Raw genomic sequence first — 269,781 nt, forward strand, 5'->3', positions numbered from 1 at the left:
GAGGGAACAGGTTTCTGTGCTCCAGCCCGTGACTGCGGCCCCCCGACCCAGCAGGATGGTCATGGTGGAGCGGTGGTGGCTGGCGGGCGCCCGCATGGAAACGGGAACCTCTCCCTGCCCCAGGGCAGCACCTGCCTGCAGGGATGGCTGCCGGGTGCCTGCCTGCGCCTCCCTGCCCGTGTGCAGTCCAGGGCTGCCTGCACCTCCTGGGAACCCGAGGCAGAGCACAGGGAAGGTGATGCGGAGCAGAAGGCGGCCGTGGGCCGGTTTATTCTGTTTTGGTGCTGTGAAGCAGCCAGGGCTGAGGGGGGTGCAGGGATTTGCCTGCATGCCTGGGCTGCCGGGAGCCTTGGCCTGGTGTGGGGCGGTGTGTGGGCAGTGCCAGCCCTCGATGGCATGGTGGGGAGGGATGGGGGGGTGCCAGGGACACCGGCCAGGACCCCTCAGAGCAACACTGGTGCCATCTTGGTGGTGGCACAGAGGGTCCGGCGCAGGGATGGGCGCAGCGGGTGCTGCTGGCAGCAGCACCTCTGCTCCTCTCAGGACAGCGGGGTGGGGGACAGCCCCAAAACGGCACCTCCCAGTGCAGCCCTTCCCGGCCAGGGCTAGGCTGGACCTGGAAGAGATGGCCCAGGTGGCCAGTGCAGGATGGGTGCTCCTGCCCCAGGGGATGGGGAGCCCTGGGCAGCTCCAGGCTGGACCCGCTGCCAGGGCGAGACCTGCGCGGTGCCCCAGGCTGCTGGGACCTGGGGGGTGACAGGCTGGGGGGGCTTACCCCGCAGCGGGGGGACGCACGCCCGGCCACAGCCCTGCAGGCAGCACTTCTGGCTGGGGGGGCAATCCCTGTCCTGCAGGCACGGGAGGAGGCACTTGGCCACCTGGACACCATCGGCTGCGGAGGGACAGAGTCCGGCCCGTGCTGGCACATGCAGAGAGAGGGAGGGGTGAGGGGCTCCCCCTCCGTGCGCAGGGCACCCCTCGGGGTGGGGGAGCTGCCCTGCCCGCGGGGGGTGAGCCCCTCACCTGGCTCCTGCCCCATGGGGGGGTTCCCCGTGCTCCCACCACCCCCCGGGAGGGTCACGGTGACAGGGCAGGGAGGGGATGCGGCGGGTCTCGGCCCCGCGTGGCGCCGGTGGCTTTACCCTCGGTGGGCGGTTTGCAGACGTGGCCGCAGCCGGTGGAGCAGCACTTGGCGGCCCCAGGGCAGTCGCCGTCGGTGTCGCACAGCTCCAGGCAGGGGCCCAGGGAGCCCCGCAGCACCACGGGGCAGGAGCCGGGCTTCGCCGCAGCACGGCGGCTCCCTGGTGACAACAGGGACTGCGGCGGTGCCGGGATCCTGCTTCCCCCAGCCCCACTCCTGGCACGGCCTCGGTCCCCATCCTGCCCCCATCCTCCCTCCCAGAGCCCCATGCTGCCCTCAGCCTCCAGCTTAACACCCGCACCAGTCTGCCCCAGTGAGACCAGTCCCAGCTCCATATGGGATGCCAGCTGGCAGCTGGAGCAGTGGGGGACAACCCTGGCTGCGGCCCCCGCCAGTGCCCAGCCCGAGTGGGGTGCAGGAGGGGGGTGCAGGATGGGTGCAGCCCCACGCCCACTTAGGGCCATTGCCCACCTGTCATGGAGACGCTGGGCAGGGGCTCCCCTCCTGCAGTGCCCCGAGGGCCCGCTCCTGCCCGGGGGGCTCATGGGGGGCCGGGTGTGTGGCACTGGGAGCCACAGCTGGTGACACACGCTCCCTGCGCCTGGACGGCTGCCACTGGCCACACGCTGGGCCGGGCATGGCTGCCACAGCTTCTCCGGCAGCGTGGCTGGGCACACGCTGGGCTTCAGGCCAGAGGAGCAGTCGTGCCACCACTGGAGTGGCTGCGGGATGGCCACCGGGTGGCCGTGGGGTGGCCACGGGCAGTGCTGGGGGCATGCATGCCTGGGCGGGGGGATGTGGGTCTGGTGAGCACCGGTGCCAGGGCAGCGGAGCCTGCGGGTGCCCAGCAGCGGGAGAAGGGGGTGGCGGGGCCGTACCTGCGTGTGGGGTGGCACAGGCCAGCCCGCAGCCGGAGAAGCAGCACTTGCGGTCGCCGGGGCAGTCGCGGTCGTCGGCGCAGCGGTTGGGGCAGGCAGCAGCCGCTCCGCTGGGCACGCTTCCGCGGGCAGAGGCCGGGTTTGGCTGGAGGGGAGGGAGGCTCGGGGTGCAGCCGGCACGGCCCCACAGCACCTGTGGCTCCCCCACAGAGGGATGGGGGGGGTGCGGACCCATGGGGCTGCCCCGTGGCACCGGTGTCCTGGTGCAGGGACCCCCAGGCCGCCTTACCTGGCTCGGCGCGCAAGCAGCGGGCGCAGCAGCCGCGGGTGCAGCACTTCTCCCTGGGGCTGCACGCCGTGTCGTTGTGACAGCTCAGCCCGCAGCTCGCCATGCTGGCACTGCCGGTGCGGGGGCAGTAGCCCGGGCTCTCTGCAGAGGGAGATGCTCTGTGCAGCCACGTGCTCAGGGAGGGGGCTCACACCCGGGGCACCCGACATGGTCACCAGCCCCCACCCACATCCCACCCACCACCACCCGTCCCCACGCTGGCGTCTCTCGGGGGGTACCTGTGGTGGGGAGGAGGCAGGTCCTGACCTGCCCGCTCTGGCAGCACTTCTCAGCGCCGGGGCAGCTGCGGTCAGAGAGGCAGTACAGCCCGGGGGGCCGCGGGGCTCCGCTCCCCCCCGCCGGGCACTCACCCGCTTTTCGGGGGGCAGGCAGGGCGGCGAGGGGCCAACGTCCCAGCAGGGCCTGGCGCGGTGCCGGGGTGGCAGCGGTGGCAGCGCCCAGGTCCCTGGCATGGTGCTGCTGGGCCGGGGCGGGCGGCAGCTCCACAAAGAGCCCCAGGAGCCCCAGGAGGAGGGTGCGCTGGCCTGGCATCGTGCTGGTGGCGGGGGAGCCGTGCTGCTGGGCCCACCGGCTGCGATTTAAACCCCGCCGGGGTGGGGGCCGGCCGAGCCGAGCTGCTCCTTCCCATGGCAGCACCGTGGGAGCGCTGGGCATGAACAATCCGGCACGGGGGAGACTCCCGGGGCAGCGCTGGGCTTGCGGCCCACGGCTGATGCATCCTCCCTAGCATGCCCTTTCCAGGTCACCAGTGACCCGCGAGCAGCCAGGCCAGGGGGACGGGCAGCGCTCCCAGAGCCCTGGTGCCTGTGCTGCCCGAGGGACGGTGGGGACGGGACACGGGGAAGCGGAATCCTGGCCCCAGCCCTCAGTGTCTGCCTGTCCTGCCTGGGGAGCAGAGCCGGTCGCCTTCTGGCACGCGGGGAGAGCTGCTGCAGAGAGCTGTGGCGCTGAGCCGGGGTGCACCAGCCTGCACCCGCTCTGCAGGGAGAGGGGGAACCGGCACCGGGCACTGGGCTGTGCCGGGCAGGGTACAGGGCTCACTCTGCCCCGGGGAGAGCTGGGCTGGGGCTCTGGGGGTGCTGGCCCCTCGAAGGCAGGTGGGGCCACTTGCTCTGGTCTCTGGTGCGGGAGGGCCGGGGTGCCAGGAGCCCTATGGGGAGCAGGGGGTGCGGGGGAGAGCAGGGCAGGAGCAGGAACAGGGCCCAGCTCTGAGTTTCACCACCCACAGCTCCTCAGGCTTCTGCCACGGGCAACGTGCCGCTGCCGGGCTGGCAGCGTGCGGGGCAGGAGGGGTCGGGGTGATGCTCCTGTAACGGCACACGCTGGTGGCCTCCCCACCTCTGCAGAGCGGGTGGGATGTGGATGTGGCTGTGCCATGATGGCCCCGCTCCCAGCGCGTCTGGGCAACGGCGGAGGAGCCAGTGTGCCGGGGGGCTGTGGGGCTCCCCGTGGCAGAGGCACAGGCTGGGGCCCTCCCAGGCAGCCCCAGCACTGGCACCAGCGCCCAGTGGCAGCAGTGGTGGGCAGGATGCGGCCAGGAGCGGGCAGAGCGGCTGCCGGGCCGGGAGCACGGCGGGATGGAGAGGCAGCCACAAGCGCAGCAGGGAGAGGCTGCTTTATTGGTGAGAGTGCAGGGGACCCCGGGGAGGAAGCTGAGGCTGAAGGCTCCGAGCTGGCAGCATGGTCAGGCCGGTGGGGGACGGTGCAGGGCCGGGGCCTGGGCGTGCAGGACTCGTGTCGGGCAGCAGCTTCCTGTGGCCGGGCTGGCAGGAGGCGGCTGCGCCTGCAAAGGGAGCAGAGGGCCGTGAGCGGGACGGGGCGCGGTGCCATGCTGTGGGTGCTGCGGGTGGGCGGGTGCCCGACTGACCTCAGTGCAGGGGCGTCACGCAGGAGACCTTGCCGCAGCCGTTCCTGCAGCACTTCTGGCTGCCGGAGCAGTTGGAGTCCGTCTTGCACTGGTTTGTGCAGACACCCAGCATGGGGATCCCCGGGCTGACGGGCGGGCAGGTGCCGGGCTTCTCTGCAAAGGTGAAGGGACGTGGCCTCAGACCCGCCGGCCCCGGCATGAGGGGCAGGGCTGACCCAGCAGCTCCCGGAGCTGCGGGCATGGTGCCGGCCCCTGGCTGCCACCGAGGAGGGACCCCCACACCTGCCGGCAGCTCCCCCACCCCATGGCTCTGCCAGCCTGACCCGATGGGGACACATCGTGGAGGCCATGTGGCAGGGTGGTGGCCCCCGCAGTCCCTGTACTCAGCCTCACGCTCAGGGCTGGGTGGCCGGCACAGGACACGCAGCCGCGGCACGCAGCCCTGTTCCCCCCCCGCAGCCGCTGTGGATGGCCCCGGCCGTGCGCTCATGGGATGTGGGCTCAGCCCGGGCCTCACCGGGGGCCACGTGCTCCCAAACCAGCCTGTGCCCGGCTGCATGGCTCCCTGCCCTGCTGTCCTGCTGCCGGCCACTGGCACTGGGCTCCCAGCCCTGCACCACACCGTCCCCCGCTGCAGCACCGCCGGGCCAGCCCTGGCCTTGCAGGCGGCGATGGAGGTCCTGGAGCCTCCAGGTCACATCCACGTGTTTGCAGCTGGAGATCCCGAATCCTGCGCCTGTCTACGGGCGCTGCTCTCCAGCAGGACCGGCGCGGTGAGCGTACGCAGCTGGGGGCTGTGGGGCCATGTCCGGCACAGGGTGATGGGAGACTCTTCCCAGGCGTGGGGTTGGGAGGCAGGACAGTGCCCACGGGGCTGAGTGGGCTGCGCCGGGGAGCGACACGGGGGTTCTCTGAGCCGACCTTGGCTTTGTTCGGAGGCGCCGGCTCAACCCCGGCGTCACTGGGAGGAGGAAGGGGTGAGCAGGGCCCGGCGGCAGCACACCCCAACCCCACCGGGCTCCCTGTACAGCCCCTGATAACCGCGCTGCACCTGGGCACCCAACGACTGCCCAGACCCGCGGCCGCCACCGCACCCTGGAGCACCGGTGCCGCTGGCTGGGACGAGCCGTTGGCTCACGGCAGCGGGACCGGCACTGGGCAGCGGCGCCAGGAGCAGGAGGGAGCGTTACCATCGGGCTTCTGGCAGGCCTTGCCGCAGGCCGCCGGGCAGCACTTGAGGGTGCTCTCGCAGTCGCCATCGGACTGGCACCCCACCGTGCAGTTCGCTGCTTCCGTCGCAGGCTCCGGGCACACGCCGGCTTTCGCTGCAAGGCAAAGGCGGAGGGTGTGGGCAGGCGCGGGGGCTGCCGGCCCCAGGCGGGAGATGCTGCCGCCAGCCCCAGGGCTGGGTCCAGGGATGCTGCTGAGCCCAACCGCGCCGGGCACGGGCTGTCTCTCGGCCCCGGCCCCCACCCCAGCAGGCCCTGGGGCTGGGAGTGATGCTGGCTGCTCGCCCGGGGCGTGCCGAGCCGAGCCGAGCCGTGCGGAGCCGTGCGCTCATACTCACTGGTGACATTCTGGGCGGATGCTGGAGGCAGCTCTGCCCAGAGAGCCAGGAGCCCTGCCAGGACGAGCACGCTGCGGGCCGTGGGCATGGTGCGGGAGCCGGCGCTGAGCCTGCGGGGCCGCCCGGCCGGCCTTTAAGCTCCTCTCCAGGTGGGGCCGGCGGGCGGGAGGGCTCGGCCTTCCGGGTGGCTCCCAAGGGCCGGGCAGGGCCAGGCTCCCCCTTCGCTCTTGCACAACCTGAGTATCAGGTATCTGCCGCTGCTGGCGGCCGACCAGGGAGGGGGAGCCTCGAGGAGACCGGGCGGCCACGCTGAAAACTTGCCCGGCAGGAACAGCAGCCAACCGCCACCAGCCGCGGCCCCCGTGCGCCTCACGCTGGACCCCGGCTGGCCCCAGCCACTGAGCCAGCTGGGCACAGGCCCGTCATGGCCCCCAGGGCTTGGCCACCAGAGGCCATGGGGATGCAGCTGGTGCCACCAGCGGGGAGCATGGCGGGCGTGGGTGTGCTGGGGATGGGGCACAATCTGTCCCTGCCACCGCCCTGGCGATTGCAAGCAGAGATTCTAGCCCAGGGCCAGTGCTGGGACTCCCTGTATAAAGGTGGCCATGTTGCAGCCCGGTGGCCCCTGGCCTGGGCCGCTGATGCCCAGAGGCTGGGATGAGCCGATGGCGCGGCTGAGGGCTGCTGCTCATCCAGCTTCTGCTCCAGCCACTTGTTCTCCTCCAGCTCTCACTCCTCGACTGAAGGGCCCTCCAGGCTGCCCACGTGTCTGGGCAGGCGCCCGCCCAGGGCTCCCCCACGCCTCCTTCTGCCCAGCCATGACCTCGTCCTGTGGCCCCCACCATCCTCACGGCCTCCAACAGCCCCAGGGATGTGGCCTGGATCGTCCGGCAGCACCGGTTGGGCGAGTGGCTGGCGGGGAGCGAGCCGCCGGCACGCTCTGGCTGCGCGCCCGGTGCTCCGGGGCATGGCGGTGCTGGGGGCTGTGCAACCCCGGACCCCCTCGGGTCTGCCCGGGACACCCCTCCCGTGGCACGTGTGCTGTCCTCCTCTGTGGGCAGGATGCTCCGTGGCACCTGGCAGCATCAAGCCGGGCTTTGTTTGGATAGACCCAGCTAGCCGAGTGGCCCAGACCAGCCGGCGTGGCTGCGCTGCTCTCATCAGTGTTCGCCGCTCTGCCAGTCCCTGTCTCCCCCGCAGGTGCTGCCAGTGGTGCCTTTAATTCCTCTGGGGCTGCTGACGGAAGGGGAATAGCCCTGCACTGTGCTGGAGCGGGGCTGAGGACTCCATCCCCTTTGCTCACAGCTCCTGGTTTCATCTCAATGCTTTGGGTGGTTTGGCTGCCGTGGCGATGCGGGTCCCTCAGCGTGGTGCCGGTGCTGCCCGGCTGGGGGGGTGCAGGCTGGACCCCTCTGCTGGGAGGCACCCCCAGAGCATCCTGGCTCCCTGGGGCCCATCCTGGGCACGGTAGCAGGCTGAGCCTCTCCTGCCCCGTCTCCGGTGACGTACCCTCGCTGCTGGCAGAGACTGCCGGGGCAGCCCTAGCTCTGGGCCAGAGCATCCCACCGACCCGCGTGGGCGAGGGGTGTGCGGGGCGGGGGACACCATCCCTGCTCCAAGTCACAAGCCGGTGACCGCTCTGCCGGGGTCCGTCTCCAGGTAATTTAACCCCGCAGTCAACAATGCGGCACGGAACGGAGCGGCAGTAAATCAGTAACTGCTTGCCTTTGCCTGCGGTTCCCTCCCTGCCACGGGTGTTTCTGCAGGAACAGGAGCCGGCGCACAGCCCGGCCGCTGCCCCGCCACCGCTCCACTGCTGCCGGCAGCGGGAGCCAACGTGTGGGGACGGGGGACAGGCCTGGGGTGGCGGGGAGAGCAGCAGGATGGTCCTTGTCCCCGCATCCTTCGGGCTGGGGTGCTCGGTGGCTGGGTACTGGGGGGCTGCCGGGGGGCTGCCGGGACCTGGCCACGCTGGGGCTGGCCAGGATGCTCCCGCTCTGCCCCGGGGACTGGGCCCCACCGGGGACAGCGCTGTAGGGAACTGGGCTGGGCGGGTGGTTCCAGCCGGTGCTGGGACTCCCTGAATAAAGGTGGACGTGCTGCAGCCCGGTGGCCCCCGCGCCAGGGCTGGGATGGGGGTGGTAACGTGGCCGCTCTGCAGGCGAGAGCGTCGCTGGGCGGTGCGAGCGCTGCCCTCGGGGGTGGAGGTGAGGGACGCTGCGGGGACAGAGCCCACCCTGCTCTCCTGGACCAGCACCGCGGCTGCCGACCTGGCACTGCCCACCCCGCGGCACTGTCCCCGCTGCCAGGGCAGGGGCTGCCCCCGCGTCCCACCCTGACTGAGCTGCTGGTCCCGTGCCGGCGCTGCCGGTGGCACTTGTCTTTGAGGGTTATTGCCCTGCTCTGACCCCGTAATTGCTCTGTCCCAGCGTGTGGGACGTCCATGGTGCCGGTGGTGAGCGGCCGGGGCTGGGAGGCTGCGGGTGTGGTGCCAGCAGCTGGGCTGCACCGGAGCAGCTGGACGAGAGCAGAGGGGAGCCCAGAAATGGGCTCGTGGCAGGAGATGAGGGGGAAACCACGGAGGACGGGGGAGCGGCGGCAGCAGCGTGGGTGTCGGCGGGTTTGCCCGAGGTTGCACCTTGGCTCCGAGCGGCCGATCCAGCCGGAGCCGCGCCCAGCCAGCTGGAGCAGCTGGAGAGGGACTGAGCGTGCCGGCGGTGGGGGCAGCGGCTCCAGCCCACGCGGTCACATCGCTTCCCAGGAGGCAGAAACGCCTCGGCTGCCGTCCCCAGCGCGTGGCATCGGGGTGGCTGCCGTCCCCCCCATGGCTCTGCCAGGCGCTTCCTCGCCAGCGGCCAAGGACGGCTGTGGGGAGTGTGGGGCTCTGCTGGCACAGCCACAGGCAGCCGTCCCCGTGCCAAGGCACGTCCCGGGGCAGGATCCTGGCTGAGGACATGGGGCCAGCAGCCCCGACCCCGACCCCGAGGGCTCTTTGCTGCCGCATCCCCGGGTGGCAGAGCCGCTGCCGCTGAGCCTGGTCACGCTGGCTGCGCCCGAGCCCTGTGGGTGACCGCAGCTCCCTCGTGGCAGCAGGGAAGGTGCTGGAGTCACGTCTCCCTGCCCGCCTGCCGAGGGAGGGCGGTCAATGATTAAAAGGGGAGTGTTGCTGGCCAGGCAAGGTGCCCCCGGGGTGGCTAGCCGGCCCCCTGCTGCCAGCACAGAGCGGGGCGAGCAGAGGGGGACAGAGGGGGACGTCCCTTCCCCGGGGAGATGTGGGGGCCCGGCAGTCGGCAGCTCGGGGCCCCCGCGCTGTGTGCGTGGGCTGTCACACGGGGAATTATCTGACCCCTCTGGGGCCCAGCTGTGCACCAGGCTGGCGGCCGAAGGCCGATGCACCCCGTGGGCAGGAGGGCTCCCACCGCGTCCCCCGCCCGCCCGCGCTACCCGCCCGGCACAGACCTCGGGGGCCGCTCTGCGCCACAGAGCCGGAGCCCCACGGTTTGGTGGTGGCGGGGCGTGGGGTGCCCCGGAGCGGGGGGAGCGCCCGGCTCTGCGCTGGTGTGATTGGTTTTACCTGCTCATCCCACGCGGGACCCCGCAGCACCCCGAGAGCTGGTGGGAGGCGGCCGCCCCGCGCCCCCCAGGCACTCACCCATGCCTGCAGGAGCCGCGGTGGCCGGCTGCAGCTGGGCACACAGGGCCAGGACGCCCACGAGCAAAATGCCGGCGGTTTTCATGGTGCTCCCTCCCCACGGGTGCTGGGTGGCCAGCGCGGGTTGGCGCGGGGGTTTATATCCGCACGGGGCCAGGGAGGGGCTGCCGCACACATCACTTTCAGGTGCCAAATCTCACCGCATTTCACCGTTGTGCCCGAGGCAGCGACAGCCCCACGACGTGTTGTTGCCTGAGAAATCATTTACCACGGCCCCGTCCCAGGCCCGGCAGCCAGGCTGCAGCCAGGGTGGGGGTGGCAGCACCCAACAACACCCTCCCTGGGGAAAGGGAGACGTGGCCACAGGCTGGGGCCACCCCCACGGTCACCCAGGGGAAGGGGCTGGAGCTCTTCGGCTTGGGAAAGAGGGGACAAGGGGGACGGGGAAGGCTGGTGCACCCAGCGTGGCCCAGGGGGTGTGGATGGGACTTTCTTCCCGCGGCTGCAGGGGCTGGGGGTGCCGGGGGAGACCCGCAGGCGAGGGGCAGAGGGTGGGAGTCTCCTCTCTGAGCTGTGGGGCCCAACACCGCAGGTGTCAAGTGCTGCCCGGGTGTGACAAGGGATTAGATGAGTTCATGGGACAGGAACCGGGGGGACTGGGCAAGAGGATGCTCCCCTGGGGCGGTGGCCGCCCTGTCCCTGTCCCTGCCTGCCCCGGTCCTGGCCTGTTGCCCACATCCCACTGCCTATGCCCGCGGAGCCGTGGGCGATGGCTGGCCGGGTCCCCGCGAGCAAGCGTGGCCTCGGGGAGAGCAGAGCGTGGGAAGCGCCGTGTGCCGAGCACCATTCCTCGGTGGGGACAGGCTGGGTGCTGGCACGTCGGCCGGCTGCAGACGTGTCCCGGCAGACGGGTGCTCCAGTGGGGTCAGTGCCGGGGCTGCCTTTCACCTCGCTGTGTGCCGGGACGGGCGGGGGTTGGCCCAAGGTTACCGAGGTGGGGAGGTCACCGAGAGCCCAGCGTGGTCAAAGCGTGCCGAGGGTGAGGCGCGCTCCGAGCCCGCAGGGACCCTGAGGCTCTGCCAAGCGGGACCTTCACTCCCTGCTCCCCGTCCCATGCAGGGGGGCACGGCCAGGCTGTGCATCCCTGCCGGGGGGGGTCTGCACCATGGCCCCTCTCGCGGCTGACTTGCTGCTGTGCCGGCACAGTGTGCCGCGCCCCGCCAGAGGGCCAAGGGCACAGGTGGGTGCTGCTGGTGGGTCGGGCGTGGGGGGCTGCAGCAAGGCCCGGGGGGGCAGCCTGCAGCCGCAGTGGGGGCAGAGACGGGCAGGACCTGGGTTTTCGAGGGGCTCGTGGAAGGGGCTCGTCCGCTGCCAGGGCTGGAGACGGGGAGAAAGGCTTCATCCGGGGGATGCCGGGGACGGCCCCTGCGTGGGGGGTTGCCTCAAGGCCAGCCCGCCAGGGAGCAGGTGGCTCTGTGCCACGGCCCACGTGACCGCTGCGGTCTCATATGGGGTTTTACAGCTCAACGATCGTATTTCCCCACTTGGAAATTCCTGGTTGCGTCATCCCCGCTCCAGGTGGCCAAATGCACTTGTTGCTCCAGGAACTCTGGGTCGGAAACGAAGGGAACCGTCAGCAAGGAAACGTGGGGGGCTGTGAAAGCAGCCCCTGGTTCAGTGCGCGGGGTCCCTCTGAGTGACCCCTTGGCCCCGACGTTGCCGCGGTGGTGCTGTGGGAAGGCACCAGCCTCTCCCGAGCAGCTCCTGGTCCTTTGGTGGCTCCTCGCTCCGCGGGGCTTCGGCCTCGTGCTCTTCCTCCCCCGGCTGCCGCACGCCCGGCGCGTTACGGCGCGTGGCTGCGGGCGTTAATGGCGGCGTCTTCGAGTCCTGCGGCACACGGCCGTGCGAAGCCCGGGCTGTCCCCCGGCCTCCGTGTCCCGGCCGTGGGGAACGGTGTCCCCCCGCCTGTGCTGCCCCTCCCTGCCTGTATCCCCCCTCCCTGCCTGCTGCCCCCTCCCCGCTGGGCCGCGCTGGTGCCGGGGCTGGGCCCGCACGGTTCCCCCTGTGCCCCCGCCCGCGGTGTCCCGCAGCTCCGTGGGCTCCGTGGGCTGCGGGGCCCGATCCCGGCGCAGCATCCCGGCGGGCGGCCGGCAGAGGAGGCTGTTGCTCCGTCAGAGCGGGGCCGGGCTCCCCCGGGCTCCCCCGGGCTCCCGGAGCGCCGGCTCCAGCCCGGCCCGGCCCCGGGGGCGGGGAGGGGCTGGGGGCGCTGCGCAGCCCGGCCCGGGGCTCCCCGCGGTATTTAAGCGGCCGCGGGGCGGGCGGGGGCAGCGCCATGAAGCCGGGGCTGTTCCTGTTCGTGCTGCTGCTGGCCCCCCCGGGCCCCCCCGGCCACTGCCGGCCGGCCGCGGGGAGCCGCCTCGCAGGTGAGCCCCGGCCCGGGGTGCGCCCCGCTCCCCGCCACCGCCGCCGTGTCCCCGGTGTCCCCTCGCCCCCCTGGGGGGGGCAGCGCTGGGGGGGGGTCACGGGCTGGGACGTCCCGCCGGGTACCTCCCGCCCGGGACCCCGCACCCGAGCGGCAGAGCCCCCCGCAGCACCGCGGGGGCCCGGGGAAGTGCCCCCCCGGCTGCCCCCCGCCCCAACCCGGCTCCCCGCGAGCTCCTGGAGCGGCGGGGCCGTGCCCAGGCTGGCGGGGGGGTCTGCCTGCACACCCTGACCCCCTGCCTGTCCCTCCCCAGGGAAGTTCGGCGAGTGCCCCCCACCCTCCAGGACCCCCCTGATGCCCTGTGAGAGGTCGTGCTCCTCGGACGACGACTGCCCGGGCAGCGAGCGCTGCTGCAGCACCGGCTGCGGGCAGGGGTGCCGGCTGCCCCTGGGAGGTGAGGGGGTCCCTTCCCCCAGCAGCCCTCAACGAGCCCCTGCTCTGCCCTCCAAAGGGGGGGGGACACCGCAGCCACCTCGGGGAGTGGGTCCTGCAGCCCCGCCAGCCCCTGTGCCCCGTCCCGGCGTGTGGCCGCTGCCTGTGGGTGGGCCCCGCACCCCATCTCCCCGCTCTTGGCCCCTCTGGTGTAGGGGGACAGGGGTGCCCGGTGCTCCCTGCCCGCAGGACCTGGGGGGTGGGTGCCCCGGGGGTGCGCTGGGAGCGGGCAGGGGCTGGTGGGACTCTGACCTTGCTGGGCACCCCCAGCCAAGAGGGGCTTCTGCCCGCGGCCGGACCCCAACATGGCGACCATCTGCCTGGTGGAGTGTGGCAGCGACCGGCAGTGCTGGGGCAGTGAGAAGTGCTGCAGCATGGGCTGCCACGTCCGCTGCGTGCAGCCGGTGCCAGGTAAGGGCGGCTGGGGGGGCTCGGTGGGATTGGGGGGCTGCAGCCAGGGCAGACCCCGCTTGTGAGCCCGTCTCCTTCCCCACCTGCAGCCAAACCAGGCGTCTGCCCCAGGAGGAGGGTGCTGCACACCTTCGCGCCCTGCAACAACTCCTGCCACGACGACACCGACTGTCCCCGCCACGAGAAGTGCTGCTTCACGGGCTGTGGCCTCGGCTGCCTGCCCCCGGAGAGGGCAACCACGGCCCCGCTCCTGCCCGCCGGCCCCCGCCACCGCCGGGGCCCCGCTGCCTCTGACAGCCCTGCATCCCCGAGTGGCATCTGTCACCTCCCGCCCGTGCCTGGCCCGTGCAGGGGATTCTTCCCTCGCTACGCCTACAACCCCGCCACGGGGACCTGCCAGCCCTTCATCTACAGCGGCTGCGGAGGCAACGCCAACAACTTCAGGACGGTGGAGGAGTGCCAGTGGGTCTGCCAGCAACCAGGTGAGAGGAGGGGCTGCACTGGGCCGGAATGGGCTGCCTCTGCCCGCGCAGGGGTGGGAGCGCAGAGCGGTGCTGCCTGCAGCGGGCAGCCCCGAGGGTCTGCGTTCCCCCCCGCGGAGCGAGGGCAGCCTCCCCGCGGCACAGCGAGCGGCAGCGACCCACCCCACCTCTGCGCCTTTCTGCTGGGTGATTTCAACCAGCTCACAGCTCCCTCTTGGGAGCTGGTGGCGTTTTGGTCAGAACCAGGCAATTGTGTTGGGAATCACAATTCTGCAGCCTGGTTATCGAAGTGGGAAACCTGACCAGCGAGGTGTGGGCAGAGGGAACAGCACCCCCTCGCAGTTTGCCTCCTCAGCCTCTGCTGAACGTGTCTGGCGCTGGGTGTGTGCTGGGCAGAGCCCATGCTGGCGCAGCCGTGGTGGCCCCCGCGGGCTGGGGGGTCCTGGCGCTGTGTGGGCACTCGCCCGGGTGTGACACCCCTTTCTGAGTGGAGCGTGGGCGGTTGGGGCCGTTGGTGGCTGAGCAACCGCCGCGGCTGCTCAACTTCCCTGGCGCGGCCGTTGTGTCCCCACACAACACCGCAACCACGAGAGCTGCTCCTGCATCCCTGGGGGTGCGGGCTGGGGGTGGGGAATGCACCGGGGGTGAGTGCAGCGGATGATCCGGGGCCAGCTCTGCTCCCCAGTGCCAGCCACCGGCTGCCTCCCCCCGCCCTGCCTGGACCCCCTCCTCACTGTCCCCTTTTGTCTCCCAGGGAGAGCCGAGGAGTGACCCCAAGGAGGAGGTGGCAGCAGGGCCAGAGTCCCCCCGCAGGGCCGGCAGCTGAGGGGCCGGGGTCTGCCACGCTTGGCCCCACGCAATAAAGCTGCCAGGATGCCTGGCTTGCAGCAGCACGGCCTCCTCGTCCCGCCTGCCCCATGGCTCCCCGTGCCTCCCCGCTTCCCTGCCCGGCCACGTCGGCCGGAACTGCGAGCCCAGACCCCGGCCCAGCCCAGGGACCCTGGCACACGGGGCATGGGCTTGCTTGTGGCGGCAGGTGGCCCCTCGCTCCTGGCTTGTGGCCCAGAGCCCCAGCAGGCCAGCGGTGTGGGGCCCTGGCACCTCGCGTGGCTGTGCAGCCCCGGCCCCACTCTGAATTGTCACTGCCCTGGCCCAGCGCCCGCAGCCGCTCGGTCCCTGGGGAGAGCGTGGCCAGGGGATGCGGGTGCCGTGGCTGTGCCGGGGTGGGACAGAGTGCGGGTGCCCATCCCCATGCCAGCCTCCGCTGCCAGCTGGGCTCTGGGCAGGGGCTGAGGGCTCATGTCCTTCCTGCTCAGCACCATCCTGAGCCCGGTGCCTGTCCCAGGAGCTGCCGCCTTCCTGCTGCCCCCCGGAGCTTGTCCTGGTCTCAGTGCGGGCAGCAGGCGCAGGGTGCGGGCAGGGCGCGGGCAGGAGCAGCTCCCTTGGCGGGGGGGCACTGTCCCTGCTGGGCACTGCCACCGGCAAGCCAGGGACCTGCAGGTCTTCCCCAGAAAAACCTCCTGTCAGCACTCATACTGTCTTATTAATTTGCTAATTAATGAGAGCCCCGAGGGGGCAGCGGGCCTGCGCTGCCTGCAGATGCTGGGGACGTTCCCGGGGAGGCTGCGCAGGGGGACGGAGCACCCCGGTGGGCTCTGGGACAGCGGCACCGCCACCGCCCTCCCACAGCGGTGACACCCCGGCCTCCGCCTGCCACCGTGGGGACCCTCGGTTGGGCTCAGGGGTGGATGGGGCTGGGGGGTGCCCTGGGTCCGAGCTTGGCACTGCCCCCCTGCTGCACCGGGGGCGATGACCTGGAGCCGCAGGACAGCCCTCGCTCCGGGAGTCACTGGGGAGCTGGGGCCGAACTGGTGGGTGATGCCACCCATGCCGGCAGCGCCCCAGTGCCCCCGGCCCCCCGGGGCTGGGGCTGGGGGGCAGGAGCGCCTCAGAGGTGCCATTTGCTCAGGGGAGCCGGTTTTGCAGCAGCTGGAGGGTGCTGTGCATGCTCCCTCCCCACGCGCCGCTGGCCGCAGCTGCTGGTGAGCTCTGCAGGCGGAGACAGCGAGGAACTTGAAACAGAAAAGATGAAAACCTGCCCAAAGCGCCAATTTATTATTCAGCTCCTTCCCCACCTGCTCTGCTTGGCCCCGAGCTGGCGCCGTGGCTGCTGCCGGCTGCTGAGATGAAAGTCCCCATGTGGGGCAGGCAGGGGGGTGGCACCCCCCACCCAGCACCCCCGTCAGGCCGCCCCCCACGATCCGGCTCTTGGGGTTAATGGCACTGGCTGCCGGAACGCGGCGCAGAGGCTGCAGCTCCTCGGCAGCTCCAATGGCTCCTGCCCGTAACCACCGGCTGCGGCGAGACCGTGGTGGAGGCGCGGGGGGGGCTGGGATGGCGCCGGCGGCAGCCCCGGCCCGGTGCCACGCGGCACAGCCCGGCCACGCGCGGCACGGCGGCTGGCGGCACGGGGAAGGCGGCCTCCCAAAATGGGGTTTTTATTACAGCCATACATCACCACGGCGGCCTGATGCGGGCAGACGGCGGTGATTTTTCTTCACGGTTTACAGACAAATGAGGGGAAGGAAAATTGATGTGAACTTTGCTATAGCGAGAGGTCGGGTGCGGGCAGGGAGTGGGTTATGGATGAGGCGGGGGGTGCTGGGGCCCCCGGGTCCCCCCCAGCCCCCTTCTCCAGGCAGCGGCAGGGCCGGGGGCATCGCGCCGGGTGTGGGGACTGTGCCATGGCTCTGGGGTGCTGGAGCTGGGGGGGCTCCGGCTTCCCCAGCCCCCCATTGCCCAGAGCATGGCCCTGAGCAGGCGGCTGCGCCCACCCCCATCAGTGGGATGCTCAGAGGGATGCTCGGGGGGCAGGACCACATGGGCAGGGTTATTAATTCCAGCAGATATTCATTAGCAGATATTCATTAGCACAGCAAAGGCGGTTTGGATGTGCAGGTCGGGCGAGCTGCCGTCACCGGCTTCTGGCGAGATCTCGGCTGCTTTCCCCACAATTAAAGTTGCCTCCCAACACCACGGTCCTGCCCAGTGTAAGATAACAGCTAATACCCTCAAATAGCGACTATCAGCTTCTCCATAAGGCTCATAAATATTAATACAATTCTAATTAGTTCCTTTAAATACGTTGCCTAAATTAAGCGTTTCCTCGGCGATAAATCAGCGCCGGTTTGGCACCCTGCTCACGCCCATTAAGCAGATCAGGAGCGCTCCCTGCCAGCCCCACGGCCAGTCCCTGCTCGCGGGGGAGGCCTGTGCCGTGCCGTGCCGTTCCGTGCCGTGCCGTTCCGTGCCATGCCGTGCCGGTGTGAGGGCCGGTGGGGCCCAGCCATTGGTGCTCCCACCAGGAGTTTCAAGCTCCAGGCTGGGGAAGGCGAGTGGGTTTTGGGGCAGGGGGAGCCAGGGGTGCCGGTGTCCCTGCGGTGACTTCCCGCCTGCACGAGGGTGCCAGGAGCTGCCGTGTGACGTCAGTCCTCAGCTCCAGCCCCTTCCTCCGGTGCCAGCGGAGCTGGAGGGCAGAGCCCGGTCCCCTCCCGAGGAACCCACAGAGCTGCCGGCAGCAGCAGGGGCGTCCCTGCGGCTCCTCCTCAGCACGGTGTGGCCAGGCTGTTTTGGGGGTAAATCCTGGGGTTTGGCCAACGTGCCAGTGAGCTCCAGCACTGTCTGATCCCATGGCCTGAAGAGGGCGGCCGGTGCTGCCGGCGGGATCTTGTCAAGAGACGGCACCAGAGCGGTTTGAAAGCGCCTGATAAAACGTCTCCCAAGGACGCCACAGTCACAGATATAAAAATAACCCAACCCTTCGATTCAGAGGAGGAAAGGGAGCCCAGGCGTCACTGAACAAGCAGAAAGTGCCCTGCGACCTTAATCAGGAGTAATATTGTTAATGCATTTTTCCCCAGGTGCACCCGGATTTGCATTCCTAGCGATTTGCACAATAATGAGGCGAGCTGCCTGCGCCTCACCCCGGCAGCAATCGCCTCCAGATCGATGGCGCCGCGTCCCCGCGCTCTCTGCCCCCGACACCGCGGGGCAGGAATGGAGGTGCTGGGGGCGGCCGGTGGGTGCAGGAGCCGGGTGCCCTGGTGAGCCCACTGCTGCCTCCGTGGAGACTGGCTGGGGGCTCCTGCCCCGTGCCAGCCTCCTCCAGCCTTCATCCCCAGCTCTGAGTCCTCCTCCTCCTCCTGGGAGGTGGCAGCAGTGGCCGGCCTGCTCTGACCTCTGCCCTGAGCTGGAGGAGACGGGATCCCTTCAGAGGTGCTTGTGTGCCGTGCAGGGGATGAGTGTGCACAGGGTGAGTGTGCACAGGGTGAGTGTGCACCCAGGGGCATGCACGGGGTGAGCGAGCACAGGGTGAGCAGGTCTGAGCAGGGGATGGACGTGGCGAGCATCCTCCCTGCGCTCTGGTGTTGGTGATACTGGAAAAGAGCAAATACCAAACTCATTTGCTTGAGGAGAAATTAATACAGTGTGTAGCCGGTGGTGGGTAATTTAAGAAGTGAATTTAAAATCCCAACACAAATAGATTTTTTTATAAGGTCAGAAGAAAGATTAAATGCTCCAGACAAGCACAGCGCTCACCATTTCCAGCATCGCTTTTACCATAAATATTTTGGGCTGGCGCCGTGTCCCTGCGCTGCCCACGTGGGTCAGAGCTCGGGCCGTGGCGGGGCGAGCAGGGACATCCCCGGGGAGGCCGTGGCGTCTCGCCGTCCCCTTCCTCCTGCGACAGCCCAGATTGCCACCAGCACAGGGAGCGGCCAGTGACACTCCGTGGGCATGGAGAGAGGAGGGGAGGTGTGTGGGGCCACACTGCTGGTGGCCCCGGGCAGGATCTGTCCCCAGGCCCCCTCCGGTGCTGCCGCCAGCCTGCGAAGGTGCCGGCGGTGCGGGGGGGTCGTGCAGCCCAAGCTTTGGTGCCCGTCCGGCGGGGTGTGCGCCCGCTGCCAGCTCCTGGCTGCCCTTCCCGCCACCCGGCAGGGACCAGGATTGATGGCAAGAGGTTTGAAAGGCTCCAAATGTGGAGGTTATATGGCTGAGCCACCCCCATCCATCACGAGACGTTCATTATTGAGTAACACCCTGCATGCCGGGCTGATTTCACACCTTATCTGAACCCAGCAGCTGTGCCCTAAATCCTGAGCGCCACGACTGTCTGGAGGAATTCGGCTGCCTGTGCTTAAAATTAGTGTTAGCATCTATCATTTCCCCACACCAAATGGCTTTTGTGTCGGCACTTGGCAGCGCTCATCCGTCACCGGGGCTCTGGGCTGCCCAGCTCCGTACCCTCTCCGTCACTGTCACAGGACCCCTCGTTGGCAAAATGTCACCCAAAGGACAAGTGCAACAGCTTGGCCTCTCCTTCCGCCCGGGGCTGGTGGCACTGCCGGCAGCGAGGGCACCTGCCGGCCACTCGGGCATGGCGGGCAGGGGCTGGGCTGGCAGCGGGGCCGGCCCCATCCCTCCAGGCGCATGGCGTGGGCGCAGCCTGCGAACCCTCCCCGGGGCACGGCAGCCTGTCCCCTCCCCTGGCACGGTGCCTCACTGCCTCCCGCGGTGCCGCGGTGCCAACCGCAGCCGCAAGCCTGGCCCCTCCTGGCTGCTGCTGCCGGTAGCCATCCCTGGCGAGGAGCTCCTGCCAGGCAGGTGATGCTGGAGCTGTCGGCGTGATGAAAAGCCTCCCGCAGCACTGCAGATAACGTACAAGCACAGGTCAGGCGAGGCCCGTGTAGCCCATCCATCAGGCGCAGCAGCTACAGGCGCTCCCCGTGCCACCATCTGATGTGCGTTATCCGGCACAAATGTGTTCCTTCCCCCAAGGTTAAACGGATGAGTGAGGTTCAGGCACTGACAGCGCTGCCTGCCCCGTGCAAGCGATAAACGAGCTGGAAGAACCGGAGGGAAAAAAAAGGTTTGTTTTCTGTCAAATGCTCCTTTTGATGGCGCTGGCATGAGGACGGCGGCAGCACGGTGACGGGCACGAGGATGGGGACCTGCTCCCGGCGCGGCCGTGGAGAAGTTGGCGATGGGCGCTGTTGCAGCCGTGTTGGTGCCACACTGTCACCAGGGCGAGCGAGAGCGAGGGCTCTGCAAGGCGCTGGGCACCCAACAGCCCCGGTGGCCGGCGCTCGGTACAGCCCCGCAGCCCTGGGAGCGGTGCCCGGGGCCGGGGCTGCGCTCTGCGTCTCCAGGTCTGTCCCAGGTTGTGACGCCCAGGGCCTGGGCCTGCCTGGGGCTGCCCACCCGCTCTGGGTGCTGCAGGGCCGGGGTCCGCCTCCCCACCCGGTGTCCCCGCCGGGCTGCCGCTGCCCTCGCTCAATGTCACACTTGGAACCTGTCAACTTGAAAAAAGGTTTGCAGCCGATAAGCGATCGGGCTGTCAGCTGCGGAGTGCCGCTCGCTCGTGATTTACTGCAACGTCGCTAACGGAGCACAGATTTTTCTTAATCTAAATTGAAAACTACTCAAGTAGAAAAATAATTTCATTGCTTCATCTTGAAGGGGCGGGGGGAGAGGAAAGGGAAGAGCTGGGCCGGGGCAGGCAGGTCCGGGGCTGCCCGCGGCTCTGCACCCCGGCCAGGCAGGGCCAGCCTGGTGCCACCAGCCCCCGTCGCCTTGGGCAGCTCCTACGCCGGGGACAAGCAGCAGCTTCTCCGGCTTGGGCGGGAAAACCCTGTTGCCGTGCCCCATGCGAGCCTGGCGGGAGCCGCTGGCACGTCCCCGGGGGCGAGGTGGGCAGCAGGAGCTGTGTCCCCACCTGTGGGGCAGGGGCATCCCCGTGAGGACACGAGGGCAGTGTCACCTCCCTGCAGCCCAGGAGGAGCACCGAGGTGGTGCGGAGCCGCGGTGCTTGGCTGTGCCACCACGGTGCTCGCTGAGCCCGGGTGCTCTGCAGTGCCACAGGGCTGGCTGTGCCCCAGTGTGCCGCGGTGCTTTGCTGTGCCGTGGTGCTCTCCATGCTCTGGTGCTTTGCTGTGCCCCAGTGCCTCGCTGTGCCGCAGTGCTCCCTGTGCCATGCTGCTCCCAGTGCCACGGTGCTCCTGGTGCCACGGTGCTGTGTGGCAGAGCAGGGCGAGGCGCGTGTCTCCGGTGTGTGGGTGCCTCCGATCTCAGTGAAGAGGCTTTGACGGTGACGGTCACCACTGGTGCTTTGGGTCTGGCACATAATCCAGCCAGCAAAGCTGCGCACCTGCAGCTCCGTGGACGTGCCAACACCAGGTCTGCAGAGGCTCCCGGGGCTCCGGCCCCGAGCCAGCCCCGTGTTTGGTCAGGGACTGCGCCAGCTGCTCCGGTGGTTGGGCGCGTTGTGCGTGGCAGCGGCATGGGGATGCTGGGGCAGCCACCGTCCCCACCACGTGGTGCAGGAGGCCCTGGCAGAGCCGGCGCCTGGGCTGGGGCTGCAGGCAGGGGATCACTTTCGGCAGCATTGAAGAGCTCACACTCTGCTTGGAAAGAAAGTCTCAAAACGTCAGGTCCCCCCGATCCCCCCAGCTCCTTGTCAGGGGCCGACGGCAGGTATTTGGTGGGTGACCGCGGGCAGGCAGCCACACACGTGCCCGGCGGTGCCGAAGCGCCCAGCCCTGACCAAGCTGGATTTGCAGCACAATGCCAGGAGGGGCTGGGAGTGGGAATGGGAACTGGCTGCACTGGTGTGGGGGTCCCGGAGCACGGCTGTGCCGGTGTGGGGGTCCCGGAGCACGGCTGTGCTGGCTGGGGCGGGGCTCGTCCTGTGCAGGAGCAGAATCCGGCTATTTTCCACAATCCAGGAGCTGGGATGGGGTGTGGGGAGGGGGCACCCCCCAGGGCTCAGCTCCAGGGTGGTGGGGTGCAGCCTGGCCCCAGCCCCCTCGAGCCTGCGGGGACGGTGGACGCCGGTGCAGGTGAGGATGTGCTGCCTTGCAGAGAGATTGGTAATTTGGAGCACAAGCGAATTCTGGGAGCATTTGCTGAGCTGGATAATAACGTGCCCAGTGAGCTGCATCCCAAGCACGCCGCCAAATTAAAGAAATTTTTTTCCCCTTTAATTTAAAAGTCACCGTTGGGAAATCTCTGTCGGCCTCAGCAGTGATTTCCCCCCAGGCTGGCTTTCTGGAGAAATCTTTAATTTTGATTGTCACACTTTGTGGAGTTTAACTCGGGGAAGCAGAGCCATAAATAAGGCGCCGCTCTGGCACCGAGGCTCCAGCTGTGCCGGGACAGCGAGCGGCACCGGCGTGGCTGGGAAGGAGGGAGCAGCCTGGCCACGGCCATGGCCACTGGCCACGCTGCCAGGCTCGTGGGCACTGGCCACCCTCTCCCCTTGCACCTCTTCCCCCTCTTTCTCCCCTGCCCACCCTCCCCTCTGCTCGCCCCAGCCCCTCGCAGCCCGATTTCACAGGTCAGCTCCCTTTAATTAGCCGAGTCCCGTCGCCCCCCGCCCGCCCGCCAAACGAATCGGTGGGTTCATGAAAATCTCATTAACCTCAACGCCACAGCTGGCTTCTCCTGCAGCACCTACCCCCCCCGGCCCCGCGAGCGCTCTGCCTTGGCACCCCTGCACCCAGCACGCAGCCCCCAGCCCCCCGGGACTGTGGGGCTGTGCCGTGGGTCTGGAGCGGGTGGCGCGGCCAGCCCTGGCTGGGGGGCAGCTCCCGGGGCCGTCCCGGTGTCTCCGCTGCCTCCAGCTTGGTGGAACCGGCGAGCGACCCTGGCGAGGGGCCTCTGCTCTCCCCGCGGGGGCCTGGGGAGGAATCGCCTGGCAGCTCCATTAGCAATTAAGAAAAAAAGGGAAGAAATGCTGGTGCCTCCCTTTCGGCGCGGAGCCGGCGTGGCGGTGCTGGGGTGAGCTCTGGAAAGGTTACAGCCCATTTGCATTTTACCCTTCAGTAATTTCAACACTTACGGGTGCAATTAAGAGGCAAGCCTGGCGTTATGAAGCTATCAGCGCGCAGAGACCTGAATACTAACAAACCCTGGTGCGTTCCCATCCCCGGCCATCCGATCCAGCCCTGATAACGCCGCAGCGGTGCCGGCGGATTTCCACCGGCTGCAGTAATGGGCCTCGACTCCATTAAACGCACATTTTCTAACTGGTCTGACAGCCCAGCCCTCCCCAGGCCGTCAGGGCGACGGGTTCGGTGCTCGCTGCGGGCAGGGCACCCGCGGAGGGGAGCGGGCGTTGCCGTGGCAGGGTGGTGGCAGAACCGGGGCTGGGCTGGTGCCGCGCTCATCGCCCCAACGAAGCGTTTGATCCGATGTTGCCCTCGGGAGGAAGAGCCCTGGGCCTGCTTCGTTTTACAAGCGAACGGTGATGTGGCAGCACAGCACGGCCCTCCCGCGGGACAGGGGGTCTGCGGCGCTCAGTGGCCCCCGGCCCTCCCGTGGGGGCACAGGGGCTCGGCAGCCGCTCCCCTTCTCCCGCGTCTGGGACGCCGGGCTCAGAGAACGGTCGTCTTCTCCTTTAAGCTTCGTCCCACTTTAATTGGGTAGTTTTGAGCCCTGGCTCATGATTTCTGCAGCAATTTGGTCTGAGATTTCTTTCTTTCCCTCCATTATCCACTCTGATTAACTCAGCTGCACCTGTCAGCTTTTATTCGGCGGCGCGGGGAGCGCCTGTGAGAACCTGTTAAAATGCATGAGTTTTATCACAGCCGCGCTTCCCTGGCCAGCGATGCTGAACTGGGAGGGAAGGGGCTGCGGGAGCGGGGCTGCGGCGGGGGAGCCGTGGGCTGCGGGGGCCCCCGAGGCGGGGGTGCGGGTGCCGCAGGGGTCCTGGGGTCCCCCTCTCTGTGTGGGGAGCCAGGCTGGGAGCTGGGCTGGGCTGGGGGGGCCCGTGGGGTGCAGGCAGCTGTGGGCAGGGCCCTGCTGCCACCCTCCGCTGCCAAGGTGCTTAGTGGCTGCAGCTTTTCCACCTTGCGAGCGCTCATTTTACATTCCAGCTATAACTTGTTCCCTTTTTCTCATTTTAATAAAAACGAAAGCATCCGGAAACACTGCTGCACCCAAGAAAGAGTGAGATCTGACATAATTAAAAAGTGGCTTCAATCAGGCTGTTTTCCTAATGGTTTGTCATATCAGCCCACACCGCCCTGCACCCCCCTGTGCTTCCAACCCCCTGAGGCATCATTTACATTTCTTAATAACCCCTCATTAATATTCATGATGTGGGGAGGGTAATAACGGCTGAGTGCACACCACTAATTCAATTTCAGCGAGCCTCAGTGTGTTTAGTTAATCACCGGGGGACCTGGGTTACTCAGTACAATTATTTATTCGGAATTAGATCTCGAGGCATCTGGATTGAAACTTGAACTCGGAATAAAATTAAACTGGGATTCTCCTCCTCGCCTCCTCCTCCCGCCGCCGCTCCCAGCTGCGGTGCTGAGCATCCCCCCGCGGCCCTGCCGCGCTGAGCCGAGGAACCACCATTTCCACACCGGCACTCGTGCCGCGGTGCCGGGACCGTCGCAGTGGCTGGAGCTTCTCCCCATTGCTGGCGGCTGCCGGGTCCCGGCTCCTCCGTGCCCGTCCCCAGGGCCAGAGCCGCGGCTGGGGAGGCTGTGGTGCCAGCTGGCAGCACCAGGACACCAGCTGCTCGTTGCTGCCTGTTTGTGCCGGGGCAGTGAGAGGAAAGGGGTCGGGAAAGGTCCAGTTTGGGCTGTCCCAAGACACTCCAGCGCCCTGGGAGTGTCCCTGAGGGAGCAGGGAAGGTGCTGTAGGTCACATCCCCTCTGGCCGGGCAGCCCTGGGGCTGCAGGGCCGCAGCCAGCCCCGAGGGCACTGGCGATGCCCCCCTGGCCTCTGCAGAGGGTGGGAGCCTGGGGACGTGGATCCAGGGATCCTGCTCTCCTGACCAAGCCGAGTCACAGGGTTTGCTCCAGCCTGTCCAGAGCCTCCAGCCCCTTCCCGCAGCTTTGCCGCTCGCTCCGCCGCTGCCTGGGAGAGGCTGGTGCTGCCCCCATGCAGAGCCCCCTGCCCAGGGCAGCCGCCTCGTCCCCATCCTTTCATTTCCTTGAGGGCTCTTTTTATACTTTGATTTTGCTCCTGGTTTCGCTTTCTAATTCAATAGTTTGTCCCTGTGCTCCAACTGCCCTTATTGGATAAAAACTCTGTGTTATTGAATCCTGCCCTGCAGCACCTTGGTGAGAATTGGGTTTCCCGGGCAGCGATGTGGCGGTGGGGCGCATGGTGAGGCTGGCAGAGCGCGCGGCCGGGGGGGACGCGAGGAGCCGGGGGGGCTGGTGGCTGTTTCAAAGACAACCGTGCTGTGCTCTGGGGTTCCCCACGCTGCCCCCCCCTCACCCAGCACCCCGAGGCTCGCAGCGCTGGGAAAAACCATCACGGCAAGAGGAAAGCCTTTGCTGGTGACTTCTAGATGCTCTTTGCTGACAGAGAGGGGCTGGGGGCTGGGCCCACGGGCTGGGACCCTTCCCCCGGCAGCACCACGGCTCGGCGGGTCCGTGGGGCTCCCCCCGCCCTCCCCCGCCACCGCAGTCCCCAGCCATGTCCCAGGGCCTCGACTGCCCTCCCCGCGCGGCAGAGGGACAGGGGGTGCTGGCGCCCAGCGTCTGGGTTGCGTTCCTTCCTCTCAGCGCTGGGGTTCTCACCATTAATTTGCCTTCGCAGGCGCGGGGCGCTGGGCCGTGCCTCTGCCGGATTTCCAGCCGTCAGGGCGAGAACCGGCGCCTGAGCTGTTGTGCCCTTCCCACGGGGCTGTGGATGCCTGGCTATCGAGTTTTGTGTAATTCGGTTAATGCAGCAGCCACTTCTCAAATTCCTGACTTTGTTTTTCTGTACATCCTCCCTGGCCTCACAGTCCTCCCAGGGAAGCCGATCGACCATTTTCTATCCCTTTGTCTAACGAGAAGCCTCAGGCGGGAGGTGCCGGCCGCGCTCCCTGCACTCAGGTTTCCTTTTTCCAACCTGAAGATGATTCCCTTTGCCTGACTCCCGCCCAGCGCTGGGTGCGTTTCCACCCCTCGGGGTCTGGCAGGCCGAGGCCGGCGGCCCCGCACGGTGACGGGGCGTTGGCAGCTCGTGAGCTGGCGGCGGTTGTGCCGTGCCTCGTCCCGTGCCAGCGCCGCGCAGCTCCCGCCGCCGCGTTCCCCGGCCCCGCGCGTCCCGCCCCGTCCCGGTGCTGTCAGGTCTGCGGCCGCGCAGCCTGTCCCCACCCGCAGCTCACGTCACCCGGCGCACCCACCGCCGCCAGACGCGGGACAACACGTATTGAGGGTGGTGTGCCGGGGGAGAGACGATTTGAGGGAAATAACAGGGAACAGGGAGGAGAAACGTGGGCGCAGGAGGACGGCGGTGCCCGGTGCTCCCGTCGGGGCGGAGGGTCAGCCCCCACCTCCCGCGGTGCCACGCGTGGTGTCGGTCACCGCCGCTGCTCCACGGTCCCCAGGACGGGTCCAACGGCGACGCTCTGGGCTCACAGCTGGTGAATTGTCTGAGCGCCCCGTAAAGCCGAGGCAGATGATCCAATAATTATCTTCTATTTATCTCATCTTTAACATGCAGATTTGTTGAGTTAATTTTGCCATGACTGATATCTCCCATGTTTTATTGAAACAACAGGGGATGAGAGGGACTTCTTTGAAAACATTATATATATTTTTAATTTCGTTGAGTGTTCTCAAACCAGATTCCTACTGAGATAACTGCTTAATAGCTACGATCATTATGGTATGAAAAATTATTTTAGCTCAAAACTGTTTTTTAAAAGCATAGCTGAAATAAATTCAATAAGATTTTGGCCAAGTCGACTCTCTTCTAATTATTCATATTTGTTAAATTGAAAAATGTCCTGATCTGTCTGTGGCTCTGCATCTTGTTGAATTACAGAGCTATTTGTCATGACCTCAGCAAACAGAGGGATGGTCACATCCCTCCCGCTGCACTCAGCGCTCAGTTGTTGGCCTGTTCTCAAGGTGACAGCGGTTAATGACGCTGTATATAAATAGAATTGTGTTGTCAATAAATGCTGCCAGCAGCCTCCTGCGTTCCCAAGCCTCAGCCCCGGGAAGGATTCGCAGAAGGTTACAGAAAACGCATCAAAAGAAACCCCTGATTGCGGGTGCCCCCGCTCTGCAGGGGTGTGGGTCGGCTCCCGGGGGCTTCGCTGCGGTGTCGCGCTCCCCCACCTCGGGTGACGGCAGTGCCCAGCCCCGGTGTCACCGCGCAGATGGGACCCAGGGTCCCCACTTCACCCACGGCACCGGACGCTGCTGCCGCCGGGGCTGCGGCTGGGGGCAGGGGGGTGCCCGCGGGCCCCGTCCCTCGGGAGGGGACTCGCCCTCCCCATCTGCCGCTCCCCCTCGGTTTGTGACGACGTTTCGCTCGGGCCCAGCCGCCCCCCTCAGCCAGGTCCCCGGGGACCCCCGAGGTGCTGCCCGGGCCCGGGGCTGTGGGGCGGCCCCCGGGGTCAGCACGGCCCGTTGGACGCGGCTGCCGCCCCCCGCTCTCCGCCCGCGCCGCGCCGCGCCAGGGCCGCCTGGGCCCGACCCCTGACCTCTGCCCCCTGACCTTTGCCCTCTACCCTCTGCCGCCCTCAACCATCCCGGGGCTGCTTTACGGCAGTGTGGCGCCTCCCGCTTCTCGCTTTCCGGCAGAGTGGCGCCCTCGCGGCCCGCCTGCGCTCCCTGCTTTACGGCACGCTGTCGCGCGGCCCCAGTCGTTGGCGACAGTTTCCCGGTGGCGGGGCCCGGTCGGTGCCATGGACGTGGGGGAGCTGCTCAGTTACCAGGTGAGCGGCGCCGCGGCGGCTCCCGGGGGGCTGGGGCGGCGGTGGGGGGAGCGCCGAGCGGGACCGGCGATGGCGAGGCCCGTCAGGGCGGCGGGGCCCGGCTGCTGCCGCGGGGCCTGGGCCGGTGGGAGCGCGGGGAAGAGCCCCGGGGCCAGCCCGGCCCTTCCTGCCGGCACGAGCGCGGCCCCGGCTGGGAGCGCGGAGCTGCCCTCGCCCGTAGCCCCCCGGCGCGGCAGTTCCCGGCCCGGCCGCGGGCCTGTGGCGGGCGCTGAGCGGGGCCTGCCCGGCCGCTCCCCGTGCGCTCTCACGGGACCCGGTTACGGTGTCGCGGACTTTTGGGGGCCTCTCTTGCCCCCTCCTTCAGAGAAGCAGTGCCCCGGTGGGACCCGGTTACCGGGGGCTCCTCGGGGTCACGACTGTGCCGGTTGGTTTGATGTCCTCGCTGCCGGGCGCCTGTTGCTTGTTTCATGCTCGTGTTCTCGTGCTTTTCCCCTACCTGTTTTATGACAAAACCTATTCAATTTGATGTTTAACAAAGTGTTTTAAAAAAGCTTTCTTATAAAAATTTCGTTTCATCTCGTGAGAGTTTCTCTTCTCTCAGCACCTGATTGTTGTGTGTTGGTAGTTTGGGGGGCAGTTTAAAGCAGAGGTGGTAGATTGCACATTTATTGTCCCAGGAGCGGGTTTAGCCCGTTCCCCCGTGGGTCGGAGAACGAGAGTCCTGATTTGCAATGGGGGTTTGATACTTCTGCTGCAATTTGTGCGTGCGGTAGTGCTGGCTTGGACTTCAATTCTTGGATAAACTGCAACAGTGGCTTTTCCCTGCTGAATCGGTGGGTAAGAAAAGGACTCTAAGACATTATAGGTAGATGGAGTGGGGGAGTTACGTGACTAGATCTGCTTCTTAATTCATAGCCCGGGATCTCTGTGGGACGAGGTCCTGCGTGCTCTCCTGCTCTGCTGAGGTGAGAAGAGCGTCCCACTGTTCAGGACGTGTCTGCGCTTTCAGAATGTGTTATTTTGAGATGCACAGGGAAAGAGGGAAAGTTACCTCTGGGTTTGAGAAATTTCCCATCTTCTTTTCCCGGTGGTATAAAACCCTGGAGTATGGCTGTAAGAACAGTCTTTGAGAACTTCACTAGACTCCTCCTTGATTCAGCTCCAGGCTGTTTCCTTCCGTGGATCGCTCTGTCTCTGACATCCTTCCCGCTTCATCCCTTCGGGTGGTGCTGCCAGCGTAGTCCTGCCTTCCGGGGTCTGCCCTAATTTTGTATTTCTCTACCTACCATTTCTTCTGTGATTTTTCAGTATCAAATTAGAATGATCATTTCTCATGTTCCTTTAATTCTTTGGTCTCCTCCGCCTCAGTTACAGTTAATGATGTTGTCCTGTACTTGGTCTGTGGTGTCATTTACACCTAAGGCACAGGAAGGTAAATCTGTGTTGAGCGTTTGTTTGTTGTAGGTTTTTAACCAGGTTCTAGTCTGGGTTTTTTGTTTGTTGGTTTTACTTTTGCTCTGAAAATATGAAGTCTGCAGGACTGCCTTCAGCTCTGGAGGAAAGTGTGCATCCCCTTCGCGTGGGTCGCTTTGATTTGTACAGCTTTCCACTGGATGCACTTGCCGTGCGGCGATGTGGGGAACTGCTTATGACAACGTGGGGCTGTGTTCTCTGGGGGCTAGAGGTGAAGAAATGCTGCTTAGCTGCTGGGTATTTCAATTTTAATTTAGTTTTTTGCTGCTGGAAGTATTCTTAGCTGCGGGACAAAACATTCTGCAGCTTTCAACCAACTGCTTAAATGGTTCCTGAAGGGTTTGTCCTGGCTCTGTGCTCTCCTGGTCTCTCAGGTGGATGCAGATGGGTCCCGTGTCAGCGGGTGAGATAACGCTGCAGAGTCAGTGTTGGATTTCAGTGTCGCTGAATCCAGGCCTCCAGAATTAGGTAAAGGGGTGAATACAGGTGAAAGGGGTGGAGGAGCAGAAGGCAGATAAATCACTCTGATTCTGAGAAAACGAGATTCCCTTCTGTGAGGGGGCTTCTGGCTGAAAGATGGAAAAAGAAGTTGGAAACAACAGATTTCGCTGCCACCCTTCCTGCGTGGGTCAGGCGTCTGCCACGGCTCTTGGAGACAGCGAAGCCAGTGCCCTCCTGTCTCGTTTTTAGAAATGTACATTCTTGTCCACTGAACGTGTAAAATTCAGAACAATCAGACTTCTGTTGTGGCTGTGCCACTGAGGGGATGCTGCCCAGTGCGTGGCAGGTAAATGAAGTGAGCGTTGCTGCGGGCTGCTGCCTCTGGCGGGAGGCGGCTCAGTGGCTCCTTCGACAGCTCCTGACCTGCTCCAGTTTTCTGTCTGGTGTTGTAAGGTTGGGCTGGAGCGCAGGTCCGGGGGGTTTCCTGTGCGGGGCTGAGGCGTGGCTCAAGATCTCCTCGTTCCCCCCTGGTGCAGGGGTGGCACCGGCTGTCAGACGGGTGGGCTGGGTGGTGGGTGGTGTGCGCCTCGGCTGTCGGATTTTAATCTGCTGCAAACGAGTCACTCTTCTCAGCTCCCCTTGGCGCTACCCGGCATAATTGTTTTTCTCTTACACTGTTTTGAATTTGTCTCCTCTAAATGCCTAATCTGTGCCCTTGCTTAATCAAGATGTTCTCCCTCAGTGCCAAACTTGGCATGGAAGATTTCAGGCGCTGTGCCACCAGTTCAGCACCAAGTGTCTGCCAGAGTGGGGAAAAGGAACCTTTTGCAACAAAAAATACAATTAAACAGCACCTGGCAGTTTATACAAAGCTCAAGAATCCATAAACTTTATGTGTTGCTGCAAAACAGTTGCAGATGGTCTAAACCGATGATTAAATATTGCTGCTGTTCTGCCCAGAAAGGCTGTGCCCAGATCCTCTGCGCCTGGTCTCCGATTAGGGAGCGTAATTGAGGGGACACAGCCAGCTCCGGTTTTTTCAGAGATCGCTTTCAATTGTCTTGCGAGGGAATAAGCGAGATTATTTTAATTCTCATTAAATGCAGATTTCACCACTGTGAGTGATCATTGCAAATCGCTAATTTTTTAATGGAATATTAGTAAAATCAAATAACAAAAGAAGCAGTAAATAATGGGCTACGGTCTGATGTCACCGAGCCGGGCGATCGTTGTTTGATGGGTTGAGTGAGTTTGGAGTGGGATGGGTCTCCGCCTGTCAGTGGCAGCACATCATGATTTCTGCTGCTGGGGTAGATAATTTACTGTAAATTCGCGGTGTAATGGATGCATCTGATGGCAGAGGCAGCTCAGCTGAGCGGGCTGTTGACGACTTGCAGCCTTATTACCCCAGTAGCTCTTGTCCCGCCGACGGGTTAAACAGAGGAGCCATCACTGTCTCGGCCGCTGGCGCGCGGCGCTCGGCCGGGCTCTGCTCCCGGGCAGCACAGGCCCCCCGCTACGGATCCGGTGTCCGTACGCTAACGGGGTTGTGAGTGAATCTGTAGTTTATTTCTTGATGCGTTGTCTTTGGCCACCACAGCGGAGTGCGTGCCAAAGTCTGTCAGGGAAGGGCCCTGCCCTGCGCCGCGCTCCTCGGGGCGGTGTGGAGCCCGGGGAGCGAGTCTGGGGAGGACAGGGCTTCATTCTCTCTGAAGTCCGTGTGGGTACAGTGCACATTTTTCCTTTTGTTTGCCTCAGTTTGTGTGATTTTGGACGTCTTGGGACTTCCTGAGATGTCTGGATTTTCCTGGTACCAGGAAAACCAGGTACTGGTACCAGTTCTTCCAGTGTTTAACGCTGAGATCCTGCCCCATCTTCTTCAGGAAGAAAAAACAATGAAAAGTAAGATTGATAGCAGCCTGATTTATCACGAATGTTGGAAACAAAATGAAGAAGTTATTGAAGATACCTCTGGAGGTTTGGCGCTTGCTTTCGGGAGTCCTAAATGGGCAGCTGATGGGTAGCTCTCTGCAGTGGCTCTTGAGCAGGCTGCTGAGATGTGGTCACAAAAGAAGCTGCATCACTTACAAAGATTTGTTTCAGATTTCATTAACAAATAATTTCTGAGCTTCACAGTAACAAGGTTACTTTCAAAGCAGGTGTCTTAGTAATATGACACTCCGTTACTGAGACTTCTCTAAACCTTCCTGACGTTTGGAGAAGGCTGGAAGCGATCAGGGGCCTAAGCATTGTGTTTTCAGCTTCTAGGGGATACTTAATCCTGGAATTAATGTGCAATCGCTGCTTTGAGGGAGACCAGGCAGGGGCCCTGGGCAGATCATTGTTCCCTGATTTAGGAGGTGGTTTCTCTCCCCTTCGCCGCACACGGGCGGGTGCTGCCGGCCGCGGGGCAGCTCTGCCTGACGCGGCCGGTGCGTGTTCCCCGAGCGGCTCCGCCACCCGGAGCCTCAGACCCGGGCTGTGACAGCCTGGGACGTGTCCGTTCGCCTCCGAAGCAAGTACAGCTGAAGACTAGAAGAGAAACAGATAATTCTCCCTTTACCAGTCACCAGCTTTTGTTTACTTTATTGTGTTTTATCAATGTTGGCTTTTTTTAAACCCTTTTGTATTCGTTGTTTTTTGCGTGGTGATATCAGTGTTAGATTTAAATGAAAATGTCTTCTGAATAAATTACTGTGAATGCATCGCATTCAACAGGAACAAAATTAAGCTTAACTAACAAAACAATTTAAAAATGCTTTTCTTGTGCGTTTTCTAATGAATTCCATCTTCTTGCCAAATGCACCTTAGCACAACCGAGTAAAAAATCCCCACATTTTATTTATCAAATGATTAACTTTCCCTTTTCTACCAGAAAGGCAAAACTTGTGTAGATGTGTGTGAAGCTTACAAAATTATTTAAATAAGCGTGTTTAGACACAATATATGTGTTTGCTGAGCAAAATGCCCCAGTCTTAGTGCAACAATGAGCGTGTGCTTAATTCTTGTTGGTTGGTAACAGTCCTTCAGGAAATACAAACGCAAACCAAAGATGAAAACCAATGAACAGAAACTAATGCTTGCCTTAAATCAGTTGTTCCTGACTGTGCATCTCTTGTGAAATGAGCAGAAACCCAGGTGTTTCACTTATGCCTTGATTTCTTAGTTTTAATAGTGCTGGTTGGAAAACTGCAATATTCTGAGGAAGGTTTTGCATAACATCAATAACAAAAGGAAAAACCTTAATGCCTGCTTAATAGCGTTTCCCCGGGAATTCAATTACTGTCTATTGCCAATATGTTGGCAGCATTAATAATTGCACGCGGGGCACTTCCGTAATTTATCATAATGATTTCTGTTATGTATTGTAGAAGATTCTTCCCCCCCAACAATGCATAAATACAAAAAGGATAAAATAATTGAGATTGAAGCAGGGTGTAAATTCTGATACTAAGGATTGTGTACTCAGAGGAAATGGGGTTGGTTTCATGATGGAGTTTTAATTTAGATTTTGTTCTGGTGATATAGTCCCTTCCCATGGTACATTACTTTGCATCTGACAAGCCACCAGCTCCCTTGGTCCCTCATTACAGCTGCCGTCTCACGGAGGGTTTTGTTCCTTTCTTAATGTTCAGAAATGAGAGCGAGGAATGCGATTCTGACTCCCCAAATCAGGAACATCCAAGGCAAATCTTGCGGGGCTGTTTGCTGTAATTTCAGGACTTACTGTGTCACTAATTTCTATGTCTGTGTTTGTAATATTACTCTGTCAGAGGTGGTTTACGATGAGTTGGGTATTGCTGAGGAGTGAGAGGAAGGACATAGGAAGGACAGAGACCTGTGGGCCATTAAGGGCACTGAGTAAGGAATATGTGTTTACCAAAGTTTTTTCCTTAGATGATGTAATTTAGAAGAGCACCTTTTTTCTTTTTCTTTATTGGGTTGCTGATTGCTTGGGGAGGGTTTGAATTAGTGGTTGTTGACAATAACACATTTGTTTCCAAATGGATCTATGTGAAATTGTATTTTAATGTACCTAGAAGATAAGTAGTAGGAATCTGCTTTAAAAACACCCCAACAACAAAAAAAACCTCAAACCAACGCCCCAAACCCTCCAAGCAAATAAATTTTTCATTTCAAAGAATCTCCGGGTCTGCTTCTACTTCACAGCTATTGAATTATGAGCTGAGTAACGGCTTTAAAAGTGCACGGGAGCACTTTAGAAGGGTTTTAAGTCAGGAGTGTACCATCCGTAATGGAAACAGCAGAGAAGATGGAGGGAGGAAGGAGATAGATAACAGGGTTTGAATAGGTCTACCTGGGAGCTTCTTGAGCTTTGATTTGTGCTGATGTGTTGGCTGGGAAACTTGATTCTGCATCTTCCTCAAAGTGGTGACAACATGGTGACCCTGAAAACACCATGATCTTGGTCACTCTGCTGTCCAGTCTGCTTCTCATTATAAGTAACACTGTAAGTGATTTCAGGGGGATCTTGTTTTGGTTTGTTTGGGTTTTGTTTTTTGTTTTACATCTGTCCTGAAAGCAGAGTTTGCTTGAGAGCAGAGCTTTCATTTGCTAGCTTTTCATTTGTAGTGAAAAATAAATCCATCAGTCTCTCTGGGTTGTGCAGGGCATGCCGCTGGGGTCTGCAGCATGCTCATCGGAATCGCAGCGGGATTGCCTTATGAGCCTGAAAGATTTATTACCCTTTGGGGCCCAAAAGTTCCCAACCTGCTGGGGAGCTGGAAGTTCCCACCTTGACGCCCGCACTCGTGCTGGACCTGGCAGGAGAATGGCACTGTCACCTATTCCCTCTGCACCCTGCTTTGAACCAAACCCGAGGAGAACCCAAATCTCAGTTAAAAAGCAAATCTTGTGTTCCTGAAAGCACGATGGGACTGCTCTGGTTTCAAACAGAGGGTTGCACAGAGCAGAGGAGCGGGGTCTTCCTGCCAGATAATGTTTTATGAAATGGGCTGGACAAACGTTAGACCTAACGGTGTTACGAAATCATCTATCAGGCAACTTGAGCAGTGATAGAAAGTAAAAATATTTTTCTTATTGTTTTCGTTGTTCTTAACACATGGGCTCCTTTTAAATAGTAAAGAATTAAGCTTTGTGTTCCTGTAGTTACAGAGCATGGAGTGCTCCAGCACTCCCAGCTTGGTTGTCCCTCAAAAAAGTATGAGAGACCAAATTTAATATCCTTGTAGTTTTTGAAGGGAGAGAGTTTTTCCTTCTGCAAATTCTTTCATCCCTTTTTGCCTAAATTAAAACATGGGATGAGGGTTAATGGACTTTTTCTTGTGCCTGGCAAATTACCTTTAATTTTGATAATTGCATACGAATTGTGGAATAAAACAATAGGCTGTTCCGAGCGAACGCTAAAGGTACGGGCACCGCGTCACCTGGTGCCGAGCCCCCCCAGAACGGCAGCGAGCAGCGCTGCCTCTGTCCTGGTGCTCTGAATTGGGCTGGGTCTGTGCGCAGGTGTCAGCAGACTTCAGACAGAAGGCTGGGGGAAGTCAAGGTGAATTAGGATGCACACAAGAATTCGATACAACCTCCTATACTAGGTGGGTAAAAAATGATCTTTCACTGCTCTCTGCTTGAGCATATTGGTCTTCTGTCTGTAAAAGATGAGGTTGTCTCAGCTGGTGTAGCTGATGCCGGGGCCTGAGGATGGTCAGCTGTCCGGCCGCTGAGCGCTTCAGTTTGGCCACTTCTTCTCTTTGAAATACCAGTCTTTGCTGCCTCTGGGGATATTTTCCCGTGAATTGTGTTCATAGATCAAACAAGGTAGGATGTTGACATAGCTCTTGGCAGAGCCATTCATCTACTCATGTGATGTTCCACTTCACTAAATTAATTTCCTTTCCAGTTTTCAGAGTTGTTAAGCGTTGTGTAAGCAAATGTTTTAAACAAGTTGTAAGAATTTCCTCAGTATGCCTTGTCATATTGGTATTCTGGTTTGCCAGGATCACAAAAGGCTTGTATTCACTCACCTTATTTCTCTGACTTTAGCCTAACCGAGGGACAAAAAGACCCCGTGATGAAGAGGAAGAAGAAATCAAAGCACGTCGGAAACAAGCCAGTGCACGAGAGCACAGTCGTCACAGGGAAGAGGAGGCTGTTGCGCTGGAAGAAACTGATGACGAGAAGAAGAAACTTCTTCAGATAATTGAGAGGGATGGAGAAGAGGAAGAGGAGGAAGTAAATCACTAGTGTCCTGTGGGAAAGGGGAGGCAGTGGGAAATAAGCAAACACTAAATCACTTTTCTGTGATTTCCATTTCTCACCGTGTAGATGATGAGGCTGATGGTTGTGGCTTTACTTTCCTGCCCGGGGGGGTATTCAGTCATTTCAAATGGGGCTTCTCAGAGATACCCTTGGAAGGTCTAAAGGGGGCGGGAGGGGGGCAAAAGGGAGGGGGAAGGGAAAGCTTTCAAGCCTAATCTTTGTTTTAGGCTGGGAACACCCAAATCACCTTCTAAAATACATTTTTAGGAAATAGTTTCTGTGTTCTGAGTGGTTTCCTAGCTCTATTGTTCTCATCACTACCCCCAGCCGTGCAGCTTCTCCCACTCTCCCCCTCTTCGTAGCTGTGCAGCAGCAGCAGCAGCAGCAAATAAACAAACGTTCTTCTATAGGAGAAAGGGCTGGGGTCAGAGGAGGGGGGTAGCAGCTGTCAAGGGTAAATGATTTCAAGCCTTGGAGACAGAAATCCAATGCAGCATTGGCCTTTCTGCCAAGGGCCAGGGAAAAGATCACTTTATAAATGTGACACATGGATTGGTATAAATCTAGAAGATATTTGCTTCCTGCTGCCTGTGTCCTGTTTGATAAAAAAACAAGTGATATTCACCACTGCAGAATCATGTAGCTTTGTAAAATATCATTGTCCTTTGTATACAGCATTGCTAGCGTTCGTCCCTGAAAATCTCCCTCATTTTTTTGATGTTGAGCTATTGCCATTGCAGTTGTTGCTGATAGCAGAGAAAGATAACACAGGATTTCTGTAGCATTTGAGCTCCAGGGAGGACAAATGGACGCAGCCAAAGTCCTCTCGACTGGCTGGAGTCTTGTGGATTCCTGCAGCGTACAAGTCCCTCGTTTTTGTCAAGTGGAGTTCTCCCACCCAGACATTTTAAGGGCTGGAAGTCCAAGGTTTCTTTAGAGACAAAATCTCTTGTTTATTATCCTGGAATGCAGTTCGTGTAAGTGCCATCAAAATGGGCTTTGTACCAGTAAATCTGATGGAAGGAAACAAATCTGTAGGACACTCTAATACTGAATGCAAATTAAATACAAGATACGGAGCCGATCCTAATGGAGATATTGCAGTGATATATGTTAGAGAAAGCAAAGAATCAAATGAAATAGAGGGAAGCAGTGTCAGCATGTGTGACTTTGTGTATGAAGGCCCATTGCAGGAAGAATCTGGTTTGGGCCCTGTAGTACCGATTCCCTGAATGGGATGGTGACACGAGTGGGGCGGTGCTGAGACAGGTCGGGCCTGAGAACGTTGGAAATCCAGTAATAACCAAAGACTTGGTGGTATTATTGTGATGGAGTTTGCTGAAGAAATAGACATTTTCTCTCTCGTACAGGATTGTTGCTTAGAGTCGCTAACCAAAGAGTCTTCCACCAGAAGCATCTCTTGATTTAATCCTGCACAGGGGATGGGACACGGAACTTGGCTTAAGATGTGAAGGGGTCTGGTTGCTTTTTCATTTTGAGGATTTCTCTTTAGTAGTGATTGTAACATAATCAAATAGAGGAGAGGGAAGAGGTTACACAAGAAAATCTATATCAATGTTTTATTAAGTGCACTAAAATTGTGAAACAAGGAAGATAACCGAATCGTGTTTGTAGGTGTCAGGGAGGTACCTAAAGTTAGTGTGCTGTGGTACAGTGAATGTACAATGCCAACTGAGAAACACCTTGGAAGAAACTAGAGTAAAATATTGATTATTTTTTTCTTTAGAAAAAGACTTTAAAATAGAAGTAGAAGCTTATCCAAGTGAGGAAAATACAAAAGAAGATAAGCTCAGGGCAGTTAGATGTAGACTGCAAAACGAAATAGCTCAATGGACTTTGGAAAAGAAACTATTCCTGACCCTGAACTGCTAATGCAGGTTAATGTGTGGGAGGCAAAAGCCTCAATACGGGCTGATGGTGCCGGGTGGTAACGGGTGTAAAAGAACAGCTCAGGGCTGAGCCACAGCGGAACTGATGTTTTTTCATTGATACTCAGTTTTGAAAGTGTAGGGAAGCTCTTCTGGTTCTTTCCCAAAGAACCTTCCACTGGTAAACCCCTGGCTTATAAAATCTCGCCTTTGAAGGTTTTGCTTTGGGGAACTTGCTTGGGTCAGAGTTGGAGTAAATCACTGAGTAGCAGTGGGGGGCAGGTGCCGGGGCAGCTCTGCCGTGAGACTGCCCGGGGCTGCGCTTGTTCCCCGAGGGCCTGGGCCCGGCTCCACTCTCACCACGTCGCTGTACTCGCCCTTTCGCATTTGCCGGGTGATTGTTCCAACCATCCAAAACTCTGTTTTCTGCCCTTTTGGTTTGGTTAGGAGGAACCTTTGGATGAAAGTTCAGTGAAGAAGATGATTCTCACCTTTGAGAAGAGATCTTACAAAAACCAGGAGCTGCGGATCAAGTTTCCTGACAATCCAGAGAAGTAAGATTATGCTCGGTCCCTCTCTGTTATCTTTTTTATTTTTGGTTTTGGGTTTCAGCCCTAAATCAATTTCTTGAATATACAGCTGTTTTTGGTTACCTAAGGCTTGTGTGACAGCAGTTATTGCCATGTAGTTCTTCTAAATTGTATTTGAAACTAACTTTGTTAATTAAAAACAGTGTTATCAAGACTCTGGTGGTGGCCGGTATATGGCTGGCAGCATGAAAAGAATAATTAGCAATGAAGGGCAAAGTTCTAGTTTATTAAATTCTCGCTGTTGTTAATATTCTAGATTGTGAAACTTCAGGAGTTTGTTGTTTTTATTTTGGGAAAGCACAAATTCAGTGAAGTTTCGTTAGTTTCGGTATCTAAGTAAGTGGCTTGGTTCTCAGAGAGAGAAACTGAGAGAGAAAATCGAGGGAAGGAGCTCAGGAGCTCCCCCAGCATCATCGGCCATGCCGCAGCTCGCTGGGGTTTGGGGGCTCCTCCTCTGCGCTGCCTCTTCCTCGCTGACAGGCAGGTGGGGGGGGGGGCCTGAAAGATTGAGATCTTGGATTAGTGAGTTTTGCTTTCCAAATAATTAAAGATTTCGTGCCATCATTTTGTGTGAAGGTGTGTGCTTGCGTGTGCAGTCAGTGGTCTGTGTGGGAAGAAGATAATGTCATGTGGTGGAGGTTTCAGATGCTGCGGGGAGGGAAGGGGCTGGGTGCGGCTGGCGGCCAGGCTGTGTCTGTGTTTGTTTCCACACCTGCGGTTCTAGGGAGCCTCTTCCTCCGTTCATGGAGTTTTGTTCTTCACGGTAAATTAATTTCTTCCTACACTTGAGTGCCATTATTTTTTGTCCAGTTTGTTGTTCTTTTAGGCAAATTTTTTTTCTGGGCTGCACTTCAGACTAATACAACCCACGTGCTAATACGTGGTAGCAAGGGAAGGTGCGTCGCTCTGGAGAATGGTTTCTGTGCAGGGTTTCTGTGTAGCCACAACCTCTTGACTTTTAAAAATTATTTTTTTACCAAAGTTCTAGAACTGATTTACAGAATAGGAACAAATCTGCTTATTTACTCTTATGTAAATTATGTAGTAGGAAGCATATCCTATTACGTGACTAAACTCCCAGGGGCGGGCGCGGGACGGGGTGGGGCACAGAACACCTCGAGGAGTCGGGGCCCGGTGACGCCGCTGTGACCGCGCCGGGAGGATCGAGGTGCGGGGGCCACGCGCGCTGGGGTGACGCCTCTTCCCTGGCGCCTCCCGGGAGGTGGTGGCCGCTGTTTTGACAGGGCTGTGCGCTGAACACAACGGGTGGACTTTTTGCCTTTTTATTAATCGCTTTTGTCTTGCCGCAGGTTCATGGAGTCTGAACTGGACTTAAATGACATCATTCAGGAGATGCACGTGATCGCCACCATGCCAGACCTGTATCACCTGCTGGTGGAGCTGAACGCTGTGCAGTCCCTCCTCGGGCTGCTGGGCCACGACAACACAGATATCCTTCGGCTGTTAAAGCAGCTCTCAGTGAGAGGCTTTCTGCAGACTTCCTGTAATCTCTTCTATCCTGCTTTCACAGGCTCATATATATGTTTTTCTCTTCTTTCCCACCACACTGAATTTATGTCTCTTTTTTTTTTTTTTTTTTTTGTCCAAGTGAAAACCTTCTTTGTTCACACAATATTGATTCCGATTTTTTTCAGTGCTGTTATTCTCCGTTCTTGTTTTATGACCCTTTCATCTCGGTTTGAGTGGCTGTGTTAGAGTGTGCACAGATGAACAGCACGGGACAAGCCCTGGTGTGGGCTTAGCAGCACGTAGCCTTGAACTGTGTGCAAACTTTGGAACAGCCCCCAGTAAAAATGAAACCAATTTACCCCTTTTGGTTGAGAGCTGAGCTGTCGTGCTTTCAGCTACTTGCCATGGACTAGCTCACCACAGTGTGACAAATCCTTCACATGTCCATACCTTTAACTGCGCTCAGAGCCTGAGGCTGTGGGCAGCCCCTCTGGTTCCGTAAATATCCAGAGGCATTTCCATGTTCAGTTAGTTCTTGTGTCGCTGAACCTGATCCCTGTGTGCATCTGTCTCTTGTTCTCTGAAGACCTGAAGACATCTCAGAGAGAGTTTTCTGTCTATACTGTTAAAGCTTTTGGTAGTTTTGAACAAAAACAGTGTCATTTTTTTAATATCCTGGTGCTGTGATGCTTAGCCATCAGCTGATAAATAGAACTACGCCTGGCTTACCATTGTGTAGCCTTTAAAAGCAGAGCTCAGCCTGCACTGCTTGTAAACTATTCTACAGTAGATTAAGCTGAAAAATTGTGACATGATTTGAGATATCATGTGTCTGTGTCCTGACAAACATTAGTGAATGGAGGGAGCAGTGAAGCCCAGTGGAAAGGGCACTGGTCTTACTTGGGACCACAGCAGGCTTTTCTTTTTCCTTTTTACTGATTCATGACCTTAGGAAAGTAATTTATTCTTTACTTCTTTCCTTTATGTGTAAAGCAGTAGATAATACTTACCAGCTTTTCTGAGGTGTTTTGAAATGCGCAGTGTTGAAAGGACTGTTAGTGCTAAACGTTGTGGTCAGATGCACAGATCTTGGTTTTCTTTTTTAGCACTTTCCCTTATAGTACTATATGTTAAGAAATCATAATTCATTTTTTCTAAGTGGGTGCAGTGATCAGCAGATAAAACCAAAACACAAATATTTTATTGCGTACCAGTTTATATTACAAAGCACTGCTTACGTGTTTGGGTATTTTGACTTGTATCTGGCTGAACCTTGGTGTGGTGAATGCTGGGCCCTGCGGAGCAGCGAACCCCACAGCTCTCCTTAGCTGGGACCTGAAATGGAAGTTGCTCTCAATAAATGTTTGTTAACAATTTACTGTTGTCCAGTGGGAGCCACCTACCACGTATGAGCAGTGTCGTGGCCACCATAGTTTCATGACTTTTTTTTTTGCCAGACACCACAGGCTTTTTGTGTGGTGTGTGCATGGCTGCTGCTGAATTTCTCATTCACAGGGAAGATACCAGCTATGGGGATTCTGACTGGGATAGCAGAACTGATTTGTAGCTGGAGCGTGCAGGAATACAGCTTGCTTTGTCCTTTCAGCCGTGAAAGCTGTGTCCTGGGGTCACTGCTGCTGTCAAAGACTTGTCAGCATTTCCACTGTGAACTCTTTTTAATTGGTTTGCAACTTGCCTGCCAGTTAGTTTGCGGGTAGAAATTTGGCCTGTGAATTGCAATTTTGGGAAAAGTGTATTTCTTGTTATAAAACTGCTGAAGTGTTTTCAGACCCGTTGGAAGCAGGACATGGGCTGTAGTAATGCCTCTTCACTGGGCGGCTGCTGCTGCTTATGTGCAGGATGGAAACACCGTTAAAGTCAGGCATGTAGACGTAAAACTAAATTGATATAGCTCAAGTTTGCTAATGAGTTTTTGTTAAAACAAGTGGAAAAAGATTTTTAAAATTAGTTCTTCAAGGAGAGAACCAAACAAATGGCTCTTCAGATGTGATTTAAATGTAGTGTCTTGAGGGAGTAATGCAAGGAGACAAAAGCAATGTCCAGGGGGAGCAAATAATCTGCTGGAAGATTCAGGCAGTTTTACACAAAACATGTGAATAAAGGATGATCACTGACAAGATTTTATTAATGAAAGACAGGAAAGCTTCAAGTGAGGTTTTGTTTTTCTATCTCCTGAATTTTATAGGAGAGCTGGTACTCTCACTGTCAGCCTCCACAGAAGCCCCTAGACAGGAGTGCCCTGCCAGATGAACTCCTCTGACTGCAGGTTCTTTGCTGTGCTCTCTCAGAAAAATCTGGCTCCGTTGTCTTCACCGCACCCAGTGGGTAGCAGCAGTCTCCAGTTAGTTCCTCCCTCATCCTTCTCTGCTCTGGGCTGATCAGGCCCCCTTCCCTCAGTCTTTCCTCGTACATGGTGTGTGAGCCCCCAACCATCTCATGGCCCTCCCCTCTCCTGAGTCCAGTATGTCAGGGTCTCTCTTTTACTGGGAGAGCCCACAACTGGACAAAATACTCTACATGTTGCCTCATGAGGGCCCAGCAGCAGGCAAGAATTCCTTCTCTCGGCCTGCTGGTTTCGCTCTTGGTAACGCGGTGCAGTTGGTGATTTGCCTTGGTCGCTGCAGGGCACGCGGGTGACTCTGCCTCAGCTTGTCCGTGGAGCTTCCAGGTTCTCTTCTGCAGAGCTTCCCCCCCGGCGGCCCCAGCGCCTGGGCCTGTTCCCTCCCAGGTACAGGGCTTCGCATTTGTGGAACTCCACGAGGTTCCTATGGGCCCGTTCCTCCAGCTTTTGTTAATCAATAGTTGGTTTCTTGCAGAATAAATGTAAGGCACGTTATTTCCTGTTAACTTGCTTATTGAGTTGTGCTCCAGCTTGCTTTTAAAAATTGTACCCTGGTGCCTTTGACTGTGTTTTTGTATGAGCACGAGTGACTGTCTGCCCGGTGAGGAGTAACCACCTCTCTTTGGTTCCTGATGGCAGCTGCAACTGGAAGTTGCTAAGAAAAGATACGTGCAAATACTCGTGCTGCTGCTCGTGTGTCTGAGCAAATGCACAAATAGGAGAACTGGGAGGCTGGATCGTTAGCCTGTGCATTTTAAAGAGATTCATCACAAAGTTGTTATATAGGACATGCAGAAAACTGCATGTCCTGTTCTACCCCGGTGGGACTGGGGCAAGATTGATCAGCATGTCTGAGAGAATAGGAAAGTGGCTCTAATGAGCTGGAATACGTCTCGTCGTACAAGAGAGCCGTGTAGCAGCCGGGCGAGCCGTGTGTTATGCAGCCCAGAGTTAATGAGTGAAAATTGGGCTGGCAGAAGCTGCGCTGCTCCTGCGAGGCCCGCGGTTAGAGGAGCATGCTGGCCTAATTGGGCCGGGCAGGAGCGGGTGGTCGCTCCCGCGTCCTGCAGCGGCCTTGTTAGCCGCGTGCCGTGGCGGGTTAGCAGGGTGTCGCGGAGAGCAGGATACCCAGATCACATTATTATAACTCATTTCTCTTTGCTGATACTCAATCTTGACGATGCAAGATGGTGCCTAGTTATACCAACTCTAGCAGTTTTGGTTTGAAAAAATCAAAAAATTAGTATCATCAGGAAACAGTAAAATTGCCTGATACGGTAAGCACACACACACAGTCACCTTTGGTTTTATCATTCTTAATTGTTAGGATTCCCTGATTTTGGTGCTTATGAGACTGTCTGCTGAAGCAGGCTCTGCTCTTGGCTCTGGTGTTCCGTGCCCCACTGCTGTAACGTTACCAGTGGTTGGGTCGCGCCGTGCGCACGCTGGCCTGAGCAATCTGCTTTTGATCTGAAATGTGTCTGTCTCCGTGTTGGTTGTCCTTAACACCTGGCACATGTTTCCATAGCCGTGGTGGACTTGCTTCAAGAGCTGACCGATATAGATACTCTCCATGAGAGTGAAGAAGGAGCTGAAGTCCTCATAGACGCTCTAGTAAGTAGCAAACTCCCCGTGATTTCAGTGCCCGAACCACGCCTGCCTGACGCAGGGCGGCAGCGACGCCCCGAGCTGCCCCGCTTTCCGCGGCTGCGGCGATCCGTACCGGGCAGGAGCCTGCTCCCTGTGCCTGGGATGCTGCGCTGAGGACTGCGGTGGGTGTTTCTAACGCCATGTCAGAGTTTGGGGAGAGGGTTCTTCTCGCACCGTGAGTTCAAGTTGCGCTTTTTGGAAGGAACGTGCTCACATTGCAGAATTTGTGTCAGCTGGGAGATTTTTTTCGTTCAGGGAGGGAGAATGAAGTAACATTTGTGACTTGAGCAGTGTCCTGTTGAAAACAGGAGGTTGATTTGTACTTTTCTTCCTTGTGGCAAAGGGTGACCTCTGTTCACCCGTGAAAAATTGATGTTTGAGGCAGGGCTCAGATTGTTTTCTGAAGAACAGCGGGGCCGTTGTGATCTTTCAGACTGACCTTTCACATGGGAGATGAGTAGTCTTCTACCCAGTAACTCTTGTTTCCAACCCCAAAATCTGTGTTCGATGAACTGGAAGATCTGTTGTTATAGTGAGGGTATGCATTTTTCTTAACAAGAAGTAAAAGCTTGAAAGTTTTCATGTAACAGAGCTAATGCATTTTAAGGGCGGAGGAGCGTTTAGAGGTGATGATCCTTTTTGGCGCAGAGATTAAACAACCCCAGAAAAATGCCTACATGCAGCAGAAGATGCATTGCTCGGTCTTAAGTGCTCCCTGCCTGGTTAACTCCCTCGGGTGCCTCTTGGCCTCCATGGCGGTGGACTTGCCCCTTCCCTGGCGCTTGCGCTGGGTGCCCCCTGCTCCTCGGCTGCGGGAGGCGGATGCTGAACTGAGCAGAACCCCCCCGAACTTGGCCACATCTGTCTACCTTTGGCAGCTTCTGCTGGTGAATTGCTGCGTTTGTGAAATGCTGTGGCTGTGTCTTGTTCTGTAACTATTACGTTGAGATTGAAAGACGTGGAATTATGGGTTTTCTTTTGTTTGCTTTGTTTGGCTGCTCTGTTTTCTCCTACAATCCTTCTTGTCCAGTCACTGTAATGTTACCTTCCAAAGGTTAATGGCAGTTGCCCGGAGCTGATTTCCTCCAGCTGGCCTCTGGGCTGTTCTTAATTACTCTGCCTTCGTGGAAAGATTGCTGGATGACCGAAATGGTAGAGAGGAACTGCTAGCGAAGATGTTTTCTATAAAATGTGCAGAGAGGTAGTAAATCAAGTGAAGTTTTTTTTCTCTGTTTTCCTTGTCACCAGCCCACTGATAATAGCCAAGTTTTAGAGGTTTTATTGTCCTCTTTGAAAGAAACAGGTCAGGCATATCTTGAGAGATATGTTTAGATGTCTGCTTTTTAGATTACTTTTTTTTTTTTTCCCCAAAGCAAGTAGGTATAATGTAGGGTATCTGTGAAGTTGCACTACCTTCCTCAGCAGCTCGTACTTGTATTTTTTCCATGTGTTCACTCAGCCCAAAGCTAGTTAATGGTGTTTGAATTGGAAATGTTATTTTGTTTAACTTTTCCAAGCTCATGTCCACAATGGAAAGTTAGCCGAAGTCAAGCTGGACTCTGTCCCACTGCAGCTTTGGAAGCGCTTCTTGCGTGAGCTTTTTGGTTGTGAGGCTCTGCCTGCAGAAGTGGGATCTGCTCCTGCCCTCGATTTGTCTGGCTTTCGTTAGCGTGCTGAACTCAGCTTGGTACATTCACCTTGCTGGGGGCTGAATGCAAGGCTTCAGTGTTTGGATTAGTATCTGCGTGTGCGAGCGTTGCTCCTTCAGTTTTAAGGCGGAAGATGTAGCAGAAGCGTAGGCAGACGGGCAGTGAACAGTTGTGGTGGAGCTGCTGGCAGAGCTGAGGGCTGGCCCATCCGCGGTGGTTTGTGGTGCCTCGCACTTCAGAATTCTGAGGGATTATAAATCAATCAGGCTCGTTCAGGAAATAAGACTGTGACAAGGTGCATGTTTTCCTCCAGATGTTTTCCTGTTTAATCTGAAACACAAAAGTTGTTTAATTAATTAGGACAATAGTGGCAGATTTACTTGGTGATTCCTTCGCTTCCTCTGAGATTTCAGAGCAAGATTGTTAACGTCTTCTGATCATGTCTGGCAGGATGTTTCAGCAGGGCTTATTGATTTTTATTTATTAACTCGCCTGTTCCTCCTCCTTCATCTTTCCTTTTTCAGTCTTCTTTCTTACCTTTTTATCTTTCCCATGACCCTGGTGATTTAGGTGGAGGGCCAGGTCGTGGCCTTGTTGGTCCAGAATTTAGAGCGCCTGGATGAAAGTGTGAAGGAGGAAGCTGATGGTGTCCACAACACGCTGGGTAAGCGGCTGTTGCACAGCCTCCCGCTTCTTTCCGTATTTTGTGAAGGCGGGTGGGTTATCCCCCCCCTTCCCTTCCGCCCTCCTTTCCCCACGAGCTGCCAGCGCTGCGGCGGAGGACCCGGGGCAGCTTTAGTTCCAGCACCGCTTGAACTCGCGGTAAAGCCCCGTCCCTGGGGCCAGCGCTTGTCGCACGGCGGCTGTAGGTGCCTCTTCCCGAAGCGGTTGTGTAGGGAGGTGCTGATACGCGGTGAGACTGCACCGCGCCAGGGGTGCTCCACTGTCCCCATGTTCACTGCGGGCTTACCTGGCAGCTTTGCTTACTCCACCGAGGACTCTTACGTCTAAGCGATCTGTTTAACTTTCAGGTGGTAGAACGTTTGCATTTCAGGTAGCCCGTCGTTACCTCTCTGTTCCCCAGTCTTTTCACAGCACCTCTGCAGCCTGTTGCCATCATTAGCATTTAAACCATCCTCTGCTCCTTTCAGTCCTTGGGGATTGTGATCTCTGAGGACTGGAAGAATGAGAGACCCTGGAAACGTGAGTTTTGGAATGTTTACTGCTGCTGGTGTTAGTTAAGTTTTGTGCAGTGAGAATTGCTGCTGGAGTAAAGGGAAGGATCTTAGGCTTCTTCAGCAGGAGCTGGCGTCACTGAGGATGGGCTGTGTGGGCAGTGTAAAAACTGGGAGGGCATCATTCACCCGAGCTTGTCTCGCTCAAAAAAAGGTAGTTTTGTGAATAAGATGTAACTTTGAGGAGCCCTAGGGAGGACCTGGCAAAGCAGTGTTGATACAGGCCTGAGCTGAAGCGCAGGTGGGGAAAAACGTCTGTTTTCTGTGTCTCCTCAGCAATCGTGGAGAACATGGCAGAGTTCCGCCCGGAGATGTGCACGGAAGCCGCGCAGCAGGGCCTGATGCAGTGGTTGCTCAAGAGGCTGAAGGTGAGCTTGTCTACTGCCGTCGTCTGGGAGGTGTCGCAGGGAGAACTGTCAGGGCGCTGCTCTGGAACCTGCTGTGTGTGAGGTGGCGTTTGGCACAGTATGAAAGGCCTGAGGCTACTTACTATTGGTCCTTTCCATTTGTGTAGGTTATCTTTGTGCTAAATTCTAACATTTGTCAAAACAGTGAATTCAAAACTCACCTCAGAGTGGGAGGAATGTCCCTTTAACTTACTGTAAGCTAGCAAAGCTGAAGGGGTTGGCGTTATGTGTAAGGAGCTCTACACAATGTGATGCAGGTCTGTGAGTAGAAGTGCTCTCCGTTTCTGTAGTGTTTGCCTGGAAAAGCATCTGTAATGTCGAGTCTTCTTGAATGTCTTTGGGTTTGACTTGTTTCCGGTAGCGTGTGACGGTCTGGCCTGCAGAGCCGGTCCCCGCGCAGCGCTGCCGTACCGCGGCGTCCCCGCCTCGGGCAGCCCTGGTGCTGGAGCTCCGCCAGCGCCCGCCTGCCTTCTGGAGACCGCTTAGGTTGAACTCACAACATTGCCCAAAATCGGCCGGTTTTGTGCGCACGTGCGTGTGTTGGAGAAGCCAAGTTAAGGGTGAAAAGTTAGAATTCAGGGTTTGTAGCTGCGGTTTTAGTTTCCATGGACATACTTCAGTCTTGTCTTTATGTTGTAAACATCTTGCAGTAGAAGGTGTCGTCCTTCTGCTCGTATGATTCCTGCGTGGTGGATTCTGGTCCGTGGCTGGGACCTGTAGGTCTGACCAGTGAGCGGGGAAACTAATAAATGCCTTTGCTTCCTACGTTCCTAACACTTTTTTGAGTTTCCAGCGGTGTTTTTGTTTAACTGCTGGTGGTGGTGGCGACTTTTTCTCTGAACTCATCTGATTGTCTTTTGAATTCAAAAGTACTTTTTGATATCCTTAGCATCCTGTGGCAGTGAGTTACACAGTTTATACTGTTTAACTCTTGTGTGAACAGATGCCTGAACATTCCCTGGAAAATAGGAAAGGAATGGATGGTTCAGCACTCTTACAGAGCTGGTGAAAGAAATTTAGCAAACAGATTCTGGCTTTTTCCTAACCCTGTTAGTAAGGCATGAGCACTTCATACTTAAATGTCTTTATGGTTGGAAGGCCTCTGAATCGCCAAAACACTCTGTCAGCTTTGTAAGTGTGCAGATACCCCTCTGTGCACCTCATATACTTGTTAGTAGAAGTGACCTATAATTTCTCACTACAGGTAGTAACATAATTATATTCCTTTTGCTTAAAAACAAAAAGTGAAGTTAATTTTATTCCAGGCAGGTATGTACTGCTGCCTGCCTTGTAATTACTCTGGCAGCTGAGAGACCTAGAAACTGGGGAAAGCAAAATAATCACAACTTGGATTCCCCTGCTTGGTGCCGCAGAAAATGGATGTTGAAGGTGCTCAAACCTTGGTGCTGAATGTGTCTTTCCTTTGCCCCGGCGTGGGTTTGGGTTTGGGGATGTGTGATCAGGCAGCGCCGCTTCTCGCGGAGCCGCAGGCTAATGAAACCCTCGGCTGGCACTTTGCTGGTGGCAGCGCTTGGTCTTGAATCTCTCGCCCTGACAGATGTGGTTGGGATTAAACCAGGATCGCAGCAGCTGGGTAGAGCGTCGTGCTGCTGAAGCATGTCTGCGGGATGAGTTTTAAAATCCGAGCTCTGTCTAGGTGTCGGTGAGACATCTGGTGCACAGCGAATTCCTGTTTTCTGACTGCATCTCAGGTTGCATAACTGTGTTCTGACTGTCAGAACTGCCTCGCAAAGCTCCGATGGAGAGCTTAGTAGCTCGCTGCTCCAGACATAAGCAGGGTTTGATGATGTTGTGTGCAGCCTTGGGAGAACACAGCGTCATTCCCGGTGCTGGCCGTAGGACAAGACCCCGCCTGCCGCCTCCCCACGCGCCGCCGGCCGCTGCGGGACCTGCCTGGCTGCTGCCAGTGCCCTCCTCTGCACAGCGGCCGGGGACCGTTGGCACTGAAAAGCTTTGTGTAAATTCAATGGTTGGTGGCATTTGGGATCTCCCTGCTCCTCATGTTTCTGTGTTGGATGGTGCTTGTGCGTTGTGACCTTTCCTGGGGCAGCAGGTCGGGATAATTGGCCCACGGCAGCCTGGCGCGGGCGGGCGGGCTCAGCCGAGCTGCAGGTAGTCGTGCGGTTGGGGGAAGAGGGCGCCTGACAAATGGCATGTTTTAAGCCTAGTACTTGCTGCTTGCTTTTCCTCCCCCCCCCCCCCCAAATAGTGGAATACAAATAGCTGGTAACTGATGATTTTTAACTTTTTTTTGGTTTATTTTATGAATTCCTTCAGTAAACCAGTTTGCATTATTATCAGATCAGTTAATATTCAGTCTGTTTGTGTAGATGAAGCTACTTTGGCAGCACGCAAAAACAGTGGATCTAGTTCAGAATCCCACTTCAGGGATTTTTTTTTTTTTTCCCTTCAAATTCATTGTTTTGGTTTCATTATGATTTTTTTTTTAACACATTTGTGTATGGAGAAAATGTATGAAATGAAAGTTATGCGACTGTGCAGGCTAAACCCATCTCATGTTCTTCTGCTTGTGACGTTGTGATCCTCATACAAAACTCTGGCAGTTACTATTTGATGTTATTGTGATGTATTTTCTGAAATTCTGTTTTTGGTGACAGGTGCAGACTTCCAGGACAGGGATAAGCCTCATGCACTCACATAACAACAAGGAAAATTTATCACAGGAAAGAGGTTCAGTGTTGCAGACAGCTGGAGACTCCTCAGGGGTTTTGAGCCAACTTGGTCAAATCTACTGGCGTAGGGCAGTGTGAAGGATCAGAGCTGAGCTTCTACACATGCGTGCATGAGCACACCCCCCCGACACCCCTGAATCAGAGAGAGTTGCCACTGTTCTGTCCCTGCGGTGTACTGCGAAGTTACCGCTGTTGTATGTTGGTTTAAGCGTTGCTCATGCGTTTGGTGATTTGATTAATGTGTTCTTCAAATCAGTGAATCCCGGGGCCGTGCCCTGATGGTCTCTTGTTCCTTCCTCACCAACAGGCTAAGATGCCTTTTGACGCCAACAAGCTGTACTGCAGCGAGGTGCTGGCTATTCTGCTCCAGAATAACGACGGTGAGACATGCCTCTGGTATCGATACTCTGTTGGGGTGGGATCCAGACTTCTTTCAGACCACAGCAGCACTCTTCTGCCTTCGGCTTCCCTTCGCCTGTGCTCTCTCCCCCGCGCGTGCTCTCTCACATACGCATGCACCCTCTTTCTCTGCAGCTTTTGTATTCTGTCAAGCTGTATTGATTTTGTTCACTGATGTATCAGTGTTAGATGGCTGTAAAATCTGACAGTTAGCTTCATTTTTCTCTCTCTTTTCCCCCGTCCCCCCACCTCCGTCTAGACAACAGAGAATTGCTTGGGGAGCTGGATGGGATCGATGTGCTGCTTCAGCAGTTATCCGTGAGTAATTCACATACGCCCTCTCTGCCGTCGGGAGACTCGCGGGCTGGCTGTGAGGAGCTGGAACAGAGTGTGGCAAACTGCAGCTGCTGAAGGACAGCAGTGCTTCATGTTTAGTGGCAGCATAGTCCCTGAACAGCTTCCACATGGGTGTATCATCCATGGTAGATGAAGTTAATCCCCGTTTTAAAGATGTTAACGTTGAGGTACGCAGAAGTTAAATTATTTTGTTCTAATTGCATGGCAAGTGGGAGATAGGCAGGGTTGGAATTTGGCCGTCTTCAGCATCCTCCACTGCATTGTGCCTGCTTTGAGCTCGCTGAAGGTCGGGTGTTCATAGCTCACTTCTATTTCTCGAGGCAGTGCTGTCTGCAGCACCCTCAGTGAGCGCCGTGCTGAGGGCACTGGTGAGAAGCATATCCACGTGCTGTTGTGAATTGGGCAGTCGGGGAATTCACCTTGCCCTTCGGGGGCCCCGTATTAAATCCTGCATTAGGCTGCTGCACGTTTGTTGGTAAACGGTCAGGGCAGTGAAGAGGGCAGCAGAGTTGAGAGAGAACTCATCAGCGATGGGTGTGACTGCTGGCTTATGCCTATCGGATGCTGAAGGCTTGTGATGTAAAATGTTCATGTCTACTCTACCACAGCATGGACTAAATCGGGCCCTTCATTTTGGGGTAATTTTGCTATCTTTGTCCTGCAGGTGTTTAAGCGACACAACCCTAGTACAGCAGAAGAGCAGGAAATGATGGAGAACCTGTTTGACTCCCTTTGCTCCTGCCTGATGCTCAGTTCCAATCGCGATCGCTTCCTGAAGGGCGAGGGGCTGCAGCTGATGAATCTGATGCTTAGGTACCCAGATAACTCTGATTTTTCTTGTCTGCTTTTGACATACCAACACGCCTTCTGGCTAGGTGTTTGTGGTTTTCCATTATATTTGTCTGTCTTCTCTTTCTTTTTTTCCCAGCGTGTAAGTTGGACCTTCTCAGACACAGAAGCTCCACTCTTTGTCTTTAGCTTTGTTTCCCAGACCTGGGGTTACTGCAGTAGCTGCTGGCCAGTAACAGGGCAGAGCTGTGTGACAGACACCAGGTGAAAGAATGGTGTAGGTCAGGCCTCTAATCCCCTGAGGATTTAAAAGACCCAGTGAGGGTAAGAGAATGGTTGGATGTCTCTAGGGAAAATGTTTTTCCTTTTGTTTCCGAATTTAAGCTTCTCTGTGTTGTGTATCCTCTGAGCTGGTGAGTTTTTGTGGATGTTGATACAAAAATGGCTCTTGTGAAATGGGCACAAGTGCACGTTTCTTCCTGTGACACATTTTGTCCCGCTGTGGGTCTCCAGGGCTTCCCTGCGCTCTCCTCACTTCTAGTCTGGTACCGAGCTGCGTCTCCTGCGCTGACCAGTGTCCTCCAGCCTCGGGACTGGGCACAGCGGGGCTGCCGCTGGTTTCGCTGGTGCCTGGCTGGTTGGCAAACGCCAGGAGATGATGTATTCCTGCAGCACACGGCTGGGCGATGCGCAGCAGCAGGGAGCTGAATAAATAACCAAACGTGGATTATTCAGATAGGAACACTGGGTTTTCTTGAGGCTAATTAAAGAAAAGCTCCAAAACTAAGAGCGAGAGGGAAGCCTCCCTCTGCCTCAAGTACTAAGCTGCTGAGCTAGCCTTGCAGAACTAATTACTTGCACTTCTTGTGCCATGTGGGTGGGACTCAGTGTTTGGATTTTTAACAGCTTTTTCCCCATTTTTGGACTCTACTGTTTACCACTCTGTACCAGGATCCCAGCTGGAAAATGATGACAAGAGGAAAATTTCTCCCTGAATGCATTTCCCCCCCACCCTGTCGTTGTGAAGGGTTTAGGAAGGACAAAGCCTGACTTAACCACCAGCAGCAGCTGTGTCTAATGGAAGGAGTTTCCAAGACCTCAATCTTTTGATGCTTAGGAACCAACTGATTGTGCAGTCTGAATGGGATGGGTAAAGTGACAATGGGAAAAAAGTAACAATTCATGTAATGTTTTCTAGAAGCTTATAGCACTGCTGTCCATACACATGGACTATACTGACAGTTGATTTTTTTTTTTTTTTTTTTTTAAACTCTCCTAATCTAGTTCAGATAAGTAGAAAAGTTGAAGTTGTTCTTTCCTGGCTGTTTGAACAAATAATGTGAGTCGACAGTTGACTGAGTCTTTTCCCCAAACCAGCTCCCTTCTGGCCCCAACTTGTCCTACGCTGCAAATCTCATTGGGAGAGGGCAGCACTAGCTGGACAGAGAGAGTAAACTTCTTGCTTCTAATGATGTCTTCAGACTAGAGTTGAAAGTGTTAAGCTGGTGATTCATGTTTTTCCTCTTTTGAAGAGCTGCCAACCGCTTTTCCTAGTATTTGACACTGTGTTGTTGACATGTCAGTTCATTCCTATACACAATATTCTTTTTTTGTCTTAATACCCCTAAGGAGTGACACTGCAGGATGCTGACACCGATGATCACACCTGTAACTAAAGCATGTGGAATCGGTGACACTCGGCCCACGCTTAAGGCTGTGTGCATGCTTCAGAGTGGCTGCTCGGAGCCGCAGCGCTGCCCCGGAGCTGTTCCTGCTGGCAGGCTGGTGTTTCCTTCCCACCGTGGGCAGCCTCCTTCCACAGGCCTGGCAAGACGTGGCGGTATATGTGTTATTTAAGTGGTTAACTCGGATCTTCGGAACTGCCGGAACGCGGTGCTGAGCTCTGCGATCTCCGGGCATCTCTTGAAAACCAGCTATCTGGGTTCTAAGTCCTGGTGCTTGGTCAGTAGTAAGGGAATGAATGACGCTGGAGTCAAGTGCTCTGTGGAGATCGTCTGATCGAGGGAAAAGCCCTGGTTTGTGGAGATGAAAATCAGGGAGGGGATGCTGGGAGGAGGCGGCTGCCTTAGGAGGAGAAGCTCTGGGCGTGCTCACTGCTGCCGTGGGGGGTCCTTGCTTTGATTGCAGGTAGAAAGCGCTGCTGGACTTGGTGCTTTGGTGAGGAAAATAGGGCACATCTCGGTAGCTTGCAAACCACCAACGCAAAGTGTCTGAGAACTGACGCTGCAAGGTTTTGGTGTTTGTTTGCTTGTGGGTTTTTTACATATTTTAATATGCAGAAGATATGAAATGGCTGTTAATTCTGTCAGCCTCTGTAACCATTGGCAGTTCCCTTGGTGTGTGTTTAAAAGCTCTTGCAGGTGCTCAGTTTTTCTGGGACAGAACTGCTTTGGTACCTGCAGGCTGGCACTGGAAATGGGGAGTGAACCTTGGTAGCTGTGACCTGGAGCGCTGCAGAGTATTGCCCTTCTTTGTGGTTTATCATGAAGGTATCAAGAAGACACAGAACAGAAATGCCATGCAGTCGTGATTGACCACCTCCCCCACAAACAAGGCAGAATATTTTTCTCTCTTGTCGGTGTTCTCTGAAGACTAGGGGGAGAGATCTGTTATTTTTTGTTTTTACTTTGAAGGCGGTTAATCATTGTACCATAGTCTGTGTGGATGAAAGGACAAATAAGCAAAGTTGAAAGTTTATTGACATGATGTGAGATAGATAAGCTGTGTGAGAATAAAGATATCAGGCTTGAATCTCCATTACTGTCGTGGAGAACGTAGCATTCTGTATCTAGTGCTGAGGTTGTTCTGTTAATAATGGTCGTGCACAGACCTGGAGGGGAGAACAGCAGCTTCCAGCTGAGCGTTTCATGTGCTGGAGAGATTCCTACAGACAGTGATGGAAACGGGGCTCCTTTTGCTTATGCTGAGCCTTAAAATGCCTGGCTGGTGGTGAGGGATGATGTTGTATTGGGGGAGCTTCTGCTGGTTTGTGGGGAGCCGGCGGTAGCACCTGAAAATGGGCACAGTGTGGCTGCGGCGCTGCACGTGCGTGTCCACAGCAAGTCCTGCGCTTGGGGCTCAGGTCTCGGGCTTGAGTCGGCCACTCCACCGAGCAGAGGGGTCTGGGAGAAGATCAGACAGGGAAGCAGGGAGCCTGTGACAGCAGCAGTGAGGTAGGAAGTTTTGAAGTAGGATGAGAGCATGGGTATATATAATTACTTGATTTGCATCTCTGCAGCAATGGAGGCTCGTTTATTTTATGGAGTGTCTCTATCAAAAATAAGATGGTTTATCAAGGTGGTAACCAGTGGTGGAAAGTTTATAAATATCACATAGAATTAAATTCAATTTTTTTTCTAGGTCAGGAAGCACTTTTTAGTACCCAGTCCCTCAGCCTTGCCTTGGTAACCTAAATGCAGTTTACCTTACAGAGCCAAAAAAGAGAAGAACAGGCTTGTAATGTCAGTTCCCTTGCGCGCGCTGACAGGAAGCTTATTGCTTTTGCTGTAAAATTGTGTTAAGGTTTGGAGGAGATGCAGCCACTCGGTTCCCAGGGGATGTGTCAAGAAGATTCTCCGTTGCATAGGAAAAATGACGTGTGGCTTTCGCAGTTATTAACCGGAGGCGCGTGTGTGTGCACAGAGAGATGCAGCAAAGGGGCCTTACGGAAACGGGCATCGCTCGGGCAACGTGATTTTCTATTCTGCAGCCATTCAGTGGCTTTTCCCGACCCTCAGCAAAGCACTTCCCTGTACAGCAAAACCAACCCTGTCGGGCTCCCCAAAGCTTGACTTAGAGCTAGTTCAGGGTATATTTTTTGACGATTATTAAAATCCTTGTGTTTTCTTGTCCTGCTGTTCCTAATGACCCCATGGAAACTTAGACTGTCTCTTTGCTAAATCTTCTGGTTAATTAAACAGAACCATTTTATGCAGCGCTTTTCCAGGAAATCTAGTGTTCTGGTTTTGCTAGTATTTTGGGAAGTGAGAGATTGTGTTATGCTAATGCGGAAAAGTACAAATAATGTTAACACCTCTTCTTTCTGAAATGATAAATGTACCAAAAGAGCTCTCTCACATGTCAAGGTCTAAAAGGAGGAAAACAATGGTTAGCAAATAAAGTTGTAATTCAGCGTTCCGTATGAAGACTGAGGTCACTCCCTCTTCGGCGATCCTCACGTATGCTTGTCTTTGAATTAGTGTTCAGCTAAAAGTTACCTCAATAAGCACAGATGAGACTAAGATAAACTGCTTGCCCTCTGGCAGAATAAATATTTCAAATAAAATCAACTCTAGACAGTCCAGTCAAGCAGCTATTGATCTCTAAAAGCCTGAACTTAAACCCAATGAATATTCCAGAGATCAGCTCTGCAACCTTCCTAAATGCTGATCAATATGCAATTACTTCCCCTGAAAACATTTCTTATATTGTCTGCCTAAGAGGAACTTTATTTTTAGCTCCCTGCAGCAGGGGGTGGGGGTGCTGAGCCCCCTCCTGCTCCGCTCTCTGCCCGCGGGTACAACTGGCCGCTGCACCAGCCCCCGGCTACACGTGGTGCTCTCGCCAGCCGTGTCGTGCCCGTCGGACGCCCCCGCGGCTGCGCTGGGCGGGGGAACTTTCTGCGGGGCTGGGTGTTAATATCTGGGTTTTTAGCTTGCGTCTTGTCAAGGGTTCACAAAGTTTGCTTTCTGAAGGGAAGGCGTTTTCCGCGGCGCTCGAGCTTGGGCTTCAAGAAGCCCGTGCGGACGGAGGCGAGGCCCGGTGGCTAGCTGCTCAGCGTGCCCGTGTGCCGCTGTGCGGGCAGCTCCCACGCCGCTGGGTCTGGCCGGTGTGAGCACGGGCAGGGCGGGAGCTGCCGCCTCCGTGGGGACGAGCAGGGGGCTGACCCGCCCCAGCGCTTTGCCCTTCGTAGACCTTTGTTCCAGGCCCACGGTACCGTCGGAGCACCGGTGGCAGCGCGGAGCAGGTGGTGTGTGTCCGAGGAGGATTGTTCTCTCGTCTCTCTCCAGGCAAAGAGCACAGCTTCTTTCTGGGGGGAGTTATTTTTATATGTGCGTGTAGCTATGTATTTGTTAAATTAGCACAGGATCATGGAATGGTTTGGCTTGGAAGGGACCTTAAGGCCCATCCAGAGCCACCCCCTGCCATGGGCAGGGACACCTTCCACTAGCCCAGGTTGCCCAAAGCCCTGTCCAACCCGGCCTTGAACCCTTCCAGAGAGGGGGCAGCCACAGCTTCTCTGGGCAACCTGTGCCAGGGCCTCCCCACCCTCACAGGGAAGAACTTCTGCCTTATATCTAATCTAAATCTGCCCTCTTTCAGTTAAAAACCTTTATTATCTTGGGGAAGACAAAATCAGGGCAGATTGCCATGCACTTGGAGCAGAAGGTGGTGGGGCTTGTGACGTCCTGCCCCGGGCAATGTCCTCCTGGGCTGGCCAGGCCTTTGGGGACGCTGGGGGCTCTCGTTCTTCAGCTCGCGGCAGCTCCTGCTGACGTTTACCTAGTCTGTTGGTTTTATGGGCTGTATTAGCGACCGCTTTTTCAGTTCACGTTTCACAAGGTATTTTAAATTTTCCCCTGGATGAATTATAAACTCCTCTGTTTCTGGTTTGAGAGGTACAGGGCTTCTGGAGATCATTTTCAGACCGTCTGTGTGTTACCGGTGTGGTTACCAGCACCAGCATTCCAAGCTCTCGTTAGAACAGAATAGCCCAGAGTCTGTCTGCATCCTTCCCAACATGCTTTCTGGAGATGGGGTTTTCTTCATTATAGCTGACCACCAAACTTACTCCTTTATTAAACTGAATTATTGCTAGATCTAAATCCTGATCTTTTTGGTGTGACAGTATTTGCCTTGTGTACCCAACCCAGTCTCCCTGCAGTTCTGTGCTAGTGTTTGTAAGGTGGTGAAGAAATAACTTCTTCAATAGCTGAGAAATAAAAAATAAGAAAATAAAACCATAACAATAAAATACATAAAACGAAATAAAAAGAAAATAGAAAATGAAAAAGAAATAAAAGACATTAAAAAGGAAATAACCAAGAGAATGTTCCCAGCCACAGTTTTGGAAAGAGTATTTGTCAATATAATGTTTTGTCTTCTTGAAGAAAATCTTGCTTAGAGCTTGTGCTCAGACTCTGCATACTTTCCTTGTCCTACTCATTTCCCTTTTTCACGCTGTCTCTATCAGGGAGCGTGGTCCAGAGTTCCTCATGTCCCTGAAAAGTTTGACTTGCCTCTTTCTTTTCACAGAGAGAAGAAGATTTCCCGCAGCAGTGCCCTGAAGGTGCTGGACCACGCCATGATTGGGCCCGAGGGCACAGACAACTGTCACAAGTTCGTTGACATTCTTGGTCTGAGGACCATCTTTCCTCTCTTCATGAAATCGCCTAAAAAGATAAAGAAAGTTGGCACAACTGAAAAAGAACACGAAGGTAGGCGTGCTTCCAGACCCTCCTGTTGTCGCGGGGGAGGTGAGTGGAAGGTGGGTGTCTGAGAGGCGCCTGCAGCGAGCGGCGATCGGCACCTCCCGTGCTCAGGGCTCCTCGGGCAGCTTTCGGGCCTGCCCGCTCGCTCTCGCAGGCTGGCCGCCGGCAGCTCGGCTTGCCCTGCTTGTTTTGGTATCAGCACTGCCTGGCGATTCCACTTCATGTGCTGTTAATAAGTTATTTTACTCCTGTAGGGTCTGTTGTTTGAAGTTCTGACTCTTTGATGCAAAACTCTTTTGAAAAGAGTAATGAGGCAGCTACAAATGTCACCTCAAAAGCAGTGTTTTCATGGCTCTGAGCACTGAAGTGTGACTTGATGAACATCAGGCATTGCAGAAATAAACTGCATGCTTTTGAGGTTGCCTTTTTTTTTTTTTCCTATTTTTTTGCTCTTTCCCTTGGAAAACTGCTTCAACAGAAATCTGCTGTGGAGTGTTACTGCAGGACCTTCTGCTGGCCTGACCCTAGGGTCAGTCCCTCCTGCTTCTGATAGCATTACCTTTTCCATTTTGTTGATAATTGACTATGTCTTGGAAGAAACTTTAAATACTGCCAGTGATGCTTGAGGTTTTGTGCCAGTCCATTACTCACCTCAGTTCTATAAAGGGGGAATATTGTCAAAAGCTGAAGCGGTGTGAGCGGGTCTCAGGCTGGCCTAGCACCTGTCCTTAACTCTTGCAGCAAACCAAGGGAAAATGGAAGGAAACACAGCAAAATGGGAGCTCTGAACCCAGATACCCGGCCTTGGTCCTGTCCTCGCAGCTGGGTGAATGGGGCGGCCCCTCCCTCTGCTTGTTCCTGGGGTCGGGCGGTGAGGAAGAGGAGGGGCAGATTCAGCAAGCGGCTGTTTTCTTCTTGAAAACTGTGCCGGTGAGCGGGTACCGAGGCCTGTTCTGGAGCACCAACGCTCCAACGCTCCAAGGTGCCATCATGGAGGCAGCGGCTGGGCTGGGCTGGGCTGGGCTGGGCTGAGCTGGGCTGGGCTGGGCGTCACACAGGGAGCGGCAGTGCCGCGGGCCGGGCACACGCGTGGCGGCGGCTGCTCCTGCCCCAGCCCAGCGTGGGGGGGACACGTGCCCCGGCTGCCAGTTCTGGCCGCCTTGTCTGTCTCATGTAGATAACGGTGAGGAAGAAATGCTGCCGTGTGTGCTGGGGTTTACACAATGAAATTGCAGAGGGTGTAGTTGCGCTTAGACGATGGATTTAGGGGCTGTTTTGAAATCTTCATTTGCAGTATGAAAATAAGGTGGTTTAATTCTTCCTACTGAGAGAAAGCTCGAGCTAGAATATGAGCTGCTGCGTAGAGATCTGGGTCTGTGGCTCATGTCATTGACTTAATTTTTCAGTTTGGGAAAGTGAGTTAATCTCTGTCTGATCTGCTTCGTTTTGAGACTGCAGATGACATCTGTGTGCAATCCTGGCTACTGTGAGGATTAGGTAACAGTCTGGAGAGCCCTGACGGGGTCAGTTCCTAACTATCTCCGTGATAGGAAGAAAAGCAAATCTGCCCTCAGGAGAATGGAGTGATCTGTGCAAACAGTCTTTGTATCATACCTCCCTCTCATTAGTATTCAGAAGAAATGGAGAACATTAAGATGAGTCCAGAAATCAGTTTTATTAAAATAAACTCTCCCTAAAACACTGTGGTAGTAAGTCCAATTTTCTTTGTCTTGCATCACTGGGCAGGTGAGTTACTGAATTTCTAAGGATGGGAGTTAATTGAGATGTTTAACAGTGTTCCCCTGGAGCCTGTCACAGCCATTGTCCTGACACGTGTATAAGCAGCACAGTATATGTTTTTACTTTGCCAAATGTTGCACGAGCGATGCAGTAATTGCTGCGTGCTCGGGGGCACTGCCGGCTCATGGTCAGCTCCAGGAACACTGCAGGGACTCCCTGGTGCCGGCGGTTTGACAGGGAGCGCCACGGGTCTGGTGGGACCCTCTGTGCAGAGCTGGGAACTCGCTTCTGTCTGCACATCTCTCTGCTTGTTTATCAGAAAGGATGCTACTAGTATTCAGTCTTCAGTTGTCATCTTTTCTTGTAAAAACTTTATCCCGTGTTCAAACTGTTTAAAAAAAATAATTAGAATGATCCTCTTCTGCTAGGAGAGCTCATGCGTGTGTGAAATGGAGGAACATGTTCCTTTAAAGGGTTACTGGGGATGGCTTTGTAGCAGAGGCATCAGTGTTTATTGAGAAGCAGTTCTAAGGGGCTGCGCAGTGTAATGCCGCTGAGACTGCGTCGGGACAGCCGCTCCTGGTGATGCTGCAACACAGGAAATTCTTAATGGGCTGTTAACCCTGGAGCCTAATTGCAGGCTTAAAGGGCAGCCCTGTTAAAATGCTTCCGCACCAGGTGAGGTACCAAAGGGCTCTGCCAGAAGCGTTTGTGCACTGAGGCTCTGCCCGCTCCGCCAGTGCCCCACGGCCAGTCCCAGGCATCCCCTTGCCTGCGGCCACCCGGGTGCCACCGGGCTGCGGGTCCCAGCACCGGCCGGGGCGCGGGGATGCCACAGTCGGCTGCAGAGACGCTTCTCGGGGGGCATCCGGGGCTCCATCTTCAGAGCACAGAGTCTCGTATGTGTCTGATGGTTGTAGGAGAATACGCCCTTGTCTTTAGTTTATAGCAGTGTTGCTTTCTACAGAAGAGGTAGTCTATAAAATAACGTTTATTTTATTGTCCTGAAGGCGGTGTTCTGAACGTGACAAAATAATAAACACCCTGGTGAAAAAAAAATATCGGTGTGACTTGGTGAGCTTTTATTTATTACAGAAATTTATAATCCAAATTAAATTTGATAAAAATAACTTTTCTGTAATGTATTTCTCTCTGTTTTTAAAAGCTAGCATAAAGGTGGCAGTGCTGGTTAGCTACATTTTAAATACTGTCAGTGTTTGAAAATTATTTTACGCTAGGGAGCCTGTGAACAATTTAAATCCAAACTGCACATATTTATGCTTTAGGTACACTATGTAATTAGGAAAAAAGAAAGGGAAGATTTCTTAACCATCTTCATGGGTGATCTGAGCCTGAAGATTGGGCTGGTGGTGTCTAACTGACTGCACATCATCTACACTTGTATTTTGCCTGGCTTTGTACAGATCGTGATATACTTCTGAGGGTATTAGGTTTGGGGAAAGATCTCAGTTGAAGCAATTTCCTCTTTTCTGAGGCAGTGAAGCAACTCAAACCAGAAATATTTTGCAGTTGAAGACAGAAATGGCTTAGAGTTTTCCTGTGTCTGTGGGGTCAAAACACTGGTGAGTGCCCAGCTGGGTTGGGCAGCCGCAGCGAGCAGCAGCCCGGAAGGAGCAGCAGCGCGTCGGCGTCGCGAGCAGCGTGTCGGGGTGTGGTTTGTTGTGGGGGGTTGGTGGCGTGAGCGGGGTCCCCCCTCGGTGCTGCCTGGCGCCACGTGGAGCGGATGGGAGAGCGGATGCAGCAGGTTGCAGGAGGTGGAGAACCAGCGACAGTGACCGCAGAAACACGTTTAATTCCACTGGTCGCTCAGAGTTTGGTTTTCGAGGGGCTGCTCCCTGCAGTCCCCCCGCTGAAGGACCGAGCTCCCTCTGGTAGTGTCACCCGGAGGGCTGCTGGCTCAGAGGCTGCGCCGCGCACGCGCCACGGTGCAGCATTGCCCGGCCGTGGCGTTCGTTGGCCGGCGGCACACGGCAGTGTAGCACAGCCTGCCTGCGGCGAGCCTCGGTGGAAGGGTAAAGGCCAAATTGTGGAGAAACGTGCTCTCGGTCAGTCTGAGGCCGGGGGCTACACGGCGCACGTCAGCCGGCGAGATCTGCCGTGTTGGTGTGTCCTGACGGGGTGTGCTGAGGGGCTGCCCCGCGGCCTCGGTGGGGCTGGGGGGCAGAGGGGGCAGAGGCAAGCGCCCACTGTGTGTGTGGCTGCACAGAACCAACGGGAATTTGGCTCTGGGTGGTTCTTGGCATGGATCTAGGGTAAGGTTTGAGATAATGCTTCTGTGTTGTGAGTTTTGAAGTGCGGGGGGTGCTGTACGAGTGGCTGTGTGCTGAAATCTCTTCTGTTGCCGAGCCGAGGGTCAGTGTGTCTTCGCTTCCCTAAGGGTGCAACAGCTCTTGGTGCTGGACTTCCCCCAGCAACAGTCAGACTGAAGTGCTGGATGCTGACTTGAAATTCTTGAACAGTCTCAGGGAGCTAAAAATGGAGAAAACACGAATTCCTTCTGTAGCGAAGCAATCATAACTGGCTTGGCAGGCTGTATATTCTCCTGCTCTTTCTCAGGACGGTTGTTTGCAGTCTAGTTTTGCTCACTTGGAGAGTCTAATGAACTATAAAAGGATGTTTGTCCAATTCATCTTCATTTAAATGCCTTCTCTTGACTTAGACGTCAGTTTTACTTAGGAATCCTTAATTTGATAACCTGAGAATTAGTTCAGCCAATTTCCAAATGAGAATTCCCATCACTGTGGCTTTTTGCCCTCGAACAACAAGGAAGCCTCTTCTGGAGACACTCAGCTATAAGCTTCCTTTAAAAAGCAGCGAGCAAACCCCATTTCTTAGTAAATATGCTCTTACTCCTTTGTACCTCACCCTGAAAGGCAGGAAAGCCCTTGGCACGAATACCTCCTGCAGAGGTAAGTTCCCTGGGCATGGGAGAGCGAAAAGGCAGCAACAGAAAAATGGCCTGATAAAGAGTTATCTTTATCCACTGAACACCCTCTGCCAGCCGGCAGAAAATATTTTTCATTTGGTGGTCTTCTGAAGTGAATACCTAGGGAAGGCATCAGTCTGTTTAAACAGAACTTTATTGTGCCAATTTGTTATTTTACCACCAACCCTCCAGAATGCGACAGGAATCTGTTATTTCAATGAGCCATGTTGCTGAGGACAGAGTTAAATTTATCTCAATTAAAGTTAGCATTCTCTGTTACAAGAACATCACAAAAATAAACTTTCCCTGTCGATAGAAAGACTTTGGTTTTACATTCAGCATGACGGTTGGATTCCAGCTCACCAGGGGCATTACGTGTGGAGCTTTTTCAACCCTTCCAGGCCCCACTTTACCCATCAGTAAAATCAGTATTTCTTACTGTTGTCAGTTTTTTAAGACTAGATTTTTCTTGGCAAAATACTGTGATACTTGAGTGGGTTACTCTTCTGAAATGCAGATTCTCAGTGCGTGTGAAAACAGGTGAGCTCCTTGGGTGCTACCCCGTGGGAGTGGTGTGTCCCTCATTCCCTCACGGACCCAAGCACCAGTGGAGCGTGGGAGCCGTCGGTCGTCCGGGACTTCACAGCTGCATGGCAAAACCTCCCGGGTGGGTTTGAGGCGCCTCCGGAAGCCGTGGGGGGAGAAGCTCCCTCTCCTGCTGCGGCCTTAGGCTGGGCCAGGTGCGCGGCGGGTCCCGGGGTGTTCTGGTGGTGTGGCCTCGCTGCGAGCGTCCTCCCTCCTGGGGTGGGGGAGCTGCTGCCCCTTAGGATCTGCCAGGGGCTTCCTCCAAGTTTCCCACCAGACAAGCGTGAACCTGCAGAGTTTTGGGCATGGGAAGGACGGAAGTTTCTGAAAGAGGTGACTCTTTTTTTTTTTTTTTCTAGTACTTTCCTGCTCCTAATTAGAAACCACAATTTACCTTAAGAGTTCTTTACAAGACAGAAGGATCTTAAACACGTTCTGCTGGGTTCCCCAGAGCACCCTGCGCGTGCCCCTGATGGCTGCTGTCCCCCCACACCCAGAAGCACCCGCCTTCCCCTTCCTCCCGGAGGATGCTGCCTCCTCTGCATCAGCATTGCAGGGGAGCGTGCTGGAGCTTCCTCCCTGCTAGGCAGATGTCCGTTATAGTGAAATGTAAAAAAAAAAAAAAAAAGGGGGGGGGGGGGGGAGAATAATAAAGGCAGGGGAGTGTAATGTTACGGCTTGATTTGACAGGACCTCCTGCTGTTGCAGCTGCCAGTGCCAGCCATGGAATAGATTAATCTGTATTCCAACATGCCGCAGCCGAAGTCAAGATCGATCTAATTAGGGTGTTTTAAACACTGCTCGCATTCTGAAGTCTTCGTGCCTGTCTGGAGGGGGAAGGGCTCCCGAGAGCCCGAGGTGATCCTGGTCTGAGCGGGACACGTGTGCTGTGACCTGCCCAGAGCCGGGGATGGGGCTGGCGCGGGGCCCTGCGGCATCGGCATCGCGGGGGGCAGCGGCACCCGCGCGTGGACCAGCCGATGGGGCGGGAAACAGCGTTTTCTGCTAATGACAGAAGCTGCTGTCTTCCCATATCCTTGAATTTGTGAGATTTTGGGATGATTATATGAAAAAAGTTGTTCTTGATGCATTCTAGCTGCAGCTGATAACCATTGCTCTTTTAAAGGGATCTTCGGTGGTGCTGAGCGTGGCTCGTTTTGGTGTTCGCTTTTCAAAGGAAACATGTTTAGTTGTTCTTAGAAATGGGGCCTAGGCAGCAACTTCTGCCTCTGGCCTTGTCTGTTGCCCTCCCTGAAAACGATGCTTTTTGTGCAGGTGATATGGACTTTGGCTGAGCGCTGGCAGGATTATTGAGAAGACCCCAAAATATTCAGAGGCAGGCTGGCTGCCCGAGGCGTCGCCCCAGGGCGATGTGCAGCTCGTGGCCTCTCTCTGTCAGCTGAGATCAAAGCTGGGCGGCTGCAGGTTTTGCTTTCTGAGGACTCTGAACAGCACCAGCTGCTCACCGTTTTCCAAAGATCCAACCTAAAGCAAATACTGTGGTTGTGGACTTCAAAAACCGTGCATGTGAGGGATATGTTGGTGCAGTCTGTCTGCCCGCCCGCAGAAACCTCCCGTCCCAGGGCAGCAGCTCGCCCGGCCGAGCGCGCCTGGAAACGCTTTCATCCGCCGCAGAAAGGCTTCGCCCGCGGATCCCACAGCACGTGAGCTCTGCCCCGAGGTTTGCCCTCTCTTCGGCTGGTGTCCTTGCACACGGTTGTCGGTGTTTATTGGGCCAGGAGTTGCATTACGGCATAATTGTGATCTCGGGGGGGAGCATGAAACACACTAGTGTGTTTTTTCAGGAAGCTGATCAAAAAAAAAAGGTTTAGATACTTAGAATATTTCTGTAAAATATTTTTTTGAACATTTTGACCTGTCAACTAAATATTTCCTGGATTGTCTGGAGGGATATGTTGAAAGAATAACCTCATTCTTAAAAAACCTGTGTCAGCTCCTTTAGACTTCTCAGTAGTTTTAAAGATTTTATTGATAAAATGGATAAATATCTGCATATGAGCACCAAAGCAAAAATGATGGTAAAATACATTTCCTAGTAAAGGAATACTGAAAAAAAGCAATGAAGATCTATCATTGGTGAGAATATTACTACTAAAACACTGTGTCAACACTTCTAAACACTTCTAAAAAAAGAAGGTTTGGGGAAAAATAGTGTGAAATACAGAATGCTGTCTTCTTGCTAAAACAGCAGAGCATCTGTTGGGATATATTTTAAAAAAAAGTCTTTATTTCCTTTGCACCTTAAGAAGATAGGATCTTGCAAGAACTTTGGAGGCTTTTACAATATTTTTTTAACGTGGACACTTAATTTGGTGTCACTTTTTGTGGAGGAGCTGTCTCTCTGCAGCGAGAGCGTGCGCTGACGTACCCGGAGCCATCCTTCACCCCCGTGTTATCCTGTCGAAATGACAGAGCAGCCACACAGCGCCGGCCACCCGATAAACCTGTTATCTCCCCTGCTCCTCCTGCCAGCAGCTCTCCCAATCTCTTTGGTACATGAAAAATTGACACCACCTCGGGCAGAAATCTGTTTCTAAGGAAGCTACATTTATAAGTAGCTAATGAAAGGGGGGTGCGCGTGCGTGCGCACAGCCTCTCTCCGTGCTGCCCTGGCTGCGCGCAGATAAGCGGAGCTGCGGCGGGGGCAGACGCAGGGAGCAGCCCCTCCGCGGGCGCGTGAGCTGCCCCTTCGTGCAGAGGCTCCCTGCAAACACGGCGCTGCCGCTGGCTCTTTGTGCGCTGGTGCGATCGATCCAGGCTTCTCCTGGCTCCGGGCTAGGCAGCGCCGTGGAAATGCCTGTGAAAAGGGTTTGACGGCAGTGAGATGGTGATCCCTTTCCTCTGCACGTTGCATTTTCCTCTTTGAACATAACAAATCTTGATGCCCCTTCTCCTCTCCTCCTGGGTGAGGAAATGTTTATGGCCATTATTTTTCATCAGTCTTAATCAGCAAGGTTACAGTGAGGACATCTTGGAGAAGTTACAGTTTTGAATGCATTGAGGTATCTAAAACAGAAGGTCTGTGCTTAATGCAGACCTGTAGGCAGGAAGCAATACTAAATGATTTGGCAAGGGAGAGAAACTCGTGCCTCTCTCATTTGCTTTGCGCCTTTGTGCTTGGTTTTATTTCCTCGTATTAAAACCATATACTCTTTGATACTGCCAACATCATTTCTGGTGTTGGCATACATTCTGCAAATGATTTGCATCTCTGCCTCTCCTGTGATGCCGGGGGTGCAGAGTGTGGCGTGTGGCCGCTCCGCTTCCCTCTCACAAGCAGAGGAAGGCGGGCGCCTTCCCTGGGCTCCTTCCCCCGCCTCGCACTGGCTCCCAGGCCTGGTTCCTTCCCCCTGGGAACTCTTCATGGGCAAAATGAGAAGGAGCCAGAGCGTGAGGAGGGTAACTTGAGAGCTTGGCTTGAAATGTTTCAAGCCCAGTATAATTTTATATTTGTATATATAGATAGAGAGAGTATATAAATTGCATATAAAACTGATGAATAGACTGGTTTGGGTTGGGAGAGACCTTAAAGCCCATCCAGTCCCACCCCCTGCCCTGGGCAGGGACACCTTCCACTAGCCCAGGTTGCCCAAAGCCCCGTCCAACCCGGCCTTGAACCCTTCCAGGGAGGGGGCAGCCACAGCTTCTCTGGGCAACCTGTGCCAGGGCCTCCCCACCCTCACAGTGAAGAATTTCTTCTTATATCTGATCTAAATCTGCCCTCTGTCAGTTTAAAACCTGTAGCCCCTTTCAGTCCTGGGAGGCCACTCTAAGGTCTCCCCAGATCCTTCTCTTCTCCAGCTGAACCCCCCAACTCTCTCAGCCTGTCCTCACAGGGGGGTGCTCCAGCCCCCCAGGCATCTTTGTGGCCTCCTCTGGCCCCGCTTGAGCAGGTCCGTGTCCTTCTGATGTTGGTGCCCCCAGAGCTGGACCCAGCACTGCAGGGGAGTCTCACAGAGCAGAGCAGAGGGGGAGAATCCCCCCCCCTCGCCCTGCTGCCCACACTGCTCTGGGTGCAGCCCAGCACACGGGTGGCTTTCTGGGTTGTGAGTGCACGTTGCTGGCTCACAGTCAGTTTTCCACTCACCAACCCCCCCAAGTCCTTCTCCTTGAGGCTGCTCTCCAGCCACTCCTCGCCCAGCCTGTGCTTGTGCTCGGGATTGCCCCAACCCATGGGCGGGACCTTGCCCTTGGCCTTGTTGAACTCCATGAGGTTTGCACGTCCCTCTCTCCAGCCTGCCCAGGTCCTTCTGGATGGATCCTTCCCTCAGCGTGTCCCCACACCACACAGCTCGGTGTTGGTGGGGAACGTGCTGAGGGTGCCTCAATCCACTGTCTGTGTCCCCAACAAAGAATCCTTCTGAAGAAGCAAGGACACAGAGACACACTTGCTTTTGTTCTTTGCTGAAGTCTGGTACAGCCAAATATTAGTGGTTAAAGAAGCGTGAGACACCCTATGTGCTTTTGGAGACAATCATGCTGCTCTCTGCCCCTCAAGGCCCGTTTCCCAAACGCCGTGTTTTTGAACACCACTTGCAGCTGGTGCTTTGTGTGCGGTGTCGGGGAGGGACGGCGCGTGGCGGCGTGCTGGGACGCTGCTCAGGAGCTGCGGGAAGGTGTGCAGGGCACAGGAGCAGCAGTGACCCGCGGCCCGTCGGTACCTCCTCGGGTGATCCCCCACCAGGGCCGGCCGTGCTCCGGCAGAAGTTGTCCTCGGAGCTCGGTCCTGCTGCCCGGAGGAGAGCGGCGTTGCTGCGGGCTGGGGCACTGGCTCTGGTGGCCTTTCAGAGTGAAGCTGTGCTTGGACGTTCACACAGATGTCTCGTGTGTGCTCGCAGCGTTGACTTTGTACTTGGCTCCAAGGTTTGTGCTGTAGAATATGACCCCCAAGTGCAGTTGAGGAGACTGTAGAACACATTTATTTGGTTCTCTCTGGTTTGTTGTGGCACATTCATATTCATTCCACGGGATCTTCTGTAAATAGAAGTGGTTTGTTTGAGGTTTTTTTTCCTCTAGCTAATACCGGTTAAGTCTCTGCAGGAGCTGCATGCTGGCAGTTATTCCTTTCTCCAGTGCTCCTGTTTCAATAACGCTCCTCTCTCTGGTAGCCGAGGGGTCATTTCAGCGGCAGTTGCCGCCTTCGGCCAGGATTCGTCTGAGCGCCAAGGGAGGCGGCAGCATGTGATGGAGGGTGCCAAAAAGAGCGTGTGCTGCTCTGCAGGCACGCCAGCCTGGGGAGGGAAACTGGAGCAGAATGTGTGCTGTTTCAGGTCAGCGGGGACAAGCAGGGATGCGTGTAGCAGGAGCAGCGCAGCAGAGCCAGAGGAGGCCTCGCGGGCTGGGCTGTGACGGGCGCGGAGCTGTCTGCGCTCCCGGCGAGCACGGCTGCTGCTCTGCCTCCTCTCCCCGCCGATGGGGAGGAACCGGGGTTCCGCTTATCAACAGCTACATGCGGGAGTGCTAGTAGTAAATTTAATGGCATGTTACAGAGGAAATAAGCTCCTTTTCCTAATCTCAGCATGCAGTTTTCATTTTGTATCTCTAGAACATGTCTGTTCCATCCTGGCCTCCCTTCTGCGAAACCTGAGAGGGCAGCAGAGGACACGGTTGCTGAATAAATTCACAGAGAACGACAGTGAGAAGGTGAGTGCTGAATAGGTGTCTGTGGTCTCTGGGCTCCCTGGCTGGGAGGATCCTCGCTCACAGCAGGTGTCTGTGTGCTCGCGGAGTTACTGAGAAGCCGTCGCCGTACCTGCCTGCAGAGCCTGGGGCTCTCCCCAGCCGCTGCTCTCTCATCCGAGTTGGCATCTACAAACCGGAGAACTGGAAACGCCTTCAGTGATCAGCTTCCCACATCCCCCGGGCTCTTGTTTCCTGGTGCTTTTGCACATGGTAGTAGCGATTCCCAGCCTGGAGTTGTGTCTCTCTGCTGAAGCCTGGTCACGCAACACGTTCTGTGGTGTCACGTTGTGCTGGCTCCGAGGGACCGGCGCAGGGGGCAAAGGTGCCGGTTGTTCTAGTGAAGCTCTTGCAGAGAGTTTAGGAATTGCTATAGTAGACATTTAACATTCCCCATCCCTCTGCTAGAATGTGTCACTTTAGTGGTGTTTACTCTGGATAATTCTTTCCAAAATATTTACATGGTGGTGGAGAGATCAAACAGCTGCGAAACAGAAACAGCAGCTTTTGCAAAACAGTAATTCCCAAGAGATTTGTAAATTTTGCCACTGGGGAAATACTGGTTCCTTAGTATTCCTCATTAGTGCCTTTTAAAGGTGTTTTTCATAACCTGTTCTACCAATTGCAGAAAGTTTCCCGTTACTAGACAGGCTTTCAGTTGCCTAGCAGAGTTCAGAGGAGAGCAGGAGAGCCGGAAGGTGTCTGACACATTTACCGTGAGCTTGGCTGCGTACGGCGTGGCCGGGAGCGTCCGCTGCAGAAACCGGGAGAAGCACAGCACAGGAGGGGAGTGAGCGGGGACACGTGTGTGTCTGCTGCCTCTTGGCTGGCGTGGAGGAGACCGTACTGTGGTGGGGGGTTACATTCAGATGCCTGCGGCCCCAGCATGCTCATCCCACCAGCCTCCTTCGTAATATATTCCTTCCTGTGAGTGGGAATTGCCTGTTACTTTGTGAAGACTGCAGCTGGGAGGAAAACAAAGTCGCATGAAGGATTAAAGATGATTGCATTGTTCTTTTTTCTTGCTTAGGTCTCTGTATTCTGCCCTTGCAGGTTGATAGGCTGATGGAACTGTATTTTAAGTACCTGGATGCAATGCAGGCAGCTGATAAGAAGATTGATGGAGAGAAACACGTATGTATTGCTTGAGTTTGGCCAGCTCGTGTCTGTAATACCTCTGCACGGGCTTGTCGTCTGCACAGGGCTTCTGGCTCGGCGAGGTCACTCTTCTGAGCCATGCCCTCATACCTGTGCTCTTACCTCTTCATTCGTGTTGCGCCGCTCCCCAGCTCCCACTTAACCTCAGAGGAAACGGGCTGAGAACTTCTCTACAGCGAGTGCTTCTGGCTGGTTTTTAGAGTGAATTTTACTAGGAGGGCCTAAGTCTGTGCTTGAGTTTGCCTTCACTTTTACTTGGCTGCAATCTTGCTTGGTTTGGCAGATGGAGAGTAAGTGAAATGCAGAGAGACAATTACATGGTAATGTGCAAGGCCTCCTACCCTGGTCTTTAGAGTTCTGATCAGCTGCGAGAAAGCGTCTATTTTGATTAGTTAGATGAGGCTGCAGCCAAAGTCTGGTGTGCTCTCTGCACACCAACAGTGAATCGTTTTGAATGACATGAGCCTTGGTACCACACAGTACTTTCTTGGAACTGAAGCTGGAACAGACTTTTTGAAAGAGAGCGAGCTGTTGGAGTCAGGAAGCAGCTTGCAGAGCTGTTAGCAAGCTTGGCCAGCTTCCCACAAGATTATCTGTATCAGCACTGAAGAGGGTGTGAGATTGATTAGCACTGACGGAGAGTAATCACTGCAGGCGCCGTCCCCGCACGCGGGCGAGCTCGGCGTGCCACGGGCTGCAGCCCCCAGCCAGGCTCCGACAAACAGCTGCCTGCCCGCAGCCAAGGCCGCTTCTCTGGGCGCTGGCAAGCGCTGCGAGGGCAGCGGGGCTCGGCGCCGGGGCACGGGGGTGACCGAGGAATGGAGCTGCTGCTGCTGCCAGCGCTCCTGAGCTCCATATGGACAGCCACAGCTTCACAAATGAACGGTGGCCTGAAGAAAAACAGCCTTTACCCTTTCCTGCTATCCCTTCGCGCTCCGTTCGTCCTCCTCGGAACAGAGCAAGAAATTATTTCTTTACAATTCAGTGTTGGCGTGTGGGTTTTAGAACTCAGAAAACAGAATGGATTTTTTTGGCTGAAGTCTTGCGGTGTATTGGCAGCTGCTCTACAGAGCCCTGAAATGCAACAGCCAGTGCACGTGCCCTTTATCCGAAAAGGTCCTGAAGCAGCCTGCAAATGTTAACGCCTGTAGCCGTAAGCAGGGGCGAAGGGAATTTGAGTGTGAAGAAGCTTGTGTAGAAGCTCTTTAATTAATTATATTAACCCATTCCTGTCTACTGATGCACAAGAGATGAGAAATCAAAGAACCTCAGGTTTTGCTCCTGTATCCAGAAGGCCACTGTGCTTTTGCCCCACTGCAGGGCTCTGTGGGCTGGAGTGGCTGAATAAATGGGTCCCAGTTCTTCACTCCTATTAGAGCTGATAATAGGATTTGGTAGAAACGTCTCATATGTGCAATATATTGGGCACAACGTGTATGAAACTACCTGACGACACAAGACTGTGTAGGACTGAGCTCTCAGACAAGGCTCGTGGATTTTATACAGGCATAGTATTTGGCTACTTGTGTTAGCTTGTAATATCCGAGCTGTGTCAGGGGAAGGTCAGACTGGGCGTTAGGAAAAGGTTCTTCACTGGGAGGGTGGTCGGCTGCTGCAACAGGCTCCCCAGGGAGGTGGTCACGGCAGCCAGCCTGTCAGAGTTCAGCTCTGTCATATGATTTAGTGTTAGGCAGTCCTGCGAGCAGCAGGGAGTTGGACTCGATGATCCTGAGGGGTCCCTTCCAACTCGAGATATTCCATGATTCTATGAAATACGATGTTGAGGTTCATTCCTAGCTTGGAACACTCTCAGAATTATCATTTTGTTTTGTAGTGACCTCAAATGGTCAGCAGGACACAGGCTCCTGAGATCTGAAACAGCCCAAGCGTTTCCCCACGCAGAAGTAGGCAGAAGCCATCATTCTGCCCATCAGATCATGGCACTGTCTGCCTGTGACAGGATTTATGGAGCACTTTAATGTTTCTAGTTGTGGCACATGAATAGTGAAGTGGATGGGATGAACACTTGGTCCTTTAGAAACTGTGCTGTGGCACTTGGGGGCTTTTGACCTTCCTCTTGGAGGACATAGTGCCCCAAAAATCTGGTGTATACAGATCCTCACCTTTCTCCCTGCCCCAAAGGAAGATGATACCTTGTGAGATCTTACAGGTTCAGCCTGTGCTGCTGAGAGTGAGATCTGGGTCTGATGGACAGAGTGTCCTGGTGTAAGTCTTGTGGTACAGGAAGTGAGAACCTGGTTATACAAGAAATGACTGAGCGTGTCATACCTGGTGTTTTATCTTTAATAGTGCAGCTGGCATAAGAAGCTCCTGCAGTTCTCTTTCTTCTTCTTTCTTTTAGCTTGACTTATTTCAGCGATCTGGTTTATAGCCCAGCTCTTCAGCCTGTGGCAGTGAAGGTGTGGGAATAGCTGAGGGTGGAAGGGAGGGGAGGAATTTCTGAAGGCAGCTGTTTCTGAGGAGGACCAGTTGTAACGGAGCTGCAGCTCCAGGATCCAGCTCCAGCTGCACAAGGCTCGGGATGAGATCCAGTGGGTCCCTCCTCCGTGGTACCCCCTTGTTTGTGGGTAGTGATCAAAGGAGGTAACTTCGTGGTTTCCCTGACTGCCACCTGAAACCCAGGAGCACAGTCCATCTGAGCATTTGTCTCCAACACCTGACGACTGTCTTAGCACTTTTCTCAGAGTTTTTAGTTAATGAAACCTAGAAAATACCTCGTCCCCCTTTCAAATTGTTTAATTCTTTCTGTAGGAAATGGTGCAAAATCCTATGGCTTTTAACTCCCCCTAAAATGGCGTATAATTACAGGTGGCAGCAATAGCCCTAGTGATCTCTAAAGATGGTAGGAAGACAGGAGATGGTTTAATATTTTTATAGTTCCACAGAAAATTGTGCTCAGCAGGTTTATTCGATAAAATATTCTCACCAGACACTTTGTGCTATAATGACTTACAAATTACATGCTAATTGTGCTACAGTTAAGTCATTCCATCCTTGAAAGGGAGAGGTGGAACTCCTGGCATGAGCAATATCCACAGACTGGGGCAACTGAAATAGGAATTTCTATCAGCCCAGCATTTCAGTTCGGTTTGGAGAGACTGAACTGCCCAGCGTTGTCCTGAGGGCAGGACTGTGTTAGTGCGAGCGAGAACACGGCGCCGCTCCCGGGAGGGCCGGTGCCCGCTGTGCAAACGGCAGCAGGCCGAGGGGAGCTGTCAACTTTCTCCCTAAGGCTGGTGGGTCTTTTTAGCTGACGGCCCTAACGGGGTTCCTGTTTCTTGCTGTTGAAGGTGAGCTCACACTTTTGCAGGAGCTGCTGCTCCGTCTCTCCTGGTTCGGAAGTGATGGTGTGCTTGATCGCAGCGAGCTTTTCAGCTCTTGCAGATGGGTGGCTCAATGTACAGAAATTGAAGCGTGTTTCTGCTTGTAAGGCTGAAATGAAGAAAGTCCTTCCCGCGGCAGAGGGCTCTGATGGCTTCTCGTGTGGACCTGAGAGTTTCTTGGTCACCCTGGTGTGAGCTGGGTGCCTGCCGGCTCCGCTGGCTGCCGCGGGTCCGTGACCGTGCTCAGTCCTAACCACTGCTTCAGTGAAAACGAGGGTCTGTCTGCTGAAGGGCCCGTGTGCTCCACAGCCGCTGAGAGGCTCCTGGGAAACTGTCGTCCCAGCTGAGCTGAAAGCAGATGGTCCTGGGCAGCCCTTGTTACGATGGTCTGATTTCACCCGAGGCTTCTGCTTCCCCCTCTCCTGCTGCAGGCGTTGGTCCCTGTCTCCTGACCACGGGCTTAGCGACGGCCTTGGGTTTGGCTGTCAGCCAGCGGGGAAGGCCCCTCCCGAGCACAGCTTGCATCACCTGCCCCTCCCCAGTAACACAGACAGAAAGCGGGGAGGGGAGAGGCTCTGTCCTTGGCGTGGGGGACAAGCCATGACGGCTGTTTTCCTGCACGGCCTTCGGAGCCTTCTCGTCTCTGAGGAGCTGGAGTGGCTGCGCTGTCCCACCCGCTGAGGAGGCAAACCCAGGATCCTGGAAGGGTTTTGCTCTCGGTCAGCGCCCATCCCTTCTGCTGTGCCCAGCCTCGCCCTGTGTGCTGGGGAAGGGCAGTGGTAGGTAAGGAAGCAGGGGGATGCGGAGAATCTTCCGGGCCCTGCGTGGAGCAGACGTGATCTTTTGTGTAGCATTGGCAGATCCATTGTGTCTTTAGGTTTCGAGTCTCTACTTGACACCTCGAGGCCTGTCAGTCCTGCCTCATTAGTGTGAGAGAAGCTCATTTTAGCTTCACAGAAGCCCATCTTATTGCTGTCTTCTCCCATCAGCAAGGGGCATCTCAGTACATATTGTTGGCAGATTAGAAATGGCATCTGAGTGCTCATTTGGAGGCTAGCGACTTGACAGCTTTGAAAGAGAGACAAAGTGGAAAGGTGGCTATTTGGTACTGTACTGGGAGGCAGATTAGCATTTAAAGGGTGGCTGTGGTTTAAAAAAAAAGACTGTGAAAAGACACCTTAAAACTGTACTTGTCTTCTAATTCATATCTGCTTAATTTACTGGCACAAAATAATCTTGCTTCTCTGTCGAGAGGGGCTGTTATAACTGCTGCCGTCTCTGTGTAATCAAGACAGCAGTTGCCTGGATTCGGCTCCTGTGATCGCCGTGCTTGGATCAGAATACAGAACAGACATGCTCTTTGTTTCCTGCTCTGGAGATTCAAAATCCTGGCCCGTTGATGTTTTTCTGTTCAGGAATTTAGCACCGTTGAGAAGAGTAGCCAGTACGTCTGTGTGCAGGGAGGAGGTTCAGCAGCGGTTTGCGAATTGTCACCTTTCTGCCGTGGGTTTTTTTGGTATTTCAGTCAATGGCTTCTGATGTCTTGCTAGCCAGACTCAACATTGTTTAGCTTTAGAGACCAGAATTGATCGGATTCAAGCAATTTGGCATGGATGTAGGGTGAGGAAAGTCACTCCTTGCACAAAATCGAATTTTTCTTTTCACTGGCAAGAGCTTGTGTGCGAGTTTTGCCCAGTCATGCCTGTGCCCGTGATTCTGAGAACCTGGAGAAAATGACAGTTGTGCAGATGCTGGAGTCTACAGGATCCGATGCTAAAGCATCCTGGAGTGTAGCCAAAACAGTTGACTTCATGACACTGGCAAGTAGGCATTTTTTTTTTAAACTTAACTTGTTCTTTCACTGGCAGGCTAGATATCCAGGAGGAGAGGAAAAGTGTTTCATTACCGGTGCTCTCCTCTCGCTCTCTGGAGGCAGTGCTAAGCAGCTGTACTTCTGAGGCACTTAATCGGATTTTGGTGTAGTGAGCATCCACTGCGCTCTCCGTCAGAAGTGCACAGGGTTAATTTTCCTTCTTGTGCCTAAAAGACTCTACCTCTATTAGATGTGAGGCCTTGGCTTGGTGGAACAGGAAGATTTGGTAGCCTAAGTCAGCTTTGGTGCTGGTGACCTTGCGTGTGTTTGCCTGGAGCACGTGTGCCCCGAGGAAGCGGTTCTTGTCGAGCATCACAGGTACAGTGCTCTCGCTGGTGACGGCTCTAATGAGAAAATATTGCTCCGCTGGCGTGTGCCCACCTGCCAGCCGGCTGCATAATAAATCACGCAAGCTGCAGTGAGCTAGCAGGGTCTGACAAGCTGCTTCCTTTATTTAAGAACTAAACCAAAAAACAAACCCCAAAATGCAAAAGGTCACACGTGACATCAGTTCCTTCGGGCTGTCGGTCTCGCTGAGAAGGGGTGACAGGGCCAGCCGGGGGACGCGGCCGGCCTTCCCCGGGGGCTGCTCGGGCCGCGCTGCCTCTGCCCGTGCTCTGGAGCAGCGGCTCTGCCCGGGCAGGGCGGGTGGCCCGGCCGCCTCTGGCCTCCCTCTGGGCCACTCCGGCCAGTGGAGCCGTGCGCAGGAGGAACCCGTCCCCGGTGGTCTGTAAGGGCCTCGCCAGGATCCCCGCAGGAGCATGGCTGGGTGTGCCAGAGCTGCCCTGGGGCAGAGTTTTGGGACCTGTTCTCTTGTTCATCAGTCGATAATGAAGTTGGAAGCCTGATAGGTCTTTGAGTCTGCTGGAGTCATGTTCTGCACTGCTTAACAGCACCCTCAAACGGCCAGTAAAAGCAGGTTTTTTGTTCCATTTTGACAAAGAACTTATAAATAATAGATACACTGGTTTGTTCCATATTCACAGTCCCTAATCGCTCAATTTAGAAATGTAATTTGTATGTTTAAATTAAAATTTTAATTTGCAGATGGACACACTTCACAACCAGCAAAAGCAAAACCTTGTTCAAAACTGAATGAAATGTTTTTTGAATTTAAATGAATTATTAAAAGTATTTCTTCTTTGGCAAGGAATATATGGATGTTACTGTTTTGGGGAGCAAAATATTTCTTAAGAAACGACAAATATCACCAACATTTTGCCACTGCTAATGGGAAGTATTTTGAGAGGCAATCATCACACCTTTTCTTTGTGTTGCTTTACAGGACATGGTGCGTCGGGGCGAGATAATAGATGATGACATGGAAGACGAATTCTATCTGCGTCGCCTGGATGCTGGTCTCTTTGTTCTACAGCTCATTTGTTACATCATGGCAGAGATCTGCAATGCCAATGTTCCCCAGGTAAAGCTATATGCAAGGTTGGCAGATCATCTGTGTTTCCATCCATGATACAAACAAGACTCTAAATCCTTGCAAACGCTTCCTCGTTGAATAATCTCTTTGATTCCTTTTTTTGGGAGGAAACCCGCTCGCTGTGTTTGTGTCGGTACAGCTTCATGGCGTTACAGCAGTTAGGGGGGCGTTAGTGATTGTTGTCACTGAATTCACACAGTCTGCCACGAGCGGGGTCACGGGGTGCAATGGAACAGCCCGATTTACGCCGCTGCTGAGAGCGGTGGAAGGGAACCTCCTCTTGATGGTCTCACAAAGGCACCGGCTACAGCAGGTGACTTCTGAGCCATGCAGAGTGCTGCCTTGCCGCCGGTGTGGCTACCTCGGGGTCTGTGAGTGTGGTCCGTGGCCACGTGTGCCCGAGCCACACGCCCTCCTGAGGGTTTCCGAGCGGCGCTCTGGGGCCGTGGGCTGGCGAGGCTCACCTGGGGTTTGTGGTGCGCAGGGTTTCTGCTCTTCCCTCAGAGTGGGAAAACGCGGGGTTGTGCATGGTTTTGTGTTGTACTGAAGATTATTTTCTTCTCTTTCACATCTCCCATCAGATTCGTCAGAGAGTCCATCAGATTCTGAACATGAGAGGCAGCTCCATTAAAATTGTTCGACACATCCTGAAGGGTGAGTTGAGATATTCCCATGCCTGTGTCTCATCTCTGCTGGGGACAGCTTGGTTATTGCTTTGTTGGATGGGCCTTCACGTGTGCTTCTCCTTGGCCTCACGAGCATCCTCACGCAGCCGCTGAGCGGGGCTCTGAGCGCGGGCAGGGCTGGACCCCGCTGGGAGGAGACACCCTCTGCCTCGGCGTCAGGACATGGGCTGTTGGCTGCTGTCATGGAGCATCATTGCTTTGCGCTGTCACCAGCTACAGACTGGCTGGAACTCGCTGCCGACATTAACACTAGAGTAAATATTTAAGGGAAGTGTAGATGCATGCTAGAGGGAAGAATAGTGGAGTCTCATCTTTCATTAACATGGCCCTGCACTTTACCATCTGCACCATATTAGTATCCATGGTGTATTTGTCTTGTTCTTAGTGTCAGATTAATATGGATTATTGCATTAAAGTATCCTCTGTAGCTTTAAAATGTAGCTGTTGTGATTTGCAATCCCAGTTTTAAAGTACTGCTTGTTATTTTTAATGCTTATGTTGAATTAGAGCAGTGCTATTTGAGCTGTGCCTCTCGTCCGTAGCCTGCTGTCCTTCAGCAGAAGCAGCTGGTTGAACTGGGGAGGAGGAGGAGGAGGGAGCCTCGCTCGGAGCTGCCAGGCTCAGCTGGGCGCTGCCCACGGGAGGTGCCTCCTTGCTCAGCAGAGGGTTGGGCGGGACGTGTCTGCTCCCGGGGGGCTGCGCTGTTTTCGGTGAGGGCTGAGGAGTGTCTTTCTCTTCTGGAGAGAAAGGAGGGTTGGCAGCATCTCCGGGGGTACGGGGCTGTGGGTGGTTGTTTCGATGTCTCTGCTTGCTTTGGGAATAACAGTGACGTGCTCCTGGCCTTTTCTTCCCCTTCTCAGCACTGGCAGGTACTGGCAGCTTTTTTCTTGCAGATCCTGTCGGTTTTCTCCCTTCCCACATGTAGGAAAGAAGGGGATCAGAAGGGTGGCTGGTAGGATGAAGTTAAGAGTGATTTTGTGACAGTGTGAGATTACCCGCAGCTGTGGGCTCTCTTTGGCCCTTGTCCTTTGCCAGCAAGTGCAAGTTAATGCCTGCTGATGAGCAGAGGGGACTGATAGGATGTCTTTTCCTCATTTAATTATGATACTTGAAAATTCCTGCCTCCAATCTGTCCGTTTCCAACTTAGAGCGTGGCACACGTCCGCTTTCAGCTTCCCACGCTTGACCTGGGCCGCAGGGATTTGTCTGCACACCTCGCTGGATTTACACCCCTCACCTTCCTGTCTTTGGTTTGTTGATTTACATACTAAGCTGAGTTGGAGGGCAGCTGCATAAAAATTTCATCCGATTCTTTCCTTCACAGACAGTGACTTGCACTGTGAAACTTTCTCGGTGGTTTTATCACATCTCCCAAGCTGTGGATTGTCCAGCAGGGTCGGTCCTTGGTGGTAATGCGTTCTCTGCCTGGAGGGGCCACGTGTGGTGTGGACACAGTATTTGGGGCGCTCTCTTCAGCTCTCCCCAACTCTTACACGTGCTGGTTTTAGGGACTTTTGGCATCCCAAGTGTCAATGACCTTAGAAACAAGTTTGTTGATGGGCCCTTGTGAAATACTCCAGCGGGGCCCAGAAGATTCCTGCGGGGCAGGAGTGGCGCTGAGCTTCTCTGCAGTCTGTGCTGGTGGCATTTTACAGTTTTTCAGTAGTTACACACCTAAGTCCAAGTATGTTGTCAGTGTAGATGCAGCAGCTTTTACCAGTGACACCAGGACAAGTGCCTGCCCCTCCGGGGGGGCCGGTGGGTTGAACTCGCCTGTTGGGGTACGTCGGTTGTGCCTCGGGGGCGCTGGGGCCAGCGGGACCCTTCCAGAATGTAGCTGGGGTCTGAACTGTGGGGCTCTCCCAAATGCCGGGACGGTCGGGAGCCTCGAGCCTTGGCTCAGATGTCTCCAGGCCACTTTCCAACTTGCTCTCAGGACAGATGAGGGCTGGTTTATTTTTACTTTTTGTTCAGTGTTTTGCTCTTGTTCAGTTTTTATTTTCTATTTTTGCATACTAATTAGGTGCTTAGTTTTTAGTTTGATTTTTATGGCCTACATATTCTCCATGTTTCTCTGGCAACCTGACAGCTGATGGATCCCTTGGGGTTGCTCAGAATTACTTATGATGCAAGTGAGGAAGTGAGGCTGTTTTCCTGTGGTAGGGCTTTCAAGGGGGGGGGGGGGGGGGCTGGGAACAACCGAGGCTCATGAAATGCGTTTCTGGGGACTGACCAGTCCTCCCGCAGTTCCCTGTTCCTGAAGCTCAAGCGTTACCTGCGATGGGACAGTGAGTTTATCCTTCGGAAGAAAGCGGCTCACGGTGTGCGCCGTGGCTGGGGGGATGTTTTGGGATGGAGACTGGTCTCTGTGACAGCCAGTGGGGTCTGTGTCCGGGGCAGCTCCTGGGCTCCGTCTCTCCGGCAGGGCACGGCGCGGGGCAGAGGCCTCTCAGGCAGCGCTGCTGGGCCCTGGGCCCGTCCCTGCGCAGCCACGAGGCCAGCCCTGGGCACCCAGAGCCCTCCCAGACACACCCAGATGTGGCGCCTGGTTAAACTTCTGGTTTAGGGGAAGGTGATTCCGGGAGCCGGGAAGGTGAGCTGCCTGTTGACAGTCATAAACCAAACCTGTGAGCACAGGTAATCAGAAAGCAGAGGCAGGGATGTTACGAGGGGCCGGATCTGGGCTGTGGTCCCTCGGCATGTGCAGGCTTTATGGCTTCCAATATCCATTACAAGCTTCAATATTCCCCTATTGATTTTTACTGTTCCGTAACCATTGTATTTTGTCTAATGAAGCAGAAACCAATCTTAGGTCCTTTCTCTTTGTGTAGCTACAGCAATGTGTAAGCTCTGTTTAACTGTTGGCAGGGGGAGCTTACATTTGATTTTTTTGCTGTCTCACTGAAGTGGTGGAATTTTAAATAAAATAGTAAATACATAAAACCTCAGTGGGAGATACTTTTTTTTTTTAAGCCTGGTTCTGGGAGTTTTCTCTGGTCTCTTCAAATTAGCATTAGCAACTGTTGGTAACCCAGCAAACAGTCTGCCTTGGGAGTTACTGGGATTTTAGTTTTATGAAGCCTAAATATTTAGAAGGAAAAAATGCTGAGCTTTTGGCCAAGATTAGAGGAATTTGTGGCTTGCTTTTGTCTGAGAGATCTCACTGGGACAATAGAAGGGCTGTGTCATGAGCGGCACTCGGCAGTGTCCCTGCTTGAGCTGTGTGTTGGAGCGCTCTGGCGCTGCTCGGAGCTACGGCTGGGGCCGGCCGCGTGCCCGCTGCCTGCGGAGCTCTGCCTGCAGCCGGGGCTGCCTGGGACCCCGCTGCCTGCGGAGCTCTGCCTGCAGCCAGGGCTGCCTGGGACCCCGCTGCCTGCAGAGCTCTGCCTGCAGCCGGGGCTGCCTGGGACCCCGCTGCCTGCGGAGCTCTGCCTGCAGCCGGGGCTGCCTGGGACCCCGCTGCCTGCGGAGCTCTGCCTGCAGCCGGGGCTGCCTGGGACCCCGCTGCCCTGGCGCCGGGCCCCGGAGCGGTGGTGGCAGCGGCAGGCAGTGCAGTGGTGCCCGACAGGCAGTTGTGGTGGTGGCAGCTGTTTCAGAGGCGCGTTGACGGAGCTCGGGGAGGGCTCGCTGGGGACGGAGCCGGCTCCTCCGCCAGCTCCCCGTGGGGCCATGGCTGCTGGCAGGAGGCTCTGGTGCTGCGCGAAGGGGACGGGGCACCCGGGCTAAGCTCTGGCCTAAGCTCTGGCCTCAGCAGGCGCTTCCTCCGGGGAGGGTGACGCCGGCTGGGCTGCGGTGGGGTTTGGCTCCTGCCAAGGCCGGTGGCGCAGCCCCATGCTGAGGCGAGCAAACGCAGCAGAGCTGACGCCGCGCTGCCGGGGCCTTGCCCTGGTGCAATTAGTGCGTAGGGAGCTACAACACATCTATTAGCTCGCTGCTGCCTTCGTTAAGTGCGGTGGAGAGCAGCTTCTCCATCTGAGGGAAGAGTGCCCTGTGCTGGTCCCCCTCTCCAGGACAGCGAGGAGGTCGGGTTCACTTGCAGCAAACCTCAGCATTACCCGCCTGCTCTCGTTACAGGTACTGTAGCAGTTTATAAATATTAAAAGGATTTCTCCCAGAGGCCCTGGCAAAGAATGCTGCTTCTTGTACGTGGAGAGAGAGTGCATGCAGGAGGGAAGACTCCCACATCAGCTAACTTCTCCCTGTCCTCACTCTTTTCAGTGCTCTTATAATAAAGGCTTTGATGGAGCTCAGAAGCATGTAGCAGTGCTGAACGTATAAATATTAAAGCAAACTTTCTACAGCAACTTGCCATTCAGATGCTTGAATACAAGCTGTTCTGTTTGTTTAGGAAGAAGAGGAAGAATGCGAGAAGGCGGAGGCTGGAAAACACTGTCTAACCAGGCAGTCTGCTCCTGATTTACTAAGATTTGTTCAGCTCCTTGCTTTCGCAGCTCAAAACCTGCTTTTCATTTTTTCTTTTTAAACCATCTTTGAATATGCAGGTTCTGGTGGCAGCAAGGAGGGAGCTGGGACGGGAAGGAGAGCTGCCAGCTTTAGGGGAATGTCAGGACGGAGAGCTGCGGAGGGAATTTCTGGTTCCATGGTGTTTGGCCGTGTGTGTGGATGGGCCAGACCTTGCTCAGGGTCTGCCTGAAGACAAGGAGTTGCTTTTGTAGTTAAATCTGAACTGGTGTGTTTTCTTCTGTATGGGTCAGAAGCACCTGTAGACTGAGGAATTGGTCTCTACTTGACAAAAATCCAACAGGCAGCTTAAAGCCAGGGTTGGGCATGTTTAACCGTTGTGTAACAGCCCCTGCCTGACCTTCCCTGGCGATACTCAGTGTTAAAAGGGACCTGAGAAGCCCGTGTTGTCCAGGACTGCTCTGAATTTCGTGGGCTGCTCTGCCGGGCTGACGGAGCAGCTGGGAGGAGCACAGGCGGCGCCTCTGACCCTGAGAATGTGGTACCTGGGCGCTGGTGTCTGCTTGGGCAGGTTGAGCTGCTCGGTGAGGAGCAGGGTGTTCCTGCTCCAGGCTCTGTTTGCTACAGCAGCTTCTAACGAGGGGGCAGTAGATGTTTATTATGCAAAGCTTTAACCCTGGGGGTGGGGAGAAAAACCATCGCTGCTCCTTGCATAAATTCCCGTTGGGTTGTTTGCAGTGGACACAGATTTAGATTCTGCTGCAGTATCTGCAAGAGGAGTTGCCCTTCGTTCATTAGTGTCTCGCTCAAAGCCTGTTGTCTGTTTGCTTTCCCCCCCGCAGAGTACGCGGAGAACATCGGGGATGGGAAGAACCAGGAGTTTCGGGAGAGCGAGCAGAAGCGGATCCTGGATCTGCTGGAGAATTTCTGAGGACTCGGGGGCCAAATTCCGTGTCTGCCCACAAGGACGCGGCGCCTGGTTCTCCCTCCTCCTGCTGCCCTTCAGCCTTGATTGCACGATGAACGTGATGTTTCTGTGAAACTGCTTCTAAATGGGGTTTTGGAGATATTAAAGATAGTTTGCTTTTTTTTAATTCCTTGTTTCTTATTGAAGTAGTCTGCTGTGAGTGGGATTGCAGCCACATACCAAGCAGTAGGGCAGCTCAAGGTTTTTCCTTTTTTTTTGTTTTTTTCCTGCCCCCCCCCCAGTCAAACTGCAGTGATGGGTGTGAAACAAGACACCAGTCTGTGCGTTAGAGGGAGGGTAAAGAGGAGCCCTGGTAGCTCAAGAGATTGTTTGCCAGTTATTCCAGCCTGATACATTAATGAAAACATAAATCCGCTGTACTGACGTAAACTGGGGAGGCTGAGGCGTCGCTGTGTGTCCAGTTCAGCCATTCTTCAGTGGCAGAGGGTGAGCGGGAATCAGCCACATTAACTGGTCCTGCTAAACCTTCCCAAAGGTGGGTCGGAATGAGGGGCAGGTTCTGCCCGGGCCAGTCAGCCCTCAGCCCTCCAGGTTGTGCTCAAAACTAGGAGGGAAGGTGAGTAAGCAGGAAAATGCCCAAATTCCACTGACTTCCTTTCGCAGTCGGCGCGAGGCCTCGGCTGCGCTCGTTCTGTAGGACATCGGGGTCCTGATTCCTGAACGGGGAGTCTGGCTTTGTGTCACAGCAGGAATGTCACCCGTGGGGAGGGACAGCCCCGCGCCCGCGGCCGTGCTGGGGGAGCTGCAGCAAGGCCGAGGGCTTTGCCTCCGCCCGCCCGGCCGAGCGCGGTGGAACAGCCCCGCAGCTCGTCCTTCTGTGCTCGCAGTGTAACTCCCGGTGTCAGCGGGCCAGACCCCGCCGCTTCGCCGAGCGGTGACTCCCAACCGGGACAAGAAGTAGCTGAGAATATTTCCCTGCATCCTCTTTTCTTCTGCTAAAGTTAATGACTGTCATCACAAAACATCACAGCTCCAGCAAGCTGGGCCTTGCCTAATTTAGAGAGATTTGCATGCTGGCAGCATTCATTTTTTATCTCCAAGAAAAATGCATTGTCAGGGAAGCTTAAAGGCTTCCTTCAGTCATGACTGCGTAGGCACTGCTGGCCTGGGTGCCATCAAACGCTGTTGTTCAGGGGATCAACATGGAAGTCATGGTTTCAGCAGCTACAAAAAGCTGCAAAAACACATTTTTGGCGCAGAACTTGTTTGAATTCCTAATTTCTTCTATTTTCAACCTGCTTCCTTAAAGGTGTTCTTCATCTTTCAGAAGTGTTTAGCTTTTTACTTCACTTGAGTCTGGGAATTGTTCCCTTTCCACACCACCGGTGAGGCTGGTCTCTGGTTTTGCCCCTGGAAGATGAGCTGCTGTTCCCACACTGGAGGGGGGGGGTGAGGAGGGGGTTTGGGGCAGAAAGGGGAGGGACTTAATAAACGAGAAACGGCTTCGACTGGGAAGTCGGGGCCACACATCGGGGGGAAAAGAGCAGGGAGGGTCTTGAAAATAGTACTGTAACCTGCTTGAGTGCACGGTAAGTTTTTGAAATGGGCACACACCATCTTTAACCTGCTGTTGTGTTTGCCCCAGGCGTGAGCAGTCGCCTGGCGCGGGGGTAGGGAGCTGGTGTGGGCGCAGTGCAGGATCGCTGCTCCCAGTCAGCCCCTCAGAGGGGCAGAAACCTCCTGCAGCATCTGGTGGGAGTGAAAACCCCTCGCCCGTGTTGCTGCTTCAGCTGGAGTTTTTCTTTCGGAAGGTGAATTGTCTCCTCCTTTGCCGTTTCCATCCTCGTGCCTTCGCTGGGTGCCTGAACATGGAGACTGGGCTGGGAATCGTTCCCGGCTCAAGCGACCGGCCGCGTGCTGCTGGAGGAGCTCAGCCTGCTCCTAATGAATGTTCCTCGTGTATAAGACAGCTTTTCTTTGATTGTTTTTTTTTCTTTCGTAATTTATTAGCTCTTCAAAGTGCTTCACCAAACCCTTTAAGTCTCTGGGTAGTTGGCTGAAAGAACCGGTGTTGAAGCACTGGTGATTTGACGTGGTGTGTGCCCTGTGATTTCGTGGGGTGCTGCTGCTCTGCCAGCTGAGAGCTGCTCACAGAGCCCGGCCATGGGGCTGCAAACGAGCCCGAGCTCTAACGACTCTCCCCGGGTTCTTCCAGGGTTGTTCTCTTCTGGGTTTTTGCATTTGCTCGGTGTCAGTCGCTGCCACGGTGGGTTGTGCCAGCGAACGTGTGCTGGGTGCATTCGTGCCGAGGGACCAGGTGAAGGAACCAGAAGCGGGGGGCCCTGGGGGGCCCTGGGGGTTCGCTGGGCTCCCGGCACAGCAGAGAAGGGTCTCAGTGTCACTCCGGGTGCCAGTGCTTGGTGCTGTCCCAGCTCAGGAGAAGGGTCTGGAACGGGGGGGGACTGGTGCTGAGGACTGGGGCTCAGCATCGTCCTGGGCGCTGGTGCTGCCTGCGCCTGGCAGGGTGGGCTGCTGAGTCATGAACTGTGGCCGGCGGGTGATGAGCTGTTCTCTCCTCCTGAGTCCCAAACTCCCTGAGGAGGGAGGAACCCCACTGCACACAAGTCAGGATCCTCTGCCTGGTCGTCCCAGCGTACCGGAGGCCTGGAAATGGCTCCCGGCCCTGCCTGGGACAGGCGAAACCCGTGATCTTGTACAAAACTCTGGTGAAGCACAAAAGCCCCGTTTAGCGTCCCCAAGGGCTGATGGTGGGTGTGGGGGACCCGCGGTGCTGCGCTGGGGTCCTGCTCTCCAGCACCCCGGCACAGAGGGGTGGTCAGAGCCCCCCACTCCTGCCTCCCCCCGCTCCCTGGACCCCCCCTACCCCCGGGCTGGCCTCTGGGCCTGCACTGCTGCTCTGTGCTTGTGCCTGCATAAATCCCTGCTCCGTGAATATTTTTGGTGGATAAATTGTGAGATTTGGTGAGGAGAGGGAGACGCACTGGAAGAGGGTGATGGCCAATAAATCAGGATCTCGGTTTGGGCCGGCGGGAGCTGAGCTGCCTCTCCAAAGCAGATTTTGTCGGGGCGGTACCTGGGGCAGGGGGGAACCTTTGGTCCCCGCTGTGCCCCGAGCACGAGCCCTGCTGCTGGGAGATGCCAGAGCCCTGCCTTGGTCTGTGGGATGGGCTGGATGCCCACCTGGGCCCGCTGTTATTAATTAAGATAATTATTCAGCTTAATGTGCTGCTGCAGGCCAGCTCATTTTTGCCGTAATGTTGAGCAGCACAGAGAAGCCTTGGAGGTATGAGGACGGGCACCACGAGGCTCAGCAGCTGTGGAGAACGTCGTTATTGTAATTGGGGGAGGATTAAAGGGTTGAGCTAATAACAGATTTTAACGAAGCATTTGGAGGTTGTGGTGGGTGGGGTTTGTTCCCTGGTTTAACCCCTTCTGATTTTTTTGACCCTGGGTTAAAGTTCAGAGGCAGCAGCATCGCTGTTGGCTCTTGGGCTAAATGTGGGTTCTGGGAGTGGGGCGAGGGAGCGGCGCAGGCCCCGGGCAGCGCCCGCTGGGCTTTGGGCAGGACACGGGGCTCATGCACCCGCTGCTGCCCGTGCTCTGCCCACACTGCAGGGACAGGCAGGGCTGCGGCACGGAGGCAGTGGAGCGTGCAGGGAGAGAGACCAATCTTCACCGCACCTCTTGTTGGGTCGTGTTTTCTTGTCTCTGATTGTAAACAGATTTGACTAAAGAGGTAAATTAGAAGTTAATTAGAGGGAACATGATTGATGAGGCTCTCTGGTGATGGGGAGGTAGGAAACTTGCTCTCTCAGAGACGGGAGAGGGGAGGGTGTTCTGCAGCAGGAGCATTGTCCTGTGCCCCCACGAGCCCAACGCTTCCCCCTCCCTCGGCAGCGGGACCCCGGGACACGGCGTTGGGGCTCTGCTCCCCCGGGCGAGCCCCAGGCTGAGGGCAGCTGCGGGCAGCGGCTGCTCCGGGGGGCAGGATATGAGCCCATCACCTGGGCATCTGGGCTGGGCAAGGGCACTGATCCATTTGGGTACTGGGGGCATGAGGCTGCTGAGCCCCAGCGCGGGGTTTGGAGAGCAGCGAGGGCCGGGGAGGTGCAGCCCCCGCTTTGCGGGGCCATCGGGCTCCTCTGTGCCCCACTCGCCCCAGTGGGGTTTGCCCAGGCCAGGCCCAGCGCGGGCTCTGCTGGGCCGAGTCCTGGGGAGGGCGGTGCGGGGAGGAGGGGGCCGAGGGGTGGTTACCCCAGCGCTGCGGTGGGTGCTGAGCGGCTGCTGGCACCAGGGAAGGCGTCAGATCCCGGCTGGGTCCCTCCCGCAGGAGCTGGCGGCGCTTCCCTGCGGCCGCAGGAGACGGGCACCGGCCTCGCCGCGTGTCTGAATCCGTCGCCAGCTCCGTGCCCGGCTGAGCCCCTCGAAACGGGGATAAATGAGTGCAAATCCCCACCGAGGAATATCGCTTGGCGTCCCGGTGGAGACACCCAGGCTGCACTAAACACAGAGAGACGCTGTCGGAACTGGGAAACAAACCTTCAGCAGCACAAATAAGTCACTTAAACTATTGATTTTTTTTTTAATATTTTTTTTCTTTTAAGACCTGGGTTTCAGGGAAGGTATTTTTCACATGGCAGTAAATAATCTGGAGGGGGAAGGGGTGGTTGCTTTGTGGTTTGGGGGGGTTTTGTTGGTTTTATTTTTTTACATTTGATTTTTTGGTCCTTAAAACAAGGGTTTGGAAAGAGGGAACTGTTGCCAAAATGATTGACACCTCTGACAGCGCTTCCCTCCATCAGGAACCTGATGGTGGGTTCTGCAGAGGAGGAAGGAGTTTATGGTCTGGAAATAGGCATGAATTGTTCTCTGAAGAAATAATTCTTTTCAAGTAATTTTCTTCTGAATTTTATGCTTTGGCTAAACTTCCCCGCGCGGGGGCTGCTCTGGGCAGGGACCCGTGACTCCCAAAGCCCCTGTTCCCACTGCCGGGACCCCCAGGGTTCCCCTGGGTGGGGGGGGCCGGGGGCACGGGGCTGTGCCTGTCCCCGAGCCGGGCAGGGGGATGGAACCGCCGCCCGTCCGTGCCCCAGGATCCCCCCGGCCGCGGGGCCGGTGCCCTCCTGAGTCGTGCCGCTGGGAAGGGCCGTGCCGGTAGCGGCGTGAGGAGCCCGGGGCGGTGCTGGAGTCTGAACCCCGCAGCTGGTGTGTCTGGGACAGGGTTCCCTCTCCCGGGCTTGTCTCCCTCCTTCATTTATTATTTTTCAAATTATTTTTTGTTATTACGGCGTGGCTGGGTTGTGTTCGCTCACCCGCGCTCCTGCCCCGCCGCCTCCCCTGGCTGCTTCTCTACGTCGGGGGTTTTCAAATGGGCGCTGTCTCCGCGGCTTATTGCGCCCGGGATGATTTGTGGAGGAGCAGGTTGTAATGTTGGATGTCGGCAGCATTGTTTTCCTGCAGCGCACGCAGACCTTTGCAAATAATCTAATAATGCAGGAATGTCAAACTTCAGCTGTGGAAGGAAATCCTTTTATACAGGGATTGTCAAGTCTCTAAACAAGTATCAGAAATGAGCTCGGTATCAATGTGGAGGGTGTTTATTCCACCCGTCAGAGAGATGAACAACCCAATCCACCCTCCCAGGCAGCTGCAGCTTCGAGCGTTGGCTCATGGGCCTCGGGAGAGCTCCGGGCCCGGCCCCGCAGCTTGTGGGGATGCGGGACCGGCCGCCCCGGGGGCGAGAGCGGCCGCAGGCACCAGGGACCAGAGAGCAAACCTGCCGCCGTGCCGCAGAGCTGGGGGTGCTGAGCCTCGGGGTGCCCCCGCGTGAACCCTTGGGAAGGGGAATTTCAAATTAACGGATGAGGCGACCCTCAGCGCCTCAGCGGCGGCAGGGTTTGGGTTTGGTTCTCTTCCCTGGATGCCTTCAGCGGAAGGAGCTGTTGCTGGGCAGCTCTGCCAGCCAGAGAAAACACGGGGTGTTGGTTGTGTCGGAGCGAACGCGAGCGGCGCTCGGTTGCCAGCCGGAGGACTGACCGGTCTCGGTTTGGTTCTGGGTGTCCTTGGTGGGTGCCGGGCTGGGGCCGTGTCCCCGGGGACGGTCCCTGTGCCCCAGCCATGGCGAGCGGATCCTCTCGGCTGCCCCACAGGGTTTGGGTCCTCCTGGGGCCCCGGTCAGGGCAACTCCCGGGAGGTGCCACTGCTGTGGCTGGGCCCCCCTGACCCTTCCAACCTCTCATCCAGCTCTTCGGAGCTTCACTGCGACCTCCAGCTCCGCGGACTCATCTCTGCTGCCTGGCAGATCGGCATCCAGGGACGACAACGCACACGCCAAGCTCCGATCACGGTGGCCGTGGTGCCACCGGGGTCTCTGTGGTGTCACTGCGTGGAAGCGGCCACTGGATTCCCCCATCTTGCAGCTGCCCACCCCGAGCAGAACCGACAGCACACGCAAAATTAAATGGTAGGTGGAAAACCTGGTGCTAACGGAGATAAGGAACGTTTCATCCTTGAGAGCGAGTCCCCGGGCACGCGCGGCTGGAACAGGAGCCCTGTGAGGGGGGTGCAGCTGGTCCAGAGCAGGAGCGAGTGTGCAGATGAGGGACCTTGTTACGCAGCGAGCGCCGGCGTCTCTCTGATCCGGGAGCCGCTGGCTCTGCTCCGCTCGTGTCTGCGAGCGACCTTCCCTCCTATCCCTGTCAGACACACGGGGGTTCATCAGGGCTGTGTGGCTGCAGCAGCCGACAGCATCTGCTCTGGGCCTTTTCACTGATGAATTAAAATTGAGGAGGAAAATGAAACCTTCCCAGTGCGCACGAGACGCGCGGACGCCTGGCGCTTCCCTGTCTGCTGGGCCCGTGCACAGACCCGCTGTCCGTTTGTCATCCTGCTGTGGTGGCAGAAAATCAGCTGGAAATGGGGCTTAATTCAGGCTCTGCATCTGGAGGTGTTCCCAGCTCCGAGAGGAATTTATGCTCTCTGCTTCCTCGGGGCGTGACTTAAATACCTTGGCTGATCCTGGTGGGTTTCAGCCGTTGAGGTGCAGTCGTGCAGCCCCAGCACCCCTGGTCCTGGCCGGCTGGGGGGGGCTGTGTTACCCCTCGTGTCGGGGTGCGGGAGCTGGGGGTCCTGCCCATGACTGGGACACACGGTCCCCACTGGGCGACGTCCCACACTCCCGCCCTGGCTGCACCCAGGGGTGGGTTCTTCATGAAGTGGGGGTGTCGGGTCTGAGGGGGCTTCATGAAGTGGGGGTGTCGGCTCTCAGGGGACACTGTTTGCAGGTGCTGTTCCAGCGTGGGCTCACGCAGGGCCCCTCGCTGGCCGGGGGCAGAGGAGGGACCCCGGGGGCTCGCAGCAGCTGCGGGACGGGGCTGCCCCCACCGCGGGGCTCGCTCGAGCTTGGCCTTCGTGGCTTTTTCCTGGGGCACTGGACCCTGCGCCTGAACCCCGTGTTCGGGTCCGTGGGTGTTTTTCCTCCACACGTGGCTCTGGGTGATCTGAGGCGTTTGCTGTGCTCAGGATCCAGCCCGGAGCTGCTCCCCCAAGGCAGGGTATTTGCTCACCAGCTCCCGGCCGGGGGGGGGGTGGCTCTCCCCCATCCCAGGGGGGCGGCTGGAGCCCAGCACTGGCCCTGGGAAAGGGTCTCTCTGCTCCGAGCTCGGAGCCCATCCCCGGGACCCTGCCGTGACGGTTGGCACCGGGGCTGTTCCCCTCTGGGCGCAGCAGCTGGTGACTCCCGAGCTCCTCCAGCACCCTCCTCCCGTGCCACCAGCGCCCGGGAGTTTTCCCTCGGGAAGGCCGAGCCCTTTGCTGTCCCAGTGCGGGACCCTCTGAGCCCACCCAGCTCACCCCTGAGTGCTGCTCCCTCCTTCCCCCGGCGTTTGACCCTGGAGGGAGTCATGAACTTGGGCAGAGATCGATGCTCTCTGCTCTGCTCTGATCCGGGCTTTATTCTGACACACGGAAAACGCTGCAGCAGGTAGAACTTTTTTTAAGACTATTGATTTGTAACGCAGGTGTGAGGCAGCGCAGCTCCTGCGCGCGGGGCTCTTCCCAGCCCAGCCCAGGGAACTCGCCTTGCAGGGCGGTGATGGAGAAAATACTCCTGCTCTTTCTTGCTGGAGGAACCCTGCTGAGGGCAGGGCGAAGAAATACAGTTTGTATTTTCAAGTCCAATTTAAAGAATCTCTTTGTAGCAAGCATCTGTCATCTCATGGCAGAAAATGCCTGGAATAATCTGATTTTTACTGTTTATCTAGAGAGCAAATATCCCTCAGATTGCTGTGTAGAGCACAGATCATATCGTGTGAGTGAAGTCTGCGTCTGCCTGCCCTCCAGCGCCGGAGCTTGGTGTTCAGGGGGTGATAACGCTGCCCTCGGGCTCCCTTTTCCATTTCAGGCTTTTCAGAGTAGGGGTATAAATCGCAGAGGTCGAGGTGCCGGGGCTCCGCTCTGCTGCAAGGCCCAGGTCTGGGGAAGGGCCGGTGCTGGGGCCTTTGGCCTCTGGCTCTGTGCAGCTGAAGGGCGAGCAGGATCTCACCCGTTACGTTGGTGGCTCTTTGGGGCAGGAGCAGGTTGCCCAGTGGCCACCAGCAGCCGGAGCTGCCCCCACCCCGATGGGGGGTCGGTGCCGGGAGCTCACCCCTGGCTTGGCTGCCACCAGCCCCACTCTGGCCAGGCCCAGAGCCGAGTCTGAGCCTGGCTTTGAGCCCACACCAACCCCCAGGCCCCAAGCCCGGGTCTGAGCCCAGGCTGAGCTCTGAGCCCTGCTTTGAGCCCACACCAACCCCCAGGCCCCGAGCCCGGCTTTGAGCCGACCCCAGCTCCAGGTTTGGCATTTTGAGACGAATCCTGCGCGGTCCGGGGCAGCGATCCCCGGTACTCCGGGGGGTTGTGCCCTTACTCTTCCTGTACAGCTTTAAAAAAAAAACATCACCCCCCGCCCCTGCCCCGAGACGCCCCGGCCCTTGTCGGCACCGGGGGGAGCCCCGGGGGGAGCCGGGGAAGGGGCCGCGGGTGCAGGAGCCCCGTTACTGCGCCCTGATTGCCCGATCGCCTTATTTCGCTATAAATTATTTATTTTCCCTGCGCGAGGGGCGAGGGGCAGCCACCGGCCGAGCTGCCCGCGGAGTGAAACCGGGGCGGGGGGCACCGCACCCCCGGCACCGCTCCCCGCAGGCGCCCGGGCCGGGCTGTAGCAGGCTGTACCGGGTTGTACCGGGTTGTACCGGGCTGTACTGGGCTGTACCGGGTTGTACCGGGCTGTACCGGGCTGTACCGGGCTGTACCGGGCTGTACCGGGTTGTACCGGGCTGTACCGGGCTGTACTGGGCTGTACCGGGCTGTACCGGGTTGTACCGGGCTGTACCGGGCTGTACTGGGCTGTACCGGGCTGTACCGGGCTGTACCGGGTTGTACCGGGCTGTACCGGGCTGTACCGGGTTGTACCGGGTTGTACCGGGCTGTACCGGGCTGTACTGGGCCGCACCGGGCGGAGCCGCGCGCGCTGTCCCGGGTGCTGAAGCCGCCCCGGCCGGTACCGGCGGCGCGGGGCGGGGGGGGGCCGGGGCCAGCCCAGACGCCCCCTCCCCGCGTGGGCCCGTGGGCGCGGGCGGTGCCGGGGGGGGGGATGAGGCGGGGGGGGTGGGGGCGGGGGGTGTCTCGCGTGGGCGCGGCGGGTCCGGCCCCGCCCCTCGCAGTTTAAGAATGAACCGTGGGAAAAAACTTTGGGGGTGTGCGCGGGGCCGGGATCCCTCCGCCGGGCGGGGGGAGGCTCCGGGCGAGCCGCGGCACCGCCTCGGCGCCCTCCGCGAGAGGGAAGAGCTCCGCAGCGCGGCGGCGCCGGGACCGCGGCGCAGCCCCGGGGACAGGGCTCGGCCCGGCGGCGCCGCCGCCCCCGGGACAGCCGCGCCCGCGGCAAAATGGGCGCCCTGGGCCTGGCCCTGGGGATTTTCCACTACCTGGGGCTCTACCTGCAGCTCGGCGCCGCCTCCCGGCACCCCCCGTGGGACGCCCCGGCGGCGGGCAGCGGTGAGCGCGGGCGGCGGGGCGGGGGGGGGGACCGGCCGCGCTCGGAGCGCTCCTGGGGCTCGGACCCCCGCGGGTGCCGGTCCGCGGCGCTGCCGGTCCCGGTGCCGGTCCGGGCGGTCTCGGCCGCGCGGGGCTCCGGCGGGTCGGGGCGGCCCCTTGGCGGGCGGCGGGACGGGCTGGCGGGCGGGGGTGGTCCCGGTGCCCGGTACCCGCTGGGCTCCGCCGCTGCGGGCAGCACCGCTCCGCGCTCCGTGGCGGCGGCGGCTCCCGGGAGCGGGGGGGCGGCCCGGCCGAACCGGGGCTGGGCTCCGCCGCTACCGTCGCTGCGGCCCCGGGGGGCGGCCTCTGCCTCCGCCGCCGGGCTGCCGAGCGCGAGGCGGGGGGGGGGGCTCTGCACGGTGCGTCCCCGGGCAAGCGTGCAGCCCCGAGCACGCCTGCACCCCCCTGCACATCACCAGATAAGCGTGCACCCCCCGCACCCCCCGGGTAAGTGCGCACCCCCCGCACCCCCCCGCGCTGCCCCACGCCGCTGGCAGCGGGAGCGACTCCCCCCACGGGCGCAGCCAGGGTCCCCCCCCGTCCCCCGTGAGGGGCTTCGACAGCTCCACAGCGCTGGTGGGGCCCGGCGGGGGCTGGGGAAGGGGAACCCCCGTCTGTGACCCCCGGGGAATCGGTCCGGCCTAGCGCGGGGGGGCAGTTCCCGGTGATGGGAGACAGACCCCCCCCCCTCGGAGGGGAGCGCCGAGACCCGCCTGGCTCTTTGCGGGGTCACTCGGGGGGGTCTAAGTCCCAGCCCCAGGAGTGACCGCGGGGTGTGGGCTGGGTGCTGGGGTCGCCGCCCCCCCCCACATGGCTCCGCAGCTGCTCTCTGCCCCGAGGAGCCTCCAGGCATGGGGTGGGGGGGCCTTGGGCTGGGGAGACGCACGGTGTCCTGCGGCGATGGGGTGTGTGGGCCGGGGGGTCCCCACCTGCGCGGGGAGGGGGTGATCCGCCTTCGCGCTGGGGGGGTAAAGGCCGGAGGGTCTCTGGGCCCACCAGCCCGCCGCGGCGGCGGGAGATGTGGGCGAGGAGCCTCCATTAGCCGCTGCTGCTCCCCTCGGAAATTCAGCAATAGGCAAATAAATAGTGAAATGGTCGCTGTGAGGGAGCAGGGAGCGAGGGAGAAGAAATATTCTGGGAGGGCGAGTGCACTTCGAGCCACATTACAGCTCGCTACTACGCGCAGTTCTGCAGCAACTCACTTAATCACAACAGAAACCTTTATTAACGATACTGAAAAGCAGTGAATAAGTGGGTCATGTATAATAAGCCATTTGTGTTCAGTAGGTGAATACCAATTTGATAAAAACTGTGTGCGCTGAAAACCCGTATAAATTACTGTTTAGCAGATCGGAGATTGATCATTTCAGTCCTCGCTGGCTCAGCTCCGCGAGGGCCCCGCGGGCCGGGGGCACGGGGCGGGAGAGGGGCCGGGGCCGGTGGGTGGGTCTGGGGGTGGCCAGCGGGGCCGGGCAGGTGCTGCCAGACTCTGCCCGGCGCAGGCAGCGGCCGGAGCTGCCGCCATCTCTGCCCGGCGCGGGCGGCCTGGAGGAGCCTCGGCCGCGCCGCGAGGCTCTGGCACAGCGCGGGCGACGCCGCCTTGAACTTCTCCTCGGCGGGTGCACGGAGGGAACTGGATGGGAGCAGCGTGCGCTCGGCTGGCGTCGGGGGGTGGCCGGGACCCCTCCCGGGGGGCGGGCAGCCCCCCACGCTGCCAGCCCGCAGGCACGAGCGATGCGCCTCCGCTCACATGGCAGCCAGGGCTGCTCGGGGAGGGAAGAAGTCTCCGTCAAAGAAAGTCCTTTCCCTGCCCCCACAGCGAAGGCTCTGTCTGCCCTGGGAGAGCGCCCGAGCCGCAGGATCCCTCCCCGCCATCCCTCCCCTCCCCACAGCGCTGCCTCCCCCCTCCTCTCTCCTCTGCTCAGGCTGGTGCCTTCAATTATTCATCCCCCCATTGCAGGCAGCCGGTGCCCGCTGGGCTGGTGCCATCGGCTTCCCAACCGGCGCTGGCCGCCGAGCTCCAGCCGCCTCCCCAGCCCGCCGGCTCCCGGAGCAGGGCAGGGCGAGCCGTGGAGGAGGAGGAGGAGGAGAAGCCTGGCTCCTTCCTCGCCTCCTTGGCGAGCGTCGGTGTCTCGCCGCCGATGAAGCGGCTGTTGGAGGGCTGAAGGCTGGAGGGAGCAGTGCCCCGGCTCCCCAGGGTGCTGCCCTTCTCCGTTCTCGCACACCCCGGTGATTATTCTATCAATTACTTTCATAAACACTTTGCATTCTGCTGGATTTTTTTCATGCTTCCTGATGGGAATTCTCCACCCGATGTGTTTTTCCTGCTGCTGTTCGTGCAGTCATTCAACGCAATTACTTCTGACACCTCTCCTCATCAAATGTCTGTGCTTTCTTTTCCCTTGAAGAAGCTGACAGATGATGGGCCAGACACTGGGAATTATTACGTTAGGACAGTGACAGCTAATTTTAATCATAACGTTCCCCGTGAGCGAAGCGGCAAATCAAACAAACAGCCGGTGCGGCTGCGCGCGGTCCGGGAGCCGTGGGCAGCACAGCGGGGCCAGGGCGGGGAGCGGGGACCCGGGCGGGGGCTCTGCCCCCCTTCACAGCTCCTCCGGGATGTTGGTTCCCGGTGCAAGAAGGACTCGTGCGCCTCGGGACTGACACCCCTTCCCCGCCCCTCCGGGCTCCTCTTCCTTGTGGCCATGTCCCCCGGCTGCGGGTCCATCCACCGTGTGCTCCGTGCGGGGCCGGACCGGGGTGAGCCCGGAGGCCCCGGGGAGGGCAGAGCGGGGCGGAGGGGGCTGTGCCCGTGAGCACCGGGCGCTGGCGGCTCTGCGGGACTCTCCGCAACGGCTGCCAGTGCCAACGGCTCGTGGTTGGGGTGCTGGGTGTGAGACCTGGGGGGCTGATCTCCATCGGAGCGGAGCCCCCGTCTGCCCCATCCCGGTTCCTGCCTGCCGGGAACCGTCCCCTGGCAGAGACCAGCCCCGACGCGAGGGGTGGCTGAAGGGCGGCAGCACAGCGTTGCTGGGGGTCCCCCGGGAGCTCTAACAGGCCATTCTAGTTTTTTGCTACTTACACAATCGAATAACTGCTCTTCCTCGTCCCCTCGGGAGGAAGCTGTCTGGGAGCCAGCAGAGCAGCGAGTCCCCTTGCCTGGGGAAAGCTCCTCATAGCCAGGCCCGGGCTGGGGAGGATTCTGGCCGCTGGTGTCTCTTCTGCCGCGGTGGCAAAACCCGGGTGGGGGGAGGCTGCTGGGGGGGCCGGAGCTGGGGACGCCCGGCCGTAATGGTTCACTGTCGGAAATACCCACGAGTTTCAAGGTTAATTCCAGCTCCCTGGCAAGGTGAACTCTGGTCACCGAATTAGCTGGATTTTTTTTGTTTTTAATTTATGCTGCAAATTTGAGCTAATTTTGCTGCTAATGTGACAGTAAATAGGGGCAGAGAGCTGGCGCTCCCGTCCCCAGCGTGCTGGCGGAGCCCTCCCGTCCTGGCCGGCAGTCGCGGGGCCCAGCCTGGGGCTCCCCGTGGAGAGGGAAATGTTGGGATGGTGGGAGGAGACCAGTGGCGCCAGGGCCCGCTGGTGCCCAGATCCTCACCGGGCCGGTGCTCGCTGGCGCAGCCGGGACCTGCCCCAGGGGGCTGTGGATGGCTCCGTCCCAGGCTCCAGCCCTGGCCCCCGGCCAGTCCCTGCCCGGCCGCTCGCCGCCGGAGCTGCCGGAGTCGGAGCTGCCCACCCTGCTCTTGCCGGTGCCGTCGTGTTTCTGCCCTGGCCGCGCTGTGTCTGTGGTGACCCGGGGTCAGCAGCCCCGCTCGCCACCTTGTCCGAGGAGATTCATTCACAGTCCATGGGCAGATGGGAGCAGGGGGGAGGTTTGAGCCCAACCTGTGGAGCATTCGCCAACAACCCCCGTGTCCCCGCTGCGGTGACGGCAGCACCGACCTGCTGGTGCCCTTGGCAGATCTGGGTGCTGGTGGGGACCAGCTCACTGGGATGTAGCCTGGGGGGGCCAAGCGGTTGGCGGGACACGGCTGCTGGCACCATGTGGGGCCAGGCTCCGTGGGAGCTGCTGGGGACTCGCCGTCGGCCGGGGCCGGGGTGCCCCACGTCCAGAGCCGGTTCCCTTCCTGCTGCATCTTGTGGCACGTTCCCGCTGCCGGGGTGCGGGGAGGGGGCTGCCGAGGGAGCGGATGACGGAAGCGCGAGGCTGAACCGGCAATTAGTCCTCTGAGTGTCTTGACTCACCGAACCATAATAAACCATGAATTATGACTGGGAGCTTTGTGAAGGGAAGAATAAGCCACACGCGATCGCAGCCCACGGTGTAAGAGCAGCAGCCGGAGGGAGGGATGAGGGGCGGCAGAGGCTGCTCCGGCAGCACCGTCCTGCACCTGCCTGCCGGGGGCTTCCCAGCCTCCCCCAGCGCCCGTCCCTGCCCGGCGCAGGACGGAGCCAGCCCTGGCCACCGCTGCCCACTCGGCACGTGCCATCCCCTGGGCCCGGCTGCGGCTCTGGCGAGGGGCTCCCGCTCGGTTCGGCGGAGAAAAGAGTCTGACTGACCAGGGCTGAGGTGGTTCCGCGGGGTCAGTAACTCACAGAGCGAGCGCGAGTGCTGACGAGGGGATGAACGTGCGTTTGCAAATGTCCGATATGTATTTAATCGCCCTCCAGTACACGTGTACACAGACATTAACCAGAGCGCAGGCCCGTGTCGCTGCTTAAGCCGTGGCCGTCCCAGTAGCCGGCGGTTGGTGCCGTGGGGGGGCCAGGAAAGGCAGTGCGGTTCCTTGCAGGGCTCCACCAGACCTGCGGGTAGCAGGCAGGGTCCTGGCCAGGCTCCTGGGGGCTCGTGGCCCCGTGTTGGGGGGGGGACAGGACAGGGGGACAGGGCAGGGGTCTGGCACCGCATTTCCAGGTTCCCCGGGTGATGCACAACCTGGCTTTGCCCCTGGCGTGGGGGGGGCCCACCCCTTCCTCGCTGCCCGCGCGCTGCCCGCAGCCCTCCTGCCTGTGCTGAGCGGGGGCCGCGAGATGAATCCTGCCGGCTGCGGGGAGGGAGCACGGCAGCCGGTATATCTCCGGTTTATGAGAGCACCAAGCTGTCCCAGCAGGCGTTTTCAATTCCGTTTATCTGTGTTTCCCCATTGAGTTCATTTTATTTCCCCTGATTTTTGTTTCCTGGAAGATTTATTGATCCTGATTTTCTCAGTTTATGACAGGTAGCAGGCCATAAAGCACGCGGAGCAGCCAGCCCGTCGCCGGCCCCCTCCCTCCCGCTGCGAGGACGCGGCACCAGTGCCAGCGGCGGGGAGAAGGATGGTGCTGGGTGGGCAGGGGCCAGGTGCTGGGCAGCTCTGGCACCTCTGCCCTGTCCCTCCGGTAGTGCCGGTGGGAGCCAGGACTGGGAGAGACGGGGACCCTCTGTCCCTCCCCAGGGGTGGCCCTTTCCGGTGTCCCCACGGAGGCGGCAGGCTGGGGGTCACGGATGGTGCCCGGTGGCTGTGGCTGTGCCGGGGCTGAGCCAGGGCCAAGCTGGTTGCGGAGCCATGTGCCAGCTGGGCACGAGGGTGGCTCTTAGGTGAAACCCTTGTGCTGGAGTTCGGCAGCTCCACAAACGCCTGAGGTGCCCCATTCCCCCGGCGGGGCCGGACCCACGGCCCCCCCGGTACCGACCCCCCGCCCCATCCTGCGCAAAGGCCGCGCCGCGAGGGAGAAGAGGGGGCGAAGGGCAGGGATGTGCAGGGAGGGCCTGGCCTCACCTTCCCTCCTGCTCTCAGACCTTACTGTCCGTCTGTCCATCCCTCTTTCACGGGCTGTGAGGAGCTTCCAGCCGCTGCGCTGGGGAAGGGCCGGGCGTGGGGAGGGGGTCGGGGCCCTGGGGACAGCGGGGGGGTCTGCGCTGCCCAGGGATGCTGTGGGGTGGGGGGTCCTGGGGTGGGGGCTGCCCTCAGCGGGACCTGCCCTCGTTTGGCTGCGCTTTGAAGCGGCCAAGCCCTGGGGTTAATTAATACATACACTTCCCAATTAAAATCTGAAAGAAAGAAGGCACTTGATTCAATCAAGCCTTTTCTCCGTCGTCTGCCAAATTCCCGTCTGCGGGAGCGGATTTTAATTGTGTTCAGAGTAATTTGGACACGGCTGGAGCCCTCGGGCCGTCACCCCCACCTCTGGTCCACATGCCCGGCCAGGACCGCAGGGTCCCAGGGGGCTGGTGCAGGCTCTGCCGGGACCCTCTGGATTCAGCCGCCGGCAATCCTGCGGAGCGAAAGCGCGATCCCGGGGAACGGGCGGGCGAGTGTTGGGGAACGGCCGGACAGAACGGCCCCGGCACTGCCGGACGCTCCCGCCCTCCCTGCAGCCCTCGGCCCCCGCTGCCATCCCCCCACCCGGGATTCCCGCTGCTCTCGGGCACGGAGCCGGGGTCCCGGGCGAAGGGGGGTGCGGGAGCCGTGCAGGGAGTCCCACCGGGAGACCCCGGCTTGTTAAACCCTTGTGCTGCGCATTTCCCTCAGCTCCCCTGCTAAGATGGATTAAAGGAAAGTGATAAGTGTATGGGATTTCCAGGCGTCCAGAGGGACGGGGAGATATTAGAGGTATTAACTATTCCATCTGGGCTGATAATAATTCGTTTTCAGAGGGGATCAGGGCTTGGCGAGGAGTCCTGGGGAGCTGCGCACCCCTCCCGATGGGATCCGTGTCCCAGGGCCTCCGGTGGCACCGCAAGGACCTGCCCGGTGGCCGTGAGCCAGCGGCACAAGGTGGCCAGTGAGGGTGGGAGGGCACAGGGCACCCGGCACTGGTACTGCGGGACCCGGATCCGGCCTCTGTGACCTGCCCGGGCTGGGTTGGCATGGGCAGGGATGGGCAGGGACAGGCAGGGATGGGCAGGGATGGGCAGGGACGGGCAGGGATGGCTGACCCCACACTGGAGCAGATTCCAGCTGGACCAGGTGTGAGCCACCAGCCCTGAAACGATGCTGCTTGGGTGGTGGGCACAGGGCAGGTGGCCCCTGCAGCCCCTGCCCCTGCCCGCAGCCCCTGCCCGCAGCCCCTGCCTGCCTCTGTAGCCAAGACGGTGGCCAGGGGAGTGCGGGGAGCCTGGCAGCCCCGGGCCCGGCCGTGCCGGCACTGGGGGCTCAGCCCCCATCCCCGTGCCGGGGAGAAGCCGCCGCAGATTGTGACAGTAACATTTGCTGGTGACCTGCACGCCGGGACCATCTTTACAGAGGAACAATAATCTCTCCAGAGGAGATGAAAAGAATTCTAATTACATCTCCGAACAATATTTGTTTTGAGCGAGGAAAGCAAACCATATGGCATGTGGGAGACTGTTTGGGGGCCGCATTAAACAAGGATTTGTTTTTCATTTATGCTCTGATCTAAGCGGAGATGCGATCATGCTTTATTTATTTATTACACCTCGGAGGCCCGCGGGGTCCCGCACTCACTCGGGCACAGAGGTCTCGGGGGGTGGCGTGGGAGCGGGGGGCCCTGAGGCTCCTGCTTCCCCCCCTTCCCTCCTGCTGCTCTTTGCAAAGTGGGGGGGGGCTGGGTGGCTCTGCTGGGGTCGGGGAGGGGGCACTGGGGTGGGCAAGGGGCAGCTGTGGACGGGGAGCGGGTCCACGTGTGCAGCAGGGACCTGTCCCCTCCACTGAGGGTGCCGGGTCTGTGGCCGGGGAAGGATCCGGGCCCCTGGGTGACCCCGCTGGCATGGCCGGTGGCATTGTCCCTCGCTGGGGCGGTGACGTGTCCCCACAGGCACCCGCAGCCCTTGCCCTGTCCCCTGCAGCGCTCTTCACCGAGACCCCCCACGACATGACGGCCCGGGCGGGCGAGGACGTGGAGATGGCGTGTTCCTTCCGCGGCAGTGGCTCCCCCTCCTACTCCCTTGAGATACAGTGGTGGTATGTCCGCAACCACAAGGACTGGACGGACAAACAGACGTGGGCTTCCAACCAGGTAATGCCCCTCATCCTCCCCCTCCGGCAGCAGCACTGAGGCCGAGCCCTTCCCCGTGCTCGCCCAGGGGCTTCACTTGCGGTGACTGTTGGGGCGCAGGGGGGGGGCCGTCCTGCAGCAGCATCCCCAGCCCTGCCCAGCCCCCCTCCGCTGGTCAGGGAGGAGCCCGGGGGCCGCAGGACCACACGTTGGGGGCACCGGCTGCACCGAGGATGCTCTGGGCGTCGAGGCTGGGCTGTCCTGGCCACCCTTCCCAATTAGCCCAGGGGCCACATGGCCCATCCCCCAGGACTGACCCCAGGCAGAGGCTTTGTCTTTGTGCTTGTGCCTTCTCCCATCTCGTCACCACCTCGTCCCCTTGGTCCGTCCCCGCATCCTCCGCCCCCCCCAGCCCTCCCCTGTTTTCCCCATTTCCGCGTGTATCGGTCTCGCAAACAGCTGTCTCTTTATTTCTCTTTCTGTTCACACAGAGATAAGGGCCAAATAATGGGAAGGCAGCTTTAGGTATTTTAATGAGCCTTTATTATTGTGTCTTTGGCAGAGCTGCTGCTGGTATTACCATAAATTGAGAGAAGCATCGGGGAAGTGCTGCCGCTTGGGGCTGCGGGGCGAGGGCTGGGGGTGCCCGGTGCGGGGAGGGGGTGTGTGGTGTGGCGGGGCCCCGGGGCTGCCGGGGGGGACCCAGGCTGCTGCCCAGCTCGCCGACAGGCTCGGGAGTGTTTGTGGTAACTGGGGCCGGGGGTCACTGCCGCAGCGAGGGGGGGCTCCATCCCCAGCGCCGGCTCACGGGGAGCACCCGCTGATGGAGCTGGGTGCCCAGGTTTGCTGGGGCCGAGCAGCCCCCTTCTCCCTTCTCCCTCCTCCTCCTCGCTCGGGGCAGCCATCCCGGGGTGGGCAGGGGTCTGATGGGCTCCTGCCTCCCCCCAGCCGAGCTGACAGTGTCTCTCCCCTCTCTGGTCTCCCTCCCCACCCTGCTCTCCCCAACAGCTGAAAGCGTCGCCGCAGGAGGAGCCTGGGAAGGACGCGACAAAAATAAGCGTGAGTTTGGCTAACGGTGCTTGCGGGGGCTCCGGCCGAGGGCTCAGCTGGAGCGTTTCCCCGTGACGCTGGCGCTCAGCGTTGCGCAGAGCTGGGGAGGGGTGGGGAGTCTCCGGGGGTTTGTGTCTCTGTGGGAGGCCGGGTGCCCCGGACGAGGTGTCCCGGGAGGCGGGGAGGGGGTGCTGGTCCCGCCGGAGCTGCCAGAGCCGGGGCGGGTGGGCTGGGTCTGCCCCAGCCCGGGCGAGGGGCGGCTCTCCCACCCCCCCCAGCACTGGGGGTCGCAGCCTGGACCACAAGCCCCGTCCGGCTCCTGTCAGCATCTGAGGGACACATTTATGCTAAGGAGAAAATAATCTAATTTACTCACCAGATTAGCATCCCAAAGCCACTTAGGCTCACGTGAACAGAATGAGCAGACACTCATCAGTCAAATAAAATAAACGCTCTCAGCCTCCCACTGTCAGGCATGTGCCCCCCGCCCCGCCCCGGGAGACTCTGCCTTTGGGGGTGCCACGGGAACAGAGCAATGTCGGAAAGTGCTTCCCACCCCCGGCAGCCTCCTCTGGCTCTTCCATTTTCCCTCGCTGGGGTGAGCACAGGGGGACGGGGCTCCACCCGTGCCCAGGATCAGTCCCTCTGCCCTGGGAAATGACCGAGTCATTACAAGGGGTAAAATGCCAAAACACTTCACAGTGGAGGGGCCCCGGAGATCAGCGCGTGAGGATTCTCGGTAACGCATCCCCCTCAGGGACCACAGCCCCTTTGATCCACTCACGCTGTGGCTCCCTGAGGTTTCAGCCCCGTTTGTCACCATTCCGGTGATGCGCCCACAATCCACACCCAGAACCCAGCAGGTACCTTTGGGACCCGTCCCTCACGGGGGGGGGACATGAGGGACGGCTTGCAGGGCTGGGGAGTGCGGGTGGTCCCCCCAGCCCAGCCCCGCTGTGCCCTTCGCTCCCACCGGTGAGGATGTCGGGGTCCCGATGCCGATTGGGGGCCGTGGGCAGTTTGTGGCCGGGGGGGGCCAAATCCTGCGCAGGGCAGGGACACGCAGCCGGGGGCTGGTGCCGTTGGAGCTGGGGGAAGGCAGGACCCGTGGTGCAGCCCGGCCGGGGCGGCCCAGGAGGGTGCGGGGGCTGCGGAGCCATCCCGGGGCTGGTGCTCCCGCTCCGCTCGGCCGTTGCATTTTTCAGCATAATTAGGCAGTTAATTGCACGCCGGAATGTAATCGATGCGTGTGCACGTGTAACCAGGATTTATTTTGAAGCCCTCGGGGTGAGACTCCTCTGCCGTCTCCTCCAGATCAAGCCGTCAGGGAGAGGCTTGAGTTTTAAACCTCTTTTTTTTGTTGTTATTTTAAATGTCCTTGATTATTGTTTACGGACTGGAGGAGATAAATGAACACGGGCGAGACACCCCCACGAGCAGGTCTGATAAAATGTCTGTTACAGCCACGGAGGCAATTGAGTGAGAACAAACGGCAGCGTCAAACAATGCGAGACGATGTAAATCATGTGCAGAAACCACCACGTCAGGCACCCCCGTGGCCATTTTTTATCCACCAAACCAGATTTGGTGCTGGCGGTGCCGGGCCTGGAGCTGCCGCGCTTTGTGGGGATGTGGGGAGGGAAACCGCCGCGTGCGGTAGCAAACACGATGGCTCAGGATTTTTTTTTCCCCTTGAATTCTTTAAGGGTGGAGTTGAACGCCCCGGCGCGTTGCAGGGCTGAGCTGGGGCACCGCCGCGGCCGTCTGTCCGTCCCAGCCCGTGCCGGGGTCTCTCCCCCGTGAAGTGAGAACGTTGCGACCAGTCACTAAATTGTCTCTCCCGCTCATAACCGAGCCGAGCCGCGGGCTGAGGCTCTGTGACCTGCTGGGCAGCGGCCCCGCAGCCACCGGCAGCACCAGCAAATTGGGGTTTTCTTTTATTTGTTCTAAATTTCCCAGCCATTTATTTCAGTGACTCCTTGCTCTGCTGACACAAAAGACTTTTTTTGAAGCTCCTCTCCCGTGGCGGTCTCGGCGCCCTGGCACGCTCACACCGGGGCCGGGAACTCGCCTCCCGCCGCCCCACAGCCCCCCTGCGCAGCCCCCGCCTGCCCCCCGCCCCGTCCCGGGGGCAGCTCGGAGCCTGCCCTGGGGACACGGCCCAGCCGCCGGAGCAGCCCCCCCGGCCCCGGCGCTGCCCGATTGGTGCTCAGGGCTGCCCAGAGCCGCCCTCCGGGGTGGCCCCGGCAGCCCACGGGGCACAGGGCGGCCAGACATGTGTTCGCATGTGCTGGCATGTGCGTGCGTGTGCATGTGTGTGAGGCACTGGCTGTCCCCGGGGGGGGCCCTGGTCCCCGTGCTGCCGCCGCGTTTCGGCGCAGCCCCCTTTGCCGTTTGGGCCGGGAGTTTGCGTCTCTGGTTGCGGCTCCCAGCCCCGTTTCTAAACACCGTAAAATCTTTAGCTAACAAATGCAGCGGCAAGTAGAAAAATGGCCTTTGCCATCCAGTGTGATTATAGGGAACAGAGCCAGGGGCCTCGGGGCGGGTTATAAATCTGATTTATTGACCCAGCCCAACAGCAGCCGTGGCTCTGGCTAGTGAGTAAGTCTTAAATTTCATTGGGTGATAAATACTGAGAGCGAATCAATTTGGTAGAAAAGCTAATTAGCCGGCGTGGTTCCGCATCGATCTCCGAGCCCCGCGCAGCCGGGCATGCGCCAGGGACTCTGTCACCCCGGGGGCCGGGGCTGGGGTCCCTCCGTGCCAACAGCCCGGCTTCGCCCACCTTCGCCACATGGCCCCCAGCACGTGGCTGGGGCGCGGTGTGGTGACACGCAACTGGGGCTGGCGCTGCTGCGGGTGCCTGGGGGCCGTCAGAGTCCCGGGGGCCGCCTGACCCCCTGTCTGCCCTGCCGCAGGTGGTGAAGGTGGTCGGCAGCAACATCTCCCACAAGCTGCGGCTGTCGCGGGTGAAGCCGGAGGACGAGGGGACGTACGAGTGCCGGGTGATCGACTCCAGCGATGGCAAGGCGCGGCACCACAAGGTGAAGGCGTACCTGCGGGTGGAGGCGGCGGGGGGCGCGGGGCACCCCCAGGACACCCAGCTGCGGGGCGCCCCGCTGCCAGACCCCGCTGCGCCGGGCTCGGCCCACGGGCACCACCACCACCACCACCACAAAGCCGGGAAGGAGCTGAAGAAGCGCTCGGCAGACGCCTCCTGCGTGCTGTAGGCGGGCAGTGCCGGGGGGATGCCGGAGCCCCCCACCGCCCCGGACTCAGCGGAGCCGTCGAGGGTCCCACAGCCCCTGCCAGAGACTGGCCCCACCGCCCCGTCCTGCCCACCGACCCTCCCCACCTCCTCCTCCTGCCGGCCACTGCCAACTCGGTTTCTGCTCCGGCCACGTGGCGCAGCGGTGCCAGGGCTCGGTGTGGGAGCAGGACCACGTCTGCGCCGGCGGGGGCATCGCTGGGACCGTGCTGGGGGCCGGGCCGTGCGCCCGCACACGGTGGTCCCCGTCCCCGCCGGCCCCATGTGGGCGGGTGCCCCGCTGCTTGCTCTGCGTGCCCGGTGGAGGACCCCCTGCCCGCAGGACCCTCCCTGCCCTCCCTCATGCTTTGCAGAACCAACCGCCGGTTCCCGTAGGCCCAGTTTAGTTGCTCTGTTCCAGCCCCGCAGTGCGTATATAAGTTCCAGCATCCATCTCACAGACCGTGTATATCGCCTCTCCCTGCCCCTGCCTGCCCCGAAGCACGTCAAGGCCTGAGCTCAGCGGAGGGAGGACGGCACGGCACGCTCCCGCACACTCCCGCACGCTCCCACACGCTCCCGGCACAGCCATGGCGCTGTGGGCTGTGCCGCGGCATCGCCCAGCCAGGCAGTTGCCCGCGGTCCGCGTGTGCCGGGGGAGCTGTGCCCGCAGAGCCGCCCGCTTCCACCCCCTGCTCCTCCCGGCCCTCTGCATTTCGCAGAGGAAGGGGGGTCTCGGCCATCCGCCCCGTCTGCCCTCGCTCCGTCCCCGCTGCCCGTGCCGGCGTGGCTCTCAGCCCCCCGCTGTCGGCCGAGCTCCCCTTCCTCCCGTGCTGCAGCACCGCGCCGTCCCGGGCAGGGTCCCACTCCTGGGCGCCCGTGTCGCCGTGCAGACAGCAGAGCCCGACCCGGTGCCCCCGCAGGTGAACGCTGCTGCCGGGGACGGAGCCATGGGGAGGGAGAGGGGGGTCCCCAGTCTCCCCATCCGGGCGCTGCTCCCCTGCCACCGCTCACCCGCGCCGCCCAGCCTGCCGCCACCAGACCTGCTGCAGCTAATAAAGCTCTTTAAACGAAGCCTCTGCGGGTCTGTGGTCTCTGTCCCTGGCACGGCGAGGGGGCATGGCTTTGGCGTTGTCTTGGCTAAAAAGGGGCACAGCTGGGGCTGATGGGGATGGGATGGGGCTGGGGTTGGGACTGGGCACCTGCAGCTGGGGGCTCAGAGTGTTTAAAAGCTGCAGCTGGGGAGCTGGGGAGCTCTGCCCTGCCTGAGAGCTGCCCCGTGGGTGCAGGATACGGCCGGGTCCAGGTGAGCTGGGGGTGCTCTGTGTCGTGGCCACGGGGTGCTGGGGGCAGTGGGGAGTCTGGGTGGGCTGCTGGGGTCCGGCCCCTCTTCCTGCTGTTGGGTGCCTGGACAAAGGCCTCATCTCCAGCCAGGTGGGGGGTCTGGCTCTGCCCCCCCCGCAGGAGAGCAACTCCCAAGCTCCCAGCGTCGGCAGCGCCCAGCTTGGCTCCAGCTGCCGGGAGTCCCCCGGCTGCTTTGCAGCTTATTAATCCCCGGAGCTCTGTAGCGCTCACCTCTCGCTTTGCTGATATGAAGCGATTTGTCATGTATTAGAGTAACAAAAGCAAAAGCCGCTGGCCCGGTGTCAGCCAGCGCCACCGGCAGAGGAAGGGCACAGCGTGGCTGGTGACCGCGGGATGTGGCGAGAGCCACGTCCCCCTTTGCCACCTGCCGTGGGTGTCACCTGCTGAGTGTGGCCTCGGGGGAGCAAATGGCACAGGAGCCTGTAAACACCCGGGGTACCTTGTCAGGAGAAAAATATTAAGGAGCTGCAGGGCAAGGGGGCTGCTGTGGGAATTCTGCTCTGCCACAAGCACTGAGAGCCGCTGCGCCGTAGCTCCTGGCAGAGCCGGGGGGGTTTTGCTGCACTTGGATGCTCCGTGTCGGGGAACCGTATCACTGGGGGAGGAGAGGGAGCGGGAGGCATCGGCCACCAGCGCAGTAAAAAACAGTCTACAGAGGAGGAAAAGGAAGAGCCAGAGCTGCTCTGGGGAGGGTGAAAGGCTGCAAATCACCTCAAATGGAGAGTAAACAAATTGCTGTGTGCTGTAGTAATTTGCAAAACCTAGAGGCGAGCTTTAAAAATAACAGGTTTTATTAGAAGAGATTAATTTTGCCGAGTTTCTGTGAAATCCTGGGCGCGGGAGGCGGAGGAGAGGGCCCCGCCGTGTCTGTGCGCAGGATCCGGCAGCAGAACCGACCCGAGGGCTGCATGTGGGGCCATGACCCCCCTCCCCGGGCGCAGGGGTCTCGCCGTGCTCCTGCCGGGGTTTGTGCTGGAGGAAGCGGCTGGACACGGGATTCCCGGCTCCCCGGGGGGGGCGGCTGGAGCTGGCAGGTCCCCTCGCTGCGCCTGGGAAGGGCTGAGTCTCCTCGGGACGGCGAGGGTGCTCAGTGGGGTGGAGCTGGGCCCCCTCCCGCACCCCGGGGTGCTGCTCTCGGCTCAGGCCTGGACCCCAGCAGGTTGGGGGGCTGCTGAGGCGCCTGCCCGGGGAGGAGGGTGCTGGCAGGGCCGTGGAGGAGCCCCTGAACTCGCTTGCAAACGGGCTGAGCTTAATATGCAAGTCACTGCTGGGGAGGAACCAGCCTCATGAAAATGCCATTTCCACACAGTCACTCTTCTGGCCATTATCCTGCTCCAGACAAAAGCAATTTACTCTGCCTGTAATAAAGCCGGGGTGATAACGAAGCTGAGAAGAGCTGTGGCAGGCGGCCGTGCGGCTGAGACAGGCCGGCCTTTCCCTGCCACCCGCACCGACCGCTGGCAGGGGGCTGCGGCCGTGGGGCAAATCCCAGGGAGAAACTGGCGCTGGGGCTCTGTGGGTGTCTGGGTGCAGCCGGTTGTGCTGGGGCCCGGCTGGGGGGATGTGGCCGGTTCCTGGGCCCAGTGCCGTGACCGATGCACCGGCCCGCTCAGGGGGCCAGGCGGGAGGGTGGCCCGGGGGAGCCCGCAGCAGCCCCCCTGCCCAGCCCAGTAACACCCAGCGGGAGAAGGGCGAGGTGTGGGGAGGGGGACACAGCACCCCTGTGCTGGGAAGGGGCATCACAGGAGGGACAGAGCGGTGGCTCCCGCCCTGCTCCCGAGGGACACGGCAGCACCGTGCCCTTGCTGTTGGGGGGACCTGAGCACCCCAGTTCCTGCTCTGACGTGCTGTCCCAGTGCCACTGTGTGACGTGTGGCAGCACCCCCCGCACCCCATCAGTGTCTCTCCAAGAGCCCTCAAGGGCTCCTGAGCCCCAAAACCGGGCAGCTGCATTAGGGGGGTCACCGGGAAGCCCACGCCAGAGCCCCCTTCCCAATGATGCAGCCAATTCCAGCTGCTCCCCCCGCACCAGCTCTATTACCTGCAGAAGATGGTAAAGAGAACTAATCCCCCTCCTGCTGCCTGCCCCCCACTCGCCCAGCCCATGGCAGGGAGTGAGGTGCCTGCTCCAGGCCCCGCTGTGGTGCCACGAGACCCCCGACCACGGGGCACGTCCTGGCAGCTCATGCCTGTGCCCGCGCTGGGGGTCCGCAGCCCCCGGGTGCCGTAACAGCTGCCAGCCGCGGCTGCCAAGACTCTGGGAGTGGGACATGGGGGGCCCACGATGGGGGTGGGTGCAAGGACTCACATCAGAGTGCGGCCCTGGAGCCTCCCGCCCGTCCCATCCTGCGCGGTGCTGTGCCGGGCCGTGGGCATGGGGGGGCTCGAAGGCACTGCGGGGGTGTTTCGCTGTGGTGGACACTGCAGCTGCCGGTTGGTTTTATGCTTTTCCTTTCAGAAACACGTACAACTTTATTCTAAAGCAAGCTAGACTAAAGGTTACGGGTTTTTCTTTTAATCTTGCTTTGTCTCAGCAGAGTGAATCCAGCAAGGCCGGGCTACTTCTGCTGGAGGCGACCGGTTCCAACAGCGCGGAGCACGTGCAGATAAATCACTTCACTGCGCCCGCAGCCCGTGACTGGCCAGGGAAGGCCGGTGGCCAGAGCTGAGCTGCTGGCCGGGCTGGCCCGGGGGCTGGTAGCCAGCTGCGGGAAGGCGGCACAGGGTCCCCCCAGCAAGAGGCAGGGGAGACGGGGAGCCTGTGGCGGCCGGTGCCGTGGGGAGCAGCGAGTGCCAGTGCGGTGCTGCCGCTCGGTCACGGGTGAGCTCCAGCACCTGATGGATGAGGTTTATCAAGTGCTACAACAGTCCAGAAAATTCTGCGTGCCCTCCCTGCCTCCCCCAAGGGTGCTTTGGGGACCAAAGGTAATATTTCACCTTTCTGCCTCTCCTGTCTTCCCCGTCACATCAGCTCCAAAGGGCTCCTCTGTACAAAATCCAACCCAGTGTTACGCACTGAATATATATCAAAAAAAAGCATAAAAGGGTAAAAGCTGAACTGCAGCCCTGTCCTACCTGGTACAAAGCCACTGACTTGTGTTCTTCCTGGAGAAGCAACCAGGAGTAAAGCCTGCACCAAACCAGGGAGACAAGGTGGGGTAACCCCAGCTGAGGGGGGTGGGCAGCAGCAGCAGCCCCCTTGGCCCCAACAGTTGAGGCGGGTGGTGGACGCTCAGCTGGGATCCCCTGCAGCGATGCACAGAGCCCGTTCCATGTAACAATCTGTTTATTGCTTTGGTTTTTGCATTTCTGAGCTTGCTTCCAACTTTAGTCAAGCTCTGTCCTGTTGCTTTACCAGCACAGAGCTTTCCCGAGCGCCCGGAGGCTGCCAGAGTCGCTCTGGGTGAAGGTGACGAGTCCCGGCGATGCGCCGGGGGCAGCGGTGCCTGGAGCACTCAGGAGCTGGAGGACACGACAGCAGCTCCCAGGCGAGCGCTGAGCCATGCTGTGCTCTGGAGGGGAGGCCCCGCAGCAGACCCCAAAGGCTCGTCACCTTCTCCCCTCACCGCAGTACCTGCTCAACAAACCCTGGTCCTGCCGCTGTGCCACCACGCTCACCCCCGACGTCTCTGTCTGAGCATGTGTGCCCCCACCCAGGGGGTTGCGCCAGCAGGCGGGTAGGTGCTTCGTCCAGTTCTCCTTGGGGTGGGTGTTAAAAATCTGAGAGGTCTAAGAAATGGCTTGTGAGAACGGCGGCAATCGGGGAACCAGGAGGGCTCTTACATCGCTCGTGAGCCGTACGTCAGGGCTGGCGGTTCTTCTGAAGAACGTCTCGCCCTCGGTGGGGAGAGTCGGGGAGCGCAGCGCGTGCGGCGGCCAGGCTTAGCAAACGGCAAGGAACAGCCTTGGTGCTTGAGAGGACGTGTTGTTCTTGCCAGTAATACTGGTGAGGAATTTATTGGAAATGCATTTTAACTTTTTCTGATATTAACTGGTTTTAAAAGGTTTTTAATGAACCCTAAGCTGGAATCTCTCCCTGGGAAGGGTTAAGGCCAGAAAAAGCTTTTGTTTTGAGTTGGTGATCATTGTCCAGCTGAGAACAGGAGGGAATCTCTCAGCTGTGAGGAGGTCAGAGGGGTGGGGGGTGCTGAAGGGGCACCACCCAAGGATTGAGTGTTGGGAAGTTGTTTCTGGAAAATGACTCTCCTCGTACTGAAGAACTTGCAATAGATGTCCCACCCTTGGCCTTCTCTCCAGCACCATGAGCAGAGAAGTAGTCTGGAGGAACCGGGGCAGTGTACCCCCCTCATCCTCTAACACTGTAAAAAAAATAAACTTCTGCCGATGGGGAAGGTGTCTCGGCCGGTGCCCCAGACTGGGCAGTCCCTCCTTTGCCCCCAGGATGATCTGGGGCCTAAAGGGCAGCATTTACCCAGGCGAGCTCTACCCGGGTGGTTCCTCTTCGCCCTCCTGGCGCTGCACGGGTCTGTCAGGGGGGAGATGGTTCCTCTTTGCTCTCCCGCTGCTGCAGCCTCTCCAGCAGCAGCAGCACGTTGTCAGTGAACTCGTTCCGCTGCGTCTCCATCCCACGGAGCTTCACGGGCCGCAGGCTGGCGTGGGGGGGCTTGTACCGGTGAGGGCAGCAGACCTCGGTCAGGAGGAGCCAGGTGCTGTCAGGGTCCATGTGCATTAAGTGGAGGAAAACGCTTTGGAAAACAGTGGGAAGAAAGGAAAGAGTAAGGAGAAGGCCTTTCTCCTGGCACCCGACAGGGTCACTGACAGCTCTGGAAAGCTCTGATGTCCACAACCTCTGACAGGGAACAGACCTGGAGGCTCATCAGAGAGCACCATTAAAATGGCTCCCGCGCCCAAGAGAAGAGAGTTCAGTGGTTTTACATCTACTGGCAAGGGGGAGAAAAACAGTTGTTCTGCTACACGGTCAGTTAGCGACATCAAACAAGCAGCTGGTGAAGAACTGACCTGGCTTTGGTCTCGGCGTCACGGGCTGCTGCTGGCAAAAGCCTTTCTGCGTCAGCCCGGCCCGGCGCTGGAGAGGCGGCTGCAGAGTCCCCCCCCTCCCACAGAGCTCCTGAAGGGGGTTGCAGATGTTGTTCATACCCTCTCTGGTTTTTAGGGAGTGAGGGGGTCAACCCAGCCGGACCTCTCCCCCTTTTCAGAGGTGGTAAGAACCAGGGTGGTTCAGGAGAGCTGCCCAGGCTGGGCCACGGGTGAAGTGGAATGTTGTATTGAGGGACTGTTGCTTGTGTGAGGTCTGCCCTCACCCCGAGGCCTTATTAGCTGCCTCCAAATCTTCTTCCCTCTGCACAGCACCTTTCATAAAGCAGTTTTTTTCTTTTTAAACAAAACCCCCAAACCCAACAACCTTCATTAACAACAGAATGGAGGAAGAGAGGAATGACAACTTCCTCCACACAGCAGGAAAGCATTAGATGGCTTCCCCTCTGAATTTCAATACCCCGGGTAAAGCCGGGATTTGGCTGTGGAGGCTGCACTTCTCTGGCTGCCTCCAGCCCGGAGCTGCCGTAACAGAGCTGCTGCGAGCAGGAACCTCCCCGGGCAGAACAGCAAATGGCTGGTTTGTATGACCTGCACTTATTCTTCCTGCCAGTTCTCACTGCCGGTAACCTTTGGGTTTAGCTAGGTCTGTGTCAGGGTTTAATGCACAGAAGGTGTATTGGGTTTAACTGGTATTAAGTTCTCTGGCTGTGCCACACACAAAATTGAACCAGAACTTGCAGGCTGCCCTGACAGCGCTGCAAGGCTGCCTCCTGCACGGTGCTGAGTGCTCTGTGCTCCCACAGCACCAAGGGTACTCAGCACTCGCCAAACTTAGGGCTCAGCCTTCCAAGGCCTGGCCACGCTTCTTCAGATCTCTAGTTTTCCACTGAAATCATGAGGCCATGAGAACAGCAGCTGGGTGAGGTAATGGGAAGAGAAACCAGAGGGCAGGTCTGTCTCTGTTCCCCCCCAGAAGCACAGGCCACAACTCCCCTCTCCAAAATCAGAGATCACTTGCTACAAAAGCCTCACAAAATCCAGACCTGATCGCTGTCAAAAGTTCTCCCTAAAGTACTTTTATCCCTAAAGTGAGCTTGCTTCCTACGGAAAGCGGGCAGAAATCCCTTTTAGCACCTCTCTGAAAGGGCGTGCGGTGCCACAGGTCACCTGAAAAACCACAGAAACGAGATGGAGGCACTAGAAAGCTCCTTCACCTCTTCACAAAAATCTTGTGGCTGTCACTCCGTGAGCAGCCGGAGTTGTTGCTTCTGCCCGTCTGCCACTAACCCCTTGCCTGTCCCTCAGCACAGGTCTCTGAGCGGGGTGAGCGAAGATGCTGCCCTCGAGCTGCCGGCAGCGTCCCCTCCTGTGCCTGCTCCCGAGGAGCCCGGTGCCAGCGCAGGGCTCGCCGGGGCATGTCTAGAGCCTGGACCAGCCGACAGCCCAGCGCCAGCTCTCCTGGCTCACCCGGGGCTCGCCTGGCCGCGTGGCTTCCCCGGGCCGGTGATGGGCTACTGCTGGGGCAGCTGCATGGGAATAACCCTTGCGCCTCATGGCCAGGCAGGGATGGGCCACTGGGGAGTGAACGTGGCACCCGGGGATGCTGCTCAGCTCTGCCTCTCCAGCACACACACGGCTTTACCTCTCCGCAACCTCCCCCCCACCAGCTGCTCCGAGCCGCCCTCCAGAGATTAGCTGGTCCCCCGAGAACTCCGAGAACTCCACTGCCTCTTGTGCCCACAATGGCCTGAGGCGTGTGATTATCTCCCGATAACCTGGAGTGCTCTGCAGCTCAAAGAACTTGACTTTTACATTTTCAAACTAACTCTGGGGTAGTTTCTAAGCAACCTGTTTCCATGGCAAAGAATCCTGGGGTTAATCCAGGTTTGTTTTCTGTTGTTGCTTTTTTTTGACTTAAATATCATTTTATTGAATTTTGTCTTGTGCAGGTGGCTGTTTGTGTCCCTCAGCCCAGCTTGTGAATGACAGCTGTCAATAAGGATCCAATAAAGGACACAATCAAACCAAAAGAGGTATGCTGCTGCACAATCATCTCTGCTATCTAAAAAGGTCCAAAAATAGCTCATATTTGTTCCAGTTGTGCTAAATGACTTACTCTACTAGCACAGAGCAGAGTTTGGCTATTTGCTGCCTTATCTCTTCCCAGGCTCTAAGCAAAGCCACGGCACAGCGAACAGGCTGGCAAAAGGGCAAGTCTTTCTGGCTTCTGCATCTCTGCTGAATGTCTAACTAGATACAGTTCACCACAGGCTTCAGTAAGAACTGGGGAAATTATTTCTGCATCCTGGAAAAAAAAAAACCATTCCTCTCCAGACTGTTGACTGAAAGGTCGAATGGTAAACTTCACGGGCTGTAAACATTTATTAGGAATTAAGTGTAAATTTCAGAACAGTCACTTCAAGCTGAAAAAAGGCAGAACTAGTTGTGAAGCCTTGACAGGGGCCAGTGACAATTTCTTAATCTCTTTGCCTCCAAAGTTTTTTTTCCCTGGAGTGAAAAGCTTCTCAGGGACGATGCAGTTTAACAAACGGATGAGAAGCCCCGATTTACATATTGTGACTTTCAGTTTACACCCTCTCCCCCCACCTTGCTCCCCATGCCTGGGCCCCACACCACCCCCCCAGCTGCTCCAGTGGTTCCACTCACTACCTGCAGCTGCACTGGCTTATTTTCAACGAAAGGGAAGACACATCTGGTGTTCCCTGGCTTTCCTAAACTCTGCTTCAGTAGGTTTGGGTTTTTTGGTGATATTTTTTTTTTTTTTTTAAAGCTTTGGATATTCCTCTCCTGGAACACTCCCAGCAGTCATCTTATAATAAAGCCTATTGTCCCATTTTCTCTTCCTCAGACACACTGGAGTTCTTTTCTTCTCAGTGTCTATTTTTGCCTGTTGAGTATTGCATGAAGCCGCAGTTACAAAATTCACTTACTCCCACTGGTTCATCTAATAAAACTACAGGGTCCCATAAAAGGGATTACACAGCCTCCTTGGGGTAGGATAACGTCCCTGGGTGACAGCCAAAACTCCCCCTTTTTTTGTGGCTCTAGCGCCTTGGCCAAAAATTCCTGCTTACCTCTTTGCATGCCTACAGAATCCTCACTTGGTGCAGGGAGTTACTGGAGCTACAACTGACTTTGTAAGACCTGACCTTGTTCTTGGCAGGTCACAACTCATGAGTTGAGTAAGAATCCAAGAGGCTGAGGAAAGGCCAGTTAGCGTAAATCAATATGGCAAGCTGATTCCAAACATCTTGTTACCTTGTGTGATTTCTGCAGTGATAAAGCTGAGTTATGTGACGTATGTTGGCACTCGGGCTGTGGCTAAGATTAGTTCTGGTCTGTCTGTTTTTAGAAGCATTTAAAATGCAGAATTTCTCGTGCATTGGGCTGATAACACTGCCCTTGCCTAGATGGAAAGGGCCTTTCCTGTGACAACCTGTGTCAGTTTGCAGGATTACTTTTGGGCACGTGGAGAGCAAGGAAGAGGACTGGAGCTAACAGGAACGTGGTGGTGAAGCAGCTGAAGGAACCTGAGGCACGGCTGAGAGGTGATCCTGACCCTGGTGCTGGACCTGATTGTTACGGTGCAAACTAATTTTGACTCTTCCAAGCCGAAGCCTCCTATCGTGTGCACTACGGTTAAAAGTGACTGTGCTACGTTTCACTGATCCACTCAGGCTCCAAGACCAGGGATCAGACAGGACTAAACTGAAACCCCCGCCAGACCCAAGAAAACAAGAAGTGCTGCCATCTGCCCAGCGAGCGTCGGGCCAGGCGAGATGCGTGTCTCCGCAGAGATGTGTCTGGCCAACGGAGCTATGTGAGAGCTGGTCACAGAGACCTGGCTGTGCTCAGTGAAATATGTAATGTACGGTGCATCAAAGGCACGGGGGGAGCAGTGCAACATGTGGCATTTTCCTCTTAAAATAGAATAAAAGTAATATACAGGAGAAAAATATTACTTGCCCTGAACTTTGCTGCTCTTTTCCTCCAACAAGGGTGAGCTCACTTCACAATATAGCTGCTAATGACCCTATCACATCAGAGGGCTAATTCAGTATTTCCCCCACCCCTGCTGTGGGGGGAAATTGCACAGCTTTTCAGACTGCTTTGTTAATGATTTAAAAGCTTAAGATTCCAAGTATCTAGCTAAATCCTGGTGTTCTGCTTTCCATTCCAGCGTTGCTTACCCAGACGAAGGCTTTATTGTATCAGGGGTATGTGAGCCTACAGCGAAGAACCCCTCTGCAGAACAAACGCTGCTGGAGCCTGCTGCGATGCAATAAAAGCCACTAAGGTAAAAATAAACCTCCTCTCCCCAGTGCAGGAACGCAAACAAAGGTACGGCTCTGGCTTCTGAGCGCGCTCTCCCTCTAACCGCTGCTCGGCCGCACAAAGGCCCTGTTCAGCCCCCGCCCCGGGAGGCCCGAGCGCAGGGAGAGGGGACGGGAATCCGCCCGCCGCGGCCCCCTCTGCCCTCGGGGGAGGCCAGGCTGGCCACACAGAGAGAGGGGGGCTCGTACCCCGTCCTGAGGCAGAGGCGCACGGCTCGCTTACAGCACGTGGGAAGGGAGAAGCGGGCTCGTCTCGCCTGCTGACACCTCTGGCCTTGTTTCCAGGTGACACCGTATGACAACAGCGATTTCTTATCCTGACAGCAGGAACATGCTGAGCAGGATTTCGAACACCAAGCAGAAAAGTGTGTCTGTCAACACTTCACAGAGCTGATGCATGTTCACCTAAACTGTTTGTGCTCTTTTAACCTTCCCCAGCCTTCTCAGAGCGAGACTGGTGCCAAGACTGACAGCTTCCCAAACAAACCCCGGTCCGCCTGGCAGGGCCTGGCTTGACGTGAGCACAGGAGCCCAGGGAAAAGGGAAGGACAACAGAAGTAAATCCCCCAGCCCGCGGGAGGTACGAAGTGATAAAATACATGGGAATGTCTGGCACATCCTCTTGCACAGCTGTCAGCCCCTCTGCAGTTTTATGCCACCAGTGGGCCAAGAGCCCCAAGTATTTTAGCACAGGAGGTGGTTGGAAAAAAGCAAGGAGCACATCATCCCCCTCTGCCTCCAAACGCAGCGCGAGGCAATCTGAAAGTCAACCGTGACTGTGGGCCAGGACCCTCTCTAGCTCGTTTTGGGTAGCAAATGATGCTTCACCAGAGAAAGAGAGACCCTGTTGTGCAGAACTCAAACTTGCCGGAGGGAGAAATGGGAAAGGTGCAAAAGGAAAGGGGTTACCATGCTCCCTCCGTCCCACGTTATTTGTACACCTGACACATCTGCATTTAAGAGACGTTACCTCTGGGCAGCTTCCTGCAATTTCATGGGTTGCTTGGCACTGAGGTAGATCAGGCAGGCATCTGCCACCTTATTCAGGTCACTCTCACCTGCAGGAATGGAACAGAAAAGGAGGGTAGGAGGTAACTTACTCAGCGGCTGCTGCCTAACAGAATCAGCTCTAAATTGGCAGCCAGAGGCTTCTGAGCCTTTGAACTGTCTGACCCAGAGCTCTTCTGACCTCACCTCGCTGCAAAGCTAGGAAAGCAATCAAGGGCATTGGGAGAGGAAAAGAGCAACTAGCCAGCAAACGCTCTCCTTCATCAAAGTCAGCTCCAGAAATTTAACCCAGGAGAATTTCAGAGAGTTTCATTCAGTAGAAGAATGGGATGTGCTGCATTTAAAGGGTGACCCAGAGAGACACCCCAAAATGGAACCAGTGAAGTGAACCAGAAGTCTCATCTGGGCTCCAGTTCTTCAGTTAATTAAGAACAAAGCGTGGCCCAACAGGCCCAGCTGCACCCACTGTGTACCCACTTCTCATGCACAGGGGAGATGAGCCGTCAGGTTCTGGAAGGGGCTGGGCATCTTCTCTCCCATTTGTCTCCCGGGGAGTAAAGAGTGACCAGCCCCTCTTTACAGAGCTCTCGAAGAGAAGGGACTAAGGCCCAGCAGGACCCGAATGGGATGAGGCTGGAGAAGATCAGGAAATCAATCCCATGGGGCAGCAGAAGGATAAGCAGCAAGCGCAGGCCTGGCCAGTTGAAACAGAAGGAGAAGAGGGAAATCTGTCAGAGGTCTCACACAGCCTGAGCCGGTACTCACCCATGTCCAGCTCCTCGCAGAGAGAACCCAGCCCCTGCAGCACAGCCAGCTGCAACTTGAAGGCGAGTGTGTGGCTGTACACGGGCCCGGCCCTGGCGCTGGCGGGGGCCTGGCTGAGCAGGGAACGCGTCAGCTTCGGCAGCACGTCCCTGCAGAACCTCTGCCGCAGGAAGTCCCCACACCTCTGAGCCAGCGTACACAGCACCTAGAGCAGACACGGCAGTTACTGCAGGGTGAGTGCACGCACGGGTCTGGGAGGAGCTCAGCAGCCCCACCAGCCTGGGGGATAAGGTGTTCATTCTCCCTTGATGTTTTTTTTGCAGTTGGGAGCAACGAGACCACGCCTGCCACAGCTTCCCATAACGAGCAGAAGGCGAACGCTCGACTGAGAGGCCGAGTGCCCCGCGCCCTGCTCTCCGGTTTCACCTCTCCCGCCAGCACCAAAAAGGTAAGAGGAGCTTCTGAACTCGTACTCAGAACGGCTGGAGGAGCCTCTGATGGAAAATGCCATTAAAATATAAATCGCCTTTGTGGGGGAAACTGTCCGTCTCTACAAGCACGCCGGCAAACAGGAAGGCCAGTCAGCTACAGCACAGCGCACCCAGCGCTACCGGTGTGTGCCCAGAGAAAAACCAGAACGGCCTTAAATACACCTAAAAACAAAGGGGGGATCCCTGGGGCCAAAGCCCTGTTCTCTCTGCGACCTTCCCTCAGGTCGTGGTCTCGCTGTGCAGGACTGAGATGCCAGTCACGTTGTTGGTGTACACTGATACTGCAGCTCCTGTCCCGAGATTTAGGAAGGCCGGCAGGCACTGCCGGGGGATTGCTTATAACAAACCCCAAACTCAGCGCTAATTGTAACGATCCCTTGAACTTTTCAGGTGTTAATTACTTTTTGTGTAGTGATCGCTCCCTTCTTTTAGAGCAGGCACGTGTGAGGTGTGGCTACTCTGAAATTCTAGTGTATGGCTTCTGAGTTTGGGGAATCAAAACTCCTTTTATTCACACTGAAGGATTCTAAAATTAATCTCGTTCTGCACAGCAGAGGAAGCCCCGTGAAACCCTGGGGCTGGCAACCTCTGGAAACATGCTTTGTTGTCCAACTTGTGAGTCGGGAAGAGGATGCAGCTGACGTGGTCGAGAGCTCTTTAATAATGTTATTGCAAGACTTAAGTCTTTGCTTTACCTCTCCCCTCCCTGCCAACACCGCAGTGGTGAAACAATCCCTCCTCTTCAGTCTCAGACTTCCAAAGGGGAGTGCTGAGACTGTGGCCCCAGCAAGGGCAAGCTGCACTCTACGGTGCTTCTGACAGCTGCTTAGGCTGTAAAAGAACTGTTTTCTTCTTCCCTGCACCAACCACTAACACCCCTGCTCCCCAGGAACAGTGTCAAGGTTTTATCTCTGGACAAGCTGCAGTGGGAGCGGTCTAAGCCCACCCGCTGCAGGGTGGTGACCCCGTGTTCCGAACCACGTTTAGAAATCCCTCCCCAAGCCGAGTGCTTCTCTCCCGGGCCACAGCAATGCCCCCACTTGCCTTCTAAGCGCCAGCTTGAAGGCTGTTGGCAGAGACTCGCTGCTGTACCTTGAAGGCCCTGAGCACTGCCAGAGGGTCATCGCTAGTCAGCCGGGGGACGAGAGCTGGCCAGGCACGGTGGGCCAGGGGAAGCAGATGGTTTCCGTGGGGATGCAGCACAGTCACGCAGAGCTCCAGCACGTCCAGGACCTGGGCAGGAGGGGCAGGAACAGACTTTCAGGGCGGTGCAGCGCCGGGCATTCAGGTGGATCCCCGGTGTCACGCTGGGGAGCCAAGAGAAAGGAGGGTTTTAATGCAGAAGGGTTTGGTTTTACCTCAGTGTGACCTGGGACGACTGAACAGGGCACAGGCCTGTTCGGAAAGGGACAAGTAGCACCCTGACAAAACTTGTGCTGGGCCAGAACCAGGGCATGGTTCCTGCCTGACCCTGAAGGCTGAGCTGCGCGCTAGGACCCCACCGCTCCTGTGGCAGCAGGATCACCTGGGAGGGCTGGGGCCTCTGTGCTAAGAATCTGGGTTATGCCTCACTGCTGCATTTTCTGTCTTGCTTTGCAGTTTAAAAGGAGGCCACCTTCAAAGGATTTTCATAATTAAAGAAAACCCAGGCTTCTAGCCCTGCTTATCATCACCCCAGCAACTTCAAAAATGTTCATCAGCCTGTGCGCTACCGTCTGGGGAAGGGGGATGGGAGACCTAGATGGCAGAAAGATGCTTCTGCCTCCTCCACCAAAGGCCGAGGCACAAGACTTGACTGTCACGAGCATCCAGGGAAGGTGCCTGACATGAAGCCACCCTTAAGATTCTGCTCAGCCCGGCTGCCATTGCTAAACCAGATTACTCCCAGAAGCGCGTCTCCCCCTCTCCTGCCAGACCTGGGGTGTCCGTCCCGGTGAGCAGAGGCAGCGCCCGGCTCCTCACGGCAGGAAGCCCAGCGCCCACCGTGCAGTGCTGCCGAGCTACCAGCCCCCTCTGCGGGGGCCACCTCTCTCCCAGGCCGGCGGCTACTGACCCTCAGGCGCACGCGGAGGCGCCCGTCGGACAGCAAGTGGATGCACCTCTCCATCACATCCTTGGCCAGCTGAGCGTGGCTGGGCAGCGGGGCTTCTCCTCCCGTGTCAGAGCTGGTTTGCTCCGGTTTAGCAGGAGGGGGAACCTCATCTGGAAGACAAAACCGTTACTGAAGCCATGAACATGAGTTGAAGTTCTGGGAGATCACAACACCCACCCACAACTACTCTGCAAATTCCTGAGCGAGGCCTTCGGCGTTTTTTAACATATTTAGATATAGTCAAGTCTACGCTTGAGTTCTGTGAGTTAAGTGTCAGCTTCAGTGAAGAGTGTGGGACTAGGGAAGGTTTGCTTTCTTTACTGGACAATGCAGCTGGTCTGACATTTGCGATTTCTCCTCACCATGGACTTATTTCCCATTGATTTTTATTAAAAATGAAAAGCCTGGGTATTTAAAGATGAACTATTTAAAGGTCAGGATTGCAGCATAGCCCAGTAAAGACTAAAAAGTTCCCTATATGAATGTCTGCAGGGCCTGCCAGGGCCAAGTGAGACAGGAGAGGTGGCATCATTAGCCAGGAGAAAATGGTACAGGGAGGGTGAGAAGAATGCAGTAGGATCCTGGGAAGAGGAAACTTTGGGTCCTGAACCCAAATAATCTGTTATGAAATAAGGAAAAACATAGCGTGCTTGTGTCTTAGAGCCAGACAAGCCTTGGCCTGTGAACATTTCACTCCCCAACCCAGCACAGAACTAAGTCAGAAGCCCCAGCAGCACCTTCCATGAGGTAAGGTCAGCTCAAAGCCAGCCTGGGATGGTCAGGAGTGAGCCCAGCTCCGGCCTGGTCCCCTGTCCCTCATCTGGCAAGAGGAAACCTCAGAGGTCACCGTCTTTCTCAAAGCTGAACACACTCTTCTCTGTCTGCGCGTGGTACTGACCTGCCTCCTCAGCCCCTGGGTCAGGCAGATTGCCCTCTGCGATCTGCTTCTGTCTGACATAGTCAAGGAAGAATTGTTCCACCTCTTGCCGTGTCACCACCTGCTGCCCCTGGCATGAGGCCCCGCGCGGCCACTCGCCTGTCTGCTCCTCCCCGTGGGACGATCCAAACCACTGCGCTGCAAGAGAGGCACAGACACGTCACTACGTGGGCATGAGCCCCCCTGGCAACTCAGCAAGGTACCACAGATTCCCTGAGAGACAAACGTGACTCCCAAGTCTCACGGGACTGAACTACAGTGTCAGGCACCTGCTGTCACATCACCGTGACCTCCCTGAGGCCACGAGAATGTTAAAGCCCTGATATAAGAGGGAATACACTCCGTGTGCTTCTACAGAACATTTATGGGAGCAGCAAATCCCCCCCTCCCAACAGCGAAAGGCCATGTTCCTGCAAGTCTGCAGGCCAAATGGAAACCGGTTGTGGAGAGGGGAAGCTATGGGTGATCTTTGCTTCAGAGCTGGCCCACCACGCAGAGTGGAGCTGCTGTCACGCTGCAGTACCTCAGGTATTTGCAGTCTGCCCTGGCCAGTCAGAAGGTCAAGGACAAGTACCCTGTTACAGTAGGACTGAACGATGCAAAGTAAAATCATGTAGATACCTAAAGCTGCCATAACGGAGTGGAGGACCCTGAGGAAAGTGGAGGCCTGGGTACTGTAAGACTGATCTAGCGCAGACAGGACGTCTTGGATAACGTCTTCGACCAGTGGCAGCAAGCTGGCGTCGGAATGTCTCAGCATAGTGTCCAGGACCTGGGCAGCGCGGGGCTGATGTGCCAGCTGGCGCAAGTTCAGGGAAATCCCATTCACCAGATAGTCAGAATTCTCATTAATCAAACACTGCAAGGAGTCGTAACTGCAGGCCTCGCATATGTCTCCCAGTGTCCCCAGTGCTGTCTCACTGATGAGCAGAGTCTTGTCACCAGCCTTTTCCAACACTGGGTAGAGAGCGGACAGCAGAAGCAGCCGGAACTCCTTCCCGAGGACAGCAGCGAAGCAGCCGACGCCTTCCAGCTGGATGCAGATCTGCCAGATGTTGCTGTTCAGGGTGCGGGTCGTTACGGGGGGCTCCGGGGATGGAAGGAGAACGCTGCCACATGCACCTCCTGGACGGGCAGCGAGCCCTGCACGCTGCACAGGGTGCTCGTGGGTGATTTCTTCTGTATCGATGCTGGTGATCAAGTACCAGTTGGCCTGGTCTGTGTACTCATCGAGAATGGACGCTACGGACCCTTTGAGATCATCCACGTTCAGTGAAACTTCCCTTTCCCGAAGGACATCCACTCCCACCCCGGCAGCCCCGGCAACCAGCTCGTTGAGGACCATCGCCGCCTGCTTTCGGTACGCACCGGACTCGCCGTACAGCCCCATGAAATGATCCACAAGCAGATAGAGGTTCCCGTAGTAGCCAAGAACACGACAGATTTGCTGAAGGAGCTGGAAAACTCTCTCCTCCATGAAGAAGCGGAAGTATTTCTTCTGAGCTCTGCCCTTCTGCAGGCCGCGCTGCAAGGAGCCCGGAGGCCGGCAGGCGCCCTCGCAGCCCCAGCGCCTGTCTTCCACTATCTTCACGTCTGCCACGTCCAGCTCCAGGACCTGCATCAGCGCCTTGGACAGACGCTGGAGGTGGGATACGGAGTTGAGGACAAGGTTAATCTTGGGGCCCAGCAGTTTCAGATAGCCAAGCAACATGCTCAGTGTGGAAACCTTGCCTGCGTCGTCCTGAGAGTTCATCAGGCGAGGAAGAGCCGTGGCAAGGGAGTGGAGGTTCTCGGAGAGGACGTCAGCGAGAGCCCTGTTCTGTGCCACGAGCCTCTGCTCTGCTATGCCCTGCAGGACCTCGTTACACCTGCTCTGGACTTCGCTGCTTTCATCGTTCACCAGCCCAACCACGGCCTTTAAAAGGTGACTGAAGGAGGCCACCAGCGCCCGACCGCAGTTCCTCAGTAAGTGGTGGACCAGTTCCACCAGCTCCAGTCTCACTTTCCAGTGGGGGTGAACTGAAGAACATTCAACCATTTTATGCAGGAGGAGTGAGAGCTTTTCAGCAGTACTTTTACTCCAGTCAGGCCCTCTATGGACCATTAGTTCTGATATTCTGCTTTGTTCCACTGGCAGCTTTTCTTTATTCTTCGGGATTCTGGCTAGCTGTGCATCAGCCATTACGAAGCCAACAATCAGATAAAAGAGTCTGATGGCAGAAACAGTGGTTTTATGACCTTGTTTGATGTCTCCAGTAATAACCCGAGACAGCGTAATGGAAATCCCAGGCAGAAAGGAAGCAAACAAATCCCCACACTGCTGTGCCTCGTCTTCATCTAGGTGTCGGTGCTCCTGGCAGTCACACTGCAGAACTAGGACCTGTAAGCACTTCAAAGCAGAGATCTTAATTTGCTTTGCTTTTTCTTGCTCTGCTAGGCCCAGAAGCAAAGATACAGCAAATCCTAAGAGAGGAAGGGTGGAAGGTTGATACAGAGACAAGATAACATCCCCGTAAGCTGAATGCATCAGGGTGTGGAGTGCCTGGATTACAGCCAGCTTTAACTCCTCTGACAGCCGGGCGGGTTTGCTGGAGCTAGAAGGGGGGGAGAGGCACGTACAGAGCTCGGAAAACAGCTCCTGCAGGAGCTCCTGCTTCTTCACACACGTCGCTGCGAGGATGGAGGAGATGCACTGCACCACGCTCTGCACCAGCCGCTCCTGCCTGGGCCCCGGCACCTTCAGGGCGAAGCGCAGGGGGAAGAGGACGTACTCCTGCAGCTCCTGCAGCGCCGGGGCGCTGACGGCCGCCAGCCGGGCCTGCAGGCGCGCCACGTTCTCCACGGTCTGCGCCCGGGTCAGCTGCACGCAGGCGGGGCGCAGGGCCCCGAAGGCCTCCTGGGGGGTGTCGAAGACGGCCATGCTGGGGCGGAGCGGCCGGGGGGGCCGCGGGGGGGCTGTCCCAGCGCCCCGGGGCGGCCTCAGGGGCTCCCGCCCGCCGGGCCCGCGGCGGCCCCTCAGGCCCGGGGCTGCCCCCAGGGCCGCGCCTACCTGCTGCCGCGGCGGGGCGGGCACGTGCCGGAAGCGGCGCCGGGAGCCCCCGGCCCGGCGGCGCCACAAAGGGTCCCCCGAGAGGCCGCGGCCGGAGCGTCGTGAGAGAAGTCGCGGGCGGCCGCGCTGCGCAGGCGTGTGCCCGGAGCCGCATGCGCCGTGCGCGGCCCGTGCCCGGCCGAGCGGTGCTTCCCCCGCTCCCTCCGGCGACCCGTACGATGCCGCCCTTCGACCCGCCGCGGCGGGGTCAGAGGTCGCGCGGCCATCTTGTGGCGGCGGCTGGGTGTCGGTGAGGCGGCGTCGCGCCCTCCCCGCGGGCGGAGCAGCCCCGCGCGGGCCGGCCCGCCGCCATGTCCTCCTTCTCGGAGTCGGCGCTGGAGAAGAAGCTGTCGGAGCTGAGCAACTCCCAGCAGAGCGTGCAGACGCTCTCGCTGTGGCTCATCCACCACCGCAAGCACGCAGGGCCCATCGTCTCCGTCTGGCACCGGGAGCTCCGCAAAGGTACGCGGGGCGCGGGCCCGCCGGTCCCGCTCATGGGCCGCCGCGGGCTCGGGCGGTGTCCCGGCGGTGTGCCGCCCCCCAGGGCCCGCCTCGGGCAGCTGCGCCCCGGAGGGGTGGGGGGAGCCCATTCTGGCCGCCCCTTCGCCAGCGGGTAACGGGCGCCCGCCCGGCCGCGGTGGCGGAGCCGCTGCTGAGGCAGACCCCGGCGAGGGGCCGGTTCCTCCTCACGGCGGTCTCGGACCCCTTCGGGTGGGCGAGGCGGGAGCTACGGCAGTCCCGTTTCGCGGGAGCCTGGCCGCCGTTTCCCTGCCGGTGTGAATATTTATTGAACTTTGTGGGGAATATCGCGCCCCGGTGGGCGGGGGGGGTGTGCGGTGCTGTGGAGGGGGCGGGCAGGGAGACGGGCCGGAGCCGCCGGTAAAGCGGTGAGGAGGGGGGTGCTCGGCCGGGCAGCTTGGCTGTAAAACAAAGATGTTCTAAGCGCTTTCCCCAGGGTGTGCTCAAGTTAACTGCGAAGTGCTTCGTCGGCTGCTAGCGTTTAGATCTTGCTTTTAAATGTTGTGTTTGGGTTCACGGTACTTATCTATTACAGAATTGTGCTACGGGTTTAGGAGATAAGCAAAGTAAAAGCGGTTGTAGAGATCCGTAAGAACGGTTTGGGAGTATCACCCAGAAATACTCTGTGCTTTTTCTCCTTGCAGATTAACGTAACTGAAGTTAACTTGTGGTAACTTCTCAAATTGCTTCGTAATGAACTCAGGGAGGCCGCCAGTGTCAGTGCTGGTGCCCTGTCCCCCGGGGCAGCGGCGAAACCAGCCGGTGTCCCCGTTCTCGTCCTGGGCAGCCTTGGCCCCCTGGAGCGGACGGTGCCCATGAAGTCCGTGCTGGAGTAGCTTTCATGTGATCGCTGCAGTTGCCATTTGTAGCATATTAAGTCTGAACTTCTGAAAGACCTGGGTTCGGCCTGCTGTGGAAATAAGTGATTTTGTTTTCTGCCTCGTGTGTGCGTATTTGCAGCCAGTGCACTCCGGAGAACGGTGTGTCCCACCGATTGTGGCCGTAGGAGAATAGAAATTGATGGTGTCAAGATGGAAAAAGTTATGGTATATTGAAGAAATTTAATGTTGCTTTGGCACAGCATTGTCTGGAAAATATTTGAGTCTCCACAATAGCTTTCTCCTACAATTTCACTCTGCTCTGAATTAAGTGGTTCTATACCAAGTTTTTTTCCTGAAGTTAATTAATGAAAAAATAAGTCTATTGTTATATTCATTTGCTGGTAGGATAGAACAGTGCGTTTTAATCATGTGCTTAAAATTTATTTCTTACACAGCTTGCTTCAGACTTGAGGAGTCACTGTGCACAAAAAGCATTAAGATCATGTTTGTTTCATAAATTAGTTAGAAAAAAACCCTAAGCAGAAGGAGATCCAGAACTACTTGACTTGAAGGCCTCTGATTTGTCTTGGTAACATGGAAATATTTTGAACTTTGTTTTTAGACTGAAAAGCTATAAGCACCTTTGAAAACATGTTAATGATTCCAGGTGAAAGAAGTGAGAAATAAATGGAAACTCACTCTCTGTTTTTTTTTTCTTCCTTCTTTTTTTTTTCTTTCCCAGCAAAATCGAGTAGGAAACTTACTTTCCTGTATTTAGCAAATGATGTCATCCAGAACAGTAAGAGGAAAGGTCCTGAATTTACTAGGGAATTTGAATCTGTTCTTGTGGATGCTTTTTCTCATGTTGCCAGGTATGTTGCTGTATTATGTATGTATTCAACTTTTCTCTCTCTAGATTTGCCCTTTTGTTATACAAGGTTGAATTCAATTGGATTTTGTTTTGCTTTTAAGTCTCGGGGATGCTTGTACTCTCTCTCTGGTAGAGATTGGATTCTGTGGCTAGGAGCTGTTTAGTGTTAATGTTTCTCCTTGGTCAAACTTGTCTCCGTGTGAATCGGCCCCTCACAGCTTTACACATTTGTTCTGTGTGTGCAGCTTCTCCGTACTTAGTTGTTACCAAAGATCTTGCAGATCTGTTCCTGGGCACTGAAGCTGAACAGGTGCATGTGTTTATTAGAGCCACGTAACGAACGGCTCTTCCCCATTGTCAGAAGACTTCAGAAGAGCTGATGCTTTGGGTCACTGGATTCTAGTCAGTCTTCTGGTTGGAGCGTGGTTTCTTTTGTATTGCTGGTTTTAACGGTTATCTGATCATTAGTTTCCTTGCTAGAGGAAGGAAGAATTTTATATGTAAAAGGGAAGATGTGGCGCAGCTACCATCCTATCAAAAATGGACTATCATTTAGTTAAGATTGTCTCTAAATAGCGCACTAATTCCAGTTACCTCAACTAAACAGCTCTAATGTTCTGTGTGTTAGTGGTACGTGTTCGGGAGGGCTGTCTGACTTCAATGCGCTATGTGAGTACGTTTAAGTGCCTAATGATCCAAACAACCTGCTTTTTAATTGGGATGTTATTGGCTGAAACAACTGTTTAAAGTTAATACTCTGAATTGTAAACATGTCAACTTTAGGGTATTTTATAACCCTCCTTGCAAATTCTGAATGATAGCAAGCTTCTTCCTTCAAAACTTTTACTGCCCTGACTTTGGAGTGGGAGCGTGGGGCACTTTCAGACAATCTTTGGTCCAATAAAAGGGGAAAATTGACCACAAATGTGTTTTGCACAGTCTGTCTCAGATGATATGAAAGAGATTCTCTCCAAACGTGCAAATATTGTAATGGATGCAGCTGTTAGTTTGGAAGATGCTTTCTTAAAACATAAGGAATATTTTTCAGCTGAACTATAACAATTTTCTAATCTTTGAACAGAGAAGCAGACGAGGGCTGCAAAAAGCCCTTGGAACGATTGCTTAACATCTGGCAAGAAAGGAGTGTGTATGGCAGTGAGTTCATACAGCAACTGAAACTCTCTATGGAAGACTCCAATAGCCCCCAAACTAAAGGTAAACACATACTGCTTTAGTCGTGTGATTTATTTTGCTTTATAAATTGGTGCATGTTTCATTGAAAGTACTGTGAGGAGTCGAGCTCTGGCTCCTGTAATTGAGTGGCTGCCAGAGCTGGTCATGGAGATTCTTCAGGATTGTCTTGAGAGGAGTCTGATTTTCATTAAACCCGCAGTTCCAGTTTGCCGGTGTGTTGCCTTGTGACTTGTGGCTGGCAATAAGCTTAACTTAAGGTAATGTCGTCTTCTGCTCAGGCAGACAGAACGCTCCAGGGCTGCCTTTTGATGGGAAGACAAGTAGGGTGCAGGGAACTGTTGAGTCTGCCTTGAGAGTTAAAATTGTCCCACTCCACAGCTCTGAGAGTGGTCAGCTGGGTTATTATAATATTGTTTTCAATATTGTTAGTGCTTTAACTCTCATACTAATTGTTTTATTTTGCATAGTTACTATATTTTATTATGATTCAGTGAGGACTTTTTAATTGAAGGCTGGAATATATCCCCAAAAGCTTGTCTGGTCTCTTTTTTCTTATACCAGCTGACGTCGTTTGGGGAAAACAATAACTTTGCATCATTTTAACATCATTAGGCTGTCACGGTTATAATCTTGTTACTGCATGAGATAGATGTGAGAAACTGAGTGTAAGCTTCTTGCGTTTACTGTGCTTTTCTACCGCTTTGGCAGATACTGCCTCTTCTGTAGCATCTGAAAGTATTTAACTGGTAGTACAGTAATGAAGAGTGGGGAGCAGTAGGGTGCCTAACCCGTGGAAGGTGAGGGTCGAAAATCAAGAGTGTTCTGGTCTGGGGAATATTTGTCCACTTCACAGCTAAAGGAAGTGTCAGTGTCTTCAAATTAGATAAAATCACATTGATGCTTTGACCAAATTTTGCTCTGTTCCCCACAGAGGTGCGATGCTTTGTGTGAGAGTTGGCTTAGTCATTAGTAAAGTGCTCTTTTGCTGTTCTTAGGTGGTGAGAACAAGCAGGATATGTCTACTGGAGTTGGTAATTAATATAGAATTAATATGAAGACATGTTAATATCTTCAGCAGGTCAGGGGGAGGCCACAAAGATGCTCAGGGAGCTGGAGCACCTCCCCTGTGAGGACAGGCTGAGAGAGTTGGGGGGTTCAGCTGGAGAAGAGAAGGATCTGGGGAGACCTTAGAGTGGCCTCCTAGGACTGAAAGGGGCTACAGGAAAGGGGGGAGGGACTCTTGATCAGGGGGTAGGGATAGGATGAGGGGGAATGGTTTTAAACTGACAGAAGGCAGATTTAGATTAGATATAAGGCAGAAGTCCTTCCCTGTGAGGGTGGGGAGGCCCTGGCACAGGTTGCCCAGAGAAGCTGTGGCTGCCCCCTCTCTGGAAGGGTTCAAGGCCAGGTTGGACGGGGCTTTGGGCAACCTGGGCTAGTGGAAGGTGTCCCTGCCTGGGGCAGGGGGTGGGACTGGATGGGCCTTAAGGTCCCTTCCAACCCAAACCATTCCATGACTCTGTGATGAGCATTAATATGAGACGTGCCTCTGAAGACACATATCTGTGGCTGCAGTTTTGTGGCTTTTCACATACTTCTTCAGTCAAAATGACTGGGTGGTGCTTTAGCAGCTACAGCAGAGGCCTTCCAACTTACCACAATTGAAGTATGACATTCAGAAGGTCTTGGCATTTTTTCCCCAAGTGCTGGGAACCAGCTGACCTCAGCGAAGGGGTTGTCTCTTCTGTGTTGGACAGAGGGAGTCTCTGCTCAGGGCGGTGGGAGAGGGGAAGGGTGGAAGGTGTACGGTCTGCACGGACTGCCCCGTGTTGGGGTGGTTCTCTTGTCTGGGTGCAATGCATAAGACACCTGTTTGTCAGGAAAGGACAGGATTTACATGCCTGAATTCCTGTTGAACTGAGGATTTGAAACTGTTAATTTAAGGTACCTAGATACATATTTCACAAGTGTTTAACTTTTAATCCTAACAAAATGATACCGCGTGTCCACGAAACGCAGCTGGGGTGTCCTGGTGAGTTGACAACCAACTGCTGCTGAGTGTCTTCTCAACTTAAACGTGTTTATACAAAATGAAACCCTTCCGAAATGTAACAGACCTTTGTCTGTGGGAAACTGAATGAAGAAATACAAACATTTTAAGAACTGCTGTGTGCACATCTTCGCTTGGCGAGAAACTTCGTTTTTGTCTGGGTGATTGGAGATGTCATTGTGGTGTCTTTTATTTGAGAGAACAGTTCAGGCCTCTTCAGGAGTGTGAATATTTCTGCCTTCTTGCCAATTTGTTGTAAAAAAGAAATGGAGATTTTTAAACCAAGAGAATAAATTTTAAACAGTCAGCAGAGTTCTCCTGAGATTTTCTCCTTGTTTTGACTGACTTGTTTTCAAATGAGCTTCTTAATGGTAAGAGCTGGTTTCACATGGGGTTTTTATGGATTTCTAAGATAAACTGGAATTTGTCCAGTTTCTGGTGGGGGACTGTCTCTGTTGCAGAAGGCTTTGTTGTAGTTACTCTATTTCGTTTTCAAACAGGTGGACAATAATATATTGTGTTTACAGATACAATGTTTATCATAAACATGGAAAAACATAGTACACTGCTCCTCCAAACCCATTCTGACTTCCTGGTTTTGTGTACACCCAAGGTAGACAGAGCTGAGAAACAGGTGGTGACAGGATCTGTAGAGTGGTGCAAGGCTGTGCCATTAAAACAAAATTTTGAAGCTCCTTAAGAGTATCTGGTGCCACAATAATGAGTACTGTTTCCTTCAGCCGAAGGGATGGCAACGGGCCCATGCAGGCGGTTCTCTATGGCTTTTCCATATCGCAGTGTCTTAAATAAAATGGGCTGGAGGTGCCGCTTGCTGAAGGGGATGGCTCCGCTCGGGTTGCGGAGCACCACTTAAGGGTGTGAAACTTGCCAAAATAGCGCAGAGTCCTGCGTCGGCGAGGAGAGACATCGTTAACGCTTCTCAGTCTGTGTTTCAGTGGTGCAGCTTATTTCTTGTTCCACTAGCAGCAAGGCCTTGGGTGAACGTGTAGCAGTTCGGTTGGCGGCACGTGCCGCGTTCCTGCCGTGGAACAGAGCTGATTGCACAGAAGATGAAGCTTTCTCTTCAGAGCAGCGGAGGGGGCAGAGCACCAGCCCTTTCCAAGCATTGCGTTCCCTGGTGACTTCCTCAGGGGTGCAGCTCACTACTGTATTTTAGTCTTTCGGGTTCCTGGAGGAGATACGCATCTACGTGGAAATGAGGGTTTGAGTATTGATATCGTATATGCTTTTAACTCTGATTGTATTCATTAAGCTTGCATTTGCTTTCTCATTAACCTCATTTTTATAAGAATGTTTCTTTTGACAAGCAATAGGGAAGAGAGGAACCACCCATTTATCTTAAAGCCTGGGAAAACTGGGTCTGTAGAGGTTTGATGTAAAATCCTTTAGGTGATATAACCTATATAGCTGACATGTTTTCATTGTCTTTGTAATAAGCAGCTGAAGGAAGTCCTTGAATGTGCTGTGATGTAGGAGTGTCACACTAACGCAGAACTGAACTGCTGCCCATCTGCTCTGGTTGGGTTTATATTGCAAATCCTGGCGCAGGAAGTCAGCCCCATGTTAAAATGTGGAGAAAAGCATCGGAGAGGAGAGCAGGCAGGGATGCTTCCAGGAATTACGTAAATAAAGGCACCTGGAGAAGGACTAGGAATCATTCTGGAGCAGATCAACTCCAGTTATGCTCGGCCTAGGAGAGGCTGCCAGGAAATCTGTGTGTAACGAGAACTTAATTGTGAATAGTCTACCTCAGAGAAACAAAGGGTCAGAGCAGTTGGGGGGTGCATGGGACCTTTGGGTTTCTCTTTATTTTGTTCTTCTCTGTCTTCTGGTGTTCTGTGATGGTCTTCTGTTTTCTTTTAGGAATGCTGTCTGTCTGTTGTTGTATTCAATGTTTTGTCCTAAATCACTTTCCAAAAGTGTCTTTCATGTGAGTTTACTTGGATCCTGCACAAGTTGCCAAACCCCTGGTGCTTGGAACCTAAAGCCCACATAAGTGGGGGTTTTTTTAGTTACAGTTTTGGGAGGCTTATTTTTTTGTTATGCTGATTGAGGATAATAACCCTGCCAACACAAAAAACCACTTAAATTCAGCTGGTCTGCTTTTCAAGAAAACCACTACCTATAGAGCTTGAGAAGTACAAACCCCTGTTTACAGGTTTGCTGTTCTTGTAGAACTACGGTCTCCATTAAATGGCGTTTCCTTGCACGTTTCCCTTGCAAGTTTCTGCTCATGCCACTTGTCGTGTAACTGTATGCTTAACTGATGGAAAAGGCACGTGATTAGCTGTGCCGAGACTAATAAATCCTCATGCGAATTAAGGACTATTTGGGTTTTTTTAAAAAACGTCAGAACCCTTTGCCTAGTTGCTTCCAGTGAAAGGCATTGTCTGCATGGGGAGTTCCTTACCATGAGCTGTGGCTGCTTCTTGAACGAGGAGATGAACATAACCAAGTCCTCATGAGAGAAGATAATTTTATATTGCCTTGAGATTAAAAAACCCCCACACAAACCCACTGTTTTTAACAGAGGGAAGCTTTAAACTCCTAGTTACCTTTTTGGATGTGTGTGTACAGCTTCCACAGTCGGTTTCTCTTTACTCTGTGTATGAGCCTGGAGTCAAATCAAAGAAGCCTGTTTCCCTCTGAAAAGAGTTGTCAAGCGGTGGGTGCAAAGAGGTGAACACCCTAGATGGGAAGATGTCCTGTGTTGCCAGGCTTTGTCACTAAGGTCTTTGACGCTCTAAGCTTCCTCGAGCCACTGGAGATGGTTTGGAAACTGAAAAGTTGGTGGAGAAATACCTTCTCAGGTCTCTCTGGACACTGCAACAGCAAGATAACAACAGCCTGGAGTTTCACTGCAAAGCTGTCATGACAGCAATTGTCGGTCGTTTTGGAGAAACAAAGTGCTTTGCTCTTTGGAGGCTTTCAGGGAGCAGTTCAGTTTGAGCTGTGAAGAACACCTGAACCAAACAGGAAAGCTGACTTCATCTCTAGTAGTGGCTTCTCTGCCTTCTTTATGTCCGTGTCAAGAATGGGCTCTTGGTTTTCCTGGAAGAAGCTGTCCATATTCTACAAGGATATCGCGATTGTTTCAGAAGATGTGTTACGTACCATTGTTGAATTCTGGTCAGTTTTAGACGCTCTTAATGCTTGTTTTCCTCTTCTCTTGTTGGATTTGATAGGCTTTCTCAGAAGCGTAGACTGCAGTGGTTAAATTACTTCTGGCTAGCAGGTTTAGAGAGCCACCCAGGCAGGGGGTGTTCTAATTTATGCCTTGCTTCCTGTTCTCTTTCAGGGGTCCTTTTCCACTATGTGCTCCTGAGTTTAAAAATAAGTGTGGGTTTGGGTTTTTTCAGTTTTGATGAAATGGAGATGGTGTTTCTAGGATTCTTCAATGAGGTTGTCTGCTGCCCCTGTTTACCAGTGCAGAGGAAGAAAGTGCAAGAGTCCCCATGTATGTCATGCTACTCATGGCCAAAATGCTACTTCAAAGCTGCCTCCTTTGTGCTCCTTTGTCTACTGGCCACCTTGTCCCTTCAGTGGCCATTCGTGTGCTCGGGGAGTGGCCTCTCTCCAGACAGGCTGGCTAGCGCCTGGTGCTCAGGGCTGCAGGTGTCCCTGCACCTACCTTCTTCTGGGGGTTTCCAGTCAAACTTGCTTGGTCTTGGTCAGATGGAAAATTCTCTGAATTCTGAATGCTCTGTTAGTCGTAGGCAAAGCATAGTAGCGTGTCTTGTGGCGGGCCAGTTGGCAGCACAGCAGGAAGAGCTCTTCAGCAGTTGAAATCCCAGTTCTCATTCGTGCACTCTGGTCGTGCATTCTTCTATTGATTACCTTGTTTATCTTTGTTGGTTAATTACTTTATAAGTGCACACAAGTGATAAATACTGATGGCACAGCTTGAAATGCTCTCTTCGGCTGTTTTGTCGTCTGCGCGTCTGCAGTTCAGCTCCACTCGTGTCTCTTGCAGACCGCAGCGGACAGCCGCGGTTTTTCTTGTTGATCTGGTATCTGCCTGTCAGTCAGGTTATCAAGCGCTCTCTTACATCAGTTGTGCACTTACAATACTTAGACTGTAGCTTTTTCTACGCTGGATAGCTTTGCTTTAGCAGACATCAAAAATCTGTTTGGTTTAGGGTGACTGTTTTCTGGGCCTCTTTGCCTTCCATTGAGTAAGTCTCTAACAGCGACGCGTTTGTGTCTACCTCACGAAGATCCTTCGGCTTCTTCCCCACACGAGCGGGATGGACAGCACCTCTGACTTTCTTTCCACTAAAATAAAGTGTTTTCAGACTATGTCCCACTGGACAAGGCAGGCAAAATTCTGCATTTAAAGACAGACCTTTCTGTTTGCTTCCTCATTAGCATTGGGCAGACTGATTTAATTTTAAAGAGTGATCTTGGATTTCCCTGTGAGTCAAAGGATATAACTCCTTCGTTATCTCGGCAAAACTTGATTCCATTGAAGAGATGTTCTCAAGACTCTGTCCACAGCTTTATTACAAATTATCCAGGCTCTTACTAATTTTGGTGGCAAGTCTGAAGAATGATCTGTCATCTTCTGAAGGTTCTGTAACTGGCTGAAAGGCTGCATTAAGATTTCTGACTCATTAAATCAACTGTCTCTTCCCTTTCAAGCTAAGGAATGCTACGCTAAGGCTCATTTAACCAAAGCTGTCTTGCTTTATGAAACCCTTATTTCTGAAGAATTACAGGTTACCTGCTTGGAGATGGGTTTGTGCTCTGCCCGTCGCTGTTGTTGCTGTTGCATCTTAGAGTTTTGGTTTCACAGAGCTGTGCTGGAGTCTTTACTTTGGTGGAAGAATGGAAGGCTGAACAACCAGCAGTTGCTGAGTTATTGTGGGACCACAGTGAACATATACTTGGTGCAAAGAGATAACTTGAAATTCTTCTGCCCATAGGTATCTCAGCATCAGTGCTTCATTTCTGCTGGTAGAGATCCTCACCCGCATACGTGGTGTTAACCAGAGGATCTGAGCAGGGCTCAAGACCTGCCATTTATTGACAAATCGGGCGTTTGCTCACCTCTCCTGCTTTCGGTGTAGGAGGCACAAATGCGGATGCAGCGCGCACTGCGATGTGAAGGCTGTACCCTTGTACTGGTGTGTGGGCAAAGTCAACCTTGTATTGCTGTTTTGCATTTGAGTGTTTGGAATATGATGCCAACATTGGGGTCCAACCGTGGTCATCCTTCTCTTTAGAGAGCTTACTCAGCAAAGCATCTGGTACAATTTTCTTGAAGTAGAGATAGTTAAGGTGGGCAGATCTGGCATCCAAACAAGCTGCTTATGTGTGTCTTTAGTTACAGAGGAGAAGAAGTCTTTAAAGCGGACTTTTCAGCAAATACAAGAGGAGGAGGATGATGATTACCCCGGGAGCTACTCGCCCCAAGACCCCAGCGCTGGGCCGCTGCTGGTAGGTGGGCTGGGCCGCGGGGGGATGTTGCCGAGGCACCTCCCGCCTGGGTGCCACAAGGTGGAGCTGCCAACAAGAGAAAGGATGGGAGTGGGGGAGAGGCAGCTGGGGTGCAATGGAACAGCCTTTCCCTGCTGAAATAGGGTGCCACTTCTGGGCGGCTTCGGGTGGTCTCAACCATGGTCTGGGTCGTGCTGCCAGCAACAGAACTCAAAGGGCTGCTGGAAGAACAGACCATATTTTAAATTTTTCTACGACCAGTGTGTAATCTCCCAAACCCAAACATGGTTAAAAATTATTTTTTTGTAGGACATCACTTTCCATGAGCTACTAAAAAGCTCAGCCTTTGATAGATTTGTATGGAGTTGGTTAGAAAAAACAGCTCTGAAGACTTTATTTTGAGGCTGACACGTTAGTGGTGTGGAAATAGTGGGAATGAAATAAGGGGTCATTCTGACCATTTGAGGCTACAAAATGAACATATGTTAAACCACTGTCTATTTGAAAAGGATAAAAAAACCCACCACCCATCTGGTAGACTGTAAACGTTGAAAAATAAAAATAAATAACAGTTGTCAAGGAAATAAGTGAGATTTTTTTGTTGTTGTTTTCACCTCCAGATGCCTTGCAGCTTATGGTTTCTCTTGATGATAAGCATTGTCTTTGTTACTGTTGGAAATCATTAGCAGTTTGTAAAGAAGTAGTAAATATTAGGTAATGGACTTCTTTTTCAGATTAAACAAATATTTATTTAATTTTTTTTCAGTGTTTTTATTAGTTTTCAAACTATTGAAATGTAGTTTAAACATTCGTGGTGTTGTTTACAGGGCTAGTGTTCCAGTTTCAAAAACCTCCCACTAAAACTTCAGTATTTTTTAAAACAAAAGAAACTTCACTTTTTTCTGGGCTGGGATTCTCTCTTTCTCCTTTTTTAAAATTTTTTTGAGCAGGGAAGAAATATGGTGTGTCAGGGGAGGTCCACTTAAGGCTGTCTTCATCCACATCCTTTTTAAGCTAGGATACGTCTTGAGTGTATTCATTTAAACTGACACATTTTTCCTCAGTGCACAAAAACCAGCTGCGAGATGAAGTTGAGGAGATACAGTGGAGCCTGGTTTAATTGCAGATTGCAAATTAAACTGCAGAGAGCCAGTTGGGCGAAGTGGGGATAGCAATGGCTTTGCAGAATCAGGACAATAGAAAGTTTGCTTTAACAGGGACAGCTCTCATTGTCATCAAAGTTTATGGTAGGTAACCAGTTACAAAATTCTAAATCTTATAACGATGGAAATCTGACACAGGTTTGGACTGATACAAGTTTGGTTTGGGGGTTTTTTTTGCTATGTCAGAATGCACCTTTGGAATCGAACACAAAGGTGCAGGTACACTCCTGCTGGTCGGAGGAAGTGTCAGGGATGCTCAGCTAAAAGCTCTCGTCCCAGCTTGGTGCGGCGCAGAGGGCTGATGGCTGTTTCTCAGACTGGTGTGGTCATGTGCTTTTCAGCTTTCTCTTAAATTCTCTTCATTGGAATGAGAAGGTTTCTGCTGCGGAGTCTTGAAAAAGATGATCCTACTGTAATTATGCGCAAGTTCCTGAACACTGGGATATTGTAAACTTAGTGAATACTCCCTGTGTTGGGAAGCAACAGTTTAAAAATTACTTGAAGAAAATACTCCAAAAATGGTTGCTTTCAAAGGTGGGTGACCTCAGATGCAGTGGCCACATCCATGGGCAATGGCATAAAAGTTACCCAGTTGTAATGTTGGCTGACTTGTCTTGTAGACTGAGGATTTGATCAAAGCCCTACAAGACCTGGAAAATGCAGCATCGGGAGACGCAACAGTGCGGCAAAAAATTGCCTCCCTGCCTCAGGAAGTTCAAGATGTTTCATTACTGGAGAAAATTACAGGTATGAAACAGGAAGATGTATGAACATGGGCCCAAAGAATAACTTGGAAATCAAAGTGTTTTCTTCTTTAAATAATCACAATGTATAGTGGAGTGAGTTCCTGCTTTTGTGTCCTTGCTTTGTAGCTCTTGGGTAATTGATAGGTAGCAATCCTGTGATGTAAAATTGAAGGTGAAACTCAGATAGCTTGTTCTACTACTTTGGCTTTGTGCTTTGAGAGTATCAACAGCATTTTGCAAGAATGTAAAGGAAATAGGGCCAGAGTTCTCAGATGGATGTGTTTGATTTTGAACACCTTGACTGTTAGATATTTTTATCAGGCTCTGCTGAGTACACACGTATTCCTTGATTGCTACGGAAGAGGAAACTCGCTACACCCATTAGTCTGTCAGCCTTTGTCTAAATGGACTTTTGCAATTGTATTTGAAAAATAATCTTAATAGAAGCATTTACAGGTTGAACTGATTTGGCTTTTGTTCCTGGAAGTAGTTTTATTTTGGAACTCATTATGAACTGTCACTTAGTCCTTTATAATATGCTCGTACAGTGTCCAGCACTGAAGACTGGTGTGCAGTTCGTATGTTTGCTTGTATTGATACTGAGGAGTTATTCAGAGAAAAGAGGAATTAAAAAGTGCACACCATGTTTAAATGTGGAAACTACCTGATTCGTTTAACTGAACGTACAGCCTAATGTTTTAGTTTAACCTGTTGATAGAGACTAACTTCACAGATTTATATATCCACCCCCCTGCCATTATTGATACTCTGCAAGAATAAAATGCAATCGATCACATCAGTGTCCAAAACCCACCGTTCTGGGGTTGTTAGTCCTGCCTCTTTCCTTTATATCCCCTGGGATAGGAACTCCTCTTTTCCGGGCAAGCCAGAAGTGTATTTCTGAATGAGATGTGCGTGTGGCTGGTGAACTGTAGCCCCTCTGTCAAGATACAGAAGGTTGTAAACTTTGTCCTCTAAAGTACCCAACACTTCTGCCTGTAGACAAAGAGGCAGCCGAACGTCTTTCGAAGACAGTGGACGAAGCCTGCCTGTTGCTGGCGGAGTACAACGGCCGGCTGGCGGCGGAGCTGGAGGACCGGCGGCAGCTGGCACGCATGCTGATCGAGTACACCCAGAACCAGAAGGATGTCCTGACGGAGAAGGAGAAGAAGCTGGAAGTGAGTACTGATTGCGGCGGGGCCGGCAGGCCCGTTGTCTCACCCAGTGCACCCACGCGACTCTGATCTGTGTGTTCCTCTCCGGGGAGATGACTCTGGGTGTTATCTTTACATTTGGAGTAAACAGGGGTAAGAAAGCGGTGGAAAAGGTCTGGAGAAGGCAAATCTGTCCTGATGTTCAGTCTAGTATGTTTTAATACACCTGGACATGGATGGCCCAGAACTCTGAGCTTACAGAAAAATAGGCTCACCTAACAAAGTTTCTTCAGATTTACCCTATTGTTTTATGAAATCCCCATTTCCAAAATACCAGCCTCGCTTTGCCATAATTAGCTGGGCTGTTTGTTTATTGGTGGGGTGTTTTTGTGGTTCTTTTCCGTGTGGTTGGGTGCCCCTCATCAGCCTTCCCAGCCCCTGCTTGACAAGGGTTGAAACAAGATCTTGTGGTATCCATCCTGCAACAGCCCCTCCAGCCTACGGCTTCGGTGATGGAGTGTAAACAGGGCTGACGCGAGAGACCATGACTTGGGTTTCCTGCCGTAGCTCCTCGAACAAGGAGGGCAGGACACTGTGAAATGAGGCTCGGCTGCCTGGACCTGAGCACCAGCTGCACGTCCTGGAGCGAGTGCAGAGGCTGCGGCAGCCAGCCATTTCTCTGAAATGTTCTTTCTCGAAGGAAGTTCTTCCACGCTAGTCCCAAGATGCGGTGCTGAAAGTTTAATTAATGATTGTGGTTGTATGTCACTCTGCCATCTGTTAAACTGGCCCTTGGCGGCACATTAAGGGCTTCCTCGGCGCTGTCGGCTGCCGGTTATTATGAGCAGCTGTTGCTGGGTGGGACGTGAGTTGCTGTAGAGGACAAAATCTTCTGGAAGGAGACACTGCTGTAGCCATGTGGGCTGTTTGCTGCCATGACAAACCTAATCCTCTGACAGCTAGGCAACATTGTTCTGAGGTACATTTTGAGTGTTTTCTTTGCCATGTGTGTTTATATTAGAGTTTCTCAACGTCTTGTGACTGTGAACATGTTGCTTTTCCAGAGCAACATGTTTTCCAAATCAGCCAGACAAGTGCTGATTCCACATTCAGAATTAGAGTGGGTAGTTAATAATTCTGTTAAATTGTTTAGCTTGAATTTCTTCAAGCATAGCGTCTGTCTTATGCCTGAGTCATTAAAAGGCACTTTCAGACATGGATATGAAAGACGCTATAAAATGAATCCTGTTTGGCACCTGATTTATTTGCTGAATACTAGTGGAAGTCGTGCGTCAGGTGGGTTTTTTCCTTGCTGAAAGAAGGACACCTGTCGTCGTGTGTGTGTATATATAAAAATATATAAATGATAGACATACTGCTGTTTACTTTTTTTTTAAAAAGGCAAGAAATAGGTAGTAAAATGCTGCACAGTAATGTTTTAAAAAGCCCAGAACAATCCATAAATTTGAGTTAGGAAATTAAGAAATTCATAATGCAACATTAATTTAAGTTTCTAATGCATTAGCTGAAATGTGACAGTTGTGGTGGTTTTTGTTTTGGAAAATATCATAGAAACGCAGAATGGTTTGGGTTGGAAGGGACCTTAAAGCCCATCCGGTCCCACCCCCTGCCCCAGGCAGGGACACCTTCCACTAGCCCAGGTTGCCCAAAGCCCCGTCCAACCTGGCCTTGAACCCTTCCAGGGAGGGGGCAGCCACAGCTTCTCTGGGCAACCTGTGCCAGGGCCTCCCCACCCTCACAGGGGAGAATTTCTTCTTATATCTGATCTAAATCTGCCCTCTGTCAGTTTAAACCTGTTACCTCTTGTCCTATCCCTCTCCCCCCAATCAAGAGTCCCTCCCCCCTTTCCTGTAGCCCCTTTCAGTTCTGGGAGGCAGCTCTAAGGTCTCCCCGGATCCTTCTCTTCTCCAGCTGAACCCGCCCAACTCTCTCAGCCTGTCCTCACAGGGGGGTGCTCCAGCCCCCCGATCGTCTTCATGGCCTCCTCTGGGCTCACTCCCAACATGTCCAATATCCTTTTGGTAAGGAATGTTACTTGAAAATTGTAACTCTGGCAGAGGCAAAAATATAATCCTGAAAATGAAGCGGTTCACTGGCTGAGCTACTTCGTTAATAGGAATAATCCTGCTGAGGCAACAGGACCCGGTGCTTGCCCATGTTAAGTGTAAACATGTTCTTTAATACGTTGGAAACTAAAGAATGGTGTTATAAAATATCTGCTCAGGTTAGCATCTTTGTCATTCTGCCAAAACAAGGTGGCCGTAGCACTGTAGAAGTCTAAAACGAGTTGTGGGAAATGCCACTCTTTAATACTTGCTTAACATGAAAGCACAATTCATACCCGTGTCAAATCTCAAATCTTAGCTGAGGGATATTGCCTGATTAAAGCCTTCCATTGTTCTTGAGTTGTAGAGGGTTAATAAATAGTGGGAGATGTTGGTTACAGATATGGCAGGTCATATCTGCTCATCAGTTTTGTTTGAGGCTTTGATGTTCTCACAGTAACGTTGTTGAGAAGCCTGGATTTTTCTTTGTAGTGCTAATAAGCATTTTAATAGAAGGATCTGAAATTCTTGTAGCAATTAAGAATGTATTAAAAAACAAAACAGTTACTCAAGCAAAGACTGAAATAAGAAAATAACTTGAAACAATCTAATTTTACATGTCTTCTCATTGTATGCTTTGCTCTCTCAGGGTTCCCTTTCCAGAATCTTTGGTGCTATTGTCTGAGTTTTTTCTCCTGACTCTCGGATGAGATGGTGTTTTTAGATAGAAGATGGATTGTTTACTTTGCTCTTCTAGTCCACCCAAGGCTGCTGGTTGGGGAAAGGAGTTTCTGATTGTAACATGACTCAAGGCTTTATTTTAAAATATGGAAATGTCTCATTTGGAAATCACTCTCGATATTTTTTGTATTTTATTTACGCAGAAAGCGAAGTCACTGTGATAGCAATGAAAGTAGCTAATCTACATCTTTTGAAAAGCAGCTTTTGTGGTCTAAAGAGCTACAGTTGTTTACTAATCCTGTTAATACTATCCTGCATGAAACACAGCAAATTCTCAAAACATTTACATAAACTCAGTGTAGTTATGTCTAGTGGGCTAATGCTCAAAATACTTTGCAATGTCAAAACCCTGTGACATAGAGCTCTTGTCATCAGTTGCAGAAAAGCTGTTTAGTGAAGGGACAACATGCTGAGAACGGCGGCTTTGGCCGATGAATCGCGCTTCGGCGTTGGTAGGGGCTGGGTGAGCAGGGGCTGGAACAACTTGGTGTGAAGAGGCACTGGCAGTCGGAAGGGAGAAAGCTGCCACAGAGCCTGAGGACTGTAACATATGGACAAACTGCTTTTAGGGTACGGATTGAAAAAATTGGAAGTGTAATAATTAGGATTACTTTATCGGGAGGAGGGGGAGATTGTGATCATTTGATTGTAGTCTAAAAGCACTTGGGAGGAGGAGGTAGAATTCCTTTAGTCCTGGCAATAGGCTGCAGAGCAAAATCAGCTGGACCAAAGCTGACCCTGAACAGCCTGTGACAAGGCACGTGTTTCTAAGGGTAAATATTCCTTAGATTAACTTACTGAAAGGTATGGTGGATCCTGTCGTTCAACATCTGAACACTGAATTTCTTTTTAAATGGTGTTTCATCTCAGTCAGAAGTTGTGGGCTTGGTACTGCAGCTGCTCTATGATCTTCCATGGCCTGGACTTTGATAATAGCTGTCAGGAAATAAAATCCATTTTCAGACAGGCATAGAAACAAGAACTGGTGTTCCTCTAAGAATGAGATAAGGTGTCTTCGTGTCTCACACGAGTATTTAACTTCCAGTGAAAGTTCTCTGATTTGTGTTATTTTTGGCCATTGCTGCCCGTTACAATTACCGAGTACAATTGGCTGGGGAGGGTTTTTGTCCTTCAGCACCTGAGTCTGCAGAACTTCAAGGGGAAGGATTGTCTTTTGAAGCCGGTGTGCTCTTCCTGAGGGCACAGCAGGCGAGGGCAAAAAAATCCAGGGAATCAGTTTGTGTGAAACTGGAACGTAGGGGGAGATATCCAGGAGAACGTTTCCATTTTGGTCTGGCAGGTGACTGTAAAATGACGTCACCTGAATAGATGGGACGAGAAGAACCAAGTGGAGATAGTGCTAGAAAATGGCAAATGGTGTGGAAGCTTTATGGGCGTCTGAAATAACTACTGACAGTAGCAGAGTGGGAGTAAGTGGAGGGAGGGTTGTTTTAATCTAATGCGGAGGGGCGGGGAGGAGAGGAGAATGTCTGTTCAGATTTTTGTGTTGATTTGCAGCGATGCCGAGTTCTTCCCAGTGCCCTCCAGGTGTCTTCTGTACCTGCGCTTGCAAAAGGTGATGTGAGGCACATGCTCTAGTATATACAGTGTGTATATGTAGTACAGTGTGTATGTGGGGGGTGTGTACGTAGGAATACGTGTGTGTGTTTGTGTGCATGTCTGTATAAAGAACATACTGTATTTAAGGTCCAGTTTAGGGGAAATTTTCTGATTGTTGACTGCACCTGAAAAATTATGACTTAAAACCCTGCTGAGAGCTGTGGGGGTTTTTAGATGTTGGTGGTTTTTAATATTCATGGCTTCAAGGCACCTTTAATAAGGGTTAAAGCTGTGTCCATATGAATTTGCAAACCCTCTTTGATAGTGCATCTCTGAAGATGAAGTACAATCTCTGCTGAGATTTTCTGGACTGCCGGCACTACACATTTTCTTGAAATACGGTTTAGTTCAGTGGGTTAATGCACAATTTATTGCTGTGTTGCTGCCACTGCTTAGGTTTTGTTGCATGTCACTGTTGGCACGCCCTTGTGGCTGCTGCTTTCCTCTCAGATGAGAATTCTTGGGTTGGGGTATATTCATTTCAGTGGTTTAGGCAGGGAACAAGAGGTGAAGTTTTAGTTTTTCTGCCAGGAAACAAAAACGTCAGTGTTTTACATGTGTGCAAGCAGCAGGAGACAGCCCTGGGAACTGGGCAGCAGAGGGGGGTCTGCTCTGTGCCCTGGGCAGGGCGAGGGGGTCCTGAGCAGGAGCCCCCAGGCTGAGAGTCGTGCTCGGGGCTGTCGAACTCAGCGGCTGGTCAGCAGGGCAGAGGGGACTGGCAGTACCTCAGCGTTTCCAGCTGCGAGCCGCGCGTGCCTCGGGGCGTGGGGCGAGAGCCACGGCTCTCGTGGCGGTGCCATGATCGGAGGCTGCAGCCGGTCTGGCTCTGCTGTGTGGCTCCAGGCAGCAGCTGTGTCTCTTCGCACGATGCAGAGGTGTAATTTCTTCACTTTGTAGGCACTTTAGGCATTCACAATTGTAGTAGTACTGCAAATGAAATCATATTAAAAAATAAAAGCAAATAAAAATAATCCAATATTAACATATAACATCTTTATGCATTTTACTGAAGTGAATCAGTGTATAACTACTCTTTTGCTTAAGATGCTTGGAGAGGTGAGTGTGGAGCTGTTTGCTTATGCCCTAAGTGTTGATTTTTGTCATGAACATCATCTCCCCCCCAGTGCTTTTTGCGGGAAGGATATGTTGCAGCAGAAGCCAGGTTGCATTGCCATTGTACGGGGGCAGCCTGGGCCAGTTCTGAGAGAGCTTCTCAGGGTGGCAGAGGCCAGTGGAGGAGGAGGAGGAGGCATCTCCAGCAGCTGCAGAGGCCTCTGTGGCTGACTGTTCGGTTGGACAACTTCAAGTTGTCCGAAGCAGAGAGGAGAGCAAGGAGACAGGTTATGGTTTCAGAGCATGTAATTGTGCCAAGAGCAGAAATACCATCTCTGGTGAAGCGTGATGAACGATGCCGTGGAAGAAAGAAGCCTTGTCAGATTTAAAAGGGCAAGACTGTGAACAAGTTTAAGGTATGAAAATGAACTGAAGCTCTGTGAGGAAATACATCATTCAAGCTCTGATTCCTGGGCTGCATCTTTCAGATGTGTTGTATAAAAACCTCCAGTTTGTTGGTTTAGTGCTGCTGCAAAATGAGAACTGGCTTCACCACGAGCATTTGTTTTCATGTGGCTTTTGAGGTGGGTTCTGCTGCGCTGAACTTATGAAATGGGAGACGTTTCCCTCTCTGTTATGGGCTGTGTGGCTGTTAAAACCCCTCCAGGCATTTGCCGCGCTGCTGCAGGAGGTGAGGACACGGCGCTGGGCAGCTGCGGGCCTGTCTGCGCTCTTCTCTGCAGGCCTTGTCAAGGTGGCATCCCTGTCCTAGTCCAGCAAGCCCAGACAGACTGTTTCAGAGGACTCTGGGTTCTGGATCAGGCCTTACATGTGTCTAATCTCTCACTTGGGTTCAGTTGAATTTGACTGGAAATAAGCAAGTTTATAGATAATTCATGTCTTGTTTCTGGTTCTTTCCTGATTTTTGTGTTTGTCAGCTGCCTTCTTTTGACCAAGACTACTTTTATTTCTAGGACTCTAGGGTTTCTTTACAAAGCAAATTCGTGTCTGTGTTGCAGACAGACTCTTTAAAATTTGCTTTCTGTGAGGTTTGGGTGGTTCTAAGTGCAGTGGAGAAAGCTGTTCCCCCCGCTGGTGGAGCTGTAGGTAATTCTGCCTGGCACACTGACCAGCGCCTCCCGCCGCCGCGTGGGGAAGGTTGGCTTATAAAATACAGGGTAGGGTATGGTTTTAAAATGGGGTTTATTCAAATGTGACACTTGAGAATGTGGAAAGAGGTGGGTTTGAAGGCAGGAGAAAAGTGCTGGTGCACGTGGCACACTTCCGTTGGAGAAGGGGAATTTTGAACTGCTGCTGAACAGGCCCGAAGGAATAGCGGGGCGGGAGGTGGAGTGAGCCGGGCACCGTCTGTACGGGCTTGTTCTGGAGCACGAAACTGAGATCCAGCAGTGGGCTTTCTTCAATGTTATCTAGCAAATTGTATGTGCTAAAAAAAAAAAAGTTGGGTTGTCCTCTAGGTGTATATACACTGGAAGTATTGATTAGTAATAATTCATGCTTTCTTAGGTAATAAGGAACAACCTTGGGCTGGGGAAACCCCGAAACCAACAAACCAACCCGTTACTGTTCTGGTGTGTGATGTGTTTTGTCAGGGCTCACACATGCTCTTCGCTTACTTGCTAAGCAGGAACTTCATTCTCCTGGCTTTAAAAAGGTGTTATTTTTGTTAATTTTCACCCAGTGCCTCTCATATTGGTCATTTCTTACAGACACGCTGTCAGGCGTGTGAACATGCTTATTCTAACGAGTTTTAATGAGTGAGTTTTACAGTACTCTGCGTAGGTTCAGTGGCAAGTGGCAAAAGCAAAGGAAAACCTGATCAACCTGCTGTACTAGTGTTGTATATTTAACAATTTTAAATAGAGATTTTACACAACCATATAAACAGATTACTGTCAAAGTCACTTCACTACATACTGTTTTCAAATTTCTGCCGAGCCTTGGTGCATTTTTGCCCTGACTTCTGTGGTCTTCTGCTTCTGGACCTCTGGCTGAAGCTCTGGCATACCAAAACCAGGCCTGACTGGCTGCTCTTCCTAGGCACTTTCCAAATTCTCATTAGTGCCTAACTAGATGTTTTTGAGTAGATGCAACTGCTGTGATGACTTACAGCATGTTACTGCTTGACCCAGCACAGGAATGAAGTGTCCAGGGCAAATTGTAAGCTGAAATAAAACAAAGTCCGTGCTGCGGAGCTCGACAAGGTGAAGCAAACCGTGCAACAGCCCTCAGAAGGAATTTCCTGTCACGCCGATTACAGTCAGGTTTATAATGTTCAAGCAAGGCTGCTTTTGAATGAAACACTTCTGTCGGGTTCGTTCGGTGGTGGTTAATTCTAATTTTGCATTTCTTTCAGGGGCTGAGTATCTAATTCACTTGGCCGCTGTGGCTGTAGAATGCCGCATACTGAAAGGGAATGGTGATTAGCAAAGGCATTCGTGTGGCACAGCGCCAGTTTTCGCTGTATCATCCTGAAACTCCTGCTTACAGCAAAGATCTCATTATTTTGTCTAAAAAAAGCAAATAGCATCCAAATACTATTAATCTTAATGAAAGCCTGCTATGGAGCGAGGCAATTAGCTAGACACATGAAGTACAAACTAAGACCTCAGACAGCAGCGGTTTCTTTCAAGTGCACTTCATATTTTTTCAGTTTTACAGAATGGAGGGACCTTATGCAGAAATGTGCAAGGTGCGGTTTCAAAGCATGTCACGGGCTACATGAAAAATATGGTTTCCCATAAAACCTGCTTCCAGAGTCCTACGTTGCAGAATATGGCCACAACTTGGTTTGTGGAAAAGGAAAAGCCCCTGAACCTGGAAGTTGTAAATGGTTTTGGGGCTATTGCTGCCTTTTCCTTGCGAGTACTTTTTTCCTCCTTTTTTTTTTTTTCCCCCTAACAGATAGGACTTAGGCCTCACTGCTTTAACAAAAACTTTTGTGTGGACTAGTTGATGCCTGCATTAACCTACTAGTAAGGTGGGGTTACTTAGAATTCTCCATGTAGCTCTCAGTGTAGAGTATCCCTGAAACTGGGGGTGTGTTAAGAGCAATATTTTCCTAAAAGTTTGAAGCTGTTAACTGGGAATCTGGGAACAGGTTGCTGCTGTTAATGTGTGGAGGAATTGCTCCTAAGTCTGTATATTTGCCATAGCAAAAAAAACAGAACAGAAATACTGTTTGCATACATCTGAGCGGTTCTTCATTTGTTGTTGTGTTTTCTCAGAGCTGGGCTATCAAGCAAGGCTCTGGAAAGATTCTCAGTCCCCTAAATATCAGGAAGCAGATATTGTTTGGATCTAATACAATTGTAATAGTCACACAAGTGGTCTTCAGCTGAAAAACCATCGTGTCCTCATCCCAGGTGCCCACTAGAAGTAGCGTGTCCTGGTCCTCTTGTCAGCCTTGCCCTGATGGTGGCAGGACCTCAGTCTTCCCGTGAAGGTAGACGCTGTGTTGTACCCCTTTCTACAGAATTCTTGTGCGTGGATCTTGGCAATTCAAGTAGTATTTGAGGTATTTTCTTGGCTTATGCTTGGAATTTGCACCTTCTACCCATTTATCAGACTTGGAGGACTCGCCAGCTGCCTTACCCTTCTTGATTTCTTTCCTATCTTTAGTAAAAATTACTAGAGAAAAAAAAAGGCGATATTCAGTCTTGGCAGAGTTTGGCATTCTGGAGCAAGCACTGCCCTTTCTTTCCTGACTTGATATCCATCACTCCTTGGCAATGTCCTGAATGATGATTTTTTTTTTTAATTTATTTTTTTTTAAGACAGTTTTCTGGGGGCATCAGAAAGCAGTCTGAGTCCAGCCTCTTCCACCTTCTATCCGTGAGCATTTGGAATACAATAATACAATAAATATTTTTGCTGCCTGTATCTATGGGCAGGAGCTGGTGTTCTGCTGTCTCCCTGCCTCGTGTTATCCGTGACGTGCCAGCCTTGAGCAGAGCTCCCCGTGTGCCACCTCCCCAGTCAGGATGTGGTACTGCCATGGCTTTCCTCTTTATCTGCTTTTGTTCTGTATTCCTCCTTAAAAATCTGGGGTGTTCCTGGTTTTGTTCTCTGTCTTCATAACGTGACTTTCTTGACTTGTTTCCCTATTTAAGTATTTCCCGAAATGGTATGACTAGGGATGTGGGGTGCGTTCTTATTTTGATCCTGATTCTTTGTCTTCCATTAAAACAAAACAAATCCTCACAATCCTAAATTAATAGGGGCACCTTCTCCTGAGGTTTTTTGTTGTTGTTCTCCTCTAGGCTTGAGAACAGTACACTGTGGTTTATGAAGCTGGTAGAGTTTTTGTTTGAACTTGATTATTTCAGTATATATCCTGTGTACGTTAACAGAAGTGTTTGGTTATGGTGGCTCCTTAACTCACTGAGACTCATAAGAGGATTTAAGTTTGAAATAGGCTTTTAAAGGACATTCTTATTTGGTGCTGGCAGGAAATTTATGGAATATATTTACATAGCCGTTCCGGGCGGAGGCGTGTTCTGAGTTGTTGCAGTTGACTGCTGCTCTTGCCATTCTAATTCAAAGTAATGAAACACAGAGTGTAAACTCATTGCTTGTAAACCCGCAGGAGCTGCTGCACTTTGATATTTGGAGAAGGTGAAGAGAATTTCCATCATTGAGAAGGTTAGAAAGACTGGATTAAAGTTGTAAACTCTTCAGAAAGATGTTTAGATTAAATGTGTGTCTAGTTTTATTTGATCTTCAAAGATAAATTTCTGTTCTCTGGTAAAGTGTTCTCTTTGCCAAGTAATTAAGAAATGAAAATTAACTTAGTATTACAACTGAGTGTATGGAAGACTATTCTGTGTATGATTTTTCTTACTTTTCTTTCTTTCTTGTTTCCTGCATTCTGGAGATTCCATGAAAAATATGCCACGCGCAGCTGGGTGAAGACTGGTGCATTCCAAAAGAAATGATGTGATACCGGGTTTTGTTACTTAAGTAGCTGTCTTCTATGACTGTTACATAACCATTTAGAATCACAAAACTTTGAAAATTACATAAACATTATTCTTTAATTGAGCTTCTGTATTAGATAACTTGGATATGTGTTGTGTGCTCTTAAATGGCCTCTAAACATAATTTAACAAGGTACGACTCTCTTTCATTTTCAGGGTCCAGACTCTTCCTCTGTCTGCTCGTTATGAAACACTAGTCACTGCTATCTGCTGTCTCTTAGGTTGTGGAGATTTCTGAAGGTGGATAGATGTTCCTTACTGGGCTTTTAATGCTCAATCTGGACCTCATTTGTGGAAAAACTACTTGCAAGTTTCCTCTTCAGGGGTGTTTAACTTACTGTTTTTCTCCCTTTGTAATAAAATTCTGGAAGTGTTAGTGTCTGTATTTAGCTTGGTTTCTCCCCAGTGTGGATGTGTCTTTCTCCGGTCACCACCTCGTGCTCCCACACGTTTCTGTGGTGGTTGTGAGCGCGGCGGTCTCGTGGCACAGCTGCTGTGGTTGCTGGCATGAGCTGTCCAACAACTCACGGGGGAGGGCCGATTTCACAACCAAAACTTGGTTTTGATTTAGTGACTTGAAAGGGAAAATTGGATTATCCGAATATTCAAAACTGATCAAGTTTGGAAAAAAACAAAAAACAACGAACCTCAAACAAGAACCCCAAGAGTGTTTTAGCAGCCTGGTGCTAGTAGCAGCCCTGGTGTGGCTCGGCCGGCTGCCTGCCAGGGGAGGGCTGTGGGGAGCGCCCTGCCCGCGCTGGCAGGGGGACCAGGGCAGAGCCACTGCCTGGGGACACTTCCCAAAGACTCTGCCAGGCCCCGCTGGGGGCACTTTGCGCAGCTTCTGTTGAAGTGACCCAGGGCAGGGTTAGTGGTTTGGGGATGCCAAGGCCTGGGGACGGGCTGGGAATTGGGGTGCAGGTGACTGCGTGTGCCGCCACCAGCGAGCCAGCGCCTCAGAATCCTCAGCTGGAAAACGCTCTGGGCTTCGCTAAAAGCACTGCTAATTAACCTGTGCTTAATCTCCCTTCTCTTGTCTCTTCCCTAGGAGTACAAACAGAAGCTTGCTCGGGTAACCCAGGTCCGCAAGGAGCTGAAGTCCCACATCCAGAGCCTGCCGGACCTGTCCCTGCTGCCCAATGTCACGGGAGGTCTGGCACCTCTGCCGTCTGCTGGTGACCTCTTTTCAACAGACTAGAGCAAATGGTGTCCCCCCGTTTCCGTGATTACCAGCAGAAGTGAGAAGACTCTGGTGTTGACTGGAAAGCCAGTCTTCCAAGATCTACGGTAGGAAGGAACTCGCAGACCCTGCTTTCAACCTCTTGGCTGCTCGTGCTCACCCTCTCTCTGCATACACTGGCTCATGGTGAGGGGAGGAAGAAGAGCGAGTTTTTGTGAGCTCTGAAGGGAGTGGGGGTAGTCCATATAGGCAAACTTTTCTCATATTTTTTCCATACTCTTTAGTTGCTGTTTGCTCTTAGCACTTGTTACCCCCACAAAAGTCATGAGAATCATGTACATACACACCTGGAAAGTTTTCAAAGGAAGTTTGACCATACGACGTTTTTCCTCTGTAAAAGTATTGTATTATTTCTGAACGAGTCTGGTCCGTTGTAGCTGGGTTTCTGAACCTCATCTCTGAGAGCAGTAGAGAGGCTGATGGGCTTCGCAGGGACGTGTGTGTGCAGGTGCTGCGCCACGGCAGCGTAAGGAGGTGGCATCTACTGAGCAATGGTACAGAGAAATATCTTCCCTCAGTCTACAGTTCCTCGTGCTGCCGGGGACTGACACGGAGAGAGTTCCCATTTGGCATGTACGTAAATTGAAACTCACCACAGGCAATAAAAATAAGCAGCTTTTCTTTGTGAATTAGAGCGCGCTTCATAATTTACACTCTGCTGAGCAATGCAGAACTGGATATTACCTAAATGAGAGTGGAAGTAAATTTTGTTCTAGCTACCTTAGATTTATACCACATTTTTCCTCTTCATTATACGAAATCAGCTGGTCACAGAAGCTGAGGGGTTGGAATGGTGTATTGCAGCTGTTGACATCCCTGTGACAGGCACTGTCAGATCTACGCTCAGGATGGTTACATTGAAAATACTATTCTATAAATTCTCTCCATAGCTTTAGTGAAGTTCTTTGATGCACAGAAGTTAAATGTGGTATAAATATTTATTTATATAGAAAATAGACCCATATATATGCACATATCCTGTATGCACATGTACCATGTCCATGCATGTAGATATTAGAAGGATGTAATTTTGTGTCACAGATTATTGTGAGTTGATTTTTATAATTGGAAAAAGTAAAAAAAAAAAAAAAAAAAAAAGCCAATTTACAGTACTCTTAGTTCCCTTAGGTTGCTAGCTAACGTTTCGGCTGCCGTGGATGTAGTTACATTTCGGTTTGTGTGTTGGCTCTGACAAGCTGGACTCTGATCACTGAAAACCATTCCAATTTGGATAACAATTCTGTTTAAATTTAGCACCTCTCACTAGAAAACGTTTCTGGAAACACTTGATCTGATAATGCAGGTTTTGTAACACAAAGGCTGCAGTTAGTTGATGTGCTGTGTTTGTGCCTCCCTATAGTCTTAAGCTGCTGTTGTCAAAGACATGAGAGGAAACCTACAGAAAGGCAACGCTTGTTCTGCGTCCTCGTTAATTTATTTTACAGGGTATTCAGTCGCCTATTCAGCATTCAGTTAAACAAATAATACAGCATTTTTTGGTCATTAGGTTGTTAAGAAGCTCACGTCCTTTTCTTACTGGCACTTCATTTTGTCCTTTTTTTAAACCTCCTTGCACCCTTACTGCCCAGCCAAGAAATGTGTTTTTCTCTTTAGTTTACAGGAAGTTTTCCAGTGGCAGAACGCTTCTTTCCGTGAATTGGTTTGATTGTACAGCCTTTTATGGTCCAAACATTGCTTAGATAAAGCACTGTACATTCTCTCTGCTTTTGCCAAAAATGAAAAACAAAAACCCCACCAAACCTCGAAAACCCAAACCAAAAGACTCATTTCTATCCTGTCCCAGCTCATGGAGTTACCCAGAGGCTGTTTCAACCAATAATTGTTTTGACCATTGATTGAATGTGTGTCCATTATAGAACAAAAAAGCTGTCATAGAAAAAATTATGTAGACAAATGTGTTGACATCTTGCGCTGTTGTTTTGGGCAAATCTTCTGTGAGAGAGTGGTATGTTTTGGGGTTTTTTTAATTGAAATGTTTTGATTTTTTTTTTTCCAAATATATGTGTGTGTTTTATTTTGCTTAATTTAAATGAAGTCTTGTGGTTTTTAATTTTATTTGTTTCACTTTTTTGGGCAAAGGGCATCTGGTGAACTGGGTGACATTCTCTCAAAGTTAAACAGATTTCCCCAAGGTGTGTCTTTTTTTAACAAAAGCTTAAATCTGTATATGAATTGATTTAGGATTAATTTAGACATATAGGCTGCCATTTGTGACAGCAGTATATTCTGAAATGTCTCATAGATATCTATTTTTGAATAAAGAGGGTGTCGTTGAATAGTGGTGGTTTTACTTTTTTTCCACAATGCAGGTGTTGCTCTGCCATGCCCTGGGTTTTCTTCTGGGATTTTTGCCCTCGAGGTCGGGGGCCGCGGCTGCCGCCGGTCCTTGCGCGGAGCCCGTGGCTGCGGCGCGTCAGCGGCTGCTGGTCGGCCAGGTCGGTGTGCGCCGTCCTCCTGCACTGGGCAGGAAGAAAATGCACTTCCCTGCAGCACCCTCTGACCTGAGGGGCGCGGGATGCAGAAGACGCTGCTTAGTTCCTAAGTTAATTTTGGCTGTATGGGGGACATGTAAATAATTACTCTTAAAAAATGCAAAGAAGCAAACAAAAGCCAAACCTGGAAGCCAGGGAGGAAACTGGCTTTGCTGTCGGAGCAGCAGGAGCCGCTGTGGGGGTCTGTGGCGCTGCGTCCCGAAGGCTCCTCCTGGAGCAGGGGGGTCTCGGGGGGCGTTAATGCTCTGAGAGGGTTGGGGGGGCTCAGGGGATCTCACACCAGTTACTGCTCTGCAGTGGCCTCTCTGGGCAAACTGAGTAATTGTTTCCTACGCCTTGGAGAGTATCCGTAAAGCTGCTTACATTTTTATACCAATTTACAAATCTTCCATTAAAGAGACTATATTTAGCCCTGCTCTGCCCAGCTGGCGGGAGGGGGGCGGCTGCGGGAGCGGGGCTGCTGGATTCCAGTGAGGAGCTGCCTCTGCCTCCCGCTCGCAGGAGCCAGAGCAAGGGCTTCAGAGGCATAAAACGTGCCTAGGTACTGGATGTCCTTTCTTGCCTCTGAGAATCTGTCAGGTTTTTTTGGTTCTGTTGGGTTTTTAAGAACTGAAACAAATTCCTCCAAGAACGTTTGACTGTGACGCAGCTTTCTGTGCCGTTAAGGGCTTCAGTGGGTTCCCTTCGCTCGCACGCTCACCTGGCAGTGGTTACGCCTCTGGAGGACTCGATCCTCGTTAAGTCCCGCCTAAGCCCGCAGGACCACGGCCGTGATGGGGATGAGAAGGGCCATGAGAAGGGCCGGGCTGGCCGAGGCTTTCTGCGGAGGAGGGGAGCAGCTGTGCTGGCTGGCACCCGCATCTCCCCAGGCCGAGGTTGCTGCAGGCTTAGCCCAGGTACTTATTTACTCGGGCCAAGCGTCGATACATTCCCCAGTCAGTTCTCAACTTCATGTACATTTATCTTTAAGGTTAGACAGAAGTATGAAATGCACCTCACGCTATCTGAAAAAAGAAATGACCTTGTAAAACATTTGAATGAAATGTCACCGCAGAGGCTGTGACGGTCTGTTGGAGCGTGACCGGGACGCGCGTTTGCCAGGGATTGGTTTCACTTGCTTTCAGGGAAGCGCCGCAGGCATCTGCTGCCTTTTTCCTGTGTGAACTTTGCTGTGGTTTGTAAGGTTGGGGCCCACCAGGTGTCCTCGGGCTAGTTGCGTTGTGGAGATTTTTGGATAAACAAGAAACAAAAACGAGCCAGGAGAACTGGGAAGCTTTGGAAGCCTTGGGGGTTCAGTATTACTGCAGGATTGTTTTTGCATTAGCACTAAAAGTATTATTTTTGTACCGTCTTTAAAAGTAAATTCTTGTCTCCATCAGCCAGTAAAATGAAAGTGGAGTTTGAATCAGTGGTTTATAAAGCAGAGCAATAAAAACGTTTCTGTTAAATATGGCAAGTAAAGAGTCTCAGATTGACAGCGCTGGTACAGGAAATACCAGGGGTGGTTTCACAGCGCGGGAGGCGGTTTGGTGGCCGATGGGGAGGGTTGGGGGTGGAGGAAGCTGCCTCGGTTGAGCAGCACCTGATTTGGAAAGGAAAAATCAAAGTGTGAGGTTTTACATACCTGCAGGCTTGGATTTTGCGGCTTTACACTTGCTGAGGGCGGATCTAGGACAGGCGGGGGGTCCCTGTGCCAGCCAGCGCGCCGAGCCCGCGGGGAGGCTGGGTGAGGCGCCCAGCTCAGAGCTGCTCTAGCACGTCCACGAAGCAAATAAGCTTCTTTACGGGATTATATTGTGAAAAGTGAGGTCTTGTGGAATGAGGATTGAAGAGACAGGGGTGGGAATTACAACATAAATGCCTTCGTGTCTTCTAGGGAGCTGCCGCAGCCTTCCCCTTCCCCTTCCTCCCCCTCTTTTACACTTGCAGGAATCGTGTGAAAACTCTGCTGGAAGGCAACAGTAGGTAGAAAATTGTTTGTTTCTTTGTGTTTTCAGCAGGGGCTTCACACAGCACCATTTAGCAAGGAGTTCAGTAAAGGCTGATGCCCTGCCAAGCCTCTGCATATGCTGGAGCAGATGAAGCTTCATGGTTACGCTGGTCCAGAACGCGGGAGGCTGCGGGTGCAGGAGCCTGCCAGGCCCTGGGGGGGGGCAGCGCTCCTGGCTGTGCCGTGGGCAGCGCCGTGGTGCCGGGGCGTGGAGGGGGCAGCAGCTCTGGGAACGTGCCCCAAACCCCCTGCTTGGCGTCCCCTTGGTCCTGAAGTGCCCGGCCTCTGCTGCGTGAGTCAGGGGAGCAGCTGTCCCAGTGCGGTGACGGGACATCTGCCACTAATTGCCGCAGCAGATGACAATCATCTACTCTGCCGCAGTTGTTGGATACGCTTTTTGAGATACTTTGTGTGCTCTGCAGGGAACGGAGGCTGAAGCGTGTATTAATATGGGACACCCATTTGAGTCCTCCCTACGTCTGCCTGGTGTGTTTTCTGGCACAGAGTTAACTCAAACCCAGGACAACTAGGAAACATTTTTCTTCACCTAAAACCATGTGTCTTCACAGTTCTCCTCATGCTCTGGGGCGAGGAATGCTTAGTATTTGTATTGGGAGATGGAGTAGCTTCAGATAGGCCTTCTGTTCTGTTGTGGTCAGCAGCAGCGGGGAAAATCCCAAATCTGCTCTCGGCCTCTCTTTGGCTGCTCCGGGGTTCACGGAGGGACCTGGGGGTGAAGCGCCGGGGGTGCCGCTACCCGGCCGTGGCACCGTGGTGGCAATGAGGTGCTGGGGCCGTGTCTCTCCTGTTCTCGAGCAGGTGGGAACCCGGGTGGAGAGGGGACCAGCCAGCGCAGGTGCCAGCGGAGCAGCCCCGGGACGGGGATGTTTAAGGTAAACGAGCGCTTTGGGCACAGAAATACCCACCCAGCGTGCAGCGGCCTGGGGGCGGGCGTCTTGCGGCCCCATCGAGCCCGGGGCCTTGGAAGTGGTTGCAAATACGTGTCTGTCGGCGTTTTTCTCTGCTCGGGGTTTGATGTGGCGTCGCTGCCCGGCTGGCTCGCTGCGGTCAAGCATCGTGCTGCTGCTGAAATGAATCAGTGTGAGAACTAATAATAAATCATAAGCACATTTAGGGTCTTGTCTTTCCAGGAAGAGGCAAGCAGCTGATGGAAAGCACGCCCGTCCGCTGCAAGCGCCTGGCCGGCTCTCCCCAGTCTCCTTACTGGTTTGTCTGGGAGTGCAGCCTGGGCAGGACGGGGGGCAGCCAGCAGAGCTGGGACAGCAGCGTGGGGTGGGCTGCGGGCTGTTCCCCCTCTGGGGGCTGCCTGAGGGGTTTGAGCAGACACAGAAGGGCTGTTGGAGTTGAGGCTCTACTCGATGGCCACGCTGAGAGGAGCGTCTCTCGTGGTGTCCTGCCCCTCCTGTGGCCTTGCAAAAGGGCGATGGCTTCCCGCAGCAGCTCTTGCCATCTGGGGTTTTTAATGTGTTTTCTTCTCGCTGCTTGCTGGTGCCTCAGGTGTCCCCTCAGTTCAGCGAGTGTAAAAACACGTCTGTGTTGGCAGAGAAGGAGGGAGAGCTTCGGAGGGGTGGTGGGATTTGAAAATCCCACAGGATTGTACTTGTGCACGCTGATTTATGGTGGTTTGTTCTACTCGAGATCCATCAGTGAAGGTAAGTTAAAGGTCCTCAAGTCTAAAATGAGTTTAGAGTCACTTCTTGGCAAGTCAGCATCTCTGGCGAGCTGAGATGTATTAATAACCTCTCCCCTGCGCGTAAACAGTCTCGCAGTGCTTTGGCACTTGGGCTAATGCTGAATTACAAATCCTCCTGTGCAATGGATGCTGTAAATATTTAACTTATAATTTATCTCTTGCTTGGCAGGAGGGCCAAGGAGTCTCGTGGCTGTAGCACAGTCCAGCACTGGGGGACCTGGGGGTGGGCGCGGGGAAGCTGTCCCAGGCTGTGGCGGCCGAGGGGCCCGCTCTGCCCGGGGGGGGGGGCGGCAGTCACGCGGTTCTCGCGGTCCTTAAAGGGCGACTAAGAAGGTGTGTGGGGCAAACACCCGTGGACTTGGTGGAGGTGCCTTAAGTAATTCATTGGGCTCTGCAAACAGTCTGGAAGGGGGGGGGTGGCTGGATAATGGGGAGAAACCAGCCTGAGCGCCAGCCAAACCCTAAATGCACCATTTGGAGTCTCTTACGAGCTCGTTTCTCGTCCAAGCAGCCTTGCTCTGCCGAGCCTCAGATGGATGGGAGTGACCTTCAGAAATAGCTGTGCTAATGTTTATTTTATCAGGACCCAGCTTCGAACCAGAGGAGCTGCCGGTTATTTTTAAACCAGGCATTGAGCAGCTTGCAGCCTGGCTCAGCAGAGCTGTGTGTAACAAATGCTCTTTAAAGTAGGGCTGTGCATCATCGCTGGCTCTGAGGAATGTTCCTGACAAGGGAAGGCAGCGCTGGGTTCGTGCTGTTAACTCTTTCGGGCACCGCTGCTCCTTTGCGGCGCTCTGCTCGGGGGGTTGATGCTGCCGGAGCTGGGGGCTGGCGTGGGCCCGGCCGCAGGAGGGGGAGAGGGTCCCCGTCTCTCCTGGAACTCCTGTCCCTCCCGCGCTCCGTGGGGTGGGCACTCTGGGTTTCTGTCCCTCGCAGAGCTGCTCCTGGCAGCTCCTCAGCCATCCCAGACCCTTCCTCCCCACCAGCATCCCCACTGCAGCCCCGCTGCCTTCTCTGGTTGCATTCGCCAAAAGGAGGAGGGGGATGTGGTGGTTAAACCCCCCCGAGGTGGGGGGGCGAAGGGTCGTGTGGCCGTGCTGGAGCGTTGTCTTGAAAGATGTTGTCGGCCGACGAACCCTCTGCCCTGTGCGGAGCCGGGGCCCAGCAGCGCCCACCCCAGCCCCTCGCAGCAGCTCCTGCCCGTCCTCCCTGGGGGTGAGCGGAGCCGGGGCGCTGGGACGTGTGGCTGTGGGCCCCCCGCCAGGCTGGGGCGAGGCGAGCAGCTGCGCCTCGAACGCTGCACGTGGAGATCGTATCTCATCCGAAAGATAAACAGAAAGGGCAGCGGGAGGACGGGTTGTCCTGGGCGGGGAAGGCTCCCAGCTCCCCAGCCACCCCAGATCCTCAGGGGGGCTGGGGCCGGCCGGGGGTGGGCTCAGCCAGCGGGGTCCCCTTCTGCTACGGACTGTCCCCCAGTTGGGGTGGGCGGTGCCTGGGCCGGGCGCGTCCCCTCGGAACCCTCGGCCGCAGCAGGAGCCCACCAGTTCCGGAATGGTCCTTCTGGTGTTTGTTTAACAGGGGCAGGCTCCCACGATGTGTGTGGGGAGAAAGCAGGAGGGTTGTGTTCTGGCGTGGGAAGTGCTTTGCGGTGCCTTGACCCCTCTTCAGGCTTGAGACAAATCCCTGCCCTCCCTCCCCATCCCTGACACCCCTTTTTGCTCGCTCCCAGGTGGGTTTCTCGTGCCTTGGCCTTGCCCTTTCTCTGCCTGCGCTGGCAGCTGCCCGTGGGCAGCCCCGACGAGAGCCTGGGCGTGCAAAATCTCTTGGTTTAATTTCCTGTGCAGGTTCTCCCCTGTTCTTTGTGCGCAGTCGCAGCACGGTGCCATTCCTGCTGTAACGCCCCGGGAATGTGTGGCATCTGCCGCGGGGTCACCGCTCCCTCTGGGTACGGCAGGACTTCTCATCTTGGGATAAGACGCTCAACCCCGAAGGCCGGGCTGTGCCGGCTCTGCGGCTCAGGGCACAGGGAGGTGACAGTGTGGCTTTAGCGTGGCAACCGCTGGCCACAGCAGCAAACCCACAGCTTGGGCTGGGGGTGAACTTGCCCCCACCCGCTCAGGCACTGGGCGAGGAGCTGCTGGGGGCCACTCTTTGGAGAGGGAGCTCAAGAAGGGCCAGGTCTGGCTTTGAAAGTGAAAAAGAGTTTTTATTCAGTGCTTGCACGGTTAATTCATGTCAAGGTACCATCCCATCCCTCACTGCACAGTGTTTGTAGTGACAGAAACAGTTATTAAAGCTTTACCTACGTAGTAGGGTTATATGCAATATATATTTATATAGCTATAAATAATTTGTTATATATGTATATAGCATATAAACAGCTCTGAGCTCACAGTACACCATCTTTTCGCTACCGCGTTGCGTTCAGAGAATGGCAGGGGCACGCGTGAGCCTGGCCGAGTGCGGTCGGGCTGCAGGTCGCTCTGCTGTTCGCTCTGTGAAATCTGCTGCACGGGCCGGGGCTGTCGGCGCTGCAGGGAGAGGGGGGGCGGCCGCTGCCCGGCTGGGCCAGGCTGGGGGGCTCAGGGGGTCCCTGCTGCGCCCAGGCTGGGGGACAGGCACGATGGGGACCTTTCCACCCCGCGGGGTGAAGTGAGTGGCTGCTGCAGGGAGCCCCGAAATGCCCCCGGCCCCTCTCTCCTGTCCCCGCTCCTGTCAATTCTCTCCCTGCAGCACCGAGCGCTCCCGGGGCGGGGGGGGGAGCGTGGCGCCGTGGCCACCACGTCGGGGCCAGGCTGGGCTTTGGTGGTTTCCTACCACAGGCCACTGGGACCGTCGGGCTAAAGCGAGGGGGGGGGCTGGCGAGCCCCGCAGCGGGAGGGGAGGCAGCGTCTCTGCGGTGGGGGGGCACCATGGCCGCTCACTTGGGCTGGGGCGCGATGATGACGTTGCGGTAGCCCTTCACCCCCGTCAGCTTGTCGCTCTCAAAGTCCACCATCAGCTTGTGCAGCCCCGCCTGGTGCGGCACGAAATCCAGCCTGACCTTGACCTCCGCCTGTGGCTCCACGGGCTCCTCACTGGGGGAGAGCAGGGGGTCAGCGGGGTGGCCCCTCTCCCTCACGGCAACTCGGCCCCCCCGCAGGACGGTGCTGGGGAGCAGGGACCCCCATGGCGCGGCTGAGCCCCCGCCCCGTGGGGACCAGTGCAGCCCCAGCTCCCGCTGTGCCCCCAGTGGAGCCCTGGGGGCCTCCAGGCACAAAAATCCACTCCCCCCCCCACTTCCCAAGGGTCCGGCCGGGTGAAGGGAGGAAAAGCTCTTACAGCTCCTTGATCTGCTGCCCGTCGGTGAGGCCGGCGCCCTCCACCACGAACAGGCCATTGCTCAGGGGCTCTGCGAGGGGGTTCACCAGGCTGATCTCTGCCACCAGCTTCCGATTCTGCATCGGCTCCCCTAAAATCTGCAACCAGGAGGGGTTGGAGCCCCAGCACTGCCATGACTGGGGGCCACAGTGCTCCCGCTGCCCTGAGCCTGGCAGGGCTGAGCCAGGTCCCCGAGGACACTGGTCCCCAAGGACGCTGGTCCCCAGGGGTGCAGGACCTGCTGCCCATCCCCACCATGGTGGGCTTGCCCCAGCCCCAGGGCTCGGGTCACTGGGACCAACCCCCCGGGGTGACTGCAGTGGGAAATGTCCCCCCCAACCCCCCCGGGACGGGGTGCTGGGACCTTACCCTGATCTTGATCTCGGGGTTCTGGATGTAGACGTCCCTGACAGCCACGATGACGTCGCCGGTCTGGTACTCGGTCAGGAGAGCCACCACCTTGATGAGGTTGTCCTGGGTCAGGCTCTCCCTGTACTTCTCATACAGGACACGCAGCGGCACACACTTATCTGGAAGGGGAAGCAGAGGGGGGTCAGGGCTCACCCCCTCCCCGACCCAGCGCCCCAGCTTCTCCAGGCACCTTGTGAGGACGGGAAAGTCTTGGGAGGGCTGGGGTTCCCCCAGAACTGGGGGGAGCCCCCGAACAAGCCTGTACTGGGGGTGTCAATCCTAATCACTTCCCAAAGGAAACAGGTTATATTTGGCTGTCGTTAACCCCCAGATCGCCGGCATTTCCCAAAGGAGCCGCTGATACCTGCAGCCGGTCACCCTGTGCCCAGCCAGGGCCTCGGGGCGCTGCCGGGGGTCGGTGGCGGGAGGCAGCCCAACTCCCCGGCAGCTGCCCTCGCTCAGCTCTGAGCAGTGTTTATCCCAGAGCCCGTGGGGGACTGGGCTGTGCAGGGGAGGAGGGAGGCTGGAGGCAGCCAGCTGCAGAGCTGCCCCGGGGAAGGAGGCGGCGAGGCCGTGACCGCTGGCAGCGAAGCCCCGGCGTCCCCGGCGAGGACGGGAATTGCTGGAGCATCGGCTGAGGCTGCGGGGACAGGGACGGGCCCGGCCCCGCTCCGGCTGGGCTCCCTGTGTCGGGGTTCCCTGAGGGCGGCAATGGGGGGAGGCCCGGGGTCCGTATGCCCAGGCAGGAGCTGGGGGGAAGAAGCTTCAGGAGCTCGTAATTAAAGTCACAGAGGAAACGATGGTGGATTGGCTTGTGGACGGGAATGTGAAAGACCCTGAAGGCCAGCGGGGCTCCGACCCCACTGTTCTGTCCGACCCCATTGCAGAGGGATCCAGAGCAGCTCTGTGGGCACTAGGACCTGCCAACACCATGGGGAGGGGGGCTCAGTGTGAGCAGAGGCAGCGTCCGGCTTCTCTGGGCGGCGCCGAGAGCAGCCACGGCCGTTACTCCCTTAATGCAGCTCAACAAACAGCAGAGAGCCCAGCGCTGCGCTTGGTACGGCCCGTTAGCAGAGCAGAGCTTGGCGTAGATTAAAAATTAGTCTGTTCTAGATGTATTAACGTTTCCAGGCTCTGAAGGGCCTGTGGAAAACTGACATAAATCAAAACTCTTGTTTAATTACCAGGCGGTAACGCTAATTTGTAACAAAGCAAATGAAGGTTCAGCCATCCCGCTCCGGGAGAGCTCCGTGGCGAAGCGCTGCGAGACGTCGTGGCCGCCCAAGGAGATGCCGAGAGCTTCAGCGCTGCTGCACCCAGCCCGGCCAACAGAGCCCGGCGCCTCTGCTCCCCCCAGGCTGCGACCGGGGCCGGTCCCGCTCCCCCTGCCCGGGGGAAATCCCGCCGGAGACGCCAGCCCAGCCCAGCTCTGCCCTGCACCGCTCGCTCCCTCGGCAGCAACTTCTGTCCTGCTCTAAACGCCTTCCCAGCCCCTGCCCCAGCCCCGCTCCTCACCCTTCCATCACAGGTTGAATCTCCGCAGGGCTCGGGAACTAAGGAAGAAGCCCCCAGCACCAAGCAGCCTCGTGACAGAGCGGCCGCTCGCACGAGCCCCCGCCAGCCCGGGGCTCCGTCGCTGGGGAAGGGGGTGACACGGGGCTGCCTGGTGGATAAACACCCAGTACGAGCTCTGGGAGCGGGCTCAGCTTTAAGGCTGTGCTTTAAGGCTGCTGTTACTCCACAGGATTAAACAGAAACCTCCAGCTGCTGCCCCACGCCGGGCTGGAGCGCTCTGACTGGACGAACTGGTGGCGGGGGTACAACTGGTGGGGGTACAACAACCCCTGGGGTGCGGGGCAGGGCCGGGCTGGGGGAGCGGGGATGGGGAAGGTGAGAGCGAAGCCTTGGCTCACGCCGTGTTTGCAGGGAGGCTCGTGCTGACCCCAGGTCCCGAGCGGGACGTGGTGCTCTGCCGGGGGGACCCATCCCCAGCCCTGGCACCGTGGGATGCAGCTGAACGTGGGAAAACGACTGACCCGACCCCGGTCCTCACCGAAGCACCCTCTCTCCTCGCCGCCAGCCGGTCTCTTACCTTCGCGGGGCGCGAGGGTGACGTTCAGCAGGTCCTTCATGCCGCACTGGGGCCCGACGGTGCCGTTGTAGCCGGCGGTTCGAGCGCAGAGCATGAGCCTGCAGACCCGCTCCACGTCCGCGTTGTTGTTGATGACGGCGAGGACGTCGAAGTCGCAGCCGTTGTTTGCACCCTCCGTCAGCTTGATCTTGAGGTGCAGCCCCTCGTCCTCCTCCCTGAGGGAGCGCGTCTCGTGCTCTGCCTTCGCAAACACCTCCCTCTCCTTTTCAGACCCTGCGGTGCGTAAAAAAACCCCGTGGTTCCCAGGGGGGTACTGGGAGGGCACGGTCCGGGCTGCTTTGCCCTGATCCCTGGGGCAGTTGCTGCATTAATTAATCATTTCCCCACTCTGTTTCCCAACAGCCACCCCCCTACCGGGGCATCTCTGCCCCCACTGCCGCCCCATACCCTCTGGGTACTTGTAGGTGTGGGTGATGTCCTCCCTGCTGTCCTTGCCCACGCTCTTGGTGCTGATGTTCTTCCCCACGACCGAGGAGTGGATGCTCTTCTTCTGCGACCCGTCGCGCTGCACCACCCAGTACACCACGTCGGCGTTCACCTCCGCGAAGACGAAGGGGATGTCGTACTTCAGCTGCAGGTCGCCCTCCCTGATGGCTCTGACGGGGGCCGGCCCGCAGCAGAAAACCCCTGTGGGGAGCGGGGCCACCGTCACCGCCTGGGGCTCGGCCACCTCGGGGGCAAGACGCCGGGGGGGGGACGGAGCACCCGCGCTGGGCTCGCCATACCTTCGCTCTTCTCCTGGGGCGTCGGGTCCAGCGCCTGCCACCCATCGTAGCCGTCTGCCAGGTCTGGACGGGCCATCCAGGACTCCACCCAGCAGTGGAAGTTCCTGCAAGGGAAGACGGGATGTAGGGGCCTCGGGCTCCCCTGGCGCAAGGGGCTGTGGCTGCCCCGGGGAGGTGGAGGGGGGCAGGCTGGGGACCCGCCGTGCCGCTCACCAGATCATGTCCCTGGAGCGCCGGTCCTCCACCCCCAGCTCGCTGAGGTAGCGGTCGATGACCAGGTTGCCGTTGGTGTCGTGGGCTGAGTTGTAGTTGGTCACCACCCGGCTGGGGACCCCCAGGCACCGCATGACTGCGGGGAGACAGGGCAGGCTGAGACGGGGTCCTGGCCCCGGGGGGTCCGGGGTTACGGGGCTCCTGTCCCGTGGAGCCCCGGGTTTGCCCAGCCCAGGGTTCACATGGCTCCTGCCCCTCCCTCCCCTCCTCAGAGGGGTGCCCAGGGACTCAGCCCCAGGACGAGCTGGTTCCCGCAGTCGCCGCGGGCGAGATGGGTGGCACGCGGCGCCGACAGCCTGCCGGGTTTTGATATGGCAGGAGAAAAAAGGCACAAAAGCGGCTGCGAGTGCTTTTGAGGGAGTGCACGGGCAGCAGCGCACTGCAACCTCTTATTTAATCTCACAGCTGCCTTCTACTGCGAGCGGAGCTCCCCGGGGAATGGGGAGGTAGTTACAGCGCTTCAAAGGGAGGCTATAAACTTCTGTGAGTTGCGGAAAATCCACTTTAGTTTTCTGCTATTTCTCTCCTCTAAAAAGGGTCTCGTATATCTGTGATAGATAAATGCACACGCACACAAGTGCAGCGTTTTTCTCAGGGTGAAACTGCGCGAGCATGCAAGTGTGTGTGTGTGTGTGTGTGTGCGTGTGTGTGTGTGTGCACTTCTCAACAGAAGTGAGCCTGGAATTTTTCCTTCTCTTTGCCCCAACCCCTCTGCCCCAGTGACAGGGAAATTGTTTTGATCTCAGTGGATCCATGACTTTATTGCAAACTTGACCTTAAAGCCACTTTCCCTCTCCTGTGCTGGGCATCCAGCCCCTCCCTCTCTGCCTGGCTGGGGAGGAATCGCTAATTGAAAAGCCAGAGCCCTTTTCTATCGGTTTTTTCCCTCCATTTCCTGACAAATTAGAATAACTGAGACTTTAATTGCTAAGCAATCACTGCGGGCTAATTGTAATCAAATTGTTCCCTCCTGCTGCAGCCCAGGGAGCCAGTGGAGGGCAGGGGGCCGGGGTGGGCGATGGGGGGCCACGGGTGACCCCGTCCTGCGGGGAGGGGGACAGGGGAGACATCTGCTCTCACCAGTACACGCCACAGCCGCAAAGACCCAGCACTGGCCGTACTTGACTGGCTGACACCCAAACTTCTTCCACCTCTTGAGAATATCCACGCTCCCGATCCAGGCCATCGGGCTCATCCCGTCTTCATAATGGTTGTCCCACCGCCCCGCCAGCACCCCCCGGTCCTCGTCGTTACAATTTACCTGCGGCAGGACAAGAGGGATGGACGGCGGGTGGGGAGGGGCAGGAGCAGGCTGGAGAGGGGGGGAAAGGACCTTCCCCCAGCTCCCACGTGCTGTCACCCCCATCAGCCACCCTGGAGCTGTGCAAGAGCTGGCGGGGATGCAGGAGGGAGCAGGAACATGGGTGGGCGGGGAGACTGTAATTAGGATGTGCTAATTGGGGCTGGATTTTAGAGGCCTGGGAGTTGGGGTTGGTGTTTGAGTCGGATAACCTGCAGCAGCCAGCGAGGAGCAAAGGCTGCTCCCGGGGTGGCGTGTGCCCATTCTCTCCTCTTAAAAGGATCGTTTATATCTATACGATATAAAAGCAATAGCAGGAAAGGTTGTAAAGGGGATGCGAAACACCCCAAGGAAGAGAACTGGTGTAACTGGCGGGGAACAGCAAAGGCCATCTCTCTGTCACAGCTGTCGCTGGGGGGACGTGGGGTGCTGGGGACCCTGGGGAGCCCCACGGGACTCACCATGGCGCTCACCACCCTGCCGATGTACACGGGGTCGTTGCGGCGGGAGCAATCCTGGTCCTGGTCCCTCAGGAATTTGGGGTTCGTGTCCAGCAGCTTGAGGCAGATGGACAAGATGTCCTCCTCGAACTGGTGCAGAGCGGGGAGAAAAGGTGTGTGAGGTCCCCACAGCGCACGGGGGCTCCCCCGTTCCCAGCTCACCACGATGCCCCTGCAAGCGGAGCTGCCAGGCATGGGGGGCCCATGCAGCCCTGGGGTCCCCTCCCCAAGTCAGCACCCGCCGAGTGACGTCCCCTCTTTGTGCCACCGCGGCGAGGGGCCGGCAGAGGCTCGGCCGGCAAAGCCCGAGGCGAGCTCCCGCCCTCGCACCGGGGCCGGATCCTGCTGCCGGCAGCCGCCACATCGGGGTCAGGCACCGACCCAACCGCCGGGAAAACCACCGATTTCCCATCGCCGGCTGAGTCACAGCCCTTCCCTGAATCGAGGCCTGGATCTGGCAGGGACCACAGGCACCCCCCGCTCCCGCAGCCCCTCTGGGACAGCCCAGAGCCCTGAGGGGGGTACGGCCGGGGCTCCCCTGCGCTGGGGCCCAGCGCGGTCGCGGGGGGCTGTAACGCGGGCGCTGCCTTATCGGCGCAGCCGGCGCGGTGCCGGGGAGCGCGTTATCGGGCGCCAGCTCCCAGTGCAGCGTGGGGCCTCCCCGATTAGGAGCGTGCAGCCCCGGGGCCCCCAGGAGCCGCACAGGAACGCTCCCCTTGCTCCCCCGTGCTTCAAAATCAGCACGTTCCCCTCGTGGAAATTCCCTTTTTTGTCTCATGATCCGCACTCTCCCTGAGATCGCTGCCGGCGTTTGGGGTGCACGTTCAGGGGCGCACACGGGGTACCAGCCCCCGTACCCTGCCTCGCCAGGGCTGCACGGGCTGGGCTCAGCCAGGGGTCCTGGGGGGTTTGGGGGTCCCGGGGGGCCGTGCCCTGCTCACCTGGCCAAAGTTCCAGGGGGTGGAGGTGATGTAGTCACGGGTGCCCTGGTAGATGAGCCCTTGCTGGGACAGCACGTACTCGCAGCGCTCATCCTCATCTCGGAGGAAAACCGTGTCCTCTGCGGGGAGAGTGAGAGGTGGGGACGGGGCTCTGCCCCGCAGCCCCCGCCCCGCTCAGGGCTCCCCGGTCCCTGGGATGTGCCGGGCAGGGACTGGAGATGGATCTGGTGGGAAATGAGGCAACAGGGGCTGGAACTGCTCCCATCTGAAACAGCTGCTGGAGAATTTTGACCCAAGTTGATTTGAGCTGATGAAAAATTTTCAGCGGGCTTGGGGTTTTCTTTTCCATTCTATTCTCTCTTTCTTTCCTCCCTTTTGTTTTACAGAGTCGGGTCTTTTCCCAGGAGGGGGAACCTCCCTGGTGGGAGAAGTGAGCGGTGGGAATCGGGAGCACTGGCTGAGATCGCAGCTGGAGCTATTTTGCTCACACAGCAGTTACTGATGGAAAAATCACCATTTACTGGAAATGTTTTCAGAAAAAAACCCAAGACGCACATCCCCAGCGCCGGTGCTCGGCACAGCGCTGGGCCAGCAAAGCTTCCTAAAGGTCCTTATCTCGGCAGAGCCAGCCCGGAGTGTTTGGGATTCAGGAAACTGGGCGTTTCAGCCCGGGCCTGGCCGGGGGGAGCTGGAGCGGGACGGCCCGGGGGTGCTCGGGGCAGAGGAAGGACGTGGACAGATGAACGTCCCGGCTGTCGTTTGCCCGGGGTTGTTACACCCTGCGCTGAGCAGGCAGCCCCGATCCCAGCAGGATGGTCACAGCCGGCCCTGGGAGCACCCCGAGCCCTGCGGGGGTGGGAGGGTGGGCAAGGCCAGGTGGGGGCAATTAATTAGGGGTAATTAGGGGTAATAAGGGGCTTTTCCTCTGCCTGCTACCTAGTTGGGAGCTGCTGCTGGGGGTTGCTCAGGACTTCACACCAGCACCACAGAGGTGAGCACCCGTGGGCAGCCCGGACTGGGAAAGGGGCTGTGCGTGTCCTGGGGCGGGGGGACAGTGCTTGTGGCCCCAACCTGCTGTGGGGACTGTGTGGAAGTCAAAGCAAAGGGGGGATTTCTGCTTAGGTCTGAGCCCAGGGCAGGGCTTGGGGCACCTGGGGTCTGCCATGGTGTGACACTATTGGCTCCTCACTCCAAAAAGGACCTTGAATGACTCGAGCGTGTCCAGAGAAGGGCAACGGAGCTGGTGCAGGGTCTGGAGCACAGGTCTGATGGGGAGCGGCTGAGGGAACTGGGGGGGTTTAGTCTGGAGAAGAGGAGGCTGAGGGGAGACCTCATGGCCCTCTACAACTCCCTGAAAGGAGGGTGCAGAGAGGGGGGATGAGTCTCTTGAACCAAGGAACCAGCGCCAGGACAAGAGGGAATGGCCTCAAGCTGCGCCAGGGCAGGGTCAGACTGGCTCTTAGGAAGGATTTCTTTGCAGAAGGGGCTGTTGGGCGTTGGAATGGGCTGCCCAGGGCAGGGGGGGAGTCCCCATCCCTGGAGGGGTTGAAGAGTCGGGCTGACCCAGCGCTGAGGGATCTGGTGGAGTTGGGAACGGTCAGTGTGAGGTTAATGGTTGGACTGGAGGAGCTTCAAGGGCTTTTCCAACCGAGATGATTCTGTGATTGCGTGAGACCCCCAGGGATGTGCTGGCAGAGCTGGGGGGTGGCTCGTGCTCCTCTTACCCGGGAAGGTGAAAGCCTCACCTGGGTGCCAGGCATTAAAGAGCAGAACGAAGTCCCCGATGTGGCAGCTGGCGCCCTGGTAGCCCGTGGACATCTCCAGCGTCAGGCTGTAGCGGCCGACGCGGGCGCTGGGGGGGGAGCAGAGTGAGACGGAGAGGGAGTCCCCGTCCTGTTGCTGGATCACGGCGCTCCAGCCCGACTCCTCCGGGAAGTCCGTCACGGCGAAGTGGGACCTGGTTCCCGATGTCTCGACGGGGCAGGGCCCTGCCAAGGAAGAGCATGTCAGCATCAGCTCTCCTGGGGGCTCTGGGAGCCCCACGCCGCGGGGACCTTCCCCCCGTGCACCCCACGGGGTTCCCGTGCCCCCCACCCTGTGGCAACTGTCCGGCCCTTGGCTCTTGCAACCCAGTGTGTTTGCTGGCTGGTTTATGGGGTACTGGGGGCGCAGGGCAGCTCAGGCATGTCCCTTGCTGTTTGGGAAGGGGCAGGAGGGAGGGACTCGCCCATGGGTGCTCACCCCAGGCAGGGCCATGCCCCCCCCTCAGCTGCACCCCCTCCTCTCTCTGCTTGCAGCAGAACCACCATGTCCCTGTACCCGCGGCGTGGGGGCCCCGGCACAGCCCAGCTATGAGCGCCGGGGTGCTCTCAGCGGGAGCCCCGTGATGTGTGTGCGCAGGCTCAGGCGTTGCTGCAAACATCCCACAATTAGTGATTACATCAGTGTCCACAGCCCGAGCCCGGGACGGCGTGATCCCCGCCAGCCCCTCGGCACCCACGGCTGTGGCCAGGCCACCTGCGCCGAGCCGGCTCCCAGCGCCGCTCCGCCAGGCAGCGGTGAGCCAAGCGCGGCTCCGCGGCCGTGCCGGGGCCTGTGTGGGGCTGGCGGGAGCCGGGGCTGCGGTGCCGCCACGTTCCGCTGGTCCCCCGCCAGCCCTCGCCCGCAGCGTGGGCAGGACGCCAGGCGAGTCACCAAAAATACTCATGAACTCATGAGAGTGACACGGTTTCTCCTCTCTGGCCTTTTGGGGAGGACGGGTTGAGCTAACCCTGTCCCTTTGGCAGAGGATGGGCAGCCATGGGAGCCTGCCGCCGCCTCCTCCTCCTCCTCCCTGCCTGCAAAGCCCGCGGCATCCCCGCAGGGCCCCAGGCGCCTGAGCAGGGCTCTTCAAATGCAGCTGCTTTAAAAATACAGCCCATATCTTTGCACGGAGCCGTTTCCCCCCTTTCCTGCGGGAGGTGACACGCAGCCTCGGTGGTTTCACTGTTGGGGGGGGCGGCAGGTCTGGCAGCCCCCACCCCGACGGGGCTGCGGGTCCAGCCCCCATGAGGGGTCGTGGCCGTGGGCCTTGGCGAGAGCCGAAGCACCTTTGCCCCTTTCCCGCGAGCACCGGGGCCGTGCTCCAGCCCGATGACAGCCACCACCGGCCTGTGTCTTCGGTGCCGTGGGGCTTCTCCTCGCTGGCAAAACCAGCCGGGGATGGCCCAGGATGCGGCACCACCTCCTAAAAACCCGGGGGGTGGGTGAGCCCCTGCCACAGCTGCCTTGGGACGGGGGGGCAGCGGGGGAGCCGCCGGTTTAGGGTGAAGCTGGGGGGTGCTGGGTTTGTGTTTGTCACCCCACAGTGGGATCGGAGCTTTTGGAGGAAAAGAGTGTTTTACGCTGTGAGGAAACCCGGGTGCAGTTTCAATTTGAATTCTGGCCTGGCTGACTCAGCAGGACACTGCAGCCCCAAAATAACTCTTGCCCAAGAAAGTTTCCTCTCCCTTTGCTCCGAGCTGGCAGGGGCCGAGCCCCTGCCCGGTGCCTGTGCCCAGCTCTGGCCACAGGAGTGACGTCCCTGTCCCTGCCCCTCCCTGTGGGCTCTTGCCAGGACTCCAGCAGCAGTGGGAGAAGCCCCCGGAACCTGCTGGATGCTGCGCCCGGGCACCAGCTGCGGCACCGCTCGGGGGGACTCAACGGGAGTGAACGTTTCCTTTCTGCAGAGTTTGTGCTTCCTGAGCAAACCCGGCTCTGGGGATGAGTGATGGGGGATCAGGGGTGGCTGGGTAAAAAGGCCATCAGCGAAAGCCCTGTGAAAGCCCCTGGCTGAAAAGATTCGCTTTTGCTGGTGTTTCTCGGAAGGGCAAGAGACTTGGGTGGGTTCCCCCGCGCAGCCGAGGCACTTCCTGCTGAACTGGCAGCTCCGGTGTGGCGCTGAGTCTGGCTGGGCCCCAGGAGGAGGAGGAGGCAGCAGTGGCTTTTTGTTTTAGTTCTTTATCGCTTCCCTTCAGCTTTTGTAATGGAGCAGAGTTTCTACCTTTTCTCTCCATCTTGCTATAAAAGCTGCACAGCACCAACCTCTGCCGGGCGGGGATGGGGACGGGGTCTGTGTGCGATGGGGCGAGCGTGGGGCAGGGGCTCGGCGGCACTCACCCGTCTCGACGTTGAAGGCGAGTTTGTCCACCCCCTCCTCGTAGGCTCTGCCCGAGAAGCGCAGGGTGATGGTGAAGGGCTGTCCCCGCCGCACCACCAGCTGCCGGCAGCCCATCTCTGCCGTCCGGTGCTCCCGCCCGTTGCGCTCACACTGCAGGTCCCACGTCTCCAGCACCAGCTCTGCGAAGGCAGCGGCGTGCACAACCTCTCCCCTCTGCGTCTGCTCCCCCCACCCTCAGCCCGGGGCTTTGGGACCTCGGTGCTGGGTGTGTGGCCGTGCCGGGCTCCGGGCATCGCCGGGGCAGAGGCCGGCAGCCGAGCGCTGCCCTCCCCACCCAGCTCTGGGCCCTGTTCCGTGTGCCGGCTGCGCCCATCACCGTGGAGCAGGGGCACCGCCTGCCCCAGAGCCAGCCCGGGGCTCGCGGCATCCGGCACCGAGTCGGCCGGGGGTTCCTGTCTGTGTGCCCCCACCCCAAAGGAGCACTGCTGAGCCCGGGGAATGCCAGGGATGGTTTTGTGCCTGAGTCAGGCTGAGGGCAGCTCTCCGGCCGCTTCACTGCTCCGCGACTGCTGACAAATCGGTGAGGCTGACCGTGAATTCGGTGACAAAGGGGTGTCTGATCCCCAGTCGCCCTCCCAGGCCAGGCCAGGCTGTGCCCGTTCCCCCCGGCGCTGGGGCGATGCGATATCGTTCGTCACCGTTCAAGGCCAGTGACCCTTGAATGCTCTCGCGGCATGTTCTGGCGGTTGCCAGAATAAGCAAAAGTGTTTAGTGCAGGGGAGCAGGCGGGGAGCTCAGCGCCAGCCAGGGACGGGGCGGCTTGGAGGGGGGATGCTTGGCTCATCGCCCCCCTGCCACGGCTCTCCGTGGCTGTGCCCTGCCTGGTGCCAGCAGTGGTGGTCACTGAGCCCTCCCTGGGCCAGTGCTGGATGGAAACCACCGGCCCTGAGCTAAATGGGAACCCGGCTCCCCGGGCGGGGGGGACCCTGCAGCGCGCAGCCCAGGGAGGCGGTTGGGCTCATCGCCGCTCCCCACTGCCCTGCGAGAGCTGGGACTGCCCGTAAATGAGGGCAAGGTCCATGGGGGCCCCGGAGCGGGGCCAGGGCACAGAAAGGTCCTTTCCCTCGTCACCTCCCCCTCTGGGAGCAGAAGCACGGCTCCGTGTGAACCGCGCTGCCGCCCAGCCAGGCTTATTGCAAGTAAGTGCGTTAAGAGAGCGGGGCTGGGCTCCTCCTCGTCCCAGTCACCCAGGGTTATCATCCGCAGGGGATTTAGCAAAAAGCAGATTGTTTCTCAAAGCACAGGTGTCTCTTCCCAGAGTGATCAGTGCCAAGGGACAAGCAGGGAGAGGGCAGCCGGGTCCCCAGCACCACCACACAGGAGCGAGAGCTGCAGCTCAGCCGCGGGCACCCAGCAGGGCGATGCCGCCTCCCCCGGGGTTCTGGCCCCATCGCTATCGCACAGACCCCTTTCCTGGGAGTTTGGAGGCAGCGCTGGGGCAGGCGGGGGGTGTCTCTGCCCCCTCGCACAGCTCTGGAGAGCCACCCGCGTGGAGGATTCCCAAGGCCAGAGCGTTACTTCTGACCAGAAATCCTCCTCGCACCAGGGTGGGCCCTGGGCACATGTTCCCAGTCCAGCTGCCAACGCTCTTCTCCGACACCACCAAAAGCTTTAAATAGCCCCAAACTTCATTCTGCAACTCGCTCCGGCCAGCCGAGAGCTTTGCAGCTGCGTGGGGAGCAGCACGAGGGGGCTCAGGAGGACTCGGTGCTCCCCTCATCGCCGTCCCGTTTTACCCTTTCCCATTCCCTGTCGCCCAGTTTGACTCTGGCACCGGCTCCCAGTCGCTGGAGATGCCGCAGGTGCTGGGAGGGTTGTGGGGGGCTCCGGAACGGCGTGGGGGGGGGGATCCAGGGGGTGCCAGAAACCCTGAGCACCTGCTGGGGGGGATTGTCCTGTGGACTTACCTTCGGCCATGGTGTCCGTGTCTGTGTCCTGGTCCGTGTCCTGGTCCCGGTCCCGGTCCCGGTCCCGGTGCCCCTCAGCACCCGCCGCCCGGCCCCGCCGCTCGCTCCATTTATACCGCGCCCGCCGCCGCGCACACCCCCGCCGGGGATGGCGGAGGGGAAGAAAGGGAAAACAATTTTTCCAGGAAACGGAGTGGTTTTGGTCCCACCTATTTAAAACAACCACCCAAAAAAAAAAAAAAAAAGCCGACGGGGGTTCAGCTCCTGCTTGGGAGCGCCGGCCCCGGCCGCCCCTCGCCGCCGGCCCCCGGAGCCCCCCCCCGGGCAGGGCTGGAAGCGGCGCCGGTTAAGAGGAGGGGAGGGAAAAAAGAAAAAAAAAGTGGGGGGAGGAGAGGGGCTGTGCCATCCACACCGAGGTGCCAGAAACTTGGGGAATGTTTTCTCCTTATAAAGTTCTCTTCCCCCCGCGCTCCGAGCCCGGGCGCTGCTCGGGACGGCCGCGGCCAGTGTCGTGTGTCCCCCGTCCCCCCACCCCGCCGCCTTCCCGTAACCGCATCCCTGAGGGACGCAGCGGCCGGAGGGAAAATGTGCTGGAAACTTTGCTGTTGGAGGAAAATGTGCTGGAAACCTTGTGTCTGCGGGGGGGGCACGGCGCAGGGACCGGCGCTTTCCTCGGGGGCGGCTGCCCCCTCCTGCCCGGGGGTCTCTGGCCCCACGGGGCTGTGGCGATGCTGCCAGCCCTGGCCTGGCCTCTGCACCCCAGGGGGGACCCAACAGGCTCGGGACACGTAGCAGGGGCGGAGGGCAGAGACCCCACACCCCCACGGGGTCCCCGGGGTTTGGGGGTGCCCTCAGGACCTGAGCAGCAGCGTGGCTTGTGACGAGCGAGGTCCTGAGAAGTTTCACCCCCGGAGCAGACTTTGGTTGGTTACTGGTTATTCTTCAGGTGATTTAAACTGACCAGGGCCAGGACCAAGGGTGGGGTTTGTTCCTGGGACACCCCCTCTTTGGCCCTTGGTGGGACGCTGCAGCCCCCCACGCCAGAGGCAGCCGCACGCTGGAAACCCTCCTCGGCCCCACGGGTCCCCTCCCGCTCCCCAGGACCCCTCACCCTGTTCTGCTCCCAGAGCCCGGGGGGTTGGTGGTCGGTGCCTCCCCCCAGGGCTGTGGCAGGTACTGAAGACCTCGGGGACGTCCTGAAAGCAGTTGGGGTCTGTCACTTGGTGTATGGGGGGCTCACCCCACAGGCCCCACACACGGGCTGTCCCGGGCTCCCCCACATCCTGGTGCACCCTGGCCCAGTGGCGCAGCTGGATCCGCACCCCCGGTGCTCGGGGGGGTCCTGGCGAGGGGCTCCTGGCTGCCGGCGATGCTTTTGGCTGGGGCATGCCGCAGCGCCGCGCTGGGAGGGTTTGCAGCGAGAGGTGCAGCTCCTCCAGCAAGGCCAAGGGCTTTTTGGTACGGATGGTGTGACGGTGAGGTCTGAGCATGCCGAGATTTTGGTACGGGCGGTGTCGTGGCAAGGCCTGCACCTGCTGAGAGCAGATACCAAGGAGAAGCCCCGCGAGCTGGGCGTTCCTGGTGATTCTGGGCTCCATTTTGCAGCAGCGCAGCCCCGTGTTACCCAGCGCGGCAGCGGGCAGAGGGGCCCTGGGAAGGCGGCATCCCTGGCAAAGGAGCGGAGCTGGTGCCGGCGCTGCGGCCATGGCCGGGGGAGCCCCCTCCTCCATCACCATCCGCGAGGGAGGGGGGTTAGAGCGAGCGCAGCAGATCCTCGCGGAGGGAGAGCTTGGGGCAGCTGGATTTAATGAAGCCAGCCTTGCACCGCCCCACTGCGTGCGTGCACGGGCTGGGGGCGCGCAGGTGGCGGGGGGAGCCTCGGCCAGGTGCCCCGCCGTTGTCGGCACGGCCGCTCTCACCACCCAGAGGAGGGCCCGCCTCATCGCGGCACGAACCGGAGCGCTCCGGGGTACCGCCATGGGGACCCGCTCCCCTCGGTCAGACTTGGGAGCAGCCACGGAAAGCGTCACCCTCTTCCTCCTCCCAGACCCCCCAGTGCTGGCAGCGCAGGCAGAGCAGGGTCGAGCCATTCCCGTGGACACAGGGAGGGCTCATGGGGGGTGGGGGTCCAGGGGGCTGCCCGACTCTCCAGCTATCTGGGTACAGGGATCCCTCTCCCTTGCCAGGCTGCTGCGGGGCTGGGGCCGTGGCCGAGGGAGGGCTGGCGGCAGTGGGAGCCCCCTGCCCCCCAGTAGCTGCCGGCCCCGCTCCCCACGCTGCTCCCGGGCGCTGCAGCCATCGGCGGTGCCACGTGCCAGCGTGTTTGGGCTCACGCTGGAGCACGCAGGGCCTGGCTCTGCCCGCACAAGCCCGCTCTTCCTCCCTGACCCTGCGAGAGCTTTGGATGTGCTCGGCAGCCCGAGGTCCCGCGCTCAGGATGTGTTTAATTTGCTTTGGGTGACGTGGGACAAACAGCCGCAGGGCTGGCAGAAACAGACTTTTCTCACTCGGCTCACGAGCAGGAGCGGTTCCTCGCCGGGGGGGGTATTGGGGTGTTTGGGGTGCGCAGGGCCAGGCAAGCCGGGGTGCCAGGCGCTGGCCAGGCTGCAGGGACTCGTTCCTGTCTGGTTTTCTGACCAAGCAGAGCAGGAACGACTGTCAGTGTCTGTCCCTGCGCTGGCACCTCTGCCAGAAGTGGCCGGAGCCGAGCGCCGGGCTGGCCCCGGGGCCGTCCGGGGAGCCCCACGCTTGGTCCCAGCACCTCAGCGAGAGGAAACCTCCCTCATTTCTGGCTTTGGTGCCCACTTCACTCACCACCACGTATCGCAGAGGCATCTGCCTGCCCACGCACTGGAAAATGCTGCACATGGAAGGCCAACCACGCTGATGGCGTTATTTTTACTCTCCGTAGTAAGACAAGGTTGCATTAAGAGGGTGTTTACACTGCTGGGCGCCCAAAATAACTCATTTGCTCAAGGTGTTCAGCAGAGGACTGCGACTTCCCTCGCACCCACCCCGCTCCTGGAGCTGCTTCAAAGCTGCTGGTTTCTTGCCTTCGCCAGTCCCGCGCAGGCAGAGGCTCTGTTTGCTCTCCTGGGTGTGTGTCGGGGAGGGGGGAGCCCCCGGCTGCGCCCGCACATCCTGACTCAGTCTCTTGTGCCGGCAGATAAACAAGCTGTGAAAAGGGACAGTGTCTTCCTCTGAGTCGCCCTGTTAAGTTGTCAACCGACTTTTAGCAGACCTGCCCGTTTGCCCGCGTCTCCTCCCGCCCCGGGGTGTTCCCCAAAGCGTGGCCCTCGGCAGAGCTGCCCTCCGAACCCGGGGTGACCCCCCTGCCTCTCACACTGACCCGGCAGCTGGAGCCCCTCGGCGGGGAGCCCGGCACCGTCCCGCCCCTGCGTCGGGGGGCGGCGGGGCTGGGATGTGACTTCGGGAAAAGGTTAAAGGGTGAGAAAACGTTTTATGCTCGTGATGACGGGGCCGGCGGGGAGTGTTTGTGGCTCACGGTGGGATCCTGGCGTGTAGGATGCGTCAGTTGTCCCTCGCATGCTGAGGAGGAGCTCTGATCTCTGAGCATGGAAAAATACTTCAAAATTGGGGGAAAAGACGTGTGGCTGCTCCGTACCTGGTAGGGACCGGGCCGAGCAGTGCTGGCAGACGGGGTCCGTAAGGGCACCGTGGGCTGGGGCCAGGGAGGACGGGCCAGCAGCCAGGGAAGACGGGGTGGGTGCAGATGCCCCTGTTCAGGTCAGGGGCAGCAGCTGGCTCGGTGCGGGTGTTGTGCCTGTTTAGCGGCCTTTGGTTGCCATGGGCTGCTCCGGCGCTGGGCCAGTGGGTCAGCAGGAGGGGCTCGGTGCTGTGCTGGGGGTCCTGCGGCCGCAGGGCTCCAGGAGCTGGCACAAAGGGGCTCTTGTCCCCGGCCGTGGGCAGGACCACGGGGCAGGAGGGGGCAGCTGCCCCCCAGGCCAGGCAGCGCAGTGCAGGGACCGGGCAGCCTTTCCTTTGGCTTTTCCAAGGAAAACAGATTGTTTTTCCACCTGGCCCTGCTGCCAGGTCCGGGGAGGCTGGCGCACTCTGGTGTCGCAGCCACGGTGGACGTGGCCTCGTGGGGTCGAAGCGTCCCCTGCTCCTGGGGCGGGAGCTGGGATGTGCCGGTGGCCTCAGCGCAGTCCCGGGCTCTGGCTCAGAGCTCTGGGCACATGCCGAGCCAAAGGCTGTTGCCGAGAAGTGCCGAGCACTAAACCAGTGTCGGCTGCAGAGGGGCGAGCCAGCCAGCTGATAAGCAGCTCCTCTGGAAAGCTCTGGGACGAGGCACTCCGACCTAACGGGGGGGGGCTGAGGAGGAATTTGTTATGTCACCGTCTTTGTTCTTAGGCCCAGTCGTGTTTTTAGTTAAAAGGAAGGAGGAACACAAACCTCTCACGTCTCTTGATTGATTCGGTCTCTGGGCTCGGCAGGGGGGCAGGAGGGCTGGGCAGGGTTTCCTTGCCACCCGCTGTGCTGGGGAGGGGGTTTCCCTGGCAGCGCTCCCCGGGGAGGGGGCAGCCCCCTCCTGCTGCCCCAGGACGATGGGGCCTGCAGGTGGGCAGGGAGATGGATTCTCCAGCCGTGTCAAGCCTTCCCATGCCGGTGGCCCTGGGACGGCCACGAGGCTGGTCCCGGCTGCCGCAGGGTCCCACGGCGCAGGGGGTGGGCTACGGTGTGGACACGTACCCGCAGCCAAGGGAGCCGGCAGCGCGAACATGGTGTTTTGCAACCTGAACTGGTTGAACCTGGTGCGAGCTGAATTCCAGTCTCCCAGCGTCACTTCCCAGCAGTTTGCTGGAAATCCCCCAAGCCCCTGCCCCTGGGGCGCCTGCTCCTCCGAGGCGCCTCTCCCCGTAATCCCCTGCCGTCCTCACTGTGGGCAGGCTCCGGCGGGGTCTGCGGGAGGAAAGGAAGAGGGGTCTGCGCTCCCCGCCACGGCGTCAGTGCATGACCAGCTCGTGCTGCCCTGGGAGCGAGCGTGTCCGGATTTAAACACCTGAAGCCACACGATTCCCCCAGGATTCGCACACAAGTGATGCGCTTCCCCATGCAGGGGGTCGCCTGCTCCTCTCTGTCCCTTGGTACCTTCCTGGGGATGCTCCTGTTTTCCAGCCCTCCCTCGGGATGGGACACAGCTGGGATTTTGGAAAGCAGCCGGGCTGGCCTTGCCCTGGCCAGCTCAGACCAGACTGGGGTTACGTTCGGCTCTTGGAGTTCAACCCTTTGGCGTTACTTTTCGCCCTTCCTGTTTTCCTTTGGTATCGCCTGTTTCTTTGTTTTTTCACTCCTTTATGGCCACCCAGCAGCTCCCCAGGAGCACCAGCCACTGCCACAGGCGAGACCCAAGTTCACTCTGTTGGAGCAGGAGCTTGGAGATAACAAAGCTGCTTTGGGACATTCCCGCTCGTTGTCCCCTCCAAAACCCCGGCGAAGCCGAGGACGGTGCTGCACGGCTGCGTCTTGCTCTTCAGCTTCCTCTTGCATTAAGTGTTCACCTGCTGAAGCCAGACCCAGCGCCTCAGTTGCATCCCAGGACAAATCCAGGCACAACGGTGTTTCCACCATGGCGTGCGCCAAGTCTCCATCCTGCACCTCCAAACCCCCGCAGCTGCTCACGGCTGAGCCCGAACGCCAGGAGCTGCTGTAACAGGGCTGGGCCTGTGGCAGCTCTGCTGGCACCAGAACTGCTGGGGGTCCCATGGGGGGACGCGTTGTCCCACTCACAGTTGTCCTGGCGCCTTTGCCTTGTCACCCATCGTCCGTGCTCTCCTCCTCGCCCGGGACGAGGGCATGGCCGCGGCTCTGACTGGGAGCGTCGCAGCCCCGGTGCCTCTTGCCCTGCCCGTTGTGGTTGATAACTCAGCGTCCCTCCAGCCCCCACAGTCTGCAGGGCAGGGCTTGACGGGACCCTGGCAGCAAGGAGGAGGAAGAAGAGAAAGAGAAAGAGAAAGAGAAGTGCAGTTGGTGACCTCAGCCCGAGGTCAGTGCTGAGCCAGGTCCCGGTGGCTTCACTGGAGCGAGGAGCCGCGGGGGGACGGCCCTGGGGAAGTGGGGGGCTCTCCCCCCCAGGACTGGCAGCCTGGCCTGACCCACAGCCCGCCTCTGTCTCCTGGATGGTTTTGTCATCTTCTGCATCTAGCATTTATTGCCTTTTTTCCTTTGGAAAAAAGTATTTCTCTGGGCCTTGCGAGAGCTGCTCTCCACGGGCCGGGCTGGCCGTGGCGCCCCATGGCCCGGCACTGCGGGACCCCCCCGCCAGCCCGTGACAAACGATTTTGCCATTTCATGGGTGGGAAAGAGACATTGATTAACTCCTTCACTTGCCTTCCTGGAAAGGTTATGGCTTAATTGGTCAGACTTGGAGTCATAAATCATGTGCTGAAGGATCAGCAGAGATAAGAAAATTTTTGCAGAATGTTGCAAAAACACTTTTTGGTAGGAGGCATCCAGCTGTGGGGGCTGAGGGCAGCCGAGAGCACAGGGCTCCTCCAAGGAAACAATTCACCCTCCAGCGAGGGGCCGGAAATTCTCCCTTCTGTTATCAGTTAATCTCAGGATTTGCAAAATATCCTTTTTTTTTTTTCCTTTTGGAAAAAGAAAAACAACAGGAAAGCCATTGTTTGCTTTATTCAGAAGAATCTGAATTCCATCTGTTTTGGAAGATGATTCTGTTTCTCCATGGGAAGTGCTATTCCCCCTAATCTGAAAACCAAAAGTTAAAAAGCCCCAACTTCTTCCTAGCCAAGGCAGGCGGCGGAGGAGGGAGAAGGAGGCTCTTCCCACCAGGGCAGAGGAGAACAGACTGATGGCAGCGCCCTCTCTCCCCGGGGCCGTCAGCTGGGTCGGGCATTCCACTGCCTTGGGTGCCCCCACCCCGTGCGGCTGGAGCGAGGGCAAATGCTGGCCAGCACTGGCCCAGCTCAGAGGTCCCAACTGTCCCAGGGACCCCCCAGCCCCGGGGACCCCCCAGCGCTCCTGGCTGAGTGCTCAGAGCAGGCAGGGAATGGTGTCGCAGAGAGGAAGCATTTATTATTCATGACAGTAATTATTTCTTCCCTGATTCTCCCCAGCATTCTGTTGAGGAATTAGGATATGAGGAATCTCAAACCCGCGCTGCAGACATCCCTGTTCCTGCTGCTGCTCAAAAATGGCAATTTAGAAAATGCCCCCAAGTCACTGGGTTTGCCCCAGCCTGACACCACCGGACCCCCGTCTCGCCGTGCAGGAGGGGCTCGGTGCGGCCCCGGGCATCCACCCTGCTGCGGGATCGGTGCCTCGTGGTCTCAGTCTTGGCTCCTCTGTCTCTCCCAGCCTCCGGGCATTTGCTTTGCCCAGGTTTATTTCTTAAACCCCACACCCAGCTCTTCCTGGGTTCACCTCCGGCTCCTCGCAGGCTTTGGTGCAGCCTGTCCTGGAGCTGAGACCCAGCTCTGGTGGGCAGGGCAGGGTCTGAACCTTCAGAGCCCGGCGGCCTGCGGGGATGGGGGCAAGGGGGGTCCCCCGCACAACCTGGGTCCTGACGTTGAAACCTCTCCCCGTGAGGTCAGGGGATGCCAAGATGCAGAAACTGGCTTTGCTCCATCTGTGATGATGACAAAGAACAGCAGCACGGATTCGAGTCCCTGTTCAGAGGGCTCCTGGGAAACTGGCTATTTAAACAAGTAAAATAAATGAGAAATGCTGCACACCTCTTTCATTTCAACGTGGAATCTAAAATAGATGTTGCTTGTGCCAGGTAAGTAAAGAGGCAACTTCCTGACGTAGGGCAGTGAAGCCCAGGGCTTGGTCCCTGCCACCCCTCATGGATTTGGGTCGTTTCAGCCTCTGACCTCACATCACCACCAGAGACGACGCGGGAGAACAGCAAAGCATAAACCATCTTCTGGGACACGGGGTTATTCCTATAAACAAGCAAAGCACTTCAGAATCAATACGAAGTTTTACTCGTGGCCGCTGGAGAGATCTCATCTTTTGAATTATATGATGGGATAAACGAGATCCCAATCCAGCTGCCACCCCGTGTACCAGCAGTTATCTGTCCACAGCCGGGCTGAACGGCTCCCAGAATTAATTAGAATAATCAATCCCAACAATGACAAAAGTATTGATTAGCACTTTTGTCTCTTCACAGCCTGGCAGTGCTGTGGCTCGGGGAGCGTTGCAGAGGGATAAAAAGCCGCCTCAGCTATGGATGGGAGATGCTTATCCAGTGACATCGTGTGACAGCATCGCAGCGAGGGGTTTATATGCGATAATGGCATCACCCAAACGCTTCCACACAATATCATTTCAGTAATAATATTCTCATCCCTCTTCCTTGCTCAATTTACACAGCGGTTCATTTTTAATACCTGTCTATTTGCTACTTTCCTGGACATGGTAAGAAAGCAGGAGCAGTGGGGAGGGGACCCTGCGCACCCGCCGACGCTGGGTGGGCCGATGCAGGCAGGTGCCTGCGTTCTGGGTCTGTCCCTGCCAGCCCTCGCTGGGCCAGGAGCTGCCTCGCCGTAGCCTGGGTCCCCGCAGAGGGTCCCTGCCCGGGTGCCTGTGGCAGCGATGGTGTCACTGCACTCAGCACCGGCCCCCATCTGCCTTTCCCGAGGGAGATGAACAACGCCGACAGTGCTTCGGGCAGCCCAGCAAGGCACCGGCACAAGCCCGGGGTGGGATGTGGGTGGGATGCAGGAGGCTGAGCTCGGCCATATGCAGATAGCGAGGAGCTTCGAAGCCGTGGAATTCTGTGAAATGACAGAAAATGGGTATCCAAGAGGAATTTGGGAGGCGTGCAGCTTCTTCAGCGCAGTGCGGAGGCGAGCGTGTAGCGGGGTGATACAGCAAATCAGCTGTCGGTAGAGCAGAAAATTGAGCGAGGGAACTGTCAGGCCGGGCTTTAAAGGCTTTTGGAGGTAGAAGAGATTTTTGGCTCTTGCCATGAGCTGGGCACGGCTTCTGCCAGCCATGGAACAGGCACGGGGACATCGGGGCAGGGGGATGTGCGTCTGTCTGCTCCTTCTCCGGGTCTATGTGCTGCCTCAGCTCCACAGCAAGGGGATTTCTGAGGCCCTTTAAGCTCGGTGCAGGGCCAGGCAGTTGGCACAGGTAAATATCGTTACACGAAGAGGTAGGAAAAGTGGCCTGGCTGGGGTGACCTCGGGGATGTTCAGGATGTGGCGTTAGTTGGAGAGTGGAGCGAAGCTGGCTGGGTTCACCCAGGAGGGATTGTGCGGAGATGTTTCTCTATCATAGTTTTAAGCCAAAAGGAATGGACTAGACTCAGCTATTGGGATTTCAGTGAAGCAGTGACAGAAGTGCTACTAGGGAAATGTGTTTGAGCTGGGGAAGATGGAGTTTAAAAGAGCTGGAAGGAGAAGAGCAGACAACGGGTAGGAGAAGTGCTGGGCAGGAGGTCCCAGGGCAGCGCCAGGGGAGCAGGCTGGGGTTGCTCTTCATTAACGCTGCCATTAATGAGCTGGGCAGGAGCAGCACAGCACTGTGGGGGGTGGCTGGGACTGCAGCCTCCAGAGGAGCTCAGCAGGGCCCGGCCTGGGGAGCTGGCAAAAACAAGGCTGAGGGGGGTATGAGTGATGCTCACAAACACTGGGATGGGCAAGTGCCCTTTGCCGAGGCGCAGCATCACACGGGGCCGTGAGCCATGACCGCACCGTGGCTGGGAGGGGGAGAGGCTTTCTGGAACGGCTCCTCTGTGAGATACTGCTTTTTCTGCGATGTCTCTTGATTAGCTCATGATGCTCAGCCCATCCCCGGCCCGGCTTCGCCCGCTCCCGGGTGCCCAAACAGGCGGTGCGGCTCGGCGGGATGTGCCCGCGGGGACGGGACCTCCGGGGACCCCGGGGCTGTTTCGGATGGTGATCGGTGAGGTCGCGCCCAGCTCAGCCAGATCCCCGAGGGCTGGGGACAGCGCGTTCCCAGTGAGCGGGGAGGCTGGGCAGGACACCACCACCCTCGCCCCTGAACTGGGGAGGAGGTAGGACGGGAATGAGGACAGTGACGGCGACGTTTAACCCTTACAAAAGGGACAGGGACTGGTTCTGCAAATGGCTGCAGGCCGGCAGCGGGGGCCAGCGGGGCAGGGCACAGCAGGGACAGGCCAGCAGCGGTTTGAGCAGGGCCACGCTCCTGTCAGCAAGATGAGAGCCAGGCTGCCGTCACAGCCCTCGCAAGGGGTGCGGGAGGCGCCCGTGGTGGCACCGGGCTGGCGCAGCGGTGAGGAGCCGGGGCGAGCGGCCCGGCAACTGGCTCTGGGCACGATGCGGCTTTTCCTTCTGCCCCACGAGGACCACGCCGGGCGCTTCTCTTCAGGTTTATTAACGTTAATAACGTTAGTCCCGTGTTAAGGAGTACACATGGACAGGACGCCTGTTGCTCGGCCAGGGCCGCGGCGGCAGCGCAGGGGACGGTAAAACTGCCTGGCAGAGTGGGGAGCGTGGTGGGGTCGGCAGGCAGAAACGTCTCAGCACAGGTTTGTGCTCCCGCGGGATGCTCTGAGCACGGCTGCCGACTGCGGGGAACCCTGTCCCGAGGCGAACCTGGCGCTGGTAGCGATAAATGCACTTGAGGCGAGGATTGCAACACGCCTAGTAGATTATTAACGAACCTCTTGAGGCTGGTGAGGGGGTTATTGCCGTTCCACAGCGGGGCGAGTGCTAAGTACAGGGAACGGAAGGACTCTGGGACCAAGGGCTGGGCAATGGGTCCCAGCGTCCCACCTCTGAGCGTGGGATGTCCTGTCCAGTTGGTGACTTCCACAACTGGACACAAACAGCCCCAGCTGGAAGGGACTGGTTTTACTCGGCATTTGCTTTAGCTGGACTCTCGGTGTGGTGGTTCTCCAGGTAAAGAATCTGGCGGGGATTTTCGGAGGGGCAAGGTGGCCTGGGGCTGTGGAGGTCACGGGGCAAAGCTAGGCTCGCTGCTAGGGCGTCTTCGGTGGAGTTCTGTGAGTCTGAGTCTTCAGAGGAGAAACTGCTCTGGCTGGAAACCTGGAAGTACTGGGTGGCTTCTGCCCGCTTATCTGCAGGGGGACCATGTGTGCTGGGGGCTGAGACAGTCCCGTGGGGCACAGCGGTGGGGCACAACAACTCAGCACCCGGAAAACACGCCCGGGGAGGCAGCGTGAAGGGATGCCTCTGGAGGGGCTGGCCGCCCTCCTGGGCGAGGTGTCCCGCGGCTCCCAGGCAGACTCCGCTCCCAGGTTTTGGGGAGGAGGTGTCAGCAGGGACGTGGCAGCGAGCGGCACGGTCACCCTCTGGCCCTTGCCGGCAGCAGGGCTGTGGGGAGCTCGGCTCCACACCCAGCACGGGGCTGGGAACGCTGCCGGCCTGTGGCTGGCCTGGCCCCCCAGCGCTGGGCTCCGGCCGCTCTGCCGCCCCCCAGCCCCCCGACGCCGCTGGCTCGGGGCTGGCAGGTGCTTCGCAGCCTGGGGCTTCCTTGCAAGGGGCTGCGGACGCTGAGCCGGGGGGGCTGAAAGCATCTCCCTGCCCGTTGGCTTGTGCTCCCCAGGCCTCCTGCAGCTCCGCCAGCATCTCCTCCAGGATCTGCCGCGTCTCCTGGTAGCGGTGCCGTGCCTCGGTCCAGGCTGCCAGCCCGCGGCTGCTCTGCATCCTGCACACCTGAGCCTTCATCTCCTGCAGCTTCTCCAGGGCGAACTCCACCGACAGCTTCTGGAAGGAGCTCTGCAGACACTGCAGCGCCTGGCCCTCCCCGTGCTTCCCGCGGGCCGAGCACTGCCTGCAGTCCAGCCTCAGCCCCGTGATCTAGAAAAGAAGGCGGCAAGAGCGGCTGCTCCCACGGCTGCCCAGCCGGCGCCGGCCCTGCGGCGGGGAGCCCACACACCCACCTTGCTGGAGAAGCGGCCCAGCTCCCGCCGCAGCTCCCGCTCGGCCTGTCGCCGCTCCACCTGCCTCCAGAAGCTCATCAGCTTCGTCCGGAAAAGCGCCGCAGCCGCCTGGAAGGGGTCTGCCTCGGGGAAAGCCGCGTCCCCGACCTCGGCCGCCTCCTGACACAGCGCCAGGCCGCGCCGGCACCGAGCCTGCAGGGAGGGCAGGAAGGAACAAGCTCCGCGCTCGCGGAACGGCGCTGACCTGCTGCGCTGGGACGCGGGTGCAGGGTGAGGCGCTCGGCGCCGCTATCAAAGCTATGTGGGAAATGTTTCCGGGCAAGTGAGAAGAAACAAAGAGAACGGGGATTCTCAAAATCTCTGTCCTGGCTTGGCTCCAAATGCACAAAATGCATCGTGCTGGCCTGAGCAGAGGCACCTCGCTTCATCCTCCCTGCTGTGAATGTATCTAAAGGGCCTCCATATCCCGGGGTACGGGAGGAACAAATCCTGCTCACCACACCATTTATTGTCTGATGGATGTCCAGGCTCTGTGGCCCGGCCCTGCGGGAGGAAGGGGGCTGAGAAGGACGGAGCGCAGGAGGGGTTGGGAATGGCAGCTCCAGCCCAAAGCCCACCGAGGAGCAGCACAACTGCCCCCCTCACCAGGGCAGGGCTGCCCAAAGACCCCCGCAAAGCCGGGCTTGAGAACCGCAGCTTTACCCAGCCAGCCTGGGCACACCCAGTTTTGCCCAGAAGCCTCGTTCCAAACCTGGGGGATTTGGGCTGATTATATCAAACTTTGTAACGACGTCTGAACGTTCCTAATTTGGCATTTCCAGTGCCAGGCAGGGGCCAGAGCCCCCAGCAGTGCTGCTGGCAGCGATACCCGAGGGACACGTGTTACAGGAAAGCCCCCTCCATACGTACTGTTGCCTGGACGAGGAACTCGTTAACCTGCTCGGCAGAGCCTGGGAAGCTGTCGGGGCTCCACTCCTCAGCGCCCATCTCCTGCAGCCGCGCTGCCGCCTCCCCGTCCAGCCAGCACCCCAGCTGCGAGCAAGGGGCCAAGGGTCATGCAGGACCGGCCACTGGCACCTCCCTTTCCTTCCCCAAGTGGGGCATCCCATCCCATCCCATCCCATCCCATCCCATCCCATCCCATCCCATCCCATCCCATCCCATCCCATCCCATCCCAGGCAGGGTTACACGGTCGCCCCATAATGAAAATCAAAGCTCAGGCAATCCTGTTATTCTCCAGGCTTCCTTCACCATCAAAACCCAAGGAAATGTGCCCAAAACGCCCAGCCACAGGAACACCGCGGAGGACAACTTCAACTTGCTGCACCCCAGGACACCCGGCTCACCTTGCTGAACTCGGCCTCGAGCTCCTGGACCTTTCGGAGGAACTCCAGGCGCTCCAGGCAGCTGTTGGACTGGGACACCAGGTCATGAAGCTCTTCCTCCAGCCGGCTGTACAGCCCCTCGGCCGACTCCATGCTGGTCCTGGCGACCAGGGAAGAGAGGGGCCATCAGCACCGGGCAAGTCGCCGGCTCCTCATGAAGCCGCCGGCCGAGGCATCTCCGGCAGGCAGGAGCCCCTGGATGGGGCAGCTCCCTGGAAGCGGGTGCTGGCTCCCAGGAGCGGAGGGAGCCGACGGGCAACAACCCTGCACGTGCGGCTGGCGAGAGCCTGGTCAGGATCCGACCAAGAGACCTCCTGCCCCTCGCCTCGTGCAGCCTCAGAGCCCACCCGGGACACGAGGGCTCTCCCTGGGGCGCGCCCAGCGGGCTGCAGGCCCTGCACGTGCCCTGACACCTCCCCGTCCTGCGGAGCACGACGATGTCGGTGAACACGCGATGGGAAAGCGTCGGCTGTCGGCGTGGCCTGGGCCAGCCCGGAGAAGGGAGAGGAGGGAGCAGCAGGATTGGTGCTGCCTGCACGCAGGGACCGCCGGGCAACGGCAGCATTGCCGGGGCTTGGCCCCATCTAGTGGCTTTGCCTGAGCCCAGCCTGGAGGGCTCGCTGCCAGCCTTGCTGAGCCCAGCCTGTAGGACTCACTGGAGGACTCATTGCCGGCCTTGCTGAGCCCAGCCTAGAATCTGGCCCTGGGGCAGGGGACCCTCCCAGAGACCCCTGCACCTTCCCCTGTGGGCAATCCTGCACATGGCCGTGCCAGACGCGAGCTCCAGGCTCGGAGGGCGTTTGGGGGGCAGGAGGGAGCACGGCACCAGTTCCGGGGTGTGCTGGAGAGCAGCTCGTGCTGGTGGGGACCGAGCTGTCCCTGGGGAGGCGGCTCCAGGCCGGGGGTCCCCAGCACTGTCACCCCTCTCCCGGTAAAGCCGCCCCCTCCTACCTGACGTCGGCCGAGGCGCTGAGCCGCGCAGCCTCCCTGCGCAGCCTGGCCAGCACGGCCCCCGCCTCGCGCTGCACATGCACCAGCTGCGGGTCGCTCAGCACCCTCTGCATCAGCTCCTGGTGCCTCCCGATGCAGGCGGCCGCATCCTGTGGAGGGAGGGTTGGACACACGTCTCACCCGGGGCCTCCCCTGGCAGCTCCCGGGCCAGCGCAGGACGAGCAAAGGGGACAAGGCACAGCCTGTCAGGAGCCGCCGCTCCGGGAGCGGTTGCACTGAATTTTGGGGAATCGGGGCAAAATGTCGCTGTGTGCTGGGCTGCAGACGGGCTCTTTGGGAAGCGCCACAACCTGCCCGTTACCTGTGTCCCCGCCAGCGTGTCGGCATGCCGCAGCTCCTGGATGCAGCTCTGCAGCAGCTCCGATGCCCGCCGGAGGCTGGCGGTGAAGGGATGCAGCTTCTGTGGGGGGGACACAGAGCGGGTCAGTGGGGCCAGGGCAGGAGGGCAGTCTGCCCAGGAGGAGGAGGAGGAGCAGTGCCAGGCCAGAGCAGGGAACACCGTGGGGCAGCGGGTTAAAGCTGAGGAGGAAGGGAGCGTGGAGGTGGATGGGCAGTTACAGGCAGGAGCAGGCAGAAGCAGGCAGGAGGGGTTTGCCCTCCTGCGCTCAGAGCTCTCCTTTTCCTTCCCCTCTCCGGGGTTTTCCTGTGGCTTTTCCAGGGATGTGTGAGACACAGAAGCCGCGGTGGGGACGGAGGGGCACCGCGGGGAGGTGAGGTGATGGCTCACGGCGTGATAACAGACACCTGGAAGAATTGAACCCACTCGCCGTGGCAGTAGGGGAAGGCACCATCCAGCTCCGGGGTCAACTGGGAGCTGTCGACGTGGCGGCCCAGAGCCTTCAGCGACACCAGGGTCTCCACCTGCAGGGCACGGGGCTTGTCAGTGTGGTGGGACTGTGCCAGGTCCCTCCCCAGGAACCCCCCCAGGCCAGCCTGGAGCCGGGGCACAACCCCCTCCTGTCCAAGCACCCCGCGCCGCAGCTCCGCGGTGTTCGAGCGCGCGGGAGATCGCCGGGACTGCGATCACCTGCCACAACAGCCAAGCTAGGTGATCCAGCTCATTCCTATTTCACATTATACTAATTAAACTGAGCAGCACTAAAAAGAACAGTCAGCCCTTTCAAGTTTAGATTTAGTAGCCCAGTGCCTGTGTCTGGCCACTGGAGGCAACTGGGCAGGCGCGTGGCTGCCCCGGTCAGCGTTTGCCCCGCGAGCCCGAGGGCAGTGACTGCCTGTCCCAGCGTGGGCTCACCCCGCAGCCGGCACGGGGGCACCTGCCCCAGCGAGGTGCTGCTCTGCCTGGGGTCCCTGCGCAGGAGAATTGGGGTCTCCAGGTGAGGGTCCCCCGAGGTGGGAGGCTCCTTTCACCCCAGCTCTGCTCTTTCCACAGGAAAAAACGCGGGGACATGAGGAGGGGACAGGGCCAGGGCCAGGCTCACCTGCACCCCGGGCAGCCTCTCACGGTGGGCGACGGGCTCCTTCTCGGCCAGCAGCAGGACGGTGTGGACGCAGCCCGGCGAAACGCTCTGCGGGAGGCAGGAAGAGTCACCAACCACAGCAAACCCCACGGCACAGCCCTTGGGTCACCCACAGTTGCCTGAGTTGGCTGAGCTCGTGAGCTCATTACAAAGGAAAATGCTCCCGAGCTTGCTGGCGTGGGCCATGGAAACGGGTCACTCAGGCCACAACCCCGTCCCAACCACCAGCTCCCTGGCAGAAAGGACCCACAGAAAGAGCCTTCGCTCGCACCGGTGACTCTTCTCCATGCAGGAGCATCAGGGCTGGTGTGAGATTTATCGGACAGGCTGCGACCCGGCCCTGAGTGTGCAGAGGCAAAGGGTGCTGTGACGGGGAGGGCCCCAGGGCCCCCGGGACAGCGCAGGGCCCTCCTGCAGCACCGCCTCGGAAACCCTGCCAGGGCGATCGACCGTCGCTGCGGAGCCCATTTCCAGGTGAGCTCCACTAGCGGGACGCCGAGGGGGTTTGGGGCACGCTGCGGGGCTGGACGACAGCGGGGCCGAGGCCAGATCCTGCGGGGCTGGGGAGGGACCTTTGGTCCCAAACCGCTGGTGCCTTGCGGCTGGCACCTGGGGAGACAGAGAGACGCAAGCACCAGGGGTGAGCTCGGGAAATGGGGTCTCTGTGCCCTGTTGGGGGATGCTCTGGGCTGCTGCAGACACGCTCAGAAATTAGAGATTTATCAGCAACTTTGGGAACAAAGTGGCAGTTGTTTAAGCTGATGGAGAAGCTGCTGCCAGCCGGGGGATCGCACCATGTGGTGGGCACAGGGGAGGGTCGGAGGGACCCCCAAAGGGTGGCAGCACTGGCTCCCGGGCAGGGATCCCCCCGGCATGTCCGTGGCACAGGCACGCGGAGCCCGGCATACCTGGACAGAGCGGAGCGCCGAGAACAGGATGGGAGCGGGCGGCTGCTTCCTGGCATCCACCACGACAGTCAGCCCGCTGTCCTTCGCTTCCCGCCTGGCAAGGGGAGATCCAGTGAGCAGGAGGCAGACTGCACTGCTTAGAAGCAGCACATGAAGTGGGGGTCCCTCCCCTCAGGCACGACCCGCTCGAAGCCCCCTCGGGCAGCAGGGTGAGGACAGGCAGGAACCGGCAGCTGCAGGCGATGGCCTCATCCCTGCGGGACCCCCCAGCCAGGGCAGCACCAGCCCTTCAGAAATTGTGCCTTCGGCAGAGGCACTGCGCAGGCTCCTCGGGGGGACCGCGGACACGGCGGGGACGTGCGGGGTGCTGGGCTTGGCCCGGGGGCTGCGTGGGACCCCCGAGCCGGGAAGCAGCCAGTCGGTCCCTGGCAGATCCTCCTGGCCCTTACCTGGGGAGGGAGCAGAGGAAGAGGATGAGCCTCGCCAGCTCAGCGGCCGAGCACCACGCAGCCCCCCAGGCGCTGCCGCTGGTGGTCACCTGGAGGAGGGCCCTGCCCAGCCGGTCCGAGCTCCCTGCGGGGAAAGGGGAGAGTGACCTGGCCGGCCACAAACTCCAGCCCCAAGCAACCCCCTTGCTCTGGGGCCGGGGCTCCCATCCTGCTGCTCGCCCGCAGGAACAGGCTCTGCCCCGGCTCGGCTCGGGGGGCCCAGCCCGGGTTAATACTGTGCAGCCTCCCCCGGCCCCTCTGCGAGGGCACGAACACCAGCCCTGCAAATGCCAGGGCAGAGCTGCTGGGGACGTTTTTCCTGAAAAAATAGATGGGGTTTGTCACTGTTTTTCAGCTCTTGGGAAACGGAAGAAGCCAAATGTTTAGTGTTTGGCAGCTAAAAGCTGAACGGCTTCACTGGTGAGGAATGGTGTGGGAGGGCTCGGTGCAGCTGGGAACCGGGGCAGCTGCTCAGAGCAGACTGCTTGTTTTTATGTTTTTAATTTTGTTGCCCAGTTGAAAGGGAATTTTCCGCTTGGGGGCTTTCTGGCCTCCAGCAAATCCCTGAAACCTTCCTCCAGAAAACCCTCTCCAGCAGCATGGTGCTCTCCCTCCGGAGGCCTCTCCCGCCCTCCCGCCGAGGGTCCCACGCGCCGGCAGTACCTGGCAGGCAGACGATGCCCGAGCGCAGCAGCCCGGCGTGCAGGTCCTGCCAGGCCGGCGGCTCCCAGCCAGGGGGGCCGGTGCCGGGCGCGGAGGGACCGTTCTTGCAGCTGGGGCTTTCCAGGGACCGTTCCTCTGCGAGGGCAGCAGCTGCCGCATCCGTACCTGTCCATGGGGACAGAGGAGAGAGGAGCTGGCGAGGGGCAACGAGGCAGAGAAATACAAAAGCCCCCGCAGAGCCCGGGCCGGCGCCGCAGCCCCGCTCGGACGGTACCTTTCCCGGCTGGCTTGGCTCTGCCCATCCTGGGCGAGTAGATGGCAGACATCTTCTTCCAGGCCCCTTCGTGCTGGCTGGCGGCTCTTTCGTCTCCGGGGGCTGCTCCGAGCCGCGGGCCCTTCAGGAAGGAGAACTTGTGGCCGGAGGCCGGGGGGAGCCGGGGGCTGCCCTGCCGTGCCAAGGCCTCTGCCGGCACCCTGGGGCTCGCTCGGCGGGGACGGCGGGCGAGGAGCGTGGGGCTGCTGCCACCCCTCCCGTGCTGCACCGGGGTCTTGTGGGGGGTGGCGGGGGGTGGTTCAGGGCCAGGGCCGGGGCTGTCCGGCTCCTCCAGGATGGCGGCCATCAGCCCGGGGCCAAAGCTCACCGGGTTCTGCAGCGCAGCCAAATAAGAGTCACGGTGGCGGCACCGTGGGCTGAGTGGCCCCGGCTCCCGGCTCAGCTTCCCCCCCAGGCACGGGGTGCAGGGACCCTCCTCCGAGCTCGGTGCCCCCCCGCAGGGCCAGGCATCTGCCCCTAGTCCCCCATTTGCCCAGGGAAGTGTCGCCTCGGTCCCGGCTCCTGTTGGCCCGGCGGGGCAGGCGGGTGGCAGGGACCGGGCCAGGAGGTCCAGCTGCTCCTGGGGGAGCTCCAGCAGGTCGACGTACTCCCCCTCCAGGTTCTGGCTGATGATCTCGCAGAGGCTGGGCACGGCCAGCGTGGCCGGCTTCTTCCACGGCCCGGCCTGGTCCACCTTGATCAGTCCGGGGTATCTTCCTGGGCTTGACTTCTGAGAGGTGACCCTGCAGCCCGGGATGGTGCCCGCGATGTTGCCATAGGGCGCCGGGGCGTCCGCTGGGCCATGGGGCACGGGCACACAGGGCGCTGCCGGCTCGGCTGCGGTTTCAGGAGCGGGATCGTGCCGGGCGCCCGCAGGCGTGCTGTCAGCTCCGGCCTTGGGCTTGTCGATGAACTCCGGCGTGGCGATCTTGCTCCACGGCAGCGGGGCGATGCCATTCTCGGTGGCCACCAGGCAGGTGTGCAGGGGGGCTCTGGCCCGGTCGCCGTTGATCTCCTCCAGCCACTCGTTGGTGAAGAGCAGCGCGTAGGCAGCCTCGGGGACTGGCGTCCCCTCCACCCCACGCAGGTCAGGTGAGAGGTGCTTGACAGTGATGCGCGCCGAGTGCTCCTCGCAGGGCTCCGCTTGCAGGTAGAAGTCCCCTGGGCGCAGCAGGAGGGGGTTGAGCGGTGCGAGGTGGACGACCACCTTCTCGTGGAGGCACAAGGGCCAGCCCTCGTGGAGAAAGATGCAGTTAAAGTAGGGAGCCTGGAGGGAGGAAGAACACAGCGCGTGAGCGAGAGCCCCCGCCAGCTCCGTACCCTCCCGGCTGGCCCCGTGCGTGCTCTCGCTGCCTGGCTCTGCGCTTCCCACCATGGGATGTCCCTGAGCCGAGCCACAGCAGGGCCCTGCAAGCCCACCCCGAGCCCATGGCTGTTCCCGGGGTGCTGAGTGCTCCCCACGTGCTAACAGAGGGGAAAACCCCACTGGAGCCTCTCCAGGGGCATCAGAAGGTGAGGGGGGAGTCCCCTCGCCCTTACTACAGGGACTGCGTGTGCCAGGCTCTGTGCCGGAGCCGTCCCGGGGAGCTGGGCACCGCACGGTCCTCTCTGCGGGGAGGGGATGGGGCCGGGGCCGTGGAGAGGGAGCCTGCAGCCTGACGCGGGGCACGGCCGTGCTGGGGCCGTGCAGGGGAGGCCGTGACCCCCTTGGGTGGGAGCGGGGTGCAGGGCAGCGCGGCGGGGGGTCGTGGGGGCTTACGCAGGCTGCTTGCCGCACGTGCTCGAAGAGCCGCTTGGCCGGGATGAGGAACTGGAGCAGGCAGCAGAGCCCATCTCCCCGATAGCTGGTCTCCAGCAGCCGAAACACCTGGCCCAGGACCGTGGGGGCCGTGGCTTCGAAGGGGGGGTAGAGGGCCTGGAGGGCACTCTGCACCGCCGCGTCCAGCGCCCCGGCGTCCTGCGGGAGGAAAGCGTCACTGGTGGGGAGAGCGGTCCCGCAACGGGACACCGTCACCCCCCACGGAGCCTGTGCCCACCACCCCATGCTGCCGGGTCCCCGGAACGCCAGCGCTGGCACCGCCACCGAGCTTGGGGGGCTCCAAACCTTCCTGGGCTGGGAAGTGGGGGGGAACCGGGGGTAGAGCACCCTGAGTGCCGTGCAGCCGGTGCACACGAGCATGGCCAGGTCTGGTTCCCAGCGTTGGGCTGTGGTTTAAGGAGCCCGAGATGAGCCCTGAGCGCAGCCTGCGCCCTGCTCGGGAACCCCGACTGCGGAGGCGGAGGAGCCGCAGCAGCCAAGGGGTTAAGCCGAGCCAGACACGGAGGAGCGTGGGGAAGTGCCGGCTCGGCTCGCTGGAGGAATGCGGCGGATGGGAGGAAGGACAAACATCTGAAGATGGATAGGGTGTTTTGGTTCAGACTCATCACTGAACTCGCCAAAAATGAGTCCTCTGAGCGTTTTCTGGGAAGCGCTCTGCCGGGCTGCAGCCCCCTCCCCTGCGCCGCTTCCAGACCGGGGCGAGGACGCCGGTGGTTGTGCCACGCGTGACGCGGCCGTTCCCTGTCTGCTCTCCCGGCTTCGCGGGAGACGTCGGCTGCGCAGACCTGGCTGGCACAGCAGGAACGCAGGGGGAAGCCATCAACAGCCCCCGTTAAATCCCCGCCGCGTTACGGGCAGCGCGGGGGTGACCATAGACATGGCTGCCCAAAGGAGCCCATCGGCGAGCAGGAGGGACAGAGACTTCTCCAGCTCCCTGGGGAGTGTTTCTGCAGGAGAGGCTCAGAGAAACAACAAATCAGGCTGGGGCCGGTGTCTGGGCAAACAGCACCTTTTCTGCTGGAGACGGTGCTGCTGCAGGAGAGATGCAGGTTTCTGCGTGGTGCAGGCTCAGGCCCAGCCTGGCCGGCCAGGGATCTGCTGCTCTGCAGTGGGACATCTCTGCTCCTCCTCCTCTTCCTCCTCCTCCTGCAGAGCACAGTGTGTGCCACCTCTGCCAGCCCCCGGATACCGAGGAGCCCCTTAGTTCTGCCACCAGCTGCAGCCCGTGGCAAAGCCGAGCCCATCACCTGGGCTGGGCTCCACGTTTAACGGTGGAGGAACCCCGGTGCTGCGGGTGGGGAGGTGCCGCAGCAACGAGCATCCTCCCGGCAGCCGGGGCAGCGGCCGGGCCCTGCGCCTCGGGCAGCCACAGCTCACCATCATCCCTGTGCTCCTGCACAGGCACCCGGGGAGCGAGGCGGGATTAGCTGGAAGTGGGATTACCTGAAGGTGGGATTACCTGAAGGTGAGCATTAGTTTCAAGCAGGTAATCCCTGGCCTGGGAGCCCATACAGAGACAAAGTGGCCTCGGTTAATTCAGCTTAATTAGCTTTAATGCGCTTTAGCTAAAGCACTTTGCAGTCATGCTTTGGATAATTCTTCTTGACTTTTCCTCCCTGTCTCCACACAGAGATCTCCCGCCCTTAGGCCTGGCAGAAGCGACGGGGCCTGGGCAGAGCAGGAGGAGAACCAGCCCCTTCTTGGTGTCCTGATCTGCAAGTGCGTTCCCCTGCCCGGCTGTCCCACACCGCTGCTCTTCCCACGCTTGCTCTTCGCCCAGGAGGGATGGGAGCCCTTGCTCTGGAAAAGCCCGGCTGCAGGGTAAAGCCCAGCTCCCCGCTCCGCCTTGCTCCCGCGGGGCTCCCAGGTGCCGAGTCCGGCCGGGCGCCCACCACCTCCCTGCCTGGCACCACCGAGCTGGGGTCTGTCCCCATCCCCGTCCCCGCCAGGGGTGAGGAGCCTGTGACAGCAAAGGGGGATCCGTCAGCTCCTAATGCTGCCACGAGAGACGGGCCTGCCCTGCCTGCCCTGCCTGTGCTTGCCTTCGCCAGAGTCACCCTTGCACAGCCCTGGCGCGTCCCAAAAACCAGCACTTTGGAAACCGCCCTAAACTCTTACTGGCCGAGCTCATGTGAAACGGATAAAAAAGCAAAAGAAAACAGAAGGAGAAGCCGGGTCCCCTGAGACCAGGGCCCTGCGCCAGGCAGGCTGCGTCACGGGGCGATGGGCAGCCCCAAACCCGGCTGTTCCCGGCTCGGCTCCCTGCCGGGGGGGCTCTGCGGGGTGTGAGGGGTGCAGACCGCGAGGCCCCAGCCCACACCCACCGTCCCTCGCAGCAGCATCCCCCCAGACCCTGGTGCAGCCTCCCCTGGCCGCAGCTCCCCGGCCTCGCCTGGTCCCACACCTTGTCGGCTGGGGAGAAACACCTGGAGTTTGGGTAAAGCAGCTGGGAGAAACCTGGGGTGTCTGGGGGTGGGGGGACAGCCCGGCTGCAGGGGAAAAAGGAAAATCTTCCAAATCACCACCAAAACCCCACAGCAAAGGGACACACCAGAGGATGGAGCGACTGAATAAACAAAGCCGCTGCCCCGTCAAAGGAGCAAAACCAAACCTGCCCCGGACTGTGTGAGCGTCGGGAGAGAACGACCCGGCGGCACCAGCCGCAGCCTGCGCGGGGCCGGGGAAAACTTCGGCCTGGAGTGAGTAAAAATGTTTTCATCGAGTGTCACAAAGCCCCTCACCACTGGGGAGAATTCTGGGGTAACCAGGGTGCAGCGGCTCCGCGTTCATGGGAGAAGCGGGGCCCAGGCTGGCCGGGAGCCGTCAGAAATCCAAAAGCAACCAATTAGCCCAGGTCCCTCCACCAGCTGCGAGGGAAGGCAGAACCGAAACAAAAGGCATTAGGGAGCATAAGGAGATTTACATTTGCAAAGCTATTTCCATTTTAATAAGCCAAAGTGCTGTTAAATAGAGATTGATATTTCTCCCTAAATACCCATATTTTTTAAAGTGGTTTACACCAACAAGACGAGCTGGGCTTTGGTGTTTTGGTGCTGTAAAGTTATTTAACTCGTACCCAAAGCCACAGGGTGACTCAGCTCCATCTCCCCTCTCCCCCCAGCTCAGGCAGGAGAGAGGTTTGAGCGTGGGGACCAGCTCTGAATAACAATTCCTCTCCCTCTCCTGCAGCTCTGGCTGTCAGCAACTTTGGCAGGGCCCGACGCAAACGCTAACGAACAGCCCGAGCCCGGCGGGGCGGGCGGCCAGCGCTCGGCACAGCATCGCCCGGCAGCCCAGGGCACTGGCGTGTGCCGGCCGCAGCGGCAACCGAGCTGGCCAGCCCGGGGATGGAGCCGCTGAGCGTCCCATACCTGCGCGGTTCACGCGGTGGCACCCGCGTGCAGCACCCCACACCCCGCCAAACTTTGCAGGGAAGTTTAAGCATCGCGGGCAGCAGCCCCGCACGCGCCGCCCCCGTGGCCACGTCTGCCGCCACACCCCAACCTCCGCCTTCGCTCCCCCACCTCCACCTTCACACCTCAACCGCCGCCTTCACACCTCGACGCCCGTCTCCGCCTCCCACCTTCGCTCCCGACTTCTGCCTCCACACCCCAACCTCTGCCTGTTTCTGCTCCCCACCTCCCCGTCCGCCCCCGCCCCCCGCCCGGTGCTGGGGGTCCCGCAGGTGCTGGGGGGGCCTGGGGAGCTCAGCGGGAAGGATAGGAAAGCAGAAGGAATTACCATGTTTACTGGGAAGTGGCAGAGGGGCCGGGGGGGCCCGTGGCACCAACTGTCCCTTCCCTCTTCCTTCCCGGGGGCCGAGCCCTGCCCCCGGGCCCGGCTCGCCCGCCCGCTCGCCCGCTCGCCGCTCCACGGGCGGCTCCTCGCCGGCCGCCGGCGCCTCCCCGAGCTGGGGGCGGGCAGCCCCGGCCCCATCGGCCCCCGCCGGGCTCCCTCCGCCCGCCGCGCCTCTTCTGGGCGGAAAAAAAAGAAAGAAAAAAAAAAAAAAAAAGAAGGAAAAAGAAAGAAAAGGCGAAGAAAGAGCGAGCGCGGCGGGGCGGGCCGGGGGAGGGGGCTGGCGGGGGGCGGCTCGGGGAGCGCTGCCGGGCCGGGGGGGCCGGGCCGGGGCGGCGGCTCCTCCCGGGGACCCCCCCGTCCCCCCGCCGGGAGCCCCCGAGGCGGCGGCGGCAGCTCCGTCCACCCGGCGGGGTTGCGCGTTTGAGGGGGGGTTGTGGAAGATCCCCGGAGAAAAAAGCCCCGCGGGGGGCGGCAGGAGGGCGGCGGCAGCACCCGGCGGGTCCAGCCCCGGCGCCCCCCCCCGCCCCGCGGCGCGGTACCGGGCAGAGCCGCCCCCCGGGGGGCGCTTCTCGGCTCGGGGAGGGACAAAGCTGCGGGTGGGGGTGCGGGTGCCCCGTGTGTGTTTGGGTGCGTGTGCGTGTGCCCGGTCTGTGTGTCCGTGTGCGTGTCCGTGTCCTGTCCGTGTCCTGTCCGTGTCCATGCCCGCACACACGTGGCCGCACGGTCTCTGTGGCCGCTTCCCTCGGACACACGCGGCCAGCGCCGGGCCGAGCCGTTGGGGCGGGTTTGGGTTCAGAGCACTTTGCTCCGAGTTCTGGTTTCGGAATTGGCCTAAAAGCGCAGCAGAGGGAAAGTGTCTCGTACGGCTTGTTGGGTGTTTCAGCGATGGAAAGTACCTACTTGAAGGCAGAATTGTGTGATTTAGCAACCACAAGTTGTACAAACAGAGCCGGCCAAAGCCGCAGATTTGGTCTGTCCGAACGCAACCCCCCACTGCCTGGCCCAGCTCTTCCAGCCCCGGGTCTGGCCTCCAGCGCTCGGCCCCGCGGCTCCGGGCTCGGACTGAGGGTGTCGGACTGTCGTGTTGGTGGGCTCGGGGACAGGATCGGGGCTGGGACGGGGGACAGGACCAGGGACGGCCCCAGCGTGGGCCGCAAGCCGCCGGGGCAGCCTCGATAACGAACGTTTGTCTGGGAATTAGAGAGCGGCCAAAGGACACGCTGTGAAAACAAGCCGGGGCGGGAGGAGGTACAGCTGGGCTGCTGGCTGGTCTGGAGGGACGACGGCGCCAGCGAGGGCTTTGCCTTTGCTTCCCATTTCCTTGGGAGCTGCCGAGAGCCCTCTGGCCGCTGGTACCGATCCCACGCGGTCGGGTGGTGCCGGGAGGGCAGAAGCTCACCCGCGGGCAGCGAGAGGGGCTGGAGCTCCCGGCTGCAGCCGACCGTGCGGCTCCGGAACCACGGGCACTGCCGCAGCATCGGGCAGGACTGGCCCTTGGCTCACAGCCAGCCCAAGCCAACTGGGGCCCGCTGGGCCAGCTCCCCCCTTCCCCACCAGCGGCCGAGCGCTCCTGTCATTGCCTTCATTCACATCTCTGCTTCAGCCTTTTTATAGTTTCCCTGAGCGCGAGGGGAGTGTGAGTTCGTGCTCTGAGCTTCTTTAACTGTGCGGGTGCCTCTGAAATGAGCCCAAGGACTTGCTTTGGCTCATGCACCAGCCGACAGCAGCGGGGCTGGGCGAGGAGGCTGCGGGCAGGGAGGGAGGCAGCGTGGCTGGCCCTGGCTCACCGGGCAGGGTCCCTCTGCGGCGCTGGCGAGCAGGAGGGGAAGGATGCGGTGCCGAGCCCGGAGGGACCCCATCACCCCGTGGGGTGCCCGAGGGCGGCCACTCCCTGCCTGGGCCCTGGGGTGCTCAACCAGGCTGTGCTCAGCCGGGCCACCCTGCGAACGCACCCAGTGTGGCCGGATCCAGCCCCCCATCCCCGCAGCACCCCAGGGCAGGGCCCCGAGCCCTCCCGCTGCCCTGAGACAGCACGGCTTGGAGGCAGGAGTCGGGCTGGTGGGGACCCATCCTGTCAGCTCCTGGGGGCCTCCCGGGTGCCCCTGCCGCCCCGGGGCCCCTGACCCCATGAGCTCACCCTCCTCTTTTGCTCCTTTTCTCCATGTCCTGTTTGTCCCGAGCAGCTGCTGGGACAGGCTGCATGTGGCCTCCTGCCCTGCCCCTCCTCCGGCACAGAGCCACCATTCAGATCCCCCCAGGCGCTGCCCGAGGTCACCATTCCTGCATTTTTATTTTTACTTTTTCTGCAAAATCATCCCCCTCAGCTCTCTGCATCCCCTTTTGTCTCCCACGAGACTCCCAGACCTCCTGACACGAGCTGGCGTGCTGCGAGAGGAGCCCGCCTGTCTGGGGTGACGGCAGCCCTCAGCGGGTGCAGAAAACTCCCGGGCTGCAGCGCCAGTCCTGGGGAGATCCCCGAGATGTCACCGGGATGTTGGGGTGGAGGGAGGGCGAGGGGTGGTGAGGCCGGCAGCAGGGCTGGGCTCCTGCGGGGACCCGTGTCCCTGCACTCAGGGCGCTCACTGTGCCCTGCAGGGCTCCCAGAATCCCAGAATCATCTCGGTTGGAAAAGCCCCTGAAGCTCCTCCAGTCCAACCATGAACCTCACCCTGACCATTCTCAACTCCACCAGCTCCCTCAGCGCCGGGTCAACCCGACTCTTCGCTCACTCTGGGGTCCCCGAGTGTGTCCGTCCGTCCGTCCGTCTGTTTTTGATGCCGTGGTCAGGGCTGGCGTCAGCAGCGACCCGGCGCTGGCGAAGAGCCCTCCCGGCTCCAGGAACAGCCGGGGCCGGGTCACGCCGATCCTGCAGCTGGGAAAACAACAGCAGAGGAGCCCTTGGCGTCATCCCCCCACTTGTATTTTTAGATGCTGCCGGCTCGAAGGCTGTCGGGGACTCGCAGGTGGCGGTGGGCAGCGCCGGGCTGGCAGGGAGCCCGCAGGCGTGGGAGTGGGCAGGAGCCGCAGCTCCCCCACATCTCGGTGCTGACCTGAGCTCGGGGTGAAGCCGCTGCGGGGCTGGGGACAAGCCCGGTGGCCACAGTTCCTGGTCAGAGCCTGGTTACATCAGTGGCAGTGAACTTGCCCTGGCTGGCAATGGACAGCGGGAGGTTTTATTTCTGGCAGTGGACTTCTCTTTTCCAAGTTCCCTCCAAAACCAGCCAGGTTGCTCTCGTTTTTCTTGCCCAGTCCCCCCGGGTTTTTCCCTGCATTTCCCCAGCAGAGCGTTTGCCAGCCCACAGCCCTGCCCTGCCGCTGTGGCAGCAGTGATGCCTCCGGCACCAGCCCCAGGGAATTCCCGGGCGGCTCTGGCACAAGGAATGGATGCAAACGGATTTCCTTGCAGAAGGCAAACGTGCCTGGGTGTCCTCGCCCAAGGAGCGGTAACACCCGCCACGCTGCCCTGCATCTGCCAAATCCCGGGGCAGCTGGGGTGCTGCCAGCCCTGGCCAGGGGCTCGCCTGGGAAGGGGCTCGGGGTGGCGGCGAGCCCAGTGGCAGCTGCTGGGGATGGAGCTGCATCCCCAGGTCCCCCAGGGAGCCCCAACAGGCGACTGCGGGGTGGTTTGGGCCATTGCATCAGGCAAGAGATGTGGAAAGAGCTGTGGGCAGGATTGGGAACTGCCCGCACGGGCTGAGGAGCATGTGGGGCCAGAGGAAGCCCTGACCTGGGGAGCGGGGGGTGGCCTGGGGACAGCAGGGCGGGTGTCCTGACCCGCAGCCCTGGGTCACAGCACAGGAGAGGGACCCCCCCCAGCTCCCTGCCCCCCCGGCCTCTTGGCTCCCGTCTGACAATGGCCCTTTCCTGCACGTACAGCCCAGCTCAGCTCCGGCAGCCCTGGGGGGACCGGTCCCTCTCCAGTGCAGCAGCTCCTGGGGCCACAGAGCAGCCTGTCAGGTGAAGCCTTTTCCCCTCCGAAGGATCGGGTCGGGCAGGGCAGGATTTCATGCTCAGGTCCCTGCTGTCATCCCTTGCACAAAGCGCTATGGGGCTCAACCCACGTATCAAGCGTTCGATGTGGTTTCAGCTGTCCCCAGCCGAACACGGGAGTGTGTGGTCAGGGTTCGTGATGTTTGAAGGGGTTTTTCAGTTCAGCTTTAAAATTTGCTCAAACCCAGAAGGAAGACTTTCTGGTTTTGCTTCCTCTCTCTGCTGCTCCCTATAAAATTTCATTTCTCCTCATGGAAGATGTTCTGGTTCCTCAATGCTCATCCTGAATGTCTCAAATACTGTTTTGAAACAGCCCTGCTGAGATGTGGTGTCATGGATGGGAGGGTTTGGGGAGCTGCTCCCCCACAACGAGCAAGACCCAGCAAAGCGCTGAGACAGGCAGCAGCAGGGTCATGGAACCGTGGAGGCTGCAGGTTGGGGGTTTGGCATTTCAACATTCTCCTCTGCTCTTGGCTGCTTCTTTCTGGGCAAAATGAGCTGTGGCCACGGGCTCCTGGCCCCTGGGGGTTGATTGGGGCCGGCGCTGGCGGGAGGATCGCAGCCCGCGGATGCTGTCTGGGTGCCCGTGGGACACAGCTCTTCCCCGGGCGGTTTGTCCCTCACTGGCAGGCACCGTCACCACCAGACCTGCTGCGTCCTTGTGTTCCTGCCCTGGTTCCGAGACCCAAGAGACAACGGCTGCGGTGCCGCTCTCGTGCATCTGCCAGGCAGTCTGAAGCTCTGCCAAAGAAAGGCAGAGGGGATCTGAGAGCCCCAATCCTCCCCGTGCCAGGCTCCTCCTGCACGGATGCCCCGGGCTCCTGGGGCTGCAGCTCCAGGGGGCCCGGCCATGCCGGCGACTGTGCTTGAGCAATAGCTGCATTTCACAAGCGCCTGGTTCAGGGATGTTGCCTCTGACAACCAGGACTTCCCTGGATCCCGTGTGAGATCTGCCTGCATCAGCTGCTGCGGGTTTCCTGTGCCCGGTCCTGCCGCTTCCCCGATGGGAAATGAAAGTAAATCATTTCTTCCTCCTTCACCTCCATCCCTCAGCCTGCAGGGAGGGTCTGGCCGGCCCCGCTCTCCCCTCTGGGGTGCTCCCCCTCGCCCCTGCCTGGCTGCACCCTCCTGCACCAAGCTCAGCCAGGGTGACCCCAAAGCTGTGACATGGCAGGGCCCCAGAAGTTTTGCCTCTGGGACTTGCTCCCAGTGCACTGGATGTCCCCCCCTGCACGGCTGTGGCGGAGCCAAGGTCCGGAGGCATGGGGCACCCCGATGATTTAGTTCCCCCCCTGAGCCCCACAGCAGCCCCCCAGCCCAGACAGGTGCCCCTTCACCAGTGCTGCTGGCTGGAGGGGGACTCTGGGGTCTGCTCGCACAGGGTGAGAAATCCCAACTCGCTTTCTTTCGCCCTTGCTGTGACCCAGGGCTGCTCTGGCTACCACCCGTCTGTCACGATGGCATCAGTGAATGCCCAGCAGTGCAGAGCGGTCCTGAGCCCCGCAGGACAGCGTGGGGGGCAGCGGGACTGGTGGATGGCTCGGGGGCTGTTCCCAGCCTGGGCACAGGCCGAGCACACAGCGAGAGCGCAGAGAGCATGCAGCAAGAGCGTGCGTGGAGAGTGTGGAGAGCTTGCAGCACACAGCAAGGGCACAGCCCCATCGAATGCGGCCGGCAGAGCCGAACCGGTGCCTGCAGCATCCCTGCTTCACCGAGCCCCTGCTGCTGCAGCAGCCAGGGACTGTTTGCACCTGATGGAGAGCTGGAAACCAAGCTGTTGCCTCCTGGCTTTGGCCAGCCCTTGCCGTGCCACGCTGTGGGCACTGGTGCTACTGGAGCAGGGGAGAGGGGCAGAGGCCAAGCAGAAAGCCCCGGGGCTCCAGGGGACGCCCCACGCGGGCTGCGGCAGCGGCTCTGCACACCTCCCTCGCCCGCGGTTCCCCTTTTGGCACGGATATAAAAGGCGGCGTGGGCAGGAGAGCCCGGCAGCAGCGTGGCATTGTGGAGCAGCCAGGATGGGAGTGCAGAGCCTGGCCGTGGCTTGCAGGGTGCTGGCTTTGTGCCTGGCACTGGCCAGGGCCACCAACCCCGGCTTCATGGTGAGGATCACCCAGGCGGGCCTGGACTACGGTGGGTTCAGCTCCTGACTTCTCTCCTTGCAGATGTGCTGGGGGCTGAGGCGTGGAGCCAGGTGCCCACCTGCAGAGCGCAGGGTCCTGGGGCAGGATGGGGGGACCCTTGGCTGTGGGTGCCGAATGCACCATTGCCCCGGGCTTCCCACTGATGCCCCCATCTGCCCCCCCCACCTTCGTGGAGCCCCTGCAGGGTGCCTGGCCCTGCGGGGGTCTCGGGGGGCTGCACCCAGGGGGGTCGGGGGCGGGGCACAGGGCTGGCAGGACCGGAGGGTTCTGCTCTCATGGCACGTGTCTGAGCCGTGAGCGCCGGAGGAGTGAGCTGTGGAAGAGAGGAGGTGGGGAGCTGTGGGGGGGCAGTGACGGAGATGGATGGGCCCCGTGCTGGTTTTATTGAGGCAGGCAGAGCCCCGGCTCCAGCCGAGCGCCGTTATGGATTGAAATACACTGTGTGAGAAACAGCTCATTTACCCAGCGGCTCTGCCAGCCGGGCGGGAGACGAGGACGTGACGCCCCTTCCCAGATGGATGCGGGGATGCAGCCCCTGCTCCCGCCGTGCTGCTCCCTGGGTCGGGGGCTCCATCCGGCTCTGCCCGCCGGGGCTGGGCACAGAGCGGCACAGCACCTGCACCCCCCCACGCCTCGCACAGTGCCCAGCCCAGAGAGCGCGGGCTGGGGCCTCTCCCCACCTTCCACCCCCTTCCCCTGGGGCAGGCGTCAGGCAGCGTTGCCCGTGTGCTCACAGGGCTCTGTGCACCGAGATCAGCTTCGCAGATAGGCCGGGAGGTGGAAAGCAGCCAGGGCATCGCCTGGGTGTTCCCTTTAACCCTTCCGCTGTGCCTGGCGCCCGCTCCCGGCTCCTGCAGGAAGCAGGTGGTGGTGACTCTCCCTTTGCCCCTGCAGCCCATCAGCAGGGGATCGTGGTCCTGGAGCAGGAGCTGGCCCAGCTGAAGCTGCCAGACATCTCGGGTGACTTTCGCATCCGGCACGTGGGGAAGGTGCACTATGAGATCTCCAGGTGAGCTCTGCCAGCACCCCAGAGCAGCTCGCTGCCCCCCAACGCACGGGAGGGGCGGGAGGGGAAGGGCAGGGAGCCCCCGCAGCAGCAAGGACTGTCCTGTCCCCTCCACAGCTCCCAGAGACGTTGGCCCCATCCCCAGTGCAGGCAGAGACGCTCCCACTTGGCCCCTCTGCCCAGAGGGGAAAAAGGGAACCGGGGTGCGGGTGGATCTTGTGCAATGGGAGCCCCGGCGGGGGGGGGCCCTGCGGAGATCCCAGCTCCGCGCTGCCCCGCTGCGCCTCCGCGCTCCCTCTGCACGGGGGTTTGAGCTGAGCTCTGGGTGGCTGCAGGGACCCCGCTTCGCTTCGGGAGCTGGGGGTGCTGCCGGCACGCTGGCCCCGCTCCCTCCCTCCTCAGCCGTGTGCCCAGGGGCGAGGCACCCCTGTAATGTGACTTGTGTTTTTTATTTATTGGTTTTTAGATTGGACCTTCGCAGTTTCCACCTGCCATACTCGCGGATTTCCCTGGTCCCCAACGTGGGCCTGCAGGTCTCCATCTCCAATGCCTTCGCCGACGTGGACGGGAACTGGCGGGTGAAGCTACACTTCATGTGGGTGCCCAGCTCCCCTCTCCCTGCTCGGGCGCTTCGCTCTGCGTCTCCCTCTCTGGGTCTGGGCAGGTTTTTTTTCTCCTCTCCCTTGTGCGTGGGCAGCTGCTGCTTTGCTCTCTCCAGATTCCCTGACTCGTCTTTCCCGCAGCCCAATGCACGTCTGGGAGCCCCTCGCCCCGGGGGAGCCCACGCAGGTCTCCATCCACGCTCGGAGCCCTTGGAGCTGGCCAGGCAGCATTTGTCCTGCTTGCGCGTGGTTGGGGAGACGATGTGAAAGCCATCTCCCCTCTCGTGGCACCTGGGGTGTGAGGGACAGTCCCTCCTACTTGCTTGCCCTGGGGGGCACCTTCCTGAGCACCCGCAGGGACAGGCCTGAGCTGGGGCTGGGGGTGGGCAGAGTTTGCTGCCCCTCGTCCAGCCGCTGAGATGGATGAAACAGGGTGGGGGGCAAGAACAAGGTGGATGAAGGAGGAGCCGTGCATGAACTCTCCCATCTCTCTTCCATGTCCCCTACTTGCTCTTGATCCTCTCTATTTAAAGGTTACCTCTCCTAGTTTATGTTCCATTGAAATTTGGTTTCTCTGAGTTTAAAAACTTTCCCAGTCTCCGCTGGGTGCTGACTACAGGGGGGAGCATGAGCTACACAGACCCATCCCCAAGCTGATTTGGGGTCCCCCCACCAGGACTCGGCACTGAGAATGTCCCTTTCTTGTCCTCCTCTCCCCGCAGCCGGGACCACGGTTCGTTTGACCTGAAGGTGGAGAATGTCTATATCAAAATCAGCCTGAAGCTGGGCAGCGACGCCTCCGGGAAACCCACTGCTGACACCTCCGACTGCAGCACCCGCATCTCCAAAGTCCGGGTACACTTTTCGGGCAAGTTTGGGTACGTAACTTCCCTGTGAGGCCCAGAAACGCCGCGCGTTAGCCCGTCTGCCATGGGAAGGTGGCTTCCAGGCCATGGGGCAAGGAATAAGCTGTTGGCGTATCTGCAGTCCCTTGGAGGCTGCCCGTTCTGCCCGCAGGCTGCCTGCGCTGGCACAGCACCACCCGCTGTCTCTGCCTCTGGACTCTTGCAATATCCTTCTCATCCGGATGTGCAAGTGAATGAACTTGAATCTGGCCTGAATCTATCCTGCTGCGCATTTAAGGGAGATTTAAGGCAGCCACTAGACTTGTGTGCAGGTGCTTTACAAGCCGGTCTGTTCACGAATGTAAACCCCGAGGCGAAGCCAGATGCCAAAGGGTATGGGAGTGACCTTCCCCAGTGTCCGCATCTCTAGTGTCTCCTTTTCCTGGGCAAATACTTCTGCAGCAGCCTCTGAGCTAGAGAAAGGAGGACTCTTCTCTGTTTTTCTCTGCAGATGGCTTTACAACCTCTTCCACAGCGCCATTGAGCCCACGTTCCGGAAGATCTTGGAGACCGAGGTACGTGCGGGAAGGAGGGCAGAGCTCCGGGTTTTCCTGGTGGTCCTTAGCCCTCGCTTGCCGCTGGGGTGCTGGCAGGGTTGGGGCACATGCGGGGGTTTAACTAGAGCCAGAGCCCACGGGCGTGTTGCCGATTTGGTGCAAACCAGAGGGATGGGCATCGCTGACTGCAGTCTCTGTGGCATTGTGTGGCTCAGGCTGAATCCAAAACCTGCAGCCTTTGCCAAAGCCCAGTGTAATTGGTTCCTAATTAACAAAGACTTTTCTTTCCATGTGGTCAGTTAATTAGATCTTATGCCTCGGCCAAACTCATGGTAACAGAGGAAACCTGATCAGAGCTGTCCTTTAACCGGCCGCAAGCCCGTACGCTTTGGGGAGCGCTGGGGGGGAAATTCTCCTTCTGGATTTCAGCCACTTGCCGCCTGGTTTTAATGGGGGGCACTGGGGGGGGCCCCGGGACCGGCCGCCCGCTACAAAAGCTGACATGCAGGAGACCTGTGACAAGACATGGAAACAAGCTGTTAGCAATAATTACTACAAGGCTAACTGGCACGAGCTACAGCCTCCCTGGATGTGACCCCTGCTCGGGAGGGAGGCAGTTGGAGAACAGGCAAATCCCACTCCCACAGCCAATCCCACCCCGCCCGGGCGCGATTCCCGACGCCGGGCAGTGGCTCTCCCAGGCCCCCCGGAGCTGCGGCAGCAGATGGGCCGGCAGCAGGGGCGAAGCCGGGGCTCAGAGGCCTTTTCTGCTGTTTTGCCTCCTGGAAGGAGGGCAGCCCTGGGGCTCCGAGGGGACCTCTCCTCTGCCTCCGATGGGACCTCTCCTCTGTGGGACCAGTCTGAGGGCACACGGGAGGTTCCTTCCCAGGGCCTCGATGCAGCTGGCCCGTGCGTGGGCAGCTGGCTGCGGGCAGGTATTTGCAGGCACAAACCTCGCTTGTACCTTGCACACTTGATGAGCAGAGACAGCGCTGTGCTCTTTTATTTTAGCAGGCTTTTGCAAGGAATCACACTGGCACCGGGCAGCAAAGCCGAGCACGCAGCTGAGGTTTTGGCCCTGGGGGTGTGCACAGCCCCCCCGGCAGCGCCACCCTCGCTCAGCTTCGCTGCCTTTCCTGCCCACAGGTCTGTCAGCTCGTGGTCAAGTCTGTGCGCGACGAGCTGCAGCCTTACCTCCGGACCCTGCCAGGTACCGGCCAGGGGCTGCCTGGGGTTTTAGGAGCAGTTCTGCCTCGCCTCTCCCAGCCGCGAGGACAGGGTTGTACCTTGTGCCCGCTCCCCCTTTCCTTGGATTTCTGCACCCGAGCTGGGAGCTGGGGAGCCCCACGTCAGCAGAGACGTGTCACTGTGCTCCTTGCGCGGCTGCGGACGCTGCTCATCTGCATGCAGCCTCTGAGGAGCCGGCGCTGCCAGGGGCATGGGCTGCCTTAGCCCGGGGACCCAGACTGTCCCCTGGGTCCAGGAGTTAGCCTGCACACCTGAAAAACAGTCAGGAGGGAAATGTGATTTTTTTTTTGCTTCTAAACAGAAGCAAGCACCCATGAAGCGGGTACTGAGCTGTTGCACCAGGAGGCCCAGGCACGGCGCGGCCTGGGCGTCGGCAGAGGCAATCTGCTCCCGGCTTTCCCGTGCCAGCTCCCTCCCGCCCATCTGCCCACCTCATGTTTTACAGTCACAGCCAGGATAGACGCCAGGGCTGGGATTGATTATTCCTTGGTGGCACCCCCAACTGCTACTGCCCAGTCCCTGGACGCGGACCTGAAGGTGAGAGGCTGCCCTGGGAAAGCTTGATTTGGCTGCTGCCATCGCCATGGCGGGTGGGGAACCAGGTTTCGGTACCTCCTGCAAATGCTGTTTGCCAGCCCATGTCAGCGGGAGAGTCCCACCACCCTCTGCTCTCCTGCTTCGCCTCTCCCCCTCCTCCCAGGGCGAATTCTTCTCCCTGGCCCACCGCTCCGCTGTCCCCTTCACTCCGCTGCCGCTGGCCTTCCCGCCGGATCACGACCGCATGGTTTATTTTGGGGCCTCCAGCTACTTCTTCAACACAGCCGGCTTCGCCTACCACGCCGCCGGGGCGCTGGTCTTCGAGATCACAGACTCCATGGTGAGCAGCACAGCCGGGACAGGGCTGTGCCGGCACCCCTGGGCAGCGGGTTCAACCTGCGGAGGAGCTGGGGTGCCATCCCACCATCTCGGGGACCCCCCAGCAGTGCCTGGAGGCAGAGAGCTGGGGGCTGTGGGACGGGGCCGTCAGGCACAGCAGCGCGTCGGGGCAGCAGGGCTGATCTCACAGTGGGCTTGGCCGTGCCACGTCACCCCAGCGTGACTGTTCTCCCCCCGCAGATCCCGAAGGACATTGAATTCCACCTGAACACCACCACCTTCTCAGCCTTCATTCCCCAGGTGAGTGGTCCAGCCCTGCCTCCCCAGAGCTCCTGCCACACGCAGGCTTTGCCCGCAGGAACGGGGTTTGTGCCGCTGTCCCTACCCTCTCCCTGCTCCTCTGCAGCTCGAGAAGATGTACCCGGACATGCTGATGAAGCTCAGGCTGTCTGCCCCCTCCGCCCCGTTCCTGGACATTGGACCAGAGGGGCTCTCACTCAGGCCTGTCGTGGACATCCAGGCTTATGCCATCCTTCCCAACTCCAGCCTGGCTCCTCTCTTCCTCCTCAGCCTGGTGAGTTCGGGCACAGCCTACGGCAGGGAGGGTGATCCTGGCTGGGTGGCTCCGGGTGCAAACCCAGCTCAAGCTGCTGCAGTGCTGGGTGAGCTCTTCCCCGCCTCTCAGCGGGGCAAAGATGGGAGCTGGGGCTGAGCACTGTCCTCCTGGGCGATCAGCAATGCTGAGCCGCTGCCGTCAAGCTCCTGCCAGGGAGGTGCCAAGGAAACCAGCCCTGGGGTCGTCCTCAACAGAAAAAAGCTGACAAATGCCGGGTTTAACACTGCGCTCAGACAGGCCCCTGGATAGGCAACGGACCCGCTGTGCCTCGGCTGGTCGGAGCCGTTCCCCCGGGTGTCTGGTGTGGGGTGAGGTGGGGTGAGCACCACCGAGCGCTGCGCTCTCTCCCCAGACAGGCAACGTCTCGGCCATCATTGACGTGAAATCCGGCCACATAGTTGGGAGCCTGAAGGTGGGCAGGTACAGAGGGGGAGCAGCGCGCGGCTCCACTCACCCCGTGCCCCGAGCGCAGGGCTGGCTGGGGGTGATGCTGTTCAGAGGGGAGGTGGGGAGGTCCCGGGGACATGGACCCAGCGCGGAGGGATGAGCTGGGGCTGGAGGGAGCAGGATCTGCACATTGGTGGGACCGGGGTGGGAACTGCTCCCTCCGCTGGGACAGCCTTCACAGCACCGCTCGTCTCTGCGCAGGATGAGGCTCTCTCTGAAGCATTCCGATGTCGGCACTTTCCAGGTAAGCTATCCTTGACCATGACCAGAGCCCCCAGCATGGAGGAGAGGCCCCATTCACCCCCTTCCCTCCAACACGGGACCTGGGGGTGCACCCAGGACCCCCCACTGACCCCAGAGACGCCTCCTGCCTCAGCCTGCAAGCCTGGGAGAGGATGCAGAGCCAGACACCGTTGCCTCTCTCACCCCTACACTTCCTACCCCACCAGCGTGGCCAGACAAAGCCTCTGGTCTCTGGCAAAGCGTGTGCCTCTCCCAGCTCCTAGTCTCTTTTTCTTTTCCTAATTATCCTCCGGCGCCTGGTCACCTGCTCTCTCACAGGCTAAAGCTTTTCTCCTTCCCCTCTCTCCACTCCCCAGGTGCGAATGCTGCAGTCCATAATGAACATCTTTGCCTCCAATATCCTGCTCCCACGTCTTAATGGTGAGAACCTGCTGGGGGGAATGGGGGTGCTGGAGTAGTCACTGGCCTGGTCACTCCATCCGAGCAGGCCCAGCTCGCTAATTAAATCCCTGTTGCCAAGCCCGATCGGTGGGTAAAGCCTGCAGCGAGTGCAGGAGCCGGCAGTAAACGCGCCCGGCGGAGGCAGGCAGCGGCGTGCAGGAGCCTCTCGGCGCTGTGACATGCATCCAGTGAACGCAACGGAAAAAATGAGCACGATGCACATCCTAATGCTTTCCAGACCCTCTCCCCCGCTCGCTGCTTCTCATGACTCCCCAGCAATTTGAGCCAGAGCGGGACTGGCAGCTGCTGAGGGCCTGGGGGGGGGTGGCATAGCACAACATTCCCCCCCAGCCCTTCTGTGGAGCTTGGGGGGAATTTCCTCTGATACCCTGGGAGCAGCGGGGTGAAGAAAGCGCCGGGGGGAGGAGGTGGCCGCCTGCTTTGCGTGGTCCGTGCTCCCTCTTGCTCCCGTTCCCATCCCAATGCGGCCACGTGTGTTGTCGTTCCCAGCCAGGTTAGATGAGGGTTTCCCTCTGCCGCTGCCGGACAGAATACAGCTCTCCAACATCCTTGTGAGGTTTCACCAGGTGAGTGAGGGGGAGCACCCGGCTGCGGCTGGAGCCCGCCGTGCCCCCCCAAGCCCCCCACCTGTCACCATGGTGTGGAAAACCAGTTCCCTGACCCGTGCTGGAGGCGGCGGGCAGGAGAGTGCGCTCGGCCGGGAACCCCGCAGCACGGCTGCAAACCCGAGCCCCGCTTTTCTCGTCTGCATGGGGCGGGGGCAGTGGGGGGGTCTGGGCTCTGCACCCCCAGAGCAGCACCGCATCATTCTCTGTTTCTTAAACCCGGGGCCTGAATTTCCCACGATGCTTTTTATAGCCCGTGCAGCTCTGCAGCAGCGTGAGCCTCCCCCGGCCGGCGGTGCCTGGCAGGACTCTGCGTCTGAGCGCGGGGCGGCTGCTGCCAGACACATCTGCCTGCGGTGGGACAGGCAGCGCCTGCCAGACTGGGTGGAAGGAGCCTGCCCGGGGCCTGGGGAGCGGAGAAAGCCCCTGTTGTGGGAGGCCCTGGGGAAGCCCCAGACGGGTGCCGTGACGGGGATGCTGAATAGTTATTGCACGATGTGGCTGTGAAATGCCTTTGGAGCCCTTCCAGGGCTGAAAGCAGGCCCAGGGGCTGGCGGGACCACACGAACCCACCCGTCCTCCCTCACCGAGGTGGGGTGGGTGCTGGGGAGCACGGCCGCCTGCCACAGAAAGCGGCTGCCAGGGCCTGTCGCAGCCCCACGCTTTCTCTCTTTCTCCCAGAATTTCCTGCTGCTCGGAGCAGACGTTCAGTATCAGCCCCGGGGATGGAGATAAGGCGACGAGAGGGACCCCGAGCACCGAAACCGCCCCTTTCACCCCTTCCCTCCCCCTGGCCCCGCTGCCGGAGCTGAGGACCCCCTGGCTCTGCTGCAGCATCCCGCCCCTGGACCGCGGCCGGGGGCAGAAGCTGAACCCCAGGTCCCCCACCCGGGGCCTCGTCCTGAACCCCCAATCCCACCCTGGCCCCCTCCCCTCCCGCTTCCCCTGTGCCAGGGGCAGTTGGTGACAATAAAGGTCGCGGCTGTGGTGGTGCTGTCGGTGTCACTGTCACTGTCACTGTCACTGTCTGAGCCCGCGGGACCTTCCCTGGGCCCCTCGCACCGGGCCCGGGGCCCGCTCGGGGTCGGCCGGGGGTGCCCGGAGCCCCCCCGCCCCCGCCTGGGGAGGGCAGGCGCCCCGTGACGCCCGTTCCGGCTCCTTCTGTCGCTGCGGCCGTGGCCAAGCTCCCCCGGAACACGCCAGAATTTCACCGTTATTTCCCTTTTCCGCCAGCGGGGCCCTGCCCGGGCCCCAGCTCCGCCCGGCAGCGGGGCGGGCCCGACGGAACCGCGGCGGCGCGGAACGCAGCGCCGGGGGTCGGGGGGGGCAGCCGGGGCCGCTTTGGGGGCGCACGGCGGGGCCGCCCCTTCCCGGCCCGTCCGTCACTTAAAGCGCTCCGCCGGCCGTCGCCGTGGCAACGCGGCCTGGGCTCCGCGGCCTGCCCGGCCATGCTGCCCTGCGGGCGAGCGCTGCGGCCGGCGGGGCTGCTCCGCCCGGCGGGGCTCCTCCGCCCACCCCCCCGCCCCGGGGCCGCCCGCCGAGCTCGCTGCGGGCCGGGCGAGCGGCCGGTGGGGCGCGGGGCCGCGCTGCCCGCGGGGCCGGACCTGCGGCATTTCCTGAGGGCGGCCGCGGCGCGGGAGTCGCCGTCCGGGCCGCAGCCGGCGCCGGGCTCTGCCCCCGGGACCGGGAGAGGTCTGTGGTGCCGCCGGCCCCCCCCTGCGCGGCGGCCCGGGCGCCGAGGGCTGGGGCGGGGGGGGGTGGCTGTGCCCCGCCGCGGGCGCTGGACCGGCCGGTGGCGCCCCGCGGGGCAGGAGTGAGGTGTTCGGGTGCTTTGGGGCCCCGAAGGGGTTTGGGGGTCGGGAGAGGCCCGGCCCGTTGGCCGCCCGCTCGCTGCTGTGTGTGTCCCCGCCGTGGAGCGGCTGCCCGGGCCCTCGGCGCCGGCCGGGGCTGTGAGCTCTCGGGCTGCGGTGCCCTGGGAGGGGGTGTCATTGCGCTCAGTGTCCCGGTAATACCGCGGCTGCTGCTGCTCCGCCAGCGCGGTGCAGCCGGCTGGTGTTGGAGGGACGCGCTCGGGGGCAGCGGCGCTCCCCAGAGTCTGCCTTTAGCTCTGGTTTACGCTCTGTGAGGGGGCTGCAGGCGAAGGCAGCGGGGTGCTGCCTGCCCGGGCTGGGGCCGGAGGGGCGTCCCTACAGCGAGGTCCCAGCCAGGCTGCAGGGGGGAGCTGAGGCAGGTCTCTGCCTCACGCCGCCCCCGTTGCAGTGTACCTGGAGACGTACGGCTGCCAGATGAACCTCAGCGATGCGGAGATCGCCTGGGCCATCCTGCAGAAGAACGGCTACGCCAGGACGAAGGAGCTGGATGAGGTGAGGCACCTCGGCACTGCTGCCGGGCCCCGTCCCGGCTCCTGGCTGCACTCCAGTCCTGCAGGGTGCTGCGATTTTTGCAGTCTGAGCTCTGTGGAGTGAAGGGAACTACTTAACAAGTGTGCTAGAAAGCTGTGGGTTGTCTCTTTTCTTTAAACTGCTGGGTTCTCTCTCAGTTGGAGAGGGATTGGACACAGCGGGATGCTCCTGACTCATCTTTGAGTTTACTTCTCCACTTAGTGGAAGACTCTGCTTGTCATCTGTTAGCTTGTACCTTTGTTTGCTGAAACCCACCACGTACTTGAGCAGATCTTTTTCACTGAGTTAAATGAGTTTTATAGTCTGCCTCTTCAGGTTACCCATGCGGGGCACGAGTACTTACCCTTTGGCTTTTACAAATTATTCTTCCTTTTTGTTGTTTTCAATTTAGGCAGATGTGATTCTCCTTGTCACCTGTTCCGTGAGGTAAGGAAACTTTTGTCACTGCTGGTTCTGGACAGTTTTTAAGGAATTACCATTTGAAAACCAAGGCAATAAACATGTCGTGCAAGGAAAAGAGCATGCAGATGTGAACCTGCCTGGTTAGGTGAGGGTGGAGCTAGCTGGTGCTGCAGTGTGTGACATCAGTTGTGCTCTGAATCGCTCTTCTGTGGAGCGAGAAGTTCTTTTGCCGTGGCAGTTGGAGACCTGCACAGATGTGTGCTTTAATGGTTTTAAAAATTTATTAATACTCTTCTGTCTGTCTTGAAGTGACTGTCTCTTTAGTACAGGGTCTGTACTTCAAAAATTTGGGAAGTACATTTGGGGCAATTTGGGATATAAATAGATAGGAAACTTTGTTTTCTCCAGATGCAGGAGATATGGAACACTCGTTGTCACTTGGGGTAGCTCACACTGGCTGGCTAAGGCAAACCTTTGCTCCACAAGAGCTTAGTCCCTGAGTTGTTTCTGCAGTGCAGATGCTTCCAGGCGAGCGAAATGGTAGTAGATGAGAGTCCAGACATAATCCACACACCTCAAACGACACTTTCACTTGCCATCAGGCCCATCAGGCTGATGATTCCCTGGTTTTGGTTGAATTCTCCTCCCAAAACACTTGGGCTGCTTCAGGTTGGGGGGCTGTCAGAAGGCAGCCGTGGGAATAACCACCCTGTTCCTGGTTTCCCAGGGAGAAGGCGGAACAGACGATCTGGAATCGCCTGCGGCAGCTCAAGGCACTGAAAGCCCGGCGGCCACGGGCTCGTGTACCTCTGCGCATCGGGATCCTCGGTACCACGTCCCGTCCTGCTGCGTCCCCTCATCCCTGTGGCAGGGCAGAAACAGCTTGTGAGGGGGTGTAATGGTGGGCACTTCCTCACGGGGACCCTTCTCCTTTGGCGCAGGATGCATGGCTGAGAGGCTGAAGGAGGAGATTCTGCACAGGGAGAAGCTGGTCGATATTGTGGCAGGCCCCGATGCATATCGTGACCTTCCCCGGCTGCTGGCCGTGGCGGAGTCTGGCCAGCGAGCTGCTAACGTCCTGCTGTCACTAGATGAGACTTATGCAGATATTCTGCCTGTCCACACTAGCGCAGGTGGCACGACAGCGTTTGTGTAAGTACCTTTCTTTCCTGTGCGTGTTTCTGTGGTTCTGGTTTGGAAATAACTGCTGTGCAGAACAGACACGTCGGTGACAGCAGCTCCCCAGGAGATGCGATGCCTGGTTGCACTTGCTCCCTGCAGCCCAGAGGCACGAGTCTACCAGGCTGAGTGTTTGCTGCTGCTTCGCTGTCTGCCTGGGCCCTGGAGAGGCTGCCCCGTGCTCTGGCTGTCTGCGGGCTTCTCTCGCTCTCCTTGGAGAGCGCTGATTGTCTGAGCCTGATGCTGCACCGAGTGATTTCTGTCCCACGGACATCTGTGCCTTTGTAGAGGCTGTGCCTCTCTCATCCCCTGCCTTCTGCTATGTCCTGCCCCAGGTTCTCCTGTTTAATTCCTTAATCCTCCATGCATTGTAACTTCTGTTGGCTTTGTTTCCATTTGTTTCGTTTTGATAATAAGATGCCCAAACACAAAATCAGCCTCTGCTCAGCATGGCTGTAGAGCACAGAAGGGCAGCATCACCTGCTGTGGGAACGGGGTGCAGAAGGATGCTTCATCGCTGCCAGATTGCAGTGCAAGGCTGTGCCTCGTTAATTGCTTTCCAAGTTTCTTGGAAACATGCATGAAAAATTAGGAGTTGTTAGCCAGGGGCAAGCAGAAGCCAGCCCTGGCTGGCACGGTGTGTCAGGGGAAGCTGCAGAGCTGTGTGCTGCGGCCCAGGGGAGGTGGCTGGGGGCACGGCCAGGTCACAGCAGGGCAGGACACAACCCGTGTGACTGTGGCATGACCTGTGCTTCGCCGCTTGGCAGGTCGATCATGCGGGGCTGTGACAACATGTGCAGCTACTGCATCGTGCCCTTCACGCGTGGCCGGGAGAGGAGCCGCCCCGTCGCGTCCATCCTGCAGGAAGTGAGGCTGCTCTCGGAGCAGGTGAGGCAGAGCCGCCTTCCCGCCCCTCCCAGGCCACGGGAGCAAGGATGGTTCTGAGCGCGTGGTGCCTCGGGGCGGTGACGCTGCCTCTGTCTGCGGAGGTGCGGTTAGCAGAGGCTGACCAGTTCCACCAGTGCCCTTTGGATTCCTCTTGTAACACCCCAAGACAGGGAGGGAAGGGAGGGCTTCCCCTGGAGACTCCTTGTAGTAAGAGTAAAACCCTGGCCGCCCTCGCAGCTCGGCCATCCTGACCGGGTGGTGATTTTTACTCTGTTTATCTCGGTAGGGAGTGAAGGAAGTGACCCTTCTGGGTCAGAACGTCAACAGCTTTCGAGACACGTCTGAGGTACAGTTTCAGTCGGCTGCTGCCCCGGCCCTCAGCCGTGGCTTTAGCACAGTCTACAAAGCTAAACCAGGAGGGCTGCGCTTTGCACATCTTCTAGACCAGGTCTCTAGAATTGATCCAGAAATGAGGATCCGTTTCACCTCTCCACACCCCAAGGATTTTCCCGATGAGGCAAGTGTAAAACAAACACCTGGACCTCTGCTTGCAGGCAGGCAGCTTCCTTCCCAAAGGGAATGCGGAATCGCGGAGTGGGAACAGCAGCTCCCGGGAGGGGGAATGCTAAAGCTGGCGGGGGTTTGCGCTTTGCTGCCTTTACCCGGGGAAGGCTCTTCCCCTTGGCGTCCTGGTGGAGTTGAGCTGTCGATGACTTGTCTCCACAGGTCCTGCAGCTCATCCAGGAGCGACACAACATCTGCAAACAGCTTCACCTCCCTGTGCAGAGCGGGAGCACACGAGTCCTGGAGGCCATGCGGCGCGGGTGAGCAACCGCCGTGGGGAGGCCTGTGCCCTGCCCTCTGATCCAGGCTGCTGGTGTCTCCTCACCGATGCCGTGGTTGCCTGATTAGTGAATCTGTGTGCGTTAATTGCAGATACACAAGAGAAGCCTATTTGGAGCTTGTACAGCACGTGCGTGAGGCCATTCCAGGTAGGGGCTCCCCTTAGCTTGGTCTGAGCTCAGCACAGCTCTACCTTCCTGCCCTTTCTTGAGCGCAGTGTTCCTCCCTTCCTGTGTCTCTGTTACAGGAGTGAGCTTAAGTAGTGATTTCATTGCCGGCTTCTGCGGAGAGACAGAAGATGATCACCAGCAGACTGTGTCCTTGCTGCGGGAAGTCCGCTACAACGTAGGCTTCCTGTTTGCCTACAGCATGAGACAGGTGAGGGCAGGGCCTGATGGAGAAGACTGTTACCTCTGGGCATCTCGCCTAACTCCTGAGTGCTGTTTCTCACAATAAGACTAAAAAAAGAAATCTATTGAAAATAATACCTAAAGACTGGTTATATTGGCGGGTGTTTTGCTGGCATGCAGCCCCCCAAGGGTACATGTCACTGCAAGAGCTGCCTCTCTGCCTGAAAGGCTTCTAGCCCCCCGCGTGTGCGTCAGTGTTGTTACTGGTTGGGTGACCTGGTGCTGCAGATGCTCCAGAGCGATTCGACGAAGCAGCCGTGTCTGCAGAGACCTGCCTGCAGGCGCTTTCTCCTTGGCTGATGAGGAATTGTGCTGATGGAGCTGGGCTGGAGCCCAGCTGCAGAGTCTCTTGTCAGTCGAGTCTGGAGAGAACTGGTGAATTTTTAGAAGGTGTTTCCGTGAGAAGAGTGGATAGTTGACAAGTCTTTAGAACGCTTCCCACAGCGTGAGGTGCGGATGGGGACATTGGGAAACAGAAGGAAGCAAGGAATACAGATCACCTTCTAGCATGTGGGGCTAGAAGGAGTAGAATTCATCGCCTGTCCACGTGGGCAGGCAGGCACAGACGCATCTCATGTGGGAGATGCAGAACTTCTGCTTCACACGGCTGCTGGTGCTCAGCGCCCTGTATCAAACCTTCTACCAAAGAGGTGGTGTGGGAAGAGTGTGAGGAAAGGATGTGGCTGTTGCTTGGTGCCTGAAAACACTCCTTAAGATTGTGAATACAAACTGAGGAGCCACCAGGCTGGCTGGGGTCTGACGAGGTTCTGATCTCAGACTCTCTGGTTGTTGAGGATCTGCACTTGCTTTGTCTGTTTACAGAAAACCCGGGCATATCACCGGCTGCAAGACGACGTGCCTGCAGACATAAAAAAGAGGCGGCTGGAGGAGCTCATCACTGTCTTCCGAGAGGAGGCTGCAAGGGCAAACGAGGCGCTGGTGGGCCAGTCGCAGCTGGTGCTGGTGGAAGGGGTGAGTGTGCCCGGAGCGAAGTTGCCCTCCTCCCCTCTTGCTGGCCAGGTGGCTCTCGGGCTGTGCACAGCACCCGTCCCCTCTGCTTCCCTCCTCGCTTGCCCCACGCAGTCCCAGCGCTCCCAGACCGTGTGTTCTCACTTATGCAGCCGGCCTGGTCTGCCAGAGTGCGGGGCTGAGCCCAGGGGAGGGGACAGGGTAGGGACGTGTCTGCGGCCAAGTGCTGCATCGTGTGGGCTGTGACACGCTGGCCCTGGGGGGTGGGTGTCAGCACTGCAGCGCGGCCGTGGGGCTTCGTTACCTGGTGAGCTTAATGGTGTGGAGTGCAGGTTTTCATACTGGTGTGATAAAGCCCAGCAGTGAATCAGAGCTATTGCCACGCGGGTGATGTTTCCTGTCCTCCTTTCAGCCCAGCAAGCGCTCTGCCTCGGAGCTGTGCGGGAGGAACGACGGCAACGTCAAGGTGATCTTCCCCGACACCGAGACGGCGGATGCTGCGGGCTGCGAGGCTGCGGCCAGAGCCCGGCCCGGGGACTACGTGCTGGTGAAGGTGACCTGTCTGCAGCCCTTGTTTCCTTGGGCTCTTTTTCTTGCACAGTGTTCTCTAGAGCAGCTGCTGCCGGGAGAGCCTAAAATGAGAATGGATCCTCCTCAGCCTTCCTGTGCCTGAGGACTGTTGTGCTCTTTCGTTCAGGTCACCTCTGCCACCTCTCAGAGCCTGAGGGGGGTTCTGCTCTGCCGTACCACCCTCTCCCGCGCCGCTGCTTGTTGCTGAGCTGTCCCCACTGCCAGCTGCAGGAAGGAACAAGGAAGTTTGACCAGGTGGAGACAGGGTAAAAACAGGAGATAGATATATATATATATGTATATATATATATATATACACACACATTAGAACACATAAATGAAACAATAACAATAAAATATATTTCTGTTTTGGCAACAACCTCATGGACCTGCGCACGTCTGTAGGCCAAGGGCTGGAAGCTGTATCTGGACTCGCTGCACCCCAGTGCTGTGTGATCTTGTCTCTTCCTCTGCTCCCCGGCCTGGCCCTGTGTCCACGGTGCAGCCCAGCCAGAGAAACCTGCGTCTGCAGAGCAGGTGGTTCCTGGTAGCTCAGGGGAATTTAGGAGCTGCAAAAACTGGTAGTGACTACAAAATGCAGCTCTAGCAATTGCCAGAGAATGGCAGGAGTCCTGCCAAAGGGGATGAAGAACTGAAAGAACAGGAGATTGTGATGAATCCTTTCCAAATATTGGTAATTTAACTATCTTTAAAATGCTTGGAAAGGGGAAGTAAGAACCTGCACCGTGCCTGTAGGGTAATGAGTACGAGTGGTGCTTAATCCCTTGTGCCTGAGGCCAAGGCACAGCCTTGCCCTTGTACTGGGGCTGTTTGGCTGGAGGATGGAGTGGATCTCCAGCCTAAGGGGGTGTGTGTGGTGAGCACCCGCTGTCAGCTGAGGGTTCTCTCTAGCCTGTGGAAACTTTAGGTGTAGCTTTGAGATCCAGGCACCTGCGGATGCCCTTCCCTTTGCTTGCTCGGGCAGGGAAAGGGTTGTACTGATTTAAAGGGCCAGTAAGTTCTTTAAATGCATCTTACAGTTCCTTGGTTGTGTCAGCCTGCAGCTGCCCTGGCTGGGTTGTGTCAGTCCCACCTGCTCTGCTCAATCCAGACGAGGGCCTGTGACCTGCACCTGTACCTCAGCTCTTAGGAGATGTGAGAAAGAATCACCCCTTTTAATCTAGGTAATCATGTCATTAAAAGAAATCATTGTAAAAGGCTCTATCCAGTGACAAGTCTTGAAGGAACAGCTGATCAACTCTTAATAGAGCAGTCATGACATGAATTTGCAAAATTTTTAAATAAAGGTGAAAGGGTTTTGCTAGAAAGCCTTCTCTCAGCTCTTTCTGGGATACAATTGTATCTCTCTGAAAGCAGCATGGCTCACTGAATATTCATTAGACCTCAGTTTAAGAAACAAATCCATTTTGCTCATTATCTCAGAGCTGATTCTCTCCTCATGGAAGTGAATCCACGTGGTCACTGTCAGTGCTGAGGGACCAAGACCCGCGCGGTGCAGTTCTGCTCTGCCCCCTCCTGAGGGGAAAGTGTTGGGGGCTGGAATTCACACCCCACGTCCCCGACCTCGGCTGCGTGGCGTGGGTCAGCCCTGGGCCCGTGGGCTTTTAGGGAGAGGCAGAAGCTGCTTGGTTTGAAAAGCCAAAGGAGGCAGCGGGGTGCACGAGCAGGGTCCCTCCGAAGCGACGGGCGCCGAAGCCACCGTGTGCTAATTAAAGCAGGGGGGTGGGCGGCCCGGTTTGAACCCCCCTGCAGCATCTTTCAGCTGCTTTTCCCCCCTTGAAAGCGTGGCCCGATCCAGCGCCCCTAAAAAGGGCTGACACCCCCCTGCAGCTGCTCATTTTGACCCTCTCCCCCCAAGCCCCCACCCCGGGGAGCAGTGTGCCCTCCCAGCTCCAGCCAGCTTTGAGGCCAGCTGCCGGCGTTTTACAATCATTATTTTAAGAGCAGGAGACTAATGAGGAGGAGAGCTGGGTTTTACATTTTGATGAGAAGGTGATAACGCTGGCTGCACAGACTCCCCGGGGAGCCGTAGCGCTCACCATTTGCCTCGCCTCCTTAGTTTTTATAGGCCTCGGGAATGAAGGCTGAGGTTTTAAGGCAGCGCAGCGTCCATTAGGAAGCGCTTACAGTGACCTTGGAGGCTGAGTTAGTCGTTTGGCTCTGCCTGAAAGCAGGAATGGCTTTTTTCTTGGGGGCTAGAGGTGGGGTGCGACTTCTGTATCGCTTGTCAGAAGATTTGCTCCCCGAGTTTGGCTGTTGGGAAGGCTGAACTTGTGCCTCGCCTTCATTCTGCCTCGTGTTTGTTCTTGTTTCTTCTCCCAGCCGGAGCAGGGACGAGAGTCCTGAACTCCACAGGACTTTAAATCTCTCACGCTGATTTATACCTCTGCCTTCTGCGACTGGCAGCTGAAGTGCTGGGGCATTTCGGCAGACCTCGGTGATGGAAGGGATTGGTTTAGCGGGAATTGCTGCTGTAGGAGCTGTGGCTCCAGACCACAATACCGGGTGCTGTAAACACGCTGTATCTGCTCTGCAGAGAGCGCAGAGCCAGGAACCAGCAACCAGGCTTAGTAGGGACGTGACTGTCCGGGATTTGGTACTGGCAAAAAGGCCTGCTAGCTGTTTATTGTCAGAGCACAGGGTTTAAAAGCCTTAATTTCAACCAATTTTGTAAGTGTCCTCATAAGATCCATTTTGTAATGAAGCTCAGTCCTTGCCTCCAGCATCCCAAACTCTGGGAACAAGCTCTGGTGTGTTCCTGAGGGGCTGCAGGAGGCAGCAGCCCTGTTACAGCTTCAAACCTGGATCCTGGTCTTGTTCTGGAAAAGAGCCGCAGTCAGGCCCTGCCAGGCTTCGCTTGCTTCGGGGCACAGCAGGAGACGCTCCTCGGGCGGAGCACTGCGCTTGGATGCTGGGTGGTATTTTGGTTTAGGGATGACTCGGGAATCTTCCTTGGGTCAGACCCTGGGCGCTGCCAGAGCAAAGCAGCTCTGGGGACTCGTTCCCCTTCCCACCTCCCTGGCTCCCTCACGTCCCTCCTGATTTACCACAGGACGGGGCCCAGCTTGTAGGCAAGTGGTAGGCAGATCTCGGTGTCACACAACGACTCCCAACACCAGTAATCGCAGCGCCAGCGCTCTGCCCTGTCCCATGGCCTCTCGCATGAGCCAGGAGACACGTTAATCCCCCCGGCCTGTCCCACCACTGTGAAGCGTCAGGATTTAGGCCGTGTTCCACCTCCCGTGCCCGATGGGCTGAGCTGTGCCGGAGGACGTGCCGGGCTGTGATGGCACCGGCATCGGGAGGGCTCAGCCAGGCATTTTGGGGGTGAGCAGAGCCCTGCCCGGCCTCGCCTCTCCAACAGCTCCCTCCTTCCCAGGAAACTGTCCCAAGGTCCCTCTGGAGAACACACAAACCTTTATTTGCCTCCCTCCAGCCAGTCGTGCCCCAGTTAAACCCATGGGCAAACACCTAATGAGGCATTTGGCAGATCAGTTTTCTGAGCACAGACCTAACGTGCTGGGCTGACATTTACTTTCAAGCACCAGCTGTGCCCTAAGGCACCTCCCGACACCGGGATTTCACAACACGCAACCTGCACGCTTCCCTTTTCTGCCTGCGGAGCGTGTTGAGTGAGGCCGAACATCACCACGAACACGCAAATAACTTCACGTGGTACAAAGGTCGTTGTCAGAGAGAACAAGAGCCCATTTGTGCTCTGGACCCCCATCGCACAGCCCTGGAGAGCGAACCTGTTTGTCCTCAGGTCTTGGCCGTGGGGCGGAGAGGAGGGACAGACGGCAGCAGGCGCTCTGAGCCGGTGTTCATCTGCTCGTCCTCGCCCTTTATTGGCCTAAGGACAATCTCAAGAGATGCCCATCGTTGCCCACACTCCCCTCCCCAGCCTTGCTCCCTTCTCCAAGACTCTCTAAGCAGCTAGGGCAGAGCAGTGGGGGTTTTCCCAGTGCCAGAACTGGCTGTGGCCTGTCACGTCCTTCCCCAGATCCCCCAGGGCTCTGCAATCTGTTTTCCCTCCACACATCAGCGAAGCCGGAGGCACAGACTGACGCTGTCCCTGACGGCAGCTTGTAAGCACAGTTTGCTGTAGGTCAGCCCAAGACCTGCGCTTGCTGGAGCGGTGGCAGGTGACGAGAGGCATTGCCTCTGAGCGATGCGCCGAGCAGCCTGCTGGCCTGTGCCGGGGGTGAAACGCTTTCCTTTCCTTTTCTCCTGGGTTTTCACTTGAGCAGACAGGCTGCGAGCGCTCGCCAGCCCTTCTCCCCCCGGCCTCCTCCTCCCTCCGCCAGTCGTGCTGTGGGCTGGGGCTCCGTGGAGGTTTCCTTCGGTGGCTTTTCATCACCATTGCTGAAGTTAGCTCTTTGCATAAAGCTTTGGAATTTAATGCAATATAAAGAACTTTTAAAAATGTTTTCCATTTCTAAAGTTAGTTATCTCTTTAGTTCACTTCTTTCCGGGACTGGCTGCGGTCGAGTTCCAGCAGGAAGGTGGCACCTGCTCCTAGAGGCTCCTCCACTGCCGCTGGCGGACTCTGCCGTGCTGGAAACACAACGGGCTCCCCACGGCAGCAGCAGGCAGCTGCCAGGCCCTGCCCGCGTCCCCCACTGGTGTCCCCCACTGGTGTCCCCCCCAGGCCAGCCCCAGCTGCTCGGCTGCCCACTCCCGTCGCTGCCAGCCCCTCCGCGGAGCAACGCGCCCTCCTGGAGCGGCTGCGAGCTGAATGCCACCGGCAGCGGCGCTGACGGTGAATGGCAGCTCCGGTTTGTCAGGGGTTTGTGGATTCAGTGTGTAGCTTACAAGTCTGTCACAGTAGCTGCTGTTCTCTGGGGCTTGGGAGTCCTGTGGCTTTTCTTCCTCCCTTGTGAGCAATTTATTTCCTTTACTGACAGCTAACTATTGACTTCTCGTTCTTCCGAAGATGAGATGTCCTGTCTCATCAGGTTTAAATTAGTTTTATCTTTAGACTTTCCTATTAATAAGCCTTTGTCGTGGTGTCATTACTTGATATCTATTTTCTGATGTTTTTCATTAATGGCTCTATATCTTCCAGATATTTTTCAAGTACCTTTTTCCCCTGCTGCCTGCATTATTTAATACTCAGAGACAGATCAGGGACGTGAGGGTGGTCAGACGCCGGGCACAGGCGCGCGTGGAGCAGCCGAGTGCCCGCCGGCGAGCGCAGGGAAGGGCGAAGGGCCGGCGATGGGCTGGCGGGGACGGCCATGGGCTCCCCTGCTCCATCTCTCTGCATCCCTCTAACCCCAGCTGAGCGCTGCCACGCCGGGTGCTCTCAGGAGCATGAGTCAATAGAGGAATTAAAATTCCTCCCATGAGGTGGTGCAGTGCGTTCGAACAGCTGTATCAGACTCTGGGAAAAAGAAAGACTTTCTGTGCCCCCACCCGCAGGCTCCCTCACCCTGGCTCCCCGTGTGCCCGATCCTGCACCCGAGCAGCGGCTCCAGCCCTTGGCCAGTAGCCCCAGGGCTAGAGGCACCTCTCAGCTCTGATTTCCCGTGGGGCAGGACCGGGCAGGGTGGCTCCAGGATGCGGGGGGAGCTGGAGCAGCCGCCAACTCTGGGAATGCTGCTGAGCTGGGCGTCTGCTCATGGTCCATGGTCAGCCTGGAGATTAACAGGAACGTTGATGTTTTACCTGGAGAATTCACAGGATCAAACAACAGAGTAGGATTCAAAACAGCATTTTGCCTAAAATGTCAGAATTTCAGAGAGCAAAGCCGCCCTCGGCGGGGAGCTGTGCGCTGCGTGCAGAGGGACGGACCCCGGCAGCACGGCTGCCCCGTGCGGAGCCTCCCCTGTCGCAGGGACCCCCCCGGCCCCTTCTGCTCCCCCGAAAGTTTGTTGGGTGAGAGGTACCAGCTGCTCTTTCTCACTGCATCTATCGCTGCTAGCGGGGAAACTCAGGAAAAGCCGACAGCCAGTGGAAGCGCAGCCCTGCACGTGGTGATTTGGCCGAGCCGCCGTCGGCCGCTGACCCACGGAGGGGAGATCGTGGCGTGGCCAGAGCTGGTGGCCCCCCCGCAGCAGGAGCCTGGGGGGGGGGGGGGGCTCTTGTAATGTTCCAGCTGCAGCAGGATGGTGCGGGGCTTCCTGTGCCCGTTAGCAGAACTTCCTCTAGGAAATTGGAAGTGAAAGGGAATCATTTCACACTATTTCAAAGGGGCCCATGACCAGGGTCTCTGTTCCCGCTGGGTCCAAGCAGCCGGGCTGGTGGGAGCTGCTGCTGGGAGCACGGGGACAGGCCGTGCCAGCCCGGCCGATGCTTTCAGCTTCAGGGATTTTCTCATTGTACCTTCAGCGGTGTCAAAAGCAAAGCCCATTGGTGTTGGAAACACCCTAAGTCTCCTTAAGACCAGGAAAAGGCATTCCCTGGGCTTCATTCGCTCGCGTGGGGCGAGGCGGGGGGGCTGGGTCGGCCACGTGGGGAGAAGATTAATGCAGGAACGAACCTCATTTCCCTTCATACACTGCTCACATTAACGAGTAGGGGAAAGGTGCCTGATTCCTTGAAAGGAAACCCTGGTATGACACCAGCCTGATGCACAGTGGCATTTCTAATAGAGCTATCAGGGTGCTCCGGGGACGCTCCTGCTCGTGGTGTGGCTGCTATCTGCAAGGTCGGGTCACGGGGGGGGATCAGCTGGCCCAGGCCCTGCTGTTGGCTCACATGCAAAAATTACACAGCAAACTACAACCAACTGCAGAACGGGTAATTTGCAGCAGTGCCTACAGCACTGGGTTTAGGCTGATTAATATTCAGCGCACTGCTGTGGAAATGAAAAGCCAGACAGAATTGTCCTCCTCCCCTTTCTGCATCCATGACGATACCAAGGGTAATGGCTGAAGCGCAGAAACAAAAACAAGATTCACTTTTGCTCGGGCTGATACAGGGATTTTGAGCCTAAACAAGATGTTCTGTTCTCTTTGGGTTATTTAGCCTCCTCTTTTAACCTGTTTCTTCTTTCTTTTTAAAATGTTGTCCTTCTGTCATTTAATTACAGCAAGTTTGAAAAAGAATAGTGGGAGGCTTTCTTTGAAGCTGTCAGAACAAAACAGTAGGCACTTAAAAAAACAGTTTCTCCTTAAAAAATTGAAACACTCTGGTATTTTAAAAAAAAGATTCTTCCCATGATTTCTTGATCAAAACTCCATTTTGAAAAGCCCTTTTACTGTTGGTGAGAAAACTTTCCCCATCCCGTGCTCAGAAGAAAGCACAGAAGCAACAGCACCGGCCGGCAGAGACCCGGCATCCTCCGGGCAGCAGGACAACGCTCCGGGGCCGGGGGGACAAACCGAGCTCCAGCATCCTCAGTGCTCGTCCTCCCACCGCTCGCCCTCGCCAGGCGCTCGCCCTGCCCCTTGTCACCATCCTCCCTGGGCTCTTCCCGCCCCTCGTTCGGTGGAGAACCTGGGAGATGCCCGGTCCTGCTGTCCCCAGGCAGGGCTGGGCGCTCCCCTGTAACAACGCACCTGACGGGAGCGGGAAGCAGAGCCACTGTAAAAGCTGAGGCCGCTGTTTGCCGTCAGGGTTTTGCATTTACGTGGGCCAAAGTAAACCCTCACCCGGCCGTCCCAGACCTCGTGTTTTTCTGTTTTGCAAACAGAAGCTGGATGAGAGCGGGCTGGCGTGTTCTCCGAGCAAACCCTGCGAAGGCCAAGGGGCTCTGCCCGGCGTCCGCCCAACGTCCCTCCCTGCCAGCAGCCACCGCGAGGGACAGGCCCTGTGTCCCAGCCGCTGCGGGGGAATGGGTGGGGTGAGAGGGGCCTCTGGGTGTCCCCCACCCCTCCATGGCACCCCTGGGCGCCAGCTGGGGAAATCCAGCACAAACCCACGTTGGTGACCTTGTAAATGGGGCTCGCAGGGGTCTGAACTGACCCCAAGTCGCACACCGGGGCCAGGCGGTGCCAGCGGCAGAGATGGCCCCTGCAGCACCATTTTACATCAATATTGGAGTGTCAAACCGGAGCCGCCAGCTCCATGAGGCTTGTGGTGGCCAACGGCCACCCCTCGCTCTGCGGGAGCATTGGTGGGAGCCACCCCCATGGCACCGCGCCGGCTGGAAGGATTTGCTTTGTGGCGTTTTGGTTCTAGGATTACCAAGGAAACCTTTACACCTGTCTCTGCAATTATTCACAGCCAGTGAGCCGGGGAACTGGCACCTTCTATCTGTTTCCTTAGCGCTTGGAAACCCGACATGCCCGGCGAGGTGCTGCGTTAGACAGCGTGGGCCAAGGCGATGCCACCCTCCCTGCCGTCCCTCTGCAGCCCGCCCGCTCGCTGAGCACACGCAGCAGCTCATTGGCATCAAGCCCGATGTCCCCGAGCCCCCGGCACGACGGTGCTCACCGCAGGAGGGATGTCCTGGTCACCGCAGCTTGAAGGTGTCGGTACTTCTGTGTTTAACTGGCGGGGTGGGGGTGGCCTCCTGCCCCCCGCTCAGGGCATCGCTCACTCGCAGGCTGCTGCAGCTGGATAAAAGGAGCAGGGGCAGGAGGAGAGGCTGGGGCCCCCCCAGACATTTGGGGCACCTCAGTCACCCCACTGACTTGTGAAAAGGGCAGCGGGAAACTCCGAGGTGTTTAGAGGAACATTTAGACTCCTGAATGCTCAGCCACAGCGTGCAGGAGCTATAGGTTAGGCTACAGGAAAACGGTCTTTCCCCAGTGAAAATTTTGGTCTTTCACAAAAAAGAAAACTGAGAGCTTTTGCTCACAAATCAAATAATTCTATGGGGAATTTGAGCTGAAGTACTTGATTTTTGAATCAGCTACACAGGAGATCTTCACTCCTCCAGCTGAGCCTTTCCTCCCCAGAGCCACTGCTGCTTGGCAGAGCTCTGGCTTCTGCGCAGAGCCAACTTCATACAAAAAAACCCCACTTTCTGTCAAAACCAGGTCAGATGTGAAGTTTCACTAGAGCCAGCTACAGGGGCCAGGGACGTGCCAGCCAGCGGCTCTTTGGCAGCCCCGGACTGGATGGGGTCAGGCCGGTGCTTTGGGGACAAGGAGGCAGCGCAGGGTCCCGGTGGGGGGGGCGGTGGCGTGGGCTGGGGTCTGCACTGGAAATGCTCACCCTGAGCTGGCGCTGCGCTCCCGGCGGCATGTGCTGCTCTTTGTGGCTCCCGGCTGCTGGCACCCACCACCTCCCACTTCCCAACGTCTTCAGCTCTCCTCTTTTCTTCACCTTTTCTTTTTCTTTTCTTTTCTTCGATACCGGCCGCCGGGGCTGGGGCAGGTTGTGGTGGGGCAGCACACACGCTGCAGAATGCTGCCGGTGGCCACGTCACCAGCTGCAAAAAGTTGAGCATAAATGTGAGAAGCAAGTCACCGAGACGGGAGCAGGAGCCCTGGCCCTGGGCACGGGGGCTCTGGGGCCCTGGGCAGAGGGACCCGGGAAGGGCGGAGGCAGAGGAGGGTGTTGGTGCGTCCCAGCAGAGCCAACGCGGGCGTTGGGAAGCGGCTGGCGCACACGGTGCCGTGCCGGCGGCAATGGAGGCTGCCGGGCTCGGGCGTCCAGCACTGGCTGAGGCGGCTCTCGCCGTGCAGCCGTTCTGCGCGGGGGCTGCAGCACAGCCACCCCCGGGATGTGTTTCGATGTGGGGAACAGCCAACAAGCCACCGTGGCCAGAAGCGAGCTCCTCCTGCACCCAAAAATTCGCTGGCCGTCGCTGCCTGCTCAGCCCCGGGGTCCTGGGGGTCCCGGCCTCAGTCCGGGGGGGGCTGCCCCAGCGGGGCCCCAGGGATGTGTTTGTTCATGTCAAACAGCTCCCAGCTCGCTGGCAACAAGCAGAGAGCAAGAATAGAGAATAAAAGAACCAGCAGCTCAGGGACAAGGGCAGAATAAATCTGCATAAATACAAATGAGGGGAATATTTATTTCTCACATTGACCACATTTCTGTAGCTACTTTAAATTGCGAGAGAGGCACAGGTCTGTCAGGGCTGGGCAGGGCTTAGGCTCAGCTCTGGGGCTGCAGCTTGTCGTGGTTCCCCACCTTTCCATCAGACTCATCTATTAAATATTCTTTGCATGTGAGTTACTCCTGTAGCTGATAGGAGAGATAAATAACAAAACCCTTGCAAATGCAAAAATCCTTCGGCAGTTTGGAAAGAAACCAAATCCCGTGCTGAATGCAGATGAAGAAAAATCCTTTTTATTGTAAGGAGTAACAGAAGGGATGTGAATCCACCTCACCCACAATGCAACACACCCAAATCCACTTGGAGATTACAAGACAGGATAGCATTTACTCTGATCAGTTCAAAGCATAACTGTTTGGGAACAAATCAGCTAAGTACACGTCTGGATTAGACTCTGGGCCTTTTTTGCCTTCTTTTTAACAGTATAAAATCACTGGAAACAGCAAAATTTCCTTTTGAAATGGTAAACTAATCAAGAAGCAGAAGGAGAGCAAAGACAAAGCATTTACCTTTCATCAGTGTTTGTCCTTTTCTCTCTTCCCTGCATGGGAATTTGGGGCAGTTGGTCCAAGCTCACAAAATTCCCACGGGCCAGCTGCGCGCAGACCAAACCGCCCCCACCAGCCAGGCTGTCTGGGTCCAGCACCAGGAAAGTGTCCCCTGTGCTGAGCAATTACCTGGCCCAAACCACAGCCCTGATCTGGGTGAAACTCTGGTGTGCGTGAGGAAGGGCGGGAGGGTCAGGGCAGAACCTTTGTCAGGGATTGCCGTGGTGAGTGGCTTGTGGCCATGGCACGGGGAGGGCACGTGGGCATGACCCAGGGCTTCTGCCTCTGGGTCCGCTGCCAGCAGCATCATTGGCATGGCTAACCATCATCAATGGCTAACCATCATCAATGGCTAACCATCATCAATGGCTAACCATCAGCATGGCTAACCATCATCAGTGGCTAACCATCAGCATGGCCACCCATGGGCACAGCTAACCCTGGGCTGGACAGAAACACTGAAGTCTGACAAGGCTGAAATGTGATGCAGAAGAAGTAGAGAGTTTTCTTAGTTGGGTTGTTCCATTTTCAGGTCTGTTCTCTGTGTATCGACTCGTCTTCCTCCCTTCCCTCCTCGGGGCGCAGTGGTGGGAATCGCCCATGGGGTCACCTGGGCAGATGCCGGAGCTGAGGTTTCGGGCAGCAGGTGAGCTTGCAGTGGCAGCCCCGTGCTCCCCCGTTGCCTCCCGCTACCAGGCAGCAGGGTCAGCCCTGGTGGGCTCGCCACACCCAGCCCAGGCATCCGCACTGTCACTGGCACGGCCGGCAGCAGAGCTCTGAGCCAGGCCCTGGCCAACAAACCATCCTTACCCCACGGCACTGCCGGCCCCACGGTGCTGCTGGCCCCGCGGCTACGGGATGCTCCCGGGATCGATGCCTGTGGCTGGGGGAGAGGGGCCCAGGTCAGTGCACTCCAGCCCCTGGCCCCCTGGCCCCCCTGAGCCCCCACAGCCCCAACCACGGCGCCGGGCTCTGCAGTGCCCAAAGCACCGGCGGCCTGAGAGCCCCCGTTTATGGGCAGAGATGATTTAGTGCCCTGAGGAATACGCCTCTGGGGAAGCTGGGACGGCTTCCAACTCTTCCTTCCCTCCTCTATATATTAACTTTGCATGCATATGAGGCTGGAAGCTCTTCCAATCACCTCTGCAAATATTAATTAATCCTCACAGCATCCTGAGGACCATTATTCACTCCTATTAAGTAAATATTATTAAATCCTTTTATGAGAGGTGAAGTGACTTTTCCAGGGCTGTGCAGGGCATAAGTACGAGCGCACAGACTTTGTCTTGCCACCGCATGCCCAGAGCTGCTGCTCAGGGGCAAACCTGCCCGTGCCTGTGCTGGGGGGTGTCTCCAGGGACCAGGGACCCCGACTGCCCCACAGCACCGTGAGGGGTGCAAGTGCTTTGTGGGACCACCCTGCGATGCGTCAGCAGCCTGTGGGTTTGGCTGCCCCCCCGGGGCCGCGGGGACCCGCTCCCCACTCTTGGCCCATTCTGGCTCACAGGTGTCAGCACGGATGGATCCCCATCACAGCATCGGGCTGGACTTACTCTGAAGCAGCCAATCGATGAAAACGCTTGGGAACGGGGAATTCTGCAAAAAAAAAGGAGGCGTTAAAGCTTGTGAGTGCGAGGCTGCGGCAGGCAGGAGGGTGGGCAGCGTGCGGGGACAGGGCTGGGACACGGCCGTACCTGCAAATCCAGCTCCACAAACTGCCCGGACGTCACCGGCAAGTTGGAGAGGGCAGAGTAGACTTTGCCCAGGAGCCCGAAGGAGATGACACCTGGGCAGGGGGAGAAGCCGTCAGGGCTGGGCAGATCCAGCTGCTGCCTGGGGGCCTGTCTGAGCGCAGCAGCGGGCAGGGGCTGGGGGAGCCCAGTGAAGGAAAAACCCCCCCGTCCTTCCCACGGGGCTCAAACCTCCCAGGGGCCAAAGGTCCCATGAAAGCCGCTGTCCTGGGGGTATCTGGTGCATGTCTCATTGCACAAGAAATGTCTGGGGTAAATGGGGACCACGCCGCTTGCAACGAAGCAGCAACTGTGTCTGTGTGGGGAAACCCCCCCCCCAGCTCTGAGGGGCTGCAAACCAGGGGGTCCTGGCAGAGCCGCCTCTCTTGGCAGCAGCTTGGGTCTGGCCCCAGTTAGAAAAACAACCGTGAGAACAGCAGGATCGTGACGCTTTCATGATGTCAGGCAGCGGGGGGGTGAGCCAGGACTGTGCCACCCACAGCAGCTTTGCTGGCGGGAGCGGAGCTGTTCCTGCTCCCTGCAGAGCAACTCCCGCTCCCACGGCTCCGGCTCTCCTGAGGACACCCGCTGCCTGGGGAGAGGGCTAGACACACAGAACTCAAGTGTCACTCTAAAAATTGATATAGAAAAGAAAATTTAATGACTTACGGTTGAGGAATTGTAGTTTAATATTGATGATGCTGACCCAAATATTCACTAATGGGCAAAGCTGCAACGGTAACAAGTGGCACAACCTTGGTGAGAATATCATGGGGGTAGCAAGGTGTGTCCCCAACATCGCTGGGGTTTCAGAGACTTTAAATCAAGATGGAACAATCAGCTCCTAGAGCATAGTTTCCTCCATGGAAAAAGAGCAATATAAATTGTTCAGCCCTCCTCTCAGAACGGCACAGGTTCTATTTAACAGAATAAAAGATTTTCTAACAAGCACCTTTCCTCTAAGTGAGGCTGTCGCTTCTGCTTACCGCACCGTCTCGGCACCAGAAGGCCTTTCAGAAAGCAATTGGTGACAAATTATCCCGTAACGTTGCATGATGGAATTTGAATTACTTCTAACAAATAAATTCTGACTGTAAGACAGATCAAGGAAGTTTGCAGAATTCACTTATGGGATGTGGGCCTGTGTCTGTGCATGCACATAAATACACGTATGGATGTGTAAATCTGCTGGACAATTATGGCAAGAGCACTAATTTTGATTGAAGTGCAGCTTCTTACAACAAAGGATTTCCAGGCACTCACCAGTGCAGGTACGAGAGTCTGAAGAGAAGAGTTCAGCAAATTGCTCACCAGATTGGTGAGTAAGCTGGAAAGGGAAAAAAAAAAAAAAAGACAAAAATTACCAGGGAAGTTGTCAAAACCCAGGGCTCAGCATCGAGACAAATCTGAACTCCTCTGCTGGTCTGCGGCACCGCGAGCACCGAAGAGGAGCACCCGTTGGCTTCTCTTATCTCTGGTTAAAAGATGCCGCGAGCCCACAGCTCCCCCAGGCTTTAGCAGGAATTACAGATACTCAGGGCTTTGTTATCTGGTTCTTAAAATCTGTTTGCTAAACTGCAAATCTGTGTCTAGATTTGGGACTGAAATTTCGCCCCACTGCAAACTTGTGAAGAGCTGACCCACGGCTCGTCCTGCCCGTTAGTGTCACTGCTTCCTCGTGCACAGGCCAATGTCCCATCCCCTTGCAGGTTTCTCAAAAAAAATTTGCTTTTCTATGAGGAAATCCCGTGGTTTCCTCATGGCTGGATAACAGAGCTGCCATTTATTCTGCACATTGCCCCTGAGATTTTTGCTGAATTCACCTTCTCTGTGAAGCGCTGGGTGGTCTCAAGTTTGGAAACTGGAGCCTGGCTGGGCAGGTCGGGGCTGAGGGAGGGCGAAACCTGCCTCCAGCAGCCCTACGCCGAGGGCCACGGTCGAGTCCCAGCTCAGCACAGGAAGGTCGGGCTCGGCTCCCGCGAGTGGTGGATCTGTCCTTGCAGATCACTGCGGGGCCTCTGTGAGAGCAGCAGCTCGGTGCGTGGCACAAGCCCGGGGACGGTGACCGCTCCCACACTCACCCCTTCCGCAGGTTGACAGTGAAGCCACCGAGCAGGTTTCTGCAATCCTTAATCACTAACTTGAGGTCACCAGGGGTGTCTTGGGTCAGTGCGATGTGGGATGTGATGTTTGTTTCTACCGAGGATCCGCTCAGAAAGTGAAAAATCCTGAAAAATAAGGAAGTGGCTTGGAGGGTTATGGAGTAAACCAAAGCAGCATGGAAGTGGGGGATCTGTGGCTGAGCTGCAAGCTTGGACTCAGCTGGGACAATGTTTTAGTCTCAGGGCTTCCATTAGGCTCCTGGTCCTCTTAGCAGATCATTGAAGTCCCAGTGTACAAACAGGCATAGAGAGTTTTCCAGGACAGTTCTGACTTCAGGGGAAGAAGGACAAGTCGAGATGAAGGATCATGGAGCCTTCTGGGTGTGTTGCTTCCAACACCTTGTCCACAGGAGGGTCACTGCCTCTGCCAGCCACCACAGACTGAGATCAAGTCTTTGGAGCGAGGGCAGCTGGAAATGTGCCCAGGGAGAGGCAGCAGCACAGTGCAGAGCTTTCCTCACCAGCCCCTCGCTCCACATTTGGGGATATTTCTCCAGCACCCAGGAACATCCTGTCCTCCCCAGCACCCTCAGAGGCACATGGCCTCTCTCTGCTGTCTCGCTCACCAGCCCTGCTCACCCTGGCAAGCGGAACACCAGCTTCGAGTACAGGTTTAGCACAATCTCACTCCCGCGAAGGACCTTCCACGACACTCGGATGTTCTCGAGGTTCAGCGCCTTCAACCTGGGGGTTGACACCAAAGCAAACCCGCCTTGAGATAGCAGGATCATCAGGAGCAGATCCTAGAGTCCCATCTCTCCCTCCTGTTCATCGTTTGACCTGCTACCGATGTGGATATTCCGAGTTAAAAGTGAAGATGGGGAAGGGCCAACCCCTGCTCCAAGAAAAGCCAACTTCAAAGCACGGTCAGGTTGCCCAGGGCTGTGTCCTCCTGAGTGTTGACCATCTCCAAGAGCAGAGATGTCCCCACCTCCTGAGGTGCCCACTGCATTGTCACATCACTCCCATGGGGAAGATTTTTCCCATCTCTGACTGGAATTCCCCTGTCGCAGCTCCTCACGTGAGTTGTGAGCCCAGGACTGGTGGTTTGTATAACAGGGAGGATCTGGACACCTGGAGCAGCCCTTTAGGGGAGCCCATCCTCTGGACGTTATTTGTTACCCTACAGTGAACACCACCGCTGTGCTTCTGCTCTGACTTACCAGGCAAAGCGTGTTGATGTGTGAGGGACTCCTTCACCCAGCAGTCCTCCACCTAGCAGTCCTCCTTCACCCAGCAGTCCTCCACCCAGAAGACCATCAAGACCAAGTAGACTTCCATTGCCTAGGAGACCTCCTTTTCCAAGCAGCCCTGTGCCAAGCAGACCTTTCTCTCCAAGAAGGCTTTTATTGCCAAGGAGTCCATTGCCAAGGAGACCACTGCCAAGGCCTTCCCCACCAAGGAGGTCATTGCCAAGGCCTTTTCCACCAAGGAGACCATTGCCGAGGCCTTTTCCACCAAGAAGACCATTGCCAAGGCCTTCCCCACCAAGGAGACTATTGCCGAGGCCTTTTCCACCAAGAAGACCATTGCCAAGGCCTTCCCCACCAAGGAGACCATTGCCGAGGCCTTTTCCACCAAGAAGACCATTGCCAAGGCCTTCCCCACCAAGGAGATCATTGCTGAGGCCTTTTTCACCAAGGAGACCATTGCTGAGGCCTTTTTCACCAAGGACACCATTGCCGAGGCCTTCCCCACCAAGAATGCCTGTGCCGAGCAGACCACTGCTGCGAGGTTGTCCTCCTGCAACAGGCAGACCTCCATTACTGCTCTGGCTTTCACTGCCCAGAAGCCCTCCTCTCCCAAGCACACCCATGCCAAGCGGACCCTTCTCACCTAGGAGGCCTGTGCCAAGGACCCCAGATCTGCTGGATTTATTTCCTGCATCAAGAGGACTTTCACTTTCTTTTCCACTCGGACTTCCACTGCCAAGGAGGCCGGTACCAAGTAGCCCACCTTCACCAAGAAGGCTTGTGTCAAGCAATCCACCTTTTCCGCTGATGAGACCTTCACTGCCGAGAAGACCAGTACCAAGCAGACCTGCACCAAGCAAGTCCCAGTTACTAATCAGACTTCCACTGTTGCAAAGGTTTCATTGACAAGAAAGGTTGGTTCAGCTACATTAGGTTGACCTGCTTGTGAGGTCTCACGGGGAGCCCTGAGCACCCTTGCGCAAATAAGGGTTCCCCGTGGAGCTGAGCCTGCCAGGAGTCAGGTCCCTGATGAGCAGAAGGACCCTCCATGAGCCTGAGGTGGCACAGGACACACCAGGACCGAGGTAGGACACCTGTGCCATGACACTCCCCTGGGAAACACGGAAAACCTCTGAGCTCACCGTCTTTGGGTTGCACTGGGCTCAGCCCAAGGACACTGCGCAGGTTGAGGAGACCCTGGGAGGGGGGCAGGAGGCCCCCAAGAAGGACGAGACACCAGAAGGGCAACATCTCCTGACCCAGCACCTGTGGAGAGACCCACATCAGCCCAAGCACCAGTCCCACCACATCAGAATCAGCAGCCAGGGCACTGGTCTGACTCTCCATCCTTCATGTGCTCCAGCCTGGGTCCCCCCGGACATGCAGCCCCCAGGCACCATCCCCCCAGCCCCGGGGGACCAGCCCAGACCCTCAGCACCCTTTTCCCACCCAGAAAGGCCAAACAGCTTCTGATTATCAGGGAGTAACAGAACCACGGTGACGAGCCACTCCAGGGTCATTGCTGTCCCCATGCCTGGCTGGGCCACCCCGCTGCAGAGCTGGGTGCCTGACATCGTCAGGAAGCTTGGAGGGAGAAATTGCCATTTTAAAGAGGGCAAGAGGGATGGAGATGAGGCGTGAGGACCTTGTACTGAGAGAGACGGATGGCTTCCAACTGCTCCAAAACGGCCCTGAAAGAAGAACGCTCAAAGGGGCACAGCTGGATAAAAAATGGTGTGTGTCAAAGTCGTGTCCTTCTCCCTGTTATGAAAAACACCTTGCGTTATTAAAGCTCAAAGCACAGCCAGAATCAGACTCACTTTTCCGTGGGCAGGTTGTTTGTTTTTCTCATCTTGTTCCATTCAGGCTATGAAAAGAACTCATTTTCCCTGTATTTGATCTGCCTCTAGTCAAAAGAAAACACCTTCAAGGAGCTCATGTTCCCATATGAGCTGGACTTCTTGGGGTTGCAACCAACGCTGTGAAGTGTTTGTTTATGCACAGAAAGGTGTTTGCAAAGAAATGAAAAGAGGAGCCCGCTGAAGCGCTGCCATATGTCCCAGTTTAAGGGAGCAGCTGCCTGCACAGCCCAGTCCCGGGCTGGACACCCCGGCTTGTGTCTTCTGAGAAAAACAACGTGCAGGCTGCGGATTGCAGAGGTTCAGCACTGAGAAATAACATTATTTAGGTCAGGCTGAACAACTTCTTTATCTGTTCCAGATACTTTAAAAAAATCCCTCTATGACAGTTCTTGGCACAATTAAATTAGACTTTAATTCACTAGACTGTCTTTTACATTTTCCCTTTGATCAGCATGTAATGATGCACAGCTCCTGTAGCTGTGATTATTGAACAGGAGAGAAAGATAGAGGCTTGAGCAGCTTCTATTGAAAATCGTGTCAAATAAAATCAGTGGGATTTGTTGGAGGGTCTCTGCAAGACGTGCGTAGCATTGTAAAAGGATACCAAAATGGTTGGCAGGTTTTTTAGAAGAGCTCTTTGAGAGAATACGTGACAAAGTAGACAACTCTCTCTGCAGTTGTTAACAATATCTATCAGGTTGCTGCCTCCTTGGTCACACGCGTTTAAGTGAGCTGAACAGCTTGCACATGCAAAATGCATGTATGGCTTTGCAGATAAACACTTATTTTATACCAGCTGAGATGAGACCAGATAAGCTGAAAATTGTTCTGAATTCTGGTCACCAAGATCATGAAAAAAACCCCTAGTCCTTTCTGCTAGCTTAGTCATTCTAACAAACTTAACAACAACAAAAATAAACGTGGAATGTGACAAGCAAGAGCTTCACCAGCTTTAAAAATTAATTTTCATAAATGATTAAATGCTGCTACAGAAATCAAAGGAAAACATCATTAAAATTCTTGCTTTCAAAGCGAGTTACCCTTTGCTGTAGGTCGCCCATGGGAGCGGAGCTCTGTGGCCGCGGTCCCGTGATGGCGCTTACCTGGAGCCCCTCGCCGCTGCGGTGCCGCTCAGCCCCCGGTGCCAGCAGCTCTTATACAGCCCTCGGCGGGCACGAGGCACGGCCGGGCAGGGCTGAGGCAGGGATCGTTCCTCTTTCACTGGCTGTCGAGTGTGAACCCTGCACCGGCCTGACCCCGAACGCCACACGTAACAGCGCTGGACCGTGCCCAGCAGCGCCGGAGCAGCCCGGCGACTCACCCCTTCCCTGGGGATGGGTGCGGTGCCCATCGGCTCTCCTGCCACCCCGCTCCCCAGGGCTTGTCCCTTCTTGTCTCCTCTGACTTGCTCCCGCACACCTGGGGCAGCCAGGTCTGAGGGTCCAGCACAGCAGCCCCCCGGTGCTGGGGCAGGGGCTCGTGTCCTGCTCTGGCTCCTGTCCCACCCAGCCCAGCACCACGCAGCTGCTTGCACGTGGCCCAGCGTGGCTGGCCATGGCCACGGCACCGGTGGCTGCTGCTGCTGCTCAGTGTCTCTCTCACTTTGCTCCCCCAAAGTGGCTCAGAGCGGAGCAGGAGGGTGCTGGCACCCGACAGCCCCCGGCTGCAAATCCTCCGCGCACCCCTGCAAGCCCCAGACCCCCCGCGAGGGCCATCCCCAGGTCTGTGCGTGCCGCGGGGGCCTGGCGTGGCCACGGCCGTGGTGCCGATGGTGCCGTGTCTGCCAGGCGGCCGCAGCAGCAGCCGTGTCCAGCTCAGGGCAGCCCTTGTGCTGAGGCAGAGAGATGGAAACCTGTCATCCCTCGCTTGCCTCCCTCTCCTCTCTGCATCTCTGAATTTCCATGGGACACGCAGATCCCAGACCATCCCCTGGTTCCTACGAGAGCGGCCAGGGTGAGGGGGGATGTCATGGGGGCTGGGGGTGCTCCTGGGTCTCTGGCTGAGCCGAGGGTCCCAGGGATGGTTTGGGGCAGCCCCTCTCCGAAGGATGCTCCATCATATTCAGCAGGGCACAAGGATCTGAGGACAGTGAGAGGTGAACAATTACCTCCCAATGAGCTAATTATGTACAGAAACAGCACAAGGCTGATTAAAAAAAAAGTTATCACAAACTAAAGAGTGTGTGGATTTACAGCATACCAGCTGTGCCGTGAAAACTGCCTGTCACCCAGAGGTAGGCAGGAGATTGCTTGTGCCTCCAAGAAAGATCTTGGCAGTTTAAAGGAGTCTTGAGAGACAACAAATAAAAGAAAATGGGGAAATAAATACAGAGAGGAAGGGAAAAGGAGAAAAGGAACATGAAAGATGACAGAAAAACCCGAGTCTGAGGTTCCAGGTGGTTTTCAGGGTGGATTTGGGCTGGACAGGGGCAGGACAGTCCCATGGGCAATGATATTACAGCCCTCCCAGCTATTCCCTGTCACCCCAGGAGCAACAGGCGGCTTTAGAGCCTTCAATTAGCAAAGGCTTCATTGCTTCAACAGGCAGCTGAACCGCAGGACAGAGCCTGGGCACAAATAAACCGTGTGGTTCATGCAGAGTTCACCAGCATCGATGGGTGAATTACCCCCATGTCCCCAAGCGTCCCGGGACAAAGCCCCAGTAAAGCCCAGGGCAGGTGCTGGTGTGAGGATCCTCCAGATGACCAAGAGACCCCACGGCTTTGGGTCCAGGCCCTGAGAAGAGGCCGACACATCTGGGTCTAACGCAGTGTTTGCTGGGAGGAAGCTCCCTGCCCACCCTGAGCTGGGTGTCGGGTGGGCACAGCTGGGGCTGGGCAAGCAGGCAGGGGGCTATGGGCCTCTCACCCCCCGCAGCCAGACCCCCAGCACAGCAGGGTCTGGCCTGAGTCCCTGGGGTTCACCAGAACCAGCCACCTGTACAGGCTTGAGCACCCGCTGTGGCTGCAGAGAGGGCTGGACTTCATTAAACCCGAGCGTGAGAATGCCAAATACACCCACATCCTTCTGAGCATCCACCAAAGAGTCCAAAACACATCATTTGGAGGCAAAAAACACCTGTGTTCCTTCTGTTCCAAACAATGTAGACAGGATGCCACATTTGCAGGGAAAAGACCAAGCTGTGTAAGGTAGGGTGAGAAATGCGGTGGGGGTCCTTCGGGCAGGCAGGCTCCCATCCCTCCGGGGGTGGACAGGGCGAACCAGGGGTCCCTTCCCAGCCCGGTGTCCCCCGCTCACGCCGACAGCACCATGAGATCCTGGTGAAGCAAAGGGGTCACCTTCACTCTCACCATCCTCTGCGCAAGCGACGGGCGCTGCCTTTTCTCTGGCGCGGAGCTGAGGAGCTGGTGGATGAACCTCAGGGAACACCCGAGCACTTACTTCGATGACGTCGATGTCCGCGTTGGTGAAGTCGATGTTCAGCAGCCTGGGGAGGGGGACCCCCACTCCCAGCACGCCTGCGGGTCACAAGCCAGCTCAGTGCTGCAGGAGGGGGGGTCACTGCCGAGCTCCTGCCCAGGGCTCGGTCCCCAACACCATCCTCCCTGCGTGCAAACCCCTCCCTCCGCCAGCAAGGCTCTCCAGAAAGGTTTTGTGTGGTGGGACTTGGCGTTTCGGCAACACACATTGTTTGCTCTTGCCCTGTGAGGGGGCTGCGAGGCCCCTGCTCCACGATGTGGGGGTTCACCTCCCGGCAAGATGCTGCCACCTGCAACAAGCCTCCCCCAGCATGTTGGACCCACGTCTGGGCAACTCCACACAGCGAGGTGAGTTACACCTCCAGAAACTGCCGCAGAGCGCACAGCCCAGCACACACCAACACACGGACCGGGTGTAAGAGTCCCTTACTGTTCATTGCAGGCAGGAAGGCAACGTCGAAAATCTGGCCAACGAGCATCTTCAGGAGCGAGACCTGCAATGTGGAGAGGGGTCACGTAGTGCTGCTGCCAGTCCCGGTCCCGCAGTCAGCCCAGCCTCACTGTGGGCAGGTGGGGATGCTCCGCTCACACCTGCTAAACCCAACCTGAACCCCCAGTGCTCCAGCTCCACACCCAGCTAATGCAGACTCCCGATTTCACAGAAATTGGACTTTGAGCATTCTATGGCCAATTTTTAGTCCCAAAATAATGCCATTCCACGGGCCCTTTCCCCCCGGCTGCCCGCTGGAAGCCAGCCACGCTTTGTCCACAGGTCTCCTGCAGCAGGAGAGCCCAGGATTCCTCCCAACTTTTGCCATCATCCCCTGTGAGGCACCAGGATGAGCCTCCCCCAGCACGTCCTACAGGGATGTCATGGACATGTGTGGGTTGGTCTGTGGTTCACTGAGGACCCAAAACCTCTCCCTCTCAGTGAGGATTTTTTCTGAAAATTGCTCATGGATCATCCATGAAAAAAAAATCCATCCCCAGAGGTGACAGGAAGGTGCTATCCAAAGTACAACACAACCATTACACCGTAACTGGCCCTTATTTCTCCCAAGCCAGTATCTACCAGCACTTTGCTTTCTGCAATAGATTTTACATGTGCTGAGGCTGTTTGTGCTCTTACATCAAAATCACCGATGGATGAAGACACCAAGGAGAGACCAGTCCTGCAGGAGGAAGCAGAGGTGAGTAAAGTCCAGGCGTTCCTCTGCTGACCCAGACCTGCCGATGCCCTCATCGTCACGCAGCCCAAGAGGTCCCATGTCCATGGCCACCCCCAGCCACCCCCCAGATGAAGACCAGTGTCCTACTTCTCCAGGCTGACTCTGATCTTCAGTTTGTTGTCCTCAACTGAAAACTGGGCCAGCAAGGAGGCATCCTGTGGTCAAAGAGAGAGCTCAGGGCAGGGGTCGCTCCTCCAGCCCTTGCCCAGCCGTGTCACGTCGGGTGCAGGTCCCATCCACGGGCACCCCCGTGCCGGCTGTGTGGGGAGGGGGAAACTGCAGGAGGAATTTCTGCATGGGTTGTTCATACATACGACATTCAGAAGGCAGAGAGACTTCTGGAGATCATCTGAGTGGATCACCATCACCTCTGCTGTAGCCCTGAGCTGGATCACACCTTTATTTTTCTTTAAGGTCACCACCGGTGCTTCAGAGACTGCAATTTTCAGCAGCAATTCATGTGACTCGGGGTATGCTTTGAAAACCTGTCAACAGCCAAAAATAGAAAGTTTCTGCTGGCAGGAGCACAAATGGTGCTGCAACCAGGAACCACAGAGCAGGCTGCCTGCTCCGGCAGCACGTGTGCCGTGCTGCGCTCAGGGGACAGATCCGATCCTGAATTGCTCCAGTCCAACAATCGGTGTCTCAGCTGGCTGGGGTGAAGCCAAGCCCTGAGCCCTGCTGAGAGCATCTTGTCCTGGCCGGAGGAGCCGACAGCCCCACATCCGTGCAGATGGGGCAGCCCCATGGCTCGTCCGTGACCCAGGAGAGCTGCAGAAGACAGGGTGACAAACTGGGCTCTGGAGTGTTGCTGTTCCCAGTTGTGGACCGAAGTCAGAGCTCGTTCAAGTCCGTGGGACATCTGAGATGATGTGTCTGTGGAGGAAGGGACAGGGAGACCCCCCTGCCCCGGGCGCTGCTTCTCTGACCAGGTTACTTGAGGTGCAAGGGGGAACCAGGACTCACCGCAGGAACCAGGGCTCCAAGGGTCGATGTCGTCAGCGGCGGGAGCTCAGGAAACTGTGACAAAGAGAGAAATGCTGCCTCTGTGTGTGGCGCTTTCCAGCAGAATCTGCTTTCACCAGCAACACCTGAGGCTTTTACCACCTCGTCGTTCCTTCACGTTTTTTGCCCTAAGATAGCAGAGACCCTGACAAACGGCACGGAGGTGCGAAGGTGTCGCATGGCAGGAGCGGGCTGCGCGTCCGACACCACTGAGTCCTTCCAAGGCCAGAGCCAGGCCGCGCTCCCCACTCACCATGCCGGTGGAGATGTCCAGGTCCAGGGCACCCTCCTTCTGCAGGACAGACAGCATCGAGCTGAGGAAGTTCACGGAGAGGCCCAGCTGGGAGGAGCCGGTGTCTGCCATGGGTGGCAGGGGCGGCATGGGGACCCATGGTGGCGTGGGGACAGTTTCTGGCTTTCCCAGTGGAACGTCCACCAGGCCTCCTGCCGCTTGCCTGACAACGGCCTGGAGGTACAGGGGAAGGAAGCAGAGGCCAAAATGTTCGCAATATTTGCCTTTACGGTTAACTTCATGCACCTTCAGCGTGAAATCGCTGCATGCACGACCACGCCAAGGCAGGGGCTGTGACACTTCCTTCTGCAGAGTTCATGAAATCCAAACCCCGCTGCGCTCTCCCGTGACGGCGACGGCAGCAAGAGCTGGGCACCGAGCTGGCACCTCCCCGAGCTTTCCACAGAGACCTCAGAGGCCACTGCCCAGGTGTAGGCAGCCCAAGGAGACCCACCCGAACCCAAGCAAGATATCCTAAACCTCGTACGTGGATGGAAGGTGCAGGACTTACGTTCAAGTCTACCTCGAGGAACTGGCCGGTTACCAGGGGAAGGCTGGACACAGTGTACTGGATACTGCCCAGCAAACCCAGGGGCACCAGTGCTGGGGGAGAGGAGGGGAGTCAGTGATTCCCTGCCAGGCTTGGGTGCAAATACCCGCTCCCCCACCTGGCAGCTCTTCTCCTCCCAGAGGAGCCCGGGCTCAGGGCAGCCGCTTGGCCCCATCTCCGAGTGCTCTGTGCAGAGCAGCAATACTGCAGGAGACGTCGTTTCCCTAACGAGCCGTGCGTGCCACCGCTGCACATGGAGGGGGCAGCTCACAGCCCCCGTTAATGCCACCTTTATGCACCCATGGGTCCTTCTGCCCACAATTAAAGACAGGGAAAGGGGAGATGTGGGGAGGGGAGCGTATCCTGCAGTGTGCTGGGGCACTGCTCCCCTGGCTGCTGCCCGGGGGGGCCCTGCTCCCAGCATGGGGCAGACCGGGGGTCCGCAGGGTGAAGCGGGGGGTCTGCTCTTCCCAGCTGGGGTGCAGCAGTGGAGGTGAAAGTGTCACAGTCCTCATGCAGCCAGAGCGGAGGGGACACAAGGGGCAAGGCAGGGCAAGGTGTGGGACCCCGCAAGCACTTACAGTTCACAAGACCCAGCTGGTCATTGACGAGTCCCAGGGCGATGTTGACCACGGGGCAGAGCTGCAAGAGCCGGGGAGGGGCAGTGAGTGACCCACGTGCGGAGCCCGACAAGGACACGCAGCCCAGCTCGGCTCTGCCGCGCTCTCCCCGGGGATGGGAGCCCTGGGCGCGGGGGTGGCAGCACCCGCTGGTGACTCTGCTGTTCTGCTGAGGCTGCACCCGCTCTGGATCGGGCCCTGGGCACCTTGTCCTTTGTCAGAGAAGCAGGGTTAGGCCTGGGTCCCTGGAGCCCCCTTGGGGCGGCTGGAGAGGCCCCAGGGCTTTGAGGATGGAGAAGAGATTCAATCAGCCCAGAAACTCCCAGGCTCTTGGGCAGAGCTGGGCCAGACCCGCTGGCCTTGTGTTTGGAAGGAGGCAGCAGCTTCTCCCAAGCAGGTGGGGACATGGCGTGTGTCCCCCACTAATCCCAAACCACTGGGCAGGGGGACGCAGCAGCCCGGGGACAGCAGCCAGGACATGAGTGATGCTGCGGGGAGCTGCACTGCAGCTTTTCAGACTCATCGCTCCTATCTGGAGCGGAGGTTTTTTTCTGACTTACCAGATTAGGAAGAAGTCTGTTCAGGACACTTGCCAATAAATTATCCACAACTGGGAGCAGGCTGTGGAAAAATAAAGGAGCACCATGAAAAAAACCTGCTGCAAAGTAAATGGGTCTTGTTAAACAATTCCCTGTGAATAGCACAGACCTCCCGGAGCAAGGCAATTGCAGCAGCAAAGTGAATCATGAATGCTGGGATTTTGCATGAGATAAGTGTAATTTGCATCCCAAAATAGCCAGTGGGAAATTTATTGCTGCCTTTTATCTACTAGGTCTCCTTAGCCTCCCTAAATGAGCAGAAACAACCTCAGCCCAAGTGGTTTCTGTGATTCACAGACCATGTGCTTCGTTTCAGAAGACCCTGCGCAATGTCTGTTAAAATGACCCATGAATGTGGCACATGGGACAGAAATGACCCTCTGGGGCTGCTGTGGGGACAATTTTACTGTGACTGCATGAGGGGCACGCAGGGACCACCACCACCAGGAGCAGCCCTTTGCTCAGCCCCGTGACGTGGCCGGTGGGTGACTGTCACCTCAGGGACAGCGGCAGCCGGTGTCGCAGCCACCGCGGGACTGAGCCACGCGATGGGGAAACATCCTCATGCTGTTGCCGCTCTGCAGGTGCGGGCTGGGGCTGACAAAGCCCAATGGCAAAGTGGCTCACACCCGCATTGGCATCCACCTCCGTCACTCACCCTCTCAGGAGTCTGACTTTAATGCCACCAAGGAGGGTATCGCATCCTTCTGCCACCAGTTTGGGGTAGCCTGTGCTGTCCATGGTTAGCCTGACCCGTGACGTGATGTTCACCTCCACTGCGATGTCAAGCAAGCCCAGGAGGCTGCGCAAAGGGGAGGGAGCAACCTTCAGAGGAGCAGTGTCCCCCCGCCCCGAGACACCCGTCCTGGTGGTGCCACCAGCCCAACCTACCACTTGGCATCGAGGGCCACCCGGGTGTAGAGGTTGAGGTGGACGCCGACGCCAGGCAGGAGCTGCAGGGACACCCTGGGGAGCGTCAGCCCCACGATCCTCAGCCTGAGGGGACAGCAAAGGGACATGACACGTGAGGACTCTGAGCCCAGCACCCCACCACCCGGCTCTGCCGCTCGCACAAACCCACTCACTGCTCAAGTGCTGGGCGAGTCAGAGGCCGTTTAGCCCAGAAATGGCAAAAGACACCAAGTTTCCTCAGTTATTTTCCCGTTTTAGTTATTTTGCAGTTTTATCAGAAGCTTTGTTCTAGTCGCTGCCTTATTGCTTGTGCTTCTGCTTGGTGCTGGGCTTCAAATAAGAGTTAAATGGGACGGTGGCAAACAAGTGAGGGTTGGCTTGGGAGTGGGGGCACTGCTGCCCGGGGCCGAGGCGCGGCTCGGTGCACCCTCTATGGACGGGCAAGCGCCTTTCACCTGCTGTTTAACTTTCCTTGTGCAGCTCAAGAGGCTCTTTTGGCACCAGCAATGCAAACCTGGCAGGGCTTCCAGGCAGCACCAAAACTCAGCTCCAGAGCAGATCTGAGCATCTACTGAAGCACCACCACTGCCCCCCCAGACAGCACGGAGGTTGCCCCCCCTGCAAGGAGAGTGCAGGGTGCTGTCCTTACCCAGTGAGCCCCTGGACGGTGCTGAGCAAGCCGCCTTCCCCGAGGACGCCGAGCAGGCCGCCGCCTCCCAGCAGCCCTCCGTTGCCAAGAAGGCCACGGGGGCCACCGAGGATCCCTGCCGTGCCGAGGACACCCCCGTCACCGAGCAGACCTCGCTGTCCCAGTGCTCCTCCAGCACCCCCCGCGGGGATGCCATCCCTGGGGACATTGCCACCAGCCACCGGCCAGCCTCTGGGAGGGTTTCTGGGCCCACCACCCTGCAAGCCACCACCAGCATCACCCCCTCCACCAAGCAGTCCTCCAGTCAGCCCCCCCAGCAGCCCTCCACCAGCGCCGCCCAGCAAGCCACCAGTAATACCACCAAGCAGACCACCACCGCCGCCACCAAGGACCCCTCCTCCGAGGCCACCCAGCAGGTCTCCCCTTCCATCCGTGCCGGGACGTCCGCTGCCGAGTGGCACCTCTCCGAGGGTGCCTTGGAGGACATCGCCTTGCCGGAGTGAGCCTGTAAGAGCTGGAGACGTCGCCCGCCGTCAGCCCCCCGGCCACCGCCGCAGCCTTTGAGCAGGGAGCGGCAGGCAGCTGCCAGCCCCCTGCCTGCACTGTTACACATTGTGTTCCTCAAGCGTGGGCTGTCGAGGAGCTCGTGCTCCCCGTCACCATCACTGCCTGGCCCAGTCTCCATCTACCTGCTGCCAGTTTTTCCCATTTATGATGCAACAGAAAAAGAGCTTTGGGCTCCAGGGCAGGAGGCACCTTAAGACCTGTGTAAAGCAGCGCAGGGGAACGTGTCTGCAGCCGCACCAGCAAGACAGAAAATGGTGTGGCACAGGCACAGGGTTGGGCATTGATAAATCCTAAATGTGAGATAACTGAGGTGCCGTGTGGCTCACACCTCCTGAGCCGGGCGGGCTCCCGGGAGGAGCAATCCTCCACACCAGCAACGTCTTTCTCCTTTTAGGACCCTGGCCAGTTGAAATTTTAATTCCATAAACAGTGACTCCGGGTTCAGCGTGGAGGGGGCGGTTTGCACGCCAGCCTCGTGCTCTTCCCCTGCCACCTGCAATTCCCCTCCCTTCCCCGGCTGATGGGGCGGTGCTGGTACCACCGTGCCACCCCGCTGGTCCCCCAGGGTCCCCCGAGGAGGAGGCAGAGTGACTCACCATCGCTTAAAACACCTTTGCTGAGCCTGAGGACGGCAGCGCTGGGCTGGCTGAGCGACGGCGGCAGCAGCGCGTACAGGAGGGCGATGCCCAGAGCCGCTGCCATGGTGTCCCCTGCTCGGCCGGGAGAGCTGCGGGTGCCGGCAGGACCTGGGAAGGGACAACGGGAGAAGGGTGGGGATAGGCTGGGCGAGCCCCGGAGGTGAAGGGCACTCGGATATTCCGAGTAGGGGAAAATGTTTCAGTCAATAGAGCACACGAGCTGTAGGAGGACCAGAGCACGAGTTGGGAACTAGATCTGGACACACAAAGCGGGGAGAGGGGGTGTCCATACGCATCTGCAGGACCTTGTCAAGCCACTTTCTGCACAACCCCAGCGCCTGTTTGCTTATTCCCATTTCTGGGCACCCCGAGCAACCTGCCCCTTTCCATCCCTGGTCGCTGTGACATAATTTTAAACTTACAGTATGAAATCGTTACTCATAACCCTTGGACTACACTGAGCTTCCCTCGCTAATAACCCCCCTGTAAATGGGTATGCAAATTAATGCTGCAATTATACTCACAACCAACATTTGGAATAAAGCCTTTCTTTTTAAAATGGCATGTTTTAACCTTGTAACAATAAAAATAATAATAACCATAAAAGGAGATTGCAACATAAAAATCCCTAACTTCTGTCAAATGAACATGGTTTTTTCTTCAGAGAAGGGTTTTCATTTTACTGTAGCAACCTTCTTTTCTGATTTTTTCAGGCTAGTCACTAAATATAAACTAGAATTACTTACCTGCATTTCTACCATTATTGGTATTATTCCTGTGATTTTTCCTTGCTCACCAGAGTACATTGTAAGGCTTGTAGGTAAAATGGGGGCTCTGTCCCCCCAAGCCTACAACACCCCGTACCACTACTGCGACCGTCTGTCTTTACCTGGCCTTATCCTGAATTTCAAAGCCTGGCTTTGGTCTTCGGTGCTCAGCTCTGGGTCAAGGGCAGAGCTTGCAGCCGGCCATAGGCACCTCCGCTTTAACGTGTGGGAACGGGGGGTCCTTATATAGTGAGGCTGATGCAGAAAATGTGGAAAGATGCCTAAATTGTAAAAGCTGGGCTAGTGGATTGAGCGTATAAAACAGCATTTGTGGTTTTAATATATTCCAATATAAATAAAGATTTGTAAAACAGAGAAAAGCATTGAGCAAGAGGTTATTGGACACCCGTTATCAGGCAGAGCTCTTACCCAAGAGCCCAGAGCTCCAGCAAAGGAGAAGGAGCCTGAGCCTGGGGCTGCAGCATGTGAGGCTGCCTCTGAGCCCGAAAGAGTCGTGCTGGAAAATCAGCTTATTCAGACAAATCCCCGCTAACACTTGCACACCGGCTGTCACACACAAACTACCGCATCGGGGTAATTTTTCAAGCTTCCAGCAAGCACATGGGGAGGCTCCAGAGAAGCACCGGGAGATTTTTATCTCCTTTAACACTCGACCTGCGAAGCAGTTCCTGAGGATCATCCCTCTTGTCCCCCCAGCCACAGACTATTTCCACAGCCTCAGAAAAGCCCCTGCACGGGGTGGGGACGAGCTGCTCCACTTCAGCTCCAGCACAAAAGGGCACTTTTGTCCTGGTGACCTCAACACTTAATAACTTCCTGAGATAAAATGTGCTGCTAACAACCTGGTGCATCTTACACAATAAGGGGATAATAGGCTCCTAAACAAAGCAGCAGGAAGGCATAAGCTCAGCTTATCTCTGCCTGGCTCTGAACAGAGCCTTGCACAACAAGCACCATGGGGGATGTGCTGCAAACGAGCGCCTGGCAAGGAGCTGCCCCCCTGCAGCGGCTGCAACAAGAGCCCCAAATAAACGGGAAATGTCAGCAAACGCTTTGCTAAACCCGCGCCGAGGACCCGTCCTCTGCCCCTCCTCAGCCTGGCACAAGCGGTACCCGTGAGCACCGAACCCCAGCTCCCGCCTGAGCTGCTGCTTCACGCCCTGTGCCACCACCTGAGCTCCAGAAACATTTTCTGTCGGGTACCAGCTCGCTCGCTGCAGGTACGGCCGCATCGCCAAGGAGGCTCCGTGGGCCGTCTGGCATAGGGGCACGGTGCAGACAAATGGATGCTGGCAGCCAGAAAGCCCAACCAAATAAATATTCAGAGAGAGAAATACTGAGACAGATAAAGATTTTATTGAGAGAGCAATAAGAGACCAACCCTTATGTCTAAGAAAGAGCTCTGCTTCCTGACCACGGATGTTAAAAGGGGCCACAGACACCCCCCCAACACCCGCCAGCCGAGCAGCTTTCCCTACCCTGATGCCAGGCTGTGGCAGGACCGACCAGAGACGGTCGCCTGTTCCCCCCCGGCTACAGCAGCAACGCAGGGGGTTGCTCAAGGGAAAATGAAGATGGAGACAGCAGAGAGGAGCAGGGCTCCGGCGCTCGCGGCGCGGTGCCTGCCTCAGACGGTGAGCTGGGTCAGGGCTCCTCCCGAGCAGGATCCTTTTAGAGCGGGCTGGTGGGGAGAGTCGTCTGCCTGGGAGAAGCAGCACAAAAAACATTCACTTTTCTCGTTTGGACTTTCACCAGCTTTTCCCTATATCCCAGGTGTGGTTTTCCTGTGGGCCCACACAGGCTCCTGGAAGAGCAGCCCGTGGGAAATGGGGCTGGCCGGGGCGGCGCGGGGCTCTGGGCTCGGCAGGGCCCTGCCCGGGGTGGGCACGTCCCTCGCTCCCCGGGACGGCAGCGCTGGGGCACACGCGATCCTTACGTCGGTGACGTCCACCTGGGCCTCCCTGAGGCTGGCGTTGAGGATGTTGGGCAGAGGGACCGACACGTGCAAGGCATCTGCAAGAGCAAGCGGAAGCACCTTGTCACGGGGCGGGGGGGGACCCCGAACGCGGGCAGAGAGGGAAGGGGGACAGTTTGAGAGAAGAGGGGACCCAGAGCCCGGCCGTACCGTTAATGGCAGGTATGTACGCAGCTGCAAGGACTCGCTTGAGCCACCCTGCGAGCGGGGAGACCTGCAGGGAAAGGAGACGTGGGTCAGTGTCTGAAGATGAGAGCAACAATTATTGGGATGAAACCAGCCAGGTCAGGCTTATCAATTCAGCTCTGTCCCTGCTTATCAATTCAGCTCTGTCCCTGCAGGATGTTCAGAGCTATGAAACACAAAAGCTGGGAAGTGTCCTTCAGCGAAACCCTTCCAGGACTGAGGGTGAGCACAGGGACACGCTCTTTGGGTCATTTCTTCCTGATTATTCCTCCCCCAACACCCCTGTGCGCTGCCAGCAAGTGAACACATACACCCAGGGCACAGGGGATCGACAGGGCAGGCAACGACTGGCCTCTGCCAAGAGAAGAAGAAACAAAGACTGAAGAAAAATTGGCATTTCTGTTCTCCTTCCCTACACAGTCTCTGACCATCAGAGCACTCACTGCAGCGCCTCAGTCCCCAGCTGTGTGCACTTACACCGAGAAGGTTGAGTCCCGGGGGTGCCCGTGTCACGTTGATGCTACAAAAGATAAAAACAAGGCGGAGTCGGGGTGCATCGGGTGCAGCCCTCCCCCAGCTTTCCACACGCAGCTCAGACCCTTTCTTGGTCTGGGATTTGTCTCACCCACATACAGATACAAGGATTTGGAAAACAGGGCAACTTTTTTACAACTCTCTCATCACTTCAGAGGGGGCTGAGGTTGGGGCTGGGAAGAGGCAGGAAAGCTCTGGCAGCCCTTTACATCTCTACCACACCTACACCGCGCTCCCCAGTCACGGCCACCAGCCCCATGGTGTCGGGCTCCCGGAGGGTCCCCAGGCAGAGCCCCTTCCCTGCCCGCAGCTCTACCTGTCCAGAGCCAGGGACACTCGCAGTTTGCCATCCGAGACCCACGGGACGACATTCAGAACCATGTCCTGAAATTGGAACAACAGAAGAAATGAGGTAGCGCCCAAGACTGAAAAGAAAACCCAGAGTATTTGTAAATAACTCATTCTTTGAAAAAACACCTGTCTGTGCCTAGAAATGGCATTTTTTTGATGGATGGCATCATGTATCTCTCTCCCTGGGGTTCACCCTTCCTGTCTTTATTTTGTATTATTCCTTAAACATCTCACTTGCACTTGGTTATGAGCATTTGTAAAGGACCGGGCACCACCACTCTGAAGATGTAGTAAATACCAAAGCACAAGTACCGCTGGGCTGAGGGCAGGACAAGGCGCGGGGATGCCACAGAACAGCCAGACTCACCCTGCGCCCTGTTTCAGAGGACTCGGCCCCCAGGAGCCCACTCACCGTGTCGAGGGAGAAGAGGGGCCTCTGGGAGGACTGCAGGGCAGGGCTGAAGATGTCGATGGAGGCTTTGAGGGTGGCGGAGGCTCTTCTGTCCCTCAGGGCCATCACCGGCTCGTTGGCCACCCTCACGCGCAGCTCCAGCGGCAGAGAGCGGGGCAGGATCTGGGCGAGCTGCACGGGGCGGAGGGTGGGGTCAGGGCAAGGGGGGTCTGTGCGTGTCTGGGGTGGGCGGTGGGGTTGGAGATCAACACATAGAGGAGGTGGCTGACCTGGGGGATGAGCGGGAGGAGGGCGGACGTGGACAGCGAGACGCTATCGGGCACCTGCGGGAACAGCGGCAGCGGCGTCGGGGGCCGGGAGGGGTTGTGCAAAGCCCGTGCTGGGCTGGGCCGGACCCCACAAGCACCCTTGGGTCACCCAAAAGCGACCAGGACCCCAACCCAGTGTGGTGACCCACCATGGAGCCGGTGATGTTGCGGCTGAAGGCTCCCTGCCCCAGGACCGGCTGCATCAGGACGCTGAGGGCGCGCTGGGAGAGGCCGAGCCGCGGCGGATGGCCGGTGGCCAGCAGCAGGGTGGCAGCAAGTGGTCCCTGCGTGGAGGCCACCGTGTCCCCCTCCGCATCCCCGGTGAGGAGCTGCAGGGGACAGAGCAGGGGAGGGACGTCGGCGGGGCTCGGAGGGCTGTGGTCGCACCCTGCCCACCCGTGGGCCTCGCGGGGAGGCTCCCGCGGGGTTAATCGAAGCTTTAATAAACCTGCGGCTGCTTCAGCCTGTTCCAGCAGAGCCGAGGGCTGCAGCTGCCGCAGCTTCTCCCCTCAAACACTGGCACGTCTCCCGCTCGGGAAGACGCGTTGCCAATATTTTTGGCCCGATTTTGGTCGTTATCAATTACAAACCAAACTTTTATGAACCACTTATAAATGGAACCTGCTTGTGATTGGTGACCACTGCTCCTGTATGAAATTAAGCTTTTCTGATTAACAGCTACGAGAGTGCTGTAATTATGCTTAATTAAGCAGCGTCAAGCCAATCTGGCTCATGCTGCCCTCAAGAATTAGCAAGCAAAAAATAAGATAGAGACCCAGTGGTGGCATTAGAACAGACGCTGCTGGACCATCAGCACCTCCCAGCTTTCCTGAAGCATTCCAGCTGGGCTAAGAGGAGCCTTCGGCAAGTAGCCACCACATGTGGCTGAATTACCCAAACTCACTAAGTCAAGGGTTTTGGGCCGGGGGAAGCAGAGGCACTTACGTTTAGATCCAGCTGGATTGCGTCACCACTGATGATGGAGAAGGGGGGCAGATCTCCCAGAGCCCCGAGCGGGAGCGCAGCTGTGGGACACAGGGAGGAAGGATTTAGGCTGCAACGAGAGGGGCTGCTCCCAAATCCAGTGGTACCCAGAGGTATTGGAACCAACGGCGGCTCCTGCTCCCAGCGTTCCCAGCTGGACAAGCCACTTCAAAGCACTGTTTTGCAGAGAAAATGTTGTTTCTAAAAGCAACAGTTCCTGAAGTGGCTTCCTGCAGGAAAACCTGGCTGCTGCTGCTCGGGGGTGAGGGAAATTGAATGTTGTGCTTGAGCTGAGAGTTGGGTTTTTAGGAAGTTAAAATATTTGTATTTACCCAATGTGAAATTAAAACAACCAACACTAAGTGCAGGGGCTGACACGGGAGCAGAGGAAAAGGAGGGTGCCAACACTTACGGGTCCCGGCGCCGAGCAGAGCGCTCACTGCGCTGAGCCTGCTGTTGACGATGCTGCACCCCTGGGGAGGCAGAGGGAGGTCAGAGCCCTGGGACCAGCAAAACCTGGCTCTGCCGGGGACGCACCGTGCGGGCAGGAGCCGCTGCCGGGCAGGGCTTGGGACGATGCCCCATTACGGCAGCGCTCAACATCGGGCGGGCGAGTGAGCGGCCCCTCTAAGCCCAGGGGGGTTTCACCACCCGGGTCAGACTTGCCCAGTGCAGCCACTAAACCAGCGCGTGGCCCGGAAACCTCATTGCCGGCAGAGCCTGGCACAGGCAAAGGTGCAGGCAAGGTGCTGGTGCCCGTTGGCGGGAAGGACGGGCTGCCTGCCCCAGCTGAGCCCACAGCTGTGCAAACAGCCACGTCCATGGGGGCTGCCTGCCCTGCCCATGCTGCCTGCCCTGTCCGTGCTGCCTGCCCTGCCCACACTGCCTACCCTGCCTGTGCTGCCTGCCCTGTCCATGCTGCCTGCCCTGCCCGTGCTACCTGCCCTGCCCACGCTGCCTGCCCTGCCCACGCTGCCTGCCCTGCCCATGCTGCCTGCCCTGTCCACGCTGCCTGCCCTGTCCACGCTGCTTGCCCCGTCCGTGCTGCTTGCCCTGTCCGTGCTGCCTGCCCTGCCTGTGCTGCCTGTCCTGCCCACGCTGCCTGCCTGCCCAGCCTGCCCAGCGCTGTGCTGACGGCTCACATGAAGATCACGTTGCAGACTCACCAGCTCACGCAGGACATCACTAAGGAGGTGTTTTAAAGGCTGATCCAGAAGTGGCACTTTGGGTCTGGGTAACAGGATAACAGGAAATAAAAGGTGACGTAGATTAATGGCTGGAAAATAAAAGTACTTTGCACAAGAGAAATATGAGGCCTCGCCTGCACTCTCCAGGGCCATATTCAGTGCCAAAATATTACCAAAACCGAGCCCGCTGAAGCTGGCCTGGTGCTAGGTTCCCAGCACAGCCCAGAAATATTCTTTCTTGAGCCCAACTTTTAAAAGAAAGGTCGGCAGCCCCCCTCTGAGGTCAGCAGCCGGGTAGTTCAGCCTCCGAGGCATCAGGCACGGAAGTGCTGCCTTCAATGGCCAAATTCCCACTGCTGCGGGGGCTGCATGCTGGCCACGAGCACCGCGCTCGCACGGGTGATACCTCACATGGATGCTTATGTCAGAAGTCCTGCAGTCCTCCTCGTTCTGGAGAGTCGCCCACTTGTCCCGGACCAGCATGACCACATCTGCTTCCAGCTGCTCACAGAGCGCACTGCCCGGCGTGCTGCGGGGGGGAACACGGCACGCGGCTCAGGGAATCTGCTGGCCGTCTACTTCCCAAAGAGACGGTGCCCCCCCAGCCCTGCGCCGTGCTCCCGACAGACGCACCGTACCTGGTGCTCTCCACCAGCAGCTGGGTGTTGAAGCCCACCTGGTGCCCAAAGCCTGGCAGGGAGCGCAGACTTATTTTGGGAAGGGTGTTGTTCACAATTTTAACCCTGGATGGTTGAAACAAGGAAAAAGCAGCAAGTAACCCCTTTGTACAGCGGATGCCCGGTCCCCTCAGCCCCCAGCGCTGCCGCCTATCACAGAGCCATGGTCTTGGGGTCCTCCCTGCCCTGGGTCAGCAGGGATCCCCACCAGCTAGGAGCAGCTTGTGGCACATACAAAGCACCTTTGCATGGCAGGCACCTACAGAACCCCCCAACACCTGAACCCTGGTTTGTGAACTCCCCCAGGAGGGGAGAGGGGGACCCCGTGTGTTCAGACATTAGGCTCCAGACCAGAGCCTCCTTTCCCCAGCATGGCCCAGACACATCAAGGACAGCCCAAAAACACCCGTCTCCCACTCTCACTCACCCTGCGAGATCTCCACCATTTCTAACAAGAAGATTGCCAACGAGACCATCTTTGCCAAGGAGACCATTCTTGCCAAGGAGACCACCAAGAATATCAAGGAGATCATCAACAAGACCATCTTTGCCAAGGAGAGCACCAAGGACACCATCTTTGTCAAGGAGAGCAGCAAGGACACCATCTTTGCCAAGGAGACCACCAAGGACACCATCTCTGTCAAGGAGACCACTAAGGACACCATCTCCACCAAGGAGACTGCCAACAACACCATCTCCGCCAAGTAGACCACCAAGGACACCATCTTCACCAAGGAGACTGCCAACAGCACCATCTCCACCGAGGAGACCACCAAGGACACCATCTTCACCAAGGAGACTGCCAACAGCACCATCTCCGCCAAGTAGACCACCAAGGACACCATCTTTGCCAAGGAGACTGCCAACAGCACCATCTCCACCGAGGAGACCACCAAGGACACCATCTTCACCAAGGAGACTGCCAACAGCACCATCTCCGCCAAGTAGACCACCAAGGACACCATCTTCACCAAGGAGACCGCCAACTGCACCATCTTCGCCGAGTAGACCACCAAGGACACCATCTAGGCCAAGGAGACCGCCAACAGCACCATCTCTGCCAAGGAGACCACCAAGGGCACCATCTTTGCCAAGGACTCCGTCAAGAGGATTATCTTTTCCAAGTAGACCACTGAGCAGATTCTTGCCACGACCACTTTGAACCTTCTGGAGGTCAAGTTTGGCTTGTGAACCTTTAAGCTCTGCAAAAAAAGATGAGGTCACTGTGAGCTATGTGGACTTGGTGTGTCAGCCTGGCTGTCCGTTCCCCTCCACTGTCCCTCTGTTTCCCTCTTTACACAACAGGGGTGGCGGCACCAGCCACTGTAAAGTATCTGAATGCCATCCCCAAAGTGCTTTATAAATGCAAATTACCAGCATTGCCACTCTGCTGAACAGATCTGGACCAGCTTCTGATTTTCTGAGCATGGTCAAGAGACAGGAAAACAGAACTGGTCTCAAAACAAAAAGATAAATCCTGTCTCTTCCATACACTTACCATTGACACCCTCTTTGGCAGCCGAGAGCCTGATTGCGAGTCCTTGTGAAGGTGTCAGCAGGCTACAGAGGAGCAAAACAGCCGAGAACCCAAACATCTTCAGTCCTGAGAACTGGGGAAAGCGATTGTCATCAGTGCAGTGCTGGGAGAGTGAGCACAAGGCAGTGGAGGGAGGAGAGAGGAGGATGGAGGAAAGAAAAAGGAGGAATGCCTGTCAGGGAAAACAAAATCAGAGGGGAAGCTGCTGGCACCTCTCCCACCTCCTCACCACGCTGGTGGGCATAGAAGAACTCCTGAAGGGACTTTCCTGTGGGAGGAAGCAGAACTGCAACAACAGTTTCTCCAAAGACCGACCGTCACAGCAGGCAAGAGAAAAGCAAGTGGTTGTTCGGTTGTTCCTGCTTTGATCCCCAAGCGCTGGTCAGCGATGCTGGTGACTGATCTGGAGATCTGGGGTGCGTCTGCTCTGGGTGGGAATTTCTCCAAGAAACAAGACCCTGTATCCCGCATGATGGGAAAACAGGATGTTTCTGACAACATGAGCATCTCTGGTCATGGAAGGAAAATCAGTGGCATCTACAGAGGACAAATGCACCCGCACAGCCAGTAAGGAGAGCACCTCCTTGTTCGAATGTCGTGATCTCTGCACAAACATCAAACCTCTGAGGCTTCCCTCTGCATCAAAGCACCTTTTGCTAGAACTGGAAGAAGGAGAAAATAGTTTTTAAAGTTTCCGTGTCACTGTGACCTACAACTTGAAGTAGCTTTTTTTTTTTTAAAGAACCATAATGAACTTCATTGCCTCAAATCTATTTAAATGTAAATAGCACATCAAAAAGGGGTCAAAACAAGTGTGAGAGGTCTAATTCACCTTAGCTAAAAACCTATCTCAGATAATAGAGCTGTACCAAAAATAATTTCAGTGATAATTGTTTATGAAAACCATGAAATAACCTTTCTTCTTCAAGGACTGCAAATTCAGTGAACACGCACGTCTGTTCTTGAGAAACCGCACATGTTACTTGTTGGAGCATGATTCAGGCAGGCAGCAGGCAAGAATAACAATTTTTCCTAAAAAGCCAATACTGCCGAACGAACATTAAGGGCTCTCCTTTGGAAGCATTCAGGTTGGCAGAAGCAGAAGCTAAGGACGCACTTCCTGAGGAATAAGTTCAGTCTTACCTGACCAAGCTCTTGAGTGCGAGGCGCTCTCCAGCCCATGTCCCTGTCTTCTGACGGTGACCAGCATCGAGCGTCTTCATATATAGAGCTCTGCAGCAGGAAAGAGGCAAACGATGTCGTCGAGGACAGCCAGAATAATTGGGGGGAGGAAACCAAACAGTGTATGGTTTCTGGTGACTTCCACTGCAAATATTTCCCTAGAGATGTTGGGAGTTAGGTAAATCATTGAGCAACGACCTGTCGGTGCAGAGGCAGGCCCGGCCAGTCCTCACTCCGCTGCCTCATTTAGTGCATCATCCTTTTGGGCTGTTCTTGCGTCAAGATGTGGATATGGCTGAAAAGTCATGCCCTGATAAGATACTTTATTTAAAAAAAAAAATAATTGAGGTTTTGACTGAAAAATGTGTCAGAATACTGGCTATCTCTCACTGTTAAGTACTTCTACAGTTTTTGGTGCTGCAGTACTGAGCATTCTACCCTTATTGTAAGCCCATGCAGTGGGAACGTGCCACATGTTATGGGTGACAACTGAAGGACCAGGCAGCACCTTTCTCAGTGCAAAGACAGACCGTGGAGTTAGAGCCAGCTATTCCCTGTCCGGGCCAGCAGGACATGCCCAGCGTTCCCACCCCGGCTTGCCCACAGACTGTGACCTTACCCAACATTTATCAAAGCCACCAGCACCTGTCCAGCGACCCGAATGGCTCATAATCCGTTTGCTAACTGAGGAAAAGGAGGTGTTGAATTGGGAAGGAATAGGCACACGTGATAAGGCATATTGACTGGGTGTCACGGCTTTACAGATACCCTGAGCTGACAGACTCTTCCGAGAGACACCACCTGATTTGGAAACGCTGCACTGGGATAACTGGCATGGAGTTATTTCCACATCCATCACTTCTGCCTCAGAGCACGCCAGGAGGATTGGAGGTGGGATGCGCTGCCACAGGGAGATACTGCTGAGAGGGTGATGCCATTGACCATGAAGCCAGGGTGCTCCCAGGCTAGAGCTTGCCAGCTCTGGGTCATTCTGAAGACTGTTGATCCCAGCGTGGGCATATCAAGAGAGGTGGCCTCCCTGCCACACCAGCCCAAGCAACGAATGTGCTGCAGGAGAGGAACAGCCACACAACTGCCCAGGGTCAGCTCCGTCCAGGCCTTCACCCTCTCGGATTTGTGGCCAGGTTTTTTCCATGCTGAAAAATTGTGTCCTACCTGGTCCATCACGGCTCATTTACTGACAGATACTTTACTGCTACAGGCTGGAGAAAAGGGGAAAGGCTTCTGCTGAGCCAACATGTCACGTGCACCCACAGCCATGCTGGTTTTCTCCCTTTTACCTCCTCCCGGCCCCGATCACCGGCACCGCGCAGACACATGGAGCCCCTGCCTCGAGCTGCATCAGAGCAGCAGCTCTTTGGGGCAGGAAAAGGAAAACCCTCCTCTGCAGGCCACAGACCAGCCGTGTCCCCGTGCGCAGGTCGTGTCCCCACGCGCGCAGCAAAGGCTCCGTGGTGGAGCGGAGGATGCGTCGGCCCAGGGGACAGCGGTGAACTATTCACTGCCCTGCTGTGCTCATCAACGACAGGGCGGAGGGGCTGCTCCCCAGCTCTGAAGAATAATAGCCCAGAAAAATGCTTGCTCACAGTTAATACTTTCTGCAAACTTGGAAATAAGTATTTCCAGCAGATTAGCCAGCTTTTGTCACACATTAATTCCAGCTTTAAAAAATATCTTAGCTAAAGGCCAAGGAAGGGATGGCAAAGGTGCCAAAGTACTTACGGAGTTGTCACTCTCCTTGCAACCTGATCAGCCAGGCACCTCGGGAGCACAAAGCCTTGCTGTCATGGCTAGATCATGACATTTGATAAGGTGGAAGAGAGTGTTAACAATATGGTGTTATGTTATCATCCCTCCTGAATCACTTTATACTTTGGGCAATCACTACACGAAACCTGAATTACCATAAAGACAGACCTGATAATGGCCAGCACACAGCAAAGGGGCACTTTGGCACCGCAGAGAATAGCTTCTGAGCAGTGACCTTTCAGGCATGACAGTAACTTGGCCTCTCACCAGCTGTTGCTGAATACAGAGGTCTCTGACAATTAAATATTTTGGATAAACTGAAGCAGATTCCCATAAAGAGAATGACATTGTGATGTCCGGGTCTTGCTAAAGCAACTTTCAAAGCCCCAAGAACACGAAGCCAAATCACTGTGAGGACAGAAACAGAGTAAACCAGAACGGGCTTGGTCAACGGGAGAAGAATAGGCCTGATGTGAACAGAGGCTGCTTTGATGTTTGGATCACCTGGAAACGGAGCCCTAAGGGCAGGCAGAAAGAGGGACGCGCCTGGGAAGCATTAGAGGCCTTGACATTATCAGGAGGGGGGCGGGCTCTGGCCAGCACAGGCAGTGTGAAACGCGTTAGCCCCGGCTGAAAAACGAGACGTCCTGCTCTGCTCTCCCCTCGATGGCATCGTCCAGACACGGCCTTTCTGCCCGAGAAACCATCTCTGCGGGTTTGCTCTGCCCTTCCTCTGGGACCATTAACCGCGAGAGACTGGTACATCCCCCAGTACTGGGGGATCAGGGCTGCCGGGGTCCGTGCACAGCTCCAGGGGACGGTGCTGGTGCCTGCACGTGTCCTGGGGCTGCACCTCCACCAAGTGCCCCAGGGCATCAAGTACCAGCTGGGTGACAGAGCAGCCCACAGCGTGGTTAAGTGTTTCATGAAAAATTAATCAGCTGCCCCCTGAGATTTCCAGCCTTGATTTCTCCTAGGAGATCTGCATACAGATATTTTGTTCTTCTTAAGGGGATTCAGGCTCAAACGGTTTGATTGTTTATTAGCTAATGCAAGAACAATAAGGGAAATCTCTTAAAAAAAATGTGCTTGGCCTTGACAATGTTTGCAGTGAAATGAAGAGAGAGGGCCCCATAAACACCAGTCCTCGTGGGGAGCTGGTTTGATGGCTGCTTCCCTCATTGCTTCGGGCTCCTGATGAGGACAATTCCTTCCGAGTGCTGCAGAACAAACGCCTGCTGGGTCTGGCAGTGCTCGCACGAAAACAAATGGAGCTCTCGGAGCCTGCCTCCCAGCGAGATTTTCTTGGGGACAATTTCTTAAAAACACAATGATCTTTTCAAAGATATCCTTAATTCTGCAGCAGGTACCTGTCACCAGGAAAAAAATGTTCGAATCATGTTGGCTCAATGAAATCAGGATCGAAGCTGTTTATTGACTTACTAATGACAGGTAATTATCCAGCAATCAGTGAACTATGCGCTTGGGATCAATATCTGCAATGCAGCCGATAAACCACAATGCCAGGCACTCCTGAAATATTCAAAACCACATGGGGATGTCTAAATGCCCATCTCTAACTCATTCCGAGCAGTCCTAACCCCCCCCCCCCCAGACGACTGCAGACACACTCCCCTCCTCTCGCAGCACATGCCCCGCAGGAGCAGGGGGGCCCCTTCTGGCACCCCCCCGCCCCATGAAGGAGATGGGGGTGCTGCACCCCGACGGCAGCCCACGCTGCTGCCTGCAGCACACTAATGCACAGGCTATTTCTGTTGCAGAAGTGATTTATTTAGGTCAAGAAATACAACCTCTGCCTGGACATGGGCTCCGCTAGACGCAGGCAGAGGCCAGAGGCTCGTCGTGGGGTGGGGAGGGCTTTTCATTTCAGCTTGCGCAGTCAAACTACTGAAAAGCCAAGGAAAGAGGAAGAAACGCCCCAGGAACCCCAGCACCCCCACTGCTCCCTCTCCCACCCCATTTTGTTGGGTTCTCGAAGCAGTCAAACCTCCCCCTGCCTCAGGTCTCCGTGACGGGCACGTCCAGCACTAGAGTGTTCTGCAGATTGAAAAATAAAAAGCACACGAGCAGGATTTCACAGCTGCTTCCGAGCTCAGACGTGACGGACTAACGGCACTGACGTGGGGGCTGGCCCCGGGTGCAGCAACCCCCCCACGCCAGCGTGCTCACCTCGTACCCGCTGATGTTCGCCCGCAGGTAGGTGATGCCCAGCAGGTCAGGCAGGGGGACCCCCCCCCGCAGCACCCCTGGAACGAGCGGGAGCCGCTGTCAGAGGCCAGCGGGCCACGGCGGGCACTGCTGGCATCTCTGGCGCTTCCCTGCCCACCTGCCCGTGCTGCCTGCCCCCGCTGCCTGCCCCGTGCTGCCACAGGTCTGGCCAGGGGGGCTGGGAATATACTCGGAAGGAAAATCGAGAGGTGGGAATTCCTGGTTTTGTGTATTTTAGCATCAATAAAATCTCTGCTTTTGGCATACTTTCCATAAATTGGTGCTCTGGGGTGGGGTTTTTTGCTGACATTTTGGCTAATTTTAGGCATGGTAAAGAGGGACATGTCAATTTTTGGAGGCTTCAGAAAGGCAAAGATCTTATGATGGCAAGTGGTTTTGATTTTGAGGCCAGGAACAGCGCTCCAAGAGGCTTCAGAGAAGCCACCTCCACCCTTCGCAGTGGATCTGTTCCGTGCAGGCAGGTCTCTCCTGCCTCTGCAGGAGCCCCGGCCGGAGGCACTGCCCTCCTCCAGCTCCCTCAGCAAACCCCCCGGTGCCAAATGGCTGGCCAGCAATTCTGGCAGAGTCCCTCACAGCCTTGAGGGCAGGAAAAGCATGCAAGGTCAGCCAGGCAATGCCATTTCAAAAAAAAAAAAAAAAAAGATAGTCTATAGGAAAAGAAATGAGAACTATTTTCCCCGTGCAGATAGCAAAGCCGCAGATGAAGCCGTAGCTGTGCTTACTGTTGATGGATGGCACATAAGTCACATGAATAATATCTGCCAAAACTCCTCTCAGTGGAAGCTCCTGAAACACAGAGAGATGGTGTAAACTGCCCATCGCCCCGCGTGCCAGAGCCACGGCCGCCCGGCTCGCCCCATCGATTCATCCAGCGCCCTCTCCAACCGCAGGAAAACTGCCAAGGTCCCCTGAGCGGAATGGGAACATTTGAAAAACTAAATTTCTGTGCAAACTGCCCCAGATGAGGCTGTTCTCAGCCCCAGCAGCCCTCTGTGCTCTGCCCTTCAGCCGGCGCTGGCACCCTCCTCGCAGCCCAAAGCCCTGCTCAGGACAGACGGTGTCGGCGCTCACTCTCCCAAGCGTCTCCCGCTCAGCATCAGGATTAGAGGGCGATGAGGAGATTAAACACCCAGCCCGCACCACCCCAGCCCACACCCCCACCCCGCCGGTGCCACTGGGCACAGTTACTCATGGCCAAAACTCTCCCATGGATGGATACGGTGTGTTATGAGCAGGGGCCCTTCCAGGGCATCCGTGCCTGTGGGCAAATAGTTTTGGCAGTTGATTTGTCCTCAAAATAACGTTTCAATCTTTAGCATTCGCTTTGGTTTTCTTGGGGTTTTTTTAACAAATCTGTTATTGATAATGAAAGCAGCAGGGCAGGGCTCTGGGGAGTGAATTCCTGGTACGGGATTACACAAACCACCGGTGTGGAGATTCACAGCAGCAACCCCAGCCCCACGCCCGGCACGGAGCGTCCAACTCACGTCAAATGTCCCGAGGGAGGAGGAAGCCAAGGCCGCACGCGACAGGCTGCAGGGAGAGGAACGGCAGGGTGTCATTTGCCTCCTGGCGAGTCACCCTGTCACCCCCAGAAAACTCCTCACCCAGATCTCACCCTCCAGCAAACCCCCCCTTGCACCAGTGGTGCCGTGGTCTCCCTCCAGGGAGGGGCTGCGTCCCACCAACAGCATTTTCTCCACCCTGAACCAAGTTCAACTCTTCAATCTTACAGACCCAAACAGGTTTTAGCTCAGCTGAATTACATCACGTTGACCCTCATCTATTTTTTTAAAAGCTGTTAGTATAAACTCTAACAAAGTCATGCAGAGACAGCAAAGGTTCCTTCTGGAAACACGGGGGTGAGATGCAGCATGTGGCCTCCCCGGCCACCCAGGGACTGTCACTCTGCTGGTGGTGGCACTGGGGACCAGCGGTACCTTTGCAGAGCGAGGGAGAGCCGCAGCTTCTCATCTGCAATGGCAAACTGCACCTCCAGGTCACTGTGCTGCAGAGGGAAAGGGAAGGGGAGTCCCCACCAGGACCCTGGTCCCCCTCTGGCCACTCCAGTCCCGCAGGACCCCCCGGCCAGGCATCCTCCTGGCAGACGTCCCTGCCCACTGTCCCACATCTCTCGTGCCAGACTTGGTGCGAGTTTGTTGGCTCGGGACAGGGACGGCCACGTTCAGCCCTCGCCAGTTGCAAAAGGCTTCAACTCACAACGTCCAGGACGAAGAGGGATTCGGGAGCAGAGTCTGAAGGCAAAACCCAAAACTCAGCGGTGCTGAAGAGCTGCAAAAAGCTTTTGTCTGGGGTTATGGTCACCACTGGCGCTTTCACTGCTTGCATCTCAATCACCACCGGCTGTGATGGAGGCAGCATCCTGGAAATCTGTGGAGAATCAAAGCAAAGGGGTGACAATCCCTTTCCTTCCCAGTTCACTCCTCTGGGGATTATCCTGGTGGGTGCTGCACATCAGTGACATTCCCCAGTCAGTGAAACTGGTCCATACTGGTCAATAGTATGTCCCTTAAATAGTCTTATTAATAAAAGTTTTACTAATAAAATAAGGTGAGCACCGGTTTGACCTTGGGGAAAAGGTTCCCAGGATGTCTTTGTGAATGGAGAGCAGCTTTAGCTGCTGCCATAAGTAGCCTGAGATGACCCACAGACCAGTGGGATCAAGCAAAGTCCACCCACCTCGGGGATGAGGGCTCCAAGCATCGTGGTCACCAGTGCGGGAAGTCCAAGAACCTGTTGAAAAAGTGTCTCAGGGCTGGGACTTAATCCACTCACTTGAGTGGGGAGGAGTTTAACACAAGGAAGGGAAGAGGCGTTGACATGGATCTGCCTCGAACCTGGGTGAAGGTTCTTTAGCGGCCTCTTGAGGAAAATCCCAAGCCCAAACCACCCACCATGTTATTGCTGATCTCCAGGTGGAAGGACGCCTGCAGAACAGCGAGCTCAGCACTCAAGAAGTTTGCAGACAGGATGAGCTGGGTAGCACCAGCCCTCTTGGGTGGCAGAGAAGCAAGAGACAGCTGGTTTGTGGGAAGGTCAACCTCCTGTCCCTCCTTCTGGTGGAGAATGGTCTAAAAGGACCAGTAAGAAGAGCCATGTCAGTGAGCACAGGTCCGCTTCCAGGATTTGCATTTGGACCAGGTACAAGGTACGGGATGCTCCGTGGCCTCAGCAAAAAAACAGAGCAATAAACTCCATAGAAAGCGGTGAGCGGAGGAAGCGGTTAGGTGATATAACGCAGCCAGCACGTGTCTGCACCCCTCCCAAAGCCTCCCAACGCTGAGAAGGACAATGCCTCTGAGCAAAGGGATGTCAGAAATGTCACCGCTCCCAGACCCGGTGCCAGGCAGCAGCACTCACCTTCAAATCCAGCTCTATGAAAGTTTCACTCGTCAGAGGGGGGTTCAGCAAAACGTACTGGAGGGTCCCAGCAGTCCCAAGCGGGATCTCAGCTGCGTGGAAGCAAAGTGGGGTGCTTGGTCTGCACCGCGGGCAGAGCGGGCGCCAGACTGCTGCTGCACCAGAGCCACGTGCCATCTACTGCCTCGGTGGGCTCCTGCCTCCCTGCCAGCCCCTGTGGTGCCAGGTTCTCCTGAATCTGCACCGAGGAGGGGGTGGATATTTGTATGGCCCTTGTCGGGGTTTGTCCCTCCCTGGTCCTAGTCAGGGCTCAGCAGATTTTCTGTCCCCAGTGATAGAGCTGTGCTTCCTCCTTGCCAGGGGAAGGGAAGGAGAGGGAGGGAGGGAGGGAGGGAGGGAGGGATGCCAACTCACAAGTCATGGTGGTGAATTTTGCATTGACAAGGTTGAGCACTGCGTCCACAGCTGGACACAGCTGTAGGGCGAGAAGAAAGGTGTGAGAAAACATTACATGGAGGCTTCTGGTGGGAGCATAGCTTCATGGCTGCCAGACCAGCACAGCTCCCACCCAGAAGCACCAGGGCCCTCCACTATTAATTACCCAGACAAGGGCTTGCCTCAGTTTTCTCTGTCCCTGGTTGAATTGGGTTATTCTGGAGTAAACCTTAAGCTGAGCGGAGAACAGGGCCAGACCCCCACAGATACCCAACAAAACCAGACCAACTTTATGACACGTGTTAAGAGGCTGCAAGTCTGCCCTTTGACAAGCCTTTAGGAACAAGGTGCTCAGCATCGAGATCAGCTCTGTCCGAACATCCCACCCCTCACCGCTGGGCTGGGACGAGGAGGCTTTAGGCAGTGACAGCGCCTTTGCTGCAGATGTTGACTGCATGAAACCAGTAACTGCCGCCTTTTACCAGCCTGCAAGCTCCTTTGTGTGGCAAAAATGTGAAATCTGTTACAGCCCAGTGAGAGGAGGAGGAGGAGGAGTGATCTCCAGGAAACAGGGATGGGAGGAGGACCGGACTTACCAGACCTGGCAGCACTTTCTGAAGGGTCTTGTCCAGAAAGTTGCTCATGACTTTGGGCAGCATGCTGGGCAGAGACAGCACATCAGCCGACACGGCCGTTATGCACATGGCAATAATTATTTACTATCAGTAGATCAAGAGGTAAGAAAGTTAACCACTAAAGAAACCTATCTGGTATGGATTCGACCAAAATGTCTAATAAAAGATGTTTTCTTTCTTTACAAACCTTTTCTCAAGAATGCCATCTTCTGGCTTTAAACAAAGCTAGAAGTTTCCATGCCTAAAAGAAGCTGCGATACACCCAGGAGTACAGCACTTAAATGAGGGCTGGTGCCAAAGATGAACATTGCATGGAATACCACAGATAGAACTGACCTGAATTTGAGCATAAAACATTTTGGTTTCCTTAGTGGAAAAAATGAACAGTGAAAAGTATTTGTGTTCTGTAGAAACCCACACCTGGAGACCGAAAAGTTCAACCATGCAGTTACCTGCCTCTTAGGAATTATTAATATCGGCAAATTATTAATATCACTGTGTTGTGCTTTGGGCCTCACCTGCTGGGGAGGTCGGTTTTAACGCTGACAAGAACGATGTGGCAGTTCCTGATGCTGAAGCTGGGGATGCCCGCGGCGTCCTGCTGCAGCCGGCTGCCCGCCGTCAGGTTTGCGGCCAGAGCGATTTCCATGTTTCTCCCTATAAAGCTGCTCAGAGCAAAGCTCGGTCACGGTGGGGCCAAGCCCCGGGAGCGGCCCAGCCCACCCCAGCGTCTCTCCCTGCGGGCATCGGCCCCTGCTCACCTTCTCCCAGTGATGGTCATTTGGACTAAGATGACCATGAAGAGCCCTGAGCCTGGCAAGAGCATCAGCGAGATCACCGGGGGACGGAGGTCTTTCACCTTCAGCCTGTGGAAAAAAACAGAGGAAAATTATTGGGAAAGAGGAGCCGGCAGAGCAGCCAGGTCGGGCTGCTTACATCAAAGTCACCTATCACTGATATTGCCATCACCAACTTTCTTTATTCTTCCACTTCTGGTTTAAACTTTCCATCTGAAACCACTTTTAAATTTAGAAATACGTTTCTTCCTAACAAGTTTAATTTTGAAAAAATTTGGAAAAAACATGTTGGCATTCAAAACATCTCCATGCTTTCACCCAGCTCGAATCTGCGGGATGGAGGGCCAGCTCTGATCCCCCCAAAATTCTGGGGTTCCCTCAGGATATTGCGGACAAAAGCCAGGCAGCGCCGGCTTTGAGAGCAAACCCCACCCCGCGCCGCAGAGCTGCTGCAGCAGTCCCCAGCCGGCGCTGAGGCAGGAGCCGACGCGCTTTGTTGCCTTTAAGTTATAGTTTCTCCATGTATTTGTAGACACGACCATGCAGAAAATCACCGGCTTTAATATCACACTTGTTAGCGGGGAGTGATTCGTTTCTGCCTCCAGGCTGACACTTCCCAACCTTCTGCTTTTATTTCCTCGTTCCCAGGTTCAGGCTCGTGGTGTAACGCTGCTGATCATCACTCACCCCAAGATGCCTTTGATGGGTTTGGCGTTGGGCGTTTTTTTCGCAGCTTCCTCTGCCATTTTCTGCAGAACATCACTCTCATTCAGAGCAGTGGAGACGGCTGGAAGATTTGCACAAGACGAGGAGTTTAGCACAAAATCTCCAGGGAGGAGCCTGTGCCGGAGGGTGGGGGGACTCCCCGCTGTACCCTATACAACATCGTTATTACCATAGTCCCATTCCAACACCCCCCGGCAGCAGCAGGACACTCCGCGTGCTGTAAATTCGGATTACCAGCAGTTCTGCCGTCCCCGGGTAACGGCTGGAGCTCGGCGGGCGCTTGCTGCGCACACATTGCGATTTCAGATGTGAGACACGGGGGTTTTTTCAGGTTCCCACCTTAACATACCACACAGGGGGGAGACAACCCGCATGCCCGCATCAGGGCATCACGGCCGCAGGGTCCCGCTTGCAGCAACCCCACGGGGCACGTACACCTTGGGGAAGCAGCTCCCACTGCAGATCACAGGCAGCGCCTGAAGCCCACCTGGCCGGCAGCACTCGGGGTGCAGGCTGGGGCTGTGCCCGGGGGTGCTGAGCTGGGGGATGCAGGCTGGGCAGCAAAGGGCAGCCTCCTCGCTGCGGTGCAGCCGGTGCAGCGCTGCCCGTTTGTCTGCACAGACAGACTCGTGCCCACACTGCGACGCTAATGTGACCGCGCGCTTACCGCGGCCAATCGTTCCGAGATCGATCCTGATGACAGCCCCCGGGCCAGCAGCTCCTCCCGACCACACCAGCCAGCCACCAAGGAGTAAAACGCACCAAACTCCAGACATCTGAGTCGGTCCGGCTGCTCACGGAGCTCCGGAGGTGGCAGAGGCTTCCAGAAGTGTGAGAGCTTCAACGGACAGAGACAGACAGCGAGCTGGAGATGGTTCCCCAACCGCACATCAGGGGCTAAACACTTCACTCACGCTAGAGGAAAGCAAGCAGGGCTCCGTGCAAGTCTGGCAGAGCTACACTAGCCAAAACCCGGCCTCAATACAGGAATCACTCCCCAAAACTCAGTTAACACCCCAGAGCAGCCCCATCAGGACGTGCCTGCGTCCTGTATCACCCACCCCGGAGTTGGTACCCAAGCAGGGCGCTAAGCCTTCCTCTTCCACAAGCACCAGAGCTGCTCATGATGCCTAAAACCTGCTGTGGAGAAAGGGCTGGAGCTGCCTGGGGCAGCACGTGGCTGGCTGGATCTCAGGGCCACCCCGAGCCTTGGGCGTAGGAGCGGCAGGAGAGCTCACGGCTGTTGGCCGTGGCACGAGGCGTGATGAGCCTTTCCACGGGCTGAGGACACGGCTCCACCTCTGCTCCCGCTTGGCCGCCCGCTTCTTGCTTGCACCGGAGGCAAATGACGTGAGCTGGTGCACGACGGGGAATCCTGCAGGGAAGGGCCCCGCCACCACCTCACCCAGAGAGTCCCCAGGGGTTGTCCAAGCTTTGCGCTGATCTTCTGGAGAGAGACAAGGAGCAGCCTGTATATAAACCCTGACCGAGAAAGGGGAAACCTAAAGTAAAGGGCTGGGTAATTACCGTGGTGTAAGCTAATCCCCGAGTGTTTCTGACATCCACCAATACAAATAATTGCAGTAATAAATTTGAAAGTCTGGGTAAGCCCTCAGGCCTCGGGTACCAGGCAAGTGCTCCCAGCAAAGCCAGCGCTCTTGCTCAATGCCCAGGAAGAGCCAACAGAGACTTGCATGTCAAGGCTGAAAGATAATCCTGATCTGCTTAATTACATGGTACAGACAGACATGGGGGTGAGGGGAAACCTAAGATGTGTAATGATAAACTCTGCACAGGGTAACTGCGACTCCCGGGATGAGTGACTTTCGCTCCTCAAAGGTTCATGGAGTTTGTGCAAACGCTAGGGGAGGATGTGGGATCCACTGGTGGATAACCTCGTGAAAAATGTGGTAATCTTAGTAATATTCTTACTGATTTCAGCAGGGTTGGAGTGAGGCTGAGAAGAACCATCACCTGCCCAGAGAACAGGCTTCTCAGCCCCAACCCCGTCCCCATCCCACCGTGGGAGAGCCACGTGTCCTGCCAGACCACAGACAGGCTGCACAGAGCTCTCATCGGGCTGGCCACGCTGCTGCCCACGCACCAGCCCTGCCTGAGCCGGGGCTAGTGGCCACCACAGTGTGCTCACCCAACCCCCCGGGTACCCCAGCCAGCAGGACCCGGCTCTGCCAGTTCCAAGTAATTTATTTCTTCATTTCTGTATAAGACGTGTCATGAGGTTTAATCTGTCATTACCGCCCTCCCAGTGATGCACTCGTGGCTCTCTGCTAAGCCCAGACAGGGAGATTTACATCTTATCTAGCAGGAGTGCAAGATTTATAGATAATTCCCGATAAGGAACGCATCATGCCAGAAAGACACTTTTGTGCTAGTAACTTGATCAGTCATTATGCTGTAAGTTGACATCTAATTAAGCCTCCACAGGGATCGTCAGGTCCAGAACAGCTCTTCAGGAGGAGAAAATCCACCTCTGAGCACCACGGTGCCATCTCGTCCTGGCAGCTTATCCCCAGACCCTTGCACTGCTGTAAATGATAATAACGCTCCACAGATAAATCTCCAGTGCTGCTTCAGGAAGAGCTGCTGATATTACCTACGCTGAAACAAGGTATAGCAGGGCAGATTTCCAACCCCTGCTCTAAAACACAGCAAAGACTTATTTCTCAGAGACTTTTCTAGGTTGTGTCCACGTCTCTACCCAAATCAGATGCCACGAAATGCCTCCCATGGCCCCAGGGGACTCATCCGCAGGTTATAACTTTCTCAATGGATTTACTTTTCTGAACACATTTCTTGCCTCTAAATAGGCTGCATACATCAGCGTAGAGCGTAAATCCTGACCTCCCTCGGTAGGCTGCGAGACATATATCCTCATATTTTCTCTTGGCACTGCTCTCTGGATGCCTTCAATGGGAATGCACAGCATGGCTGAAACTCTGTTTCTCTCGGCATTTCTGTGCCGTGCTGAGAAGGAACTGCGCTGGCGAGAGCCAAAGGCTTTGAGCGTGTCGAGATGCACCTGGAACCAGCACCCAATAACTCACTTCACCTGTGCACAAAGGACAATGGTTGCCTCCCCAGGCAGCAGGTGTTTCAACAAGCACCGAACACCTCACCCCACTGCCAAGGGATTCAGACCAAAATGGGCAATTCAACCCTCTCTGGAAGACAGGTCATGCCTCAAAGCTCACAAATACAGGGGGGGGGGGGGTAAAGTCAGAACATGAAGCATGAAGGAGAGCTGGGTGAGGCCGTGGAGGATGCACTTACGTGGCATTTGCAGGTGGTCCACGCTCTGTCCTCCAGACTAAAAGGAAGCCAGGAAAACACGATGGACCCCAAGCACAGGAAGGAGAGGGACTCTGACTCCCTTTCATGAACACTTTCACTGCTTGTAGAGACCTTATCAAAGAGGGTGGGCATCACCCACCATTTCTTCTACCAGTTGTAACAAATATTGCCAGTGGCTTTTGGTTGGGAATGGGTTAAAGAGAGGAAGGAATTATTGCACATGGGCCATTCTGGAGGTTAGAGGAGATACCTTGAAAAAAACAGATCTTCTGTCCGGTCTAAAACTCACTGAACCCAACAGAAACACTCCTGCTGCCTTCAACAGACATACCCAGGCCTGATGGAAGCATCTTTGATGAATTGGCAAGATCCCCTTCAGCGCCACACGTGCAGGTCTCAGCCCTTCTGGTCCGAGCTGCCCGGCTGGGAGAGCGACACAAACCACAGCGGCTTCTTGCTGGGGTGGCCACGGTGCTGGCTGTGCCCGGGCGTTCGGAAGAAAGCACGGCCGCAGAGCAAAGAGACCAACATTCCCTTTCTCAGTGTTTGATTTCTTGGCACCCTGCACCCAGAGACCTTTCTTTCTGCTCCTCAGTAGCGCCACAAGGAAGGCGAGCTGCCCCAGCACCTGCTGGTCAATATTTCACCTCGGCAGGTCAACGGCCAACGCAATCAAGTACACGGGGAAACAATAAAAATGGCAAATAAAACAAAGTGTCCATCCGCTGTCCTGGTGTCCAGCCCTCTTTGCCAGTTTCTGCCCCATTGCCTGCGTTGTGAGGATATTTAAAGCCAGCTCGATTCCTTGGTGCGGCCACGGCAAGACATGGACGGCGTTAGAAGAATGGGAAGACTGGGCAGGACAGGTAAAGATGCCTCCGCAAACCGGAGAGCTTGGCGCAGGCACTGCTTGTACTTCCTTTGGGGTGTCTCTGTAAGGGTCAGTTCTCATCAGAAGTTCCCTTTTCTGCAAAGACTGCTATAAATATGTGCGTTTTCTGCAGGCTGAACTTTCTGAATTACTTGTTTTCTTAATACTGTAAGAGCATTACAAATGCTATAAACAATTCTCAAATGTTTTTCAGAGGGGTAGATCAAACTTTCACCTTTTTATTTGATTTTAGCTTCCTCCATAACTTCCATTCATTCCTCAGTTAATTTTAGCTCCTCTTTATTTGCTAGTTTTATACCATTTAGGCCATTATATGCTCCTCAGCAGGCACGATACGGCTGCAAGCACCACTCTGCCTTACAGACTTGCAGGGGGGCTTTCAAGGCCGAGCCTTCTGTTAGCGCTTTTAAATCCCCAGGCACCACACGCTGTTATTGCACAAAAGTCGACAAGCTCAGGACAACAAACCCAACCCAGGAGCGGGTCTGTGGCTCCCAAGCGTGGCCTCAGTGGCCTGGCCAGGGACACACTGGTCTGACTGAGCTGCTGCTGGTTCCCTCCTCCTCCTCCAGGCGCCGGCACGGCGAAGCTCCGCACCCTGAGCATCCTCCTGAGCCTCCTGGTCCCCGCTCACCCCACCAGGTCACCCGACTGCGGCGGCATCCTCACCCCCTCAGGGCTGAGCTACCGTAAGTCTGGACCCTGATCTCCCACACTGCCAGCAGCATCTTTCTGTTCCAAACACCCTCACCAGAAACTTATGCCATTAATCAGCTCACTTTCATCACCTCCTTTCTAGAGCAGTAACAGGGGGGTTCGGAAGGGGTGGAAGTGTCACCTGGATGGATTTCAGTCTGTCCATCTCTGTGCATCAGACCACAAGCTCCAGAGGGTCTTGTAAAACATCATCTGCCCTATTTCACAGTTGCTGAAGTTTCAAAGGCGCACGCAGAGGCAGTCCTCAGGCAGGACCTCATGGCCCCGACAGCCCCAGACCTGGTTCTCAGCTCCCCAGAGTCCAGCAGGTGAGTCCGTGGCTCTGCCTTGCCCAGGCTTTGCCACTGGTTCAACTGGTGTTTAGCTGGAGTGCTTCAAATATCGTCACAAAAGGCATTTTGCCAGCAAGGACAAAAATCCTCCTGGACACCAACACGGTTGTTTGCCAGAGCAGTTCAGAAACAAGCTCCTGGCTCCTCCTCTGGGGTCTGAGGGCAGCACCCCAGTGCCACCCAGTTCCACCCTCGGGCACTGATTTATCTGTGCAGATCTCACGGGTTTTGGGGGTTTGCCCGTTGTGAGAGCAGCCAGGAACCGCACATCAGTCTGTCTCCCAACCCCTTCCCTTCTGCTCCGGCAGGAACCAAATT

At 57.1% G+C, this 269,781-nt stretch overlaps 14 protein-coding genes and 3 long non-coding RNA genes across 26 annotated transcripts in view; 9 read left to right on the forward strand and 8 right to left on the reverse strand.

The window, feature by feature from the left end:
• Positions 1-375: 375 nt before the first annotated feature.
• On the reverse strand, positions 376-2,254 carry WFDC3 (WAP four-disulfide core domain 3). The gene is made up of 4 exons (XM_074843572.1): positions 2,020-2,254; positions 1,143-1,301; positions 776-919; positions 376-616 (listed from the first exon to the last, which is right to left on the reverse strand). The coding sequence occupies exons 1-4, from the start codon at positions 2,252-2,254 to the stop codon at positions 606-608; spliced, it is 549 nt and encodes a 182-aa protein (XP_074699673.1). The 3' UTR covers positions 376-605.
• A 1,713-nt stretch (positions 2,255-3,967) lies between these two features.
• LOC141931366 (WAP four-disulfide core domain protein 2-like) lies at positions 3,968-6,034 on the reverse strand. Its single transcript, XM_074843387.1, has 4 exons — positions 5,803-6,034; positions 5,426-5,560; positions 4,236-4,388; positions 3,968-4,151 (listed from the first exon to the last, which is right to left on the reverse strand). Exons 1-3 carry the CDS (start codon positions 5,888-5,890, stop codon positions 4,237-4,239), a joined length of 375 nt encoding a protein of 124 aa, XP_074699488.1. The 5' UTR covers positions 5,891-6,034; the 3' UTR covers positions 3,968-4,151; position 4,236.
• A 5,709-nt stretch (positions 6,035-11,743) lies between these two features.
• Positions 11,744-14,151, forward strand: LOC141931334 (uncharacterized). 2 transcript variants are annotated; one of them, XM_074843327.1, is made up of 5 exons: positions 11,744-11,877; positions 12,190-12,330; positions 12,639-12,779; positions 12,869-13,261; positions 14,016-14,151. In XM_074843327.1, the coding sequence occupies exons 1-5, from the start codon at positions 11,787-11,789 to the stop codon at positions 14,030-14,032; spliced, it is 783 nt and encodes a 260-aa protein (XP_074699428.1). In that variant the 5' UTR covers positions 11,744-11,786; the 3' UTR covers positions 14,033-14,151. The 2 variants fall into 2 exon arrangements, with proteins under 2 accessions (XP_074699428.1, XP_074699429.1); XM_074843328.1 differs by lacking the exon at positions 12,639-12,779.
• A 12,722-nt stretch (positions 14,152-26,873) lies between these two features.
• CTNNBL1 (catenin beta like 1) lies at positions 26,874-82,103 on the forward strand. 2 transcript variants are annotated; one of them, XM_074842928.1, is made up of 16 exons: positions 26,874-27,002; positions 34,941-35,129; positions 37,493-37,599; positions 38,946-39,085; positions 42,984-43,081; positions 45,337-45,430; positions 46,278-46,369; positions 49,430-49,502; positions 49,781-49,839; positions 50,543-50,691; positions 56,944-57,125; positions 67,958-68,055; positions 69,145-69,225; positions 75,752-75,889; positions 76,483-76,555; positions 81,852-82,103. In XM_074842928.1, exons 1-16 carry the CDS (start codon positions 26,973-26,975, stop codon positions 81,938-81,940), a joined length of 1,692 nt encoding a protein of 563 aa, XP_074699029.1. In that variant the 5' UTR covers positions 26,874-26,972; the 3' UTR covers positions 81,941-82,103. The 2 variants fall into 2 exon arrangements, with proteins under 2 accessions (XP_074699029.1, XP_074699028.1); XM_074842927.1 differs by lacking the exons at positions 42,984-43,081; positions 45,337-45,430; positions 46,278-46,369 and having other exon boundaries at positions 26,898-27,002; positions 38,946-39,114.
• Positions 82,104-91,773: 9,670 nt separating this feature from the next.
• VSTM2L (V-set and transmembrane domain containing 2 like) lies at positions 91,774-105,347 on the forward strand. Its single transcript, XM_074843339.1, has 4 exons — positions 91,774-91,990; positions 99,828-99,997; positions 100,985-101,035; positions 103,945-105,347. Exons 1-4 carry the CDS (start codon positions 91,882-91,884, stop codon positions 104,254-104,256), a joined length of 642 nt encoding a protein of 213 aa, XP_074699440.1. The 5' UTR covers positions 91,774-91,881; the 3' UTR covers positions 104,257-105,347.
• Positions 105,348-108,906: 3,559 nt separating this feature from the next.
• TTI1 (TELO2 interacting protein 1) lies at positions 108,907-123,310 on the reverse strand. 3 transcript variants are annotated; one of them, XM_074843266.1, is made up of 7 exons: positions 120,927-123,310; positions 120,267-120,443; positions 119,330-119,478; positions 118,369-118,509; positions 116,786-116,990; positions 115,983-116,070; positions 108,907-110,344 (listed from the first exon to the last, which is right to left on the reverse strand). In XM_074843266.1, the coding sequence occupies exons 1-7, from the start codon at positions 123,223-123,225 to the stop codon at positions 110,128-110,130; spliced, it is 3,276 nt and encodes a 1,091-aa protein (XP_074699367.1). In that variant the 5' UTR covers positions 123,226-123,310; the 3' UTR covers positions 108,907-110,127. The 3 variants fall into 3 exon arrangements, 2 of the variants coding, with proteins under 2 accessions (XP_074699367.1, XP_074699368.1); XR_012625543.1 differs by lacking the exons at positions 108,907-110,344; positions 115,983-116,070 and having other exon boundaries at positions 116,854-116,990; positions 118,369-118,583; XM_074843267.1 differs by lacking the exons at positions 108,907-110,344; positions 115,983-116,070 and having other exon boundaries at positions 116,880-116,990; positions 118,321-118,509.
• Positions 123,311-123,535: 225 nt separating this feature from the next.
• RPRD1B (regulation of nuclear pre-mRNA domain containing 1B) lies at positions 123,536-151,388 on the forward strand. Of its 2 annotated transcripts, XM_074843269.1 has the most exons (7): positions 123,536-123,855; positions 125,476-125,605; positions 126,686-126,819; positions 134,196-134,308; positions 136,092-136,218; positions 137,220-137,395; positions 148,900-151,388. In XM_074843269.1, the coding sequence occupies exons 1-7, from the start codon at positions 123,705-123,707 to the stop codon at positions 149,047-149,049; spliced, it is 981 nt and encodes a 326-aa protein (XP_074699370.1). In that variant the 5' UTR covers positions 123,536-123,704; the 3' UTR covers positions 149,050-151,388. The 2 variants fall into 2 exon arrangements, with proteins under 2 accessions (XP_074699370.1, XP_074699371.1); XM_074843270.1 differs by lacking the exons at positions 125,476-125,605; positions 126,686-126,819.
• Positions 151,389-154,779: 3,391 nt separating this feature from the next.
• LOC141931414 (uncharacterized) lies at positions 154,780-157,620 on the forward strand. 2 transcript variants are annotated; one of them, XR_012625571.1, is made up of 3 exons: positions 154,780-155,267; positions 156,887-157,037; positions 157,153-157,620. It is a non-coding gene; the product is annotated as an uncharacterized LOC141931414 (long non-coding RNA). The 2 variants fall into 2 exon arrangements; XR_012625572.1 differs by having other exon boundaries at positions 156,893-157,037.
• TGM2 (transglutaminase 2) lies at positions 157,494-171,272 on the reverse strand. The gene is made up of 13 exons (XM_074843497.1): positions 171,076-171,272; positions 169,108-169,287; positions 166,716-166,958; positions 164,971-165,089; positions 163,991-164,119; positions 163,310-163,490; positions 162,170-162,305; positions 161,957-162,060; positions 161,619-161,858; positions 161,172-161,444; positions 159,038-159,198; positions 158,630-158,766; positions 157,494-158,385 (listed from the first exon to the last, which is right to left on the reverse strand). The coding sequence occupies exons 1-13, from the start codon at positions 171,083-171,085 to the stop codon at positions 158,229-158,231; spliced, it is 2,070 nt and encodes a 689-aa protein (XP_074699598.1). The 5' UTR covers positions 171,086-171,272; the 3' UTR covers positions 157,494-158,228.
• A 10,135-nt stretch (positions 171,273-181,407) lies between these two features.
• On the reverse strand, positions 181,408-195,602 carry KIAA1755 (KIAA1755 ortholog). Its single transcript, XM_074843496.1, has 14 exons — positions 194,767-195,602; positions 190,966-191,163; positions 189,168-190,473; positions 188,894-189,058; positions 188,192-188,315; positions 187,743-187,836; positions 186,796-186,882; positions 186,101-186,217; positions 185,658-185,756; positions 185,297-185,445; positions 184,307-184,445; positions 183,869-183,991; positions 182,960-183,151; positions 181,408-182,876 (listed from the first exon to the last, which is right to left on the reverse strand). Exons 1-14 carry the CDS (start codon positions 194,959-194,961, stop codon positions 181,908-181,910), a joined length of 3,957 nt encoding a protein of 1,318 aa, XP_074699597.1. The 5' UTR covers positions 194,962-195,602; the 3' UTR covers positions 181,408-181,907.
• On the forward strand, positions 186,241-194,072 carry LOC141931413 (uncharacterized). Its single transcript, XR_012625570.1, has 3 exons — positions 186,241-186,404; positions 186,747-187,308; positions 192,656-194,072. It is a non-coding gene; the product is annotated as an uncharacterized LOC141931413 (long non-coding RNA).
• A 4,838-nt stretch (positions 195,603-200,440) lies between the features above and the next one.
• LOC141931412 (bactericidal permeability-increasing protein-like) lies at positions 200,441-209,455 on the forward strand. Its single transcript, XM_074843498.1, has 15 exons — positions 200,441-200,943; positions 201,849-201,963; positions 202,427-202,555; positions 203,285-203,440; positions 203,919-203,982; positions 205,111-205,174; positions 205,658-205,749; positions 205,913-206,089; positions 206,329-206,388; positions 206,495-206,662; positions 207,057-207,124; positions 207,353-207,395; positions 207,751-207,814; positions 208,346-208,422; positions 209,143-209,455. Exons 1-15 carry the CDS (start codon positions 200,568-200,570, stop codon positions 209,194-209,196), a joined length of 1,707 nt encoding a protein of 568 aa, XP_074699599.1. The 5' UTR covers positions 200,441-200,567; the 3' UTR covers positions 209,197-209,455.
• A 454-nt stretch (positions 209,456-209,909) lies between these two features.
• Positions 209,910-216,503, forward strand: CDK5RAP1 (CDK5RAP1 mitochondrial tRNA methylthiotransferase). The gene is made up of 13 exons (XM_074843251.1): positions 209,910-210,153; positions 210,721-210,824; positions 211,255-211,289; positions 211,993-212,093; positions 212,207-212,417; positions 213,212-213,332; positions 213,619-213,849; positions 214,059-214,156; positions 214,269-214,324; positions 214,423-214,553; positions 215,408-215,557; positions 215,967-216,107; positions 216,252-216,503. Exons 1-13 carry the CDS (start codon positions 209,910-209,912, stop codon positions 216,330-216,332), a joined length of 1,704 nt encoding a protein of 567 aa, XP_074699352.1. The 3' UTR covers positions 216,333-216,503.
• A 4,332-nt stretch (positions 216,504-220,835) lies between these two features.
• LOC141931389 (uncharacterized) lies at positions 220,836-225,456 on the reverse strand. Its single transcript, XR_012625560.1, has 3 exons — positions 225,254-225,456; positions 224,528-224,649; positions 220,836-221,815 (listed from the first exon to the last, which is right to left on the reverse strand). It is a non-coding gene; the product is annotated as an uncharacterized LOC141931389 (long non-coding RNA).
• An 11,392-nt stretch (positions 225,457-236,848) lies between these two features.
• BPIFB4 (BPI fold containing family B member 4) lies at positions 236,849-246,115 on the reverse strand. Its single transcript, XM_074843573.1, has 20 exons — positions 245,997-246,115; positions 245,838-245,892; positions 245,292-245,359; positions 244,388-244,494; positions 244,054-244,203; positions 243,273-243,404; positions 242,891-243,059; positions 242,221-242,325; positions 241,988-242,131; positions 241,291-241,351; positions 240,692-240,752; positions 240,072-240,163; positions 239,522-239,734; positions 239,230-239,283; positions 238,578-238,748; positions 238,351-238,418; positions 238,164-238,206; positions 237,465-237,528; positions 236,997-237,073; positions 236,849-236,872 (listed from the first exon to the last, which is right to left on the reverse strand). The coding sequence occupies exons 1-20, from the start codon at positions 246,113-246,115 to the stop codon at positions 236,849-236,851; spliced, it is 1,977 nt and encodes a 658-aa protein (XP_074699674.1).
• Positions 246,116-257,482: 11,367 nt separating this feature from the next.
• Positions 257,483-269,781, reverse strand: part of LOC141931331 (BPI fold-containing family B member 6-like) — a 12,554-nt gene continuing 255 nt past the window's right edge. Inside the window, exons 2-17 of one of the 4 annotated variants that reach the window (XM_074843323.1) lie at positions 264,878-265,657; positions 264,172-264,271; positions 263,449-263,553; positions 263,206-263,352; positions 262,649-262,712; positions 262,032-262,092; positions 261,618-261,709; positions 261,152-261,328; positions 260,937-260,990; positions 260,457-260,627; positions 260,177-260,244; positions 259,724-259,769; positions 258,959-259,022; positions 258,177-258,253; positions 257,995-258,044; positions 257,483-257,519 (exon numbers count right to left, since the gene is read on the reverse strand). In XM_074843323.1, the coding sequence (XP_074699424.1) occupies positions 258,006-258,044; positions 258,177-258,253; positions 258,959-259,022; positions 259,724-259,769; positions 260,177-260,244; positions 260,457-260,627; positions 260,937-260,990; positions 261,152-261,328; positions 261,618-261,709; positions 262,032-262,092; positions 262,649-262,712; positions 263,206-263,352; positions 263,449-263,553; positions 264,172-264,271; positions 264,878-264,986 (1,374 nt within the window). In that variant the 5' untranslated portion in view covers positions 264,987-265,657 and the 3' untranslated portion in view covers positions 257,483-257,519; positions 257,995-258,005. Of the gene's footprint in view, positions 257,520-257,761; positions 258,045-258,176; positions 258,254-258,958; positions 259,023-259,723; positions 259,770-260,176; positions 260,245-260,456; positions 260,628-260,936; positions 260,991-261,151; positions 261,329-261,617; positions 261,710-262,031; positions 262,093-262,648; positions 262,713-263,205; positions 263,353-263,448; positions 263,554-264,171; positions 264,272-264,877; positions 265,658-267,072; positions 267,129-269,781 lie in introns of those variants that run through there. The other 3 variants (XM_074843322.1, XM_074843321.1, XM_074843325.1) reach the window with 3 other exon arrangements.
• Positions 267,743-269,781, forward strand: part of LOC141931443 (protein TENP-like) — a 6,700-nt gene continuing 4,661 nt past the window's right edge. The window contains exons 1-6 of the mRNA XM_074843575.1: positions 267,743-267,758; positions 267,824-267,993; positions 268,121-268,298; positions 268,987-269,103; positions 269,340-269,439; positions 269,772-269,781. The exon at positions 269,772-269,781 is cut by the window's right edge and continues 95 nt beyond it. Coding sequence (XP_074699676.1) covers positions 267,743-267,758; positions 267,824-267,993; positions 268,121-268,298; positions 268,987-269,103; positions 269,340-269,439; positions 269,772-269,781 — 591 coding nt within the window. The remainder of the gene's footprint in view (positions 267,759-267,823; positions 267,994-268,120; positions 268,299-268,986; positions 269,104-269,339; positions 269,440-269,771) is intronic.

Source organism: Strix aluco, chromosome 17 (genome assembly GCF_031877795.1).
Source record: "Strix aluco isolate bStrAlu1 chromosome 17, bStrAlu1.hap1, whole genome shotgun sequence".
Taxonomy (NCBI): domain Eukaryota; kingdom Metazoa; phylum Chordata; class Aves; order Strigiformes; family Strigidae; genus Strix; species Strix aluco.

Bases quoted from the DNA above. Each gene is read 5' to 3' on its own strand.
- WFDC3 (XM_074843572.1), bottom strand. From the start codon at position 2,254: ATGGGTCCGCACCCCCCCCATCCCTCTGTGGGGGAGCCACAGGTGCTG. The intron at 1,302-2,019 runs GTACGGCCCCGC...TGTTGTCACCAG, and splicing joins CTGTGCCACCCCACACGCAG to GGAGCCGCCGTGCTGCGGCG. The intron at 920-1,142 runs GTAAAGCCACCG...TGCATGTGCCAG, and splicing joins CTGCAAACCGCCCACCGAGG to CACGGGCCGGACTCTGTCCC.
- LOC141931366 (XM_074843387.1), bottom strand. From the start codon at position 5,890: ATGCCCACGGCCCGCAGCGTGCTCGTCCTGGCAGGGCTCCTGGCTCTC. The intron at 5,561-5,802 runs GTGAGTATGAGC...TTTGCCTTGCAG, and splicing joins ATCCGCCCAGAATGTCACCA to CGAAAGCCGGCGTGTGCCCG. The intron at 4,389-5,425 runs GTAACGCTCCCT...TCACCTTTGCAG, and splicing joins GGCCTGCCAGAAGCCCGATG to AGAAGCCCGGCACCTGCCCG.
- LOC141931334 (XM_074843327.1), top strand. From the start codon at position 11,787: ATGAAGCCGGGGCTGTTCCTGTTCGTGCTGCTGCTGGCCCCCCCGGGC. The intron at 11,878-12,189 runs GTGAGCCCCGGC...GTCCCTCCCCAG, and splicing joins CGCGGGGAGCCGCCTCGCAG to GGAAGTTCGGCGAGTGCCCC. The intron at 12,780-12,868 runs GTAAGGGCGGCT...CCCCACCTGCAG, and splicing joins CTGCGTGCAGCCGGTGCCAG to CCAAACCAGGCGTCTGCCCC.
- CTNNBL1 (XM_074842928.1), top strand. From the start codon at position 26,973: ATGGACGTGGGGGAGCTGCTCAGTTACCAG. The intron at 68,056-69,144 runs GTGAGTGCTGAA...CTGCCCTTGCAG, and splicing joins CAGAGAACGACAGTGAGAAG to GTTGATAGGCTGATGGAACT. The intron at 75,890-76,482 runs GTAAAGCTATAT...ATCTCCCATCAG, and splicing joins GCAATGCCAATGTTCCCCAG to ATTCGTCAGAGAGTCCATCA.
- VSTM2L (XM_074843339.1), top strand. From the start codon at position 91,882: ATGGGCGCCCTGGGCCTGGCCCTGGGGATTTTCCACTACCTGGGGCTC. The intron at 99,998-100,984 runs GTAATGCCCCTC...TCTCCCCAACAG, and splicing joins AGACGTGGGCTTCCAACCAG to CTGAAAGCGTCGCCGCAGGA. The intron at 101,036-103,944 runs GTGAGTTTGGCT...GCCCTGCCGCAG, and splicing joins AGGACGCGACAAAAATAAGC to GTGGTGAAGGTGGTCGGCAG.
- TTI1 (XM_074843266.1), bottom strand. From the start codon at position 123,225: ATGGCCGTCTTCGACACCCCCCAGGAGGCCTTCGGGGCCCTGCGCCCC. The intron at 120,444-120,926 runs GTATCTACATGA...CCTCTCTTGCAG, and splicing joins CTCCGTTATGGCAGCTTTAG to CGCAGTGGTTTGGATCGTCC. The intron at 110,345-115,982 runs GTAACGTCTCTT...TGTTTTCCAAAG, and splicing joins TTGCAGGAAGCTGCCCAGAG to CGTTTTCCTCCACTTAATGC.
- RPRD1B (XM_074843269.1), top strand. From the start codon at position 123,705: ATGTCCTCCTTCTCGGAGTCGGCGCTGGAGAAGAAGCTGTCGGAGCTG. The intron at 123,856-125,475 runs GTACGCGGGGCG...TTTCTTTCCCAG, and splicing joins GCACCGGGAGCTCCGCAAAG to CAAAATCGAGTAGGAAACTT. The intron at 137,396-148,899 runs GTGAGTACTGAT...TCTCTTCCCTAG, and splicing joins AGAAGGAGAAGAAGCTGGAA to GAGTACAAACAGAAGCTTGC.
- TGM2 (XM_074843497.1), bottom strand. The intron at 165,090-166,715 runs GTGAGGCTTTCA...CTCTCCCCGCAG, and splicing joins CTTTAATGCCTGGCACCCAG to AGGACACGGTTTTCCTCCGA. The intron at 161,859-161,956 runs GTATGGCGAGCC...CGCTCCCCACAG, and splicing joins GCCCCAGGAGAAGAGCGAAG to GGGTTTTCTGCTGCGGGCCG.
- KIAA1755 (XM_074843496.1), bottom strand. From the start codon at position 194,961: ATGGGGCCGGGGCTGCCCGCCCCCAGCTCGGGGAGGCGCCGGCGGCCG. The intron at 184,446-185,296 runs GTAGGAGGGGGC...CCTGGTCGCCAG, and splicing joins AGCGCCTCGGCCGACGTCAG to GACCAGCATGGAGTCGGCCG. The intron at 182,877-182,959 runs GTGGGTGTGTGG...CTTCTTTTCTAG, and splicing joins TGGGCCGCTTCTCCAGCAAG to ATCACGGGGCTGAGGCTGGA.
- LOC141931412 (XM_074843498.1), top strand. From the start codon at position 200,568: ATGGAGAGCTGGAAACCAAGCTGTTGCCTCCTGGCTTTGGCCAGCCCT. The intron at 201,964-202,426 runs GTGAGCTCTGCC...ATTGGTTTTTAG, and splicing joins GTGCACTATGAGATCTCCAG to ATTGGACCTTCGCAGTTTCC. The intron at 203,441-203,918 runs GTACGTAACTTC...TTTTCTCTGCAG, and splicing joins CACTTTTCGGGCAAGTTTGG to ATGGCTTTACAACCTCTTCC.
- CDK5RAP1 (XM_074843251.1), top strand. From the start codon at position 209,910: ATGCTGCCCTGCGGGCGAGCGCTGCGGCCGGCGGGGCTGCTCCGCCCG. The intron at 212,418-213,211 runs GTAAGTACCTTT...GCCGCTTGGCAG, and splicing joins GGTGGCACGACAGCGTTTGT to GTCGATCATGCGGGGCTGTG. The intron at 213,850-214,058 runs GCAAGTGTAAAA...TTGTCTCCACAG, and splicing joins CCAAGGATTTTCCCGATGAG to GTCCTGCAGCTCATCCAGGA.
- BPIFB4 (XM_074843573.1), bottom strand. From the start codon at position 246,115: ATGCGGCCGTACCTGCAGCGAGCGAGCTGGTACCCGACAGAAAATGTT. The intron at 242,132-242,220 runs GTAGGTTGGGCT...CCCTTTGCGCAG, and splicing joins GTGGCCCTCGATGCCAAGTG to CCTCCTGGGCTTGCTTGACA. The intron at 240,164-240,691 runs GTAAGTGCTTGC...CCTCTCCCCCAG, and splicing joins CCAGCTGGGTCTTGTGAACT to CACTGGTGCCCCTGGGTTTG.